Source organism: Apostichopus japonicus, chromosome 9 (genome assembly GCF_037975245.1).
Source record: "Apostichopus japonicus isolate 1M-3 chromosome 9, ASM3797524v1, whole genome shotgun sequence".
Taxonomy (NCBI): Eukaryota; Metazoa; Echinodermata; class Holothuroidea; order Aspidochirotida; family Stichopodidae; genus Apostichopus; species Apostichopus japonicus.
Genome location: NC_092569.1, coordinates 15,511,644 through 15,800,001, shown reverse-complemented (window position 1 = coordinate 15,800,001; position 288,358 = coordinate 15,511,644). Strand labels below are relative to the sequence as shown.

Genomic DNA, 288,358 nt, shown 5'->3' with positions numbered 1-288,358 from the left:
AACTCCCAGTTCCAAGGTGTGACATGGTTGATATTTTTGGACAAGTTGCAAATGGTATAGGGAAATATTTTCAAACTTAACGGTCATGTGATCCGAGGTCACCAAAGGTCAATTAATGTTAAAAAACTAGTATTTTTGGGGCAGAAAATGGGCAAAGAAAAGATGTTTGAATTTGTATAGTTTGATGCTCTAATTTAGGTCTCATCAATCAAAAATGTCAATAAGTTGACCCAAGGTGACCTTTGTATGTTAAGTTATATGAGGTCAAAGTTAATTTTCAGACATTTAGTGTAATAACTCCCATTGCCAAGGTGTTACACAGTTGATTTTTTGAGACAAGTTGCAAATGGTATAGGGAAATATTTTCAAACTTAAGGGTCATGTGATCCGAGGTCACCAAAGGTCAATTAATGATAAAAAACTAGTATTTTTGCGGTAACTTGAGAAGAAATTGTCCGTTAGGGTTGGGAGTTGCTTCGATGTAATCCAATTGTCGACCCGCATCTGGGTGACCCTTGACCTCAATTTGACCTCTGGTGACCTTTTCGGGTTTTGTGGATTTTTACAGTTTCGATGCTATTTTCAGATGTTAAAGGTACCTTCTGATCATAAATGTCAATGGGTTGACCCCCGTGTGACCTTCGTGTGCGAAGTTATATGAGGTCAAAGTTAATTTTCACACATTTAATGCAATAACTCCCAGTTCCAAGTTGTGACAAGGTTCATATTTTTGGAGTAGTTGCAAATGGTATAGGGGAATATTTTCAAACTTAACGGTCATGTGATCCGAGGTCACCAAAGGTCAATTAATGATAAAAAACTAGTATTTTTGCGATAACTTGAGAACAAATTGTCCGTTAGGGTTGGGAGTTGCTTCAATGTAATCCAATTGTCGACCCGCATCTGGATGACCCTTGACCTCAATTTGACCTCTGGTGACCTTTTCGTGTTTTGTGGATTTTTACAGTTTCGATGCTATTTTCAGATGTTAAAGGTACCTTCTGATCATAAATGTTAATGGGTTGACCCCCGTCTGACCTTCGTGTGCGAAGTTATATGAGGTCAAAGTTAATTTTCAGACATTTAGTGTAATAACTCTCAGTGCCGAGGTGTTACACAGTTGATATTTTGAGACAAGTTGCAAATGGTATAGGGGAATATTTTCAAACTTAAGGGTCATGTGATCCGAGGTCACCAAAGGTCAATTAATGATAAAAAAATTAGTATTTTTGCGATAACTTGAGAAGAAATTGTCCGTTAGGGTTGGGAGTTGCTTCAATGTAATCCAATTGTCGACTCGCATCTGGGTGACCCTTGACCTCAATTTGACCTCTGTTGATCTTTTCGTGTTTTGTGGATTTTTACAGTTTCGATGCTATTTTCAGATGTTAAAGGTACCTTCTGATCATAAATATCAATGGGTTGACCCCCATGTGACCTTCGTGTGCGAAGTTATATGAGGTCAAAGTTAATTTTCACACATTTAATGCAATAACTCCCAGTGCCAAGGTGTGACAAGGTTTATTTTTTTGGACAAGTTGCAAATGGTATAGGGGAATATTTTCAAACTTAACGGTCATGTGGTCCAACGTCACCAAAGGTCAGCTAATGTTAAAAAAGTAGTATTTTGGGGGGAGAAAATGGGCAAAGAAAAAATGTTTGAATTTTTACAGTCATGCTCTATTTAGGTCTCACCGATCAAAAATGTCAATTGGTTGACCTTCGGGTGACCTTTGCGTGTGAAGTTATGTATACAAGTTCAAAGTTAATTTTTTTTAATTTAATGCAATTAAATCTCAATGCCAAGGTGTGACATGGTTGATATTTTGGGACAAGTTGTGAACGGGGTGGTGGAACATTTTGAAACTTAAAGGTCATGTCATCTGAGGTCACCAATGTTATCATATCTGTTGACACGCTTGTAGGTCTCTTATATTTCTTACATTTTCGACGCCATATTTAGATCTCAAAAGTGCCTTTTGATCCAAAATCCGATCACATTTTGTGATCACAAAAGTGTTGGCTATAGTGTTGGTTACTCTATGGGAACATGTAGGACCACAATTACTTGGACTATTTGAGCTCAATCTTGCTTGATAATATTATGTGTATTGTCATATACCCCAAGCAAGGAACCACAGTGCCCTTGGGCTCTTGTTTTCCACCTAGCTAGAGAGTTTAGGTCCTGTTCTCCATAGGTAGGATTATAGCCGTCCTGTATGTTTAGGCTCTGGTTCACGCTAATGTGCACGTGTACAAGAAGTTAGATTGTGATTTGGTTTCAGTTTTTTTAGATTTTTAAATCTCAAACATTCAGGAAAATAGTCCTCGCAAAACATGATTCTTGTACAATTGCAAATAAAACACGATTAAGGACGGAAATATTAATGCAAGTAACACTTTTATTCACAAATAGTTACGTTTTAAGCAGTTTTTTTATGTGAAATTAGTGCCGGTCGGAAGCAGTGTTTTTCATCCGGAGTGGTTGGCGGAAATCCTCCGTGCTGGTCGGGCCCGCCCAGTGCCGACCACCGTAGTTATAACGCTGTTCACCGTTACTTTCAGTCTGACAATTTCATCGATTTGAACAGTAAATAAGCTAAGCCCTACTCAGGTTAACATTTAAAAATAAACAAAGATAAATTTGTGTGCACATCACGTTAGGCCTGTGAGTATGAGGTATCCTGCACATATCATGCATATGGCATAACGTTAGGCTAGAACGACGAACGTTCGTTGTTGCTAAGCAGAACTAAAACTGGTAATTTACTTTTCATCAATTTAACTATCTATTCTAAAAATACTAAATAAAGAATAACTTGCAATTAAATCACAATTTAGTAAAGTTATAAGATACACCCACCTTGCGATTGCAGACATTTTCTCGGCTCCAGAATTTCTTACTGCAGTATCAAATATGGCGTCGAAATCATCGAGAGCTAGAGGCCTGGCGCCTGCAGAGTGCGCACGCGCGGCTACGTATATCTGACGTCATTTGTGAATTCTAAATTAGTCAAATGACGAAGACGTTTTAGTACCGGTGCTGGAATATCGCCTTAACCTCATTAAGTTTTTGCTATAAGTAATTATCAATTTCCCCCAAAAATTTGTGGAAATTTTTCTTATGACGTCTTAGAGTTTACACTTAACCGAAAATTGTTATATAGCATATCCATTATTCCTTGGGTTTTTAATTATTGGTGATTTTAGAATTTTTTTTTTAATATTCATCCATATTGTGGCGCGGAAGTTGTTTGTAAGTAAATAACAAAAAACCTTGAAGACCAAAAATAACAAATAAAGCTTTGAAATCAAATTTCGTGATTCCCAATTGACTAATTATGCTTCGTCACTATTTTGGACAATGACTAACTTTCATTGGTCTTTAGCCATTTTAATTAGTCATATGACCGATGAAATTAGTCAAAAATTCTGACTAATGCAAAATTAGTCATTTGACCATTTTGGCATGTGTATATGACTAATTAAAATTTACAGTGTGTGAAGGAAAACAGCAAGAACCATCAGCGATCAATATACTTGACCGTGAACAATAGCGTAAGAAACCTGATATGTCGCACACTATTGTTGGAATATAAATAAGTTTTAAAGTCTACTGAGAAGTGGGGGCGATGAGGTTTCACGTTGAAAGAGATTCAGAATTCATTTTTAATGTGATATTTCCGTGATAATTAAAGATACTTCATGAGCTGATTTATTCTTTATTGCTCTTTAGTTTAATCAGGTTTACAGATCAATGGAAGTGACCATTGATTTGGATTTAAATTAATGATTTTTAATATGAAAACTAGGCTTTTCTAAAGGAAATTATTGCATTATTATAATAAATATTATGATTAAATTAGAATATATTGTGTTTGATTCTATATGTGAAGTAAATCCTGGGCTTTCTATTAACTAGTTTTTAGTTATTACTTTCACATTGTAATTTTATCCAGGGTTGTCTTTGTCTTCAAACACGGTGTGTGGCTCTTCTTGGTATAATTGTTTCGCATATCTTGAAAGAAACATTATTCTGTTAGAAGTTTGTGTTTGCTGGAAACTTATATTCTCTATTAATGGTTCTGGAAAGATATATGGTCGTATTTCTCTTCCATTATATATCCTGTTCTTAGACTGATGCTTTCTCATACATCATACATTCTCTTTCATCGGCTAGTCAGACTCCTTCAATATTTTGTAATTGATACCACCGGTATTCAATTGATACAATGATGCGGTAACTATCTTACACATAACTGTTTCTTTAAAATAACGGGTCCAGATGGGACGAGATTTTTTTGCAATTGTTCAGATCACTGGCTCAATCCCTTTCGAGACGGAACCTTCTTTTCCCTTACAACAATACAACACTTAGTGTACATGGAGCATTTTTGAAGTAAATATTTAACATGAAGATGTGTTGAAACCATGACGTACAATTTTCTAATGAAGTTTATTGTGAACATACTAGTCACTTTAACTTGACCTATCACCCAAGCAAGGCGCAAATATCAATCATGCAACAAACCTGTATTTCCTCTGCGAGTGCCCAGTTTATTCATTGTGTAGTTGCTGCTTTCAGACTCGACTTGAAATTCTGTATACTCAGCATATAAAGCTGATCCACTAAAAGTAGTGATGTCAAATCGAAGCTTGTAGTTTTTCTGGTTCGTCAAGTAATGAAGCTTTTCATTTCCTAGCCATAAGTTCCTGCTGTTACCAAAGCCGTCTTTGTACGCAGCCCGGTTTCGATAAAAACTCGTAGAGCCATCAGAACGACGTTGAAACACCTGGAAGGACATCGGGTAAGAAAAATAAAAGAAAGATAATAAGGGAGTCGTTGAAGTATGCTAACAGACAAACTTAATCTAAGAATACCGCACGACTGATTATAGCCTATATCTATAGAATGATATTTCAGTCTGATAAACTTAAGACATTTCTGAGCGTTGTTTGTTTCTTAGGAGGGGTTCATTTTAAGGGTTGTCACCGTTTTCGTTTACTCATTGATAAGTTCTTTTAATATACTGAATCCATGGTAAGGAATTACAAAAATGCAACCAAACCTGAAACATAAAGTTGTGCTTCTATTACCGTTTACAGTAGACTAGATCATTAAAAAAATCCCAGAAACATACTTGAAACATTTATAGTGATTCAATTAAAACTTACGGTCCATCCCCCGCCGTTTTCCATTTTACAATTTACGTCGAATGGTAAACCAGGCCATCCCGTAGGCATGATTGTATATATGCCACCTTGTCTATGGCCAGCGTCATACACATCCTGGTAGTCTCTATATTGACAATTTTCACCGTCACCTTCATATCCCTCATTACAATAACACTGTCGTACTCCATTCCTGACATCACACACAGCATTAGTATTACAGACGTAGTCTTCACAGATCAGTTGGTTATTGTTACAAGAACAATGTTGTGTGCAGTCATCGTTAACGTATGTTTGCCCACTCTAAAAGTTATTTAATGAAAATATAAAAATGATATTTATTAAACATTGTGGGTGTGTTTTCTCAGACTTTGAGACTTTGTGTTGAAACAAGGTCAGTTAGCTTAGATTCTGTTTCATTTCTATAGTAATGTGATATTGAAATGAAATTCGTTCAGATACTCACTGGTATAATCAAGTTGGCCTCTGCTACAAAACACCCGCATTCACTCGCACTGACACAGTAACTGCCTTGCATTAAGAAACCAGCTGGACAGGTACAGCCCTCACTACCCAAACAGTCACTTTTACAACCAGATTTTCCGTCAGGATCTTCACATGTTGCTTGGCAAGTACATGTTCCGTAGATCATGTTCGTTGGACATGTAGATGGCAATGTAGCTGTCAGTTGGTAATACCAAGAAAATACATCCGATTTTGGCAAAATGATTGAAAACACCTCTGCCATGAAATATGATCGTTCCTCAGTTTTACAGTAAAATATTAAAATAAGAAGGAATTACATTGAAAATGTATGCAAATTGTAGAAAACGACTTAGATGCATATGAATAAAGTTATGGTTGTATTATTATTATTAACGTTTCGTATTTACTTTTTATAAAGTTTTTAACTTACGTGCATTACTTTCGAGTGGTCCAATATGTGTAACCTTATATTGCCCCCATTCATCAGTGATACGAAAACCTTTGTATGTTGTGTAGAAAGAAGCTCCATTAGATAATTCTATGTCCACACGAACTTCGTAGTCTGCTTGGTTCGTCAAATATGATAACTTTTCATTGCCGAGCCAAAACTCAGATGAGAGAAAACCAAATCCATCTTCATACTGTGACCAGCTCCTATTGAAATTCACAGAACCGCTATCGCGGCGTTGTATGACCTATATATAACAGAAGAGAAACAGACTGGGAACACTATCATCAATCAAATACACTCTCTCGGTTGTACTCGAGTGGGAAATGTACAATTTATGTTATCCATTGATGTAACTATAAGGAAAGAACGTCTCCGAAAATAATAGCTATTTCCCAATTTCGACGTTACTGAGTGGGGATGCGACTTCCTGATTACCCCTATATATTTTCAAGTCATTAGACCTACATGCTAACGAAAGGCTTTATCACGTTTAAAATATGACATCAACATTTCCATTTAGACGTACCGTCCAGCCTCCTCCTCCACCGACGTCGTTGTTGCAGTACACCTCAAATGGTTCTTCAAATCCATCTGGCTTGATAATGTATACTCCGCTAGAGTTGGACGTAGAACACTTACTTTGGACGTCTCGGCAGTCCTTTGGATATTCAGAACGTTGATAAAAGAAGTAATGATCCACTGTAATAAAGGGATCAAAACATTAACAAATTATATAATATGCATGATTTGTGTTCAATTTGTAACAAAAACTTGTCGACGTATACAATACTTGGCCGTTAAAGAAAATCCTGCCTGAATTCCTGAATTGACAATTCTCTGAGATTTTAGGAGATAGCTAAGACCGCTGCAGGAAAGATGGAACTTGAAAAGTAATATCAAATTTGGTACATATATCATTTCCTGTGTTAGAACACGTTGCATTCATTTCTCTCCCTCTCTGCCCTTTTCCCTAACCCTTGTTTGCTTTATTTTTATCGGGGTTGGGGTCGATGTTACATACATTATAAAAAACATTTGTCAACAATTTCTTGTCTTTTTTGCAGTATTAAAGGTTGTAAGTTTTGGATTGTTGTAAGTCGTCGAAAGTAACATACTAATTGCTGTCTCACACAGACACGGTCAATGAAACAGAAACAAAAACAGAAAGTTATCTTGGAAATAACAAAAGTCATTTATTTTGGTGAATTACATTTTTTTATATAGATGGAATGAAAAACAAAGCAGTTCAAGGTGAAATATCTTACTTTGAGTGTCCACTGTAGTTGAAGGTAAACTTCTCCGATGAATAATCTATTTATGAGAAGAAGAGTCATCAAAAATATATGTCAATGTGTCATTTTGAAATTGTTTATTTTCCAACATTCTTAATTTGTCTGTACATGATTATTTGATACATGAGATTGAAAAAAAATTAATAGTTCTTTACAAACAGTTACGATAAATAAATTCTTCATTAATGAGACGAAGAGTCATCAAAAATATATGTCAAATAGGTGCTATTTTACAACCTATAATACTGTAAACAAGACAAGAAATTTTTAACAAGTGTTTTATTATATAAATCATATCAACCCCACCCCGGAAGAAAATAATAAAGCAAAAAATAGTTAGGGAATAGGACAAAGAGGGAGAGAAAGGAATGCAACGTATTCTAACAAAGGAAATGACATAGGTACCAACTTTGATGTTAGGTTTTCATGTTACTTTTCAAGTTCCATCTTTCCTGCTGCGATTTTTAGCTATCTCCTAAAATCTCAGAGAATTGTCAATTTCTTTGCAGGATTTTCTTTAACGGTGAAGTATTGTATACGGTGACAAGTTTGTGTTACAAATTGAACACAAATCATGCATATTATATAATTTGTTAATGTTTTGATCTCTTTATTACAGTGGATCATTACTTCTTTTATCAACGTTCTGAATATCCAAAGGACTGCCGAGACGTTCAAAGTCAATGTTCTGCGTCCAGCTCTAACGGAGTATACATTATCAAGCCAGATGGATATGAACAACCATTTGAGGTGTACTGCAACAACAACGTTGGTGGAAAGCTGGACGAAACGTCTAAATGGAAATGTTGATGTCATATTTTAAACGTGATAAGGCCTTTCGTTAGCATGTAGGTACTATGACTTGAAAATGTGCAGGGTAATCAGGAAGTCGCATCCCCACTCAGTAACGTCGAAATTGGGATATAGCTATTATTTTCGGAGACGATCTTTCCTAATAGTGACATAAATGGATACATTCAATTGTACTTTTCCTACTCGAGTACATTCTCGAGAGTGTATTTAATTGGTTATATTATTCGCAATATGTTCCTCTTCTGTTATAGGTCACACAACGCCGCGATAGCGGTGCTGTTAATTTCAATAGGAGTTGGTCACAGTATAAAGATGGATTTGGTTTTCTCTCAACTGAGTTTTGGCTCGACAATGAAAAGTTATCATATTTGACGAACCAAGCAGACTACGAAGTTTGTGTGGATATCGAATTATCAAATGGAGCTTCTTTCTACAAAACATACACAGATTTTCGTATCACTGATGAATGGGGGCAATATAAGGTTACACATATTGGACCACTCGAAAGTAATGCACGTAAGTAAAAAACTAAACGTTAATACTAATACAACATAACTTTATTCATATACATCCAGTCGTTTCTACAATCTCCATATTTGTCAATGTAATTCCTTCTTATTTTACTATATAACTGTTAAATGGAGAAACGATCACATTTCATGGCAGAGGTGTTTCCAATCATTCTTGTCAAAATTGGATGTATTTTCTTGGTCTTACCAACTGACAGCTACATTGTCATCTACATGTCCAACAAACATTATCTACGGAACATGTACTTGCCAAGCAACATGTGAAGATTCCGACGGAAAATCTGGTTGTTAAAGTGACTTTTTGGGTAGTGAGGGATGTACCTGACCTTTTGTACACCGTGTAAGTACATTATTGGTTGACATGGGAATACGACACTGTATGAAATGCACCAATTGCATACGTTAGGTTAACCTGAGATATTGACGATGTTACTAGAAAAAAATATGCTTCAAAGTGCAAATACACTAAATCGAAAAAATAACACATATGCATGTACCTTGCAATATCCGATACTAAGTTACAACCCGAGTTAACCTTACATAACAAAAACAGTAAAACGAATTAAGGGTGTAATTTTTGTTAACTTCTGATGCGAATCGCCGAGAATTATTTTTCTAGTATAGAACCTGTGCAGATACTTTTCAAATTCCAAGAGTATGAAAATATTGTACTTAAGGGTCTAATTGTTTAGTTATAAACTACTTGCTTGATAGTTTAAGGACATAAACTCTATAATTGTGCATTAATCTTCAAAATCATGGGAGAGCGGTATTTGGAACTTCTAAGTACTTTTTAAGACAACGAGAAGGACGAATTTGAACGAGATAAACATCTACATATTATTAGTTTAAACTAACAATAATTTCAAAGTTCTGAATATTGTACAAGTTACTATACGGTATAGACTAAAGTATATTATTGCAAGAGATTTGTAGCCATTGAAGTTTACCCGTGCAAGTATTGCACGGAAGCTAATTGTTAAGTGCAATTTAGCAAGGCAAATATGCATTAGTGTTTATGTTAGCTTTCAAAGATTTACTAATGCTTACTAAGAAAAAAATCAAATAAAACTAATTTGAAAATATATTAGTACATTATTGCATCAAGTTTTGAAAATATCTGTTCTTTCTTCATTAAAATTAAGTAATTTAAATCCGACAATGAACCAAGTCTCGTTAAACGAAGTTAATTGGGCAAACAAGGACAAAGAGGACGAATTTGAATTATAAACTTTATCATAAAGAGGTATTTGTTATATGTAATTTATCACCGTAGATATTTCCGAAGTAAATATGTGAAATTCTATGATAGTGCGCTATGATAGCGAACAACGTTGTTATTTTACAGTTCTGCCTTTAATATTTAAACAACTTTGTTCATATGATTTTAACGCTCAACAATAAGTTAAAAACATATATAACAGGAGAAAAAGACATGGAATGATCAATAATTTCTAATATCTTCTCAATTATACAATAGATCGTTAAAATATTTAACTTTGACTCTTGTTCACGCGTAACGGAAAAGGCGCCACTTGGACATGAAGTGGAGTGAATTTATGTAACAGAAAGCGGACTGCACATATGATTATTATATATTTTTTGCTACGATTAAAGACTTTCAAGCGAAGGTAGAATACTTAATTAATCAAATTTAAAGGGTTTTTTTTCGAGTACGATTAACCTATACTGTAGTTTTGCAATACTTAGCGTACTAATGTAGTCAAATCGATTTTTAAAGAGACAGTTATCCGTATTTAGTTAGGAAATATAGAGACTTGATGATGGTCAATGAGATTTAGTGTAACATCAAAGTTACGTTTCAACATCAAAGTTTCTAAAATAGTTAGGATATAACTGTTCAAATGTCTTAAAATAACTTTCACAAATGTTTATGTTATTCTGAAATTGTTAATGGTTATGTTCTAAGCCATTACGTAAAACATACGATTCTAGTTTTACGCGTTAGTGTTATATTGAACAAATCAGCGACGTGTGGTTAAATAGATATATTTAGGAATACATAAGCGATAACGTGCGATATTTATTGACAATATAAGAGAAAGTTTCTCAAGGCAATGTAAGATTTCAAAATTAACTAAGCAAAAAATAGAATTTGTTATGCAATATTTTCATTATAAGGTGCAGTGCAAATTTTACACCAAAAACGCACCCTTCTGTAGGCTGTAGAAGATAGATTATTATTTTGGAAAGAAGGAATTTATTGAAGAAGAATTGTTACTCGCAAAAATCAAATTACTTTCATATCAGTTGCAATATTCCAACTGCATAAGCTACTAAAAACAAGAATGTTGTACTAGTAATTGTAAAACAGGCTATCAAGTAATAAAACTTTTCTTAAGTTTTGTGGGAATTTATATAACCCAGCAAGCAAGAAAGAAACGTGTAAAACATATTACCCAGGCTTAAATAATAACATCTAACAAACAAGAAAGAAACGTGATTTATAATAATGAAGAACAGAAATTGTAAAAAGTTTAACTCACCGTTCCTTCCGAGGACGTAAAGGCGATGGTTGTTGTGCACAAGAATGCAAATAGTGCTCGAAGAGCCATGGAAAGCTCCATATTTACGAATGTCTTGATATAAAATGAATGACAACTCAAATGAAATGCATCTCCAGAGGTAAGAACTATCCTTGATGTTCCTGAAAACAACGGATAACCTGAAGTGTACTTACACAGTTTTAAAATGACGATGTCTCGCAGCCAGATCGCATTGTTCTTCTTCGGCGTCACACAGTCTTTCAGTTGTAAACAGATAAGGATTCCAAGGCACCCATCCCATATGATAATCTTTAGTCGGTCAAGAAAGACTGATACATGTGACGTCACGTTGCGGAAATACTTACGCATTGCACCAGAATTTGCCATGTACAGTATTTGTAGATGTGTTAATTTAATGTAAGGAAGCGGGTTAAGTATTACAAGATTATTCTCATTTATTTGAATAAGACACTCAACCGTACGACTTTATGTGTCACAAAAATCTGCCCCCACGAAATATGGTGTAGATTTTGTATTCAACGTGATCCTAGAACAGTTGAAAAATTGAAAAATGTAAGGAAACAATAATGATATTACATTTTCGTTAGCCTTCAGTTTCCGCGGTCTATACTACCATAACACACCGTGCTTGTGATGTTAAATATACGGCAAGCACTTGGTATACAGCCTTTGTTAAAGGTATCAAATAATTCGAACATTTCGTGGAAACAACGTCTTCTACTCTCTCCATTTCTTTTCCCTCTCTTATTTAGTATTTGTACTTTTGATACTCACCCACACAAATTCATACAAAAATCAGTGGTTTATCAGAAGCGGGAAAGTGCATTGGAAAGTTTTGAAGTTCTACTACAAAATGTATTGTAGATGATGGAAATAATAAATTCATTTCCCATTTACCAAAGTAAACATGTTTGCTTTGATCTTTACCCATAACGGATGAGAGCCAAGTTTGGTGACCCCCCCCCCCCTCCCAACTAAAATTTAAAATCGATACAGAGGGTAGATCAGGGGTGCAACAACGTATCTTTGGTGGTTTCCATCCCCTGAAGAAATCAGGAGGCCCAACCAACACCTCTCCACTGACAGATAGACTATAACAAAACAAAAAAAGTATTCTTTCAATAATTAATATATATATGCAGTCGAAATCCTTCAACATTTTATTCAAAAGTTGCAAAATATATCACCTTGTTGCATCTGAGCACCCTCCGTTTTTAACAAAATTTTCAAAGGTGATAAATGTCTGCTGAGACCCTTCCCTGGACGACAACATATTTAATCCTCCCACTACAAAAAAAAATATGCTCGCCCCGCTAGGTTACAGCCTACATCGTACCATGAAACTTTAGCTCTCGGATTTTTCGGATAGTGACACCAATTAGTTTTGTCCCTTCACACTGCCAACACTGTCTATCTACCTGTTATGCAAGACATAACCACATCCCAAGCGATGATGATTCTTGATATCTACAAATTATATATATAAAGGCTTACACGGTACACATGATGTATGCTTGTATGTTGCTTTATTTTGTGCAACTGAACCAACCCTGTATTACCCTGTAATGTTTATGCTGGTAGTACATCATCACATCGATATAACAAAAGGGAAAATTCGTAGCTTCGACAACACAAAAGAAAAAGCTTGATTCCAACATCTGCATATGTGCCTTGTTTAATGGTACTTTGGCTTCTTAACAACTTAGCAATGTCGTATCATTGACAAAAGAAGGGATACACTTATAGATACCAACGTATGCATACTTGCATATTTACATTGTAAGATATCTTTACTTAACGGCCTATAAACTAACTATATTTTCCAAAATAAAATTGCATATTTGTAACACATATAAATTTGTCTCTCTTCAATCGTAATTTTCTATTACGTTTATAACCTTGTGCAGATTATTCTTTTGGGGAAGTAAATGATAAGCGGAAAGAATTTCTAGCGTAAGCAAATGAATATTTCCGAACAATAACAGTGGTTATTAAATAGATATTTAAGTCGAGACTCCAAATCTTGATGGCATCTAGATAAACGGGTTGTGTTAAATGTCCGTTATTGAAGCACAACGAGAATGTAATAGTCTATGTAAAAACTATTTTCTTATGACAAACATCTGCGTATATGAAAATTCCCAACAATATAAAAGCTAACAATTCTTTGTGTATACGTTTCATTTCTTGACTTGAATTGGGAGGGGGGGGGGGGGGTGTTTGAAGAAGTCTATGGAAAATTCTTTGATAACTTTACTATTCCATTCGCAAAAGTCTAACTTGCGATCTGTCTACTAGGTAAAATAAGAAAGAACATATCCAGACCTTCCTGATTTATATAATGTAAATCTCGATGTGTCCATTCTGGCCAGGCGATGACGAAAACTCGCCATACACAGTTGTGGGGAACAACTATAGACAAATGTTGTATACAAGCTGTAAATCGGAATACTCATAAAAATATTACCGTTCATTAGCATATTGCTCCAGTCAGAAGCTAATCCAATGTGAACAGAGGTAGATACACCAATCAGTGTTATGGCCTTGCGGAATGGGTAAAATTATCCAATGGGAGTTCTATTTCGGGTCCCCCGCGGGTTTAAGTTAATGGAACTATCATGGTTGTGGTATGCCGACATCTTTAAGGACAGTGTTAAGCCATATTAAATATTCTACCATAACACTGAAGTTCGTTAGCGCCCTTGTTTAACATGAAGTCATATTTGACAGTGACTTCTGTTAATATGAAGTCATATTTTAACACAAAAAAAGTTCAATATAGCAGAACACGAGATCGTGTTTCATCTTCGTTTTTTTTAAAAATTATATACATAGTTTATTTATGGTTTTATTGCATTTTAAGAATCATACAATTTCTATCTTTATGAGGAAGAAATCCTTACTAAAGACAACACAAGCAAAATGGTGCATCATGAAGCTGAGCACTCCACTAGTACAGCGGTGTCGAAAATGGGATTAATATTTCATCTTAGATATTATCAAATGTGAATACAGAAAAAATGTCGACATTCTTGATCGTTTTAGAAACAATCCAGCATGTGATAACTACCGTACGTAACACAGTGCGTTGCTGTTATATTCAAGCTAACGACTGATACTACGTTGTTTTTCCCATATATCTAACTTTGAAGTAGGCAGACTACGTATAAAATCGGTCTGTTTGAATGTTATGGTCGTAATTTTCCGGTACGTTATATATTACTGAGGTATAGTTAAACAACATAATTTTTGACAGTTGAGATAATAAAGTAAGTTGAATATAATGCCATGTCCTTTCATGGGCTTTATGTCATACATGACAATGAATAATAGTTTGCACCGAGTTTGGAATGTTAATTGCATGAGCAAACTGCTTTTTATATTGAAATTCCTCTGAGGTAACTTATACAAAAATGATGTATACCCGTGACATAGTTAACTATACCCATAATTATCAACATACCCTTTAGTCTGTACATCAGTCAACATATATTGAATATCGTCATTGAAAAATGTCATAATTGACGCAAAATGTAGTGTTAACCAGATATGTTTCGCCGCAAAATGTTTTCTTAACTGAACGTGTACTAATTTTGGGCGCAAAACGCATTTAACGAGTTATGTAATAACATGTCGACGCAAAATGTAATAAGAAAATAACGAGAAATGTAACAACGCATCGTGTAATAACCTGTGTCAACCAAGACAAGCTCAATGTGTGCTCAGTATAGTTATTGAATATTGCTGGAATTCACACCGCTACTATCATTCGCAACGAATAGCTATTACCGATGAATAGGTGGAACGCGCTTAATATTATTTTGAATAAAGAATATCATAAAACGAGATGTTATTTTTAAATTGATTTGAAATTTCAGATAAGTATAGACAAATATTTTCTTCTTTGTTTATACCAGCGTAGAAAATATTGCCCATATTTGTACCAATATAATACCAAATATAATGAACATTCGGATATAATCTACTGGCTAACACATCGTCAATTAAAATAAGAGCCGCTATTTGTAATTCCAAACAGGGATGTATGGTTTATTTCTAATGCTGCCGGATTTTCTCAATATTTAAGACAGATGTTCAGTGGGTTCTTGATTCGCTCCCTCGTTATACAATGGGCATTCGAGAAAATATGTTATGATCAAAAATATATATAAAAATTGGGGTGGGGTGGGATGCGTTATGTCTTAATAAGTAACCAATTTTAAACATGTCAATAAAAAAATATTTATGCAAAAAAAAAACAAGCAAATAAATTACCGGGTTCGAAGGATAAACCTTTACAAAATGTGCTACGTAAACAGACTGAACTCCGTTATTTCACTATTTATATCATTAATGTAAACCATTTAAAACTTGAAATTGTTCGAAATTAATCCTCATTAGAAACCGACGTGATAAAAGACAGGCCGTTTCCGTACGATATTTACAAACTATGAGATATGAGGTTAACAGTCTCGATCCCCAAGCTTATCGTAGGATATATTTTCTCAATTGAAATATCATATATAACGTCATTGTATTGTGAGTAAAGTGTACGATGAGGGACTACGCGCGGCTGTACATTTCACATAATATGTAGGCCTAAAACACATTATGATGTTAAAAAAAATACACGATAATATAAATGTTAACTACCCCTTGATATGCTGAAATTAACTTCTTTCAAATTTTAGTAGGACTAAATTCAAACAATACTGAAGCATTTTACTAGCCGTGAGCCTGAAAAATCAAAGGTTCAATGTTGAAATAGTCAATAACATAATCAGAAACGAATTTGTTGTATTTTGAAAAGAGTGGGGTGAACATAGACCCTTTTTCAGTCTCCCTAGTAATCGCAAAGACGACAAAAATGTGACGAATACCAACATTCTCTGCTATTGTTTTCCAGGCGTGCAAACAAGCTAACGTAAGGTTAGTTAACTTAAAATAGGTCCATACTACGTGGATCTCGTACAACAGATATGTATGCCTGGTAAACTGTATTTCGAATGAATTTTGATGTAGAACACACAACAGTACCAATCATGTCAGTGCGGGCATTTTCGCCCTTATTCTGTTGAATGCGTTGTTGAGTAATGTTGCAAATGTTAATATAACACTTTATTTCATTTAGTCATGTATAGAGCGGGTTCTTGGTATATACGAAAAAAAGGTTAAATATATGTGACACGTTAAGGCTACAACTTATGTCAATAGTATAAGGTTTACACGCAAAGCTATGCTTATAACTATGAATTTCGATGTGTATGGTGTGTACGACTAGTGTCTCTGGTTCTCTTATTACAAACTTTTACAATTTAAATTAAAACACTACACACTTTCTTTTTCTTATTATTTTATGTATTGTCATTAATGTAGTGTTAAAGTCTAGTAGTTATTTGCAGTGATGAATGACTCACCAGTAGAGCAATGACTATTCTAATGGTCTTTGCTCCGATTTTTCAAGTTGCCATTCACTTTCAAACAAGAAATTCTTTAGGTAATGTTTCAATGATAAGGTTGGAAGTTTTCTTGGGTTGTTTTCCATATAGTCAATTCAACCACGCCTCGTTTGGTCAGACTTATTTACCTTCTGAATTATTACGAAAAATGTCTTTCATCTCAACGAATTGGACATTGCAGTAATTATAATAATAATAGCGAGATGAAATAATTTCTTCGCTGCCTCCATTGTAGGCACCGTTGAGGTCTTCAGTCGTACAAATGTCTTGTAATTCAATGTTCTTCTACTTAAGAACGCATTATATTAAACTGTAAACTATCATGAAAGGTATAATCATAAAATATGGACGTTTTTCTCTCTTTTAAGGGATTTTCTTCCGTAACATATGTTTATACTTTAACTGAGCATTAAATGCATTTTGTAACTTTCGACCAATATGTTTTTTTGGGCCACCAATGTCATTAGGGGTGGGCAAGACATTTGACTGGAGGGGGAGCTCCCGAAACCCGCCCCGCTGGTTACTGTACTTTAGGGATATAAACACAATAAAACAATTAGAGACACATATATGATCCTGTTCCATTTTGTTAATTCATGTTCATTGCAACTGAAAGCATAATTAGTTTGAGTCGTACAAATGTCTTCTAATTCAATGTTCGTCTTTTTTAGTTAAGAACGCATTATATTTAACTGTAAATTATTATGAAAGGTATAATGATACAATATGGACGTTTTTCTCTCTTTTAAGGGATTTACTTCCGTAAAATATGTTTATACTTTAAAAGTGGCGTCACCAGACTTTTCGTCTGGGACGTGGGCTGACGGAGGGGTGCAAAAAGTTCGAGTGGTTGGGGCAAGTTTCGTACCTTTGAAATTTGACCAATTCCCAAACACTTGAAACTATGGTAACGGTACTGTTATGAATGTTTCTAAACCAAATTAAACAGTTCACTTTCTGAGTTCCATCTGCTAAATTGCTAAAGGTGTGTTCCGACTAAAAATATGACCTTGATAAATTGTAGAGAAAGTCAAGCGCATATACAGGATTTCATCTAAGGGGTTTGGGCGGATTCAGTTTAATGACTTGTCAACGAGAACGTTTTGCGCTGTCTGCGTGGAATCATGGAGCGGAGTCCCTAGAAGCTATACAGTTTGGTGGACTTCAGAGGCTTAGGGGACTTGAAATTTGATACAATCGGCCGATATTTATATCAGTTTAAAGTTTATAGCCTACAGCAAGTTTGTCAGATTTTCTGTAACACAAACCGTCAAATTTAGAGAATTCACCAGCCAAATCGAGTAAATAAAGGCAAACAAACTGAGTAGTTTGAAAACACCAATGCCTATGAAAGAAATTTTTCAGTCATGAATGGGAATGTGGTATTCAAATTTCCACATTTTTGAATCCTCGTGTGAAATCTTTTTACGTTGTTCTCCAATTTATCCCCGCTAATGGTCCCCATTTCTCCTTTTTTCTTAAATTTATGGGGGGGGGGGGATGACTGGCCTTCTGACTACGCGCTTGGACAAAGTCACTATACTCTTAGCTGATAACCCCGTGTGCTCTGTTCTCATACTACAGTACATAGATGCATCGCTCACACTTTGTCTACACAAATCCTATGTGTTTCTATATAATTGGAAGAATATTTGTTTTCAGTAAGATTTGTTATTTGCCAAATCAAATTTAGAAATTGGATAAACTGAAAATTTCATAAATGGTACAGCCTGGGATTTTGACAAATGGGTTTAGTTTTGGGTTTACTTTTCAATTGTGTTGTCTTAAGTTCTAATTTTGTTATGGACTATTTATTTACCAACAGTACAGTTTAAGCTATCTCATTTTCTATGATTTACTATAATGTTGGTTTTAATACATTTGTATATGACGGTCAGTTTCATCGACTTAGGCTCCATCCAGCCACTACAAAACTGTTTCCCATCGCCGTAGTCCATCCTTCTTAATACATTAAATATATGTGTGAGCGTATTCTAACACACGGGCGATGTTGAAATTACGTAATATATCATACTGCGGCGTCCAAATAACAATATCAGATTAACTTCGGGCGGTCGATATAACAAACGATTGTAGCAGGTTATAATCATACACATGATGTAACAAACATGGTTGCAGGTTATCTCGTGGGTAGCGTGTGTGACGGAGGGAGGGGGATGAGGGCCTCGTAGCGATAACAGAAAGCAAAATGATAGGATAATATTTAACATCATACGCAATTGGTGTGAATAAATTTGAAAATATCCGTGAATTACGGATAAACGTCAACCGCGAACTGTTTTAACTGAGCCTTAAGTGAGTTTTGTAACTTTCGACCAATATGGCCACCATTGTCATGGGGGGGGGGGGTGGGGGTAGTGGCAAGATATTTGTCTGGAGGGGGGAGCTCCCGAAACCACCGCTGGTTACTGTACTTTAGGGATTTAAACACAATAAAACAAGTAAAGACACATATATGATCCTGTTCCATTTTGTTAATTTATATTCTTTGCAATTCAGAGCATTATTAGTTTAAAAGATACTTATTGCAAATAAAGGAATTTTCAGCAATGTGTCTGAAGATTAACGAATATTTACTGTTTTTCAATCTTGCACTCCCATTTGACCAAAAACTATCCTCATTCAAGTTTTCTTGAGAGGTTAAAATCCTCGAAGATGATACATAATTTAATATATTTTTTCAGACACTAACAAGGGCTCGTTTCATCCAGTTGATTTGTGTTTGTCATAAAGAAAAATATTTATTCATTTTACTACTCAATTTTCCACAATGGTTTCGAGAGAAATCACATGACAGACTATCCGTCGTGAACTCAAGAGGATGGTCGAATTTTCATTTCAACGAACTGGGGGCTGCAGTTTGAACTATAATAATAATAAGGGTGAGAGGAGATCATTTCTCCGTTGCCTCCATTGTAGACACCATTGAGGTTGTCAATAGTACAAAATCCCGTGCAGCTGCTGCTGTATTGGAAATCAAAACAATAGCTATAACTATAACAAGAGCACCAAGTATTCGAGTGCCACCAGCCGCTTTTGTGCTTCTCTGCGCAGTTGAAGGTATCGCATTCGTCATTGTCTCGTTCATGCGTGCTGAATTGTTTTCCTTTGTTGTTAGAGAGATAATAACCTGTGAAGGAAAACAGCAAGAAACATCAGTGGTTAATACTTGGTCATTAAACAAGTAAAAACGTAAATGTAAGTATACTGTCACATTGCACACTTTTGTTGGGACATAAAATAAGTTTTACAGTATACTTGGAAGGAGGGGGGGGGGGGGTGAGGATTCACATTGAAAGAGATTCGGAATTCATTTTAAATTTGATAATTCCGTGATCATTATAAATACTTCATGAGTTGATTAATTCTTTATTTCTCTTTATTTTAATCAGTTTTTCTTCTCAATGGAGTTGACCATTGATTTTAATTTGAATGGATGATGTTAAATATGGAAACTAACTTGTCTTTAGGAACTTATTGTCTAATGATATTAAATATTATGTTTAAATTAGTAAATATTGTGTTTGATTGTAAATGAGAACTAAATCCTCGGCTTTCCACTAACTAGTTTTTAGTTATTATTTACACATTGTAATTGTATCTATGTCACGGGTTGTCTTTGTCTTCAACCACGGTGTGTGGCTCTTCCTGGTATAATTGTTTCACAGATCTTGTAGGCTAGTATGTGTTTACTGGAAACCTCCATTCTCTGTTAATCGTTCTTTGAAGATATGTGGTCGTATTGCTCTACCATAACATTTCCTGTTCTTAGACTGCTTTCTCATTCAGCATATATTATTTTTCATCGGTTAGTCAGATTAATTCAATATTTTGTAAATGATACCAACGGTATCCAATTGATACGGTGATACGGTAAATATCTAACGCTATACTGTTTCTTTAAAGTAACGGGTCCAGATGGGACTATATTGTTTTCGCAATTGTTCAGCTCACTGGCTCAATTCCCGTTCGGGACAAAACTTTCATTGCTTTCCAATATTACAACAACAAAACCTGGCGAATGTGAGGATGGTTCTTCACATTAATTGCAACAAATTAAGATGGTTCAATATGCGTGGCATTATTAATTCACTTTTTCTGTTTCTATCTGTTTTTGTTCTAATTAAGGCGTTAAGTTTATCATACATACTCAGAAATGGGTTATCGACTTTTAAATTATCTTTTCTATACAACCGTAGAAACGGTGAATTGTGAACGGAGGTGGGGGTGTTACTGTTACACTTAACCCTCTTTGAAAGGGTTTCTGATCCAGTGTACTAAGAGCATATTTTGGAGTTAATAGTTAACATCAAGATGTGTTGAAACAGTGACGAACATTTTCTCATGAAGTTTATTGTTAACACACAAGTAACTTCAACTTGACCTATTATCCATGGCAAGGGGCAAATATCAAACATGCAACAAACCTGTATTTCCACTGCGAGTTCCCAGTTTATTCATTGTGTAGTTGCTGCTTTCAGACTCGACTTGAAACTCTGTATACTCAGCATATATAGCAGCTCCACTAGAAGTAGTGATGTCAAAGCGAAGCTTGTAGTTTCTCTGGTTCGTCAAGTAATGAAGCTTTTCATTTCCTAGCCATAAATTCCTGATGTCACCAAACCCGTCTTTGTACGCATCCCAGTTTTGATCAAAACTCGTAGAGCCATCAGTACGACGTTGAAACACCTGTAAGGATAGCGGGTAAGGATAATGAAGGAATTTAGAAATAAAGTAACGGGGGTCGTTGAAGCATGCTAACAGACACACTCAATTTAAGAATACTTCACGACTATATATCTTTAGAATAATATTTCAGTCTGATAAACTTAAGACAATTCTTAGCGTTGTTTGTTTCTTAGGAGGAGGTTAATTTTAAGGGTTGTCACCATTTTCATTTACTCAAGTATTTTTAACATACTTAATCCATAGTTAGGAATATAAAAGTGCAACCAAACCGAAAACATAAACTCGTACTTCAATTACCGTTTACAATAGACTAATACATACAAACAAATCACAGAAACATACTTGAAACATTCATAGTGTTTCAATGAAGACTTACGGTCCATCCTCCGCCGTTTTCCATTTTACAATTTACCTCGAATGGTAAACCAGGCCACCCAGTAGGCATGATTGTATATACGCCATCTTGCCTATGGTCAGCGTCATAAACATCCTGGCAGTCTCTATAGGACACTGAGGGTGGACAATTTTCACCGTCACCTTCGTATCCCTCATTACAATAACACTGTCTTAGTTCATTCCTGACATCACAAACAGCATTGGTACTACATCTGTAATCTTCACAGATCAATTGATTATTGATACAAGAACACTTTTGTGTGCAGTCATCGTTAACGAATGTTTCTCCATCCTAGAATAAATAGATAAAATATAAATATATAGTATTTATTATACATTTGATTTTTCTTTCTAAGACTATGTGTGATCACAACGTCAATTAGCCTAAGTTTCGTTTCTGTTTCGTTTACATAGTCACGTAATATTGAAATGAGTCATATATATACTCACTGGTATAACCAAGTTGGCCTCTGCCACGAAACACCCGCATTCACTCGCACTGATGCAGTCACTCCCTTGCATTAAGAAACCAGCTGGACAGGTGCAACCCTCAGTACCCAAACAGTCTCTATTACAACCAGATTGTCCGTTGGGATCTTCACATGTTGCTTGGCAAGTACATGTTCCGTAGATCATGTTCGTAGGACATATAGAGGGAAATGTAGCTGTCGGTTGGTAAGATCAAGAAAAGACATCAAATTTTTACAAGAATGTTTGCAAGTACTGTACCTCTGCCATGAAATATGATCGTTTTTAAATTTTACAGTTATATAGTAAAATAAGAAGGAACTACATTGAAAGATTGTAGAAAACGACTTAAATGTATATGTATAAAGAAGGATTGTCTCTGGGACAGGTTATCATTGACCAGTGGTAACATATCGTCTGTAAAGCGCTATATAAAAGTGGAATATTATTATTATTGTTATGGTTGTATTATTATTAACGTTTCGTTTTTACTTTTCATTATTATTGTTTACTTACGTGCATTACTTTCGAGTGCGCCAATATGTGTAACCTTATATTGCCCCCATTCATCAGTGATACGAAAACCTTTGTATGTTGTATAGAAATAAGCTCCATTAGATAATTCTATATCCACACGAAGTTCGTAGTCAGCTTGGTTCGTCAAATGTGATAACTTGTCATTGCCGAGCCAAAACTCAGTTGAGAGGAAACCAAATCCATCTTGATACTGTGACCAACTCCTATTGAAATTAACAGCTCCGCTTTCGCGGCGTTGTATGACCTATAAAAGAAGAGAAACAGATTGAGTACACTATCACCAATTAAAAACACCATCTCAATTGTACTCGAGTAGGAAATGTACAATTTATGTTATCCATTTATATAACTATTAAGAAAGATCGTCTACAAAAATAATATCTATTTCCCAATTTCGACGTTGCTGAGTGAATGATGCGACTTATTTATTACCCCTACACTTTTAAGTCAAAATACCTACATGCTAACGAAAGGTTTTATCACGTTTGAAATATAACTTCAACATTTCCATTTAGACGTACCGTCCAGCCTCCTCCAACAACGTTGTTGTTGCAGTACACCTCAAATGGTTCTTCAAATCCATCTGGCTTGATAATGTATACTCCGCTAGAGTTGTAAGTAGAACATTGACTTTGAACGTCTCGGCAGTCCTTTGGATATTCAGAACGTTGATAAAAGAAGTAATGGGCCACTGTAATAAAGAGATAAAAAACATTAAAAACTTATATAATATGCATGCTCTGTGTTCAATTTGTAACAAAACCTTGTCACCGTATACAATACTTCACCGTTAAAGGAAATCCAGCGAGAAATTGACAATTCTCTGTGATTTTAGGAGATAGCTAAAACCGCAACAGGAAAGATGGAACTTGAAAAGTAACATGAAAACCTAACATCAAAGTTGGTACATATATCATTTCCTGTGTTAGAATACGTTGCATTCCTTTCTCTCCCTCTCTTTCCTATTCCCTAACTCTTTTTTGCTTTATTATATTTTTCGGTGGATGGAGTCAATATTATTTGCAGTATAAAACATTTGTCACAAAATTTCTTGTCTTGTTCATGGTATTAAAGGTTGTAATTTTTGCATTGTTGTAAGTCGTCGAAAGTAACATACTAAATGCTGTCTCACACAGATACGGTCAATGAAACAGAAATAAAAACAGAAAGTTATCTTGGAAATAACAAAAGTCATTTATATTGGTTAATTACATTTTTCATATATAGATGGAATGAAAAACAAAGCAGTTAAGGTGAAATATCTTACTTTGCGTATCCTCTGTAGTTGAAAGTAAACTTCTCCGATGAATACTCTTTAAATGAGAAGAAGAGTCATCAGAAATATATGTCAATATGTGATGTTTATTTATTGTAACTGTTTGTAAAGAACTATTGCCCTTTTTTCAATCTCATTTATCTAATAATCATGTACAGGCAAATTAAGAATGTTGGAAAAAAACGATTTCATAATGATTAATGATCTAAATGGTTGTTCACAAACATTCTTGCCTATGTCAGGATGTTTGATAACTTCATCCATTACAGCGATACAATTATTAAATTTTAATTTTAAAATGTGTACCCAACTTGATGAAATGAGTATAAAAACCATCGGAATTGACTGGAAATATATCCCATATATCATTTTTTGGGGAGGCGGGGGGTGGGTGTGGAGGAAAGTGGAGGTGGTTGTGTGACTAAACATTGGCTAGAATTTAAACTCAATCTATTTGTGTAGTATTCTTGTTTTCTTAATTGCACCAGAAATTGCAAATATATTAGCTATACATTCAAGGAAAACAGATGAAAATAGAATATATTTTTTCGCAAAACTATGTAAGCGATAAAAACTTAATAGAAAATAATTTCGAATTTTACTTTCTTACATTAACGCAAATGTGGGCAAAATATGTTTGTGAACATTAATTTTTATATTAACAGTCATTCCAGCATATAATTAAGATCGAGATTTGTCTGTATTTTGTCTATAGAAGTAGTAACTTCGGTGCATGAAGAAAACATGACAAATAATCTTTAAATGATGAATTTACTACATGGCAATGTGGACAACGTCCCAACATTTATGAACCGGTATATTTTACAATGAAAGTTTTTGTTATCATAATTGTATCGTTTCATTTTGTTTGCATGAAATGAAATAAAGCAATGCTTTTTGTATTGATACATATCCTCAAATTGACATACAAAAGTAAAACCTCTGACACCTTTTACGCAGATATCGTCCCCGGTATAGCGTTGTCAGGGGTGATAAATTAACGACGATTGCAATTAAGAGAGTCATGTTTTTGAAGACTAAAGACGTGACTTGGAGTTAAATGATAATTTGAGCCTATCGTTTATAAAATATTTGTCAGTGTTTTCTAGCGTGGTAAAACATATCAAATACTTCAATGAATAAAGTTTACCACGTGAGTTAATGTGTAAAACAAACACAAAGAACATGCTATGTCTTTGGAAATGGAACTGAGTATATGAAAGAAATTAAGAGTTGTATACACCGTATATTGTACTTATTACTTAAGACTTTTCTTACACAGTGAAAGTACACTATTGGTTGACGTTGAAATACGGAACGGTATGAAATGCACCAATTGCATGCAAATAGGTTTACATGAGATATTGGCCGATGCAAATACAAAAAATTATGCTTTAAATTGCAAATATACCAAGGCGTTAAAAGATAACACATGTGCAAGTACCTGGCAATATCCGATACTAGTTTATCTGTGTTACAACGCGAGTTAACCTTACATTACACGAACAGTAAAACGAATTAAGGATGCAATTGTTGTAAACGTCATAATGCGAAATCGTCGACAACAGTCTTTATAGTATAGTTCCCATGCAGATACTTGTCAAATTACAAGAGTATCAAAATATTGTATTTAAGGGTCTTATTGTCAACTAATTGCTCGATAGTTTAAGGGACATAAACTCTATAATTGTGCATTAATCTTCAAAATCATGGGAGCGCGGTAGTTGGAACTTCTAAGTACTTTTTAAGACAACGAGAAGGACGAATTTGAACGAGATAAACATAGACACAAAGATATTACAGTATTAATTTTAAATAACAATAATTTCAAAGTTCTGACAATTGTACAAGGTAATAAGGTATAGACTAAAGTATATTATTGCAAGAGATTTGAAGCCAGTGAAGCTTACCCGTGCAGTATTGCATGGAACTAATTGCTAACAATTCAGTGAGGCAAAAAATGCATTGGTGTTTATATATTTTTCAAAGATATACCAATGCCTACTAAGAAATATATCAAATAAAACTAATTTGGAATATATTAGTAAATTATAGTAGATAATTTTGAAAACATTTGTTCTTTCTACATTAAACTTAAGTAATCTTAATCCGAAAATAAACTCGGTTTCGTTAAATGACGTTAGTGGACATACAAGGACAAAGAGGACGAATTTGAATTATACAATTTATCATAAAGGGTTATTTGTTATTTCTAAGTTATCACCGTAGTTATTTGCGAAGTAACTATGTGAAAGTCTATGATTGTACAATGGCACACAACGTTATTATTTTACAGTTCCGTCTGTAATATTGAAACAACTTTGTTGATTCTTTGAGTATCATATTAATATATTGACCATAAGTTCTTATTTTTTAACGCTCAACAATAATTAAAAACATATATGACAAAGAGAAAAAAAAATGGAATGATCAAGAATTTTTACCTATCTTCTCAATTATACAATAGATTTTTAAAATATTTAACTTTGACTTTTGTTCATGCGTAACGGCAAAGGCGCCTACTTTGACAAGAAGTGGAGTGATTTTATGTAACAGAAAGCGGACTGCAATTATAATGATTATTATTAATATTATATATTTTTAACTAGAATTAAAAAAATTCAAGCTAAAGGTTTTTTTAATTTTTTAATTCGAGTACGATTAATCTATACTGTAGTTTTTCAATACTTAGCGTACTAATGTAGTCAAATCGATTTGTAAAGAGACAGTTATCCGTATCTAGTTAGGAAATATAGAGACTTGATGATGGTTAATGAGATTTAGTGTAACATCAAAGTTACGTTGTAACATCAAAATTTCTAAAATAGCTAGGATATAACTGTTCAAATGTCTTAAAATAACTTTCACAAATGTTTATGTTATTCTGAAATTGTTAATGGTTATGTTCTAAGCCATTACGTAAAACATACGATTCTAGTTTTAAGCGTTAGTGTTATATTGCACAAATCAGCGACGAGTGTTTAAATAGATACATTTAGGGATACATAAGCGATAACGTGCGATATTATTTGAAAATATGAGAGAACGTTTCTCAAGGCAAAACCTCAAGGTAAAATTTCAAATGTAGCTAAGCCGAAAATATAATTTGTTATGCAATTTTTTTATGATAAGTTGCAGTGCAAATTTTACAACAAAAACACACTTCTGTAGGCTGCTGAAGATAGATTATTATTTTGGAAAGAAGGAATTTATTGAAGAAGAATTGTAACTCGCCAAAAAAATGATATCAGTCGCAATATTCAAACGGCATAAGCTTCTAAAAAAAAAGAATGTTGCATTAAAAATTGTAAAACAGGCTATCAAGTAATAACCTTTTTCTGAATTTTAGTGGGAATTTATATAATCCAGCAAGCAAGAAAGAAACACGTTAAAACATGCTACCCAGGTTTAAATGGTAACATCTAACAAACAAGAAAGAAACGTGATTTATAAGAATGAAGAACAGAAACTGAAAAACGTTTAACTCACCGTTTCTTCCGAGGACGTAAAGGCGATGGTTGTTGTGCACAAGAATGTTAATAGTGCTCGAACAGCCACGGAAAGCTCCATATTTATGAATGTCTTGCTATAATACGAATGACAACTCAAATGAAATGTATCTCCAGAGGTAAGAAATTTCCTCGATGTTCTGAAAACAATGGATGACATGAAGTGTATTTATAAAGTTGTAAAATAATGCTGTCTCGCAGCCAGATCGCATTATACTTATACGTCGTCACACCGTCTTTCAGTTGTAAACAGATAAGGATTCCAAGGCACCCATCCCATATGATGACCTTCAGTCGGTCAAGAAAGACTGCTACATGTTACGTCACGTTGCGGAAATATTTACACATTGTACGAGAATTTGCCATCTACAGTTTTGTAGATGTGTTTATTTAATGCAAGGATGCGGGTTAAGTATAACAAGATTATTCTCATTTGTTTGAATGAAACACTTAACCGTACGACTTTATGCGTCACAAACATCTGCCTCCATGAAATATGTAGATTTTGTATTCAATTTGATCCTAGAACAGTTGAAAAATGTAAGGAAACAATAATGATATTCCATTTTCGTTAGACTTTAGTTTCCGCGGTCAATGCTATCATCATATACAACGTGCTTGTAATGTTAAATAGGGAAGTGCTTTGGTAAGTTTTGAAGTTCTACTACAATATGTATTGTAGATGATGGAAATAATATCATCATTTCCCCATTTACCAAAGTAAACATGTTTGCTAAGATCTTTCCCCATAACGGATGTAAGCCAAATTTGGTGACCCCCCCCCTCCCCAACTAAAATTTGAAATCGATACAGAGGGTAAATCAAGGGTGCAACAACGTACATATTTGGCGGTTTCAATCCCCAGAAGAAATCAGGAAGCCCACCCAACTCCTTTCCACTGACAGACAGACTTTTACAAAAAAATACGAAGTATTCTTTTAATAGTTGATATATATGCAGTCGAAAATCCTTCAACATTTTATTAAAAAGTTGCAAAATATAGCACCATGTTGCATCTTAGCTCCTTCCGTTTTTACTAAAACTCCCAAAGGTGATAAATGTCTGCTTAGACCCTTCTCTGGACGGTAACATATCTTATCCTCCCACTACAAAAAAAATATGCTCGCCCCGCTAGGTTAGAGCCTACATCGTATCATGAAACCTTAGCTCTCGGACTCTTAGGATGGTGATAAAGATTCGTTTGTTCCATCATATCACGAACGCTGGCTATCTGCCTTCCATGCAAGACATTACCTCATCCCACGCGATGATGATTCTTGAACTCTACCAATTATATAAGGGCTTACACGGCATACATGATGTATGCTTGTATGTTGCTAGATTTTGTGCAACTGAACCCAACCCTGTATTACCTTGTACTGTTTATGCTGGTAGTACATCATTCAACAAAAGGGAAAATTCGTAGCTTCGACAACACAAAAGAAAAAGCTTGATTCCAACATCTGCAAACGTGCTTATTTTAATGGTACTTTGGCTACCTAACAACTTAGCAATGTCGTATCATTGACAAAAGAAGTGATAAACTTATAGATACCATGCGTATGCATACTTGCATATTTACATTGTAAGATATCTTTACTTAACGGCCTATAAACTAACTATTTTTTCCAAAATAAAATTGCATATTTGGCACACATATAAATGTGTCTCTCTTCAATCGTGATTTTCTATTACGTTCATAACCTTGTGCAGATTATTTTTTGGGGAAGTTTATGATAAACGGAAAGAATTTCTAGCGTAAACAAATGAACATTTCCGAACAATAACAGTGGTAATTTAACTTAGTAGATATTAATGTCTAGACTCCAAATCTTTACGGTATCTAGATAAACGGGTTGTGTTAAATGAGCGTTATTAAAGCACGACGAGAAAGTAATACTCTATGTAAAAACTGTTTTCTTATGACAAACATCTGCGTATATGAAAATTCCCAACAATATAAAAGCTAACTATTCTTTGTGTACACGTACTATATCTTGAATTGAATTGGGGGGGGGGGGTGAAGAAGTCTAAGGAAAAAGTCTTTGATACATTTTCTATTTCATTCGCAAAAGTGTACCTTGCAATCTGGCTACTAGGTTAAATATGAAAGAACATATGCAGACCTTCCTGATTTATAGAATGTAAATCTCGATCTGTCAAGTCTGGCCAGGCGATGACGAAAACTTGCCCTACACAGTTGTGGGAAATGACTATAGACAGATGTTGTATACACACTGGAAACCGGCTAACCCCTCTATATATTACCGTTCGTTAGCATATTACTCCAGTCAGAAGCAAATTCAAAGTGAACAGAAGTAGGTACATCCATCAGTGTTATGGCCCTGCAAAATGGATAAAATATTACAATGAGATCCAGCTAGCTCTATTTCGGGTCCACCGCGGATTTAATTCAATGGAACAATCATGGTTGTGGTACGCCGACATCCTTAAGGACAGTGTTCAGCCATATTAGATATTCTACCATAATACTGAAGTTCGTTGGCGCCCTCTGTTAATATGAAGTCATAATTGACAATGGCTTCTGTTAATATGAAGTCATATTTTAACACCAAATAAGATCAGCCTGTGTTAACTTCAGTACAATATAGCAGAACACGAGATCGTGTTTCATCTTTGTTTTCTTTCAATTATATACATAGTTTATTTATAGTTTTATTGCATTTTAAGAATCAAACAATTTCTTTCTTTTGGAATGTTAATTGCATGAGCACACTGCTTGTTAATACTGCTATTCCTCTGAGGTAACTTATGCAAGAATGCTGTATACCCGTGACATTATTAACTATACCCATAATTATCAACATACCCTTTAGTCTGTGAATCAGTAAACATATATTGAATATCGTCTTTAAAAAATATAATAATTGACGCAAAATGTAGTGTTAACCAGATATGTTTCGCCGCAAAATGTTTTCATAACTGTACGTGTAGGCCTACTAATTTTTGGAGCAAGACGCATTTAACGAGTTATGTAATACCATTTTGACGCAAAATTCAATAAAAAAATAACACGAAATGTAACAACGCATAATGTAATAACCTGTGTCAAGCAAGACAATCGCAATGTGTGCTCTGTATAGTATTTGAATATTGCTGGAATTTCTTACACTGCTATCTTTCGCAACGGTAGAACGCGCTTAATAGTATTTTGAATGAAGAATATCATAACGATATGTTATTTTTAAATTGATTTTAAATGTCAGATAAGTATAGACAAATACTTCCTTCTATATTAATACCAGCGTTGAAAATATTGACCATATTTGAAGCAATATACTACCAAATATGATGAACGTTCTTTAAACGGATATAATCTAATGGCTAACACATCGTCTAAAAAGAAAAGAGCCGCTACTTGTCATTACAAAACAGGGGTATACGCTATATTTCTAATACTGGCGGATTTTCCCAAACTTTAAGACAGATAATCAGTGAGTTCGTGATTCGTTCCCTTCTTATACAATGAGCATTTGAGATAATATGTTATTATTATTACTATTTTTTTTAGGGGGGGGGGGGGTGAGGAGGCGTTATGTCTTCAATAAGAAGTAACCAATTTTGAACATGTCATTAAATAAAGTTGTGTTTGTGCAAAATATCTAGCAAATAAACTTTGGATAAACCTTAACACAATGTGCTACAATAAACAGACTAAACACTGTTATTTCAATATTCATATCACTAATGTAAACCATGTAAAGATTGAAATTGTTCCGAAATTAGTCCTCATTAGCAACCGACTTGATAAAAGACAGGCCGTTTCCGTACGAATTTTGCAAACTATGAGATACGAGGTTAACCATCTTGATTATTTGCAGCTTATTGTAGGCTATATTCTCTCAATTGAAATCTCATATATTACGTCATTGTTTGTGAGTATAGTGTACGACTAGGAACTACACGCGGATTTACATTTCACATAATATGAAAAACACATTATGATATTTTAAAAAGACACGAGGATTGTATAAATTTTAACTCCCCGGTGATAAACTGGAATAACTTCTTTCGAAGTTAAGAATACCTATATTCAAACAATACTGAGGTATTTTATTAAAAGTTGAGCATGAAAACTCCAACGCTCAATGTTGAAATAATCAATAACATAAGCAGAAACGATTTTGTTGTATTTTGAAAAGGGGTGGGAGAAAACTGCTCCATAGACCCTCTTTCAGTACCTCATTAATTGCAAAGAAGACAAAAAAAAAAAACGTGACGGATACCAACTTTCTCTGCTATTGTTTCCCAGGCGGGCAAACAAGCTTACGTAGGGTCAGTCTAACTTAAAATAGGTCCATACTACGTCGATCTCGTACAACAGACATGTTTACCTGGTAAACTGTATTTCGAATGCATTTTGATATAGAAAACACAAACAGTACCAATCATGTAAGTTCAGGCATTTTCCCCTTAATTATGTTGAAGACGTTGTTGAGTATTGTTTCAAATGTTAACATAACACTTTATTTCAATTAGTCATGTAACGAGCGGTTCTGGGTATGTACGAAAAGAGGGTGAGATATATGTGACACATTTAGAATACAACTTATTGCAATAGTATAAGGTTTACACGCAATGTTATGCTACTAACTATTTATGAATTTCGATGTTTATGGTGTGTACAACTGGTATCTCTGGTTCTCTTGTTATAAACTTTTACAATTTAAATTAAACTCGACACACTTTCTTTGTCTTAATACTATGTTTATTGTAATGTAAGTGTTGTTTAGGTCTCGTAGTAGTTATTTGCACTGATGAATGACTCACCAGTAGAGCAATGAATATTCTGTTGGTCTTTGCTCCGATTTTTCAAGTTGTCATTCACTTTCAAACAGGAAATTCTATAGTGAATGTTTTAATGTTTTCTTAGATTGTTTTCCATAAGGTCAATTCAGCCACGCTCCGTTTGGTCAGACTTATTAAACTTCTGAATTATTACGAAAATGTCTCGCAATGTGCTCAGTTTCACAGTCATCTTGCTCATTAACTCAAGAAGATGTACGAATTTCATCTCAACGAATTGGACGTTGCAGTAGTAATAATAATAATAGCGAGAGGAAATAATTTCTTCATTGCCTCCATTTGAACACAGCGTTGAGGTTTACAGTCGTACAAATGTCTTCCAATTCAATTTTCTTAATTTTTAGTTTTTAACGCATTATTATGAAAGATATAATCATAAATGGACGCTTTTCTCTAGCCTAAGGTATTTACTTCCGTAAAATTTGTTTATTCTTTAGCAGTGGCGTAACCAGACTTTTCCCCTGGGGTGGGGGCTGATGGAAGGGTGAAAAATGTTCGAGTGGTTGGTACAAGTTTCGTACCTTTGCCATTTGACCCATTCCCAAACACTTGAAACCATGGTAACAGTACTGTTATGAATGTTTCTCAACCAAATTAAACAGTTCACTTTTTGAGTTCAATGTGCTAAATTGTTAAAGGGATGGTCCAACTAGAAATATGACCTTGATATATTGTAGAGAAAGTCAAGCGCATATACAGGAGTTCATCTTAGGGGTGGGGCGGATTCAGTTAAATGACTTGTCAACGAGAACGTTTTGCGCTGTCTGAGTGGGATCAAGGGGCGGAGTCCCTGGGAGCTATACAGTTTGGTGGACTTTACAGGCTGAAATTTGTTACAATCGGTCGATATTGATATCAGTTTAAAGGTTATAGCCTACAGCAGGTTTGTCAGATTTTCTGTAACACAAACTGTCAAATTTAGAGAATTCAACAGCCAAATCGAGTAAATAAAGGCAAACAAATTCAGTAGTTCGAAAACACCAATGCCTATGAAAGAAAATTTTAGTATTGGGAATGTGGTATTGAAATTTCCACATTTTTAAAACTTCGTGTGAAATCTCTTTGCGTTGTTCTCCAAATTATCCCCGCTAATGGTCCGCATTTTCTCCTTTTTCCTCTTTTTTTATGGGTGGGGGGGGGGGGGGTTGACTGGCCTTCTGACTACTCGCTTAGATAGAGTCACTATACTCTTAGCTGATAACCCCGTGTGCTATGTTCTCATACAACAGCACATAGATGCATCGCTCACACTTTTTTCTACAAAAGCCTATGTATTTCTTTATAATTGGATAAAAAATCAGTAAAATTTGTTATTTGTCAAATCAAATTTAGAATTTGGATAAACTGAAAAATTCATTAATGGTACAGCCAGGGACTTTGACCAATGAGTTTAGTTTTGGCCTTTCAATTGTTTTGTCTGAAGTTCTAATTTTGTTTATGAATATTTATTTATCAACAGTACAGTTTAAGCTATCTCATTTTCTATGATTTACTATAATGTTGGGTTAAGTACATTTGTATATGACGGTCAGTTTCATTGACTGAGGCTCCATCCAGCCACTGCAAAACTGTTTTCCAGCGCCATAGTCTATGCTCTTTAATACATTAAATATGTATGGGCGTATTCTAACGACTGATCACGGGCGTTGTTGAAATTACGTAATATATCATGCTGCAGCTTCCAAGTAAAAACATCCGATTAACTTCGTACAGTCGGTGTAACTAACGACGGTAGTAAGTTATAAACATACAAATGATATAACAAACATGGTTGCAGGTTATCTCGTCGGGTAGCGTGTGTAAATAATGTAAGAGAATGATGGCCTCGTAGCGATAACAGAAAGCAACATGGTAGGATAATACTTAACCACAGACGCAATTTGCTACTATAAACTTGAGAATTCCCGTCAATTACGGATGAACGTCTACCGCGAACTGGTTTAACTGAGCTTTAAATGCATTTTGTAACTTTCGAACAGTATTTTTGGGGGCAATGATGTCTTTGGAGGGGGGGGGGGCAATTTGACTGGAGGGGGGAGCCCCCAAACCCCGCCCCAGCTGGTTACTGTACTTTAGGGATATAAACACAATGAACCAATTAAAGACACATATATGATCCTGTTCCATTTTGTTTATTCATTTTCATTGCAATTGAGAGCATAATTAGTTTTGATACTTATTGCAAATAAATTGATATTCAACATTGTTTCTGAAGATTAACGAATATTACTGTTTTTCAATCTTTGACCCCCATTTGACCATAAAGTATTCCTTATTAAAGTTTTTTGAGAGGTTAAAATCCTCGAAGATGATACATAATTTCAAATATTTTTTTCAGATACTACCGAGGGCTCGTTTCATCCAGTTGATTTGTGTTTCTCATAAAGAAAGTTATCTATTCATTTTACTACTCATTTTCCACAATGGTTTCGAGAGAAATTACCAGACAGGCTTTCCGTCATGAACTCAAGAGGATGGTCGAATTTTCATTTCAACGAACTGAGGGCTGCAGTAGTAATTATAATAATAATAATAGTAAGAGAAGATCCTTTCTCCGTTGCCTCCGTTGTAGACTCCATTGAGGTTGTGAGGCGTACAAAGTGCCTTGCAGCTGCTGCTGTATTGGAAATAATAGCAATAGCTATAACTGTAACAAGAGCACCAAGTATTCGAGTGCCACCAGCCGCTTTTGTGCTTCTCTGCACAGTTGAAGTTACCACATGCGTCATTGTCTCGGTCATGCGTGCTGAATTGTTTTCCTTTGTTATAAGAGAGATAATAACCTGTGAAGGAAAAGAGCAGGAACAATCAGTGGTTAATATTTGGTCTTTGAACAATAGCGTAAGTATCCTGTTATATTGCACACTTTTGTTGGGACATAAAATAAGTTTTACAGTATACTGGAAAAGGGGAGGGGGTGATGAGGATTCACATTGAAAGAGATTCAGAATTCATATTTAATGGTATAATTCCGTGATCATTATAAATACTTCATATGATGATTTATTCTTTATTGCTCTTTATTTAATCATGTTTACTTCTCAACGGAGTTGACCATTGATTTGAATTTAAATGGATGGTGTTTAATATGAAAACTAGGCTTGTATATAGGAACTTATTGTCTAATGATATTAAATATTATGTTTAAATTAGTAAATATTGTGTTTGATTGTAAATGAGAACTAAATCCTAGGCTTTCCATTGACTAGTTTTTAGCTATTATTTTGTCATTGTAATTGCATCTTTGTCTAGGGTAGTCTTTGTCCTCACGGTGTGGCTCTTCTTGGTATAATTGTTTCACAGATCTTGTAAAAAAAACATTATTCTGTTAGTAGTATGTGTTTACTGGAAACCTTTATTCTCTGTTAATAGTTCTGTGAATATATATGGTCGTATTTCTCTTCCATGACATTTCCTGTTCTTAGACTGGTGCATGCTCATTCAGCATATATTCTCTTTCATCGGCTAGTCGGACTACTTTAATATGTTGTAATGATACCAGTGGTATCCAGCTGATACGATGATACGCTAAATATCTAACACTGTACTGCTCTTTAAAGTAACGGGTCCAGATGGGAAGATACTTTTTTCGCAATTGTTCAGATTACTGGCTCAAATCCCGTTCGGGACAAAACCTTCTTTGCTCTTCCAATATTACAACACCAAAACTGGCGAATGTAAGGATTGTTCTTCACGTCAATTGCAACTAATTAAGATGGTTCAATATGCGTGGTATTATTTATTCATTTTTGTTCTGTTTCTATTTGTTTTCTGTGATAATTAATGCGTGAATTTTATCATACATACTCAGAAATGGATCATCGACTTTTTACTAATCTCGTATATACAACCGTAGAAACAGTGGTGTGACTTGTGAAAGGGGGTGGGGTGTTACACCAAACCCTCTTTGTAAGGGTTTCTGATCCAGTGTACTTAGAGCATATTTTGGAGTTATTATTTAACATCAAGATGTGTTCAAACTGTGACCAACATTTTCTCATAAAGTTTATTGTGAACACTAGTAACTTTAGCTTGACCTATTTTCCAAGGCAAGGCGCAAATATTACACATTCAACAAACCTGTATTTCCACTGTGAATGCCCAGTTTATTTATTGTGTAGTTGCTGCTTTCAGACTCGACTTGAAATTCTGTATACTCAGCATATTTAGCCAATCCACTAGAAGTAGTGATGTCAAAGCGAAGCTTGTAGTTTCTCTGGTTCGTCAAGTAATGAAGCTTTTCATTTCCTAGCCAAAAGTTTCGGCTGTCACCAAACCCGTTTTTGTACGCAGCCCAGTTTTGATCAAAGCTAGGAGAGCCATCGTTGCGACGTTGAAACACCTGTAAGGATAGCGTGTAAGAATAATAAAAGAAAGATAATAATGTCACCATTTTCATTTACTCAAGTATTTTTAATACACTGAATCCATACTAAGGAATATAAAAGTGCAACCAAACCGAAAACATAAACTGGTACTTTCATTACCGTTTGCAATAGACTAATACATATATAAAAAACACAGAAACATACTTGAAACATTCATAGTGTTTCAATGAAGACTTACGGTCCATCCTCCGCCGTTTTCCATTTTACAATGTACGTCGAATGGTATACCAGGCCACCCAGTAGGCATGATTGTATATACGCCATCTTGCCTATGGTCAGCGTCATAAACATCCTGGCAGTCTCTATAGGACACTGAGGGTGGACAGTTTTCACCGTCACCTTCATATCCCTCATCACAATAACACTGTCTTATTTCATTCCTGACATCACAAACAGCATTGGTACTACATCTGTAGTCTTCACAGATCAGTTGATTATTGATACAAGAACACTTCTGTGTGCAGTCATCGTTAACGAATGTTTCTCCATCCTAGAATAAATAGATAAAAATTAATAGTATTTATTACACATTGGATTTTTTTTTCTAAGTTTCTGTGTAATCACAACGTCATTTAGCCTAATTTTCGTTTCTGTTTCGTTTGCATAGTCACGTGATATTGAAATGAATCATATATATACTCACTGGTATAACCAAGTTGGCCTCTGCCACGAAACACCCGCATTCACTCGCACGGATACAGTCGCTCCCTTGCAACAAGAAACCAGCTGGACAGGTGCAACCCTCACTACCCAAACAGTCACTATAACAACCAGATTGTCCGTTGGGATCTTCACATGTTGCTTGACAAGTACATGTTCCGTAGATCATGTTCGTAGGACATATAGAGGGAAATGGACCTGTCAGTTGGTAAGATCAAGAAAAGACATCCAATTTTGACAAGAATGTTTGCAAATACCTCTGCCATGAAAAAATGATCGCTTATAAATATTACCGTTAAATAGTAAAATAAGAAGGAATTACATTTAAAGATCATGCAGATTGTAGAAAACGTATTAGATGTATATGTATACAGAGGGATTGTCTATGGGACATGTTATCATTGATCAGGGGTACATATCGTCTGTAAAGCACTTTGAAACCTATTGCTAGTATAAAGCGCTATATAAAAGTAGAATATTATTATTATTATTACTATTTTTATTATTATCACTATTATTAAAGTTATGGTTGAAACGTTTCGATTTTCCTTTTTACTAAGTTTACTAAGTTTTATACTTACGTGCATTACTTTCGAGTGGTTCAATATGTGTAACCTTATATTGCCCCCGTTCATCAGTGATACGAAAACCTTTGTATGTTGTATAGAAAGAAGCTCCATTAGATAATTCTATGTCCACACGAAGTTCGTAGTCTGCTTGGTTCGTCAAGTATGATAACTTTTCATTACCGAGCCAAAACTCAGTTGAGAGGAAACCAAATCCATCTTGATATTGTGACCAACTCCTATTGAAATTCACAGCTCCACTATCGCGGCGTTGTATGACCTATAACAGAAGAAAAACATTGAGAACACTAGTAGGAAATGGACAATTTATGTTTTCCATTTATATAACTATTAACAGGGGCGTATCCAGGATTTTCCAATAGGGGGGGCGCCAGGCATGAATGATCGCCGTCCTGGGGGATGGGTCTAAGGGGAGGGGTGTACAATTTTTGCTTTCAAAGTAGGGCTGAAATGCAAAATGGTGTCATATGCATGGGCGGCGATCCGTACTTCCGAGTGGGGGGGGGGGGGTATGACCTTGTTGACTATCTAAGCGTAGCGCCACCATGGGTTGGCGCGAAGCGTACAAGAAAATTTTGGGATTAACAAACCCTCTAGATGGCCGGAAACGGCACTTCCCGAGGTTTCCAAGCGGCATATACCCAACTTTAAAATAGGGATGTCATGTCCGAAATATCTCATAATCAGGATCCAAAATCCTTTTTTTTTTTTAAATTTCGGGTGTTATTTTGGGAAAACTGCCCCTGTCAATCTTGTTTCAGGCGCAACGTTAAAATGTTCGAGAGCTCTGTTATATTATTCGATGAAGAAAATGGCCTCATGCAGGCGATATTAGGCCTATACACATGCAATACACAATTACACATAGTTACCGATTGCTAGGGCATCCAGGTGAAACGTGTATTAAGCATTACCCTGGTTACATGAGATTCTCAGCTGTTCGAGGGACCATGTACGTGTGTAGGCCTACTATAGGGCCTATATGAATACTATGAGGGTGCATATATGTACTATATCAATACCGTGGGCGCAATAATACATTTTGTTGTTATAGGGCCAATGAAGCCTACAGTCAACTTTTTTTGCTTTATAAAGACGCTTTATATGAAAAGATCGCACTGCGTTTATGGTAGGCGAGAAATGAAGCTAAAAAAGAGCCGTACATTAACGAAGATGCATAAATGTAGGCATGAAAATATTCTTATCCCTGGCATTTGGTGGGGGGGGGGGGATATGGTGCATTACATCCCCTCCACCCATTTTCATGGGGGGATATATCCCCCCTCCACCCAGGATCGCCGCCCATGGCCATATGTGATCCATTTTTCGACCTTAATAATAAGCAACATTTCCAGTAAATATGGACACAAAATGCACAATTTAGTATGGCTGGCATGTCATTTAGTGATTATAGTGATAATACAAACACAATTACCATCTATGTTTCTAAAACTATTATGCCGCCGAACTTCGCCAGAACCTTTTTTTGGCAAACAAAAAATAAAGCATACGGGAGGGGGGGGGGGGTTGAGCGATCACCGACATCTCACATAAAGGTCGTCATCAATTTTTTTTTTTTTTTTTGCTAAACTTTTTTTTTTTGGGTGACGGCCAATAGGGGGGGGGGCGCGCCTGTTGCGCCCCCCTGGATACGCCCCTGTATTAAGAAAGATCGTCTCCGAAAATGATAGCTATTTCCCAATTTCGACGTTGCTGAGTGGAGGATGCGACTTGTTGATTACCCCTACACATTTCAAGTCATAATACCTACATGCTAACGAAAGGCTTTATCACGTTTAAAACATGACATCAACATTTCCATTTAGACGTACCGTCCAGCCTCCTCCACCAACGTCGTTGTTGCAGAACACCTCAAATGGCTCTTCAAATCCATCTGGCTTGATAATGTATACTCCGCTAGATTTGGACGTAGAACACTGACTTTGAACGTCTCGGCAGTCTTTTGGATATTCAGAACGTTGATAAAAGAAGTAATGTGCCACTGTAATAAAGAGATAAAAACATTAAAAACTTATATAATATACAAGCTTTGTGTTCAATTTGTAACAAAACCTTGTCACCGTATGCAATACTTGACCGTTAAAGAAAATCCTGCAAGAAATTGACAATTCTCTGTGATTTTACGAGATAGCTAAAACCGCAACAGGAAAAATGGAACTTGAAAAGTAACATGGAAACCTAACGTCAAAGTTTGTACATATATCATTTCCTGTGTTAGAATACGTTGCATTTATTCTCTCCCTCCCTGTCCTATTCCCTAACTACTTTTTGCTTTATTATTTTTTTCGGGGCGGGGTGGGGTCAATATTATTTACATTATAAAACATTTGTCACAACATTTCTTGTCTTGTTCACGGTATTACAGTTTGTAATTTTTGCATCGTTTTAAGTCGTCGAAAGTAACATACTAAATGCTGTCTCACACAGATACGGTCAATGAAACAGAAACAAAAATACAAAATTATCTTGGAAATAACAAAACTCATTTATTTCGGTTAATTACATTTCTTTTTTAAATATTTATGGAATGAAAAACAAAGCAGTTAAGGTGAAATATCTTACTTTGAGTGTCATCTGTTGTTAAAGGTACACTTCTCCGGTGAATACTCTATTAATGAGAAGAAGAGTCATCCAAAAATATATGTCAATATGTTCTGTTAATAGATTGTAACTGCTTGTAAAGATTTTTTAAATATCATTTATCAAATAATCATGTACAGGCAATTTAAGAATGTTCAAACTTGGAAAAAGCAATTTCATAATGATTAATAATCTAAACGGTTGTTCACAAACATTCTTGCCTATGTCAGGATGTTTGATATCTTCATCCATAACAGCGATACAATTATTAAATTTTAATTTTGAAATATCTATCCAACTTGATGTAATGAGTAAAAAACAATCAGAATTGACTGGAAATATATCCCATATATCATTTTTTTTTGGGGGGGGGTGGGTGTGGAGGAAAGTGGAGGTGGTTGTTTCACTAACATTGGCTACAGTTGAAGCTCAATCTACTTGTGTATTCTTGTTTTCCTAATTGCACCAGAAATATTTGCAAATATATGAGTTATACATTCAAGGAAAACAGATGAAAATAGAATTTATTTTTCGCAAAACTATGTTAGCGATAAAAACTTAATAGAGATTAAAGAATTTCGAATTTTACTTTCTGACACTAACGAAAATGTGAGCAAAATATGTTTGTGAGCATTAATTTTTATATTCACAGTCATCTCAGCATATAATTAAGATCGATATTTGACTGTATTTTGTCTAGAAGTAGTAACTTCGGTGTATGAAGAAAACATGACAAATAATCTTTAAATGTTGAATTCACTACATAGCAACATGGACAACGTCGCAATATAATTATACCGCTATATTTTACAATGAAAGTTTTTGTTATCAAAATTGTATCGTTTATTTGTTTGCATTTAGTGAAATAAAGTAATGTTTTTGTATTGATAAAGATCCTCAAATTGATATATAAAAAAAAAAAACTTCTTACACTATCAGAGATCGTCAACGGTACTATCGCAGCGTTGTCAGAGGTGATACATTAATGACGATTGCAATTAAGAATAGCCTAATTGTGAAAGAGTTAATGTTTTTGAATACTAACGAAGTGAATATAAGTTAAATGATTACTTGAGCCTATCGCTTATAAGATATTACGAGTGTTTTGTAGCTTGATAAAACATATCAATTATTTCAATAAATGAAGTATACGACGTGCGTTAAGGTGTAAAACAAACACAGCAAACATTTTATGTCTTTTGTAAATGGAATTGAGTATATGACAGAAAATTGTATACACCAAATATTGCATTTATTAAGTAAAACCATTCTTACACAGTGAAAGTACACTACTGGTTGACATTGAAATATGGCACGGTATGAATTGCACCAATTGCATGCGATAGGTTTACATGAGATATTGGCCGATGTAAATGCAATAAAAATGGTTTTAAATTGCAAATATACCAAGGCCTCAAAAAATAACACAAGTGTAAGTACCTGGCTATATCCGATCCTGGTTTGTCTGCGTTATAACGCGAGTTAACCTTACATAACACATACAGTAAAACGAATTAAGGATGCAATTGTTGTAAACGTCATAATGCGAAATCGTCGACAACAATCTTTATAGTATAGCTCCTAAGCAGATACTTTTCAAATTCCAAGAATATCAAAATATTGTACTTAAGGGTCTTATTGTCAAGTTAAAAACTACTTGCTCGATAGTTGAAGGACATAAACTCTATACTTGTGCATTAATCTTCAAAATCATGGGAGGGCGGTAGTTGGAACTTTTAAGTACTTTTTAAGACAACGAGAAGGACGAATATGAACGAGATAAACACAGATACATATTCGATATTATTAGTTTTAACTAACAATAATCTCAAAGTTCTGACAATTGTACAAGTTAATACAGTATAGACTAAAGTATATTATTGCAAGAGATTTGTAGCCATTGAAGTTTACCCGTGCAAGTATTGCATGGAAGCTATTTGCTAAGTTCAATTCAGCGAGGCAAAAAATGCATCGGTGTTCACGTTTGCTTTCAAAGATTTACCAATGCTTACTAAGAAAAAAATCAAATAAAACTCATTTGAAAATATATAATAGTAAATGATTGCAGCCAGTTTTGAAATCATCTGTTCTTTCTTCATTAAAATTAAGTAATCTAAACCCGAAAATAAACTCAGTTTCGTTAAACTACGTTGATGGACAAACAAGGACAAAGAGGACGAATTATAAACATAAAGGGAGGGGTATTTGTTATGTCTAGGTTATCACCATAAATATTTTCGAAGTAACTAAATGAAAGTCAATGTTTGTGAAATAGCAAACAACGTTATTATTTTACAGTTCCGCCTGTAATATTGACACAACTTTGTTGATACTTTGAGTATGATATTAATATATTGACCATAAGTTTCCTATGTTTTTAACGCTCAACAATAATTTAAAAACATATACGACAAAGAGAAAAAAAGAAATGGAAAGATCAAGAAATTTACACATTTTCTAAAATTATACAATAGATTGTTAAAATATTTATCTTTGACTAGTGTTCACGCGTAAAAAGGCGCCATTTGGACAAGAAGTGGAGTGATTTTATGTAACAGAAAGCGGACTGCGATTATTATGATTATTATATATTTTTCGCTACAATTAAAGACTTTTAAGCTTTAAGGTTGAATACTTAATTAATGAAATTTAAAGATTTTACTACTTTGTTATTCAAGTACGATTAACCTATACTGTAGTTTTTCAATACTTAGCGTGCTAATGTAGTGAAATCGATTTGTTTAGAGGCAGTTATCCATATCTAGTTATGAAATATAGAGACTTGATAATGGTTAATGAAATTCAGTTAGATCTACGTTGTAACTTCAAAGTTTCTAAAATAGTTAGGATATAACTGTTCAAATTTCTTAAAATAACTTCACAATTTTTTTTGTTTTACTCTGAAAATATTAATCAAAACCATGGGTGATCGGTTTTTGGAACTCTAAGTAATTTTTAAGACAACGAGAAGGACGAATTTGAACGAGATAAACATAGATACATATTCGATATTATTAGTTTAAACTAACAATAATTTCAATGTTCTGAATATTGTGCAAGTGAATACGGTATAGACTAAAGTATAGTATTGCAAGTGATGTGTAGCCTTTGAAGTTTACTCAAGTAAGTATTCCGTAGGAGCTAACTGTTAAGTTCAGTAAAGCGAAGCAAAAATGCATTGGTGTTTATGTTTCCTTTCAAAGATTTATCAATGCTTACTAAGAAAAAAATCAAATAAAACTCATTTGAAAATATATTAGTTAATGATTGCAGCAAGTTTTGAAAACATCTGTTTTTTCTTCATTAAAATTAAGTAATCTAAACCCGAAAATAAACTCAGTTTTGTTAAATGACGTTGATTGATAAACAAGGACAAAGAGGACGAATTTGAATTATAAACTTTATCATAAAGGGGTATTTGTTATGTCTAAATTATCACTGTAGATATTTCCGAAGTAACTATTTAAAAGTCTATGATTGTGCAATAGCAAACAACGTTATCATCTTAACTATTTTATCATGTATGCAATAGATTTTTAAAAAATATCTAACTTTGACTATTGTTCATGCGTAACGGCAAAGGCGCCTACTTTGACAAGAAGTGGAGTGATTTTATGTAACAGAAAGCGGACGGCAATTATAATGATTATTAATATTATATATTTTTCACTACAATTAAAACAATTCAAGCTAAAGATAGAAACTTACTTATTCTATTTTTTTTATTTTTTATTCGAGTACGATTAACCTATACTGTAGTTTTTCAATACTTAGCGTACTAATGTAGTGAAATCGATTTGTCAAGATGCAGTTATCCGTATCTAGTTAGGAAATATAGAGATTTGATGATGGTTAATGAAATTAAGTGAGGTCTACGTTGTAACATCAAAGTTTCTAAAATAGTTAGGATATAACTGTTCAATTGTCTTAAAATAACTTTCACAAATGTTGATGTTATTCTGAAATTGTTAATGGTTATGTTCTAAACCATTACGTAAAACATACGATTCTAGTTTTAAGCGTTAGTGTTATATTGCACAAATCAGCGACGAGTGGTTAAATAGATAAATTTAGGGATACATAAGCGATAACGTGCGATATTAATTGACAATTTAAGATAACGTTTCTCAAGGCAATGTAAAATTTCAAATGTAACTAAGCAAAAAATAGAATTTGTTATGTAATGTTTTCATCATAAGGTGCAGTGAAAATTTTACACCAAAAACGCACCCTTCTGTAGGCTGTAGAAGATAATTATTTTGGAAAGAAGGAATTTATTGAAGAAGAATTGTTACTCGCAAAATTCAAATTACTTTCATATCAGTTGCAATATTTCAACTGCATAAGCTACTGAAAACAAAAATGTTGTATTAAAAATTGTAAAACAGGTTATCAAGTAATAAAACTTTTCTTAACTTTTGTGGGAAATTATATAATCCAGCAAGCAAGAAAGAAACATGTTAAAACATGTTACCCAGGATTAAATTATAACATCTAACAAGGAACAAAAAAAAACGTAAACGCAACGATTTATAAGAAAGAAGAACATAAACTGAAAAATGTTTAACTCACCGTTTCGTCCGAGGACGTAAAGGCGATGGTTGCTGTGCACAAGAATGCAAATACTGCTCGAACAGCCACGGAAAGCTCCATATTTGTGAATGTCTTGGTATAATATGAAAGACAATTCAAATGAAATGTATCTCCATAGGTAAGAAATATCCTCGATGTTCCTGAAAGCAACGGATGACCTGAAGTGTACTTACAAAGTTGTAAAATGATGATGTTTCTTAGCCAGATCGCATTGTACTTATACGTCGTCACACCGTCTTTCAGTTGTAAACAGATACGGATTCCAAGGCACCCATCCCATATGATGACCTTCAGTCGGTCAATAAGAACTGATACATGTTACGTCACGTTGCGGAACTATTTACGCATTGTACGAGAATTTGCAATCTACAGTTTTGTAGATGTGTTTATTTAATGCAAGGAAGCGGGTTAAGTAAAACAAGATTATTCTCATTTTTTTGAATAAAACACTTAACCGTACGACTTTATGCGTCACAAAAATCTGCCTCCATGAAATATGTAGATTTTGTATTCAATTTGATCCTAGAACAGTTGAAAAATGTAAGGAAACAATAATGATATTACATTTTCGCTAGACTTTAGTTTCCGCGGTCAATACTATCATCATATACAACGTGCTTGTAATGTTAAATAGGGAAGTGCTTTGGGAAGTTTTGAAGTTCTACTACAAAATGTATTGTAGATGATGGAAATAATATCATAATTTCCCCATTTACCAAAGTAAACATGTTTGCTAAGATCTTTCCCCATAACGGATGTAAGCCAAATTTGGTGACCCCCCCCTCCCCAACTAAAATTTGAAATCGATACAGAGGGTAAATCAAGGGTGCAACAACGTACATCTTTGGCGGTTTCAATCCCCAGAAGAAATCAGGAAGCCCACCCAACTCCTTTCCACTGACAGACAGACTTTTACAAAAAAATACGAAGTATTCTTTTAATAGTTGATATATATGCAGTCGAAATCCTTCAACATTTTATTAAAAAGTTGCAAAATATAGCACCATGTTGCATCTAAGCTCCTTCCTTTTTTACTAAAACTCCCAAAAGGTGATAAATGTCTGTTTAGACCCTTCTCTGGACGGTAACATATCTTATCCTCCCACTACAAAAAAAAATATGCTTGCCCCGCTAGGTTAGAGCCTACATCGTATCATGAAACCTTTGTTCTCGGACTCTTAGGATGGTGATAAAGATTCGTTTGTTCCATCATATCACGAACGCTGGCTATCTGCCTGCCATGCAAGACATTACCTCATCCCACGCGATGATGATTCTTGAACTCTACCAAGTATATAAGGGCTTACACGGCATACATGATGTATGCCTGCATGTTTCTAGATTTTGTGCAACTGAACCCAACCCTGTATTACCTTGTACTGTTTATGCTGGTAGTACATCATTTAACAAAAGGGAAAGTTCGTAGCTTCGACAACACAAAGAAAAAGTTACATGCCAACATCTGCATACGTGCCTAGTTTAATGGTACTTTGGCTACCTAACAACTTAGCCAATGTCGTATCATTGACAACAGAAGGGATAAACTTATAGATACCATGTGTATGCATACTTGCATATTTACATTGTAAGATATCTTTACTTAACGGCCTATAAACTAACTATCTTTTCCAAAATAAAATTGCATATTTGGCACACATATAAATGTGTCTCTCTTCAATCGTGATTTTCTATTACGTTTATAACCTTGTGCAGATTATTGTTTGGGGAAGTTTATGATAAACGGAAAGAATTTCTAGCGTAAACAAATGAACATTTCCGAACAATAACAGTGGTAATTTAACTTAGTAGATGTTAATGTCTAGACTCCAAATCTTTATGGTATCTAGATAAACGGGTTGTGTTAAATGTGCGTTATTGAAGCACAACGAGAAAGTAATAGTATATGTAAAAACTGTTTTCTTATGACAAACATCTGCGTATATGAAAATTCCTAACACTATAAAAGCTAACTATTCTCTGTGTACACGTACCATATCTTGAATTGAATTGAATGGGGGGGGGGGGGGAGAGGGTGAAGAAGTCTAAGGAAAAAGTCTTTGATACATTTTCTATGTCATTCGCAAAAGTCTAACTTGCGATCTGGCTACTAGGTTATATAAGAAAGAACATATGCAGACCTTACTGATTTATGGAATGTAAATCCCGATCTGTCAAGTCTGGCCAGGCGTTGACGAAAACTCGCCCTACACAGTTGTGGGAAATTACTATAGACGGATGTTGTTTCCAAGCTGGAAACCGGCATACCCCTAAAACTACTACCGTTCGTTAGCATATTGCTCCAGTCAGGACCCAATAAAGTGAACAGAAGTAGTTACACCCATCAGTGTTATGGCCTTGCGGAATGGGTAAAATATTACAATGGGATTACGCAAGTTCTATTTCGGGTCTACCGCGGGTTTAATTCAATGGAACAATCATGGTTGTGGTATGCCGACATCTTAAGGACAGTGTTAAGCCAAATTTGATATTCTACCATAATACTGAAGTTCGTTTGCGCCTTCTGTTAATATGAAGTCATAATTGACAGTGACTTCTGTTAATATGAAGTCATATTTTAACAACAAAAAAGATCAGTCTGTGTTAACTTTAGTACAATATAGCAGAACACGAAATCGTGTTTCATCTTGGTTTTCTTTAATTTATATACATAGTTTATTTATAGTTTTATTTCATTTTAAGAATCAAACAATTTCTTTCTTTTGGAATGTTAATTGCATGAGCACACTGCTTGATGATACTGCTATTCCTCTGAGGTAACTTATGCAAGAATGCTGTATACCCGCGACATTATTACCTATACCCATAATTATCAACATACCTTTTAGTCTGTGAATCAGTCAACATATATTGAATATCGTCTTTAAAAAATATAATAATTGACGCAAAATGTAGTGTTAACCAGATATGTTTCGCCGCAAAAAAAATTCATAACTGAACGTGTAGGCCTAATAATTTTTTGGCGCAAGACGCATTTTACGAGTTATGTAATACCATTTTGACGCAAACTTCAATACAAAATAACACGAAATGTAACAACGCATTATGTAATAACCTGTGTCAACCAAGGCAATCGCAATGTGTGCTCAGTATAGTATTTGAATATTGCTGGAATTTCTTACACTGCTTCTTTCTTTCGCAACGAATCGTTATTACTGATGAATTGGTGGAACGCGCTTAATATTATTTTGAATGAAGAATATCCTAACGATATGTTATTTTTAAATTGATTTGAAATGTCAGATAAGTATAGACAAATATTCCCTTCTATATTAATACCAGAGTGGAAAATATTGACCATTTTTGAACCAATATAATACCAAATATGATGAACGTTCTTCAAACGGATATAATCTAATGGCTAACACATCGTCTAAAAAGAAAAGAGCCGCTATTTGTCATCACAAAACAGGGATAAACGCTATATTTCTGATACTGACGGATTTTCCTAAACTTTAAGACAGATATTCAGTGAGTTCATGATTCGTTCCCTTCTTATACAATGAGCATTTGAGTTAATATGTTATTATTACATTTTTTTTTGGGGGGGGGGAGGTGAGAAGGTGTTATGTCTTTAATAATAAGTATCCAATTTTGAACATGTCAATAAAATAAAGTTGTGTTTGTGCAAAATATCTAGCAAATAAACTTAGAATAAACCTTAACACAATGTGCTACAATAAACAGACTGAACATTGTCATTTCAATTTTTATATCACTAATGTAAACCATGTAACGATTGAAATTGTTCCGAAATTAGTCCTCATTAGCAACCGACTTGATAAAAGACAGGCCGTTTCCGTACGATTTTTGCAAGCTATGAGATACGAGGTTAACCATCTCGATTATTTGCAGCTTATTGTAGGCTATATTCTCTCAATTGAAATCTCATATATTACGTCATTGTTTGTGAGTATAGTGAACGACTAGTAACTACACGCGGATTTACATTTCACATAATATGAAAAACACATTATGATATTTTAAAAAGACACGGGGATTGTATAAATTTTAACTCCCCTATGATAAACTGGAATAACTTCTTTCGAAGTTAAGAATACCTATATTCAAAGAATACTGAGGCATTTTATTAAAAGTTGAGCATGAAAAATCAAACGCTCAATGTTGAAATAATCAGTAACATAAGCAGAAACGATTTTGTTGTATTTTGAAAAGGGTTGGGAGAAAACTGCTCCATAGACCCTCTTTCAGTACCTCATTAATTGCAAAGAAGTAAAAAAAAAAGAAAACGTGACGGATACCAACTTTCTCTGCTATTGTTTCCCAGGCGGGCAAACAAGCTTATACGTATGGTCAGTCTAACTTAAAATAGGTCCATACTACGTGGATCTCGTACAACAGATATGTATACCCGGTAAACTGTATTTCGAATGCATTTTGATATAGAAAACACAACAGTACCAATCATGTAAGTTCAGGCATTTTCACCTTAATTCTGTTGAAGACGTTGTTGAGTAATGTTTCAAATGTTAACATAACACTTTATTTCAATTAGTCATGTATAGAGCGGGTTCTGGGTATATACGAAAAAAGGGTGAGATATATGTGACACATTTAGACTACACCTTATGTCAATAGTATAAGGTTTACACGCAATGTTATGCTAATAACTATTTATGAATTTCGATGTGTATGGTGTGTACGACTGTTATCTCTGGTTCTCTTTTTATAAACTTTTACAATTTAAATAAAAACTCGACACACTTTTTTTTTCTTAATACTTTGTTTATTGTAATTTTAGTGTTGTTTAGGTCTCGCAGTAGTCATTTGCAGTGATGAATGACTCACCAGTAGAGCAATGAATATTCTGTTGGTCTTTGCTCCGATTTTTAAAGTTGTCATTCACTTTCAAACAAGAAATTCTTTAGTGAATTTTGAATTTTAAGGTATAATGTTTTCTTAGGATGTTCTCCATAAAGACAATTCAACCAGGCTGCGTTTGGTCAGACAAATTTAACTTCTGAATTATTACGAAAAATGTTTCGTAAAATGCTCAGTTTACAGCTATACAGTATGGTGAACTTTGAAGGCTTTAGTATCAGTTGGAAGATTATAGCCTACAGCAGGTTTGCCAGTTTTGTGTAACACATTCTGTCAAATTTAGAGAATTCACCAGCCAAATCAAGAAAATAAAGGCAACAAATACATTTTGCCTTTGGGTAGGTATCCTAAATGTTGGTTATTTGAAGACACGTATGGGAATTTCCATAGTTTGAAACTTTGTGTGAGATCTCTTAACGTTGTTCTCCAAATTCTCCCTGCCTAATGTTCCACCTTTATTCTTTCTTTTCCTTCTTTTTTGATTAATTTTTAGGAGGTGGGCGACTGCCCCTTTTAGCCTCCTGGCTTCGCGTTTGGATAAAGTCACCATACTTTTAGCTGATAACCCCGTGTGCTCTGTTCTCATACTGCAATGCATAAATGTATCGCTCACACTTTTTCTACAAAAGCCTATGTATTTCTTTATAATTGGATGTTTTTTTTTCAGTAAAATTTTGCCTAATCAAATTTAGAAATTGGATAAACTTAAAAATTCATAAATGGTACAGCCTGGGTTTTTGACAAATGGGTTTAGTTTTGGCCTTTCAATTGTTTTGTCTGAAGTTCCAATGTTGTTTTGGACTATTTATTTATCCACAGTACAGTTTAAGCTATCTCATTGTCTATGATTTACTATAATGATGATTTAAATACATTTTTATATGACGGTCAGTTTCATCGACTGAGGCTCCAGCCACTACAAAACTGTTTTCCAGCGCCATGGTCCATGCTCTTTAATACATGAAATCTGTATGAGCGTATTCTAAAGACTCATCAGTCTGAGTTAGTTCACAAGGGCGATGTTGAAATTACGTAATATATCATTCTGCAGCCTCCGAGTAACAATATCAGAATAACTTCGGGCGGTCAATATAACTAACGATGGTAGTAAGTTATAAACATGCACATGGTATAACAAACATGGTTGCATGTTATCTCGTTGGGTAGCGTGTGTCACGAAAGGGATGGGGATGAGGGCCTCGTAGAGATAACAGAAGGCAAAATAATAGGATAATATTTAAAATCAAACGCAATTGGCTTGTATAAATTTGATAATTCCCGTAAATTACGGATGAACGTCAACTGCGAACTGGTTTAACTGAGCCTTAAATGCATTTTGTAACTTTCGATCAATATTTTTTGGCCACCGATGTCTTTGGGGGAGACATTTGACTGGAGGGGGAGCTCCAGAACCCCGCCCCCGCTGGTTACTGTACTTTAGGGATATAAACACAATGAACCAATTAAAGACACATATGATACTGTTCCATTTTGTTTATTCATATTCATTGCAATTGAGAGCTGAATTAGTTTAGATACTTATTGCAAATAAATAAATATTCAACATTGTGTCTGAAGATTAACGAATATTGACTGTTTTTCAATCTTTGACTCACATTTGACCAAAAAGTATTCCTTATTAAAATTTTCTTGAGAGGTTAAAATCTTCGAAGATGAAACATAATTTAATTTTTTTTTTCAGATACTACGAAGGGCTCGTTTCATCCAGTTGATTTGTGTTTCTCATAAAGAAAAATATATATTCATTTTACTACTCATTTTTCCACAATGGTTTCGAGAGAAATCACATGACAGACTATCCGTCATTAACTCAAGAGGATGGTCGAATTTTCATTTCAACGAACTGGGGGCTGCAGAATACACTATAATGATAATAATAATAATTGTAAGAGAAGATCATTTCTCCGTCGCCACCATTGTAGACACCATTGAGGTTGTCACCCGTACAAACTGCCTTGCAGCTACTGCTGTATTGGAAATAATAGCAATAGCTATAACTATAACAAGAGCACCAAGTATTCGAGTGCCACCAGCCGCTTTTGTGCTTCTCTGCGCAGTTGGAGGTATCGCATGCGTCATTGTCTCGGTCATGCGTGCTGAATTGTTTTCCTTTGTTATACGAGAGTTCATGACCTGTGTTGGAAAACAGCAAGAAACATCAGTGGTTAATACTTGATCATTAAACAATAGCGTAAGTATCCTGTCATATTGGACACTTTTGATGGGATATAAAATAAGTTTTACAGTATACTGAGAAGGGGGGGGGGGGTGAGGATTCACTTTGAAAGAGATTCAGAATACATTCATAATGGGATAATTCCGTGATCATTATAAATACTTTATAAGCTGATTTATTCATTATTGCTCTTTATTTTAATCAGGTTTACTTCTCAATGGAGTTGACCATTGATTTGAATTTAAATGGATGATGTTTAATATGAAAACTAGGCTTGTATATAGGAACTAATTGTCTAATGATATTAAATATTATGTTTAAATTAGTAAATATTGTGTTTGATTGTAAATGAGAACTAAATCCTAGGCTTTCCATTGACTAGTTTTTAGCTATTATTTTCTCATTGTAATTGTATCTTTGTCTAGGGTTGTCTCTGTCCTCACGGTGTGTGGCTCTTCTTGGTATAATTGTTTCACAGATCTTGTAAAAAAAAATTATTCTGTTAGTAGTATGTGTTTACTGGAAACCTTTATTCTCTGTTAATAGTTCTATGAATATATATGGTCGTATTTCTCTTCCATGACATTTCCTGTTCTTAGACTGGTGCATGCTCATTCAGCATATATTCTCTTTCATCGGCTAGTCAGACTACTTTAATATGTTGTAATGATACCAGCGGTATCCAGCTGATACGATGATACGGTAAATATCTAACACTGTACTGTTCTTTAAAGTAACGGGTCCAGATGGGACGATACTTTTTTCGCAATTGTTCAGATCACTGGCTCAAATCCCGTTCGGGACAAAACCTTCTTTGCTCTTCCAATATTACAACACCAAAACTGGCGAATGTAAGGATGGTTCATCACGTCAATTGCAACTAATTAAGATGGTTCAATATGCGTGGTATTATTTATTCATTTTTGTTCTGTTTCTATTTGTTTTTTGTTCTAATTAATGCGTGAATTTTATCATACATACCCAGAAATGGATCATCGACTTTTTACTAATCTCGTATATACAACCGTAGACACGGTGGTGTGGCTTGTGAAAGGTGTGGGGTGTTACACCAAACCATCTTTGTAAGGGTTTCTGATCCAGTGTACTTAGAGCATACTTTGGAGTTATCATTTAACATCAAGATGTGTTGAAACCGTGACGAACATTATCTCATGAAGTTTATTGTGAACACACTAGTAACTTTAACTTGACCTATTTTCCAAGATAAGGCGCAAATATCACACATGCAACAAACCTGTATTTCCACTGTGAGTCCCCAGTTTATTCATTCTGTACTTGCTGCTTTCAGACTCGACTTGAAATTCTGTATACTCAGCATATTTAGCCGATCCACTAGAAGTAGTGATGTCAAAACGAAGCTTGTAGTTTCTTTGGTTAGTCAAGTAATGAAGCTTTTCATTTCCTAGCCATAAGTTCCTGCTGTCACCAAACCCGTCTTTGTACGCAGCCCAGTTTTGATCAAAGCTAGAAGATCCATCGTTACGACGTTGAAACACCTGGAAGGTTAGCGGGTAAGAATAATGAAAGAAATAAAATAATGGGAGTCGTTGAAGCATGCTAACATACACAGTTAATTTAAGAATACCTCACAACTATATATCTAGAGAATAATATTTCAGTCTGATAAACTTAAGACATTTCTTAGCGTTGTTTTTTTTTTTCTTAAGAGGAGGTTAATTTTAAGGATTATCACCATTTTCATTTACTCAAGTATATTTAATATACTGAATCAACACTAAGGAATATAAACGTGCAACCAAACCGAAAACATGAACTCGTACTTTCATAACCGTTTACAATAGACTAATACATATATGAAAAACACGGAAACATACTTGAAACATTCATAGAGTTTCAATGAAGACTTACGGTCCATCCTCCGCCGTTTTCCATTTTACAATGTACGTCGAATGGTAAACCAGGCCACCCAGTAGGCATGATTGTATATATGCCTTCTTGCCTTTGTCCAGCGTCATAAACATCCTGACAGTCTGTATACAAGGATTCACAAGTTTCACCGTCACCTTCATATCCCTCATCACAATAACACTGTCGTATTTCATTCCTGACATCACAAACAGCATCGGTACTGCATCTGTAGTCCTCACAGATCAGTCGGTTATTATTACAAGTACACTTTTGTGTGCAGTAATCGTTAACATACGTTTCTCCATTCTAGAATTAAATTGATAAACATATAAACAAATAGTATTTATTATACATTTGATTTTTCTTTCTGATACTCGGTGTGATCACAACGACATTTAGCCTAAGTTTCGTTTCTGTTTCGTTTGCATAGTCACGTGATATTGAAATCAGTCATATATATACTCACTGGTATAACCAAGTTGGCCTCTGCCACAAAACAACCGCATTCACTCGCACTGATGCAGTCACTCCCTTGCATCAAGAAACCAGCTGGACAGGTGCAACCCTCACTACCCAAACAGTCACTGTTACAACCAGATTGTCCTTTGGGATCTTCACATGTTGCTTGGCAAGTACATGTTTCGTAGATCATGTTCGTAGGACATGTAGAGAGCAATGTAGCTGTCAGTTGGTAAGATCAAGAAAATACATGCAATTTTGACAAGAATATTTGCGAATACCTCTGCCATGAAAAACGATCGTTTCTTAATTATACCGTTAAATAGTAAAATAAGAAGGAATAACATTAATTTGAAAGATTATGCAGTTTGTAGAAAACGACTTAGATGTATATGTGTGAAGAGGAATTGTCTATGGAACAGGTTATCATTGATCAGGGGTAACATATCGTCTGTAAACCTTTGAAACCTACTGCTGGTAGAAAGCGCTATATTAAACAAGGAATATCATTATTATAATTATTATTATTATTATTAAAGTTATGGTTGTATTATTATTAACGTTTCGATTTTCCTTTTGTACAAAGTTTTTTACTTACGTGCATTACTTTCGAGTGGTCCAATATGTGTAACCTTATATTGCCCCCATTCATCAGTGATACGAAAACCTTTGTATGTTGTATAAAAAGAGGCTCCATTAGATAATTCTATATCCACACGAAGTTCGTAGTCTGCTTGGTTCGTCAAATATGATAACTTTTCATTGCCGAGCCAAAACTCAGTTGAGAGGAAACCAAATCCATCTTGATACTGTGACCAACTCCTATTGAAATTAACAGCTCCGCTTTCGCGGCGTTGTATGACCTATAACAGAAGAAAAACAGATTGAGTACACTATCACGACTTAAAACACTCTCTCCATTGTACTCGAGTAGGAAATTGGACAATTAGTGTTATCCATTTATGTAAATATTAAGAAAGATCGTCTCCGAAAAGAATATCTGTTTCCCAATTTCGACGTTGCTGAGTGAAGGATGCGACTTATTTATTACCCCTACACATTTTCAAGTCATAATACCTACATGCTAACGAAAGGCTTTATCAAGTTTGAAATATAACTTCAACATTTTTATTTAGACGTACCGTCCAGTCTCCTCCACCAACGTTGTTGTTGCGGTACACCTCAAATGGATCTTCAAATCCATCTGGCTTGATAAGGTATACTCCGCTAGAGTTGGACGTAGCACATTGACTTTGAACGTCTCGGCAGTCCTTTGGATATTCAGAACGTTGATAAAAGAAGTAATGGGCCACTGTAATAAAGAGATAAAATCATTAAAAACTTATATAATATGCATGCTTTGTGTTCAATTTGTAACAAAACCTTGTCATCGTATACATTACTCGACCGTTAAAGAAAATCCTGCAAGAAATCGGCAATTCTCTGTGATTTTAGGAGATAACTTAAACCGCAACAGGAAAGATGGAACTTGAAAAGTAACATGAAAACCTAACATCAAAATTGGTACATATACCATTTCCTGTGTTAGAATACGTTGCATTCCTTCCTCTCCCTCTCTGTCCTATTCCCTAACCCTTTTTTGCTTTATTATATTTTTCGGTGGGTGGGGTCAATATTATTTACATAATAAAACATTTGTCACAAAATTTCTTGTCTTGTTCACGGTATTAGAGGTTGTAATTTTTGCATTGTTATAAGTCATCGAAAGTAACATACTAAATGCTGTCTCACACAGATACGGTCAATATAACAGAAACAGAAACAGAAAGTTATCTTGGAAATAACAAAAGTCATTTATTATCGGTAAGTATTTTTTTATATATGTAGATGGAATGAAAAACAAAGCAGTTAATGTGAAATATCTTACTTTGAGTGTCCTCTGCAGTTGAAGGTAAACTTCTCCGATGAATACTCTTTTAATGAGAAGAAGAGTCATCAAAAATATATGTCAAAATGAGATGTTTATTTATTGTAACTGTTTGTAAAGAACCTTTGGCTTTTTTGCAACCTCATTTATCTTATAATCATGAGCAGGCAAATTAAGAATGTTGGAAAACACAATTTTATAATGATTAATAATCTAAATGATTGCTCACAAACATTCTTGCCTATGTCAGGATGTTTGATAACTTCATCCATTACAGCGATACAATTATTAACTTTTAATTTTGAAATGTGTACCCAACTTGATGAAATGAGTATAAAAACGATCAGAATTGACTGGAAATATATCCCATACACAATTCTTTTTTTTTGGGGGGGGGGGGTGTGGGTGTGGAGGTGAGTGGAGGTGGTTGTGTGACTAAACATTGGCTACAATTTAAACTCAATCTATTTGTGTAGTATTCTTGTTTTCTTAATTGCACCAGAAATATCTGCAAATATATTAGCTATACATTCAAGGAAAACAGATGAAAATAGAATATATTTTTTCGCAAAACTATGTAAGCGATAAAAACTTAATAGAAAATAATTTCGAATTTTACTTTCTTACATTAACGCAAATGTGGGCAAAATATGTTTGTGAACATTAATTTTTATATTAACAGTCATTCCAGCATATAATTAAGATCGAGATTTGTCTGTATTTTGTCTATAGAAGTAGTAACTTCGGTGCATGAAGAAAACATGACAAATAATATTTAAATGATGAATTCACTACATGGCAATGTGGACAACGTCCCAACATTTATGAACCGGTATATTTTACAATGAAAGTTTTTGCTATCATAATTGTATCGTTTCATTTTGTTTGCATGAAATGAAATAAAGCAATGCTTTTTGTATTGATACATATCCTCAAATTGACATACAAAAGTAAAACCTCTGACACCTTTTACGCAGATATCGTCCACGGTATAGCGTTGTCAGGGGTGATAAATTAACGACGATTGCAATTAAGAAAGTCATGTTTTTGAAGACTAAAGACGTGACTTGGAGTTAAATGATAATTTGAGCCTATCGTTTATAAAATATTTGTCAGTGTTTTCTAGCGTGGTAAAACATATCAAATACTTCAATGAATAAAGTTTACCACGTGTGTTAACGTGTAAAACAAACACAAAGAACATGCTATGTCTTTGGAAATGGAACTGAGTATATGAAAGAAAATTAAGAGTTGTATACACCGTATATTGTACTTATTACTTAAGACCTTTCTTACACAGTGAAAGTACACTATTGGTTGACGTTGAAAAACGGAACGGTATGAAATGCACCAATTGCATGCAATAGGTTTACATGAGATATTGGCCGATGCAAATACAAAAAATTATGCTTTAAATTGCAAATATACCAAGGCGTTAAAAAATAACACATGTGCAAGTACCTGGCAATATCCGATACTGGTTTATCTGTGTTACAACGCGAGTTAACCTTACATTAACAGTAAAACGAATTAAGGATGCAATTGTTGTAAACGTCATAATGCGAAATCGTCGACAACAGTCTTTATAGTATAGTTCCCATGCAGATACTTGTCAAATTACAAGAGTATCAAAATATTGTATTTAAGGGTCTTATTGTCAACTAATTGCTCGATAGTTTAAGGGACATAAACTCTATAATTGTGCATTAATCTTCAAAATCATGGTAGCGCGGTAGTTGGAACTTCTAAGTACTTTTTAAGACAACGAGAAGGACGAATTTGAACGAGATAAACATAGACACAAAGATATTACAGTATTAATTTTAAATAACAATAATTTCAAAGTTCTGACAATTGTACAAGGTAATAAGGTATAGACTAAAGTATATTATTGCAAGAGATTTGAAGCCAGTGAAGTTTACCCGTGCAGTCTTGCATGGAACTAATTGCTAACAATTCAGTGAGGCAAAAAATGCATTGGTGTTTATATATTTTTCAAAGATATACCAATGCCTACTAAGAAATATATCAAATAAAACTAATTTGGAATATATTAGTAAATTATAGTAGATAATTTTGAAAACATTTGTTCTTTCTACATTAAACTTAAGTAATCTTAATCCGAAAATAAACTCGGTTTCGTTAAATGACGTTAGTGGACATACAAGGACAAAGAGGACGAATTTGAATTATACAATTTATCATAAAGGGTTATTTGTTATTTCTAAGTTATCACCGTAGTTATTTGCGAAGTAACTATGTGAAAGTCTATGATTGTACAATGGCACACAACGTTATTATTTTACAGTTCCGTCTGTAATATTGAAACAACTTTGTTCATTCTTTGAGTATCATATTAATATATTGACCATAAGTTCTTATTTTTTAACGCTCAACAATAATTAAAAACATATATGACAAAGAGAAAAAAAAAATGGAATGATCAAGAATTTTTACCTATCTTCTCAATTATACAATAGATTTTTAAAATATTTAACTTTGACTTTTGTTCATGTGTGACGGCAAATGCGCCTACTTTGACAAGAAGTGGAGTGATTTTATGTAACAGAAAGCGGACTGCAATTATAATGATTATTATTAATATTATATATTTTTAACTAGAATTAAAAAAGTTCAAGCTAAAGGTTTTTTTAATTTTTTATTCGAGTACGATTAATCTATACTGTAGTTTTTCAATACTTAGCGTACTAATGTAGTCAAATCGATTTGTAAAGAGACAGTTATCCGTATCTAGTTAGGAAATATAGAGACTTGATGATGGTTAATGAGATTTAGTGTAACATCAAAGTTACGTTGTAACATCAAAATTTCTAAAATAGCTAGGATATAACTGTTCAAATGTCTTAAAATAACTTTCACAAATGTTTATGTTATTCTGAAATTGTTAATGGTTATGTTCTAAGCCATTACGTAAAACATACGATTCTAGTTTTAAGCGTTAGTGTTATATTGCACAAATCAGCGACGAGTGTTTAAATAGATACATTTAGGGATACATAAGCGATAACGTGCGATATTCATTGAAAATATGAGAGAACGTTTCTCAAGGCAAAACCTCAAGGTAAAATTTCAAATGTAGCTAAGCCGAAAATATAATTTGTTATGCAATTTTTTTATGATAAGTTGCAGTGCAAATTTTACAACAAAAACACACTTCTGTAGGCTGCTGAAGATAGATTATTATTTTGGAAAGAAGGAATTTTTTGAAGAAGAATTGTAACTCGCCAAAAAAATGATATCAGTCGCAATATTCAAACGGCAGCTTCTAAAAAAAAAGAATGTTGCATTAAAAATTGTAAAACAGGCTATCAAGTAATAAAACTTTTCTGAATTTTAGTGGGAATTTATATAATCCAGCTAGCAAGAAAGAAACACGTTAAAACATGCTACCCAGGTTTAAATGGTAACATCTAACAAACAAGAAAGAAACGTGATTTATAAGAATGAAGAACAGAAACTGAAAAACGTTTAACTCACCGTTTCTTCCGAGGACGTAAAGGCGATGGTTGTTGTGCACAAGAATGTTAATAGTGCTCGAACAGCCACGGAAAGCTCCATATTTATGAATGTCTTGCTATTATACGAATGACAACTCAAATGAAATGTATCTCCAGAGGTAAGAAATATCCTCGACTCTTCTGAAAACAACGGATTACCTGAAGTGTATTTATAGAGTTGTAACATAATGCTGTCTCGCAGCCAGATCGCATTGTACTTATACGTTGTTGGACACCGTCTTTCAGTTGTAAACAGATAAGGATTCCAAGGCACCCATCCCATATGATGACCTTCAGTCGGTCAAGAAGGACTGACACATGTTACGTCACGTTGCGGAAATATTTACACATTGTGCGAGAATTTGGCATCTGCAGTTTTGTAGATGTGTTCATTTAATGTAAGGAAGCGGGTTAAGTATAACAAGATTATTCTCATTTGTTTGAATAAGAAACTTAACCGTACGACTTTATGTGTCACAAAAATCTGCCCCCACGAAATATGGTGTAGATTTTGTATTCAATTTGATCCTAGAACAGTTGAAAAATTGAAAAATGTAAGGAAACAATAATGATATTCCATTTTCTGTAGACTTTAGTTTCTGCGGTCTATACTAACATCATACAACGTGCTCGTAATGGTCAATATACGGTAAGCAATTGGTATACATCCCTCTATATACCCTCTCCATTTCTTTTTCCCCTCTTAGAGTTTGTACTTTTGATAATCACCCACGCAAATTCATACAAAGAACCAGTGGTTTATCAGGAGCGGGGAATTGCATTGGCAAGTTTTGAAGTTCTACTACAGAATGTATCGTAGATGATGGAAATAATATCATCATTTCCCCATTTACCAAAGTAAACATGTTTGCTTAGATCTTTCCCCATAACAGATGTAAGCCAAATTTGGTGACCCCCCCACCTTCCCAACTAAAATTTGAAATCGATATAGAGGGTAGATCAAAGGTGCAACAACGTACATCTTTGGCGGTTTCAATCCCCCGAAGAAATCAGGAAGTATTCTTTTAGTAGTGGATATATATGCAGTCGAAAATCCTTCAACATTTTATTAAAAAGTTGCAAAATATAGCACCTTGTGGCATCTAAGCTCCCTCCGTTTTTACTAAAATTCCCAAAGGTGATAAAGGTCTGCTTAGACCCTTCTCTGGACGACAGCATATCTTATCCTCCCACTTCAAAAAAAAAAAAAAAAACTATGCTTTCGCCGCTGGTTAGAGCCCACATCGTATCCTGATACCTTAGATCTCGGACTTTTCGGATAGTGACAACAATTTGTTTTGTCCCTTCACACCACGAACACTTGCTATCTGCCTGCCATTCAAGACATTACCACATCCCAAGCGATGATGATTCTTAAACTCTACCAATTATATAAAGGATTAGATGACATACATGATGTATGCTTGTATGTTGCTATATTTTGTGCAACTGAACCCAACCCTGTATACCCTGTCATGTTTATGCTGGTAGTACATCATCACATCGATATAACAAAAGGGAAAATTCATAGCTTCGACAACACACAAGCAAAAGCTTGATGCAAACATCTGCATACGTGCCTAGTTTAATGGTACTTTGGCTACTTAACAACTTAGCAATGTCGTATCATTGGGGGATAAACCTATAGATACCAACGTATGCATACTTGCATATTTACATTGTAAGATATCTTTACTTAACGGCCTAGAAACTAACTATATTTTCCAAAATAAAATTACATATTTGGCACACATATAAATTTGTCTCTCTTCAATCGTGATTTTCTATTACGTTTATAACCTTGTGCAGATTATTGTTTTGGGTAAGTTTACGATAAGCGGAAAGAATTTCAAGTGTAAACAAATAAACACTTCCGAACGATAACAGTGGTTAATTAACGTAAGTAGATATTAAAGTCTAGACTCCAAATCTTTATAGTATCTAGATAACAGGTTGTGTTAAATGACCGTTATTGAAGCATAACGAGAATGTTATAGTCTATGTAAATCTCGATCTGTCAAGGCTGGCCCGGCGGCGAATTTTTGTTTTTCCCAAACAGGTTTGCAATTACGGAGTTTTCCGCCAATCAGATTGCTCGTGACGTCAGCATCAATAATAACCATCGCTTCGAAGTTCGAAGACATGCACTGAGTTACACACTGACACTTTATTAAGTCTAGTTACGGGCTTTCCCATCAAACGCCATAACTTTACTTTTAATGCTTGAATCACATGTTGACCTTACTTATGATACATACGCTACATTCTATTGGTTCGTGTTTACGTTATTCAAGATTTGTGAGCCGTTCTACTGCAATCGGAATTCGTTTCGTGGAATGGGTAGGCCTACACTAAAATCAACTTCACGAGTCTTGAATGAATATACGCAAACAGTTTAGTGTACAGTATGATTATTTTTCCGTCACTGCACTGTGTACACAGTTATAATACATATAGGCCACCAGCGCATGTGTGATGTACCCTGTACGAACATTTCACTGTGCGTTGTTTGTTATCGATTAATGCCTTTACAGAAAACTTCGATCAAATGTCTAAACCAATTCCAAACACATCTACAACGAAAAGCTTCTGGTAATTTTGATCAGGCATATCTTCGTTGCAACGAATGGATGCAGACACTTTGGTTACCTGGAGGTGAAGGTTTCTATCGTGATGACGTAATTTTTCCGACCAGTCATGAGCGCCTATTTACACGCAATCGTAAACCAGTTTGGGAAAAAAAAAATCGCGGCCCGGCGATGACGTAAACTCGCCCTACAAAGTTATTATAGAGAAAGAAATTACTATAACTCAATACTGGGCTTTCCATTAACAATAATTGTTATTCTCACATTTGTAATTTTATTTACGTCTCGGGTTGTCTTTGTCTTGAAACACGGTATATGGCTCTTTTTGGTATAATTGGTTTACCATATTTTATAAGACATATTATTCTGCTAGTGGTTTGTGTTCACTGCAATCCCTCAATATTTAATCCTCTTTTTAATGGTTCTATTAAGATATATGGTCGTATTTATCTTCCAAAATATGTCCTGTTCTTAGACTGTTGCTTGCTCATTCAGCACACATTCTGTTTCATCGGTTAGTCAGACTACTTCAAATATTTTGTCAATGATACCAACGGTATCCAACTGAAACGTCTGTTTTAAGTAACGGGTCTACATGGGACAATATTGTTTGCAATTGATTTTTGTCAAGAAATCCTGAGATCACTGGCTCAAATCCCGTTCGAAACAAAACCTTCTTTGTTCTCTCAGGATTATAAAACCAAAACCTGGCGGAAGTAAAAATGTTTCTCCACATCAATTGCAACTAAATTGAGATGGTTGTAAGGGAGAGACAAGTGTAAAAAACATGGTATTTTGTATTACTTAATCACTTGTTCTGTTTCTATCGGTTGTTTGCGTTCTAATTAATGCCCTGAAACTATATAAATACCTCGTCGATACAACCGGAGATGTGTCAAGTGGGAAACGAGGGGGGGGGGGGGGGTTACACCAACCCTTTTTGAAAGGGTTTTGGATCCAGTGTACGTAGTACATATTTTGTAGGTAATATTTAACATCAATATGTGGTGAAACCGTGACGACCATTTTCTCATGAAGTTTATTGTGAACATACATGCTCAAACATCGATCATACAACAAACCTGTAGTTACACTTTGACTGCCCAGTTTATTCATTCTGTAGTTAATTTGGCTTTTCTTCTCCATATCTTATCATAATTCGAACGTTCTGCTATATAATAATATATTCCAAAAAGGTCAGTAGAACACGTATTAATGAAATTCTACCAAAAATATGTCTAACTGAAACTACATATTCTGACAGTCATTGTTGAAATTACATCACGTGTTTCCATGAAAGCCCAACTTTTAAACATTTTAAAATTAATTTTGTTTTGAAATTACTGCAAATTTTCACTGTAGTTAAACGTGTAACAGCTTTCCAGTAATTACTGTGCCAACTGTAACACATGTTACCGTTTTGCGAACACAGCGCAGTAGTTACTGATGCACGGTTGTGGAACATGAACGGTAGTTACTGCACTAGCTATGAGTATCGGTGATTGTTCAACATGGTAGTTCGATTAATTCCATATTCAATCTATTTGTGTTTCTCAAAATAGCTTTCCGAGTTCCGGTGTTTTCAATATGAAATTTTCTCGCCATAAGGACATATATTTTCAAGAGGATGGGCGAATTCTCATCCCAACGGATATTAGGTTACAGTTAACGGGTAAAGGGGGTGGGGGATACGGACCCCTTAAATTAAGTAACATGTGCAAAAGAGCTGCAAGGAGCTATTAAACTGCAGACTGGTGTATTTATTTATGAACTGTTGTAAATAGCACACAATAGCAACTTTAAAAGAACAAAAGAGTAATGTAACAAGAATGTAAGGTGACATCTAGTAAATTTGTCAGGTGGCCATATTCCCTAAGCGCTTGTATCTACACATCCGTCACGAAAATAAGAAGAATTGATATACTGCCAAACGAGGAAACATCAACTCTGCATTTTATAGCATTTACAATTACAGCAAGCTTTAACACATGCGTCATTTTATGGACGTTTAACTTGGCATAAGTAATTACGGTTAAAGTTCTTGATCTTAACATGTCAAGTACATTGTGTCATATATGATAAAAATTCGAAGGAATCACTAACTTAAAGAAGAAACTAAAATGTCATGACTAAAATCAGAAGGAACTTTACTCCCCATCGTGGCCAGTTAGAATGATTTCGGATACCGTACATGTTCATCTTAGTCATATCAAGATACTGTGACTAGCCTTCCATGCGCGGCAATAATATATCTTATTGATTTCTACATGATAATAAGCTACGATTTTATCTTCGTCCCACGCTCCCATGAAACGAGTCTAGCAGTATGAACACTATCTTTTGGGGAAGTGGAACATCCCTAAAACTGGCCACAGGTTTACTACCCATTCCCCCCCCCCCCCCCCAACTTTGTGACAGTTTCCTCCGCCACCCCAATCTATGCCATCCAATCTAAAGATCTCTCATCTAACAGTCAAACGTCTTTATGTAAAAAAAAAAAAATTTTTGCCCCGCTATTACCGGCAAGCCTATTAAACAACACTTAGGTGAAACTAACATTACAAAATGGTCACGTGAAGTACGTAATACTGACAACCCCCTCCAACCGCCCCCCTCCCCCCGCCCGCGATTTGTTTTGTTTTCCCAAACAGGTTTGCAAGTGTGCGTAGTCGTTCATGATTGGTCGGAAAAGTTACGTCATCACCATAGAAACCTTCACTTCGAGGTTCTGCATCCATTTGTTGCAACGAAGATATACCCGTTCAAAATTACCCGTAGCTTTTCGTACATAATATATTTAGATATGTTTGGAATTGGTTTAGACATATTTAGCACACTAGTATTGTATGATCTACTTTGATCGAAGTTTTCTGTGAAGGCATTAATCGATAACATCGCACAGTGAAAGTTTCGTGCGCTGTAGGCCTATATGTATTATAACTCTGTACACAGTGCAGTGACGGAAATATATCATACTATACAATATACTGTTTTGCGTATATTCACTCAAGACTCGTGAACTAGCGTCGTGAAATTGCTTTTAGTGTAGGCCTACACATTCCACGAAACGAATTCTGATTTCAATAGAACGGCTCACGAATCGTGGATAACGTAAACACGAACCAAATAGAATGTAGCGTATGTATCATTAGTGAGGTCAACATGTAATCCAAGCATTCAAAGTAAAGTTAGGGCGTTTGAAGGGAAACCCCTTAACTAGACTCAATCAAGTGTCAGTGTGCAAGGGCGCCGTTTTGTTTTGAAAATTGGTGGGGACGTGACTAACTAAGCGGAGCGCGACCATGGGTTCGCGCGGAGCGTACCAGAAATTTTTTTGACAGATGTAACCCCCCAGATTGCCGGAAATTGCATTTCCCAGACACAATTATGATCAAAAATGGGTCATTCATTTTAATATTTCACGGTTTTAAATGTTTCATGAAAAATAGTAATTAAAAAATACAAGAATAAGAGTTACTGATGATAAATTTATCAAATACAAACATCATAATGAGCCGATATAAAACAAGAAATTAGTCCATCTTCACCTTCCTTCACCGCCCTTTGGGCAGTTGGGCGTGGGGTCCCATTAATATGTGCTGGGAGCTACACGCAAGTTGACGCAACAACAACAACAACATTGGAATACACAAACAAGACTGAACAGGGAGTCCTTCCCTCCTGGTTCGACCGCTGGGTTCTGCATAAGCTCTCAGACAAACAGATAACAACAAATAAACAAAGCAGATGAAATAGAATATTGTGCTGGAGAAAGGCGAACAGGGTCAACTAGAGGTATGATGAGCAGCATCAGTCGTTGGAGTGCAAAATCAGCCAGTGGAAGGGGAGTAAGTGGCAAGTGTGAACTTAGGAAAACCGGTACGAAAGTGAATAAATATCGTGTTTACACGCTACTCTTATCTAAAAGTTTAGAGACCAGGTAGGGGTGGCTATCCTACCATCAGGACTTCCATTTAACGTCCTCGTCTGAGGGACCACGCGGCTACACGCAGCATTTTGGAAACTTTTTTTTCCAATTTTCTTTAACTGTTAATTCCAGCGTTCTCAAACCACCCCTATCCATTTATATAGTCAAACTTTTTGTATTTGAAACGTGCAATAAATGTTTGCTAGCTCATGGACTACATACGGGGAACCCATTCAACCCAAGACTACCAGTAATCGGTAGCGACGTACCTTGTGTGACCTACCTTCCTACTTGAAATATCCGAATACTTTTCTCCGTGCATCTGGTTTATTAGAAATGAATTTCTCCGCGATAATTTGGGAGTTCCATCTTTTGCATTCGCTCATTCATTAGTTTTGTTGCTTATTTTGATAACGCCTAATGGGTACTTGAGATCTTTACGACTAACGCGGTATAGCAGGATATCATGGATAGTCGGACTTCCAAAATTCACTCAAAAGATGGTGGGGACATGGTATACCATGTCCCCACCTCTGAAATTTTTGGTGGGGACGCGTCCCCGTGTCCCTGCGGGAAACGGCGCCCCTGTCAGTGTGTAACTCAGTATATGTCTTCGAACTTCCAAGCGATGGTTATTATTGATGCTGACGTCACGAGCAATCTGATTGGCTGAAAACTCCGTAATTGCAAATCTGTTTGGGAAAAAAAATCGCCCCCGCCCTTCCCATTCCTTGACCTTCAATCAAGTTCGCGCCAGTCATGATCAATGTTAGCATTCATCACATATTGTACATCCGGTAAATTAGACATCGTCAATTCTTTTTTTCAAAGAATGACACTTTATAATGTGTTCAAATGCTGTTTGGATTTTAGTATATAATGTTGAATCTAATTGAAGGCTCAGCAACATCAATTCAAAATAAATAAAGTCCAAGTTTTCAGTTTCCTTCAATGATTTATTGAGAGAAAATATAGAACAACATCAATTCAGTTTTCCTAATCATACACGTATCTATCATGTAAACCTAACACAAATACAAACATGGTAATATTATTATTGAAACATAATTGAAAAAGCATTAAATTAACATATATTGTAATTTATCTGTAAAAGTCAGAGGGCCTGACATTTCAGATCCTAGCAGGATATCAGTTTAGCTGTCTGTCTTTCTGTGTCTCTTAATGAGTTCTTAACAGGATCGACAATAAGGCCCTCTAACGTTTACATATTTTATTAACACAGGCATGTTGCAGTATGAGCAGTTTCCAAACAGTATTTTTTCTTTTTGTAGATTATCTTTTTACCAGATCATGTATAATTACATTTACTGTTGATTTTAACGAATAAAGTTAATTTTGATATGCTGAAGACCGTTAAAAAATGCTGCCGTTTAGTCTAGGTTGCATTATATTATACTATCTTGTTCTGACATATGACCCATTAAACAGATGAAATGCATCAATTAAAGTGACTGTAATTTCTAGTCTAATACACAAGCCATTATAGGTCAGTTCCTCAAAGGCAACACAAAACAAAAATGGGCAAAAACAGAGCACCTTCATAGGCTCAATTGACAAGTTGTTCAACGCGTTTGAAATTGGTCAAGGACAACCGGTATCGAATGTTATCCAAGGATACTAAATTGTTTGAATAAAGTTAATATAAATATCTTTGGTGGGTTATTATAATTAATAAACACGATGGATTAACGTTAACATTTGGGCCTGCACCGATGAGATGGTGTCATCATCAGTTTAGCCTTAAAGGAGCATTCCAGATTTTTAACATATTCTAAACGTGAACGTCTTGAAAACCTCTATATTAATATAAACATTACCTCCATACAATGTTTTCCATTGGATTATGACATATGAAAATTATAATCCTGCCTTTAACGGAGACGTTAACCCATTCACCATATTTAGGCTCATGTGATAGAGATCTTGTAGGGCTGAAAAACCATCTCAAATATCTAGTAAAATATTGCTCCATCTAAAATGTATCGGGTATTTATAACTTATGTCACGGGCTTGCCATTTTGTCAATCTATGATGTGATATATGTCACTATTGCGTGAAACCTTCTTTCTTTTTAATTTCTATTTTCTAGTCATTCCAGACTGTACAAATCCGTGGACAGGATGTCAAAGCTGGGAGGGTAAAATCCACCCTCCCCCGACTCCGGAATGATTTAGACAGGGGCATGAAGCTCTATGGAAAGGCCAAAGGGAGATCCATGATTTTATAGAGGGGATGCATCAGGAGGGTGGTTGGATTCGTTATCCAAGTGAGGGAGTTGGGGGCTCCTCTCTAGACAAATACAAATATATATATCATTTGACTCCAAACGGTGTATTCCAATATGCATATTTAGAGTCAAGCTCTATAACGAGATCTACGTACAAAGTTGTGCCCCTTGTAACATGTGTATGATGTGAAATGAGGGTGCGCACACCTCCCCTTCCCACGATTCAGCAGTGTCCCAAGCCAAGCGAGTAGTTTAATCGTCTTTCCAGGCGGAATTTAAAACTCTCCCGATGGAATGTTTTCCCCTGATTGACGATGGATATTGGGCGATAACCTCCTCCTCTCCCGTCCCCCTATCTCTCTATCGTATGCGACTGGACTACAGACAATTAAAGTTGTAATAACGAACATAAAAACATCAATACTCAAATAATTCCGTTCCTCAGCATTTATCCCAAATCTTGTGAGATTGGGTTTATACATCATCTGTGAAAGTTGTTTTACAAAGCCATAAAAAGGTAACTTGGAACGAAAGACAAAAAACCATCATTTTCCACACTTCTGACATTTTCTTTTAATTTGTATCATTATTAGGTTTGATGCTCATCTCCGTGAACGAGATGTTATTATATTTTCCTCCAGGAAGAGAATTCCAAATGACTTCATCTCGATATTTACCGTTTAGGTTTGAATTATCACAGAATGGTTCAAGGAACCACCATCCACCTTTAAAACTTACACCCGTACACGAGAAATTACAAGCGGAGTTCTCGGGAAAAGTGTGTTTGAAGGTTTGGTTCAAGTGAGCGGACATACCCACCTCCTCTGGATCACTGCTATTCACTGTAATAAAAGAAAAAGGTAGCAAGAAAAGGAATATTTGTTATAGAAGAAATATTAAGTAGTATCTTGACAGCGAAGTTTTCGGAATCTTAACTGACTTGAAATCGTAGTTTGTTATAATTTGTTTATTATGATACGCATGTCAGTTATGATCTGAATTTCGGAAGTTATAGTAAATTTAATTAGAAGTTCAAACAAACTTATTTCAATCCCATGATTACTTTTCATTGAAAAATGAAATGGCTTTATCTGACTGTAACAAAACGTTATGTGATTACAAGACAATAAATTAGAATTAGTATTATTCTTAATTACATTAATTAGTCAATTCATATCAAAAAGTAAGAATGACAATGAATTAGATCTAACATACAAATATTATGTATTAATTGAATAAATGTAGTGTGAATTCGACTCACTTCTCTAAGCTTATTTGAAAAATTAAACAAACAAACGTTGTTGTTTGGGGTGCGAGAAAGGGGGATATATTATCAAATTAAATATATAGCTCTTTTAATCATATATTCATATATACCATGCAGGAATATATATTATCTTTCCACGTTAAAATATATATTATCTTTCACGTTGAATATATATCATCTTTCACGTTGAAAAATATATTATCTTCCACCGAAAAATGTATATATCTTCCACGTAAATAAATATTTATTATCTCCCACAGAAATATAAATATATCGTCCTGGGAAATAAATATTTTTGTATATCCCACGGTAAAATATACATCATTATATAGTTTTTCCCAGAAAAATATATCGCATCTTAAAAGGAAAATTTTTTGTTTTCTGTGCAACAGAACAGAATATAAGTTTCCACGTTAAAATAATATATATATGATCATCATACGTAATAAAAGATATCATAATTCACCATGTGCCTGTATAGACATGTAATCAGGTGGTGGGACAGCCGGGTGGCGCAACTACTATAAAGCGAACGAAGTCCATTAGCAAATAACACTACTTATCCGTAAGTTGAATGGTTGGATATGGCTTGGACTAACACGAGTAGTTTGTATCGTGTTGTCATTACTCATCGATTGTGAGTATCATAATATAAGTTTTTCACCGTGAAAGTTAATGATATATATTTTAAACGTGGAAGATAAGATTTATTTTTACGTGGAAGTTACTATATATTTTACATGGAATATGATATATTTATTACTGCATGCTATATATAATTAAGCTATATATGCGATATATAATGCTATATATAATTAATAAGATATGTAAATATCATAAATGAAGCAGTATATTTACTTCGATACTATATAACCTTTTACTCGCACCATAGTTTTTCCTTTTTTTCTTCTGGCAGTGTGAAAAGTTTCGGTCTTTTCAATGCAAATTTCTGTAACCTACATATCAGTTCTTAATATGCCAAGTAAGTATTACCATAATTTGTACTAATCTCAAAAGGAGACTTTTTTATTACAAAAATAGGATTACTAAAAATAAAACCACATCAGGGTTTTTTTTTCTCGACATTTTCCTTTATTCAATTATCTGCATGAATTCGGTGCGTATAGTACAAAACTAACGCACCCGTCAATCGAAGTAAAAAGTAATGCACACCTGCAGTTCCGTTGTATTTGCCGATGCCAGATAATCGATAGCAATCGCTTTCATTGTTGATGCGGAAGAAGTCGTACTTGGCGTAGTAAGGCTTCCCTTCACTGCTCACCAGATCGATGCGGAGTTGATACTCGCCATGGTTAGTCAAACGGTATAGTTTCTCATTACCCAGCCAGAACTCGTGTTCAAGTTGACCGAATCCGTTTCTATAGTCGGTCCTGCTACGATTGAAATCTACCGATCCATCGACCCTTCGTTGAAACACCTGTTGTTTGAAAGAATGAGTGGCTTTTGGTTTCATCCAAAGTTCGATTAGCACCCATCGAAGAGTCCCAGAAATATCAATACAAGTACAAGTTGTCAATGACCAGTGTACGTCGAGCACATGATTGATTATCGGGCCCCCCTCCCCCCCCCACAAACAAAACCCGCACCAGGGATGGATTGTCGCGTGACATTAGTGAATAATCAACCGTACCACTTTCATACTGTGTGACGGCTCGTAAATTGTAAAGGATCGTGACCATTTTAACATATATATCTATTAAGGAGCCATAAAGAACATTGCATATTTAGATTATATTTCGAATAGTGGAATTGGGTCACGCGTTAAAACAATGTTAAAATGGGTACGGTGCACATATAGCCGTCTAAGTGTTGAGATAGTTTCGTACAGCTATATAGTAACAATGCTCAACCAAATGATTAATTGTTTATCAGGTAATATGTTAACAATTTGTAACAAAATGGCATCTTACCTATAATAAATGATAACGGTGGACGCTAATAAGTGAGATATTCACCGTTTTGTTCCAAAGAGACAAAATGATTATTTATCATATGTCATCATTTCATCAATTTAACAACTTGGAACAAATGATATATTTTTTACCAATTCAACATTTTTCAAAAAGAAAAGTTGAATTACTCTCCGAAAGTCATTATTTACAACATTTGGTTTAAAATGATAATTCGATTACTTATATATTTCTTCAATTTCACATTTCCTAACAAACTTATTAATTATTATATCATCAGAATAATATCATTTCAACATTTTGTTGCAGAATGATAAAGTTTTTATTAAGTAAACCTCGTGAAATTGGAAACATTTTGCGTATCAATTGTAAAGCCCATATCTACCGTGATGTAGCTTATAGACTCCAATAAACGCATTTAATTTATAAGTAGACACGGGCTGGGCTGTTGGCTGGTGAAATTGTACGAAGGAGGGACATGGCTGTACAGTTGTTCCATGCGACCTCCCATGTGCTAGGTCCCAGAAAAAAAATCAAAGTTATCACATGGTGCATTTCTTTTGGCTACCAATGAAGTAGCAAGGTTGTGCAAATAAATAAATTATGAAGGACCTTGACTGAAAGTACCTCGCCCCCCACTCCTCTTCCCCACCATTGCGTACGCCTATAGTAAACAAGTGTAGAAAACAATTACCGTCCAGCCACCACCATCGGACATGTTGCAAAACACATCGAAGCAGTTATTAGACCAACTGGGCAGAATTGAATATACTTTGCTTTCATTGAACCCGGCGTTGTAAGCATCGAGACAATCAGTGTATGTCACCCCGGCTCCTAAAGAACATAGAAATAACAATTAAAACAGAATAAAAGCCAATCGTGTAGGGTTTTCTTTTAGCTAATAAACGACAGAGATCCTTGTGAAGTACAACTCCCTCAAACAGCTTAGAACAATCTTGTTTCGTTTGTCCGGAGATATCCTATTGAGAAAGGAGCTATAGCTTGTAACTTTTTTATTTCACAGTGCCACAAGGAACTGAAAAATGTTCCATTTTTTTTCTCTGTTTGCCATTTTGTTTTATTTGAAAGAAAGTGATGTCATTTTTACGTCATGTTTAGAGCTTCAATATTTTAGATTAAACATTTGCAAAACTCATATCCATTACAGAACACAAACGTTGAAATAGATACAGCAAACCATGAAACTGGAGAATGTCATACTTAGACTTGACCAAGTCTTAAATCTGTAGGTGGGAGGAGACATAAAGTCCGTCTTATCTCCCAAATCTCCCGATACACACAGAGACTACAGTAACTACTGTAAATCTTAAGCTTTGTACCGCAGTATAAACTGGATCGTGCTATAACTCAGTAGCATGTGCTATTAGGATTATAATAGTAAGAACTGAGGATATGTGTAATCCGAACAAATCCAGTTTGATGCATTTATTGGAATTACACATATCCTCAGTTCTTACTATTATCTTAATATCACATGCTACCTATTTATCATATTTATCAGCACGATCTAGCATTTACTGTGGTACAAAACTTTAAGAGTTACAGTTATTACTGTTATCTCTGTGTGAATCGGTTGCCCAAATTGAATAAGATCTTTCGTAGCTATTTGGGGACGTTTCCAGCCGATCCAAACAGAGATAACAGCATCTACTGTAAATCTTCAAGTGTTGTACCACAGTAAATACTGGGATTACAAATATCCTCAGTTCTTACTGTAATCCTAATATGCTACTGATTTCTAGCACGATCCAGTTTTTACTTTGGTACAGAACTTTCAGAATTACAGTAGTAACTCTGTTTTCTGTGTGTACAGGGTGACGTTACTGGTGACAGAGATCATCCCCGTTACAAAGACCAATGATGATGATTGGGTATGAGTCTCCATTTTCACAATAAATATGTACATTAGATGTGTCTGTTTGTGCAAACCATATCATCGTATCGAACGACACCCAACCCCCAAAATGTATTTATGACGTGTTTTACTTCCAATGAATATTTGTGCTATAAGAGGAAAATATCTGTGTCCAAAATGTATCTGTACTTGTATATAACCTCGCCCGATTGTACGGCCACGCTTTGCGTACATGAACTCCTCCCCCTACCTTTCCCTCGTGTAACAGTATCTCTTACCGTCCACCACAAATTACTCAAATCAACAAAAAGTCTTCAACTTTGCAGATTGCATAAAAGACTTGCTATATGATTTGAGTGACTTAAATTTCGCAGTGTAAGAAATATTTATAGGACTAAGACATTGACCACGTACTTTCTCTTCCAGTATCCTAAAAACATGCAGCATTCTACGTAACATCCAAATGATTTACTTACCGTGGTCACGTAGAAAGCGTTGCACTGTTGTCCGATCTGCTGATACCATTGGCTCATCAAAGACGATGAAATCCGTCATATTGCTGAGATCCAAGATTGCTCCTCCTAATTGCATCTTGGTGCAGTGACATAATCCACGTTTGTTAACAATCCATCTGAACTTGATACCATCACAATGGCTCTGCATATAGCAGGTCCTTGCTGGGTGTTGAAAAAGAGTTTACAAAGTTGATGATCAGTGCAGCAAATGTCTGTAATATCTGGCGCAGATATCATGGAGTGCGGGGTTTGGGGAAGGAAATACTTCCAACGATCTCACGATCCAAATATCCAACGATGAACCTAAAATGATACTATATTAGTATGCAGCTATGGCTATATATTGATATACGGAATGATATGTTACAGACCGTCCAGTATAACTAACATCACTTCATCAAGTCAGATTTGTTTAATTATATATAGTGCAAGATGATTTCCTCTTGGTATGGGTAGAAGTGCAAGTATACAATGGATCTAGGCAACTTATATTAAAGAAACGAATATTCCTCAGTGCTAGTTGAAAACCACATCTTAATATACTTTACCTAAACTCGAGATATGGTCGATTTAAGGGGAACCTAGTTTTGACTGGCCAAACCATCGACCCCTCCAGAATGTTGGATCACACGCAGTAATCGGTCTGTGATATCACGGCAAATATACTCCAAAAGCTTGACTTCAGCTATTATAATGGACTTGTTGATTTCTCTATTAAATCCCAGAGTACGAATATTGGTAGTTACGATAGATTATCAGTACGAAATACGAACTCACTACACAAATCTGGTGCAAATGAAATTTCAGTACGAAGTTGGACGGTTAACATAAACATCATGATTTTTCTTTAATATACATCACACAAGTATGCCGCAAGACTTTGGATTTCATTTCTGACTGCCCTTCTGTTTATAGGTAGCCATAAGAATCGGTTAGAAAAATGGCGTCAAGGCAGTCAATGCAAGAATTATATATTAAATATATCTATCTATCTATGTCCCATAGCTTGAAGGCCGTTGGGGCGACATGATGACACGACACAAGCTTTCAACAATTCACGATCGGCAGTTGTTCTTATTCGCTGGTTTAAGCACATCCCGGTTCAGGTTTTTATGTTGTCAATCCAGGTTTTAACCGACCTGTTTCTCCTTCGTACCCCATATGTCCCTCCTTCCAATATAGTGTTTGCCAGACTGTTCTTCTGTCTAATTACATGACCAAACCACTGAAGTTTCCTTCTTTTCACCACTGAAAGGAGGGGTTCCTGTTCCCCGGCCTATAAAACTCTCCATTACTTGCCATACTTGCTTGTTAGTGGTGTGCGAAGTGTGATGGATCTGGAGAAGTCTCCGGATACACTTCATTTCAAAAGCAATATATTAAGTACCCGTTGAATATTAAAACATAATTTGGATATGTAAATCTTGAATATTCCCTCTGGCAGTACGTCTCTGGCAGTTTAAGTATATATCTCAATATGATAGGCATCTGATTATAGTTGGAGTCGACGCGATAATGGGAAAAGGCATGCTTAAGGATAGGTTGTTTGACAAAGGTTGTAAAAGATTGTTCGAATATCAAAATCGATAAAATCTCTACCAATTAGGCTTCAATAAATTCCATACATTGTGTAACAGACAGCATCTCCCCAATGTCCGCCCTCACCCACAAGGAGTGGCACTCGCTTCCAAACAACCTAGTCCCATTCCCGCTCAACTTTAGAATATCTTCTGAACTTACCAACGGCATAGCCAAAGAGTCCAAAAGAAACTATGAGGATGGTTAAAATGTCCAATCTTGCCATTTTGGGGGGTTTTGTAAATCCTAAGCGGAGAGAAGATTATAAATTGTAAGAAAAACTAGTCTGAGTTGTAAAAGACACAAAAAGTGCTGCGTTGCATTGGATGTGTTTAACTCAGTTTTTGCTCTGTATATCATCTTAATATGCGGGCTGGAAACCTAACACTAAATTCAGTCTTTTCAATGAAAGTACAGCCTATATGATGCATCTCGTTAGGTTTACGACATTGGAACATTCTCTAGATTTAAAACGTCCATTTTTTTAATGAAAAATAGAAATTATTGTCGAAACAAAGAAGCTGATTTCGGTTTATCTTTTCATCATAATCTTCACTACCTTGCCCATGTCTGCTTCGGGCTTATGCTATAGGGCAAACGTCTCCCCCCCCCCCCCCAACCATTGGACTTCCAAATATATTATAGATAGCAGATGTATTGGTTTTAATACAACTGCTTTATTTTTAAACAAAGACGAAGTTCATATGGGCCCCCTCATTCGAGAAATCATGGATTTGCAACGTTTATCTTTTATCACGATTATTACGAATAACAATTTTTTAAATCACTTAGTTTATCTTCCTTGTCTTTCTCAAAAATATTCATTGTGACATGACATATTTTGTAGACAAAATAAGTTATTTAATCTGTAGAGATGATGTAAATTTAACTATTGTTTATTGATTTTTTATTTATTGCAATCTAAGTAATGAAAACACTACTTTACTATAAATATATTGTGTAGTAAAAAAAAATGTGTAGTCAAAATATATTGACTTTATATTTAATTGCAATTTCAGTTATGAAAACAATACCTTACTATAGAAACTGCATGACATGCCTAAAATTAATATGAGATAATGGTCAAATAAAACATTTTTTTATTTAACATTTATTTATATATAGCTAAATTACCATTTGTACGTACATCCTCAGAATTGGAATATGTAATAAACATGTAAACATGTTCTTTATTTTTATTTTTTGAATATTACGAAGAAGAAAAGAAAAGCGTTAAAATCTTTACTAACCTTAACCATCCGAACAAGATCAAATTGAATACTTCCTCTTCTGCCGATCCTTACTTCTTCCGAGAGAAATGAAAATATGTATGGCTTGATTTTACAATCACCGAACCATCTCCGATTGCAATATACTATATATTTTTTGTATGATGTCGTTATATTTCAAGCAAGCGATATTGTTCGATTCGAAAAGGTGGCTTTTTTTTCAATAGGTTTGCTAAAACGCAGTTATTAAACAACTAGAGATTGATGAAGGTTGTCGACTTCATAGCCGCTCAAAGCCCAATGAGAATACGTTTAAATAAAAAGGTTAAATATTAATCATAGATGTTTTGTATTGACTATGTACATATAAGGAAGCCATAGTCTTGAGATTTTCTAATCTGTTTGGATTTTTTTTTCTTCTTGGTCTCATTTGATAATGAAGTCATCGTGTTATGTTTGGTAGGCTGTAGTGTATGGAACGCGAAAAGGACCACAACATATGATGATGTTAATGATGATCTAATTTTATACGATCATGTACTGAAAACTTATGATCATGTACTAAAAATACACGATCATGTACTAAAATTTATGATCATGTACCAAACATATACGATCATGTACTAAAAGTATACGATCATGTACTAAAAGTATACGATCATGTACTACAATCGTACGATGTACATCAAAACAAATACGATCATGTACTAATAAAGTGATGTTCAAAAAAAGTGGCGTCTGCATACGCGTATGTATATTCATATGTGGCGTCTGCATACGCGTATGAATATTCAGTATAAACTCATTAAGAACCACTAGGGGCGGGGCTTCGATATCAACTTTGATATTCCTAGGGGTACGGTACTTTGTAATCAACGGGTACCGGTAGCATACTATATTATTAATTTGAAGTGTGTGATATTCACTGAGGATTGGCTGTAATAATACTTAATAGCTATGTGTATGAATATTTAGCAGACCGCGAAAATTGTTTTGGCATTTGAACGTACGTACGTTTGGAAGGTATACAGTATACTACATTTGTGTACGAATGTACACTAAGTAACAAATAGTATTAAAGGCGTCGATTCTCGAGATTTTCCAATACTAGGATACTATACCAATGACGTAAACTAAGCTTACTGTAAAGTTTCAACTCAAACTATTCCCGAAAAGTGCAAAAATATGACATTTTCTGGTTTTCGTATTTTGAAACTTTGACTTCGATAGACTCCTCCCAATCAAGGAACCTTGTGAATATGTATAACGGAAAAGGTACTTTGAATAGCAAGGTAAACAGTAAACAAAAATCAGCTGAGGAGATACGTATTGCGCGAAGGGACAGTTACGGCATATCTAATTGCATACGATGCCCTAAAAACCCAAGAAAATTCGTCGCTCCGTGAAAATAAAACCTGCTTTGTAGCAAGGATACATAAGAGAGAAAGTCATTGAATCAGCAAGAACTCGATCGGTACGTAACATTCTCTAGAACGATATTGTATCACTCTACTCGGTGTTACATAGGCTAGTTACTGTAGTACAATCAGACCTATTAGTGTGTGACTTACACTGGTTAGGCCTGAATAACGTTATGTACACGCTGTGAATTGTGCACTAAAAGCAATGTAGCTATGATGAGTGTAGCGCAATGGAGGCCGTTAGTTTCCGGATCCGTTAGTTTCCTCCCATGAAAAACGTTAGCTTCCTCCTCTAACAACATGGGAGAAAATAACGTTTTTCAGGAGAGCAAAGTAACGTTTCCCATAAGGGAATGCAATAAGGCATACTGGCTAGGCCATGTGGAGATTTAGGAAGTGCTTTGTAGCAAGTGCTTTGCAAAACTGTAGTAATTGCAATTGATGATTTAGGCGATTTTTATGATTATGTGTGAGTGTAGTAAGTAACCTTTTTTTTAAGTTTCATTCAACAAGCATATTAGTTTCCTAACCTGAATGCCATACTTTACTACCTTGATGTTGGGGAGGAAAGTAACGTTTTTAGGAGAGGAAACTAACATTTTCAGGGGAGGAACTAACAGGTCGGGAAACTGAAACCTAGGGCAACATGCAATGTCTGCTGTTCTATAAATGTTATAGTAAAGTGTACAACCATTCCATGAAAGTGATATATAGCATGTAGTCATATGTCACCAGTAAATGAGAGCAATAAATTTTAGCAGCTGATCCAAAGACACGTTTATAATTTGTAACCTTTTGCGACCTTCTTAGCAACCATCTGGTGAGGAAACACCATGGTGGGCTGGCAAAAGTAGAGGACGGAGAGGTTAGCTCAGGTAACACCAGACAAAGGGACAACCCGGCTAACAGCAGCTGCAGCTAGGAGGCAGGTAGAAGAACACCAACAGGAGCGAATGGGAAATATAAGGGTACGTTTCAATATGCATAATTGTGGGATTTGGTGCAAAGTAACAGCTGGTAATTCTTTAAACATTAAACTCAGTGTACAGGACATATCCAGGATTTTCTAACCCGGGGGGCGCGAATGACTATCTAAGCGGAGCGCCACCATCGGTTGGCGCGCAGCGTACAAGAAAATTTCTGGTTTTGACACCCCCCAGATCACCGGAAATGGCACATATCGGGCTTGAAAATGACCAACTAGATGTTCACTTTTGCCTGAGTAAACCAAGTATTTTCCCAATATTATTTATCCATCCATAACCTTCTTGAAGATTTTCACCAGTCACACATCATGTTCGACCTCATCACATCTCCTGTGGATCATTGCTTTTGTAGGTGATTCTACATCGCGGCCCACAATACCCGTCAGCCCTACTTTTCAAGGTTTTAAGCCCATTAATCGTTCAGAATTTGAAAATTCACACTTCTTGTGAAATAAATTCACTTCAAAACATACCAATGTTGCACAAAATTTCATCTATGGACAGCCAATACAGAAAAACCTCCTTCAACCCCTACAGACCGGTCAAAATTGCACGAGAAGAGGGAAGAATGTGTTAGGAATGTTGGTCAGGGAAATTTCGAAAAATTAGACACAGTTATTTTTTTGGTGCATGGGCACATATCAGTCTTGGATAATGGTGTGGACGCGTGTCTGTTCTCTGATATTATCTAAGCGGAGCGCGACCATGGGTTCGCGCGTAGCGTACAAGAAAATTTTGGCAAATATACCTCCCAGATCACCGGAAATAACACTTCTCAGACCCAATGATGCTCCCAAACCTCCTTAAGTTTTTAAATCTCATGGCTTAGAAATTTAGTTTGGGGAAATACTGGCCATCTGCAGAAAAAATCAGGGGACAAATAATCCAAGTATACTTTTGTATACGATGGGTCTGGTTTCGTAACTCATCGGGAAGCGATTAGAGGGGTGGGCGTACGGTTGTGGGGCGCGTGTTTTCATGCAGGTGGGAACAATCTCAAGAAGTGATGTGTGCGTCTGCCCCGCCCACCCCCCCCCCCCCCCCGTCGGCAATGATACACCTTTGGATCCGCTACATGATATTCATAATTCTCAAATCGCATGCGAAATTTTTATTTTTAGATTCATCGTATGAGTTACGGTTCTAGGGGTAAGGTAACGATTAGCATTCAGTTCGCGTTGTACAACATTTTATCTCTGCATGACAGTGTTGCATCGAAGGACATAAATTATGTCTAGTGCGCAGTTTGCATATAGATCCTGGGCTCATACCAAAATGCGTCATGTTTCCCGACGACTCGGTCGAGTTCAAGACCAGCCACAGTTGCTTTCATAGCACACTTTTATAAGTTCTCTTCTGTTCCCTCCTTTTTCTTTCTTATTTTTCTTTTCCCTTCCTTCCATCCTCTTCTTCCCCCTCTTTTTTCCCCTCTTTTTCCCTTCTTCTTCTCTTTTTTTTCTCTCCATTTTTTTCTTAGTCGGGGGGCGCGCGCCCCCAACGCCCCCCCCCCGGATACGCGCCTGGTGTAATAACAGAATGGCCTGCTCAATTATAGAATACTAGCAAGATAAGTATTCAACATTGTGATACTGAAAATAGTTATTTTACAGTGACATCAATTATCAAAGGGTTATATTTGCTAATCCTTTTTGGAAGCAAAACACAGTTTGTCTGAAAGCAAGTTTTGAAAAACAGAGCACTTCGTAGTACTTGGTGTAGTTTTCAAACAATATATTTTAAGTCTATCTTCTTATATCACATGTATATTAAACACCAAAAGCGACACAATCAATCAGTGCTGTCTATCATCAAAAGCAATGATATTGTAACTTAAACAAAATAAATGATACTCTTTTTTCTTCACTTTTCTTCTTAGGCAATGGTTGGTAATGTAGATGTTCAACAGCCTCGACAACTGGTAATGCAACTGCTTGAAACCCATCCGGCACTCTTTTTTGATATATGTACACACAACATCTCAAGAAGTACAAGTTGCTTGAATTCAAACTTGGTATATGTAATCTTTATTGTTCCTAATTGATCCTTATTGTTTTTCATCGAGTTCAAAGGTCATTTGAGGTCAACATTTGAAATCTGTGTAAAAACAGTATCTCAAAAAGTGTTAGTTGGTTGGACATCCAACTTGCTATGTAGATAGCACTTGGTAAGTAGATGAACCCTATTGTTTTTCATGGAGGTAAAAGGTCATTTTAGGTCAACAAATGTTCAGCTCTTGAAACCTTATAAACAATATCAAGAAGTGAAAGTTGGTTGAACTTCAAACTTGCTATATAGGTGGCCCTTGGTGAGTAGGTAATTACATTTTGTTAATCATGAAGGTCATTTTGAGGACAATAGTTTATATCCCAAGAAGTGAAAGTTGGTTTCATGGCAAATGTTGATAACACTCGGTGGGTAGATAATCCCATTGTTATGCTTACGACCATTAGTGCTAATGCCATATCTCAAGAAGAGAAGTTGGTTTACTGTTACATTTTAATAAGTAGCCCTTAGAGAGTATTTGATTGCTATTGTTTTCCATAGGTCAAAGTTATCTTGGGTCAAAGATAGCCTGTATTTCCTTGACTTTATCATTCACTGGTAATTCAGTTCTGTATTTCTTGATCAGTTGTATTCCTTGCCAAATATAGACTTGTTTCCACCATGATCTAAGATAAGTAAGATTTTAGACATGTTATTAGTATTACATTTTCTTTTTGTGAAAGACGTAATCATGGTTTTCTCTATTTGTCTGTGTTCTTTGACTTAACGGTTCAGAGCTTTGAATAAACACACAGTTTCTTTCACTGCTGTTCTTACTTCAATCTGCAAAATCTTCCAATTTAATGTGCTAATTTATTCTGAAACATGGACATTAATAAGCTTCAATACACATAACAAGTTCAATTAACTGCTCCTTTTTTATTGATGAATGTGCTTAGATTAAGTCTGCTGATCTTTACAACAACAAAAATTTAAAACAAGGAATAGTTCTTCGAGTCCAAATCTGATTCCAAACTAGTACATGCATTATGTTTTATATCAATTGGCATGACTGATGACTTTGAGAAAAGAAGCCCCCCCCCCACCCCTACTTCTTTTTAAATTACTGCAAAGTTGTAGGAGACATGCAGGTTTCAATCACTCCAATCTACCCCCCCCCCCCCCACCCCCAAATAATGTTACTTGCTGAAGCGAGGAAGATTTATAGATTTGACTTATTACAAAGTAGAACTAGGCCCCATCCTGCTCTGATGGCTTGCAACAAGCTGTGCAACATTTCCATTCCCCCCCCCCCCCACCAAAGAAAAAAATGATATCACTTGCTGATGCAAGGAAGACTAATAGATTAGACTCATTACAAAGTAGAGCTTGGTCCCATCCTGCTCTGATGACTTGCAAGATGCTATAAAAGAAACTGATGGAGGTTGGCTCGGGCGAATTGTACCAGAGATGTGCCTTGGGTCATCCTCGGCAAGAACAACACCTCCTAGTTCAGAATTGACATCATCAAGCCTCCGTCTAAATATGTCCATCAGTTGCGGAATGTGCTTGTTACTATTCTTTTCCATAACAGGAACACAGGTCCATCTGCCTGCAGACTTTGAGAATTTCTTGTAAACCTGAAAATAGAATCACAAAAGTAAACTATCAGGGAGGAAAGTAATGTTTCTCAGGGGAGAAATTCAAGCAAGAAGACATTTGGCTAGGCTACGTAGAAAGAGTTAGGTACTGAAGTAACTGTAATTTTAGATTAAGGAGAGAAAATAACGATTTCAATGAAAGAAACACTTTTCAAGGGAGGCAAATTGGCTAGGCTGTATGGGAAGAGATATTTGTAGTAAAGGTAGAAAGGAAAAGAAATTCCTACAGTTATTGCACTTAGGACCTAGGCCTAGGCCTACTAAATTTATTCTTTCCACATAGCCTAGCCAATATGCTTTCATCAACTTCGTCCCTGGCAAAATGATAATTTCCTCCCTATGATCTAGGAGGTAAGAAACGTTTTTAGGGGAGGAAACTAACGTTATTTAGGGCAGGAAACTAACGGGAACCGCCTGAACATAGGCCTCACGATTTAGGCTACAGCATACGAAATCACTGCCATCATTCATAGCCCATGCCTTGTAAAGTCTAGTGTAAAGTATCTATGCGTGAACGTTAGTTAGCACTGTATCAAGAACATAGACTTGTTGCAATTTGATAAGACTATGACTGTGAAGAAATAGTAAGAAAAGTAAGAGCGTTTAGCCTTCCTGGCCTTGGTAGTGCGAGTAAATAGTAGGCTAAGTACCCTATACTAGTACTACAGACTTAGTATAGGCCCTACTACTGGCCTAGGCTAAACTAGACACTGTAGTAATAATAGTGGAGGCAGAGGTTCGTTCTCAGTTTCTCTCATCGATAATGAGAAGTAACGTTAAATCATGTAAACAAAAAATGTAACGTTTTTTTGTAGCATCTTGGGAATCCATTTCTTATAGCTAGTAGTAGCGGTCACACTAATTAGCGTCAACTCACGACAACTCACGACAACTCAAGACAACTCAAGACAACAGGTTTAAAATAACATCAAATACAATTGATGTTATCAGAGTATATCTGGAAACACGTTTAAAAGTGACTGGAACCAGCGTGCATACAGATCTTTCACGGGAAAAAATGTTTTTGTCGTAAAAATCGCCAACTTTTTCGTAACGTTGAATTGGACGACGTGATGCTATTGCGCTTGCGCAATGCCATCGGACCGAACCATTATAATATGGGTGGGTTTGTGCTAGGTTTGTAAAGTACCTTGTGTACAGTGTCGGTAAGGTGGGTTGTCGTAGAAATAAAGCACCAAAGTATGGTGAATGAACTCCAAATCAAATTATTTAATGTTTTAAAATAATGAATACTTCTTATTATTTTTCCATTTTAATTTACATATGTTATTATTAATTTTACAGAGTCTTGCTTACTATCATTTTGCCCGGTTTTATTATTCTCTCCGTCAAATCATTGAATGTTTTTAAAATAATGAATACTACTTATTGTTTTTCCATTGTAATTTACATATGTTATTATTAACTTTACAGAGTCTTGCTTACTATCATTTTCGCCTTTTGCCAAGTTACCAGTGTGTGGGCACCATTCTCAATTGAAAAATTACACTTACCTGTAGTGTAATGGTTCGGTCCAATGTCATTGCGCAAGCGCAATGGCATCTTGTCGTCCAATTCAACGTTAGAAAAAAGTTGGCGATTTTTACGACAAAAACATTTTTTCCCGTGAAAGATCTGTATGCACGCTGGTTCCAGTCACTTTTAAACGTGTTTCCAGATATACTCTGATAACATCAATTGTATTTGATGGTATTTGATGGTATTTTAAACCTGTTGTCTTGAGTTGTCTTGAGTTGTCGTGAGTTGTCGTGAGTTGACGCTAATTAGTGTGACCCGTATATTGTTTTATTTTAAAAATCCCGCGTAGGCTAAGTAAGGCAGGCCTATACACATACTTAAGCTAGGCTATCCTTAACATTACATGTATTATTATTTCAACGAAAGTATATGACTACGTACGTTGCGACTAACCTTCGTACCAGGAGCAAAATAATAGCGACCCCGTGTATTCATCCAATATAAGCACCGCCCCATATATGAATATTCATACGCGTATTCAAACGACAAAAATGGATATTCATACGCCACTTTTATGTAACTTCCGCTTTTTCATCATCATCACAAGTTTTCAGTACATGCTCGTATATGTTTTGATGTACATCTTACGTTTTCAGTACATGATCGTATATGTTTTGATGTACATCTTAGTTTTTTAGTACATCATCGTATATGTTTTGATGTACATCTTAGTTTTTTAGTACATCATCGTATATGTTTAGTACATGATCGTAAGTTTTTAGTACATGAACGTATAAAATTAGATCATCATAAACATCATCATATGTTGTAGTCCTTTTCGCGTTCCATAGTAGTGTAGCAAATACATGAAAGTATAAATCGAAGCATCCATTAATATAAACATATTTTTTTAGTATGTTAGAAGCCGGTTACGTGCTAAAGGATATTACACGTACATTCGCAGTATAAAGTATATGCTGTATATAATGGCGGATGCAATATTGTAAAATGTGTGTGGAGGTGGGGAGGACTACGGTGTGGTCCTGAAATTGTTTATGGTGACTCTCATGTAGGTGGGTGTGCATGGAGGGGACGGGGGGGGGGGAGATGAGGTCACCTCCGTCAGAAAATATGGTTTTCAGTTTTCCACCTTGAAAATATCAAGAAAGAAAATCAAAAAGGGTAAAAGGTTTCTGATTTTAGTGACACTACGGTTAAGACATCACAGAATTACAAATGCAGGTCCCAAAATGACTCTAAATAAAATAATAGGGAAGACACATTATTGAATGAATAATTTATGTTTTAAATATGGTTTCGATTGATTTTAAGTATAGCAATGAATAAGTTTGGCTGTTTTGGGATGTTTTTCTGAGTGATACTTATTAATAGGTTTGTGTTTAAATGACACTTCTATTAATTACTCTTTCGTTTTTGGTTTGGAGTTATCCATTTATTCTGTTTAAGAGTATCAAAAGCGTGAAATAACAACAGAAAAAAGAAGGCGGCTTGGATAAAGTGTTCTCGATTTTAATTAATTATATTACAAACAATTTGAAGCAAAAATGTAGGCCATGGACACAGAAACAGTTAAAACAGACATTATTATCTGATAAATTATGAGAAAAATTTATAGGAATAAATATTGCACTTCATAATTATTCAAAGTATTCAACTTTTATTCTCGAAATGTCCAATTCATTGTGATATCTATCATTGAGTATGGTAACGGGAAAACATCTTGAGATGAAATAAGATCTTTAGTTGCAATACTTTCATTTAATATCAGTGGTTGCTAAAAGAGACATTTGCGTTGGTCCCGAATTTTGGCATGCAGAAAGTTGCTGACAACTTGAAGAAAAAAATATCTTACTGTTGAGTCTGGTAATTGAAATCATCGCCTGACATTGGGAAGTGTAAACTTTAAGAATTACATTTTTCACTGAGCGACAAATGCCATGAAGGTGGCAGTGACATTGAGTCTGTTAATGGATTGTCTAGCATGCTTAGGGTCAGTACGGAAGACTATTAAATGTACACTGTAACACCGAACTTGAATTAACTAGAAAAGTTATAGTTCTGTTTAAATAAAATATAGTCAGGATGGTTACTTATTCTAGTAGATACATTGAGCAAAAGTTATTAAACGTTTTCATAAGGATATATGTATATATATATATATATATATATATATATATGTGTGTGTGTGTGTATATATATATGTGTGTGTGTGTGTATATATATATATATATATATACATATATATATATATATATATATATATATATCTGTGGACCAGATTTTTAAAGCAAAAAAATCTCTCTTAAGTTTCACTAAGGCTCATTCAGAATATATATCGACGTAGACTGAAAAAAATATCATGACCTCCCAACACAAAGTATATCTCGCTAAAAGAAATACGACAAATATAATTTATAAACTTATAAAACAGTTTACAGGTATATAGGTCTATGTTTCTTTCTTTTTTTTCATTTGTTAAAGTAATTATCGTCGTCTGTTCTTGACAAGAAAGAAAGTATCAGTCTGACCCACAAAACTACGAATACCAAAAACCGATTAGACATTATTTTTAAAATTCCATGCTAGTATTACAGCGATGAAGAGACAAATGGATAAATGGTAACAGCATGACGAAGAGGGGAGGAACAGAAAGAACCTATAACACAGCAGTACTATGATATCGCCGTGGAGTTAGACAATACAGAAAACACAGTATTATACATGATTACTAAATACTAAGTCAGTCAAGAAAAAGAGCACACATGAAGTTTAATCCATCACACTGTACGCCAGATAACCTTATATTCTATACATGTTCTTCTAAACAGCCACGTGACTCTTCTTAACTAATAGGAATCCTCAATGCAATGCAAGCTAAAAATTAACTAATTTTGGTTAACGATATTTGACAAGTAGCACTTCCTTTTAAGAAAAGACTACTTCTGTTTCTTCCTTCTTTTTTTTTCTTCCTTTTACGTAATATGCAGTCTCTTTCTCCATCTCCCTGCCTACTTCCATGTGTGGAAGCTTACACATTACAAATTAATTAATTTAGAAATTAATTAATTTTGGTAACGATATTTGACAAGTAGTATACCCTTTTTTAAGAAGAGACTACTTATGTTTTTTTCCTTTCTTTTACTTATAATGTTCTCTCTCTGTCTCCATCTCTCTGTACACTTCCATGTGTTTTTTCGTTTAAACAATACAAAATATGAAAACCAAAAGTTATTGCTAATATTGCTGACAAAACCAATATATCAATGCACTTCTTTACGTTAAATGATTTCTTGGAAATCAATAATAAATCATAAGAACACAATAAACGTCAGCATGACACTGCCTCAATTGAGTCTATAATAACAAACATGTGTAAACGTTAAAAAGGGCTTCGTTAATATTGCACCCTGGAAAGACATTAATAATCCTATTTTAAGCATGTGATCATATATCTCAGTAACTTCATCGATAAAACATGCTCAAAGTACCTTTTATGTTTACTTTTTATTTTATTTGTGTTTGCCATTTTGTGATAAATGAGACTTCCCATAAAGCGACAACAAATTGCTCTGTTGAGCTTTTACAGAACGTAAATCAGTGTTTTGATTCACTTGTCAGATTTTGAATTTTTCGAAGATGCCCAGTGTGGGTATCGTCATAGCCCATTGAACAGTAGACAAATGTGTATCCGAAAAGATGGTTTTTATGATTAATATAACATTTTTAATTTTTTTTTTTATAATTTTGTAACAATACTTTTACAGACGAAATAAAAATACACACTTTTATGGAATATGTTAACAGATGTAACACGAATCAAAGCCAAGAGTATTTTCTTTTTCAATTTTGTGGGACTATATTACACATTTTGACTCAGACCATATCAATATATTTAATGTTAATATACGGTTGTTGAGATAAAAAAAAAAAACTTATTCTACAGGATAAATGAAGTAAATGAGAACAAAATAAAACTATTTCAGTTTGTCGTTTATTAAACAAAAGTGAGAAGGAAACTCCAACTTTAGGACATAGTGTCAATATCAGCCTTAGCGCCCCCTCTCCCCCCCCCCCAACACACACACCCTTCCTCTCCTTACCCAAGACCCCATAACTCTTTACACCTAAACTGAGAGCATGTGCACTTGGCGGGTGTAATATTTGATGAAGAGCTTGTCCTTAACAATTCAGGAGCATGGCGGAATTTATTTTTAACCAGAAAAATGGTAAGGGGTGGGGGGGGGGGGGGGGTTGTGTGTGTGAGAAGAATGTAGAATGACAATTCCAGGAATGTTGTTGGGATAACAAAGTGTTCCGTTCCATTGATCTCTTCAATAAACAAAACATATAGTTAGCTATGTTATCAACTCTCATTGATACGCTGATAGATGTCAAAGGTCATGTGACAATAATTAGCATCCCAGCAGTAGGGAAACACGGGAGGGGGGGGGGGGTGCGGACCAGTTCCATATCAATCAATGGAGGTATTATTCGTCCAATTACGTCATAAAATGACGAGGAAAAAGAATATGAAAGCTAAGAATTCAAATTCAATTAAAGGTTTATTTTCGAATTACTTAATAATCTCACCGACGACACAGCCTCATCTTCCTTATCATCCACGAGAGCTTTGAAATACACTTTTATCCACTCGATTTCAGTGATAATAATTATTCATTTGACGTAATGAATATTCATGACGATATTTCTTTGAACAGTTTTCGGCCGTCAGAATAATGGTACAGAAATACTCGATGAATGAAAGTAAAAAAAAAAAAAGTTTCATATGTCTAAAAATGGAATCAAATTAAAAAATAAATAAATAGTCGTCCATATAACAAACCAAAATAAAAACTAAAACCGCTTAAAGTTTCTTCGTTGATGAAAATAGATCTACAGAAGCTGAAATTCAGCAAACAACTGCGTGATTATATTTGCATAATCTTATTCTCTGCATGCAAATGATCTAAGTCAGTTTGCTGTCTAAATCAGCAAACCAGGCATATTTAGCAGAATATTGAGACAGGATGTAGTAGCAGGGTGAAAGTCGGCAAGCGAGAGATCTACACGTGCCCATGGAATAAAGAAACCTCCACCCCCCCCCCTCAAAGATCTCCCCCTCTCCACAGTAATACAAAACAACTAAAACACACTGCTACCAACAATCTACATACTTTCATGAGCTGTATACAAATGTTTTATTTGTATTGAATTTTTTTGGAGGGGGGAGGGGAATTTTCTAAATTATTTATGTTGTCTTAACTTTAAGACAATGTTTGCTATTTATATGCATAGGATCCCTTGACACATACATATTCAAAGTAAATGATATAAAATAAAGAATACTGTGGAATTCTTCTTTTTACGTAAACCAAATTACTTTGTCATATAACAAACGTTGATGTTTAAGATAGTCTTTTGCAACGAGATGTATTTCAGAAGCTGAGCACAGAACACGTACTGCGGTAGTTTCGTCTTCTTGCACAAAAACAAAGAAAAGGGAAAGTGTTTCCTTCAGCTACCTTTGAAATTAAATAAAGAAGGAATTCTCTGAAATAAACATCACAAGTGAAAAACTCTGCTAAAGCTTTGAAGTGACCAAACTGTTAAGTTCAACGATTACTCTTGCTTTATTATTCGCATAGAAGATTCTGTATTCGTCTACTATACAGGCGTTGTTATGTCGACGTGAGGTCGTTTGTTTCATCAGCTCCGGCCTCGTTCATCAACAGAGGGTATCGTTTGTCAAGACGAATGTATTCAATTTTCTTCACCCAGTTTTAGGGTAGGTTTTTTATTACTAGTCGAATATATCGTCCACTCGCAGGATATTTGACATTCTGTCGAGTACTTTTTACCCGTCGAATTATAATCGACAGTTCTGGTTAGTTATTGATCAAAATATAATTCAAAGACTTCCTCCAACTTGAAAGACGGTTGCCGTAGAAAGAGAGATAATAGTGTCAAAAGGATTAAAAAAATGAAATCGAATAAATGGAAGCCCAACCAGAAGAATGTCAGTGTTAACGTTCACTATTAGAGAACCGATTTGGATTCCTCATCTGCAAATGTCGTTAAACCAATAGAAACTTCGTGCATTCCATTCGCCGGTTCCAGCCCTGCGATTTCACCTGCCTCGAATGCGGGATTTGTATGGTCGTTTTCACTTCGCTCTAAGTTGTAGGACGACTCTTCAGCCCGCCTCCAACTGGTGATATGAACAAAATATATATGATATGATGTTATAATATATAAATATAATATATATATATATATGTGTGTTTATAAATATTCATAAACACACACATATATATATATATATATATATATATATATAAATAGATATATATATATTTATATTTATAAATATATATATGTATATATATATATATATATGTGTGTGTGTGTATATATATATATATATATGTATATATATATATATATATATATATATATGTATATCTATATATATATATATCATTCTTTATGACCTATATCATTCTTTAAAATCATATCAATAAAAAATTAAAGAGGTGATGCTTCAGATGAATTAAATAAAAACCATTTTTTAAATTTTACCAGAATGAAACTAAAATAAATTATGGTATATTTATGCATAAGATGTATGATGTCTTCTTTCCCTTTCTTTTATTTATGTATGTATGTATGTATGTCTTATTATCTCCCGTAGGACCTCTCGCGAGGTCGACCAGGGTATAAACTCCTTTTTGATTTGATTTTGTTAAATACAGAAGTTGGGCCAATGCCAACAATCATTGTTCTGTGACAACCGTGTTTCTATGCCGTAATCATTTTTGTCCTTGTGTGTTTGTTAAGTGTAGTGTGATAAATGCAGTGTTGTAAAGGGGACTTTTTAATAAATAATTTATTTGTTAATATTTGTATTATACCAACCCAAGCCATACTCACCGCAAAACGACCGAGGCCAACAAAAGGAATACAACGACGATAGCTGCAATACAGACGACTGCTATAGCGATCCATAAGCCAGCTGTATAGAAAGAAGAACGGCTTGTAGACTGTAATCACTGTTTAGCATAATATAAACAAAATGTATATATTAAGCAAATTGCTACTAGACTTTACGTAATCGTTATTTCTGGCACGAAGCTAGGCTGCGCCACGGTGAGTAGGTGTCACACTAACCCTGCATTTTATTAAAACTGCCAAACTATGTTTACGCTTCCCATTATGTAAGATCAACGATGGTACATGAATTGTGTTGATGGTATTGTCAGTGCAAACTTGTACCAAGACATAAAATCTCTTTGCTATAGGCATTATAATGATGCGTATCCTACACAGTATGTATATATATATATATATATATATATATATATATATATATATATATATATATATATATATCAGACTGTATAGCTTGTCGAACGGTGACATATAATTAAGATTTGTTCACCGCACTTATAGGATAGAAAATATTGTGCCTCTACTTAAACTATATGAGCATACACACATAAAATGACGTAGCGGCGTTCCCAACAGCTTAATAAACTTCTTTTTTTTCTCAACAATGGTGCACTACACCTTACAAACAAATTATTTTATATAACAAATTATTTCGACGTTTGCAAGTATCAATGTTTTTAAATACCGCCACCAAATTTAAGAAACTTTGGGAATACCAGTATGTCGCCCCTATATCTCAGCATGCGCTTGCTGAGAAGGATTAATGCCATGCTTTTCTCGAGGTTTCAGACCTTTTAATTTTCTCGTGCATTACGGTAGAGTTCAAATCTAAATAACTAACTGCATTTGTAGTGATACAAAGTCCTCTAAAGATTGTAGTCATTGAAGGACGACATGTTATTAAGGAAAAATATTATTTTTATGTTTTTACATCAAATGAATTTTGAAGTTTTGATTGATAGATTTATTCATTACCGTCGCCATCTCTTATGGGGCGATTTTTTACTCTGACTGGAGTGTCATCATCTTTTGGTTCTGATGGTTCCCTATTTGTAGGCACGGACGATGAAGAGCCTAAAGAATGGCAGGAGAAGAAGAAGAAGGGAGAACAACAACAACGAGATGTCACACGGTGGTTGTGAGCATGCGCAGTACAGGTTAAGCCGTTAAATGCAGAAGTGTTATTCAATGTGTTTCTTCCATTGTAATATTATAAGATTAAGCAGCTTCTTTCTTTTTTTTTTGCATTTTAGCGGTACTTTGCAAAAGTGTGATCTAATTTTTTTTTAAAGAAAAGAAAAAGAGTGAATAATAATTTTCAGGTAGATCTCCCAGCACCACCCAGCGCTAAACCATGTTTTCAACTGGTTGTGTTAGTGTCAAAAATTCAACAGAAATCTATGAAATAGTGACTTCTTATGGCCCTACTAAGATCAGTTTATGCATGATGATGGAGTTTGTTGTCGGCTGGGGGTGAGGATCTTCTTAAAAATTTCTAAAGATGTTTGCTCCACCCCACCCCCCCATCCCGATCCCGTGCCTCTCCCCTCACCTAGTAGTAAAATCCAAACTATACCACTGTTCATTCCTAACAAACTAAACAAAAGAAAAAAAAATGATCTCTTACGCCATAGTTAATACGTCGACTATAAATATGGTCACACGTATCTTTTGAACTTTGGAATCTTAACTCAAAGATATTATCTTCAATTCTAATGATTTAAGCGAGAGTGGGAAAACAATTTAATTCAGTCCACCACAAAAACTTGTAAATGTTACAATTAAATAAAGATTTACATAGGGTGCGAGTCTGTGTTTAATAAATTTTGGTCAGTTTGAATAATAGCCTGATGTACATGTATGTAAGGTATAAGTCCAACTTTAAAGATTACCGAGAACACCCACCGTGCGACTTTAGAAGAATGCGACAGAACAGAATGAGGAGAAGTTCCCTGAGAATGGGAAGTATATATGAAGGGAAGAATTAGCTATAATAAACTATGCTTTATTTTATCAACAACAACAACAGTAAATGAGAGGGAAATAATCCCAGAGTCGCGAAAACAGCAGGTGGCGAGCAAATGGAAAAGGGAAGACTGCAGTCAGCTATAGGAGGAATGTGTGAAGTTAGGATTGAATGCACATACAAGATAAAAAGAAAGTCTACACTGGCTGGGACATATCTTTCACAAAGTTTTAGGATCAGAGTTTCTAGAATGCACAGGCGCCAAATGTATATATATATATATATATATATATATATATATATATATATCAGTATGATATGAGTGAAGGCGGAAGAAAAAGATGAAAGGAAATCAACTTCTTTGTGTAGTTATATACGAGTTTCGAACTATGCGCATTTCTAATCTCCTCCAGTTTTGCCACTCTAAAATATATAATGACTTAATGAAACAAATTATTATTCTTTGATAATAACAATTATTGTACAAATCATTCAAAATAGGAAATCAAAGAGAAGGAAAAGGACAACAGTCAACAGTTGACTTTTCGTTTAAGTTAAAACTTTACCTCTATATTTCGGGGTAACCGTGGTATTTTCTGACGTAACGAAATCATCTATTTCCGTTACTAATTCGGTCACTATCTCTGTGTAAAATACATCCGTACTCGATTCATAGTCTAAACAAAGAAAAAAAGACAGAAAATAATTGGTCATTATATACGTTCATTGTAACACTAGGCGTATGATAGTAAATAGCCAATGTGGGAATGCGATCCGGGATAAAAGTCACATGTTCCACATCCAACTCCTGTCTCCATCACTGTTTATATTTATATATATATATATATATATATATATATATATATATATATATATATATATTATACTATATTATATGTATATATATATAGTAATATATAATATATATATATATATATATAATATAGATATTATATATATATATACATATATATATATATATATATATATATATATATATACATATATATACATATATATCCATCTGTTCTTTTCCCAACCGTCCTCCATCTTAGCACTGTTTCCGCACCCTTCCCAGCGTAACGTATAGGCCGTGCGACGCACCAATACAGAATACACATAGGCTACTGCTTAGCAAAGGCCTATACGGCCAGAGGCCACATGAAAGAACACGTTCATTCCGGAAGAACCAATAATACTAAACAATATCAAAGCGACTGTACATTTACAATGTAATGTTGTAAATTGTATTCAAGTTTATGTATGTATGTTAAAGTTTTTATCAATCTTCCACAAATGTGTATTTTATCATTTGTCAACAGTTTTTTTCCACTTCACTTTGTCCTTTTTTAATATTATATTGGAATTATATTTTGATATTTGCTCCTGCTCCCCCTCCCTATATATTCGTTACTATACTGCATGTTGTATATAACACATATTCATTCCGCTATCGACAGGGTGTGTCCATTCGTTTTTATCCGACATACCACAGCCTTTCTGTAAATTAATAAGAATGATCATATTTTATATCGATTATTAATACCAAACAAATTTTCTATTATGTGAAATTTACATCTTGGTCACCAGTTATTGAGCCGTGTGATCTAATTGTTATTATTCACACCTTTTATCGTGAATTGGCGCGGCATGGTGTTACATCTCAAACGCACGTACATTTGTAAATACCGGTAATAATTATTAATAGTGAGTTGCGTTGTAATATATATATACTAAAGAGAGAGAGAATCAGGGGGCAAAAAACGTGCAGTCACTGCAAAGGCTACGTATTGTGACATATCATACCAAAAAGCCTAGCAGTACTCTAACATGATATGATAATAAAAGTGGAATCGGCTTGTTATATCAATTTCAAGAATCAAATAAAGAACATATCAGGTTTGTTTAGGACCGTGAAAGACACTAGAAATCCTGTCAAGATGTTAACAATTACAAGACGAATGACAGATGCTACTCTAAAGTTTCTATATAATATAATAGAAGTAGGAGACTTTATTTTACAACAAAAAGAGAAACAAGATAGACTGACATTTTTATTCTCGTTTCACTTTTAGTTGGTACTCGTTAGTAATCGATGTAAAATAATTCAAGTGGATGAGAGAGGGGTGGCAGGAGAACGGGTGGAGTGTTATGCACGGGCGTGGGCTTAAATTACAATATAACAATCACTATTACTAATTGGAATTATAGATGCAATATGAACGGGTGGGTTGTTATGCACGGGCGTGGGCTTGAATTACAATATTACAACCAGTATTACTAATTGGAACTATACATGCAATATAATAGGAACACAATAGCAATGTCAAATTGGAAATATTCATATACATAATTACAAAAAAATACTAACATTAACCCCACTCGTCCCATTCTAGCCCACTCGTCCCACACACCGCCACATCTCCACACCAGCCCTATAGTATACATTGTTGTCCTGTATATAGGCTATTGTGAATGGTACCCAATATAGACAGGTTAATGATGCTGTAACTTGAGCAATAGAGCTAACACTGTGGCGTACAGTAGTGACGTATCTCTTCATAACGGGTAACCGAGCAGAGAGATCCATATATCTACTATGTGGTTGCAATCATTTTCGCGGCTCAACAACAGCGATTACAGGCCAACTATACTGCGTCAAAGTACAGAAGCATCTGTGTTCCAAAATTCAACCGCATGGAACGCCGTTTCATGTATATGCCTTCTTTTACACCGTGTTTGAAGTGGGAACAACTTCAGCTAGAAGCTAGAAGAAATATGATTGTTTTTCAACCCAGGCCTTAAATTTCCTTTTACGTTCGAATGTGCATGGTATCATCGATTTTTTTTTCCAACTTGACCACACATAGCATACTTTTATTGAAGATTCCACACTTGTGTTCGTGTTTTAACATATTTACAAGAGCGCGATTTAAGTGAGGGTGGTACGTTTATCCCCCCCCCCCCCTTCCCTCTCCCAAACTTGTTCAACCTCTAATCGATAATTCAAAAGTAGTTAACATCATTTAGCGCTGAGATCAATTTATAGATCAAATTTAATGTCCAGATATGCCTCAGGGCGCGCCCTTTGAACCCCATACCCACCCCCCCCCAAAAAAAACACATTTTTGTCAGATTCAATGGCCCAATTGTCAAACGCCATCCCTTCTATATAAATTCCCGGATCAACCCTATAAATACGTACTTGTACTCGATCTATACTGAATTTGAACTCGTTCTCGGGGGTACTTGGAAACTATCATATTGCACGCACTGTTGAGTACAAAGACTATGAACTGATATATAGTTGCTTTACAGTCCTGCATTCAAAGTAAGTTAATTGTAAATGTTCTCGTGATGATACTGTTGTTTTAAATCTGACATGTAAAATTAAGCTCATTATTTATATTGCATATGTTAAGGTAAAAGTTGCCCTTACAAAAAATATTATTATTATCATTATTATTTTGTTTAAAGTATTTTCATTATTATTATTATTATATTTTTTTCCTTCGTTTATTCATCGTTTATCAACAATGCGATCAGAAATTGGCTTTAGATTTGTAACATAACTTCTTCATTTTTTTTAAAGTATATATATTACATGGAACACCACTTTTCGAGTACATGTGCAAATATATCAAAGCAAAATACTAGGGTAAAGGAAACGGAAACGATATGGCTTAATTGAATAAATCAGGACATAAGGAAAAGACGTGCCATAACTCCACAAAAGTAACTTTATTATTATTATTATTATTATTATTATTATTATTATTATTATTATTATTATTATTATTATTATTATTATTATTATTATTATTATTATTATTATTATTATTATTATTATTATTATTATTATTTTTATTATTATTATTATTATTATTATTATTATTATTATTATTATTATTACTATTATTATTATTATTATTATTATTATTATTATTATTATTATTATGATTTTTTTTCTCCATTTATTCAGCATATTTTATATTTTTAATATAGCATATACACATTGTTATAAATTATAATCATCTTTTACGATTCTTGCATAGAACATGTTTAAATGAAATTTCAAAAACGGAACAACTCTGGGCATTCAGAAAATGCCTGTTGTAATTGAATATAACTTACTTTATCTTTCTTACACTTACTTGATTTTGAATGGATATAACGTTCAACATCAATTGCAAACTTAAATTTATAGAAAAAATCGCAAATATTTGGTAAGTTCTTATTTCGCTTACAATCATAGATATAATACTTCATGTGTATTATAAGAAAAATATATGGGTGACTATATCCATTTCCGTACCCGAAAAAAATATTTTGTTTTGAAAAGAAGAATTGTTGCTTTAAAAACCGATTCTCTACGTCTAATATGAAAGATCCAGTAAAATTACAGGCCCAAAATAGATGTTCGATATTCTCAGTTTCTCTGTTACAGAAGGAACAGACCTCTGTATCATTTATACCCATCAACGCTAAAAGTTTATTTGTTGCAATAATACGGTGTAAAAATTTAAACTGAAAGTATTGGAGCTTTGCATCTAATACAGTGTAGTATGGAATCTTAAAAAACCTGTCCCAGTCTTTTTTGGTCAGATCATTAAAGGAGCAACTCCATTTCTCTCTTGCAGTCGGAACTTTTGATAATCGATGTAAATACATTTTATAGATATGCTGAGAGATAGAGCTAGCCCGAATGGCATTAAAATACATGATAGTATTGTTGTTCATAACATCAGTACTATGGCAACCTGACCTTTTCCACCACTGGGGAATTGCACTTATTAAACCCCAATACAAAGTAAAAGGTATATCAGCATTAAAAACCTGTTTGAACCTTACAAAAGTTAGCGGCTTATTATGCTCATCAAACAGGTCACTAACATAAATAACATTTCTATCCATTAAAATGTGATTCATAACAATTTTGTTGTCGATACGAATATGAGAATTGTTCCAAATGACTTGGTTACCGAAATTTTCTGTTGGAGTAGAGAATGAAATATCACACCACGCATAGACTATTTGACGAATGAAAGAATTTCTTATACTATTCACATCATTCTTAGCACAGTTACAATGAAAAATAAACTGTTTCCCAAACGGCTTCAAATAGATATCAAAAAACATTTTCCAAGTACCGTTTATGGCATTTGTATATCGCCTAATCCAGGTACACTTTAAACTGTTTATAAAACTGATGATGTGTGTAACTTTTAATCCTCCGTTGCCAATAGTATTAATCATGACCAGCCTCTTTACTTTATCTTTAAATTATTATGATTATTATTATTATTATTATTATTATTATTATTATTATTATTATTATTATTATTATTATTATTATTATTATATTATTATTATTATTATTATTATTATTATTATTATTATTATTATTATTATTATTATTATTATTATTATTATTATTATTATTATTATTATTATTATTATTATTATTATTATTATTATTATTATTATTATTATTATTATTATTATTATTATTATTATTATTATTATTATTATTATTATTATTATTATTATTATTATGGTTATTATAATTATTATTATCATCATCATCATCATCAATATTATTATTGTTATTACTTTTATTATTAACTTCTATTTTTGCCCAAATTGTATTGACGGTGATGGACAAGAAAACCAGTTACCAATTCCGCGCTCTCACAGTATCAGTGTGACTTTGAACCCATCTACACAATTGAACAATATACTAAAGCATGTATGAGCTTCGAGCAACGCAATAAAGCAGATACTTAATAATAATAATAATAATAAAATGATATATGAAACCACGTAGTGTATTACACAAGAAGGAAGAGAGTTCACACTTCTTCGTTGAATTGGTATATTTTCATTTTCATGTATAATTTTTTTCTTCTTCTTTCTTGTTTTTTAATAAAACGTTCAACGACAATTTGATTCAAGGTAAGTTCACTCGCAACAAACACTCTGATTATGGCTCTGAAAGAAACGACTTGCGGCTTTTGTTTACATAATAACCAAAGAGAAAGGAAATGAAGCTGCCCTAAGTGAAATTTGATGGCCGACTAGTTTTGGGGATGATTTCAATTTTCAATGACATTGCAGGTTTTGTGGGGGTTTATCAAATATTGAATCGGAGATGACCTTATTCGCAAATTCCAGTTATGAGGAATTGAAATAAATGCATTACATTTTTTTTTTGCAGTCAAATAACATCTATGTGATACTGTAAACAAAAATCTGGGTACGTGTGGTCCAGAGTTTTTGTGCCATTTTGCGCAGCGAATTTTAATATTATTGCATTGCAGTAAACATTAAGTTATTGATACTATACGAATGTTGTGTCTGTTTTATTATTATCTTTCTATTATAATCACTATTATAATGTCTGTCCTAACTACATCATTCAAGTTGGGCTTTGCACCAGACTAGATTTCTACAAACCTGAATTGCCAAAATGTTGCGCGTGCCCTCGTATCATTTCTAGCATTACAATAAACACCAAAAATAGCCTAGTGTCATTAAAGTAAATGCTTGTATTAAGTGTGTTTTTGTTATTTTCATCATGTTGCTATGCTATTTGTAGCTGGTTGCACAATTTTGAACCAGACGGAATCCATCTTAGTGTACCCATGGAAGTGAAACAAAGGAGCTGGTGTTGGAATTATATGTCTATTAATTTGAATCATTACACATCTCTTAAAAATATCGGAATTTTATTTTTATTATGAAGATTTCAGAGTTGTAGGGGGGGGGGGGGCAAATCTTTAATTTCCCTTAGACTGAATTGTTAACCTTTGGCCTTAACCTTTATTGAAGGACGTAAAGAGAATCAAGGATTTTGTATAGGAGGGTTGCTGCTCTGACGTCATTGCAGCTGACACCAAGTTAAGCGAGGTGTTGGGGGCGGGGGGGGGGGCTGGGGTTGCCTCATCAAGAAATAAATACATATACATTTAGGTGTTAACGATAAATTAGGTCTATAAGTATCTCTCAAGGCAAGATTGTGGAAATAAATTATAGTAAATTCAAAATTCCCTCAGCAAATTTAAGTAGGGACATGACTCTTTATTAGCCCGAGGCAAATCAATATTTTATAAAGTAAAGGGTATTGCCATGTGGTCATTGAATCCAATTTCCTGTCATAGCATATCACATCATATCATCATATTATATATCATATCATATCATGTCATATCACACCATGATCCAATATAAAAAGCAACCTATTTTAGTTGCTGAATTTATGTCCATACCTAATACGTTTTTGTGTTGGTTCATAGGTATGAATGTAACACCATGTCAATTCTTGTAGAAGGTATCACTTAAGAAGAGAATAAACATTTCACATTGTTTGTTTTTCTTACTTTCGGATTCTTTAGATAAATATTAAGTCACATATATACGTTTAGAGCATAATGTACTGTAGTCCAACTGTCATGTAGGCAGTATATGATTATAGTAAATTACACCGTTTAGGAATATTTTTTCTTCTACTAGATGTATGTTTTCACAAGAAACATATTATTTAAGCACTACCCTTGCCAATAATTCCATTTCATGAGGTTGGAGTAATCAATCCTTATTTATGATGCAACATATATCAATACTATACTCTCCTTTGTATAACGCTTATCCCCACACATTATATGAAATAAGGTCAATTACCCTCTAACCATGTCTATTGTGGTCTTTTACAAGAACCGTACCCCTCCCCCTACACCTCCCCACTCCCCACCCCCTCCCTCCCTCCGAAATAAAAGGGAATTCAACCAGACCAAATGCCGAATCGAAACGTTCCCTATTAGAGTTTCCATGGTACTATTTTTGTAATGTTAATATCAATCCATTTATTAATTTAATTAGAATAGACAATAGATAGAAACTATATAAACATCAGTTGCAGTTAACGTTTTTCTTATTTACTTATTTTCCCCCTCATTTAACCTAAACTCATTTGATTAATTAGTTTGTAGAGAGAGAGATTGATTCACTATGTAAATAAATATAGTTTATATACCAGCTCTTTCCAAATATAAACCTTGCATGGGGATTATCTAATTTGTGTAGAGTTCGGTATACTTACGTACGTATAGCCAACTGTGTTAGTTTGTGTACGATTCGATACTGGAGTGGACTCGCAATGAAGCTGTACATTAATTAAACCCGTACAAAATCATATCTGGTAGACTGTTAAGTACAATGAAAGAGTACTCGACAGTATAAAAACTAACAAAATATACAATAGTCCGTTACCAATGTTACCAGACTGCATTGAATACTTTAGTAACAGATATAAATAGAAGGTTAAAGTTTGGTTTTCACACACAGTATGAAAATATGAAATTTGAGTAACACGTTGATGTATTCACAATAACAACTTGCGCAATGTTTTTTTCCTTCCTACAACACTGTGTAGAATTATTGTATCCAAACAAATGGAAGTAACCTATTGCCCCCGAAACAAATTAAATGCAGACAATTTTGACAAATGTTGGCAATTACATTATGCACTGTTAAACTGTCTGCATTTTACTTGGTTTATGGGAAACATGCTCCAATATTTTTGATGGAAACATAGGGTACCTAGTTTTGGGCAACATATTTGTCCAGCCGTTTTAGAGTGTATGTTATGCATCTCTGTATTGTTATATATTTTTTTCCTTTTAGAAATGTTGGCATTTAGAATTGATAATACTCCTGGAATCCTCCTTGAATGTTAAAGTGATAAATGTGGTCAGATTGAAATGATTTTATGAATATGTTATTAAATTCAGTTTATAAAGTGACTATAGTCAATATTCGTTTATTAATTTTTTAAGTATCTAACAGGAGATAATTTCATATAATTAACATATCTGAGAGACCGAAAGTAATTGTTGGAATGGATTCTTATAAACTCTACATATTGACGTGTCCTTCAATTCCGGTTGATTTCTTCCTATGTTTCCGAGGAAAGTGAATTTTCCTCTGCCTCTTGAAATGTGAAATAAGTATTGCATATCTTCACCATTTTGCCGGCTTGTACAGCTTGATTACGTGACGTTAAACATAAAGTGACGTTCCTTAATCCATGAAATATGGATGTATAACTCTAGTTTTGACATCATTAAAATTATAATGAATATTTTAATAAATATTTATAAAATCGATTTAAATAAATATGTCATCGTTTACATAAATACTTTAAGGGGCCATGGTACGTTAAAATGATAAACAGTTTAACATATAATAATTGTACCCTTGTTGATCTCATTGTCGATATTAGTAAGATCGTTACACATAATTCCCCACATATAGTCCCACATAAGCTGTTAAATATAGTTGAAACTAATTATTGCATAGGACAAGTAATAGCAAGTAATAGACAAACAAATTATCTTTCGCTTACATTAACGGTTCTATATCCTGTATACACACGCCGTCATCTAAATAGAACGAATTGATGGCCCATGGTGTTACGTTTTAGTAACTGCATTTGGCGACGCGCTTCCCTCCGTGAAACAGAATTATCATACCAATGAAGCTTGGCCTCGTTTCGTTCATTTTTTTTTCTCTCTCCACACATAATTTCATTTCATTCCATTTATTAGTTTTATCACAACCAAATAACGTTACATATAACTATTCGGGGAACCATATAATACGAATCATCATTTTTTTGTTTTTCTTCCACTGGATTGCTAGGCTGAGATTGTCCTTCAGTTTTCGCATCGATGATGCATGAAAATGTCACAGATTTGAAGAGAGTAGAATTCTCAAGGTCTCAATGTGCTTAGATGAATAATAACTGTACTTAAAACGCATCTATAGATACAAGGTGGAGGACGAGTTTAACCAGAATGAATATAGCAATTCTCGAAATTTATCTACAAATGTTAAAAGTTTAAATGTTTCCAAAAAATATTGTACAAGAAGGATTCGAATATCACTGTAATTTAAAGTTTACCAGTACCCGACCCCCCCCCCCTTACCCCAACCCCCAAATAAAACTTGCTAAAATGCTCGAAACGTTTTCAAAAAGATATTGCTTGGAGATTCTGACTATCCACATGCTGCACATGCGTAGAAGAGCTTTTAATACTCTAACAACTCCCATGCTTAGATGTCTTCCATGTCTAAGAGAGTACACATTTGCATTCAATTATTTGCTAACGTTTGACCATAAGTGACCAGAATTTTGACCCTCTAGCATATTTGCGGTCAATGCTGATGACCTTTAAAGATACATCTTTCGTTGGACTTGTAATTTGGTTTCATTAGATATAAAAGAAAACTATAAAAATACAACAAGAGTAGACCCCCCTCAATCCTACTTAGAATGTATGTGGTTAGAATCACGTGACCGCTCCTGACAATATAGAGTTTTAGGAAGTTTAAAACTAAATTGTCGTGATGACGTCACTCATACTGCTATCGCCAATACAAAACCTTCATCTACAAGTACCACCAAATCAGCCAGATGAAAATGAAGCTTTTCATCTATAGATGCAGAAAATTGCCAGCATATTCATTCAGATATCAACTTCATCCATCGGAATATTTATTTATAAACCGAATCCTCTTCCCAGTGCAAATCGCTCTATTAAATATTGATATATTACCATCTCAGTTAATAAAAAATGGATAAAATGTAGTCACTTTCGTTGAGTTCAAGGCCTATACATGTACCTTTCAGACTTCAATAATATATCGAGCGTATTTGAGCAAACCTTTCTGCAATATTTTCGTTTCAAATGTATTAGAAAGGCATTTGATATTCACTATGGCAGTATCACCCCGAGTTCCTTACTGTTGTAAACACACTACGCTGCAGACGAGGTGTCCATTAGTGACGTCATAAGCGACATGTCATGAGCGACGTGATCTCGCAGAATAAACAACAATCACATCCATTTGGAGAATCTAATTGCGTTGACAAACAATGAACTAAACAGAACATGGGAGGTAATATATTGTTAATAGTTGAATTGCGTTAAATTTCAACCAAGATTATAAGCCATGTAACTGTAGGAAAACTCTTCCTGATATGCGGACACCCTAACCATTAGACTATGTAAGTTGATTGTATGTCCAGAGGTTCGAAACCAGTAAGGAAGGTCGTAATTCCACTGTAAGCGTTTGTCACCTGTATTTGAACAATACTAGTTCTGTTTTGTCGACTTATTTGCCTTACTCTAGAGATATAACATAATGCCAACAAACTCGAAATCATGAATATATAATTGAAATTGCATGGAGTTGGAAAATCCAGAGTAGTGAAAAATGCTCTAGTCTATATATATTTATATATATATATATATATATATATATATATATATATATATATAAAAATGTATATTTATATATCTACATCTATATATATATATATATATATATATATATATTTATATGGATGGACGGACGGACGGATGGACGGATTGATATATTAACAGTTTTCAAATAATCAATATTTTGATTACTCTTTGCTTGATTTTACCGAGATCATTTTCATGTAGTCTAACTACGAACGAGAATTAATTAGTCATATTTCTTTATATATGACGGTTGCGATAGAGCTATTCTTGGATACATTCATTCCATCCTGCGGTGATAGTAATAATCCGAGAGGACGTTACCATGGTAACATTATAATGTCAACAATAAATGGCTAATAACGTTTTTTTTTTTTTCATTTCATTTCGAATTGATTGTAACGTTTCAGGCTTCGTTGTAAGCTTTTAAGTGACATATTCATATTCTGTAAACTATGTAATCTGCATTATAATAACAATATTCTAGTTACTTAACATTACACGCATAATACAATATGATTAAGCGTTGCTTCCCTTTTGGGTTATTCATTTTCCTATTTAATGCACGGATTGAGAAAATCGGATGCATGAGTTCAAAAAGAAAATGTCAAAGGTGAACGATCTCGGTCAATTACGTCTTTAAATATTGAATGTCGTCACTACATAGTTACGTTTATTCATATTTTTCGTTATGCTCGTCACCTTGATTCAAGTTTATACAGCATTATGCTTGTCCATGTTTATTGCATATGAGTGATCTAGACATTAAGCACTTTTGAACTTGATATGTGCCAACAAAATAACTACTTCCCAGACTATAAACAGTTTCAACTTGCAGAGAAGTCAAACTAGTGTCTCCTTCCTTACACACATATACACAGTTACACACCCATCATTACGAAACAAAAAAACGCTAAAGTATGTCTTAAAAGTGTAAATTTATGATAATTATTACTTTAAAACAATGTTTCAGTTCGTGTCGTCAAAAAGAGGTCATTGTAAATTTGATATGCGAATGGATGCTTAAACATTTTCACCCTCAAAAAAATACTAATTTTAGCGAGTGAATATAGTTTTATAAGTTATAACCACAATATAAACTGTAACACTGCGTTGATCCTCAAGTCAAACAAACATCATATTAATAAACTCACACTAAGAGAGCCCCCCCTTCCTTCTATCTTTTTCTACAACCTCCTCCCCAATGCCCCCCCCCCCCACCCCACCCCACCTTCTCCAAACCCGCCCTCGTCTTACAATCAGCGATAAAAATTTAAAAAATTGAGTAGTATGAATATCACATTGGTTTATAACTCCCATCCTTTACACCTTTCACGTGTGACGTCATGATGAGTCGAACGCCATTGTTTCCAGTTCAGTGTACGCCCATCGTACTGGTTGTATACTGTAGATCAGCTATTGGTAGAATTATACAATATGTGATGTATTTATGTATTTTAGATCCTCTTGCAAGCAGGAAGTCGCGAAGAAGCCTCATTGGCTTATCAAAGCCGCAAGCTGACCGAAGTCAGCCTCTTACATTCATGTTTTAACGTCCATGATTATAATTGTCAATTGTCAACAACTCTGTAACTGGACGACATACATTAATCTTGGAGTGACTTGAACCGGGGACCTTATGATTGGAAGGCACCGGCGTTAACCACTGAGCTAACACTCCAAATGATGAAAACAACAACCAGAGGACAAAGGGGTTAGATGGTGTACATCTAATTTGAGACTTGGCTGAACAATGTTTCGAATTAAGTAGTTTCATAAGAAGTGATAACAGATCCTCTGTCCAAACACGATTTATAGGCATTTTGCTTTAGTTTCTTAACTGTCTCTGAATGTTGTGATATTTTATATAAAAAAAAAGTAGGACGAGGCAGTTTATAACTAGAAACTGAAAGGCAAAATAAGCAAATTTAATTGAACCCGATTAACGTATTGCTTCAGTGGATATTAATTACATTTGAGTATAAAACTGAGTCATATTGAACGATGTAGGTCGGTATACGAGTTATGGGGATGTATACTGATCACTGATTTGTAGCTCTCCTCAATATAGTCTTATTTCAGGGTAAAATGCTTGGTAGGCTATAGATGTAGGATATAGAATGTTGCTTGTGTGTTATAATTTTGCTTGTGTGAGAATCGTTATCGCATTACTGCGGGGTTAGTAAGAGGAATTTTAAATTAATATATGGATTATGCGAATCGTTTCCGAAGAGTAAAACTACATGTTGATACTTAAACAGGAAATTGTTCAATTTCGTTAAGTTGCGGCATTTTGGTTATATGTTAAGTAGGTGAGGGTTTCAAGGCAGAACATTTTTTTTTTAAATCTTCATAACAGTTCTGTCAGAAAAAGTGATATGTAACATATTCGAACATAACTTCATAGATTTTAAGCTTCTCGGAGTAGGTATGTTACTCGTGCGACTTGTTTTTGCCTTAAAACGCTCACTTACTGGTAAAATGTAAAACACTACTATTTGATTTGATTGATAAAAGTTGTAATTTATAGTCGAAGGGCATTAATTATACATAGTCATTTAGACTGAAGTTTTATTTCTAACAGATCAGTAATGAATTTGAAACTTCTTGCAACCGTTTATACTTTAGTGTGTTTTGTTGTTTTATATGGGGTTTTTTTCGTGATTTTTTATTATTATTGTTATTTACTATTTTTTTTAACATTTCACACATTAGTGATCACATTAGAAGCCTGTCAAAGGACAGTCGTCATTTAAGGGACCCGGGAAGTTATAGAAGTCGCCTGGAAATTCGAAGGCGACTTCTATTACTTCCCCGAAAAATATGGGATATATAAATTGTGTGAAGCGAGGACTAGTGACGTATGATACAAATTATCATACAACCCTTTTGAAACCATCATTTGTCCCGTAGGTATGTAGCATAAAAGGTTCAGTCTCTGTTTATTGATTTCTCTGACGTCATAATTAATTTACACCTCTATATTATTTACGCGATTGACAAAATGGAACACTTACATGGGATCACGTGAAAGAACGTTTGTATCAAATTTCCATTCTGATTCGTAAGAAACGTGATCAGGTATATGAATCATTTCAATAAACTTCGATTAATCGTTCATGCCAATGATTAGATAAACATGTTATCAAGTTTAACTGGAAAAATTTCTAATTTACTTAAATCAATGTTTGTAACCATCACAAGAAACGTTAATGACGTCAAAATAAGTAACAAGTAGATTATTCAATATACTATGAAAATGTCAATAATGCCATTAATACGACAAAAAGACCTCATTGATCATATTTTATATCATATTAAAGTAAACGAATAATCAAAAGGACGTAAATAAAATTTATGCCCAAAATGTTTTTTTAGCAATCCCCCCTCCTCTCAAAAAGACATTAAAAAGTAAGAGAAAGAACTCTTCAAAAGTATATTACCGAAATTTTAAACTCAAATTATTTCGACATTTTCAAACCTAAAATACAATAATGTATAATGGTGTAGTTTATGATACGTTTTGTTGTTGTCACAACGAGCTTGCAACTCATTACCACGTTGAAAGGTACGGATAATTCTTGTGTTTCATTTTCCGGCTCAACTTGACGGTGCTGCCTAATTTGGATATGCCTGGCAACTTAGTTTACTTAGTATATATATATATATATATATATATATATATATATATATATATATATATATATATATATATATATATATATATATATATATATATATATATACAGATATAGATATATATATATATACAGATATATATATATATATATATATATAAATATATATATATATATATACACACACACACATATATATATATATATATATATATATACATTTACGTATACATATACATATACATATATATATATATATATATATAGATATAGATATATAACGGTAACTATATGTTATATAGTTGGATCATGCAACGTACGTATCAGGTCTAAGTTAAATAATAACTTACCTGTACTGTTTTCTAATCCATAACAATTTTCGATCCAGCATCCAAAATATATCACAGAGACACAGACATATACTAACGCGTGCCAAATCTCCATCTTCCAACGTATTATAATATAGGCCTGCCTACCACTGGCGACTCAAGTACGCCTTTTAAACCAAACATGTACTGTAACAGCCTTGAACAAATAAGGGAAACCGCCTCTTCCACTCTATTTCTCTCTGCAGGAGTTGAATTCGCGTTCTTCTTTTATGAATCTTTCTTTGGTTGAGTAATTATAAATTTGCTGACTTGACGCTCATAAGAGAAAGCTTATTCATAACAGATATGTCCGTTGAGAATAATGCACAGTGTCGTGGATTTAAACGCAGCCGACATTTCACTATAGTACTACTGCACAGTGTGATCCGCTTGTCAGATAACAAAATTGAAAACTGTTAAGCGTGTGTACTTTCTACCGATATAGTGACAGTGTGTCAGTCTTTTCCGTACATGTTCTATGTATGTAAAACAGAGTTTTGTGTGTGTGTGTGTTTTTTGTTTGTTTTTTTATAAAGTTACTTTTGACACTTTTGCGTAGCCTATCAAAGCAGATGTTAGGGATAGGTCGTTATGTAGACAATGGTGACATATTGGTCGATTGCGTTATAATCTATATTTATTATGTTTTTGCTTCAACAATAGCAAGGTCACTGGACTTAGGTGAACAAATGATTCTTTTTTGATAGAAGGTTGTGTAAATGTTTTATTCCTTAAATTAATTAAAATAACAGCGTGTGAATGTTATTTATGGATCAAATTTATGAGAAGGTTAATAGGTATCGGTCATATTGTAAACTGATGTTGACTGGTGTAATGCAACATTCAAGGTTTAACGTAGTCCAATAAGTCAGCGCCCCGCGCGAGGTGCATTATGGGGTGTAGAGTAAAGGGAAATCTCAAGATAGGAATAAAAGTGCTCTTTTTTTGGCTTTGAGGTTTGTTTGTTATTTGAATAAAAAGTTGAGCTAATTAAGGCATTGATTATGTGCACATGCTCTGTATTGTAAGTCTTCTGTTACAATTACGATTGTACTTTTTGTAGCTGTGCAAAATGATAATAGATGAACAATGGGAACAATGGAAATAAGGGGAACGATGAGAACAAAGGGCAATAGTGAGAAACAAAGGGAAAAAAAGTGGGCCTCCTTTGAAAGCAAAGGAAACATAAAGGAAAATAAAAGGGTAAGACTGGGAATCAAGGCAAACAGATGATAAGAAAAACAAACAATAGGCTTCTTCCGTTGATAAAATCCTAGCCCTCTGAGAAGGCTTTTAAAATGTGAAATATAATTATTATTACTCGGAGTATGTCTTCTTTGTATTGTTATTGGCTTTCAACATATCATTCGTTGACGAAGGGCTTAAGAAAATTGTCATCCAGACTACAGAAAAACACTTATTTACGCAAAACACATTTGCGTCCGTTGTAAATTATTTGTTTGGACAGCGCGAAGAAACTGAATCGATCATAGGTGACAGAATGGGGCGTCCCCCCTCCCGCCTCCCCTACCCTATCCAGAAATGCATCAAGTCCACATTGTCCTAGATGTTTCGCAGTACGTGCAAGTGAGTCTACAGTATGTAAACAGTGAATACGAAAGATGTTACACAATACGAAATCAGATCCTGCATTAAGTCTTAATTTAATGGTATCATAAATTTGTATTTTATGGCTTATGATCAATGAATTTGTATTTACTAGGCCTGTATATGATATTTATCTCAAATATTATGTTAATTAATGTAGCCTTTAACTAATAGATAACTAGTTTATTCAGATAATGTCATGAATTTTACATATGATACCAGCGATCAACGTGACTTCTACGTTAATCACCACGTGGTTAACTTCTTCATATTCTAGGCACCTGGAAAAACGCACCAGGCATAACCAGGGTGGCCGAAAATGGCGTGCTTCCTCTACGTATGGTTCTGATAGATAATTTGTTCAGTGAAACGGTATTGAATTTTGAATGCACACGGAACTAAGTTTAATTGTTTTCACTCGCCTATTTTCCATCGGCCAATTGTTATTATTTGTATTACACTTTCATTATAACTTATGCACCTTCGACGGTTGATTAATTTGTTCTGAGGTCTAAAGCAGTGTTATATTTGTCTGTCTTGTGTATTATGTTGTTTATTTTGGTTTAGTTTTATTTATTTATTTATTTATTTATTTGCATTTGCATTAAGTTAAAAATTTAGCATGGTTGTGACGGTAACACAGGGGCCGACAAGGGACCAGAGCTCTAGTGTGGAAACCCTAAAAAATAGAGGAATATCATATTATTAATCTTAACTTATACCTTGTTTTATGGCGAATTGTAGGCAGTGAGCTTATTCATTGATTATATGACATACACATGTTCAACGATTTAACTCGTCTTAAGGATGCAAAAAAAAAACTTTACTTCTGTAGTTGGGTTCTCAAAAGTATTAAAGAACCTAAATTTCTAATATGCCTGGAGTATTGCTTTATGGCGACAAACACCTTACGTTAGCTATTAAGACCAAGACGGGGAAGCTTGGCCAACTGGTGTGCGCGTGTGGGGGGGGGGGGGCATGGGGGATATATTCCTACCCTATGTAAGTAATCGCATTATTGCAGGCAGCCTAGGCTTAACAAAGGTCTTGGCAGATGTGGTCACGACAGCTTTACTTCATCAAATGAGAGAGTTATAAACTGTATAGAATATTTAGCGACCCGTAAAGTTTCCATCTAATCTGACTTTTCTTAAAACAAAATCCTTTGAAATATACTTCCTTGATACCATGCTCAGAAGTTAAAATAATAACACACACTCCTTTTGAGAACTGAAAAGTATCGTGGTGTTATGGTGCCATGTAGATGTCGAATGAATTGATAGATTCCTTCTGAAATACATGATCATGTCATCTGTCGACAGATCAATTATTTCACGGTGCAGTACGTCAAAGGTTTCTCACCACCACTGTACTAATCTTTAGTCAATTTTCTTATGGATCAGACGGCGTCAAATGCACTCATACTTCATTTCAACTTCAGCCTTTAAGAAGTAACTAGCTTTGACGATGTTGAGCATGTTTGGACAGCATCTTGGAGGTTTAACCTCTCTGTTTTTTATCATTTCTATTTCAAGCAGTGTCTCTTCGCAAGGAGGGGTAAGTGTTTTCTTTTTCTCTTGCTTCTCAGTTCAATCGATACTTTTAAAAAAAGTTAAAGCTACTTTGTATATGTACATATATTCTTTATACTTCGTAAGAAGAACAGCTGGAAAGTTTTTATGTTCATTATTGATATATAGCGAGGTTCAAGTCCATTCGCTTTAATAGATTAACAAGATGTAACCTCTTTGCAATGGAAGCTCGTAGATCAATCTCTAGATAGATAACAACATTTATCCTGATTAATTAACTTTAAAACAAATGTTTTAAATATTGTCAATTACAAGTTTCTTTGTAACTCTCTCGTAGTTTTAGTGTAAAATACAATTTATTCATATGTCAATTTCAATTTTCTTAGTCAATCTTTGTACAATCAAACTGATTAAACCGAATCTTAAAATCAAGTACATTTGAAATATAAAACCATAATTTTGAAAAGAAGAAAAAAGGAATACATTTTGTTTAAATTTGTATATAAACATATTTTACTGTAAAATATTCATTCAAAGAGGTAAACAGGTCACACTTATTTGCCGAGCTAAAGTATAAGTCAGATGAAAATTGAAATTTAATCTACCGCAATTATCACTTCTACTTCGATTCGCAATTATATATTACATAACTTTAATCAAACCATTAGACGACTCAACCATTAGACGACTTCAAGTTCGTTAATTAAACTATACATTTTAAACACTTCTTTAAAACGAGGGTAATGGTTAGATCTTCACTGTAAACTAAATGTAACGATGTAATTGTAAAAACATCCATCACCTCCACTAAAACAATGTTATTTGACTATTTTCATTATGTTGATAGGGTCAGTATATAGATCATTTATTGAAAATAAAAACATGATAGCGAAACTCGTCTTAAAATATCGATAATATATTCTAATTTAATCCATATCTCTCATGCAGTATTAAAAAGACAAAATTGATTTAGTTGGTGTGCAAAATGGGATATCCAAACCCTTTCGTTTAGTCATGAACCAATTTGAAATTACTCTTCAATATTTCAACTGATAGTCAACGTTCAGATTTATTTTTAAGGCAGTAAACACCGAGTTCCAATAATGGAAGATATACCTTGTTTGAAATGACAAGGTATATGATAAAGACTTATCGTAATAACATTTTTACCAGGAATATATTTCATTCTCTCCCTCCGACAAAATTTCTAGTAGTTTACATTTACTTAGATTTGCTGCATTCACATTATCAGTGTAATAGGATATCGTAATGCCCTCAAAAGAGTTGAACTACTTTAAGATATTCCTCCAATTTCCTTTATCATGAAATCTAACACAAAGTGCGTTAAGTTACCATCTATGACAATGTTCTTATGTTTTAGTCTTTAAACGCAAACAAAAATGTATCCGTTTAACGAAAAATATTTTAAGAATTTATTTTAAGATTGATCACAGTAGAACGCTTTCTTCTTCTTTCAACAAATGAAAAAAAGCGATGAGACTTATTTATTTTTTATTTATGTTTTATTTATTCCAGTTGATCTATTTCTCTTATGAAATATTAAGTACAAAATTTAATTAGTTGGTCTATAAATGGGATACCCAAGGCCACTCGTTTACTCATTAACCATATTTTGAAATTACTCTTCAATACTTCAATTGATAGTCAATCATGGAAAATAAAGCTTGTTGTTTTGAGATTACGAGGTAAATCGTAAAGACGTATCGTAATAACATTTTTACAAGGAATATCTTATCCTTGGTAATTTACATTTATTTAGAACGCTGCTTTTGCATTCTCAGTGTATAGGATATCTTAAGGTTCAAAACCGTTAAGAGCATAAGTTGAACAATTTTAAGATATTCCACCAATTTCCATTATCATGAATTCATAAACAAAGTCTTAGTGTAGCCATCTACGATAATCTTCTATGTTTCAGTCTTTAACCGCAAACGAAATTGTTAGTTTCCATTCCGTTCAACTGAAAATATTATTTGAAGATTAGTGAAAATATTACTGAAAATATTATTTGAAGATTAGTAGTTAATTTGTCCAAACCTCACTGCTATTACTCAAATTAAATTAATCTTAATCATGATCAGACATTTACTTCTTCGTACATCATATGAAGAAACCGATGAAACTTATTAATCATTTTGGTTACATCATCAATTTTTCAAAGCCCGAGAGATAATTTTGATAGTAAATGCATTTGAAATCAAATTTGAAAATTCAAAACTCATCAACAGCATTTTTCTGTTACTTTTGTGTTACTTTTAAATTGAAATTGTGTAAGAGCAAAAAAAAGTTTTTTCAGCCAACGTATAAAGGCAGCTGTATGTTTCCTATCTCCTTCAAAGACCCAAAATAACCATTAATATATTTATTAATTATTTTTCCAAACAACACAAGGCTAACAGCAGCATAGCTGTAACTGATTTTTGAAAGCAGATAACATTAAATTTTACACTAACTTTAAATTTTCAGAATAAAGTGTAAAGACAAATAAGCAAAGTATAGTTATAATGCCTATAATATTAACAAAATGGTACAGTTTTGACATAAAACATAAACATCTATTTTTCGCATTTGTTCATTGGTTGTTGAATTCTGAACGTTTAGTTTTTAATATACATTATTAATAATTTCTTTAATACGATATAACACAAATGTCCCTATTCCTATTTCTTTTACATTTATTCCAAGCTTTAAACTACTATACAAATTTCAATTCTTTTACCGTTATCGTACTGTTTAAATTCATCAAATGTGGCACAAACAACAATTATATGCCACATTTCGGCTGACGGTATAGGAAAAGTAACCACAGCTTGACAAATATTTATTAACTAGTCATACTAAATTTAAATTCATAAATTGTGACGGTTACGTTTGTTCCACGATAAATCTAACGGTGATTCCAAATCGTTTGAGTTTCACCGCATATAATTTCTACTGTTTGGAAGACTACGAAGGTTAGAAATGACTTTTGTAAGAATACTTGATTTCTTATATTTCTTTATGATCAAATAATCATAGGTAATTTATTAACTCCTATAGACTGCTGTAATTCACACAAGTAACGGTAAGCAAAGAATCATTGACATTAGCGAATAATTTAAAAACCTAAAGTTTACTTGTTAACAGCATAACAAGTTTATGCTAAATTTCATTGAACGTTAACGTAAATTAAATATTGTAAGATCATTCTAAATATTGTCGATATGCTTGAGCATTTGTTGAAATATGATATCATTAATATTTATTGAAGGAAACCGTTTGGTTTAACAGAAAGTCGGTTTTTTTACTTATTGGCGGAGATGAAAGTAAAAAATTTACATATACGTTTTATATTGACTTGATGATTTCAAAGATGTTACAACAAGAGATTACAATTAACTGCTGTTTAAAAAGTGAATGATTTATAATAATACAATTTGAAAAGCCTCATAACACTTTAAGATCGCGCCGTTCAACTTGTCCGGACATTTTATGTTTATAGTAAACTGTCTAAGATGAGGACAGTTTGATGTTACAGGTATACTACTTCACTTCAAGCTATGAATAACAATCATAATTGATTTTTTTTTTTTTAAGAATCAGAACTGTTGAAAGTTTCAAAATATTTCGTGATCATTTCACTCCTTCCCGTTCTGAAATAAGAAGGAAACAAATTCTTTGTTTTAAAAGCAAACGCTGCTCTGTTTATATTACACTAATTTGATATATATATTAATTTTCTAGTTTACCGTATCGGTGTCATGTGGGAGTTTTTATTACTCAAATTAAAAACAAAAACAGTTTATTATTTTAGGGAAAAGGAGTGGAACCGGCCAAATTTAGTTAAAAGAATAGTCTACACGAAGCCGAGCTTAACCTAATCAGCTACACATTAGGCTGAACATAAGCCTGTAAAGCCGTTATTTTAAGTACAGACTATATAATTACCATGCGTTATTATCGTTATTGTTTGTAGTATTATTGGTTTCAATAAACAATTAAAACAAGAGGGTTGTGTTTTATATTTCAGCCTCACCTTCAAAGTAACGCTCGTGATGAAAGTTCAGGTAAGTTTTCTGTTAATTTATATGAAAGCGGCTTTTGAGCTGATATTGTTAAACATTGTCGATTGTGCTCCATCTTTAAAATCAATAACAATATAGTTTATTATCTTGACAAGTCAAAATTATTACCATTCATTATGTATAAAATTACTCAAGAATTTAAGGAATTCTAACTGTGACAACTACCATTATTGATTTATCTGGACGTCGAAATCGTATGTCATTTAATACTCTTTAAAATTTTTTTTTTTTTTTTTGGTAAAAATTGAGGCGGTTGATGTAGCATCGATTTTTTTCCCATTCTTTTCTCGATTCGTGTCGGTAATACATTTGAGCTTTTTTTTCTTCACCCCATTGTGACAACTTTTATACTTGGCAGTGATTTAACACAATGGACCTTTTGTTTGGAAGAAATATGTAACATCATCGAAAAACCAACACAAGTTAAAAGGCAAAATATACAGGCGCTAATGAAAAATACTTACAAACGAGAATGCTAATTTTAACAATATTTACATCCAATTCGTATGTTAGGAAATGCGATGATGGCAACGTGTTTATCAATTTGGAATTGTTAAACTTTATGTTTTGATTTATAATATCTGATATGTATAGGTTCTCACGCACTGTGAGATATACAATACTTTGTTGAAAAAAAGGTTGTGCAAACAAAGCAATTGCTTACGTTTATCTTGAACATTTTATACGGAGTTTGTTAACTAGTCGGTGAAAAGTTTGATATGTTCATATAATTATTCTGATTAGTAACAATGTCTACTTTCAGGGTCATCTTTCTTCTTCTATCAACGTGCTGAGTATCCACGAGACTGCCTTGAAGTACTAAACCAATGTTCATCTTCTAGTATCGATGGCGTTTACGTCATCAAACCAGACGGTTATATTGAACCTTTCGAAGTATATTGTAACAACAGTCTCGGTGATGGTGGATGGACGGTACGTAGGTTTACAAACATTGTCTTTGCCATGTTACAGTACCTTTTTATATCCCAAATGATCATTGGTTGTTTAGTGGGTTTATAGCAGCAGTGGAATATTGTAACACTTTTTTAGTTGGTCAATGAAGAAATAAGCTAATTTTACTATTATATCAACAGGTCATACAGCGAAGGCACGACGCATCAATCAACTTTAATCGTTCGTGGGAAGAATATGAAAATGGGTTTGGTTTTCTCTCTCAAGAGTTTTGGCTCGGCAATGAGAAGATATCGTACATCACCAACCAGAAAAAATATCAACTTCGTATGGACTTGACTACAGAGTCCGGTTTGTCATTCTTCGTGACGTATGAAACCTTTCGAATCAGTGACCGCTTCAGTCATTACAAATTAATCAGTACTGGAGAGTATACCGGAGAAGCAGGTAGGTAGTAAACTATGCCTTCGTGCTACATTATTGAATTTCCGACGCGTTACCTTACAGTGGAGTTAGTGGAATGTGACTTCATTCTCTACCTAAGTTTGTTAGTCGTTTCAAGGAGTAATTTCCGGCGACCAGGTTTTACCTGAGCAACCATCGTGTGCCATTTAAAGAAGACTGCGACACGACTTTCGGGGACGGATAGGCTTGTTGTATTCTTTATTTTTTACACTTCTTTTCTATCTTTTGAAACATTGAATTTACATATGTAAAGACAATTAAGGAACTATGAAGTTGAAGTAACCAAGTAGAAACAGCTTTAGATTTTTCATTAGCAAGAATTTCGTAAGTAACACTATACAAGTCTTGGTGATAGGGCGGCTGGACTTGAAATTTTTAAATCGTTAACCAATGAGCTAATACTCCGCAACTTTTTTTGGTATTCCTCTTCTAGATACATACTTTCAGTGGTGTCCTACCAACAAGATTTTCAACGATTGTAAATGTGAAGGTTCTTGTGCTGACCCTAGCTGCACAGAATCATGCAGTGATACACCCACATGCGTTTGTCCCGATGGGTTCTTGATGGACGACGATGATGAATGTATACCTAGATATAACTGTAGCTGTTATATACAGGAAGCAGATGGTGGTCAAGGGATGGTCCTTGCGGTAAGAGTCGCTTTTTAGCATTAGTTGTTCAGGGGGTGGTCTCACTATTCTGTGTGAGACAGATACTTTTCATCAGAACATTTTCTTTTCTGATTTTGAACGGCGACATGGCGACTGGGTTCACTGTATGTAGCTTTTTGACTTTTAACTCTCGAACTTTAGAAACGCGAGCGATTACTCGTTTCGAATAACACTGCATGCAAATATCAAATGTCATAATAACATATAATATCTTCATACCAAGTTCATTAACGGTCGTTTCTTTCGTCACAGGAAGGTGAAGTATACGTGAACCCATCTTGTACTAAGCGATGTTCTTGCAACAGCGGTCTGCTAAGCTGTGACGATGCATATCGGTGCAGTCCCAATGGTAACTGTGAAGAACGAGAAGGCATATTACAGTGTTACTGTAACACAGGGTACACGGGCGATGGAGTCGAGTGTACTCAATCCACTTCCGTCGACTGTGGTAGATTGAGAGGAGCAACATCGGATAGTATCCAAAATATACAACCAGCTGGGTGGACAGAAGTGCCATTTGAGGTCGTGTGCGATGACACAGATGGAGGTGGTTGGTTGGTATGTATCTTTTTTATTTTCATATTCAAAGATTGACAAAAGAAAAACCTGTTTTGTCACTAATGACATTATTATTATTATGTTTTGTTATTAATTACTATTAGGTTTATTTTGTTACTTTAAACTATATATAAAAGTCATCATAAACAAATATGCCAATTTGAAACAGTTTACAGATTGGTTGATGGAAAACTGTATGACAAGAAAACATATGTCTACAGTGTGTTTATTTTTGCTGGTGAACGTTGGTCTAAGTGTTCTTGAAATAGAAGTATTATCCAAGATGAGACCCCTTTTCAGATCCATGGGTTATTAGTAACAATGAGGACAAGAAAATGATGTAAACTGAACGAGGGTATCACAACGTGGACAAATACAAGCATCCTGAACTGTAGTCTAATTCGTTGATTACTGAGTCTCCTTTCCTTTTTGTATTCCTATAATTACAGGTTTTCCAGCGACGTGTTGACAGTAGTTTGAGTTTTTTCAGAGTTTGGGATGAATACAGAGAGGGTTTCGGAACTGTCGACGGCAATTTCTGGCTTGGCAACGATAAACTTGCAGCATTGACGAGCCAAGGCGAATATGAGCTCAGGATTGAACTCGAATCAAAATCTGGGCAACATTATTATGCTAAGTATAGCTCCTTCAGCGTGGGCGATGTGGATACTAATTTCAGACTCAGTGTCAGTGGTTACGATTCTTCAAGTACAGTAGGTGAGTGATTCTTCTACTTCTCCTGTTTCCCAAACCAGATCCTAAAACATGTTACATTTGTCTACTTAAAGCCGGTCTGATAACAATTTACGACATAACAAACAATCCGCCAAAAGGAAGTTATGGTTAAGTGTGGAACACTATCCTGTACAATTCTAATTATTGTTTACTGTGCGAACAAGCCCAATAGAGAGCGTTGGACATGTCACTTGGTTTGAGTGGCAGACCACAACATTACCTCAAAATATTCCCATGGATGATATATGCATTCTGTACCACCAGATACAATCTTTTCAAAATTGTTGTCGACGAGGGCATATTTTACTTTCTGATCTTTGCAGCAAAGGGTACTTGTTAAATAACAAATGACCCTTTTTAGTGATAAATACTTGACAAGGGGTGATTTTCATAATCGAAATAGTTCTTTATGAAATGTAACACGTTCAAGCTTTCTGAGAAAGATGAACCCAGTAAGTTTTGTTTTCCAATACACCAATAAACATGAAGAGATACGACCCTCGGAGCCTGTTTGTCATCGTAGGTGTGTCGGTCGCAACAACCTACAATCCACTACTAGACTGCATTGTATTCGTGATAAATCATAGAATATCTCTCTTGCTTCAAAATCAATATTATATGTCATTTTTAATCAGGTGGAATTGCTTGGTACTGAGAAGTAAATATGGCATAACAATGTTTTCTCTAAGTTGTAGAGACATTCATTATTATGTTCAACTCCACATGCGAGATTATCTATAATTGCTTTACGAATACTGTGATAAATAATATAATACTACTGACAAATAGAAGGTCATATAACTTCAAATATTACAGGGTAAATCCCAGACTATGAACAGAGGCAACAAAGTAATGTCTGCCTCATACACATCGTATATAAGCGACTAAACTGTAGACATGGGTTATATGGATAGAAAGGGGTCGTGAGAGGTTATCAGTTTATGATAAAAGTCGCATTAACATTGCTGATAACGAAATTGAGCTTTAGAAGACAAAATAAAACAGGAAATGAAACATAATTACACTTTTTATGGTTGCCAAATTCTACCGGATTCGTAGGGTTTTTACTTCAATGGAGCAAAGATCATCAATATCGAAGAATACACAACTAAACTACATAATTACAGAATTCCTTTTAGTACCTTGCAGTATTGTCGCTATAATTTTAGCAAAATATTATAAGGTTTTCTTTGCCAAAAGCTTGGTAAAAAGTAAAACGTTGACGGAACGGTAAAGAATAATCTAAGTTAAAGTATGGTAGCGTAAAGGGTAGGTTTATGTCCATATCGAAGATAGGGTTTATGTGTATAAACGCACTGGGGACTTTTTAATGCAACTTTCCTCCTATTCAAAATGATAGAATGTAAATTAAACAAGAAATACACACAAATCGCTGACATTTAATAGACAACAATTTATTTTCTACCATCGTGTGATGGTAAGTATGATTAATTTATTAAAATGTATATAAGAGACTTAGTATATCATAATGATATCATGTGGTTTCACGGCTAGCCCGATCCACTCATCAAGTTTTTTTCAAAAGGCAGTCAACGACGTACACTTAAGTTAAGTAAGTAATCTCAACTATCGTTTTCTTCCTTCCCTAGGATACGATGCAATGAACTATCACAACGGTCGTGAGTTCACTACACGTGACCGTGACAACGATGCTCATAGTAGTTACAACTGTGCGAACTATGGAACTAGTTATCAGAGCGCATGGTGGTTCGGTAATTGTGAATATTGTAATCTCAACGCGCCATACAGCGGCGTCACTTATACTATCGAGTGGTATAGTTTCCCTGGCGGTATTTACAACATTCAGTCCACATAAATGAAAATAAGGCCTCGCTCCTGATGTTGTTAAGATAACGAAGCATAAGGTTTCGCATAGCTATTTCACGTTACTGAGAAACAGTTTCAATAAGATGTAACATATAAATGAAGTTATTTACGATACCAGCAACTCACACATCAGTAACAATGGTAGGTTTTGTTTCTTGTCTCATCATAATGTGAGACCAAATGAAATCGCTGTGCACTGTGTACCTTTCATTAACTGCGAAAGCTTAATACAGGTCCAATAGTAATAATAATAAATAATACTTATAGTAATAACACATGTTTGGCAAAGCCGTACCCGTGTCTGACATTGTTAGTATTTGTCGAATATAAAAAGAACCTTAAGTGTTAAACATTGATATGTATTATATGAATAAATGTGACAATATAATGATTTGAAACACATACACTGTTGTATCTTATTTTGTTTACGACGCTTGATACGTCTACCGGCTGAAGTATAACGTCCAGATTGCTTCAAAACAACATAACGTCACAAAGATGTAAATCTGAATTCATCACTCTTTTAGTTTAGTTAATTTTAAACATGAAATTCTTGCAAAGATTATGTTTAAAAAAAAACCTTTCTAAGCACTTGACTACTTTGAATTTCATTTCCTTTTATCTCTGAATAACAGACATGCAGTTAGAACTGAAACTAACTTTATATTTTACCTGCCCATTGCAGAAGGTTTGTTTGGCATGAGATTAGCAATTTGCTAACAGTTTGGTTTTTCTCTCGAACATTGACTTGCAATTTGCTTTTGAATACAATACTTATAGTTTCAAATGCTTCCATCACGGTTTTCAGTTATATAATGGCTTTCTAAGTTTTACGTATTTTAACTTCCCTATTTTCTTGGCACCTGAACAAAGTACTTGTATCTGAAACAAACAAAAAACAGAGGAAACAAAAAATGATGATTTATGTATGCTTGTGTCACGTATCGTGCTCAGTGTGCTTGTAATTCATAAACAGACCATTGAATTATAATTGTAAATCATAATATTAAAGGTTTTGCACAACTTCAGTATCATGTTATTTTACGTAACAGAAAACGAAACTGAAATGGGAATTATATAAAAACAAATCAAATGAGTACCATGATATTATCTTTCTTAATAGAACGGGATTCGAACCAGTGACCTTAGGATTACAAACTCTGACCTCTTCCAACTAAACCATTTAACCCGTAATTAGTGGTGATACCTATATAACCATTCTTGTACGAGCAAGGATAGCAAAAGCGCAATTTAGAGACTAAACTGGAATGCATACCATGTAATTAGGGATTGTATATTAATTATTTGCTCACTCCAAATTATTCAGAACAATACATTAAACCAAACTACTGACTTCGTCTCGCCCCCTTTTTATTAAACAAAGTCTTACAATCAAGAAACATATCAAACTAGTTATCAATTCTTAGAATTTAATTCATACATGAACTAAATAGTAAGGGTCCAGATAGCTGATAGAAAGTTTCCTTGATCTTGTTCTTTTGCGTAATACGTGTTGTGCTGAACAGCGCCCTCTATTCATTACACATCGTTAAGTTCTTCAGTGTCCATAACTTTATCACAAAACTGATTTGCAAGCGCTCTTCACTGTCGAACCTAATGGACTCATTACGTCACGTTTGTGATCATACGTGTATGAGATGATGTCGGCTGTATTGTGTTTGAACATTTGATCTTGTTTAACCGTTTATGACTATTTAGGGAAAAGGTACAAATGTAACATGTTTATGTAGATTCTATGATGTCGGGGGGAAGGTTAGCAGTGTTTCTACAATTTGGCATTCACAATCAACAAGGTAGTCTGGAGCTCTCGGCCATTTATCGAGTTCTTCATTTTCCTTAAGTACATCATGAAAATGAGAATATGTTCTTCTTTATCTGATATTTCCCCGGGTCCCTTATTAAGCCAGGCCCTGGACTATAGAAACCCTCACCGTACACCTTTGTCGCCTATTAAATGATCCTGGTATAAATACACGCTATTGTATGAGGATTCGCATTCAAGGACCCTATACTCTCACACCCTCATTCATAAAGTCCATAAAGTTTGCCTCTACCTACTCAGTCGGGGACATTTGACATCCCCACCCCCCCCCCCATTTACACACACACGCATAAACATACCAAACAGGAAACTGCAATCAATTTAATATTTGCAGCAAATAAACGAACAATTGATGGCCTCAGTCTCTTTGCGCCTTATTAGTAACATCACAATTATACGGTATTGGAACAGGGAGCTGCCATATGATTGATAAAGCTACACAAATGGTGTCACCTGACATTTAATGTTGTGAACACAGTAAAGGAAATGTTTGCAATCTTAGAGAATCACTGTCTTGATTAATAACTAAACAGAATGTCGTTTGTTGCCAAGTTTTATGACGTTTTATGTTAATCATGTAGGTATGTACAATAAGCATTTCCTAACGATGGAGGGGGAAATGTGCAGTTAACATTGGAATCTTTCAAATACTGCCCACAAACTCAGAGGCAAAGCTCCCTTTCCCTACCCCAACCCCATCTACGCAACCCAACCCAACACTTTCTGCACACCAAATCATACCCATATCCGTCAAGCTGGTTAGCCACATCAGAATACTTCGTCGATTGCCTTTTAATCTAGTTAATATGTGTAGCTTCAACAAAAGCAAGGTCTCAAGACTGGTTTGAACAAAGACATTGTTATAGAACGTGTGTGAATGTTATTTATGGATAAAAATTAAGGATAGGCTGGTTGGTTTATGTCAGTTAGGAAACTGATTTTGACGTGTTATGTGGGTCATTAAGTCAGTGTCCGTGCGGGTACATTAAGTGGTGTCAAAAGAAGTCACAGTAAATGAAATTCTCAAAGATTGAAAAAATGTTTTTTTTTCTGTTGTTCTGGGATTTGCTTGTTATTTGACTAAAGGTTGCGCTAAGGTAATGATTATATCCACATGTTCTGTATTGTGAATTATCTGTGACAATTACAATTGCAATTTATGTAGCTGTAAAGATGAATAGTAACCGATCAATCATGGGAAACAATGCAAAATACGGAAAATAGTGAGAAACGAAGGGAAGTAAGTGGGCCAGCTTTGAAAGCAAGGGAAACAAGGGAGAAAAGGGCAACACAGAGGAATCAAAAGAAAACGAATGATAACATAGGCAAATAAGAAAAAAAATCCAGTCCTCTGACAAAGCTGAATCGATCATAGAATTGGGGGTATCTCCTTCTCCTTCGCCTCCCGTAACAACGCTATTATCTGGAGACGGGGTAAACCTATGATTTTGCTCCACCAGTACCTGCTGAGTGGATGTATCAACAAAACAAGAGCACAGACGGTGCTAATCTCATACGCATCAACTCCTCGGTCAAACAAATAAATATGAAATATGTATAAAATATAAAAAAATATATAAATATGAATAAATATGAATATGTACTTTATTTGTTATCGGGGAAATATGAACTATGTCTTACATCCCTTCTAGCTCCATCAAAGGAGTCAAGAATAAATGGTAAAAACTACTACATGATGAGTAAATCTTAACGGTGACTCGTGTGAAATGTAATACATAATTTCTCCATTTAATACAGAATATGTCCTTTCGGAGAAGTAAACCATGCAGCTGCAATTAAGCAGGTTTTTCCGAAGTAAAGTGTACAGTCTTTTCAAATTGACATCAATTTTTGGATTTCTCATCATCGTCGTACTGGTCACGGATCATTAAGACTTTGTGAACTTGTCAAATTCCTTTCAAGATAAAGTTCAATATATTCCAGTTAACCTATTTTTCTGGTAAACTATACAATATCATTTTATCCAATAAATATCCTTCAAGTACTAATTAATAGTACACACAGATTGGTACAGATCATTGAAGACCCGAATAACATAAAGAAACAAACGAAAATAATCTTTTTTTAGAGAGTAGTGATCATTTGTATGGAAAAAATGACATGAACAAATGATATGAACAAACAATTGGGATAGAGACTCGACTTACTGCAAGTAACTACTTCCTGATATGCAGAATATATCTATTGACTTGCATTTAACATCCGGCCAAGCAATATGTATTTGTATTTTAGATCCTCTTGCAATTAGGAACTCGCGAAGAAGCCTCATTGGCTTATCAAAGCCGCAAGCTGACCGAAGTCAGTCTCTTACATTCATATTTAAATTCCATGATTATGAATTGTCATGTGTCAACAACTCTGTAACTGGACGACATACATTAATCTTGGAGTGACTCGAACCGGGGACCTTATGATTGGAAGGCACCGGCGTTAACCACTGAGCTAACACTCCACAATTTGAACCAGACTATTTGAACCAGCCTGTAGCCGTAGGAATGATAATAGCTTGTATTACAACCGTTTGAAGGTTTCTATGAGCATCCATAGGTTCGGAAGAAATGCATCAAGTCAAACAGTGTTCTAGATGTTACACAGTACGTGCATATGAGTTTACTGTATGGAAACAGTGAATACGAAAGATGTTATACAATACGAAAATCAGATCCTACATTAGGTCTTAACTTAATGGTATCATACATGTGTATTTAATGGCCTGTATAGGGTTTTCATCTCAGATATTATGTTAATAAATGTAGCCTTTAACTGATATATAACTTGCATATTCAGGTAATTTCATACTCTTTATATATGACACTAGCGATCGACGTGACTTTTACGTTAATTGCCACGTGTTTAACTTCCTCGTATTCTTGGCACCTTGACAACCGCACCAGGCATAACCAGGGTGGCAAAAAATGGCGTCCTTCCTCTACATATGGTTCTGTTGGATGATTTGTTCAGTGAAACGGTAATGAATTTCGAATGCACAAGGAATTGAGTTACTATTTGTATTACACTTTCATTATATCTTATGCACCGACGGTTAATTAATATTTCTAAGGTCTAAAGCAGTGTTATATTTGTCTGTGGTTTTTTTTTAAATTTTTTTTCTTGGGGGGGTGACGGGGGGCGGGGGATAAATTGCTACCCTATGTGATCACATAATTGCAGGTAGCATATGCCTTAACAAAGGTTTGGCAGATGTTGTTACGACAGCTTGACTTCATCAAAAGAGTGTCTTATAAATTTTCCATCTAGTTTCTTAAAACAAAAACCTTTTAAATATTTTTACCTTTTCTTTAGACTTGGTAAACTAAAGCAGTTAGGTTAATTGTTTATAAAACTGTCCCGGATGTATCGGAAAACGTAGTTTAAAGTCAATGATACCATGCTCAGAATTTAAAATAATAACACGCACTCCTTTTAAGGCATAAAACGTATCGTGGTGTTATAGTGCCATGTAGATGTCGAATGACTTCATAGCTTCCTTCTGAAATACATGTACATAACAGCTGTCGACAGAACTGTTTTTTTTTCAAAGGTTTCTCGGCACCACTGTACTAACCTTTGGTCAGTTCTCGTATGGCTCAGATGGCGTCAAATGCTCTCAGACTGCATTTCAACTCCAGCCTTCAAGAAGTAACTAGCTTTGACAATGATGAACATGTTTGGACAACTTCGTGCAGGTTTAACCTCCCTGTTTTTAATAATTTATATTTCCAGCTGTGTCTCTTCGCAAGGAGGGGTAAGTGAAAATTTATTTTCTTCTTCTTATCTTCTATAGGTTCAATCGATATTTATATCAACTTACATCGTAAAACGTCCCGTATCTATAATTTGTATGTGCATTTATATGCTTCATACTTTGTCACAAGTACATTTGCGAAATATTTATGTTCATCATTGATTCCAATCCACTCGCTTTTATAGATTAACAAGATGTAACCTATTTACAATTTAAGCTCGTAGATCAATCTCTAGATAGATCAAAAATCATTTTAATTTATTAAATTTGAAAAAAAAGTTTAAAAATATATCGTCAATTACAAGTTTCTTTGTCACCCTCAGGTAGCTTTCATCAGTTCCATAAAGTTCGCAATTTAATTTTACTTTATTAATGGTGAAAACAATGATTACAAATTAATTTCCTCTTGTGAATTTCAAATTTCTTTGTCGTTCACTGTACAATGAAGTTGATTGGAACGACACTAAAAAGACAAGTACGTTGAATGAGATCCATTGAAGAGAAGAACATAATTGCCAAAAGACGAAAAACAGAGAAGAAGTGTAACTTTGTATAAATTTATGTCAAAACATATTTTACTGCAAAACGTTCAAAAAAGGTGAAAGGGTCTCACTTATTTGCCAAGCTGATGTATACGTCTGGTGAAAACTGAAGTTTAAACTACTCAAAAAACTAGTTTGTAATTGCCTCATGTGACACTTGAAGACAAAGCTAACAGAAGTGTTGTTATTTTTGTTTTAGTTTTTTCTTGTCCCAGTACCATAATACCTTACTGAAAAGAGTCAACTACAAGACCTTTTTGTAACATATATACATTGTTTAAATCCTTGTTAGTAGAAATCACCGATTAAACAGCTGTCATGCTCTCTGCCAGTTCTTTGTTTAAAAGTATATGTAAAATATATTTTGTTAGTTCAGTTTATGAAGAATAAACCGGATTGCGAAATTCGTCTTAAAATAACGCCAATGTATTTCAGTTAATCTATTGCTCTCTTACAATATTAAATACAAACTTGATTTACTTGGTCTATAAAATGAGATATCCAGAGCCACTCGTTTACTAATGAACAATACATTTTCAATATTTCAACTGATTGTCTACGTTAAGTTTTTGTTTAAAACAGTAAATACCGAGTTCCAATTTGTTGCTTTGAAATTACAAGGTATATGGTAAAGACTTAATGGTAAAGTCGTAATAAAATTTTACTAGGAATATGTTTTTTCCTCTCCCTCCGTCAAATTTTCTAGTAGTTTACATATTTAGACTCGCTGTTTAACATTATCAATGTATAGGATATCGTAGGGTTTTAAACCGTTAAAAGAAATACGTTAAACCACTTAAAGATATTCCTCCAATTTCCATGTTTTCATGCAATCTTATTCAAAATGCTTAAATAGCCTTCTTTAACAATTTTGTGGTATTTAAATGCCCCCAAAAATGTAAGTTTCCAAACCATTATCGAATCTAGTTTAAGCAATTATTCGAAGATTGGTAGTAAATTTGCCCAAACCTCGCTGGTATTACTCAAATTAAATTACTCTTGATCAAGGAGACACTTTCTTTTTTACCAAATAAAGAAATCGATGAGATTTATTAATCATCTAAATAAAATCCTCAATGTTTCAATGTTTTCGATATAATTTTGATAGAAAATGCATTTGAAATTAAATTCGTAAATTATAAATCATCAACTGTATTTGAATCTCACTATTTTAAATACAGATACAGATTTAAAGAAAACGTGATACAGCTTCTCCATACACGTAAAAATAGTACTAGAACTCTAAAATCATTATATATGTATAGCACATTTAGTCGTTAAATTTTACAATTACTTTAAATTATCAGAATAAAGTGTAAAGACAAATAAGCAAAGTATCGTAATCATGCCTATAATATTTACAAAATGGTACAGTTTTGATCAAACATATTCGCAGTTGTTCAGTGGGTGTTGAATTTCTGCTTTTCTACTTTTCAACTTTGGTTTTTAGTATTCATTATTAATACCTTCTTTAATATGAAAAAAAATATATCTCTATTCCTATTTCTTTTACAATTATTCTAACCTTAAAACTACTACACAAATTCAATTCCTTACTGTTATCGTACTGTTTTGGTTTTTATTTGAATTCACGAAATGTAGCACAAACAGCAATTTTATGTCACATTTCTGCTAACGGTATAGGAAAAGTAACCGCAGCTTGACAAATAGATATTAACAAGTAACCTAAATTTGAATTCATGAATTGTGACGGTTACGTTTGTTCCACGATAAATTTAACGGTGATTCCAAATCGTTTGAGTTTCACTGCATATTTTTTTCTACGGTTTGGTAGACTACGAAGGTTAGAAATGACTTTTGTAAGAATACTTGATTTCTTATATTTCTTTATAATCATATAATTATAGGTTATTCAATAACTCCTATAGACTGCTGTAATTCACATAGTAAGTAACAGTAAGCAAAGAATCATTGAGTAAAAACCTAAAATATACTTATTAACAGCATAGCAAGTTTATGCTAAATTTCATTGAACGTTAACGTAAATGAAATATTGTCTGATCATTCTAAATATTGTCGATATGCTTGAGCATATGATGAAGTATGAAATCATTAATATTTATTGAAGGAAGCCATTTGAGTTTAACGGAAAGTCAGTGTTATTAATTATTGACGGAGATGAAAGTAATAAATTTACATACACTTTTATATTAACTTTATGATTTCATCAATTGAAAGATGTTACAACAAAGATTACAATAAATTGTTCTTTAAAATATGAAATTCCAGTCTGTGATGAAATGTTCAATTCATACATAGGTTTTAGATTTACAATAATACAATTTGAAAAGCCAAAGAACACTTAAGATCGCGCCGTTCAACTTGTCTGGACAATTTATGTTTATAGTAAACTGTCTAAGATGAGGACAGTTTGATGTTACAGGTATACTACTTCACTTCAAGTTATGAATAACAATCATAATTTTTTTTTTTTTTTAAATCAGAACTGTTGACAGTTTCAAAATTTCTCGTGATCATTCCACTCCTTCCCGTTCTGAAATAAGAAGGAAACAAATTCTTTGTTTTAAAAGCAAACGCTGCTCTGTTTATATTACACTAATTTGATATATATATTAATTTTCTAGTTTACCGTATCAGTGTCATGTTGGAGTTTTATTACTCAAATTAAAAACAAAAACAGCTTATTATTTTAGGGCAAAGGAGTGGAACCGGCCAAATTTAGTTAAAAGAATAGTCTACACGAAGCCGAGCTGAACCTAATCAGCTACAAATTAGGCTGAACATAAGCCTGTAAAGCCATTATTTTAAGTACAGACTATATAATTACCATGCGTTATTATCGTTATTGTTTGTAGTATCATTGGTTTCAATAAACAATAAAAACAAGAGGGTTGTGTTTTTATATTTCAGCCTCACCTTCAAAGTGACGTTCGTGATGGAAGTTCCGGTAAGTTTTCTGATATTTTATATGAAAGCCGCTTTTGAGCTGATATTGTGAAACAAAGTCGATTGTGCTCCATCTTTAATATCGTTAACAATATAGTTTATTATCTTGACTAGTCAATATTATTACCATTCATTATGTATATAATAACTCGAGCATTTTAGGAATTTCTTTTTGGTATTCTATCTGTGACAATTACAAGTATATGATTTATCTGGACGTCGAAATCGTATGTCATTTAATACTCGTTAAAATATTTTATTTGTATACAAATATAGGCTGGTGATATTGCAACGATTTTTCCTACTCTTTTCTCGATTCAAGTCGGTTGTACTATAGAGAATTTTTCGTCACTACATAGTGACAACTTTTATACTTGGCAATGTTTTTACACAATAAACCTTTTGTTTGGAAGAAAGAATCATAGAATAATCAAAACAAGTTAGACGACAAAATATACAGGCGCTTATGAAAAATACTTACAGACGAGAAAGAAAATTATTAAAATATTTACATCCAATTCGTATATCACAGTTGATGTTGGAAATGCGATGAGGGCAACGTGTTAATAAATTTCAATTGTTAACCTTTATGTTTTGATTGATATTATCTGATATATAGGTTCTCACGCACTGTGAGATATGCAATACTTTGTAAGCAGAAAAGTTGTGCGAATAAAGCAATTGCTTACGTTTATCTTGTACATTTTATACGGAGTGTCTCAACTCGTTGGGGAAATTTGATATGTTAATATGATTATTCTGATTTAGTAACAATGTCTCCTTTCAGCGTCATCTTTCTTCTTCTATCAACGTGCTGAGTATCCAAGAGACTGCCTTGAAGTGCTAAGCCAATGTTCATCTTCTAGTGTCGATGGTGTTTACGTCATCAAACCAGACGGTTATATTGAACCTTTCGAAGTATATTGTAACAACAGTCTCGGTGATGGTGGATGGACGGTACGTAGGTTTACAAACAGTGTCTTTGCCATGTAACCATACCTTTTCATATCCAAAAGATATATGGTTGTTTTGTGGTAATATAAGCAGCAGTGGAATATTGTAACACTTGTTTAGTTTATCACTGAAGAAATAAGCTAATGATTTTACTATTATATCAACAGGTCATACAGCGAAGGCACGACGCATCAATCAACTTTAATCGTTCGTGGGAAGAATATGAAAATGGGTTTGGTTTTCTCTCTCAAGAGTTTTGGCTCGGCAATGAGAAGATATCGTACATCACCAACCAGAAGAAATATCAACTTCGTATGGACCTGACTACAGCGTCCGGTTTGTCATTCTTCGTGACATATGAAACTTTTCGAATCAGTGACCGCTTCAGTCATTACAAATTAATCAGTACTGGAGAGTATACCGGAGAAGCAGGTAGGGTAGTAAACTATGCCTTTGTGTTACATTATTGAATTTCTGACGCGTTACCTTACAGTGGAGTTAGTGGAATGTGACTTCATTCTCTACCTAAGTTTCTTAGTCGTTTCAAGGAGTAATTTCCGGCGATCAGGTTTTACCTGAGCAACAATCGTGTGCCATTTAAAGAAGACTGCGACACGACTTTCGGGGACGGATAGGCTTGTTGTATTCTTTATTTTTTACACTTCTTTTCTTTCTTTTGAAACATTGAATTTACATATGTAAAGACAATTAAGGAACTATGAAGTTGAAATAACCAAGTAGAAACAGCTTTAGATTTTTCATTAGCAAGAATTTCGTAAGTAACACCATACAAGTCTTGGTGATAGGGCGGCTGGACTTTTTTTGAAAATTTTTATTGAAATTTTTAAACGTTAATCAATGAGCTAATACTCCTCACCTTTTTTTGGTATTCCTCTTCTAGATGCATACTTCCAGTGGTGTCCTACCAACAAGATTTTCAACGATTGTAAATGCGAAGGTTCATGTGCTGACCCTAGCTGCACAGTATCATGCAGTGATACACCCACATGCATTTGTCCCGATGGGTTCTTGATGGACGGCAATAAATGTATATCTAGAGAGGACTGTAGCTGTTATATACAGGAAGCAGATGGTGGTCAAGGGATAGTCCTTGCGGTAAGAGTCGCTTTTTAGCATTAGTTATCCAGGAGGTGTTCTCACTAGTCTGTGTGAGACAGATACTTTTCATCATGACATTTTCTTTTCTGATTTTGAATGGCGATATGGCGACTTGGGTACGATTAACACTGCATGACGACGTCGATGGTCGTTAGGGTATAATTCTCCATTCGGATGAATTTATGTGTCTTTTGTTCATGACGCGCAAAGCTAAAAATGATCTGTGATTACGCAACTTTAATCGTTCAAACAATTACAATTAAACTTATTTAGACCCTAATCCAAAAAATTACTAAGTAATATATTTGATTTTAGTAGTAACTTTACGTTAACATCAAACATATAGTTAGGCGGATAGAAACGATTATCAATGACCGTTTTACCCATCTACATAAAGAAAGAGCCTACCACAATGTCATAATCACACATTTTCATATCAAGTTCTATAACGGTTTCTTTCGTCACAGGAAGGTGATGAATACGTGAACCCTTCTTGTACTAAGCGATGTTCTTGCAACAGTGATCTGCTAAGCTGTGATGACACATACCAGTGCAGTCCCAATGGTAACTGTGAGGAACGACAAGGCTTATTACAGTGTTACTGTAATGCAGGATACACTGGGGACGGGGTCCAATGTGATCGGGCCACTGCATCAGACTGCCAAGCATTTATTGGAGAGAGCTCTAACAGTATTCAACTTATACAACCAGCTGGGTGGACAGACGAACCATTTCAAGTCACGTGTGACGTCATAGATGGAGGTGGTTGGTTGGTATGTATCTTTAGTTTTCATATTCAAAGATTAACCAAACTGAGTAACTGATCTTTTCTTGTCACTGATGACATTATTATTTTTTTTTGTTAAGTAATATCAGTATTTTTATCTTACTTTTAACTTTCAAAGATAAAATACATCTTAAAAACTAAACTTACTTGAAACAGTTTACAAATTGTTTGATGATAATGAGTTAGACATGAGAACATTCGTCTTAAATATTATTATTTCTGCTTGCGAACGATAGTCTGAGTGTTCATAAAGTAGAAATATTATCTAAGATGAGACTCTTTTCTCAGATCGGTGGGTTATTGGTACCAATGCTGACAAGAAAAATCTGTAAACTGAATAAGCTTTTTGAGGGTCGCAAAAAGTGGAAAAATACAATCTTGTAATGTCGCTTAATTCGTTGATTAATAGGTCTTCTTTCTTGTTTATATTCCTATAATTACAGGTTTTCCAGCGACGTGTTGACAGTAGTTTGAGTTTTTACAGATACTGGAATGAATACAGAGAGGGTTTCGGATCTGTAGACGGCAACTTCTGGCTTGGCAATGATAAACTTGCAGCATTGACGAGCCAAGGCGAATATGAGCTGAGGATTGAATTCGATTCCAAATCTGGGCAACATTACTATGCTAAGTATAGCTCCTTCAGCGTGGGCGATGTGGATACAAATTTCAGACTCAGTGTCAGTGGTTACGATTCTTCAAGTACAGTAGGTGAGTGATTCTTCTACTTCTGTTTACAAAACAGATACTTAAATTATTATATGTGTCTACTTGAAGCTGATCTGATATGAATTTACGACATAACAAACAATCCGCTAAACGGAAGTTATGGTTAGGTGCGGAACACTATCCTGTACAATTATAATTATTGTTACAATTATTCTAACTATTGTGCGAAAAAGCCAACAGTGGCTTCTTTGCTTTGATTGTCATGTGTTGGGGGGGGGGGGGGGGAGGGATTGTTGTACATGTGACTTGGTTTGAGTGGCAGACCACAACATTACCTCAAAATATTCCCACAAAATGTATCCCCTGTGCGTTTTGTCCCACCAAATTCAATATTTTCAAAATTGTTGTCGACAAAGGTATATTGTAATTACAATATCCTATCTTTTGCAGCACTTGTCAAATGGGCACTTGTCAAATACTACACGGAAAAGTTATAATAAAACAGACGCGACAAGGGCTAAATTTTGTCATCAAAATATGCTGTAGTATGTTTTGAAATGTGACACTTGCGAGCTGTTTGAGGAAAATAAGGGGCACGCTGAATCCAACAAATTTTGTTTTCCTATACACCTCGGAAAACATCTAAACAAAACTCATGACAGATTCGATCTCGGAAGCTGTTTATCAGCGTATGTGTATCGACCGATACAGCCTGTGATCCACCACTAGAGTGCAATGTATTCGTGATAATCCACAGAACTACTTTCTAACTTCAAAAACGATATTATAGGTCATTCCTAATCACGTAATATTCCGTTTAAGACTTATGGGAAGTAAAAATTGATTGAAGGTAAGCATGTATATTTAACATCTTAAAATAATATTTCCAAGTCCACATGCGAGATACCAAAAAAATTCTTTATGAATACAGTGGTAAATAATATAAAACATAATGTGGAATAGACGGAGGTATAACTATAACATCAGAATATAAACAGAAGCAACAAAGTATTATGTATAAGCGACCATTTTCCTATACTTTAATCGTTGTGATGGATGCAGGGACCTTCAGAGGTTAATATGATAAAAGTCCCATTCATAGTTTAGATCATAAAGTTTAGGTTAGAGGATCTAATCAAATAAACCCGGAAAAGAATCATAATATACAATTTTTTTAGTTGCCTTAATTATAGTTGATTGATTAATGAAAATCAAAATTGTAGACTTCACACAACTAATTTACAAGTAACAAAATTCCTTATCGTATCTTTCACGACTTTCGGTATAGATACAGCAAAATACGAAATCTTGTCATATGAATCTATGTAAGAGTAGGTTAGCGTAGTTAGAAGGGTTACGTCTATAGGGTAGGTAGGGTTGTATGTGTATAAACGCACTGGAGACATTCAAATGCTACTTTCCACCTAGTCTCAATGAGAATATGTTAATGAAATAAAAAATGGAAATAAAGCGCTGTAAACCAATAGACAACAATTTACTTTTAACCAACGTGTGATGATAAGTATAATTAATATTTTATGAAAATGTTTATTATAACCGAATGATAACATTTGGTTTGATGGCTAGTCTGAACCACTCATAAATATTGTTCAAAGGGCAGTTAACAATGTACCTATCAGGACCTTTTCCTTGCTTCCGCAGGATACGATGCAATGAACTATCACAACGGACTTCAGTTCTCTACACGTGACCGTGACAACGATGCTTAAAGTGAGAACTGGGCAAGCCATGTCAATACTCAGAGCGCATGGTGGTTCGGTAGTTCCTATCACTCTGATCTCAACGCGCCATACAGTGGCGTCGCCTATACCATTTACTGGTATAACTTCCCTGGCGGTCTTTACAACATACAGTCCACAGAAATGAAAATTCGGCCTCGCTCCTGATTTTGTTAAGATATCGAAGAATACGGACTCGCATAGCTATTTAACGCTACAGAGAAACGGTTTCAAAAAGTTGTATTATGTTTATGAGGCAACTTACGATACCAGTAAATCACCCATCAGCAACAATGTTAGGTTTTGTTTCTTGTCTCATCATAAATTGAGACCAAACGAACGTCGTTGTGCACTTTGTACCTATGATTTACTGGGAAAGCTTCATACAGGTCCATAGTAATAATAACACATGTTTGTCATCACCGAGTGTCATAACTTAAGTGTTAATCATTTATATGTATTATACGAATAAATGTGACAGTACTAAGATAATATACTTACTGTGTTGTATCTTATTTTGTTAACGATGTTTGATACGTATACCGGCTGAAGTAAGACGTACACAATGCTTCAAATCAATGTAAGGTCACAAGGTCACATAAATGCAAATATGAAGTTCATCACGCTTTTAGTATAGTAAATTTTAAAGTTCTAAACTTAAAATACAAAAAACCCTTTCTGAGAACTTAACTAGGTTTGAGTGTGATTTCTTTTTATCTCTGAATAACAAACATGCACTTAGTATTGAAAATAACTTTAAATATTTCTTTATTTGATTGTCTTCCCAATTATTTTTTTTTTATGTTTTTATTTACTTCCCAATCATCTTGACATCTGAACAAGGTACGTCTCTGAAATATGAAAACCAGGGTAAACGCAAATGGAGATGTTTTTTATTTGTATGTTTGTGTCAAGTATCTTGCTCAATGTGGGAATATTAACAAATTTAAAATTAGCACATATTATCTTTTTTATAGAACCGGGTTCGAGCCAATGACCCGAGGATTGTAAACCCTGACCTCTTCTAACTAAACTATTGATCCCGTAATTGGTGACGATAACTATATAACCATTCTTGTATAATCACTGATATAGAAAGCCCAAGTTAGAGACCACACTAGGTTTTATTTTTTGTAATTAGGAATTACACATGAATTCTTTGCTCATTCCAAATTGTTGAAAACATATATATTTTATCAGACAACTAGCTTCGGCTATTACAACCTTCTTCTTTTTTTTAAATCGAAACAATCAAATCAAATATGATGTTATATTACCTATCAATTCTTAGAATGTAATTCATACACTCACTAAATATGATATGAAGTATCATCTTGTCATTAATCTTGAATTTTTGGGCACTCAATATGTAGTAATGTTGCATTAAAAGACCCGTCTTTTATGGGTGTGGGATACATAAGGGTCATGTGCGAAACCACCCTCATTGGTGTTTGGATGTGTTGGAATGTAAAATGGTGCCGTATTTTGCAACTTTTGAAACAATGTTGAACAAGTGTCAACACTTTTTAGGTTGTAGCATACATAGGCTTACATATTACATATTTATGCACTGTACAATATTCTGTCTTTCTGTTTTTAGTCACGTTTGTGATCATATGTGTATGAGATGATGTCTGCCGTATTGTGTTTGAACATTTGATCTGTGACAGTGAACCGTATCAGACTATTTAGGGAAAAGGTACGAACATAACAACATGTTTATGTAGATGGGAGGAATGTTAGCAGTGTGTTTCTACATTTTGGCAACCACAATCAACAAGGTAGTATGGAGCTCTCGAACCATTATCGAAGTCGCCCACCAACAGATCCCGGTACTAATCTACGCTGTTGTATGAGGGTTCGCATTCAAGGACCCATTCACACACCACTCATTTATCAAATCCTAGGTGGAGGCGCTTTCTTTATTGCTAAATAAGCAGAAGGTCTTTTGCAGCCAAGTTTTATGACGTTTACATTTAGTCGTATCAGGATTAATGTGCAATAAAATTTCCTTACATTGAAGGAAAAATCTATGCCAGAAATCCGTGCCAGAAAAACATGAAAGGTTTAATATAGTACTACTGTACAGTTAACATCAGCAATCTTTCAAATTAGACCCACAAACAAAGCCAAAGTTTGAAGAAATATGTAAATCAAGCTTAAATTATCCTTGCTCCTACCCCAACCCCTTGACCGCAACCCAACCCTTTCTGCACACCAAACCATTCCCATATTCCACTAGCTGGTTAAACACATCTGGACAATTTGGATAATGAAGGAGTATATTTCGTTGACTGAATTTTCATCTAGTAAGTTTTTAACTTCAACAATAGCAAGGTCATTTGTCTAGTTGAACAGTTGATACTTTCTTACAGAAGGTGTAGAAATATTTTATTATTAAATGACAATTTGTAAATGTTATTTATTTAGGGAAGCTAGTAGGCCAACTTTGAAAACAAGGGGAACAAAAACAAATTAGTGGAATAAAGGGAAACAAGGAGAAATCAATAGTAAACAAATGTTAACAAAAGCAAACAATAAGTTTCGTTCGTTGACAAAACCTCAGGCACATGCCAAAGCTTTTAAAGTATAAAATATAGTTATTATGATTTTTTGAAGTATGACTCTTTATTTTAATTTTCAATAAATTAAGTGTTGGCGAAGAGCTTGACAGAATTGTCCTCCAAAACTAAACTTAGTACTTACCTATGCAACCCCCTATTTCCATTTCTTTAGAGATTACTTTGCTAGGAAAGCTCACGCGCACTGAGCTAAATCGATCATAGGCGACAGACCAACGCCTTACCAACGCTTAAATCTAGAGTCTGGGAAAACTTATGATTTTGCTCCATCAGTAACTGCTGAGTGAATGTATCAACAAAACAAGGCACCGGCGGTGCTTATCTTATATGTATCAGCTTTTCAGTCAAATAAATAAATATGAAACATAAATGAGCCTTTCTTTACAAGGGCATCACTGATTTACACTGCGAACATCGTCCACTGCCTGGCCGGTATGCAATGTACAGATAAATATACATGTTTAGTCATCGGGGAAATTTGAATTATCGATTAACAATCTCTTACTTCCCTTCTAGCTCCATCGAGTACTTCAAGAATAAATAGTAAACACTACTACACCATGGGAATATCTTATCGGTGACTCTTTAGAAATGTAAAATATAATTTCTCCATTTAAACGCAAGCTGTCCTATTTAGCAAGTTTTGTGTCAAAATAACTAACTGTTTCCTAAAATAAAGTGTACAGTCTATTCAGCTGGACATAATTTATGGAATTTCTCATCATCGTCGTACTGGTCACGGATCATTAAGACTTTGTAAACTTGCCAAATTCCTTTTCAAGATAAGTTTCAATATATTCCAGCTAACCTATTTTTCTGGTGAACTATACAATATCAATTTATCCATTAAATACCCTTTAAATTAATAAATTAATAGTACATAAAGAGTGATACAGATCATTGAAGCCCCGAATAACATAAATAAACATAACGAAATAATCTCTACTAGAGATTTGTGATCTGCATGGAAAAAATGACATGAACAAATGTATGAACAAACAATAAGGGTTGGAGACTCGACTTACTGCAAGTAACTTATTCCTGATATGCAGAATATATCGATGTGGATTAAACAATCCGGCAAAACAATATTTATTTGTATATTAGATCCTCCTGCAAGCAGGAACTCGCGAAGAAGCCTCATTGGCTTATCAAATCCGCAAGCTGACCGAAGTCAGTCTCTTACATTCATATTTAACGTCCGTGATTATGAATTGTCAATTGTCAACAACTCTGTAACTGGACAACATACATTAATCTTGGAGTGACTCGAACCGGGGGCCTTATGATTGGAAGGCACCGGCGTTAACCACTGAGCTAACACTCCACAATTTGAACCAGGCTATTTGAACCAGACTGTAGCCGTGGGAATGATAAATAGTTTGTTTTTTTTTACAACCGTTTGAAGGTGTCTATGAGCATCCATAGATTAGGAAGAACTGCATTAAGTCCACAGTTTCCTAGATGTCACACAGTACTTGCACGTGAGTTTACAGTATGCATGGAAACAGTGAGTACGAAAGATGTTATACAATACGAAAAATCAGATCCTACATTAGGTTTTAATTTTATGTTATCATAAAACTGTATTTTATGGCTTATGATCAACAAATGTGTAATTACTAGGCCTGTATAGGGTATTCATCTCAGATATTATGTTAATAAATGTCGCCTTAACTGATATATAACTTGTATATTCAGGTAATTTCATAACTGTTATAATTGACACTAGCGATTTACGTGAATTCTACGTTAATCGCCACGTGATTAACTTCCTCATATTCTTGGCACCTGGTAAAACGCACCAGGCATAACCAGGGTGGCCGAAAATGGCGTCCTTCCTCTACGTATGGTTCTGTTAGATAATTTGTTAAATGAAACGGTATTGAATTTCAAATGCACAAGGAATTCAGTTTAACTTTTGTCTAGCTTTTTTTCCATCGGCCATTTATTACTATTTGTATTACAATTTCATTATTTCTCATGCACCTTCGACGGTTGATTATTTTGTTCTGAGGTCTAAAACAGTGTTATATTTGTCTGTGCAGTGTTGTATGTTGTTTATTTAGTTTTGCATTAAGTTAAAACATTAGCATGGTTGTGACGGTAACACAGGGGCCGACAAGGGAGCAGAGCTCTAGTGTGGAAACCCTAAAAGATAGAGTTATATCATATCATTGATCTTACCTTATACCTTGTCTTTCAGCGGTTTTGGCAGTGATCCTATTCATGGATTATATCACATACACGTGGTTAACGATTTAATTCCTCTCTAGGATCAAAATATTACACTTAAGTTTACTATATATTTGTAGTTGATATTTTACTTTCTTAATTGAGGGTCGGATTTTCTGGTTCTTAGAAATATTAAAGAATGTGGAACTGTTACTTAATTTTCTAATAAATCTGAAGTTTTGTTTTCTGGCGACAATTAAGACATGACATGTCCCCCCCAATATTTTAGGTGGGGGGGATATAGTATCTAATATCCCCCCAATATTTGGTGGCATAGTTTTTTTTTAGCATATTTTGTATGATATCTCTAGTAATTTCAAAGTAGAAAATGCTTAGATGCAACTTACAAGGCCTGGGAAGTGCCATTTCCAGCCATCTGGGAGGCATTTTCGGCCAAAATTTTCTTTTGCGCTTCGCGCCAACTTATGGTGGCGCTACGCCTAGATAGTTTGCCTACAAGCTTTGCCTCTCCATTGGCAAATCCCTCGCAGAGGCGCCTGTCTAACCGTGTCACAATTTGTTACTATATATGACCAAAAGTAGTTTTTACTTTTTTCGAAATGAATAGCTAGACGGACCCCCCAATATTTTAGGTGGGGGTATACGGTAGTATCTAATAGTAACTAATATCCCCCCAATATTTGGTGGCATAATTTTTGTGTGTGGCTATAAATAGAAAATAACACATGCTGCATGAGGTAAATGACAGATCCACATCGATATGGGTTCACTGATTTCCATTTGGCCTGTTTCCTACAAGATTTCTAACCGCAGGCGCGTAGCCAAGGGGGGGTGGAGGGTAGACACCGCCCCCCTCGAGCATATTTTTTTGGTATTTTTTTTATGATATCTAAGTTTTATAGTAGCCGTTATAAGAGGTTTTAATATTTGTACACCAATAAATTAACTGTGTCTGAATTTTCGAAAATTCCTTGACCAACATTCTTCATCATACTTCCCTCTACTTGTGCAATTTTGACCGGTCTGTTAGGGGTTGAAGGGGGTTTTTCTATATTGGTTATCCATAGATGAAATTTTGTGCAACATTATGGATATGTTTTGAAGTGAATTTATTATTCAAATTCTGAACAAATAATGGGCTTAAAACCATGAAAAGTGGGGCTGACGGGTATTGTGGGGCGTTATGTAGAATTACCTACAAAATCAATGATCCACAGGAGATGCGATGAGGTCGAACATGATGTGTGACTTGTGACAATCTTGAAAAAGGTTATGAATGGAAAAAAAAACTATTGGGAAAAACTTGGTTCTCAGGCAAAAGTGTACATCTGGTTGGTCATTTTCAAGCCCAAGAAGTGCCATTTCCGGTGATCTGGGGGGCTATCAAAACCAGAAATTTTCTTGTACGCTGCGCGCCAACCAATGGTGGCGCTCCGCTTTGATAGTAATTCGCCTGCACCCAAGCAATATCCCCCCCCCCAATATTTGAAACAAATCGCCGCCCCTGTATGTGGTTACGTCAGCTTGACTGCTTCAAATGAGAGAGTTACAAACTGTACGGAATATTTTGTGACCCGTACTACATTTTCCATCTAATCTATCTTGTCTTAAAAAGAAACCTAGAAAAATTGTCCCCTTTTTTCTGTTTCCGTTTTGATTTGATACACTACAGCAGTTGGGTAAATTTATATAACGCTGTGCCGGATGTATCGTAAAACATAGTTTAAAGTCAATTATAGCATGGCTAAAAAGTATCTTGGTGCTATGGTGCCATGTGAATGTGGAATGACTTCATAGCTTGCTACTGAAATACATGATCACATTAACTGTCGACCGATCAATTATTTCACGGTACAGGACATCAAAGACTTCTCACAACCACTGTACTAACCTTTAGTCAATTCTGGTATGGATCAGACGGTGTCAAATGCTCTCAGACTGCATTTCAACTTGAGCCTTTAAGAAGTAACTAGCTTTGACAATGCTGAACAAGTTTGGACAACATCTTGGAGGTTTAACCTCTCTGTTTTTTATCATTTCTATTCCAAGCAGTGTCTCTGTGTGTCTTTAACCTACTTTGTATATGTTCCAGTCCGTCCGCTTTTAAAGATTAACATTATGTAACTTCTTCGCAATGAAGGCTCGTAGATCAATCTCTAGATAGATAACCAAATTTATCCCGATTTATTAACTTTAAAACAATTGTTTAACATATTGTAAATTACAAGTTTCTTTGTCAGTCTCTCTTAGTTTTAGTGTAAAACCAAACATATATTCATATAGTAAATTACGAGTTTCTTTGTCAGTCTCTCTTAGTTTTAGTGTAAAATCAAACATATATGCATATAGTGAATTTCAAGTTTCTTTGTCAATCTTTGTACAATAAACCTGATTGGAACGAATCTAAATATCAAGTACATTTGAATAAAAGAAAACATAATTATGAAAAGAAGAAAAAAGGAATATATTTTGTTAAACTTGTGTATAAACATATTTTACTGTAAATATTTAAAAGATGTTAACGAGTCACACTTATTTGCTGAGCTGATGTATAAGTCTGATGAAAACTGAAATTGAATCTACCGCAATAATCACTTCTACTTTGATTCGCAATTATATATTACATAACTTTAATCAAACCTTTAGTGATCAGCACACGATAATTAGTAGACCACTCAAACTAGTTCGTAAGACAAAGCTTACAGAAGTGTAGTTGTTTTGTTTGTTTTTTCTTGTCCCAGTACCACCATATACCTAACTGAAAAACGTCAACTTCAAGACCTGTTTTTAACATATATACATTGTTTATATCCTTGTACATAGAAACCACCGGTTAACAAGCTTTCATGCTCCCTTCAAGTTCGTTAATTAAACTATACATTTTAAACACTTCTTTAAAACGACGGCAATGGTTAGCTATTCACTGTAAACTAAATGTAACGATGTAATTGTAAAAACATCCATCACCTCCACTAAAATAATGTTATTTTATATTTCTTATGTTGATAGGGTCAGTATATAGATCATTTATGGAAAATAAAAACATGAAAGCGAAACTCGTCTTAAAATAAAGATAATGTATTCTAATTTAATCCATATCTCTCATGCAGTATTAAAGACAAACTTGATTTAGTTGGTTTGCACAATGGGATATCCAAACCCTTTCGTTTACTCATGAACCAATTTGAAATTACTCTTCAATATTTCAACTGAGAGTCAAAATTCAGATTTATTTTTAAGGCAGTAAATACCGAGTTCCAAATATGGAAGATATACTGTGTTTGTAATTACAAGGTATATGATAAAGACTTATCGTTATTACATTGTTACTAGGAATATATCTCATTCTCTCCCTCCGACAAAATTTCTAGTAGTTTACATTTACTTAGATTTGCTGCATTCACATTATCAGTGTATAGGATATCGTAATGCCCTCAAAAGAGTTGAACCTGTTTAAGATATTCCTCCAATTTCTTTTATCATAAAATCTAACACAAAGTACGTTAAGTAACCATCTATGACAAAGTTTTTATGTTTTAGTCTTTAAACGCAAACGAAAATGTAACCGTTTAACGAAAAATATTTTAAGACATTATTTTAAGATTGATCACAATGGAACGCTTTCTTCTTCTTTCAACAAATGAAGAAACCGATGAGACTTATTTAATAATTTTGTTGTTTTTAATTTATTCCAGTTGATCTATTTCTCTTATGAAATATAAAGTACAAAATTGAATTAGTTGTTCCATAAAATGGGATACCCAAAGCCACTCGTTTACTCATTAACCATATTTTGAAATTACTCTTCAATATTTCAACTGATAGTCAATCATGTAAAATAAACTTTGTTGCTTGAGATAACGAGGTAAATCCTAGAGACTATCGTAATAACATTTTTACTAGGAATATCTTATCCTTGGTAATTTACATTTATTCAGAGTGCTGCTTTTACAGTCTCAGTGTATATGATATCGTAAGGTTCAAAACCAAGAGCATAAGTTGAACGACTTCAAGATATTCCACCAATTTCCATTTTCATGAATTCATAAACAAAGTCTTAATGTAGCCATCGAAGATAATCTTCTATGTTGCAGTCTTTAACCGCAAACTAAATTGTAAGATTCCAATCCGTCAACTGAAAATATTATTTGAAGATTAGTGAAGATATTACTGAAAATATCATTTGAAGATTAGTACTTAATTTGTCCAAACCTCGCTGCTATTACTCAAATTAAATTAATCTTAATCATGATCAGACATTTACTTCTTCGTATATCAAATTAAGAAACTTATGAGACTTAATAATCATTTTGGTAACAACATCAATTGTTCAATGCCCGAGAGATAATTTTGATCGTAAATGCATTTGAAATCAAATTTGTAAATTCAAAACTAATCAACTGCATTTTTCTGTTACTATTGGAAATACATTTTTTTTAGAACAATTCAACGTTTAGTTGGCTATTTGGATTTAAGACTTGTCGAAAAATGCTGTTTCAGCCAACGTATAAGGCAGCGGTCTGTTTCTTAACTTCTTCAGAAAATGTTCAAAATAACCATTCATATTTTTATTAAATCTTTTTCCTAACAACACAAGGCTAACAGCTGCATAGCTGTAACTGATTTTCGAAAACAGATAACTAATTGGTTTTATTGCTACTCCATAGACGTATACACCTTATAAGAACTTTAAAACCATTATATGTGTATGGAAAAATTAATCATTATATTTTACAATGACTTTAAATTTACAGGATAAAATGTAAAGACAAATATGCAAAGTACCGTTTTTATCCCTATACTATTAACAAGATGATACAGTTTTGATAACATATAAGCATTTTTTACGCATTTGTTCAGTGGGTGTTGAATTCTGAACGAATCTTTTTAATATTCATCATTAATAACTTCCTTTGGATAAAAAAAAAACAAATGTCCCAACTACTCTACAAATTCGGTTCCTTTCCGTTATCATACTGTTTTAATTTTTATTAAAAATCATCAAATGTAGCACAAACAACAAATATATGTCACATTTCGGCTAAGTCATACTAAATTTGAATTTATAAATTGTGACGGTTACGTTTGTTCTACGAAAAATATAACGGTGATTTCAAATTGTTTCAGTTTCACCGAATATTATTTCTACAGTTTGGAAGACTAAGAGGGTTAGAAATGACTTTTGTAAGAATACTTGATTTCTTATATTTCTTTATGATAAAATAATCATAGGTAACACAATAACTCCTATAGACTGCTGTAATTCGCATAGTAAGTAACAGTAAGCAAAGAATTATTGACAGTAGCGAATAATTTAAAAAACCTAAAGTTTACTTGTTAACAGCATAGCAAGTTTATGCTAAATTTTATTGAACGTTAACGTAAATGAAATATTGTCGGATCATTCTAAGTATTGTAGATATGCTTGAGCATTTGTTGAAGTATGAAATCAAATGTCATTTATATTTATTGAAGGAAGCCGTTTGGTTTAACAGAGATTCAGTTTTATTAATAATTGGCGGAGATGACAGTAACAAATTTACATAAACGTTTTATATTGACTTGATGATTTCATAGATTGAAAGATGTTACAACAAGAGATTACAATAAACTGCTCTTAAAAGAGTGAATGAACTAGATTTACAATAATACAATTTTAGAAGCGTCATAACACTTTAAGATCGCGCCGTTCAACTTGTCTGGACAATTTATGTTTACAGTAAACTGTTTAAGATGAGGACAGTTTGATGTTACAGGTATACTACTTCCCTTCAAGTTATGAATAACAATCATAATTGATTTTTTTTTAAGAATCAGAACTGTTGACAGTTTCAAAATTTCTCGTGATCATTCCACTCCTTCCCCTTCTGAAATAAGGAGGAAACAAATTCTTTGTTTTAAAACAAATGCTGCTCTGTTTATATCACACTAATTTGACATATTAATTTTCAAGTTTACCGTATCGGTGTCATGTGGGAGTTTTTATTACTCAAATTAAAGACAAAAACAACTTATTATTTTAAGGAAAAGGAGTGGAACCGGCCAAATTTAGTTAAAAGAATAGTCTACACGAAGCCAAGCTTAACCTAATCAGCTACACATTAGGCTGAACATAAGCCTGTAAAGCCGTTATTTTAAGTACAGACTATATAATTACCATGCGTTATTATCGTTATTGTTTGTAGTATCATTGGTTTCAATAAACAATAAAAACAAGAGGGTTGTGTTTTATATTTCAGCCTCACCTTCAAAGTGACGCTCGTGATGAAAGTTCAGGTAAGTTTTCTGTTAATTTATATGAAAGCGGCTTTTGAGCTGATATTGTTAAACATTGTCGATTGTGCTCCATCTTTAAAATCAATAACGACATAGTTTATTATCTTGACAAGTCAAAATTATCACCATTCATTATGTATAAAATTACTCAAGAATTTTAGGAATTCTAACTGTGAAAACTACCATTATTGATTTATCTGGACGTCGAAATCTTATGTCATTTAATACTCTTTAAAAGTTTTTTTTTTTTTGGGGGGGGGGAATTGAGGCGGTTGATGTAGCATCGATTTTTTCCCCATGCTTTTCTCGATTCGTGTCGGTAATACATTTGAGCTTTTTTTTTCGTCACCCCATAGTGACAAGTTTTATACTTGGCAGTGATTTAACACAATGGACCTTTTGTTTGGAAGAAATATGTAACATCATCGAAAAACCAACACAAGTTAAAAAGCAAAATATACAGCGCTAATGAAATATACTTACAAACGAGAAAGCTAATTTTAAAAATATTTACATCCAATTCGTATGTTAGGAAATGCGATGATGGCAACGTGTTTATCAAATTTGAATTTCTAACCTTTATGTTTTGATTTATATTATCTGATATTTATTGGTTCTCAGGCACTGTGAAATATTCAATATTTGTAAAGCAGAAAAATTGTGCAAACAAAGCACTAGCTTACCTTCTTCTTGCACATTTTATGTGATGTCTGTTAACTAGTCGGTGAAAAGTTTGATATGTTCATATCATTATTCTGATTTAGTGTCTCCTTTCAGCGTCATCTTTCTTCTTCTATCAACGTGCTGAGTATCCAAGAGACTGCCTTGAAGTACTAAGCCAATGTTCATCTTCTAGTGTCGATGGAGTTTACGTCATCAAACCAGACGGTTATATTGAACCTTTCGAAGTATATTGTAACAACAGTCTCGGTGATGGTGGATGGACGGTACGTAGGTTTACAAACATTGTCTTTGCCATGTTACAATACCTTTTCATATCCCAATGATCAAAGGTTGTTTAGTGGGTTTATAGCAGCAGTGGAATATTGTAACACTTTTTTAGTTGATCCCTGAATAAATAAGCTAATTTTACTATGATATCAACAGGTCATACAGCGAAGGCACGACGCATCAATCAACTTTAATCGTTCGTGGGAAGAATATGAAAATGGGTTTGGTTTTCTCTCTCAAGAGTTTTGGCTCGGCAATGAGAAGATATCGTACATCACCAACCAGAAAAAAGTATCAACTTCGTATGGACCTGACTACAGCGTCCGGCTTGTCATTCTTCGTGACGTATGAAACCTTTCGAATCAGTGACCGCTTCAGTCATTACAAATTAATCAGTACTGGAGAGTATACCGGAGAAGCAGGTAGGTAGTAAACTATGCCTTCGTGTTACATTATTGAATTTCTGACGCGTTACCTGACAGTGGTGTTAGTGGAATGTGACTTCATTCTATACCGAAGTATGTTTGTCGTTTCAATGAGTAAGTTCCGGCGACTAGGTTTTTCCTGAGATACCATCATGTGCCATTTAAAGAAGACACGACTTTCGGGGAGGAATGAGCTTGTTTATTCTTTGTTGTTTTTACACTTCTTTTCGTTCTTTTGAAACATTGAAGTTACAAATGTCAAGACAATTAAGGAACTATGAAGTTGAAATAACCAAGTAGAAACAGCTTTAGATTTTTCATTAGCAAGAATTTCGTAAGTAACACTATACAAGGGCGGCTGGAATTGAAATTTTTAAATCGTTAACCAATGAGCTAATACTCCACAACTTTTCTTGGTATTCCTCTTCCAGATACATACTTTCAGTGGTGTCCTACCAGCAAGACTTTCAACGATTGTAAATGTGAAGGTTCATGTGCTGACCCTAGCTGCACAGTATCATGCAGTGATACACCCACATGCGTTTGTCCCGATGGGTTCTTGATGGACGGCAATAAATGTATATCTAGAGATGACTGTGGCTGTTATATACAGGAAGCAGATGGTGGTCAAGGGATGGTCCTTGCGGTAAGAGTCGCTTTTTAGCATTAGTTTTTCAGGAGGTGGTCTCACTATTCTGTGTGAGACAGATAAATTCATCAGTACCTTTTCTTTTCTGATTTTGAACAGCGACATGGCGAATGGGTTCAACGATTCACTGTATGTAGCTTTTTGACTTTTAACTCTCGAACTTTAGAACGCGAGCGATTACTCGTTTCGATTAGCACTGCATGCAGATATCAAATGTCCTAATCACATATAATATCTTAATACCAAGTTCATTAACGGTCGTTTCTTTCGTCACAGGAAGATGATGTATACGTGAACCCTTCTTGTACTAAGCGATGTTCTTGCAACATCGGTCTGCTAAGCTGTGACGATACATACCAGTGCAGTCCCGATGGTAACTGTGAGGAACGACAAGGCATATTACAGTGTTACTGTAACACAGGGTACACGGGCGATGGAGTCCAGTGTACTCAATCCACTTCCGTCGACTGTGGTAGATTTAGAGGAGCAACATCGGATAGTATCCAAAATATACAACCAGCTGGGTGGACAAAGGTGCCATTTGAGGTCGTGTGCGATGACACAGATGGAGGTGGTTGGTTGGTATGTATCTTTTTTATTTTCAAATTCAAAGATTGACAAAAGAAAAAACCGTTTTGTCACTAATGACATTATTTTTTGTTGTTAATTACTATTAGGTTAATTTGTTACTTTTAACTTTATATAAAAGACATCTTAAATAAATTTGCCAATTTGAAACAGTTTACAGATTGGTTGATTGAAAACTGTATGACAAGAAAACATCTGTCTAAAGTGTTTTTATTTTTGCACGCGAACGTTCATCTTAGTGTATTTAAAATAAAATTATTGTTATCTAACATGAGACTCTTTTTTCAGATCCATGGGTTATTAGTAACAATGAATACAAGAAAAAGAAATAAACTGAACGAGGGTATCAAAACGTGGACAGATACAAGCATCTTGAAATGTAGTTTAAGTCATTGATTACTGAGTCCTTTCTTGTTTGTACTCATATAATTACAGGTTTTCCATCGACGTGTTGACAGTAGCTTGAGTTTTTACAGAGTTTGGAGCGAGTACAGAGAGGGTTTCGGAACTGTCGACGGCAATTTCTGGCTTGGCAACGATAAACTTGCAGCATTGACGAGCCAAGGCGAATATGAGCTGAGGATTGAACTTGAATCGAAATCTGGGCAACATTACTATGCTAAGTGCGTGGGTGATGTGGATACTAATTTCAGACTCAGTGTCAGTGGTTACGATTCTTCTAGTACAGTAGGTGAGTGAATCTTCTACTCCTACTGTTTCCCAACCAGATCCTAAGACATGTTATATGTGTCTACTTGAAGCCGGTCTGATATCAATTTACGACATAACAAACAATCCATCAATAGGAAGTTATGGTTAAGTGTGGAACACTATCCTGTACAATTCTAATTATTGTTACCTGTGCGAACAAGCCCAGTGGAAAGGGTTGAACATGTCACTTGGTTTGAGTGGCAGACCTTAACATTACCTCAAAATATTCCCATAACAAAATGGATCATCTGTACATTCTGTACCACCAAATCTAATATTTGTATCATCGTTGTCGACAAGGGTACAATTTACTTACAATTTCTTTACTTACAATCTTTACAGCAAAGGCCAAAGTAACAAAAAGGACATAGAGTTAGTAACACATACGTGACAATGGGTGATTCGGATCATCAAATAGTTCTTTATGAAAACTAACACGTTCGAAATTTCTGAGAAAACAATGAATCTGGTAAATGTTGTTTCTTAATACACCTCGAAAGTCGTCTCGGATATATCTATGAAGGGATACTATTCTCGGAGCCTGTTTGTCATCGTATATGTCGGTCCACTACTAGAGTTCATTGTATTCGTGATAAACCATAGAATTTCTTTCTAGCTTCAAAATTAATATCAAGTGTCTTCTTAATAATGTGATATTGCGTTAATGACTTTTGTGAAATAAATATGACATAAGAATGTTTTCTCTAAGTTTTAGAGACATTAATTAATTCGTTCTAGTCCACATGCGAGATGAACTATAATTGCTCTACGAATACAGTGATAAATAATATGGTAACTACTGAGAAGTAGAAGGTCATATACTTCAAATATTACAGGGTTACCCCCAGAATATGAACAGAGGCAACAAAGCAATGCCTGCCTCATACACATCGTATATAAACGACTAAACTGTAGACATGGGTTATATGGATAAAAGGGGTCGTGAGAGATTATTAGTTTATGATAAAAATCGCATTCATCATGCGTATACACGAAATTTAGTTTTAGAAGACAAAATAAAACAGGAAATGAAAGATAACTAAATGTTTTTCTGGTGGCATAATTCTACCGGTTTCGTAGGGTTTTTATTTCAATGGAGCAAAGAACATCAATATCGAAGAATACACAACTAATTTACAAAATACAGAGTTCCTTTTAGTACCTTACATTATTGTCGCTTTAATTTTAGCAACATATCGTAAGGTTTTCTTAGCCAAAAGCTTGGTAAAAAGTTTGCAAAACTGTTGCTGTTTGTAAACAAAATGTTGATAGAACGGAAAAGAATAATCAAGGTTAAAGTATGGTAGCTTAGAGGATAGGTTTACTTTCATATGGTAGGTAGGGTTTATTTGCAAAAAAAAAACTGGGGACATTTAAATGGTAGTACTTTCCTCCTATTCCCAATGAGAGAATATAAATAAAATAAGAAATACAAAAAATATCACTGACATTTAATAGACAACAATTTATTTTATACCATCGAGTGATGATAAGTATAATCTATATATGAAAATGTCTATTAGAGACTTCATATATCCTAATGATAACACATGGTTTCACGGCTAGTCCGATCCACTCATCATACTTTTTGCAAAAGGCTGTCAACAACATACAGTTCTAAGTAAGTAATCAGTTATCTCAACTATCTTTCTCTTCCTTCCCTAGGATACGATGCAATGAATAATCACAACGGTCGTGAGTTCACTACACGTGACCGTGACAACGATGCTTATGGTTACAACTGTGCAAGCTATGGAACTAGTTATCAGAGCGCATGGTGGTTCAATCATTGCTATCATTGTGATCTCAACGCGCCATACAGCGGTGTCAGTTATACCATTTATTGGTATAATTTCCCCTGCAGTAATTACAACATTCAGTCAACAGAAATGAAAATACGGCCTCGCTCCTGATGTTGTTAAGATAACGAAGCATACGGACTCGCATAGCTATTTCACGCTACTAAGAAACGGTCTCACTAAGTTGTAACATATTAATGAGGCAACTTACGATACCACTAACTCACACATCAGCAACAATGCTAGGTTTCGTTGCTTGTCTCAAGATTATTTGTGACCAAATGAAAATGGTTGTGCACTGTGTACCTATCATTGACTGGGAAAGCTTCATTGAGGTCCATAGTAATATTAATATATAATACTTATAGTAATAACACATGTTTGGCATAGACGTACCCATGTCTGGCATTGGTAATATTTGCCGAATATAAAAATGACCTTAATGGTTAAATATTGATATGTTTTATATGAATAAATGTGACAATATAATGATTTGAAACACTTACTCTGTTGTATCTTATTTTGTGTACGACGTTTGATACGTGTACCGGCAGAAGAATAAAGTTCAGATTTCTTAAAATCAACTTAACGTCACAAAGATGTAAATCTGAAGTTCATCACTCTTTTAGTTTAGTTAATTTTAAAAATAAGTTCTTGAAAAGTAAAGTTTTAAGATTATGTTTCAAAAAAATCTTTCTTAGCACAGGACTAGTTTGAATTAGCATGAGATAAGCAATTTGCTAACAGTTTGCTTTTCTCTCGAACCTTGACTTGCAATTTGCTTTTGAATACAATACTTATAGTTTCAAATGCTTCCATCACGGTTTTCAGTTATATAATGGCTTTCTACGTTTTACGTATTTTTACTTCCCTATTTTCTTGGCACCTGAACAAAGTACTTGTATCTGAAACAAACAAAAGACAGTGGAAACGAAAATGATGATTTATGTATGCTTGTGTCACGTATCATGCTCAGCGTGTTTGTAATGAATAAACAGACCATCGAATTATAATTGTAAATCACTATATTAAGGTTTTGCACAACTTCAGTATCATATTATTTTACGTAACAGAAAACGAAAGCGAAATGGGAATTATAAAAAAAAAATCAAATGAGTACCTTGATATTATCTTTCTTAATAGAACGGGATTAAAACCAGTGACCTTAGGATTACAAACCCTGAAGTCTTCCAACTAAACCATTTAACCCGTAATTAGTGGTGATACCTATATAACCATTCTTGTACGAGCAAGGATAGCAAAAGCGCAATTTAGAGACTAAACTGGAATGCATACCATGTAATTAGGGATTGTATATTAATTATTTGCTCACTCCAAATTATTCAGAACAATACATTAAACCAAACTACTGACTTCGTCTCGCCCCCTTTTTATTAAACAAAGTCTAACAATCAAGAAACATATCAAACTAGTTATCAATTCTTAGAATTTAATTCATACATGAACTAAATAGTAAGGGTTCAGATAGCTGATAGAAAGTTTCCTTGATCTTGTTCTTTTGCGTAATACGTGTTGTGCTGAACAGCGCCCTCTATTCATTACACATCGTTAAGTTCTTCCGTGTCCATAACTTTATCACAAAACTGATTTGCAAGCGCTCTTCACTGTCGAACCTAGTGGACTCATTACGTCACGTTTGTGATCATACGTGTATTAGATGATGTCAGCCGTATTGTGTTTGAACATTTGATCTTGTTTAACCGTTTATGACTATTTAAGGAAAAGGTACAAATGTAACATGTTTATGTAGATTCTATGATGTCGGGGGGAAGGTTAGCAGTGTTTCTACAATTTGGCATTCACAATCAACAAGGTAGTCTGGAGCTCTCGGCCATTTATCGAGTTCTTCATTTTCCTTAAGTACATCATGAAAATGAGAATATGTTCTTCTTTATCTGATATTTCCCGGGTCCCTTATTTAAGCCAGGCCCTGGACTATAGAAACCCTCATCGTACACCTTTGTCGCCCATTAAATGATCCTGGTATCAATACACGCTATTATATGAGGATTCGCATTCAAGGACCCTATACTCTCACACCCTCATTCATAAAGTCCATAAAGTTTGGTGCCTCTACCTACTCAGTCGGGGACATTTGACATCCCCACTCCCCCCCCCCCATTTACACACACACGCATAAACATACCAAACAAGAAACTGCAATCAATTTAATATTTACAGCAAATAAACGAACAATTGATGGTCTCAGTCTCTTTGCGCCTTATTAGTAACATCACAATTATACGGTATTGGAACAGGAAGCTGTCATATGATTGATAGAGCTACACAAATGGTGTCACCTGACATTTAATGTTGAATTGCCAAGTTTTATGACGTTTCATGGTAATCATGTAGGTATGTACAATAAGCATTTCCTAACGATGGAGGGGGAAATGTGCAGTTAACATTGGAATCTTTCAAATACTGCCCACAAACTCAGCAAAAGTTTGAAAGAAATATTTTAAAGAAGTTTGGTAAATTCTCAGAGGCAAAGCTCTCTTTCCCTACCCCAACCCCATCTACGCAACCCAACCCAACCCTTTTTGCACACCAAATCATACCCATAACCGTCAAGCTGGTTAACCACATCAGAATACTTCGTCGATTGCTTTTTAATCTAGTTATGTGTAGCTTCAACAAAAGCAAGGTCTCAAGACTGGGTTGAACAAAGATATTGTTATAGAACGTGTGTGAATGTTATTTATGGATAAAAATTAAGGATAGGCTGGTTGGTTTATGTGCGTTAAGAAACTGATTTGACGTGTTATGTGGGTCATTAAGTCAGTGTCCGTGCGGGTACATTAAGTGGTGTCAAAAGAAGTCACAGTAAATGAAATTCTCAAAGATTGAAAAAAAATGTTTTTTTTTGTTTTTTCCTTTGTTCTGGGATTTGCTTGTTATTTGACTAAAGGTTGCGCTAAGGTAATGATTATATCCACATGTTCTGTATTGTGAATTATCTGTGACAATTACAATTGTAATTTATGTAGCTGTAAAGATGAATAGTAACCAATCAATCATGGGAAACAATGCAAAAGAAGGAAAATAGTGAGAAACGAAGGGAAGTAAGTGGGCCAGCTTTGAAAGCAAGGGAAACAAAGGGGAAAAGGGCAACAAAGAGGAATCAAAAGAAAACGAATGATAACAAAGGCAAATAAGAAAAAAATCCAGTCCTCTGACAAAGCTGAATCGATCATAGAATTGGGGGTATCTCCTTTACCTTCGCCTCCCCTAACAACGCTATTATCTGGAGACGGGGTAAACCTATGATTTCGCTCAACCAGTACCTGCTGAGTGGATGTATCAACAAAACAAGAGCACAGACGATGCTAATCTCATACGCATCAACTCCTCGGTCAAGCAAATAAATATGAAACAGAAATGAGCGTTTCTTTATAAGGGCATCACATTTTACACTGGAAACATCGTCCACTGCCTGGCCGGTATGCAATGTACAGATAAAGATACCTGCCTGGCCTTTATGCAGTGTACACATGAATGTACTTTATTTGTTATCGGGGAAATATGAACTATCTTTTACATCCCTTCTAGCTCCATCAAAGGAGTCAAGAATAAATGGTAAAAACTACTACATGATGAGTAAATCTTAACGGTGACTCGTGTGAAATGTAGCACATAATTTCTCCATTTAAAACAGAATATGTCCTTTCGGAGAAGTAAACCATGCAGCTGCAATTTAGCAGGTTTTTTTGAAAGTAAAGTGTACAGTCTTTTCAAATTGACATCAATTTTTGAATTTCTCATCATCGTCGTACTGGTCACGGATCATTAAGATTTTGGGAACTTGCCGTATTCCTTTCAAGATAAATTTCAATATATTCCAGTTAACCTATTTTTTCTGGTAAACTATACAATATCAATTTATCCAGTAAATATCCTTCAAGTACTAATTAATAGTACATACAGATTGGTACAGATCATTGAAGACCCGAATAACATAAAGAAACATAACGAAAGTAATCTTTTTTTAGAGAGTAGTGATCAGCTGTATGGAAAAATGACATGAACAAATGATATGAACAAACAATTAGGATAGAGACTCGACTTACTGCAAGTAACTAATTCCTGATATGCAGAATATATATATAGACTTGCATTTAACATCCGGCCAAGCAATATGTATTTGTATTTTAGATCCTCCTGCAATTTCGGAACTCGCGAAGAAGCCTCATTGGCTTATCAAAGCCGCAAGCTGACCGAAGTCAGTGTCTTACATTCATATTTAAAGTCCATGATTATGAATTGTCATGTGTCAACAACTATGTAACTGGACGACATACATTAATCTTGTAGTGACTCGAACCGGGGACCATATGATTGGAAGGCACCGGCGTTAACCACTGAGTTAACACTCCACAATTTGAACCAGACTATTTGAACCAGACTGTAGCCGTAGGAATGATAATAGCTTGCATAACAACCGTCTGAAGGTTTTTATGAGCATCCATAGGTTTGGAAGAAATGCATCAAGTGCACAGTGTTCTAGATGTTACACAGTACGTGCAAGTGAGTCTACAGTATGGAAACAGTGAATACGAAAGATGTTATACAATACGAAAATCAGATCCTACATTAGGTCTTAACTTAATGGTATCATTAATGTGTATTTAATGGCCTGTTTAGGGTTTTCATCTCAGATATTATGTTAACAAATGTAGCCTTTAACTGATATATAACTTGCATATTCAGGTAATTTCATACTCTTTATATATGACACTAGCGATCGACGTGACTTTTACGTTAATTGCCACGTGTTTAACTTCCTCGTATTCTTGGCACCTTGAAAAACTTACCAGGCATAACCAGGGTGGCCAAAAATGGCGTCCTTCCTCTACATATGGTTCTGTTGGATGATTTGTTCAGTGAAACGGTAATGAATTTCGAATGCACAAGGAATTGAGTTACTATTTGTATTACACTTTCATTATATCTTATGCACCGACGGTTAATTAATTTGTTCTAAGGTCTAAAGCAGTGTTATATTTGTCTGTGGTGTTTTTAAACTTTTTTTCTTGGGGGGGGTGACGGGGGGCGGGGGATAAATTGCTACCCTATGTGATCACATAATTGCAGGTAGCATATGCCTTAACAAAGGTATGGCAGATGTTGTTACGACAGCTTGACTTCATCAAATGAGTGTCTTATAAATTTTCCATCTAGTTTCTTAAATCAAAAACCTTTAAATATTTTTACTTTTTCTTTAGACTTGGTAGACTAAAGCAGTTAGGTTAATTGTTTATAACACTGTCCCGGATGTATCGGAAAACGTAGTTTAAAGTCAATGATACCATGCTCAGAATTTAAAATAATAACACGCACTCCTTTTAAGGCATAAAACGTGTCGTGGTGTTATAGTGCCATGTAGATGTCGAATGACTTCATAGCTTCCTCCTGAAATACATGTACATAACAGCTGTCGACAGAACTGTTTTTTTTTTCAAAGGTTTCTCGGCACCACTGTACTAACCTTTGGTCAGTTCTCGTATGGCTCAGATGGCGTCAAATGCTCTCAGACTGCATTTCAACTCCAGCCTTCAAGAAGTAACTAGCTTTGACAATGATGAACATGTTTGGACAACTTCGTGCAGGTTTAACCTCTCTGTTTTTAATAATTTATATTTCCAGCTGTGTCTCTTTGCAAGGAGGGGTAAGTGAAAATGTATTTTCTTCTTCTTATCTTCTATAGGTTCAATCGATATTTATATCAACTTACATCGTGAAACGTCCCGTACCTATAATTTGTATGTGCATTTATATGCTTCATACTTCGTCACAAGTACATTTGCGAAATATTTATGTTCATTATTGATTCCAATCCACTCGCTTTTATAGATTACCAAGATGTAACCTATTTACAATTGAAGCTCGTAGATCAATCTCTAGATAGATCAAAAATCATTATAATTTATTAAATTTGAAAACAAGTTTAAAAATATATCGTCAATTACAAGTTTCTTTGTCACTCTCAGGTAGCTTTCATCATTTCCATAAAGTTCGCAATTTAATTGTACTTTATTAATGGTGAAAACAATGATTACAAACTAATTTCCTATTGTGAATTTCAGATTTCTTTGTCTTTCATTGTACAATGAAACTGATTGGAACGACACTAAAAAGACAAGTACGTTGAAGAGGAGAACATAATTGCCAAAAGACGAAAAAAGAGAAGAAGTGTAACTTTGTTTACATTTATATCAAAACATATTTTACTTCAAAACGTTCAAAAAAGGTAAACGGGTCTCACTTATTTGCCAAGCTGATGTATACGTCTGGTGAAAACTGAAATTTAATCTACCGCAAATAATTACTTCTACTCGGATTTTCTTCTTTAATCTTTAATCAAACCTTTAGTAGTCAACGCACGATAATTAATAGACCATTCAAAAAACTAGTTTGTAATTGCCTTATGTGACACTTGAAGACAAAGCTAACAGAAGTGCTGTTATTTTTGTTTTAGTTTTTTCTTGTCCCAGTACCATCATACCTTACTGAAAAGAGTCAACTACAAGACATGTTTGTAACATATATACATTGTTGCAATCCTTGTAAATAGAAATCACAGTCAATGATACCATGCTCAGAATTTAAAATAATAACACGCACTCCTTTTAAGGCATAAAACGTGTCGTGGTGTTATAGTGCCATGTAGATGTCGAATGACTTCATAGCTTCCTCCTGAAATACATGTACATAACAGCTGTCGACAGAACTGTTTTTTTTTTCAAAGGTTTCTCGGCACCACTGTACTAACCTTTGGTCAGTTCTCGTATGGCTCAGATGGCGTCAAATGCTCTCAGACTGCATTTCAACTCCAGCCTTCAAGAAGTAACTAGCTTTGACAATGATGAACATGTTTGGACAACTTCGTGCAGGTTTAACCTCTCTGTTTTTAATAATTTATATTTCCAGCTGTGTCTCTTTGCAAGGAGGGGTAAGTGAAAATGTATTTTCTTCTTCTTATCTTCTATAGGTTCAATCGATATTTATATCAACTTACATCGTGAAACGTCCCGTACCTATAATTTGTATGTGCATTTATATGCTTCATACTTCGTCACAAGTACATTTGCGAAATATTTATGTTCATTATTGATTCCAATCCACTCGCTTTTATAGATTACCAAGATGTAACCTATTTACAATTGAAGCTCGTAGATCAATCTCTAGATAGATCAAAAATCATTATAATTTATTAAATTTGAAAACAAGTTTAAAAATATATCGTCAATTACAAGTTTCTTTGTCACTCTCAGGTAGCTTTCATCATTTCCATAAAGTTCGCAATTTAATTGTACTTTATTAATGGTGAAAACAATGATTACAAACTAATTTCCTATTGTGAATTTCAGATTTCTTTGTCTTTCATTGTACAATGAAACTGATTGGAACGACACTAAAAAGACAAGTACGTTGAAGAGGAGAACATAATTGCCAAAAGACGAAAAAAGAGAAGAAGTGTAACTTTGTTTACATTTATATCAAAACATATTTTACTTCAAAACGTTCAAAAAAGGTAAACGGGTCTCACTTATTTGCCAAGCTGATGTATACGTCTGGTGAAAACTGAAATTTAATCTACCGCAAATAATTACTTCTACTCGGATTTTCTTCTTTAATCTTTAATCAAACCTTTAGTAGTCAACGCACGATAATTAATAGACCATTCAAAAAACTAGTTTGTAATTGCCTTATGTGACACTTGAAGACAAAGCTAACAGAAGTTTTTTTTTTTTTTTTGTTCTAGTTTTTCTTGTCCCAGTACCATCATACCTTACTGAAAAGAATCAACTACAAGACCTGTTTGTAACATAATATGTTATATAATATTTTATATTATATACATTGTTGAAATCCTTGTAAATAGAAATCACCGATTAAACAGCTTTCATGCTCTCTGCCAGTTCTTTGATTAAAAGTATATGTAAAATATATTTTGTAAGTTCAGTTTATGGAGAATGTAACCAGATTACGAAATTCGTCTTAAAATAACGCCAATGTACTTCAGTTGATCCATTTCTCTCTTGCAAAATTACATACAAATTTGATTTACTTGGTCTTAGAATGAGATATACAGAGCCACTCGTTTACTAATGTACAATACATCTTTAATATTTCAACTGATTGTCAATGTGAAGTTTATGTTTATAACAGTAAATACCGAGTTCCAATTTGTTGCTTTGAAATTACAAGGTATATGGTAAAGACATGTCGTTATAAAATTTTACTAGGAATATGTTTTTTCCTCTCCCTCCGTCAAATTTTCTAGTAGTTTACATATTTAGACTCGCTGTTTAACATTATCAATGTATAGGATATCGTAGGGTTTTAAAACGTTAAAAGAAATACGTTAAACCACTTAAAGATATTCCTCCAATTTCCATGTTATCATGCAATCTTATTCAAAATGCTTAAATAGCCTTCTTTAACAATTTTGTGGTATTTAAATGCCCCAAAATGTGTAAGTTTCCAAACCATTATCGAGTCTAGTTTAAGCAATTATTCGAAGATTGGTTGTAAATTTGTCCAAACCTCGCTGGTATTACTCAAATTAAATTACTCTTGATCACAAGTAGACACTTTCTTTTTTACCAAATAAAGATATCGATGAGATTTATTAATCATCTAAATAAAATCCTCAATGTTTCAATGTTTTCGATATAATTTTGATAGTAAATGCATTTGAAATTAAATTCGTAAATTATAAATCATCAACTGCATTTGAATCTCACTATTTTAAATAAAATTTCTTACAGATACAGATTTAAAAAAAAACGTGATACAGCTTCTCCATACACGTAAAAATAGTGTTAGAACTTTAAAATCATCATATATGTATAGCACATTTAGTCGTTTAATTTTACAATTACTTTAATTATCAGAATAAAGTGTAAAGACAAATAAGCAAAGTATCGTAATCATGCCTATAATATTTACAAAATGGTACAGTTTTGATCAAACATATTCGCAATTGTTCAGTGGGTGTTGAATTTCTGCTTTTCTACTTTTCAACTTTGGTTTTTAGTATTCATTATTAATACCTTCTTTAATATGAAAAAAAAATATCTCTATTCCTATTTCTTTTACAATTATTCTAACCTTAAAACTACTACAGAAATTCAATTCCTTACTGTTATCGTACTGTTTTGGTTTTTATTTGAATTCACGAAATGTAGCACAAACAGCAATTTTATGTCACATTTCTGCTAACGGTATAGGAAAAGTAACCGCAGCTTCACAAATAGATATTAACAAGTAACCTAAATTTGAATTCATGAATTGTGACGGTTACGTTTGTTCCACGATAAATTTAACGGTGATTCCAAATCGTTTGAGTTTCACTGCATATTTTTTCTACGGTTTGGTAGACTACGAAGGTTAGAAATGACTTTTCTAAGAATACTTGATTTCTTATATTTCTTTATGATCATATAATTATAGGTTATTCAATAACTCCTATAGACTGCTGTAATTCACATAGTAAGTAACAGTAAGCAAAGAATCATTGAGTAAAAACCTAAACTATACTTATTAACAGCATAGCAAGTTTATGCTAAATTTTATTGAACGTTAACGTAAATGAAATATTGTCTGATCATTCTAAATATTGTCGATACGCTTGAGCATATGTTGAAATATAAAATCATTAATATTTATTGAAGGAAGCCATTTGAGTTTAACGGAAAGTCAGTGTTATTAATTATTGGCGGAGATGAAAGTAATAAATTTACATACACTTTTATATTAACTTTATGATTTCATCAATTGAAAGATGTTACAACAAGAGATTACAATAAATTGTTCTTTAAAATATGAAATTCCAGTCTGTGATGAAATGTTCAATTCAAACATAGGTTTTAGATTTACAATAATACAATTTGAAAAGCCAAAGAACACTTAAGATCGCGCCGTTCAACTTGTCTGGACAATTTATGTTTATAGTAAACTGTCTAAGATGAGGACAGTTTGATGTTACAGGTATACTACTTCCCTTCAAGTTATGAATAACAATCATAATAGATTTTTTTTTTTTTAAATCAGAACTGTTGACAGTTTCAAAATTTCTCGTGATCATTCCACTCCTTCCCGTTCTGAAATAAGAAGGAAACAAATTCTTTGTTTTAAAAGCAAATGCTGCTCTGTTTATATTACACTAATTTGATATATATATTAATTTTCTAGTTTACCGTATCGGTGTCATGTTGGAGTTTTATTACTCAAATTAAAAACAAAAACAGCTTATTATTTTAGGGCAAAGGAGTGGAACCGGCCAAATTTAGTTAAAAGAATAGTCTACACGAAGCCGAGCTGAACCTAATCAGCTACAAATTAGGCTGAACATAAGCCTGTAAAGCCATTATTTTAAGTACAGACTATATCATTACCATGCGTTATTATCGTTATTGTTTGTAGTATCATTGGTTTCAATAAACAATAAAAACAAGAAGGTTGTGTTTTTATATTTCAGCCTCACCTTCAAAGTGACGTTCGTGATGGAAGTTCCGGTAAGTTTTCTGATATTTTATATGAAAGCCGCTTTTGAGCTGATATTGTGAAACAAAGTCGATTGTGCTCCATCTTTAATATCGTTAACAATATAGTTTATTATCTTGACTAGTCAATATTATTACCATTCATTATGTATATAATAACTCGAGCATTTTAGGAATTTCTTTTTGGTATTCTATCTGTGACAATTACAAGTATATGATTTATCTGGACGTCGAAATCGTATGTCATTTAATACTCGTTAAAATATTTTATTTGTATAAAAATATAGGCTGGTGATATTGCAACGATTTTTCCTACTCTTTTCTCGATTCAAGTCGGTTGTACTATAGAGAATTTTTCGTCACTACATAGTGACAACTTTTATACTTGGCAATGTTTTTACACAATAAACCTTTTGTTTGGAAGAAAGGATCATAGAATAATCAAAACAAGTTAGACGACAAAATATACAGGCGCTTATGAAAAATACTTACAGACGAGAAAGAAAATTATTAAAATATTTACATCCAATTCGTATATCACAGTTGATGTTGGAAATGCGATGAGGGCAACGTGTTAATAAATTTCAATTGTTAACCTTTATGTTTTGATTGATATTATCTGATATATAGGTTCTCACGCACTGTGAGATATGCAATACTTTGTAAGCAGAAAAGTTGTGCGAATAAAGCAATTGCTTACGTTTATCTTGTACATTTTATACGGAGTGTCTCAACTAGTTGGGGAAATTTGATATGTTAATATGATTATTCTGATTTAGTAACAATGTCTCCTTTCAGCGTCATCTTTCTTCTTCTATCAACGTGCTGAGTATCCAAGAGACTGCCTTGAAGTGCTAAGCCAATGTTCATCTTCTAGTGTCGATGGTGTTTACGTCATCAAACCAGACGGTTATATTGAACCTTTCGAAGTATATTGTAACAACAGTCTCGGTGATGGTGGATGGACGGTACGTAGGTTTACAAACAGTGTCTTTGCCATGTAACCATACCTTTTCATATCCAAAAGATATATGGTTGTTTTGTGGTAATATAAGCAGCAGTGGAATATTGTAACACTTGTTTAGTTTATCACTGAAGAAATAAGCTAATGATTTTACTATTATATCAACAGGTCATACAGCGAAGGCACGACGCATCAATCAACTTTAATCGTTCGTGGGAAGAATATGAAAATGGGTTTGGTTTTCTCTCTCAAGAGTTTTGGCTCGGCAATGAGAAGATATCGTACATCACCAACCAGAAGAAATATCAACTTCGTATGGACCTGACTACAGCGTCCGGTTTGTCATTCTTCGTGACATATGAAACTTTTCGAATCAGTGACCGCTTCAGTCATTACAAATTAATCAGTACTGGAGAGTATACCGGAGAAGCAGGTAGGGTAGTAAACTATGCCTTTGTGTTACATTATTGAATTTCTGACGCGTTACCTTACAGTGGAGTTAGTGGAATGTGACTTCATTCTCTACCTAAGTTTCTTAGTCGTTTCAAGGAGTAATTTCCGGCGATCAGGTTTTACCTGAGCAACAATCGTGTGCCATTTAAAGAAGACTGCGACACGACTTTCGGGGACGGATAGGCTTGTTGCATTCTTTATTTTTTACACTTCTTTTCTTTCTTTTGAAACATTGAATTTACATATGTAAAGACAATTAAGGAACTATGAAGTTGAAATAACCAAGTAGAAACAGCTTTAGATTTTTCATTAGCAAGAATTTCGTAAGTAACACCATACAAGTCTTGGTGATAGGGCGGCTGGACTTTTTTTGAAAATTTTTATTGAAATTTTTAAACGTTAATCAATGAGCTAATACTCCTCACCTTTTTTTGGTATTCCTCTTCTAGATGCATACTTCCAGTGGTGTCCTACCAACAAGATTTTCAACGATTGTAAATGCGAAGGTTCATGTGCTGACCCTAGCTGCACAGTATCATGCAGTGATACACCCACATGCATTTGTCCCGATGGGTTCTTGATGGACGGCAATAAATGTATATCTAGAGAGGACTGTAGCTGTTATATACAGGAAGCAGATGGTGGTCAAGGGATAGTCCTTGCGGTAAGAGTCGCTTTTTAGCATTAGTTATCCAGGAGGTGTTCTCACTATTCTGTGTGAGACAGATACTTTTCATCATGACATTTTCTTTTCTGATTTTGAATGGCGATATGGCGACTTGGGTACGATTAACACTGCATGACGACGTCGATGGTCGTTAGGGTATAATTCTCCATTCGGATGAATTTATGTGTCTTTTGTTCATGACGCGCAAAGCTAAAAATGATCTGTGATTACGCAACTTTAATCGTTCAAACAATTACAATTAAACTTATTTAGACCCTAATCCAAAAAATTACTAAGTAATATATTTGATTTTAGTAGTAACTTTACGTTAACATCAAACATATAGTTAGGCGGATAGAAACGATTATCAATGACCGTTTTACCCATCTACATAAAGAAAGAGCCTACCACAATGTCATAATCACACATTTTCATATCAAGTTCTATAACGGTTTCTTTCGTCACAGGAAGGTGATGAATACGTGAACCCTTCTTGTACTAAGCGATGTTCTTGCAACAGTGATCTGCTAAGCTGTGATGACACATACCAGTGCAGTCCCAATGGTAACTGTGAGGAACGACAAGGCTTATTACAGTGTTACTGTAATGCAGGATACACTGGAGACGGGGTCCAATGTGATCGGGCCACTGCATCAGACTGCCAAGCATTTATTGGAGAGAGCTCTAACAGTATTCAACTTATACAACCAGCTGGGTGGACAGACGAACCATTTCAAGTCACGTGTGACGTCATAGATGGAGGTGGTTGGTTGGTATGTATCTTTAGTTTTCATATTCAAAGATTAACCAAACTGAGTAACTGATCTTTTCTTGTCACTGATGACATTATTATTTTTTTTTGTTAAGTAATATCAGTATTTTTATCTTACTTTTAACTTTCAAAGATAAAATACATCTTAAAAACTAAACTTACTTGAAACAGTTTACAAATTGTTTGATGATAATGAGTTAGACATGAGAACATTCGTCTTAAATATTATTATTTCTGCTTGCGAACGATAGTCTGAGTGTTCATAAAGTAGAAATATTATCTAAGATGAGACTCTTTTCTCAGATCGGTGGGTTATTGGTACCAATGCTGACAAGAAAAATCTGTAAACTGAATAAGCTTTTTGAGGGTCGCAAAAAGTGGAAAAATACAAACATCTTGTAATGTCGCTTAATTCGTTGATTAATAGGTCTTCTTTCTTGTTTATATTCCTATAATTACAGGTTTTCCAGCGACGTGTTGACAGTAGTTTGAGTTTTTACAGATACTGGAATGAATACAGAGAGGGTTTCGGATCTGTAGACGGCAACTTCTGGCTTGGCAATGATAAACTTGCAGCATTGACGAGCCAAGGCGAATATGAGCTGAGGATTGAATTCGATTCCAAATCTGGGCAACATTACTATGCTAAGTATAGCTCCTTCAGCGTGGGCGATGTGGATACAAATTTCAGACTCAGTGTCAGTGGTTACGATTCTTCAAGTACAGTAGGTGAGTGATTCTTCTACTTCTGTTTACAAAACAGATACTTAAATTATTATATGTGTCTACTTGAAGCTGATCTGATATGAATTTACGACATAACAAACAATCCGCTAAACGGAAGTTATGGTTAGGTGCGGAAAACTATCCTGTACAATTGTAATTATTGTTACAATTATTCTAACTATTGTGCGAAAAAGCCAACAGTGGCTTCTTTGCTTTGATTGTCATGTGTTGGGGGGGGGGGGGGGATTGTTGTACATGTGACTTGGTTTGAGTGGCAGACCACAACATTACCTCAAAATATTCCCACAAAATGTATCCCCTGTGCGTTTTGTCCCACCAAATTCAATATTTTCAAAATTGTTGTCGACAAAGGTATATTGTAATTACAATATCCTATCTTTTGCAGCACTTGTCAAATGGGCACTTGTCAAATACTACACGGAAAAGTTATAATAAAACAGACGCGACAAGGGCTAAATTTTGTCATCAAAATATGCTGTAGTATGTTTTGAAATGTGACACTTGCGAGCTGTTTGAGGAAAATAAGGGGAACGCTGAATCCAACAAATTTTGTTTTCCTATACACCTCGGAAAACATCTAAACAAAACTCATGACAGATTCGATCTCGGAAGCTGTTTATCAGCGTATGTGTATCGACCGATACAGCCTGTGATGCACCACTAGAGTGCAATGTATTCGTGATAATCCACAGAACTACTTTCTAACTTCAAAAACGATATTATAGGTCATTCCTAATCACGTAATATTCCGTTTAAGACTTATGGGAAGTAAAAATTGATTGTAGGTAAGCATGTATATTTAACATCTTAAAATAATATTTCCAAGTCCACATGCGAGATACCAAAAAAATTCTTTATGAATACAGTGGTAAATAATATAAAACATAATGTGGAATAGACGGAGGTATAACTATAACATCAGAATATAAACAGAAGCAACAAAGTATTATGTATAAGCGACCATTTTCCTATACTTTAATCGTTGTGATGGATGCAGGGACCTTCAGAGGTTAATATGATAAAAGTCCCATTCATAGTTTAGATCATAAAGTTTAGGTTAGAGGATCTAATCAAATAAAACCGGAAAAGAATCATAATATACAATTTTTTTAGTTGCCTTAATTATAGTTGATTGATTAATGAAAATCAAAATTGTAGACTTCACACAACTAATTTACAAGTAACAAAATTCCTTATCGTATCTTTCACGACTTTCGGTATAGATACAGCAAAATACGAAATCTTGTCATATGAATCTATGTAAGAGTAGGTTAGCGTAGTTAGAAGGGTTACGTCTATAGGGTAGGTAGGGTTGTATGTGTATAAACGCACTGGAGACATTCAAATGCTACTTTCCACCTAGTCTCAATGAGAATATGTTAATGAAATAAAAAATGGAAATAAAGCGCTGTAAACCAATAGACAACAATTTACTTTTAACCAACGTGTGATGATAAGTATAATTAATATTTTATGAAAATGTTTATTATAACCGAATGATAACATTTGGTTTGATGGCTAGTCTGAACCACTCATAAATATTGTTCAAAGGGCAGTTAACAATGTACCTATCAGGACCTTTTCCTTGCTTCCGCAGGATACGATGCAATGAACTATCACAACGGACTTCAGTTCTCTACACGTGACCGTGACAACGATGCTTAAAGTGAGAACTGGGCAAGCCATGTCAATACTCAGAGCGCATGGTGGTTCGGTAGTTCCTATCACTCTGATCTCAACGCGCCATACAGTGGCGTCGCCTATACCATTTACTGGTATAACTTCCCTGGCGGTCTTTACAACATACAGTCCACAGAAATGAAAATTCGGCCTCGCTCCTGATTTTGTTAAGATATCGAAGAATACGGACTCGCATAGCTATTTAACGCTACAGAGAAACGGTTTCAAAAAGTTGTATTATGTTTATGAGGCAACTTACGATACCAGTAAATCACCCATCAGCAACAATGTTAGGTTTTGTTTCTTGTCTCATCATAAATTGAGACCAAACGAATGTCGTTGTGCACTTTGTACCTATGATTTACTGGGAAAGCTTCATACAGGTCCATAGTAATAATAACACATGTTTGTCATCACCGAGTGTCATAACTTAAGTGTTAATCATTTATATGTATTATACGAATAAATGTGACAGTACTAAGATAATATACTTACTGTGTTGTATCTTATTTTGTTAACGATGTTTGATATGTATACCGGCTGAAGTAAGACGTACACAATGCTTCAAATCAATGTAAGGTCACAAGGTCACATAAATGCAAATATGAAGTTCATCACGCTTTTAGTATAGTAAATTTTAAAACATTCCTGCAAACTTCTTGCAAAAGTTCAAAACTCAAAGTTCTAAACTTAAAATACAAAAAACCCTTTCTGAGAACTTAACTAGGTTTGAGTGTGATTTCTTTTTATCTCTGAATAACAAACATGCACTTAGTATTGAAAATAACTTTAAATATTTCTTTATTTGATTGTCTTCCCAATTATTTTTTTTTATGTTTTTATTTACTTCCCAATCATCTTGACATCTGAACAAGGTACGTCTCTGAAATATGAAAACCAGGGTAAACGCAAATGGAGATGTTTTTTATTTGTATGTTTGTGTCAAGTATCTTGCTCAATGTGGGAATATTAACAAATTTAAATTTAGCACATATTATCTTTTTTATAGAACCGGGTTCGAGCCAATGACCCGAGGATTGTAAACCCTGACCTCTTCTAACTAAACTATTGATCCCGTAATTGGTGACGATAACTATATAACCATTCTTGTATAATCACTGATATAGAAAGCCCAAGTTAGAGACCACACTAGATTTTATCTTTTGTAATTAGGAATTACACATGAATTCTTTGCTCATTCCAAATTGTTCAAAACATATATATTTTATCAGACAACTAGCTTCGGCTATTGCAACCTTCTTCTTTTTTTTAAATCGAAACAATCAAATCAAATATGATATTATATTACCTATCAATTCTTAGAATGTAATTCATACACTCACTAAATATGATATGAAGTATCATCTTGTCATTAATCTTGAATTTTTGGGCACTCAATATGTAGTAATGTTGCATTAAAAGACCCGTCTTTTATGGGTGTGGGATACATAAGGGTCATGTGCGAAACCACCCTCATTGGTGTTTGGATGTGTTGGAATGTAAAATGGTGCCGTATTTTGCAACTTTTGAAACAATGTTGAACAAGTGTCAACACTTTTTAGGTTGTAGCATACATAGGCTTACATATTACATATTTATGCACTGTACAATATTCTGTCTTTCTGTTTTTAGTCACGTTTGTGATCATATGTGTATGAGATGATGTCTGCCGTATTGTGTTTGAACATTTGATCTGTGACAGTGAACCGTATCAGACTATTTAGGGAAAAGGTACGAACATAACAACATGTTTATGTAGATGGGAGGAATGTTAGCAGTGTGTTTCTACATTTTGGCAACCACAATCAACAAGGTAGTATGGAGCTCTCGAACCATTATCGAAGTCGCCCACCAACAGATCCCGGTACTAATCTACGCTGTTGTATGAGGGTTCGCATTCAAGGACCCATTCACACACCACTCATTTATCAAATCCTAGGTGGAGGCGCTTTCTTTATTGCTAAATAAGCAGAAGGTCTTTTGCAGCCAAGTTTTATGACGTTTACATTTAGTCGTATCAGGATTAATGTGCAATAAAATTTCCTTACATTGAAGGAAAAATCTATGCCAGAAATCCGTGCCAGAAAAACATGAAAGGTTTAATATAGTACTACTGTACAGTTAACATCAGCAATCTTTCAAATTAGACCCACAAACAAAGCCAAAGTTTGAAGAAATATGTAAATCAAGCTTAAATTATCCTTGCTCCTACCCCAACCCCTTGACCGCAACCCAACCCTTTCTGCACACCAAACCATTCCCATATTCCACTAGCTGGTTAAACACATCTGGACAATTTGGATAATGAAGGAGTATATTTCGTTGACTGAATTTTCATCTAGTAAGTTTTTAACTTCAACAATAGCAAGGTCATTTGTCTAGTTGAACAGTTGATACTTTCTTACAGAAGGTGTAGAAATATTTTATTATTAAATGACAATTTGTAAATGTTATTTATTTAGGGAAGCTAGTAGGCCAACTTTGAAAACAAGGGGAACAAAAACAAATTAGTGGAATAAAGGGAAACAAGGAGAAATCAATAGTAAACAAATGTTAACAAAAGCAAACAATAAGTTTCGTTCGTTGACAAAACCTCAGGCACATGCCAAAGCTTTTAAAGTATAAAATATAGTTATTATGATTTTTTGAAGTATGACTCTTTATTTTAATTTTCAATAAATTAAGTGTTGGCGAAGAGCTTGACAGAATTGTCCTCCAAAACTAAACTTAGCACTTACCTATGCAACCCCCTATTTCCATTTCTTTAGAGATTACTTTGCTAGGAAAGCTCACGCGCACTGAGCTAAATCGATCATAGGCGACAGACCAACGCCTTACCAACGCTTAAATCTAGAGTCTGGGAAAACTTATGATTTTGCTCCATCAGTAACTGCTGAGTGAATGTATCAACAAAACAAGGCACCGGCGGTGCTTATCTTATATGTATCAGCTTTTCAGTCAAATAAATAAATATGAAACATAAATGAGCCTTTCTTTACAAGGGCATCACTGATTTACACTGCGAACATCGTCCACTGCCTGGCCGGTATGCAATGTACAGATAAATATACATGTTTAGTCATCGGGGAAATTTGAATTATCGATTAACAATCTCTTACTTCCCTTCTAGCTCCATCGAGTACTTCAAGAATAAATAGTAAACACTACTACACCATGGGAATATCTTATCGGTGACTCTTTAGAAATGTAAAATATAATTTCTCCATTTAAACGCAAGCTGTCCTATTTAGCAAGTTTTGTGTCAAAATAACACCTGTTTCCTAAAATAAAGTGTACAGTCTATTCAGCTGGACATAATTTATGGAATTTCTCATCATCGTCGTACTGGTCACGGATCATTAAGACTTTGTAAACTTGCCAAATTCCTTTTCAAGATAAGTTTCAATATATTCCAGCTAACCTATTTTTCTGGTGAACTATACAATATCAATTTATCCATTAAATACCCTTTAAATTAATAAATTAATAGTACATAAAGAGTGATACAGATCATTGAAGCCCCGAATAACATAAATAAACATAAAGAAATAATCTCTACTAGAGATTTGTGATCTGTATGGAAAAAATGACATGAACAAATGTATGAACAAACAATAAGGGTTGGAGACTCGACTTACTGCAAGTAACTTATTCCTGATATGCAGAATATATCGATGTGGATTAAACAATCCGGCAAAACAATATTTATTTGTATATTAGATCCTCCTGCAAGCAGGAACTCGCGAAGAAGCCTCATTGGCTTATCAAATCCGCAAGCTGACCGAAGTCAGTCTCTTACATTCATATTTAACGTCCGTGATTATGAATTGTCAATTGTCAACAACTCTGTAACTGGACAACATACATTAATCTTGGAGTGACTCGAACCGGGGGCCTTATGATTGGAAGGCACCGGCGTTAACCACTGAGCTAACACTCCACAATTTGAACCAGGCTATTTGAACCAGACTGTAGCCGTGGGAATGATAAATAGTTTTTTTTTTTTACAACCGTTTGAAGGTGTCTATGAGCATCCATAGATTAAGAAGAACTGCATCAAGTCCAGAGTGTCCTAGATGTCACACAGTACGTGCACGTGAGTTTACAGTGTGCATGGAAACAGTGAATACGAAAGATGTTATACAATATGAAAATCAGATCCTACATTAGGTTTTAATTTAATGTTATCGTAAAACTGTATTTTATGGCTTATGATCAACAAATGTGTAATTACTAGGCCTGTATAGGGTATTCATATCAGATATTATGTTAATAAATGTAGCCTTAACTGAAATATAACTTGTATATTCAGGTAATTTCATAACTGTTATATATGACACTAGCGATTGACGTGACTTCTACGTTAATCTCCACGTGGTTAACTTCCTCATATTCTTGGCACCCGGAAAAACTTACCAGGCATAACCAGGGTGGCCGAAAATGGCGTCCTTCCTCTACATATGGTTATGTTGGATAATTTGTTCAGTGAAACGGTATTGAATTTCAAATGCACAAGGAATTAAGGCTAAGTTTTGTCTAGCCTATTTCCATCGGCTATTTATTACTATTTGTATTACACTTTCATTATTTCTAATGCACCTTCGACGGTTGATTAATTTGTTCTGAGGTCTAAAGCAGTGCTTGTCTGTGCTGTGTTGTATGTTGTTGATTTATTTTGCATTAAGTTAAAAACTTAAGATGGTTGTGACAGGAACACAGGGGCCGACAGGGGAGCAGAGCTCTAGTGTGAAAACCCTAAAAGATAGAGTTATATCATATTATTGATATTACCTTATACCTTGTCTTTCAGCGTATTTGGCAGTGAACCTATTCATTGATTATATCACATACACGTGGTTAACGATTTAACTCCTCTCTAGGATCAAAATATATCCCTTAAAGTGGCCATGACACGAAAATTTCAAAGTCCTATATTTTTGGGATCCATCAAAGAATGTTCTCTAAAACATGTATCAACCAATCTGCCAGTTTAAAACTTGATTTTTCAAGTCGAAAATTGAGAATGAATTTACCCTTTTCGGCGTTTGAAACTTTGTTTACTCGAAAATTTTCCGATTCGCATGACGTCATGTGACGTCACGTTTTGAACACATATTTGTTGTCGCTGCTACGGTACCATTCACGTACACAGTAGACAAGTACACATACCACTAGTAGTTACTAAACAAAACACCGATCACAAGTGCGATATCAAATCAAAATTTCCTGTGAAATGGCGGATCCAGAGCCAAATGCGGCAACCGAAGTTCAAAGTGATTATGGTTCTTCACTAGGCAGTGAAATTGGGCTATAATTAGAGTGCCCTTTCTCATATTCGAAGCAGAGAGTGAAGGCGATGATCATTCCAATATTGAACCGAACGCTGAGGGTGGAGCGGAGGTGTTAGAACCGTATCAGTTCGAGCCTGTTAAACGAGCCGAAATTGAAGCTCCACAACATATCGAAGAAGAAATCCGTTCGAAACCATTGCAAGGAACATACAACGTGGTAAGAATTTATTAACGAAGCATTTAAAAACAAAATCCAGTCCATTTTGTGCATGTGTTGTTGGAATTCGCGGAACACCCTAAACCGTATTGTGCGTTGTGTTACGGTAACTTACAACCCATATGTAGAGTGTGTAGTACTAGTAGGGTTGGTTGCATACTGAAAGTTTGGCTCGGGGATGTAAGTTGCATTATGCAGCCATGCTAGGTAGGCATATGTGTTATTTCATACTCATTATTACTTGGCTAGTACTTTGGCCTGGAGTTTTGCAAATCAATTTTCTGAAACAAAAGAATGTTTCATGATACATGGAAGGTGTAAAATCACAACAAATGTAACCATAACTGTACATTGTGTGCCTGCTTGTTATTGTGGACATCATGGCCAACATTAATACATTTTGAACTTTCATAAATTTTTTTCCCAGGCAGTACAGATACATAGCCTACGGTCAACAGGTTCAATGATACTTGGGGTTCCTAGCAAGACACGTCAGGGTTGTGCTACCATCATGTGCAGTCCAAAGGATCAGAAGTGATTTTCCAGCCAATGGTCATTACACTGGATTCAAGTTGCCAGGAGAAAACTCATTGTATAGGAAGCCTTTCTAAACTACGATTGTGTTGGATTATCAATCCGTCAGGGTTCCCTCAGTGTTGATATATTGAAATTCAAGACTTTTAATTCAGGATGAAAAGGTTATTTTCCAGACCCAACATCAACAATAAAAGAAAAGGCATGTTTTGAAGCATTTGGACACAAGTATTGGCGTGACCGTGATGTCATATAAAATGTGCATAAGGGAACGGGCATTGACCTTTTTAGGGGCATTTACCTCGTTTGATTCGTACCTTTAATCTGGAAGCCAAAATATCCATATCACCAATGATATTTGACAGAAAAGTCATAATAAAGACCAATGGAGTCAGCAGAACTCTTGAATGTTTAGACTGTTTCTTCAGCAGCAGTTGGTTTGTTTTGTAGTCTTTCTTCAAAAACTCAGCAGTACACCCTGTTAATGGTCTTCGATTGTTTTAATGCGTGTGATGCTGTGTTTCACATTGCCCATCAGTGTTGTACGTGTCGTCGTGCGTGGGTAACATTTTTGCATGTGAGTTGCGTCGTGCAGTGTTTCTTGGTTTAAATAACCCTGTATTGTATTTGCTTCTGGATTATTCTAATTAATTTGTCACAACAACGATTGATAGCGATGGACATGCAACTGCTTTGTAGGCTTAAAGCAAAAAATTCATGTAAGTTGTTTTCTTTTAACCTCCTTTGATGTCACAAATTACATTAGTGTAATTTAAGAATGATAATGTTTATGGAAAGTACAGTTTTACTTTTATGTCATATAATACAATGATTGTTGTTAATGTTAGTTCAGATTGTCCAGAATGACTGTCTAGAACTGATATTGAATAAATTTTGTTCAATGATTTAACACTTGAACTATGTTGTGTGAATTTTTGGCTCTGTGACTTTAAAATAAATCGCTTTGAGATTTAATTAAACAACCTTTGGAATAAAATCTTTTTACCTACCTATTTTGACCCATCCCCATTACCCCCACTCCCTCCACAACATAATAAATGGTTTTCCTGGAATAGGAATAAGAAATTATTGCCATAATTAACTGATCCAGCATATTCCAGAAATAAATTGGGGCACTGAGATTTGTTCACAAGAAGATGTAACCCATCGCTTCTGAAGTTAACCTCATAGCTTATTAGTATACAATAGAGCAATGAAGGGGGTGTTAATTTAGATGATACAGTAAAATCTCTTCGTCTATTGCGACTTCAGTGTAGTAACGCTAATACTATAGTACTACTAGTGCTCGGCGCGCTACCTCCTAAGGATCGCCACTTGCCCCATTGGAGGTTTTCTGTTCCCCGATCTGGTCTTCAGAGTAGTTTTTTGTGGATTACTTGACAGAAGAATGACTTTTTTATGTCGAACCGTTAAAGTCCATTTGTTTTATTTCATAACAAAAAGGAGGGATCGTAGTATGCTTCCGTGAAGTGTTCGCTTCATTCGGAGCTGCATACTGGCTAGGTCCAGTGAAATCGGCGCTGGTGTTGTGCACTAACTTGGTCATAATCGCCGTGTTTTTTTTCGTCCTTCAGCCATGGATGAAGGCTAATTGCATGGGTAATGATATTTATGCAGCCCCAACAACACAACGGACCGGCATTTCTCTCGGATAGTTTACAACAGTTGTAAAACAAACTTGAAATTTCTAACGATATAGCATAATACAGTGGTTGTTCTCTCAGTGTAAATGTGCGTGTACTGTATATGGAACGGTATGATCGTCGCGCATCCGATACATGCCTGAGCTTTGCACGTGTGTTCCTAACATGACGTCATCATTGTCTTGTTGTGAAATCGCATTCTCAGATATCTATTTTCGGATGCGAATATTAAAACGTTAATTACTAATTAGTCCTTGAGGTTTTCAAGGTGTTGAGGATAGTTTTGAACATAGATTTTCTCATGGATTCAGAGGAAGTTACTCTCGATGAGTTGGATTTTTCGTGTCATGGCCTCTTTAAGTTTACTTTATATTTGTAGTTTAACTTTCTTAATCGAGAGTCGGAGATTTCCTGGATCTCAAAAATATGAATGCATGTGGAACTGTTACCTAATTTTCTAATAAATCTGAAGTATTGTTTTGTGGCGACAATTAAGACCAAACGGGGAAGCTGGACTGACTGGTGTGCGTGTGTCCGGCTCGGGGGGATTGCTGAACTTTGTGATCACACAATTGCAGATCGCTTAGGCCCCTTGTTAGTACGTTAACTTAACCTAATTCCCGGCAGATGTGGTTACGACAGCTTGACTGCTTCAAATGAGAGAGTTATAAACAGTACGGAATATTTAGTGACCAGCAAACTTTCCATCCAATCTATCTTGTCTTTAAAAGAAAACTTGAAATATTTTCCCCTTTTTCTGTTTCCTTTTTGACTTGATAGACCACAGCAGTAAATTTAGTATAACACTGTGACGGATGTATCGTAAAACGTAGTGTCAAGTCAACGACAGCATGCTCAGAAGTTAAAATAATGACACACTCCTTTTAAGGACTAAAAAGTAACGTGGTGCTATGGTGTCATGTGGATGTGAAATAAATTAATAGCTCTCTTCTGAAAAACATGATCATATCATCTGTCGACTGATCAATTATTTCACGGTACCGTACGTCAAAGGTTTCTATACACCACTGTACTAACCTTTAGTCAATTCTCGTATGGATCAGACGGCGTCAACTGCTCTAAGACTTCATTTCAACTTCAGCCTTTAAGAAGTAACTAGCTTTGACAATGTTGAACATATTTGGACAACATCTTGGAGGTTTAACCTCTCTGCTTTTTATCATTTCTATTTCAAGCAGTGTTTCTTCGCAAGGAGGGGTAAGTGTTTTCTTTTTCTCTTGCTTCTAAGTTCAATCGATACTTTAAAAAAATTTAAACTTGAACCTACTTTGTATATGTACATATATTCTTTATACTTCACTACAAGAGCAGCTGGAAAATTGTTATGTTTATCATTGATACATAGTGATATTCGCGTTTATAGATGAACAAAACGTAAACTCTTTGCAATGGTCGCTCGTAGATCAATCTCTAGATAGATAACAAAATTCATCCCGATTTATTAACTTTCAAACAAATGTTAAAATATATTTTCAATTAAAAGTGTCTTTGTCCCTCTCGTAGTTTTAGTGTAAAATAAAATATATTCATAAGTGAGTTTCAAGTTTTTTTCTCAATCTTTATACAATCAAACTTTTTCGAACGAATCTAAAAGTCAAGTACATTTGAAAAATATGATCATAATTATGAAAAGAAAAAAAAAGGAATATATGTTGTTTAAATTTGTATATAAACATATTTTATTGTAACATATTTAAAAGAGGTAAACGGGTCTCACTTATTTGCAGAGCTGATGTTTAAGTCTGATGAAAACTGAAATTTAATCTACGGCAATAATCACTTCTACTTCGATTCGCAATTATATATTACATAACTTTAATCAAAACCTATAGTCAGCACACGATAATTAGTCAAAGACTCAAACTATTTCGTAGGTGCCTTATGTGACCCGTGAAGACAAAGCTTACAGAAGTGTTGTTGTTTTTTATTGTTTTGTTTTTTTCTTGTCCCAATACCATCATACCTAACTGAAAAACGTCAACTTCAAGACCTGTTTGTAACATATATATATTGTTTATATCTTTGTACATAAAAACACTTGTACATAGAAACCTTCAATTAAACGATGCATTTTTAAACACTTCTTTAAAGCGAGGGTGATGGTTAGCCATTGACTGTAAACTAAATGTAACGATGGAATTGTAAAAACATCCATAACATCAACTAAAACAATGTTATTTGACTTTTTTATTATGTTGATATGGTCTGTATATAGATCATTTATGGAAAATAAAAACATGATAGCGAAACTCGTCTTAAAATAACGATAATGTATTCTAACTTAATCCATATCTCTCATGCTAAATTAAAGACAAACTTGATTTAGTTGGTTTGCACAATGGGATATCCAAACCCTTTCGTTTACTCATGAACCAATTTGAAATTACTCTTCAATATTTCAACTGAGAGTCAAAATTCAGATTTATTTTTAAGGCAGTAAATACTGAGTTCCAAATATGGAAGATATACTGTGTTTGTAATTACAAGGTATATGATAAAGACTTATCGTTATTACATTGTTACTAGGAATATATCTCATTCTCTCCCTCCGACAAAATTTCTAGTAATTTACATTTACTTAGATTTGCTGCATTCACATTATCAGTGTATAGGATATCGTAATGCCCTCAAAAGAGTTGAACCTGTTTAAGATATTCCTCCAATTTCCTTTATCATAAAATCTAACACAAAGTACGTTAAGTAACCATCTATGACAAAGTTCTTATGTTTTAGTCTTTAAACGCAAACGAAAATGTAACCGTTTAACGAAAAATATTTTAAGAAATTATTTTAAGATTGATCACAGTAGAACGATTTCTTCTTGTTTCAACAAATGAAGAAACCGATGAGACTTATTTAATAATTTTGTTGTTTTTAATTTATTCCAGTTGATCTATTTCGAAATATTAAGTACAAAATTGAATTAGTTGGTCTATTAAATGGGATACCCAAAGCCACTCGTTTACTCATTAACCATATTTTGAAACTACTCTTCAATATTTCAACTGATAGTCAATCATGGAAAATAAACTTTGTTGTTTTGAGATTACGAGGTAAATCGTAAAGACGTATCGTAATAAAATTTCTACTAGGAATATCTTATCCTTGGTAATTTACATTTATTTAGAGTGCTGCTTTTGCATTCTCAGTGCATAGGATATCGTAAGGTCCAAAATCGTTAAGAGCATAAGTTGAACGACTTCAAGATATTCCACCAATTTCCATTATTATGAGTTCATAAAAAAAGTCATAACATAGCCATCTACGATGCTCTTCTTATGTTTTAGTCTTTAACCGTAAACGATATTGTAAGTTTCCAAACCATTTAACTGAAAATATTATTTGAAGATTAGTAGTTAATTTGTCCAAACCTCGCTGTTATTAATCAAATTAAATTAATCTTGATCATGATTAGACACTTAGTTTTTCGTAAATCAAATGAAGAAACCGATGAGACTAATTAATAATTTTGGTAACATCATCAATTTTTCAAAGCCCGAGAGATAAGTTTGATAGTAAATGCATTTGAAATCACATTTGTAAATTCAAATTCCATAAACAGCATTTCTCTGTTACTATTGGAAATACAATTTTGTAAGAACAATTCAACGTTTAGTTGGCTGATTTGGATTTATGACTTGTCGAAAAATGCTGTTTCAACCAACGTATAAGGCAGCGGTCTGTTTCCTATCTCCTTCGGAAAAGGCCCAAAATAACCATTCATATTTTTATTAAATCTTTTTCATAACAACGCAAGGCTCACAGCAGCATAGCTGTAACTGATTTTCGAAAAGAGATAACAAAATTTGTATACAGCTTCTCCATAGACGTATACACCGTATAAGAACTTTAAAACCATTATGTGTATAGAACATTTAATCATTAAGTTTTACAATGACTTTAAATTTACAGAATAAAATGTAAAGACAAATAAGCAAAGTATCGTTATAATCCCTATACTATTAACAAAATGATACAGTTTTGATAAAGTATAAGCATTTTTTCGCATTTGTGCAGTGGGTGTTGAATTCTGAACGTAACTTTTTAATATTCATCATTAATAACTTCCTTAATATGAAAAAAATGTCCCTTTTCCTATTTTTTAACAATTATTCCAAGCTTTCAACTACTCTACAAATTCAATTCCTTACCGTTATCATACTGTTTTAATTTTCATTTAAAATCATCAAATGTAGCACAAACAACAATTATATGTCACATTTCGGCTAACGGTATAGGAAAAATAACAACAGCTTGACAAACAGATATTAACAAGTCATACTGAATTTGAATCATAAATTGTGACGGTTACGTTTGTTCCACGCTAAACCTAACGGTAATTCCAAATGTTTGAGTTTCACCGCATATTATTTCTACTGTTTGGAAGACTACGAAGGTTAGAAATGACTTCTGTAAGAATACTTGATTTCTTATAATTCTTAATGATAACATAATTGCAGGTAATTCAATAACTCCTATAGACTGCTGTAATTCACACAGTAAGTAACAGTTAACAAAGAATCATTGACGTTAGCGAATAATTTAAAAACGTAAAGTTTATTTGTTAAAAGCATAACAAGTTCATGCTAAATTTCATTGAACGTTAACGTAAATAAAATATTGTCAGATCATTCTAAATATTGTCGATATGCTTGAGAATTTGTTGAAGTATGAAATCAAATGTAATTAATATTTATTGAAGGAAGCCGTTTGGTTTAACGGAAAATCAGTTTTATTAATTATTGGCGGAGATGAAAGTAACTAATTTACATACACATTTATATTGACTTGATGATTTCATCAATTGAAAGGTGTTGCAACAAGAGATTATAATAAATTGTTGTATGTGAAGGTCCAGTCTGTGATGAAATGTTCAATTCATACATAAGTATTAGATTTACAATATTAAAATTTGAAAAGCCTAAGAGAACTTTGGTTCAACTTGTCTGTACAGTTAATGTTTATAGTTAACTGTCTAAGATAAAGACAGTTTGACGTTACCGGTATACTACTTCACTTCAAGTTATGAATAACAATCATCATTGATTTTTTTTTTATGAATCAGAACTGTTGACAGTTTCAGATTTACTCGTGATCATTCCACTCCTTCCCGTTCTGAAATAAGGAGAAAACAAATTCTTTGTTTTAAAAACAAATGCTGCTTTGTTTATATCACACTAATTTGATATATTAATTTTTTAGTTTTCCGTATCGGGTTATGTGAGAATTTTTATTACTCAAATGAAAGAAGTAAATTTTATTATTTCAAGGAGGAAGAGAGGAAACCACCAAAGTTTAGTTGAAAGTATAAACAACACGAAGCCTCACGAAACCTCAACCAAACAACCCAAAACTTAGGCTGAACATAAACCTGTAACGCCATTATTTTTAATACAGACTATATAATTACCAAGGGTTTGGTCATTAGTGTATGTTTTATAATGGTTTCGTTAAACAATTAAAACAAGATATTTGTGTTTTATGTTTTAGCCTCACCTTCAAAGTGACGTTCGTGATGAAAGTTCCGGTAAGTTTTCTGATATTTTATATAAAAGCGGCTTTTGAGCTGATATTGTTAAACATTGTCGATTGTGCTCCATCTTTATTATCAGTAACAAAATAGTTTATTATCTTGACTAGTCAACATTATTAACATCCATTATGTATATGGTTACTCGAGCTTTCTATGAATTTCTATTTGGTCTTCTAACTGGGCAACTACCAGTTTATGATTTATCTGGACGTCGAAATCTAATGTCATTTAATACTCGTTGAAATAATCTTTATTTGTGTAAAAATATAGGCCGGTGATATTGCGACGATTTGTTCCCACTCTTTTCTCGATTCGTGTCGGTTTTACTTTTGAGATTTGTTCGTCACTACATAGTAACAACTTTTTTACACAATAAACCTTTTGTTTGGAAGAAATATGTAACATCATAGAATAACCAAAACAACTTAGATGGCAGAACATACAGGCGCTACAAACGAGAAAGCAAATTTTCAAAATATGTACATCCAGTTCGTATGTCAGAGTTGATATAGGAAATGCATGATGGCAACGTGTTAATAAATTTTGAATTGTTAACCTTTATGTCTTGATTTATAATATCTGATATGTATAGGTTCTCACGCACTTTCAGATATGCGATACTTTGTAAAACAGAAAAGTTGTGCAAACAAAGCAATTACTTACGTTCATCTTGCACATTTTATACGGAGTTTGGTAACTAGTCGGTAAAAAGTTTGATATATTCATATGATTTTTCTGATTTATTAACAATGTCTACTTTCAGCGTCATCTTTCTTCTTCTATCAACGTGCTGAGTATCCAAGAGACTGCCTTGAAGTACTAAACCAATGTTCATCTTCTAGTATCGATGGTGTTTACGTCATCAAACCAGACGGCTATATTGAACCTTTCGAAGTATATTGTAACAACAGTCTCGGTGATGGTGGATGGACGGTACGTAGGTTTACAAACAGTGTCTTTGCCATGTTACAAAACTATTTCATGTCCAAATGATAATTGGTTGTCTTGTGGTTTTATAGCAGCAGTGGAAAATGATAACACTTTGTTAATTAATCACTGAAGAAATAAGCTTATGATTTTCATATTATTTCAACAGGTCATACAGCGGAGGCACGACGCATCAATCAACTTTAATCGTTCGTGGGAAGAATATGAGAATGGGTTTGGTTTTCTCTCTCAAGAGTTTTGGCTCGGCAATGAGAAGATATCGTACATCACCAACCAGAAGAAATATCAACTTCGTATGGACCTGACTACAGAGTCCGGTTTGTCATTCTTCGTGACGTATGAAACCTTTCGAATCAGTGACCGCTTCAGTCATTACAAGTTGATCAGTACTGGACGATATACCGGAGAAGCAGGTAGGTAGTAAACTATGCCTGCATGCTACATTGTTGAATTTCTGACGCGTTACCTGACAGTGCTGTTAGTGAATGTTAGTTCATTCTATACCCAAGTTTGTTTATAGTTTCAAGGAGTAATTTCCGGCGATCAGGTTTAACCTGAGCGACCATCATGTGCCATTTACCGAAGACTACGACACGACTTTCGGGGAGGGATAAGCTTGTCGTACTTCTTGTTGTTTTTACACTTCTTTTCTTTCTTTTGAAACATTGAATTTACATATGTAAAGACAATTAAGGCACAATGAAGTTGAAATAACCAAGTAGAAACAGCTTTAGATTTTTCATTAGCAAGAATTTCGTAGGTAACACTATACAAGTCTTGGTGATAAGGCGGCTGGACTTGAAATTTTTAAATCGTTAACCAATGAGCTAATACTCCACAACTTTTTTTGGTATTCCTCTTCTAGATACATACTTTCAGTGGTGTCCTACCAACAAGATTTTCAACGATTGTAAATGTGAAGGTTCTTGTGCTGACCCTAGCTGCACAGAATCATGCAGTGATACACCCACATGCGTTTGTCCCGATGGGTTCTTGATGGACGACGATGATGAATGTATACCTAGATATAACTGTAGCTGTTATATACAGGAAGCAGATGGTGGTCAAGGGATGGTCCTTGCGGTAAGAGTCGCTTCTTAGCATTAGTTGTTCAGGAGGTGGTCTCACTATTCTGTGTGAGACAGATAAATTCATCATGACCTTTTCTTTTCTGATTTTGAACGGCGACATGGCGACTGGGTTCAACGATTCACTGTATGTAGCTTTTTGAGTTTTAACTCTCGAACTTTAGAAACGCGAGCGATTACTCGTTTCGATTAACACTGCATGCAGATATCAAATGTCATAATCACATATAATATCTTAATACCAAGTTCTTTAACGGTCGTTTCTTTCGTCACAGGAAGGTGATGTATACGTGAACCCTTCTTGTACTAAGCGATGTTCTTGCAACAGCGGTCTGCTAAGCTGTGACGATACATACCAGTGCAGTCCTAATGGTAACTGTGAGGAACGACAAGGCATATTACAGTGCTACTGTAACACAGGGTACACGGGCGATGGAGTCGAGTGTACTCAATCCACTTCCGTCGACTGTGGTAGATTCAGAGGAGCAACATCGGATAGTATCCAAAATATACAACCAGCTGGGTGGACAAAAGTGCCATTCGAGGTCGTGTGCGATGACTCAGATGGAGGTGGTTGGTTGGTATGTATCTTTATTAATTTCATATTCAAAGATTGACAAAAGAAAAACCTGTTTTGTCACTAATGACATTATTATTATGATTGTTTTTTTGTTATTAATCATAGTTACGTTTATTTTGTTACTATAAACTTTTAACTATATATAAAATACATCTTAAACAAGTATGCCAATTTGAAACAGTTTACAGATTGGTTGATGGAAATCTGTATGACAAGAAAAAATCTGTCTACAGTATGTTTATTTTTGCTGCTGAACATTGGTCTAAGTGTTCTTAAAATAGAAGTATTATCCAAGATGAGACTCCTTTTTCAGATCCATGGGTTGTTAGTGACAATGAGGACAAGAAAATTATGTAAACTGAACGAGGATATCACAACGTGGACAAATACAAGCATCCTGAAATGTAGTCTAATTCGTTGATTACTGAGTCTCCTTTCTTGTTTATATACCTATATTTACAGGTTTTCCAGCGACGTGTTGACAGTAGTTTGAGTTTTTTTAGAGTTTGGGATGAATACAGAGAGGGTTTCGGACTTGTCGACGGCAATTTCTGGCTTGGCAACGATAAACTTGCAGCATTGACGAGCCAAGGCGAATATGAGCTAAGGATTGAACTCGAATCAAAATCTGGGCAACATTACTATGCTAAGTATAGCTCCTTCAGCGTGGGCGATGTGGATACTAATTTCAGACTCAGTGTTAGTGGTTACGATTCTTCAAGTACAGTAGGTGAGTGATTCTTCTACTTCCAAACCAGATCCTAAGACACGCAATATGTGTCTACTTGAAGCCGGTCTGATGACAATTTACGACATAAAAAACAGTCCGCCAAAAGGAAGTTATGGTTACATGTGGAACAATATCCTATACAATTGTAATTATTGTTAACTGTGCGAACAAGCCCAATAGAGAGCGTTGGACATGTCACTTGGTTTGAGTGTCAGACCACCACATTACCTCAAAATATTCCCATGGATGATATATGCATTCTGTACCACCAGATACAATCTTTTCAAAATTGTTGTCGACAAAGGCATATTTTACTTTCTGATCTTTGCAGCAAATGGTACTTGTTAAATAACAAAAGGACCCTTTTTACTCACAGTTACTTGACAAGGGGTGATTTTTATAATCGAAATAGTTCTTTATGAAATGTAACACGTCCAAGCTTTCTGAGAGAGATAAACCCAGTAAGGTGTATTTTCCAATACATCAATACACATGAAGAGATACGACTCTCGGAGCCTTTTTGTAATCGTAGGTGTGTTGGTCGCAACAACCTACAATTCACTACTAGACTGCATTGTATTCGTGATAAATCATATAATTTCTATCTTGCTTCAAAATCAATATTATATCTCATTTTTAATCAGGTGGTATTGCGTGGTACTGAGAAGTAAATATGGCATAATAATGTTTTCTCTAAGTTGTAGAGACATTCATTATTATGTTCAACTCCACATGCAAGATTATCAATAATTGTTTTGCGAATACAGAGATAAATATTTATGATAACTACTGACAAATTGAAGGTCATATAACTTCAAATATTACAGGGTAAATCCCCAGACTATGAACAGAGGCAACAAAGCAATGTCTGCCTCATATACAACGTATACAAGCGACTACACTTTAGACATGGGTTTATGGATGGAAGGGGTCGTGAGAGGTTACTAGTTTATGATAAAAGTCGCATTAACATTGCTGATAACGAAATTGAGTTTTAGAATACAAAATAAAACAGGAAATGCAACATAATTACACTTTTAATGGTTGTCAAATTCTACCGGCTTCGTAGGGTTTTTACTTCAATGGAGCAAAGAACATCAATATCGAAGAATACACAACTAATTTACAAATTACAGAATTCCTGTTTGTACCTTATAGTATTGTCGCTATACTTTTAGCAACATATCATAAGGTTTTCTTCGCCAAAAGCTTGGTAAAAAGTAAAATGTTGATAGAACGGGAAAGAATAATCTAGGTTTAAGTACGGTAGCGTAAAGGGAAGGTTTACGTCCATAGGGTAGGTAGGGTTAATGTAAATAAACGCGCTGGGGACTTTTAAGTGCTACTTCCTCCTATTCCCAATGAGAGAATGTAATCAAACAAGAAATACACAGAAATTGCTGAAATTTAAAAGACAACAATTTATTTTCTACCATCGTGTGATGATAAGTATTATCTATATATGAAAATGTATATTAGAGACTTAATATATCATAATGATAACACGTGGTTTCACGGCTAGTCCGATCCACTCTTCAATATTTTGGCAAAGGCAGTGAACAACGCACAGTTCTAAGTAAGTAATCTCAACTATCTTTCTCTTCCTTCCCTAGGATACGATGCAATGAACTATCACAACAATCGTGAATTCACTACACGTGACCGTGACAACGATGCTTATGGTAGTTACAACTGTGCGAATTATGGAACTAATTATCGGAGCGCATGGTGGTACGGTTATTGTGAATATAGTGATCTCAACGCGCCATACAGCGGTGTCAGTGATACCATCGAATGGTATAATTTCCCTGGCGGTAATTACAACATTCAGTCCACAGAAATGAAAATACGGCCTCGCTCCTGATGTTGTTAAGATAACGAAGCAAAGGGACTCGCAAAGCTATTTCACGCTACTGAGAAACGGTCTCATTAAGTTGTAACATATTAATGAGGCAACTTACGATACCAGTAACTCGCACATCAGCAACATTGTTAGGTTTTGTTGCTTGTCTCAAGATAATTTGATACCAAATGAAAATGGTTTGTACCTATCATTTACTGGGAAAGCTTTCATTGAGGTCCATTGTAATATTTATATATAATACTATAGTAATAGCACATGTTTGGCATAGCCTACCGGTTTCTGGCATTGTAAGTATTTGCCGAGTATAGAAAAGTACCTTAAGTGTTAAACATTGATATGTACTATATGAATAAATGTGACAATATAATGATTTGAAACACTTACTCTGTTGTATCTTATTTTTTTAAGACGTTTGATAAGTATAGTGGCTGAAGTATATCGTCCAGATTGCTTCAAAACAACGTAAGGTCACAAAGATGTAAATCTGAAGTTCATCACTCTTTTAGTTTAATTAATTTTCTAACATGAAATTCTTGCAAAGTAAAGTTTCAAGATTTTGTTTAAAAAAAAAAAACATTTCTTAGCACTTGACTAGTTTGAATTTCATTTCCTTTTATCTCTGAATAACAGACATGCAGTTAGGATTGAAACTAACTTCATATTTTACCTGCCCAGTACACAAGGTTTGTTTGCATGAGATAAGCAATTTGCCAACAGTTTTGTTTTTCTCTCGAATCTCGACTTACATTTTGCATTTAAATACATAACGTATAGTTTCAAATGCTTCAATGCACGGCTTTCACTTATATAATGGCTTTCTAGGTTTTGACGTATTTAACTTCCCTATTTTCTTGGCATCTGAACAAGGTACGTAACTGAATCAAACAAAAAACAGGGGAAACGAAAATGATGATTTGTGTTTGTGTTTGTGTCACGTATCTTGCTCGACGTGCTTGTACTTTATAAACAGACCATTGAATTTGAATGGTAAATCACTACATTGAAAGGTTTGCAAAAATTCAAAATTATATAATTTTAAGTAAAACAAAAGTAAACTGAAATGGGAATTATAAACAAATTTGAAATGAACACAAATTATCTTTCTTATCATAACGGGAGTCGAACCAGTGACCTTAGGATTACAAACCCTTCCAACTAAACTATTTATCTCGTCATTAGTTTACGATACCTATATAACCATTTTTGTCTAAGGGGGAGGGGGGGGGATAGAGAAGTAAGTTAGAGGCCACCCTGGATTGCATACCGCGCAAGGGCGGCGGAAGCACTTTTAATCTGGGGGGGGGGCACCGACGTCGAAGGGCACTTTGCAGAAATTCGATTGGACTGATGCAACCTGATATTTAGTACCCTTTATAACTCTTATTGTATTATCTTATTTGCGTATACACATAACTCCATCAACGCCCCCCCCCCAAGTGGCGGAGCTAGGGGTATTGGTCAGGGGGGCGAGAATGGTCTGTAGGGGATCTTTCGACACTATCTGAGCGGAGCGCCACCACAGGTTGGCACGGAGCGTACATGGTTTTTGAGTAAAGATACTCCCTAGATCGCCGGAAATGACCCTTTCCGGGCCTTGCTAATTTGCAGATGAACGAAGAATAAATAGATGTCATCGTTTTTTGTCAGAAAATTACACCAACAAAATGTGACAAATGTCAATAGGTATTTGAGAGCGCAATAAAAAAGTCAATAATCGCGAATAAGTAAAAAGTGGTAAAAAGCTGAAAAGGGCGCCAACAGTCCATTTGAGTCCGTCGAGGGGGTTGGGCATCCGCCCCTCTGACTGTATGGACGCTCCGCCACTGCCCCCCCCCCACCACCTCAAGGAAAAAAGGCATACTAGCACTGCAATATCCAATGTGCAAATTTAGAAACAAGGAACAAGTTTTCTTTCGAGACAAAATGAGGTGAAATCATTATAAAGTCGAAGTCCCTGCACACGCGATCGAAACATGCATGAAAGCAAATGAAGTATTTTAAAATGCGAAAGGATGGGGTAGGTTATGGGATATTAAAACTATACTCATTATTCATAGTAGGCAATATATGGCTTCTACTTATTACAAAGTCACAATGTAATATAGTAATTCCTTTTTGGAAATGTATTAGAATTTTTTTGACAAATTGAATATGCATAATGGCACTCACCAGAATGTTAGAAGCCTTGTGGTAGTAAACATTTGAGTTTGACCGACAGAAATTCATTAATACTTCTAAATTAGGACTAGATCTCTTACTGAAATATCGCTGACCTAATAAGGTGATCAAGAGTACAATTTTTTATGTAGAAAAAGGGCACATATTTAACCTGAGGAAAAGTGGGGGGAACGTACCCCTGTGCCCCCCCCCCCCGGTTCCGCCGCCCTTGATACCGCGTAATATAAGGATTACACATGAATTATTTGCTAATTCCAAATTATTCAAAACATAAAATATTAAATCAGACAACTGGCTTCGGCTAGTAGTAGTACATCCATCTTCTTTTTTAACAAATTCGAACAATCAAGAAACATATTAAACTAGTTATCAGTTTTTAGGATGTAATTCATACATGAACTGAATGTAAGGGTTCAGATAGCTGATATAAAGCTTCCTTGATCTTGTTGTTGATCTTGACTTTTGGGCACGGAGTATGTGCATAGGCGTAGGAGGCTGGGGGTGCATCGCCCCCCCCCCCCATTTCAAATATTTTGTGAAAATTCGGGCAATACGCTGAGAATTTTTCAGGCACCTACTGAAAGAATAATAAATTGCAATGCGTTTATCAATGGTTAAACTTATATTATTATGATCATTATTATTGTAACGAATTCCCCCAATAATTACACGGCAAATGATTTTCTTAGGGTTAGGGTTAGGGTTAGGGTTAGGGTTAGGGTTAGGGTTAGGGTTAGGGTGGAATTTTTCAGATTTTACAATTTGGCAATCCAGATCATGAAGGTAGTCCCTTATCAGTCTTCAATTTCCTTCAATACATCATAAAAATGAGTTTTTCTTTATTTATCTGATATTTCCTTTTCCCTTACTGACGACAGGCCCAGGCAGACGATAAAAACCCTCCAGCACCTTGTCGTCGCATAGCAACCGATATACCCATGCTATTGTATGAGGGTTCGTACCCGATGACCCCACTGTCACACCCTTCATTATAAAGTCCATAAAGGTCGGTTCTTCTACCTAACTCAGTCTTTAAAAATCATGTGCATGTCACAGCACTTGATGTTATTATTATTGATGTTATTACAGAAAACAAACAGCAGAGTACAATTGATGGTTTCTCTTTGTGCCTTTATTTGTAACCTTACAATTACACCTCATTGAACCAGGGAGCTGCCATCACATTGTACCTATGACAACATTGTCAAAGTACACACAAAAAAAGTGTCACCTGACATTTAAAGCTTCAAAAACAGAGTAAAAGTAAATGTCTTCAATCTTAGAGAATCACTTTCTCGATTACTAATTGAAAAGGTCGTTTGCAACCGAATTTTATGACGGTGACATTTTAGTCGTATAAGTATTTCATGTGCAATAGCATTTCATTATAATGAAGAGCCAAAATCTGCATACCAGAAATACATGAAAGGTTTGCTAATGTACCGTTGTACAGCTAACATCATCAATCTTTCAAAAACTGCCCTCAAATTCAGCCAAATTTACAGAAATCTAAAAGAAACTTTTGGTAAATTCTACAATGCAAAGCTCCCTTGCCCCAACATTAACTCCTTCAAGGAACCCATTTCCCATCTCCCTCTCCCCCTCCCCACCCCGCCCAAACCATTTCTACACGCCAAACCTGTCATACTCAACGAGCTGGTGAACCATATCTGAACAATTTTGCTAATAAGGGCAGAATATTTTCTTCTATGGAAATTTTACCTAAATCACACTTTGAATACAATTTTATTTTACTGTATTGGACTTACATAATATTGTGCTGGTTGTAATGGTTTCCAACAAACGTGTCAATACAGCTAAAGATATTTGTAACTCTTCAAAAGACTATTTTCTACTCAGAAATCACAACTGAAAGCATTTGTTGCAATTAAAACAAAAACTAAAAAAAACACAAAGATGAACATGAAGATGTTTGGAAGGGATGAAATGTCTATTGACATTTTATTTGAAGAAACATGATTGCATTTCAATCCTAACATTACAATTACAAATGATGTTATGATCAGGCAATGGAAGCTTCTAAAAAGTTTGGCAGGGCCTTCACTAGTAGCTTCTTTTTCGTTGGTTACCTAATCGTTTCACATTTCTAGCAATGTTATTTCATGTGAGGTATCCAATGAGTTTTTCCTTGTATTCTCCAAGTGGTTTTGTTATTATTATTATATGTATGTTTATGTATGTATATGTATGGTATATGTATGTATGTATTTGTATGTATATCTATGTATATGGATGGTATACGTATGTATATGTGTGTGTTTGTAAGTGTATGTGTATGTCACTACAACTTGGTCATTTTGCTAAATTCAAAGGATTCAGTTGGATGATGAAGCAATAACATGCAGTGCATCCCTTGTAAGAGAAGCGGGAGAGGAAAAACAGAATTCTTCAGCAGGTCAGCAAAAACTTCTCCCTGCCATCCCTTCTGCCCCCCCCCCCACTTGCCTCTGCCTCCCACCTCCTCCTACTATTCAAACTTTCCAATGTCTTTGCATGTAAAGATGTTTAGTTTCAATCAGACAAATAAGACTTGACACAGGAACATTCAAAATGTTAAATGGCAACTTTCTGATATCAGTTGAATAAAGTAGTTTACTGTATTTTGGCATGACAAATAACCTTAGATTTTATAAACTGCTAACACATCATTAGAACAACTGTTCAGTTTAACTGAATTGCTGTTCAGAGATACCAACTTGAATTTTCTTCATTGGTAGTCCAGTTTGTGGCACAAACCACAACTATCAATAATTGGTACAGCGATCACTTTAAGCCCGAGTTCAATGCTATCGGTTTCATGAAGTAAACTAATTAAACACAAATTTACTCACATGTATCAGAGAGGAAAACTTGGCATCCCTAGTAATTATCCCAGTCTTCCTTTTTTTTTCCTCCTGTATGTTGGGGAATCTGTGCCGTTCCGTTCTAAGAACAGACTTAATTCTCAGAGTTGTTCAATAGGTATGCAAAAACTGTATATTCAATGTGTGACAATGACAATAACTGTTAAATGAATCCATCATATCTATTACATCGGCATATTGTCTTAAATTGTTTACAGATATTTTACTTGACGGTTAACAGACCAGTTTGTGGTAAAACTGACCCAATCTTTAAATTTCCACGCTTCTTTGCTACTGATACTACAGAATCGAGGAATGCTGTGCCGTTGCTCAAGAAATCCAAACCCCGACGCTGGTGAAATTGAAGTATTTTTGTTAAATACCAAACTTCTTTCCACTTTTCAGTGAATGTAGACGCTGTAGAGTGGAAACATGCAATATATTTGCAATGACAGGAGTCTTTGTAGACAGAAATCAAACGTTCTTTTCTTCAGTCTGTGTCTTATCCTTTGTCCACACATCGACAAATTACGTTGGATGGCTATGTCCTCATAAGAGGGAAAATGGTGAACGCTCGGAAGACAGAAAAATGATACCTAGCCCTCCGTGGACTTGAAGTGGTCGTCATCTATGGTGGAGTAAATGTGTCCTTCGTTGGAAAGAAATTCAACGGCAGCTCTGCGAGAAAATACACACAAGCAGGGACAGAAATTACAGGAATGAAACGTGATCGAAAAAACATTGCAGCATATTATTGACATCCCACTTCATCAGAATGAATGGCTCTGATAGCAGGGACACATAGCAGGAATAATAAAGTGCTGGCATTTTGCAGAGATGTTTTGAGGTTCTCATATTGTTGCATTTATCACAAAGTATTGTAAATACTAACATTCACTTGGCAATGGCTGCTCTATGAACACGTACGTTCGCGTAGTAATTAAATCGCACATTTTTCAGATAACGGATGAAGTTTTCGCCGACTGGTACCCGGAAAAATATTAATGGAGGGATAGAGAGCAGGAAACAATTTAAGGGTTTGTATTGTTTGCAGAGAAGATCTGAAGTTCTCACACAGTTGCAATTAATCACAGACTACTAAAAATACTGACATTCTATTGGCTAAACAACATTTCCATAATTTCATCTTTTTTTTTTCTTTTTCAAATTCATCCTTTTTGGAGTCTCATCCTGGTAAATTAACAGTTGAGTCGATGCCGAGTAGAAACATGTGCGAGGTCTAAAGAAAAATTGTTGCAGAAGGGGGAAGGGTAACAATTGGAGAATGGCTCACTCACTTGATATGATCCATGGAAACTCTCTTAGACGTTAACGCTGCCTTCAACTGGTTCAAGCTGATGCCTTGTTCGTCAGGACAGCCGACAATCAACTGGTGAACCTGTAAAGTATACGGAACGTAGCCTTGTCTAACATTTGAAGTAAGGATGCCTTTTGTCAAAATTTGAATAGTATTCTAGAAGAGCCTAAAAGCAGCTGACAAAAAGTTGCTCCATTTACCGTGTCTAAATGATACCCCCTGGGTGGGGGGGAGACTGACCCCCAGATAACTCTGTGTTAGTTTTACTGGCTCAAAGCTGGTGTTCTAGTCCCCAAACCTACACATCTCTCCTTTATTGTACACATTGGTCATTCTTGGTTATTTTGGTACATTTAGTTGTACTTCCAAATTTGCTGCTTGGGACACCCAAACTGTAAAAGGCTGCTTGTCAAAGGGACATCCCGAGAAATCACTTAAACAATTTCCCTGAACGATATCACTATTGCATCACTACGTATAAAAGAAGTTAATGACTACAGTGTATATGAATAAAAAAAATATATAAAAAACAGAATTTGGGGCAAAACACTTGACAGTAATAATGGAGTGTTTGTCACAACTTACGTCTCTCTGGACTGTGTTCAGGCCGTGGTTGGGTATGTTATTGTAATCGCCTCCCTGTGTTCCCTGCATCTTATTAGGAGTCTGCATGGACATACCACTAGCAGCAGGGGTACCAGGCATGCCCGTCTATTGAAATGAGAATACAAATAAGATATTTCAGCTTACTTCAATCTACTTTCATCTTCGAGATCAAGTGAAAATAACTTAAATCATTATTCAATGGTATTCGTAGCATTTAGATATTCCTATTATTGGTGGGCTTTATTAGACCCTTACGGAAAATATCTTGAGAAGAACAATGTTCAATGATGTAAATTTTCCAACTTTTATTCCAACATTTGAATAGATAAGCTAGTTATGTATGTCACTATGGAATCAATGGTGTCAATGAGGTTGAGAAAATCATAGAAAAGGATGCAAAAACTGCTTCCATTTTGCTGAGCTGAGTCCATTTTGGCTTCCCTCACTTGACAAAAAGAGATATTTTTACTTTAATACTCAGCAAGGTATCTGTGGTTGGGATAAATCACAGCATCACTTAAACTAATTTTACGCGTAGAATACTTCAAAAAGTGACTTCTTCAGACTATCTTCTTGATCCCAACTTGGTTGTGGTTCTGCTCACTTATAGATAATCCCCAACATTCCAAAACATGTGATCAGCACACTCCTACGCCGACACACGCTTGAGTCTCTCCCAACTTAAAAGCAACGACCTCTTTCTTTACCTGTTGTTTCTTCTTGGTCAGGTACATGTGTGCGTGGATGACTTCCAACATGTGTACTGTGATCTCGTTCAGGTCGGTCAGAGGTGCTATTTTGAAAGGTGAGACGGTCGTCTTCCCACCGAACGCCCGGACACTGCCTATGACCTTGACGTAGGTTCCGTGGTGATGTACTTCCGGCTGCTGCTCGGGTGCGCTGTTCTCCTATCGCCGTGGAAACACAACATAAGAAGCAACGTGAAAGCAAACATCATTCTTTTCTAATGATGTCTGGTTGGGGATGGAAAAAAAGCATTACTCCAATATATTATCAAGTTTTGTAGGTGGCATAAATTGGGCTTCACAAACCTTGCGAGTATGAAGAAAACCTTGTTGAGTCGGGTCGTGTTCAGTTAGGGGGAGTGGGTGGGGGGGGGTTGTGTGGGTAGCTTAAATGCACAGGAAAACTGAGACAGGATATACTTCAATAACAAACAGGGCACTTCATGAAAGCAAACAATAAATTCATTGATCTAACAAAATATAGTTATTCTGCTTTTAAACTGTTCAATAGTCATTTCAGATAACGTAAGAGAAAAAAACAATGAAAAAAATTCTGAAAATTTTCGGTTTCGTTTTTCAAGGGTGTATGCATGATTTTAAAATAGGAATCCAGGTAACGATATGTTTTGGATTGAACTGATTTCGTCGTAGTCACTCGATAATCTTCATCTGGTGAGAATTTTGGATTGACTAAGTTTTAAGCAATTGTTATGCCTTCTTGATTGGTTACAGTCTGTATAAGTTGACTGGGTTTGAGATTTAAATGTAGACAATTACATTCACGAAAGCTAATAGATATACTATTGTGACATATTCCTTTGCCCTTTGCTGCTATGAACCCACAACAAAAGGAGAAATAACTAAATGACAGTGTCATTGTGAATGTCCTATGAAAAGTGGGGGGGGGGAGATTTAGAAGAACTTAACTCCTTTTGTTTCACATAATGTTGAAACAGTCGATAACAGCAAAAGTGTATTAATTGTTTCAAAATGTCACAAATGGAACACAAGAATTTCACAAACACATGAAACCAAACCTGGCATTTGGGGCGGGGGGGGGGGGCATTCAGGGTATAATTTAGTGTTCAAGTTTTGTGAAGCTGTGTTGAAGGCTCTGGTCTTTTTCTCATAAAATGTTATAATTCCTTTGTACATTAAAAGTGCTAAACCTCTTTCTACTTGTAAAGCAATATGCCACTTTTGCAAAGAATTTCTGTAATGTGATACCAGACAGTTATTCCCCCACCCCACCCCCGATTCCCCCATCCCCGAATGGTATACATACATGTTTCGGGAATTGGTTTACCACTCATTTTCCTCATATACATAAGCAATTATCACACTAATACCATTCTCAAATTGGGTCATGCCTTCAAACAGGCGGTGTGTGGCTACCTACTGGACAATCCAGGCCCAGACTCTTTTGACCATTCCCATGGAAAGTCACACAAAAATTGGTCCAATTTTGACCGTTTCGATGGTGATGGGACAATGGATATGTTAACTTAAAAGGGAAGTGATTGCGTTTACAAAAATGTGTGACGGGGTTACAACTCACATCGCTATCGATCCACTGTCTTATTTCCATGGTCGGGCCGGACATGTCGTCCAGTTCGTAACGTATATGCGTGGCTTGCATATCCATATTCAAGATGACCCCCACGATGGAGACCTTTGACAACAAACAAAACAAAATGACTGGTTGTACGGTAATGTCAGTTCACTTAATAAATTAGTTAAAGACATGTCAGCAGATTCTAAGAGTTGAGGAAGTCTTTTTTGAATATGGGTTTCCTTTTTTTTAATTAAATAATTGATCCTTGATAGCTTCCAGGCCTTAGACTACCAAGCCTTCAGGCTTCTCTTTTAATGAGTATCTAATGAGAATTGAGAATAATGTGGCAGGCGTGTAATTTTTCGCGTCCACTTCCCCATACCAGGACTGCGTGTAATACAACCCCCCCTGACAGCGTACTCCGGTATTTTAATAAACTGTCGGTGATGAACGCACGTAACAAGTTCAACGTTGTGATAACCCTAAATTGTCCTTCCTAAGACGGTTAAAAGAATGCAACCAAACACAATTTGGCAGTTTGTAACTCCAAACTACCAAATCCGATTACAGGGGTTCCTCTCAATACCACCACATTTCATGAGTCCCTGATGATTAGTGGCTTCTGATCCATGAATGTAATGACTGTGCAGACGGACATACCACCAGCTGCCCTAACCATCAATGAGCAATTGTCAATGTCAACACTTATTCGATTTTACCAGCCAAATCCTGACAAACCAGTGACGGTGCTCAATGGTCAGCCCATGAGCTGAACCCGTTCTGTGAAAGTTTCCGTTCCGGGCTGCGAAACCTGGACTCTAACCTCACTGATGGTATGAATGCAAGAACTTGAGGTCTTAATACTAGAGCACCCTAAATGCCTACCCTCCACACTGCCCCATTGCAAAACACACAAAAACACTGCCAAACATTTCTCTTTTGGCCTCACAGAGATTACCCCTTGATAACCTTTCAAATTAAAGCAAAATACATCAATTTATGACACAACATAACCTGAAGCACATCCACCACGGTTCACAAAACCTTTCGGAAGGTGTAACTTCTTTCAAAATGACAAACCTGATGAAGGTCGACTTCCCCGCATCTGAAACCATCATCGATCGCTTTAGACGTCAGGATCTGTGCAATGGTACACGGAATCAGGTTCTGGGCTCGCTTCCCCTGTGGATTGAAGAAGGCTAAGAGTTCACATAATTTGTCTTGTGGATATGAGTTAGGGTGTCTGGACTATAGGACACAGTTTATGGTTTACACAAGGATTTCGTAACTTAGTTAAGTATTGACAGTTAACGGCCCCTCATTAATTCGGATGATTTCTAGCACCTCCTCGACTACCAAGTTGCTCACAGATTTTGTCTGTAACTGTCACGACCATACAAGTATGCCAAAAAACGGCCACTAACACATTTTAAGTGTTTGACCTCCATCCAAAATTGGCACGTCTAAAGTTGAAGGTTTATAACATTCTTAAATATAAAAGCAAGGCTTTCCAACATAACTTTGACAATGTTTAACCCCAGGCCATTGGTAACGTATGACACTCACTCGAGTGTGCACAATTTTAAAAGCCGGTCCCAGGGAACTACAGTGTGCCAAATCTACCTTCCCCTGAGGGACTTCCCACAGGATGCAAACCACACACCAGCCCCTGCATGTTTTATTTTACAATTTAGTTTGCAGATCTACTTTTCTACACCTCAATGAGGGAGTGGCAATTTAGATAAAGTGCATCTCCCAATCGCACTCAAAAGTCCAACGAATATCGTCTTGCAATGATACCCACAGGAATTCATTATTCTGCAATTAGGGATTAAGGGATTTAGATGCAGGGATTGAAATGACAACTGCATTTAGGGATTTAGATGATCACTTCATTTAGGGATTTAGATGAAAGGATTTGGATGATCACTGCATTTAGGGATTAAGATGCAAGGATTTAGATGATCACTGCATTTAGGGATTTAGATGCAGGGATTTAGATCATGATCACGCAATAGTTTAACATGACCAAGTAAAGCTACCTTCAAAAGTTGCTTCAATACAACAAATCTTAAAGGAAGGATCACTCTATACCTTAACTGCCAACCTTCATTTGCCACATCAGTGTAAAGGTCAAACCTTAGCACACAAGTAGGCATGGCCTATAGATGTAACCCTTCTCAGTGTTAAAGAAGTATTTCAATACTCTGTTTTAATTTGTGAGTGGGGTAAGGAGATGACAGTCCAGTAGTCCATGGCCAGTTAGGGAGGCCCATTGAATTACAGAGTGTGTTACATTATAATGTATTCTCAATTTGCATAGTATATACATGTATACTTAAAGGGGACAAAATAAAGTCATCAAGAAGAAAAGATCTACCCTGTCTAGCCTAATCAAACAACACAACAAAAGTGCAACAAATACATATTATTAAGCATGTACTTTTGCATACATATATATACAGTATCTTCTGAAACCTTACCCTTGCCTATATGAAATAATAGTATATTCTCATTTTACATAATATTTATGTACTTTTACATGTATATTCTGACACCTTACCCTTGACTGTACGGGATAATTATACTGTAAAGTATATTCTCAGTTTACATAATATATTGTACTTTTACATAAAAATATCTTCTGACACCTTACCCTTGGCTGTACAGGATAACTAATAACTAATATTTAGTATATTCTAATTTTACATAATATTACTGTACTTCTTAAAACAAATACATTCAGACTCCTTACCCTTGACTGTGTTGGTGTAGGAGAGCCAAATCCACCAGGTGAAGTCACATAACCTCCCCCTTGCTGGTTGCCACCATCTCCATCAAACCCTGTAAAGAAGTAACAATAGTTTTTAAATTATGAAAATCATATGATAGACACATAGTTCTGTTTTAAATTTCTCTACGTCATTCAGTATATATGTTACAATTGGTATTTTGGTTGGATGGAAGCCTGTTTTGGGGGGTTGTTGGTATCAACATGAAACTCACCTGATCCTTCCATTCCCCACAGAATCACCCCGGACACCCCCCCTCACCACCCCAACCCCTTCCCCTCAAAAGTTTCTATTACCCGGCCAGGTTGTACAAACAATATTCAAACATCAATGTAAATATATGATTCACCTTGTTTCAGTGCACCAGTTTCAGATTTTGCATGTGAGATTTTGAAATCCCCTGGGCTGTGTTTGACGTTGGACCTAGGTGTACATTAAATTGTGGGGGTCTCATGGTATTGTACAGTGAAGCTTGGCATGTAGGCACTATTCAAGTCAAAGCACCAAGTCCAGCTCAGACATAGCCTCCTATCCTAACATAAGGCTACACAGGACTGCAGGTACATGTTAATTAATTTAAATGTAGTGGTAATACATACAGACATTGGTATGCCAAAGTTTGCAATTTGTCTTGCCTTAAAAAAAATAAGAAAATTAAAGGCCACTATTCAAAAATTTGCCTGCTTTTTCATTTGACCATCACACCAACCAACGACTAACTATATTCTTAAAGGTCATACATTTTGATGTGCCTTTAGGCTTAGGCTAAAGTGACTATTTTGTTTGTCCAGGGATATGATATTTTTCCTCCACCCAGCACACTCCCTTAACCCCCCCCCCCTCCCACCAAGAGAATGACATCAAGGATTATGCCAACACTATACATTTAAAGGGGTTTGCCTGATGGCCGTGTGTTTCTAAGATCTTGGTCAAATGCCAAATCAGAAAACAAATCATTCACAAAGTATATGTAAACAAATTTGGAAGAAATGTTCTAAAAATCTAATTATTAGTTCACTTATTACAATGACATGGTTTTCAGGTTAATTAGAGGTATTGATATTAGTCAAAGATCTTGTTTTCTGTATCTACCAGTCATGAGTATATTACTTCACAGTTCTAGTCGTAAACAATTCTGCTTAGGTTCAAGCCAAGTCTATGAGTATGAACGGGAGACCAAACAAACAAGTAAATTTACTTTATTCACAGACTTATTTTAAACAATATTACAGGGATAATTTTTAAGATCCAGGATTTGATACTAGAACTGTACATGCAACATAAGAACTGTCCCTGGGAAATTTATAGTCATCTTGTTAGGGATTTGTTGGCTAAAGATACGCCTAACTTAATAGTAAGACCTATGCCTACACGATGCCTAGTCTAGGCCAAGGCTACTCTAACTGCCAGTCGTGGCAGTACTACTAGTAGTACGAGTACTAGTACTAGTAGTAGCATAGTAGTAGCACTAGCAGTACTAGCTATAGCAACACTAAGTGAGCTAAGTATTGCATCATGTATGGTTTTACGTTGTTCTTCTTGGCGATTAGATTACATATGGAAAGAAAACTGTCATAAGAAAAGACTATGTATATATATATATCGCAGAATGCACCGAACATTTGTAACGTTAGGCTTATGTGTTGCAATTAGGACCTTGGCCTATCACGCAAGGCCTAGCCCATCCTGCCACTGTTTCGTGAAAACGGAACATTGCACAAATTTGTGCCATGTTATTAAACAAATTAACATCTCAAAAACGATGACATTACCGCCTTGATTTCCCCACATGGTGAATTGATCCTTAAGCCAACTTGCTCACAACGTAACACCACACAGCAACGCGTTGTTACTGAGGCCAGGTTACTCGATCCGTAGCATGCACCGTTGTGGCTGATCTGAATTAATTTTACGGCAGCCTAAATTAGCTAGGTCTGGATTAGCCTTACGTTAGGCTACGCCAAGGTAGGTATAACTAGTACTAAGTGAGCTTATTTGCAAACAGTCTCAGACTTTCTGCCTGTGAGTCTGACAAGCAGATATCTGAATGTTGTGAATTTCGTTTTGTACTCCAAGTAAAAGAAAAACTTAACACTGAGATCATTAAACCAGGTTTGAATTTGAGGTGGCGACTGTCGTTAAATTTTGTGCAAGAGAGACGTAGTGTGGACAGTTTCAAAATTTTCCTTGCATACTTCAAAATGAATCTTGCTTAACTAAATCGCAAGTGTTCTAACTTGATGGATAGCTAGAGGCCTCGCCCCTTTTTATGGTTATCCACTAGCGTATAAGTGAGCGTCATTGCAAGACCTGAAGCTTTGTAATATTGAAATCTATGGGGCGTGTTTATTAGCACGGAGTACTTGCTAGTTAACAGTGAGATTTTTCCCGCGCAAGTAATTGCGCGAAAAGAGGACTCACATAACAACTACAGGTTCTTCTGTCGCTGCTCCAAGTATGCCAAGAGAAAAATTGGCAAATATAGTAATTCCGTGAAGAGAAATGCAACTTAATGATGCTGAAAATAATATTTGATCTTACTCAGAGGCTCTATAAGGTGCTGCAAAACGAAGCATCTATTGGGGGTACAACAATGCTTTGCCAGTAATGTTTCTACTGGAATTGAGAATAGTTTCACATGGTCTAATATTGGTAATTTAGTTATAGCTTGAAAATATGGAAAGGACGACCACTTTCTTGCCTTCTATGCCACTACATGATATCACATACTGACAAATAGTGTGTCATGCAACCAAGCATTATTTTTTTCTGTATTGTGGGAGAGCATAATCACAAGCATCGGATAACGACTGATTTTTCATTACGTTTTTAGGTGCCGTTATTATAATAAGCCACTTTGTCAGCCCAGGTCTGGACCACCTAGATACTTTCGCCACCCACTGATTTACTTTAAGTATCAGACATTTTCAAATCAACTTAAAATCACATCGTTGAAGCTATATATATATATACCCCTTACCCACTTCCCGCCACTGGCTACATCTCTTGCCAGTGGCGGAGCTAGGGGTATTGGTCAGGAGGGGCGAGAAAGGTCTGTAGGGGCGCTTCCGACACTATCTAAGGGGAGCGCCACCATTGGTTGGCGCGTAGAATACATAATTTTTTTGAGTAAAGATACTCCCTAGATCGCCGGAAATGACCCTTTCCGGGACTGGCTAATTTGCAGATAAACGAAGAATAAATTTGTGTCATCGCCAAATTACACCAACTTAATGTGACAAATGCCAATAAGTAGATGAGAGCGCAATAAAAAAGTTAATAACCGCGAATAAGTAAAAAGTAGTAAAGAGCTGAAAAGGGCGCCATCAGTCCATTTGAGTCCGTCAGGGGGGAACCCCCCCCTACTGTATGGACGCTCCGCCACTGTCTCTTGCTTCAAAAACAAATTTGAGGACTCGAGAACTCGCACCCCCTTGGCGCCTATCGACGGCCTCTACATGCCTATATAGTGAGAATTAAAGGGCCGTCATCAAAATCATCACATTCTACAGTTTTTCAGGGTATTTTTCTCCAAATTTTTTCTATATAAAATGTGGGAACAGGTCTGAATTTCGTCATAATTTCCTGTTTCTGAAAGGACTGCAGACTATTAGACTAAAAGCATTTCACCATATTTTCAAAATTATTATGATATGTGTAATGTGTTTGTGTTCCACTTTCATTCCAAGGAATCGGAGGAGCGGGCCACACATTGTTAACATTTGACAACCTAGTTTGAAATGGGTTTGGGTGGTGTCTGTTTGTGGTTTGGAGTTGGCTTTTTGGGGCTGGTTTAATTGTTGAGTTTTTTTGTTATTGTTCTGTTGGCCTTTGGGTCCGTGTCCTTTTCACGCCACGTTAAACGCTACATTATATACGTGGGTTAGTGAGAGATTTCTGTTTGTGGGTTTCAGTCGTTTCAGTTGGGTTTTTGGTGGTTGTTATTCCGACTGGGATTGTTTTTGGTTTTTTTACCTTTGGTCCGTGTCCGTTTGCTTTGCACGCCGTAAAAAGCACACACACCTAGTTTGAATAACATTATTCTTTTCACGTCGGTAAAGGTCACTTTCTTCTTCACATCACCTCCCCACTTCTTGAAATCTTTACTATATGCTCTATGCGTTCCATGCGTGATAATAAAATTCCACTACATGACTACAACGTTGGGCTGTTTTGACTTTCGATGTGTCCTTCTTGCACAGCTGCAGGTACGTTGGGTTTGGTGGCAATTGGTCTCTGCAGTATAGAATACACCTACGTATTACCATCCAGGTCTTTGTCAATTCCGAGAGCTTACTCTAGTGCCCTGGTTAATGTATCTAAAGATTGTCTTTGATGTAACAGACTTGCGTGCGAACTGTTGAGGTGAAACCTGAAGTCGACCTTCACCCAAGAAACATATACTGTAGTTTCCGATCCATTCATTGGGTTAATCATCAGGCTATTGTGTTAAATGACCTTTGTTGACCACCGACTTCCAGGAATTGCTTGTCAACAGCAAGCGCTTAGCGGTGTCACAGTGTTAGGTAGCTGTATCATTTTTTCAACAATCTGTGTCTGATGCAACCGCAGATAAGCCTAAGTATAAGCCTATGTGAGTATTGCTTGGCATATAAATCAGCCTTGGTTAACTTTGATATCATAATGTCTACCAGTGCAGTTAGGCTAAAGACAAAAGCTAGTTTTGTAATATAGGCTACGTTCGTACTATTATTCCAAGCCTCCGTACTATAACTTACTAGTATAACGTTGTTTAGGCCTATTCCTAGGGCCTAACGTTAGTTCTAAATCTGAATGGGTTAAGTCGGCAAAAAATCCTACTAGCCTAGAGCCTAGTAGTAGTAGAGGACATAAACGCCAACCGAGCGCTACAAAGTATGTGTAAGAGTATAAGTTATTTAGATAACCAAACAAGAGTTGGTCAGCTTGTCTTTGAAACAGTCTAGACAAGGTGCATGAAAGGACAGTTAAATACCTGAACTTCAAGGTTCTATAGCCTAGGTCGTCAGTTTTATTAGTTTTCTAGGCTTTTTTGAAAAGTTTATGACTTTACGGTAGTTGGGGTGAGAGCTGAAGCGTTGTTAGTGAAAACAAGATCAAGGATATTATTGTCTCTGGTGGGTGACTAGTTGTACGATTTGTGTGAGGTTGAATGAGTCGGCTACTTCAAGAAGGATTTTTGCTGCTTCGGAGAAAACATGTGTGCCTGAAATAATGTTTTGGCTCCAGTCAATGTTGGGTTGGTTGAAATCACCAGCAAGTACAACTTTGTTTTTGTCCCAATCTTTGCCCATGTTTTGGAGGGATTTTTCAACTCTTGAAGGCTAGAAAGATCATTTTGTCTGGGACTGTAAAAGGTTCCTATATACATGTATGCTCTTTGTCTTTGGGAATTGTAATTTGGTCCAGATTTATCTCACAGTTAAAATCAAATTTTGTGAGCTCAGTGAAATCAGGTCTCTTTTTATTCCCTGTACATAACACACCCCCCTAACCATTTGGACTTCTATATTTTAGTTGGCCTAAGCAGAAGGCTACTCTATGAAGGTACTACCAGTGTACTAATAATGACCAAGGTGCTATCAGAACCAAACTAGTTGGGACATGGCTTAAAAACTAATAGTCTAAGTTTGTTATTGATGAGAGGAATAGGACTTATGAAGAATTAACACATAGCCTAGAAGTAAATGTGGTTGGTCTCGGTTATATGTGCCAAATTGTATAAAGGGAGAAGTTTCAAAAACGCCACAACTGTAAACTTTGGGCTAGGGACTTACAAATTCAAAGTTAAGTATAATAAAAAAAAATTCACAGTTTGATAATATTAACAGTTGAGCCTAACTCAGTCTGTCACCAGTGTAAGGCTTAATCTAACTGATTTCAAATTGAAGTAGGCCTAAACTCATATCAATATGTTGCCAAGCCTTGGGAGCAATTAAAGAACCCCACGGGGTGCAAAATCACTCCCACTCAATGCAATGACTATGCAAGTTTTCCCCAGGAGTGCCTACACTGGCTTCAATGGATACTTCGTCAAATACACTTGTTTATCTACAAACCTAGTGAAGGTTACAGTGTATGGGTGCAACCACAGTGCACTACTGTTTGTACTGTAGCTTACGTAGATCTAGTTATAATTACGGTGCATGGTAACCTTGTCTTTGGGAAGTTACAAGTCTGTAGCAGGCCATGGTGCAACATGCTCCAGGTGGAAATGATGAGTGCAAACTGACCATTCTCAAGCGTTGAAAAACATACTAAATGATATTTTTTCACACAGTAGATCTATGCTTGACATACTGTAGGTCATTTTGTTTGGCCTACAGTAACAGACGAAAGTAGGCATCAATATGATACAAAGGATTAAAGTGTTGGTCTTTTGATATATGATTCTTCGTCTGTGGTATATATTGTATGGATTATGGATATTATAAATGTGTTATTCATGTTTTATGTGTATTTTCAGTATTAATCTCAGGATGCTGCAAGCTATATCAAGAAGGGCCGTCCTTCCAGCCAGACTTGGCTTGAAGGCGATGTCCTCCCGAGCTGACAACAATGAGTACTTCTACCAGACGGACTTCTCGCACGCCAGCGTGGTGCTCGGAGAGACCACGGCCAGCATGGCAGTCGACCAGAAACACCAGTCTATGAATGCCAATTATGCACCGCACAATTACGTCAACAATCGAATGGAGAGGACGAGCTTGAAAGATGCCTCTGGGGGGAAAGTAGAACTTCACAGGAACTTTGAGACGGGCGTAGCTGAAATCACGCTGAGTAATCCAGAGAAAGCCAACGCTTTATCAGGTAACTTGTCGGATCGGACAATTAAATACAAATAGCTCCAAGACTACACAAGCATATATCTTTGTATGTATACTCAGTTCTTTAGGCCAATGTTAAAGACAACAAGAACACAGCTGCATGTACTGTATTTTAATGGTGTCTAAGGTGTACTGCTTAAATTATAAAATCAGGCATTTGACACAGTTTCAAGGAACACCTTCTATGAAGTGTGTCTAATAATGACAGCTGGATTAAGAACATCTCCAAATGACGAAACATTTTGCAAAACATGGAAACATACTCTGTACCATTGTCAAATTTCTTTTTGAAATTTCGGGACCATCAAAATATCAAAAAGGTTTTTTTTTTTCCCCCATTTATCTTTTACTGGGTCAAAGCTAAAACCTCCGTTTCTGGGAGGGACAGAATTTTGAAACACATTTTCAATTGTGTTTGAGTAAATGTTGCCTTAATTTGTTGATTCTATAAAATGTTGCATGTACAACAAAACGATAGCATCCAAACATAGTCAAGATGTAGCGTGATGCTAGTACCTCTACCATATTTGCGAAAGTTAAGTCACAGCTTGATGAAAGTTATCTGAGCCAGCAATGAGATTGGCTACCCTAAAAGGCTGTTCGGATATTGATTATTATATTGTACAGTACTTTGAGAAAGAGGAAAATCATGTTGACAAACAAGAAGGGTACAGTATTATAATATGTTGCATTTCAGTCTTTTAACAGAGCTACAGAACAGCTATAACATGAAATTCAATATCCTCAAAATTTTGCGAAAAAAAAATGTTAATGTAAAAAAGTTGATATTTGGTGACAGAGTACAATATCACACATGTTTTAACTTGAAAAGAACTGCATGGCCTCATATATACCCATTGTTGGGAGAAATGTGACATTCATGAACCAAATTTTGGTGCCTAACATTCCTCTGCAAAAATTCTTCCTTAGCAATAGAAATACGTCCATACATTAATTCATGTGATGTGGAATCGATGTGACCCTCATGGTACCTGGTACATACAATATTAACCTCAACATTTTCCAAAACACTAGGCTGAAAATGTCATAAAGTAATACATCTTAATAATAATGCACGTACAGAACAGTATAAACTGTACGGCTTAAGGCAACTTGGGTCAGTGGTTTTACAAATGTAAGGTGTAACAGTAAAGAGTACCTATCCGAGCTACCAAAGATCTCCATATTATAAAGTGAGATAGACAATTTAGTAATTTGGTATATATATCTCTGATCACCGCTTCTTGTAACAGCGTGCATCTCTCCTACAATATCTTGCAGTTGATGCCCTTATATTTGTCTCAGGTTGGTTATTGTATTTGATAGGATAGCATAGATTCAGAACTATCATTCCAACCTTGATTCACTTTTGTCTCGCAGGTAGTATGATGGTGGAGCTATCTGATGTCGTCCAGGACTTAGAGTGCTGGGAGGAGGGTAAAGCAGTCATCCTGTTCGGCGACCCGGAGGGGTCCAACTTCTGCGCCGGAGCAGACTTGCACACCATCAGGCAACTCGGGACAAAGCAAGGCGGAATGATGTGTCTGTTCATGCAAAACGTGTTGTCACGGTTACAAAGGTTACCGTTGATCAGCGTTGCGGCGGTGAGCGGCCGGGCCACGGGAGGAGGGGCAGAACTCACCACAGCATGCGACTTTCGAGTCATGTCTCCGGACGCCAGCATCCAGTTTGTACAAGCTAAGATGGGCATGAGCCCAGGTTTTGGCGGTGGCAGCAGACTGGTCCGCATAGTCGGCCCACGTACCGCCTTGAAGTTGCTCACGAGTACACAGATGATTTCGTCAGAGGAGGCGCTCAATTTTGGGCTCTCGGATTCGACTGTTTCGGAAACCAAAGATATATGTCAGGCAGCCTCAGATTGGCTCGGTCAGTACACAGCGGCTCCGGTCGACGTAGTCCGTGCAATGAAAACTGTGGTTAAGCACGCCACCGAGCTGACGCTCGACCAAGCTCTACTGAGAGAAAAGCACGTCTTCACAAGTCTTTGGGGTGGTCCAGAACAGAGAAAGGCCTTTGCCAAGGTTTCACAGAAATGATCTGTGTATTAGGTCTTCATGATGTCAAAGATGAGCTCCCTTGGATGATTTATCTCAATAATTTCTTGAAGTGATATGAAAAGAGACATGAAGTTTTTATGCTCACTAATAAATGTGATATCTTTATTTTTTTTTTTTTTCACTCAACGCTCTTCGTGGCAGAAAATATCTTTGAACAGTTTTTATGAAAAGTGCTGCTAATGGAATTGCGTGAGTGTGTGTGTGTGTGTGTTTGTAGCAAAACATTTCATTTCAACAGATTTAGAACATGTTAATGTGGTTTAAAACATCCCAAAATTCATCATGCAAATTAACAAGTTGTTTATGTTTCTTGTGGCCCAGTTCTTAGCCTCACTAAGAAAGGATCGAAGCCTCCGTGCTATCCTGTTGATGACTCACACATACTTAGCTGCCAATATCTGAAATATTGAAGAGCATTGCATACAGTGATAATATATATTCTATGCTTACCAACTATAATATTTCAATTTCTGTAACCATATATCATATTATTTAAAGCAAGCTTTGTACCATAAGAGGTGCCTTTAAATCTTCTCCCAAATGGAGGTAACGAACTCAGGAAGGCGGAAGCCTCATTTCCATAACACGTGGTGTACACCCGTATCTCTCAAGTTACGTAGAATTTCCATTAATCACACGAAAATGGGCCAAAAACATAGACGTTCGAATAAGTACAAATATTTCAGAGATCTCTCTTAATCTACGGAAATTTTACGCAAACCGTGAAATTTGGTACAGTAGAGATCGGAAAAGCTGATTTTTTTTCCAAAATTCTGATATTTCTTTGGGTACGACCCTTTTGTGCTTCATAGTCGTAAACCAAGCCAGTCACGTTGGTATAATTTCTGAACCAGCTGACGCAGGTTGGATCATGCGATTTCGTGCTCCACGTTTGGGCATGACATGGTACAGGTGGAATTGAACCGAGTACAGTTCTCCTATTTGGGAGCTCTTTGTGTACACTATATATAAACAGTAATTATTAAAAGTAACAGTAATTATTATTAAGGTGGACTTTCAACTTGTGGGGTGCCTTTCCTATAATAGCAATAATTAAATTCAATTTAATTTATTGCATTTTTTTTTTAATGTAATATTTTTCTCTGAATAGCCTTGGAAGATTTTCATCTACTTTACTTGAAAACCGAAGCAAAATATGAAATGATATTGATAGAATGACATAAGCTAAAGAGGATGTGACGTAAACAGTGGCTTTTAGAACAAAGACGTTTGGATGTTGCTCACAGGACTTGATCAAACTTACGTATCTGTAATAATTTTATGATTGTACCGTAGATTGTATCAATTTACTGCACTTGATATTTTAACCCTTTTTTCTTTTTTTGGCAAACCGATATGTAGTTTTCTTAAGACTCTGTGGTAACAGATCACGTTGAATGCAGCTGGTGTTGTGATTGACTGCTGTATTTTTGGTACAGGGCAAATATTTAACGGTCGTACGAGACAAACAAATTTCTCAGAGAACGATCAAAATCATTTCTAGAGGTTGGATGTTGGATGGTTAATTCTTTACGTCAACTTAAGGTCCTGTGCTCCGGTTCGTTCCTGGTATCGAGACACCAAAGGCGCCAACAGGTAGCAAAAGATGCTATGTCAGTCAGTGGGACCAAATTCATCGTCGCTTGTTCCAATGTCCCAGAGAGCAGGTAGCAATTCATGGCCCACTCTGCCCCCTCTATAAATCTTAGTTGAACTGAAAGAGTATTCAGGTACTTGTGAAAATAACATGGCTATATCGTATTGATGCAAACTTTAAACCAAACTCAAAGATCAGCTATGAATGGTGGGCTGATTGGGGTTCCTTGGTATCTTTATATTTATGAAGGGTTCATCATAGATCTGCAGTAATCACCACCATGGTCTATCCTGTTGTTGGTAGTGTATGAATTGAGTAGTGTATGGATACCGTAATTGTGTCTGAACCTGATGAATGTGTTGCTGGTAAAGAGGTGTTATCATGTAACTTGTCACTGTGAAAGTTACCACTAGTCTGGATCAAAATACTTTATACAGTTTGTTAAGTTCATATGTGAAAGATTATTAGTGGGAGTGGATGCCCTAGGTCTCTCAAATATATGTCAGATGCTTTCCCCCCCCCCCCACCCCAAAAATATTGTGAGAAATATGTTTTCTTATAATTTGGGTAATGCCTGCCTGCCCCTCTCATCCCCCCCCCCTCCATCAATAAAAACAGAAATCTAACTATCCCCTGAAGCCCTCATTATGTTCTTTGATGTTGAAATGTTTTAAGCTCATGCACAGCTAGGTTGTATGATATGTTTAAGTTAAGCTTGATTGATAACTTTTTCATTATATGTTAATTTTAAGATTGTTAAAAATAGTTGATTTTTCCATGAACTGCTGCAATCGTTTTAAAGAATCTCTCTCGTATTCTCATTATATCATCTCCTTTTGAGCTGGGGATGTTATTATTTTAGTCATCGTCACTTACAAAGAGAAGTATTATGACAAATACAAACAAACAGTTGTATGTTTTCACTCTATTTGAATGCTGCACGATAAAACCAAATACAGATTTTATTTACAAACGAACGATTCTTTGAAACATTGTATTCTGTACTTCGCTTGACTTTTCTGGTTTCAGTTCTGCAAGACCTATAGGCCCATATATAGTTTAGAGTCGAACTCAATTAGCAAGTATCAGGCACGTAGCCAAGGGGGGGGGGTGGCAAAGGGGGCACCGCCCCAACCCCAACCCCCCCTTGAGCATATTTGTTTTGTACGTTTTTATGATATCGCTAGTAATTTCAACATAGCAAATGCAACTTGCAAGGCCTGGGAAGTGCCATTTCTAGCAGTCTGGGAGGCATTTTGGCCTAAGTTCTTGTACACTTCGCGGCAACCCATGGAGGGTGCTACGCTTAGATAGTTTCCAATGCCGAATCTATAGCTCTGATCATTTGACCACAGGTTCGCTCCTCCCTTGGAGAAATTCCTCACTTGGCGCCTGGCAAGTATACATGTCGTCACCCTATGATGAAGGTAGAAGACCTAGACCCCCAATTGACAGCGAAAGACTTGCACCTTTCAACCCCGATCATGGAAGACCGACTTCGGTTTGCCATATTTCTTTGGTTGCAAAATGGGGACACAGTGACTGTCCCGCCCCTTTTGAGAAAAGTTTGGATTATTAAAAGATGTCTACATAGCTTTTTCCACCAAGGTTATTAACCTTGCAGCCATCAATCATACTTGTGTGTTGAAAATGTTGATATCAATGTTTCCCAACGGTTCACCTAGAATGATACATGCAATGCGTACACTTTTCAGTTTGCGTATCATAAAACCAGTGATACTTTTAAACATCACAGACCTTTTCAAACTACTGAGAGTGTTCTTTGCAGGAGGGACGATATATCTTGGTTGCAAAAACGGGAGGTATGGTACCCCCTAGACCTGCTTCACTGGACGGTGACCACCAACATGAAACATTTTCTGTGTGCACCATCACTCCCTCTGCCTATGTAGTCATACAAGCAAGTGGACACCATGCAATGATCATTATAATGTTGCATTTGATCAGGTAGGATACCTACATATTAAGAACTAGCGACAACTTAACTTGAAAGGAACATTCTTTCTGGTAACAATGTGACAATGATTACATAGAGAAATCCATATTGCTAGCTGAAAACCTCTTCATATCTTGTGTCTGATTTTAGGAAATTGATTACGGTGCATTGTCTGTGATTTCATTATGGTGCATGTTCTTCAAACATGTTACTTTCCCACAAAGTTTGTTATTGTCCTTGGAATTGTGTTGAAATTGGAACATTAGCTGAAAGTTGTCAAAGTACACTGAATTCAAGGGCTTCATCAAATATGAAAATTATGTTCCAGAGTGTAGGTTTCTGTGGAAACTCACTCTACTATTTGCCAGATACAAAATTTCATCAAATGTAAATTAAATAAAATGTATATAAAATATCAAATTTTTTTTTTTTTTTTTTTTTTTTACCGTCAACGTTGATAATCGGAGGTTTCTCCTAAAATTACCAAATATTCTTACAAAATAAAAAGAATGACAACAGGATGTTTTATCAGCTTACAGGGCGATATTTTATTATCCTCTCTTTAATATCAAAATAATCTAGAGTAGTATTAAGCACAGCAATATATAACACTACATACAATGGACCATCTCTGCTTGAAAAAGAGGACTTCATTCAAGTGCTTATAATAAGGCATCAACGATTCAGCTTATCTGAAATGAATTTAGATCACTTTCATCGACATGATTTTGACATGTGTCTTGGACAGCTGTAGGGGCAGGAGGTTTTAAACTGTAGGTGCACAAAACATGGAAGTACTGTGGAAGAATTTATGCTGATCTAAAGGTGGCAAATCACCAAGGGGCACGTATTAATTTTGACTTTTTTTTAAGAGCAAGGCCCATTCTTTTAAAGTTTTAATTTACAATTTTCTTTGTTTCATGTTTCAACAAAGAAACACTTTTAAAATAACCAAAGGGTACAGTTTACTCACAAAAATGAAAAATCAGTACTTTTTTTTACCCAAAAGTGGCATTTGGTAGATTTTTTTCTTTTATGTAAACTGGGAGGGATTGTGCCCAATGGCTCTGTGGGCCCTTATGTCGAACAATTTTTCATGCTTTTATATCCGTTGGAGGCCAACACTTAAATAACCAGCAAAATGAATTTTGTAGTGTGGATTTAAAATTGCACAATGATAATGATATCACAGCTGTGAACAATGCATTGATTTGGAAAATTGGAAATATAATATAGAGCTTTTGAAAATATGCACAATACTACAATTTAATCTATCTTCATAGCTAATTGCTCTGTTGCTGAGATGGCAAATATTGAAACTTATTTGTTTTATAGTGCAATAAACAATTATAACCTATTGTCGTGTAATTGTTTTCCCTCTATGACGTGTATAAGTTTCCGTACTTTAACTTTCATATTTTATTATTAACATGCGTTGTAGTTACTTGTATAGCTCGCCTTTCAGCAAGACATACCACCGCGCTGCGGTGCAACCTTGCAGTTCATTTCATATATTCAAACATAACGTTCAGTGGAGATGTTAAGAAACCCTACACAGTTGTTGAATCTAGTTTAATAAAGAAAGACAACATATTGCAGCAACGTGTCAAAGACATCCTTTCTGAATTCAATTATTTACATCCATTTCACAACATCTTCAACAACTCGTGTGCAGCAGACTGTGGAAGTTCGATGAAACCATGGCTGACGTCAACAAGTTGAAGTTATCAAGACGGAACAGCAAGGGTCAGTTGACCAGGACACTAGCAACAATCGACAACCTCGTAAAAGATGATGCTAGTGATTTAGGAATACTACAGAAGTACATCACCAAAGCAGAACAGCAATTTCTGAATATTGAAGTGAAACACTCCGAGTTAATGGATGTCGTCGAAGACCAGACGGAGTTTGAAACTGAGGAAAAATGGATGGCAGAGTGTGAAAAAGAATTTGTCCAGGGAATTTTATGTGCCAGACGAGTCGTCGACCGCCAGTCACCAACCCCCTTGGCCAACCAGCCGAGTCTCACCTCTTCGCCTACAACTTCTCAGCGAGACCCAACATCGACAGTTCCTTCGCAGCCTGTGAGCACAGGGACACCACAGACGATGCCTATCTCTACCCCACAAACGCCACCTCTTGCATCTCGCCCTTCAACCTCATCTGCCCCAAGGATGGAGAGGATGAAATTTCCGAAGTTCAGCGGGGACATCAGAGACTACAAGCGGTTTAAGGAACTGTTTAACCATTGTGCTGTTGATTTGACAGAGATTGAATGTTTCTTCCAACTGACTGAGTCTATGACCAACCCCAAAGAATATAACAAGATAAAAGGGTGCATCAATGTAGAAAGAGCCTGGCAGGTACTAGATGAGTGCTACGGTGATGAAGATAAAGTGGTAGACAGGTTATTAAAGGACCTTGAAAACCTGAAGCCATATGAGAACAAGGGAAACATCAACCTCCCTGCCATGAGTCGCTTCGTCCAGACTCTTCAGATATTTGAGACTCAAGCAGAAACCGTGGGTCTATCTGGAGAACTTAATAGCAAGATCATGTTGAGCCAAATCAAGCAGAAACTACCAGAGGATCATCGTATTGCCTATTACAAGAGCGTGAGAGACGACCATACTGATGATTCACTCACAGGTCTTGTCAAGTGGTTATATAGCCAACTATTATTATTGGAGAAGGCAAAGCCTATCAGTGTCGATAACGCATCGTATGTTCCGACAACACAGCGTCGAATGTCCAGGTCCTCGAATGCTGCTACAGTGAATGCTGGTGAATGGAGCCAACGGAGCAAGATTAATAAATTTGGTGTGCCTAAATGTGCGTTGCACATCAATGCAAACACACACTTCCTAAAGACTTGTAACAAGTTCAGGGACCTACCCATGAAAGAGAAGTACGAAATTATGAGAAAGAACAACATCTGCTACCGTTGTGGACATAATAACTGCATAGCTGGCAAATCCCCGTTTGATCTGAACTCGTGTCAGTTTGTGGCCCCATGCCGAATCGCAGCGTGTGGCAGTGATTCTCACTTTGGAGCTATTTGCCCTGTTGCTTATGGAAAGAAGGATAGTGGTTATTCGAGTCAGTTAAGCAGCAATGCTGAACCCTTTAGACCAATCAGTAGTTCTGCGAATGCGTCTACCATCACCAAAGAAAAGAGAGTTAAACTGCAAGGAACCCTACCTACTGTGATGGGGTATCTTCGATGTGGCAACATACGTCGTCTGGTGCGCATCTTGTTGGACGGTGGTAGTCAAACGACACTCCTAAGAAAAGGGATTTTCCCGAGAGCAGACCAAGACGTGTACCAAGATCATGAATTGAGTGTTGTAGGCGGCGGAAAATTTACGAGGAAGCTGAGACTGTTAGACTGCCTCATCGCAGACGTTGGAGGAAATTGGTCACATCCGTTGTCTGTCACTGAAATAGACAAGCCTTGCGCTGACACCCCAATCGTTCTGCAAGAACAGCTTCAACAACATGATCACTTGAGAAATGTTGACATCCATGCAGCCCCTTCAGAAACCATTGATGTTCTTCTGGGCATTGATAATACACATTTGATGATCTGGCAAGACTACATCTACAGTGGGAAATCAGATGAACCCATCGCTGTTAGATGCCCATTTGGTTGGTTCATTCAAGGAGGTCGTTCTGCTGGTTCAGCTACACTATCGAACTATGTCAATGTATCGGCTATCGGGCCAATAGAGGAATTCATCGGCCTAGAAACTGTAGGCTTAGAGCCCAAAAAGTGCAAATGTTCTTCCGATCTCTTGAATAAGGATGCAACTGAGGCCATGCAGCAAAGTGTGTCCCAACTCTCTGACGGGTCCTACGAAATTCAACTGCCATGGAAGAAATCACCTGATGACCTGCCTGACAACTACGATTATGCTGTCAAAAGGTTAAGGAGTCTAGAGAATCAGTTCAAGAACAGGCAAGTGGAATGGGAGACATACTGCAAGCAGATGAGAGACCAGTTGAACAGAGGCGTTTCTCGCTATGTTACTGAGAGAGAACTTCAAAATGACAGAGACAGTGGAAAGAGAATGTGGTTCCTGCCTCATTTTGCAGTAAAGAAAGACTCAAAGACCACCCCCGTCAGAGTTGTGTACGACGCAAAGGCTAGGTACCAGGGTTGTTCACTGAATGATTACCTCTTGAAGGGTGAAAATATCAACTCAGATCTGTTTGATGTTGCGTTGCGATTCCGAGAAAACGAGGTAGGAATCATCGCAGACATTAGCAAGATGTTCCAAGCAATCAAACTAAAGGTGGACGATGCACGTTTTCATAGGTTTGTGTTTCGTGAGCACCCAAGTCACCCTATACAAGTGTATGAGTTAACAACTGTCACCTTTGGGGACAAACCGTCTCCAACTGCCGCCATTGTGACCATGAGACATGTAGTGGCCGAGCATGCTCCAGAGGATGAGCGAATGATGAGAGTTGTCACTGATCAGTTTTATATGGACGACTTGAACGAGTCCGTCGGTGACACAAAAGAAGCCCTAGAACTTAAGTCCAAACTCATTGAGACGCTTAAAGAGGGCAACTTTGCCATAAGGAAATGGCAATCTAATGTACAAGAAGTATGTGACAAAACGGAGGATCTCAGAATTGCCACCGCGTTAGGGACCAAGTGGGATCTGACAAAGGACACCTTGAAGGTCAAAGAAGTGAAACTTCATCCAAACATCGTTCCCACCAAACGTAGTGTGCTAGCACAGACTGCATCATATTACGATGTTTTCGGCATGTTGTCTGGGCTTCTCGTTCGACCCAAAATTCTGCTACAGAAATTATGGCAGCTCAACATCGATTGGGATACCCCTCTAAACCAAAAGGGGGAACTCTGTGCCATGCTGAATGAGATCAATAAAGACCTTGAGGAGGTGGACACCATCGAAATTCGAAGGTGTATGATACCGGAGGCATATATTGGAGTGAGACCATTGCCCGAAGTGTCTCTACACGGTGCGAGTGACGCGTCCGAGGATGCTATGGGTATCGGCATTTGGTTGAGATGGTCGCGCCCTGAGGATTCGGAGGCTCATCTGTCATTTGTTTGTGCACGAGCCAGACTGACACCGTTGAAGCAGACGAGTATACCTCGCAAGGAGCTTCAGGCAATCCTGCTGTTATCGAGGCTGATGCTCACTGTAAAGAACGCCTTGCGGTACAACATAGCCTATTGGAAGATCTGGACTGATAGCATGACTGCCATTAGTTGGTTAAGAGGGCAATCCAAAGCCTTCCGGTCTTATGTTGCATACCGTGTGGGGGAGATAACTACAGAGTTTGACCCCATCAAAGATATTAGACATGTGTCATCAGACCAGAACGTCATTGATCTGGTCTCAAGAGGAGGAAAGGCTATTGAAATGAAGAAAGTAATTGAAGGGCCTGAGTATCTGAGACTGCCACCGGCATCATGGCCACAAACACCAACGAATGTACCGGTAGACCCAGCAGATGAAGAGCAGAAGAGATTTCATGTCCGGAATGCAAAAGTACTGTCACTCAGAGTCACTGCTGCATCCAAGCCTTCGCCCATTGTCAACCCAACCAATTTTTCCAGCTGGCCTAGGCTTAAGATGGTCACAGCTAGAGTATTCTCTGTCAGAGAACTGCCCAAGAAACAATGGATGAAGCAACTCACCAGGCAAATTTCAAAGTGGCCTTCGTCAAAGCTTATCAAAGAAGCGGAGTTGTATTGGATACGACAGGCACAAAGAGAGATTGATTTCCAGGATTCCAATGTCATGAAGTTAGACCCATTTTTTGACGAAGATGACCAAGTTTTTCGAGTTGGTGGACGGATTGACAGGGCACCACTGTCCTATGATGTTCGACATCCGTACCTTCTACCTAGAAAAGGCCACATCAGCTTGTTGATCGTGCGTGACAGACATGCGCATGCTCTTCATGGAGGACACTTGGGAACTGCCGCAGAGGTTAGGAAGAGGTACTGGATTGTCGGGGATGTGAACCTCTCAAGGCGTATAGTACACGAGTGCGTTACATGTAAGAAGGTCAGAGGCAAACCACTTCAACAAAAGATGGCTGACTTGCCAGAGTTTAGAGTCAGGCCTTGCTCGCCCCCGTTCCAGACTACGCTCGTTGACTATCTGGGACCGGTCAATGTGAAGCTGAGCCGAAACACCACAACAAAGGGCTATTGTGCTGTGTTTACATGTACAGTAACCAGAGCTGTGCACCTAACTTGCGTTCAAGATTTGTCAACGCAAGCGTTTCTCCAGGCTCTTGAACGATTTATTAGCATCAGAGGGTCACCCTCGTTGTTGATTAGTGATAATGCTACCTGCTTCAGGGGGGCTGACAACACCATAAATGAGTTAAATTTGAAGTTGGAACAGACTCAGGTGAGGGAATATTGTCAACGCTACAATACTCAGTGGAAGTTCGGTCCACCAGGAGGGCCACATCACCAGGGAGCTGTCGAAAGAATGGTTCAGGAGGTCAAGAAGGGAATGAGGCATCTCGTGAAGGCAGATCGTCTGACATTCGTCGAGTGGGAGACCGTCTTCTGCCAGATATCTGGTCTCATCAATAGTCGACCTTTGACGGCCAAATCGTCATCTCCATTGGACCATCCACCTTTGACTCCGAATCACTTCTTGATTGGAAGAGGTGACTTGCCTTGTCCTGAGGTACCCTGTGAGGAATATAAGACGAATCCACGGAAACGCAGAGAGATTTGTATTGCTATGGTAGATGCGTTTTGGCGAAGATGGATGGAGTGCACCCACAAGCTTTCACCGCGCCAGAAGTGGCAAAAGTCGGGCGAAAACCTTGAAGAGAAAGACATTGTGCTCGTTATTGGTGAGGACAAGAGGCGTGGTACCTGGAAAATGTCGGAAGTCGTAAAGCTCTACCCAGGGAAAGACGACCTCGTGAGAGTAGTTGACGTAAGATTTGCTGACGGCAAAATCGCTAAAAGACCAGTGACAAAGCTTATTCTCTTATTGAAAAACTCTGAGCGATCTGAGATGCAGTAAAATGTGTAGTGTATAGTTGCTACTTTTTTTTCTATATTGTTTAGTATTCATAACCTGCTTACTCTTTAATTTTGTTTTTACTAGTGACATTCCGTCACTTTTGGGGGGATGGGATGTCGTGTAATTGTTTTCCCTCTATGACGTGTATAAGTTTCCGTACTTTAACTTTCATATTTTATTATTAACATGCGTTGTAGTTACTTGTATAGCTCGCCTTTCAGCAAGACATACCACCGCGCTGCGGTGCAACCTTGCAGTTCATTTCATATATTCAAACATAACGTTCAGTGGAGATGTTAAGAAACCCTACACAGTTGTTGAATCTAGTTTAATAAAGAAAGACAACATATTGCAGCAACGTGTCAAAGACATCCTTTCTGAATTCAATTATTTACATCCATTTCACAACACCTATAATATCATACAGGGGGCCACATCAACAACAACAATTCCTACATCAGTGACTTCCACAAAGTTAAACTGATGTCAATTGTAAATGGAGAGGGGAAGGGGGGGGGGTTCACTTATGCATTGTTCATGCCTAATATCACAGCATATTGTTCAATCTAAATGATCCAAACCCTAAACATGACTCAACTTCTGTTTCATTTTATTTTTGTCTCAGTAACTGGACAAGGCTTGCATGCAGGCTAACATCGTCTTAGTTCTTTGTTCCACAAATTCCTATGTAATATATTAAATGCATGCTATTAATGTTTCCAATATATAGAACCCATGCAATTTATAAACTGGTCAGGAGAGAACACTGACTAATAATAATAATAATAATAAACTACTTAATAAAGAAACTACTTTAAATAATTACTAAAATACGTACTACTACATCTAGACCTACACCTACTTCACTATATATCACTTTTAATTAGCTCCCCAAGAAAAATTACACATAGAGATTGAGGTACAGCTGCAACATATCACCAGCTGCCTTTAATTAGAATTAACATCAAGAATAAGAACCTTTTCTACATTTCTTTCGACTCTCAACCCAGACATTTTCCCACGCTCCACCCAGACCTAATGCAGCTGGATGTGTTTCAATAATGGAAGAAAGTATTATTAAAAACAGACTGGATTTGCGATCGCCAACCGAGTCAACCAATCACTTTATCAGTAAGGATGATACAGTTGCTATCAATAAAAAGACTCTCTTCTTGCTCTCAAATGGTCAAAAACTTATAATTTTTTTTTTTTTTTTAAATGCTGGTTATTTTGCTTTACCAGACAAATAATAGATTTTTTCAAATTGTTTAATGTCAATATACTGTAAAGGTCTATACAGACCAGCTTAATTAGGTTAATTAAAAATGAATATGACATATGTTATAGAATCAATTAAAATTGCCAGAGACTTTTTAAAACCTCCATTTTGCATTGATATTTGATAGTCATATGCAGGTACCACATATATATATATGACAAAGATTCAGTTGTTCACTTCATGCTGCAAGAGTGTGCAATACATAGAAATAGCAAGTACATAATACAGTTTACGTACATGGTAACTTACAGCATTTGTTTCTCGAGTTTCACGCCTGTGCGCATTGGTAGCAGACCACCCAGCTGTGCTAGGAATTAGAATGAATGTCACAAGATCGTTTGCATCCAGTTGTCTGATGATCGCCACACAGGCGTGAAACTGGAGTAACAACATGCTGTAAGTTACCATATACTGTACATATTTACTATATACTGTATGTACTATGTATGTATATATATATATATATATATATATATGAAAATCGTAGTGAGTTGGAAAATCAAGAACAGTGAAAAAACTTTCAGCCTCCACCGGGATTCGAACCACGGGCCTCCCGCTCTGTACGCGGACACCCTAACCACTAGGCTATGGACGCTGATTGTATGTCCAGAGGTTCGAAACCGGTAAGGAAGATCGTAATTCCACTGTAGGCGTTTGTCACCTGTATCGAACAATACTAGTTCTGTTTTTGGTGACATATTTTGCCTTACTCTAGAGATCAAACATGATGCTAACCAACTGGAAAATCATTTGTGATTCCTAAAGCCGGATCTCGAAAGAGATACTTTGAACAGACTTTATGTTAATGCAATGGAGGTAAACGACAAAGGCAAATGAATATATATAAATGAAAATCGTAATGAGTTGGAAAATCAAGAACAGTGAAAAAACTTTCAGCCTCCACCGGGATTCGAACCACGGGCCTCCCGCTCTGTACGCGGACACCCTAACCACTAGGCTATGGATATATATATGGATATATGGATATATATATATATATATATATATATATATATATATATATATATATATATATATATATATATGAGCATTCAAAAGAAGACCACCATCTAACTGGAAATAGTAGTCTCTGATTAATTTTCGGCGGCCAAAAATACAATAAGGAATAACAAGATTAGGCATACAGTTTGAAAAGTAAAATTTGGGGGATAAAAAAACTTCCCATATTGGATATTGGTTAATTATCCTTTACTCTGCAACAATGCAAGTGATTGTAATCATATATAGACTTCTTAATTAGATCGCAGGCACCCCCAAACGATGAGGTAGGTTCTTCGTATAATAAATACAAATTGACAGCATCGGTGGCAGTGTCTGAGATTGGATTGAGAGGTCATGTCCCCATGCCCTTTGGTGGTCAATTCACACTCCCAACTAAAAGTACAGCTGTGAATGCTGGCAGACATTAGCAAGTTCCAATGCATACATGTATAAAGCAATGTCTGGAGGCATTAAAGGTATTGAAGACTTGCCCCAAACCGTGTGCTGCATTCTGAAAAATTGAATTGATTTAGACAGGAACCTAAAGACCTCAAACCACACAATGGTACAGTCCACATCACCACTGTTATTATTAGAATTATTAGCAAGAGTATGGTTAATTTATGGACGATTCTGGTGAGCAAATAAATGAAAATCAGTGACACCTAAAACTAATCTTCTTTTTTCTTGTTTTTTGTCTATAATGAAAGTTAAATGATTTGCACAATGATTCGGATAATAGGAACGATCTCATTCCCTTCGCCTGAGAAGTTACCATTTTTAACACCCCATCGATGGATGGTTGAAACCCTGTATTTTCCGGTGGAATGACTCCTAAGGTGTACTACTACTAACCAAGAAAGAAGACGAGGCAAAATAAATACGGTGAGATCGAAACGATGGATATGAAAGACCGGACCATGTAAGATGAAACTGATGTGTCTCTGATGAGTCTCTTATAGATCAACCCAGGAGCAGTTCTGCAAACGTTTGAGTTACCTGCTTTCTGCTTGCGTGCCTTAACAGAAACACTACATGTGAGGAAAGATACCAAAAGTCTGTAGAACACTGACAATGGAAGCTAAGCTCAAAATATTTAATTTGAATATTGTCTTGGACACTTCGTATAAAAGTATTCCAATTCCAAAGGATGTTTAAGCACAACTCCCCCATGAGCTCACATATCGACAGTATTAATATTCTACAGATTGTGGCCGAAAATAGAAAATCGGCAGGCATATTCTGAAGGATGTTAAAGTACAGAAAATCAGCAGGCATATTCTTTGCTGCAGGTTGATGACAAGTATAGGTTCTATAACAATTAAGCTGCGCCGATACAAGATATTACAACCAATATATGCACAGAAACCAGTCAGCAGGTAACATAGGAAAAATAAAAACCATAAGCATAAAACCCCCCATTTTGAATTGGACTTTAGGCACATGTTGCTACATATACTTTCATAAGACTCGTATAAAAATCCTCTACTCAGGACAAAAAAAATGTAAAAGAAGAATTGAGCTTAATGGTTCAACCAATGTCTTCATAACTTAGATCCTATAATGTTTTCTGTCTTTTTTCATATTTTGAACTAGATCCTTAAGTTAATATTCAAATATCGAACCGAAAACCCTGTGATAGTAACAAACATAACATTCATAGATATAAAGGAACTAAATTATCCAGTAATGTAATCAGACCTCTGACTGGATATGAAAGATAAATTGCATTTCAGATGTGCATTAAAGTTACAAGTTGGTTATATTACATTAAAACTGTTTTTCTACAATTCTAACCATCAGTTGTACCAATCCAAAAATTTAGCTGCGATGAAACCCAATCTGGCCCTTTCCGAAAAAAAATGGGACATGAAATCTGCAAGGACCAGCCAACCCTTCAAAGTTGTAAACCTGGAGATTATCCAAAGAAAAAGCTGGAAATCTTACAACAAGTTCTACAGTCAGATAAAAACTTATCGTTTGAAGAGCCCGAAAAGTGATTTTTTTTCAGTACTGTTTACCTTGGTGGCTTTGTTTTGACTTTTTATACCAAAAGAAAAAATATCCACAACTCCATACTAAAATGCTCTACTTTGTTCTTAACAGTGATGTATAAAACAACGACTCTCACAATAAAACCTGCAGCTCCAGTTGATGAATATTGAACGATTTATACTATCGTGCATTGCAACTATGACTAAGTTTCCGAAAAGCGATCTACCCGAAGGTTTATTACCAAACTCCAATATAAAAGTGTTCTAAGAGCAAAATGCATTATCACTGTTAAGACAACAAAACCACTTCCCTTTGTGCTTTCTTTTCTAATATTTCTGCTTCTGTATATATATATGAAGAAAAAATTTCCCGAAAAAAAAAATTTTACATCGCAATTTCATAGTTTTGAGAAGTAATACATACTTTTTTTTCTGTTTTTAGTCCTTTTTAATTTATTTATTTTTTGTTTGTTCATATTTTCATTTTTTAACAGGAAGGAATAGTTAAGAGGGCGATTAAATATTAAGTTATAGAGCAAATTCCAACAGAAAGACTGTACACACACACAAATTTTTCGTAAGCTTGTGAACAATATGACATCTCAAGATATTACGTTTAAATACAATGATTTTCTTTCTTCTTTTGTTTTTACATCTTCCTCCATAAATATAGGTCTCTGTTTGTTTAAACCTACACCATCACTTAATTATATCATTTGTAACAGTACAGTATTGATAAGCTTATATCAAGAGACAAAATCAATTCAGCAATTACTACTGATTAATTATTACTCACATCTATCGACACCATGTTGGAATTCTATTAAAATGAGTAACTTCTGCTCACATTCTGGCTTAAACTCTGATCGCACCATCTTGGAATTCTATTCACATCATGCGTGACCATTATTTACATTTTGTGACTTTTTGTGCCTATTTGTGACTAGTGTGTACTTTGTTCATTTGATGGGTTCCTCTCAGAAACTCATTGGACCTCTGTCCTTGAAACAATTACACACTCTCATATCTACCCTACCCTACCCTACTCTACCCTGCCCCTCTCATATCTACCACCTATTTTGTGTCTACCGACATCACAAATACGGACGTAACTGCAAAACCTTCCGGTTTTATCGACTTTAAGGCTGTCCGAGCACAAACGACTACAACAATTTTAAATTACACACAAACAAATAACAAAAATTCAACTGAAGTCCATGACTTAGAAAGCCACCAGTTTCTTCCGACTTTTGAAGACATATCCTTCTTTTTCGGCGGATGTTGCATACGAAACCACCAATGCCAAGAATTTGTTTGTTCAACACAGAGATAATCAAACGCCACTAAATAAGTTTTAAAATATCCTCGATTTAGAGCACAAGCTCGATTTTGAGCACACCAAAGCCGCATTAGGCATAACTCGATTTGGTAAAGTCACTCATATTCTGGACAGATGGACACCCTCAAACCCTTAACAAAATCTTAAATCTCAGTTTGATTTAAAGAGAAGGGGCTAGCTGGACAAACAGATTGGTGGATCATTTCGTTAGCTAGAAAAAAGTACACTTTGTGGCCTTTCAGGACTTCATTCACATATTCGAGCCCATTAATATCCCCCAAATTCTCCCTTAGATAATCTTAGCATCGGCAGAGAAAAGTTACAAAGAAAATCAACATTTTATGTGTTTCACATCATAAAATACAGAAAATGACCAGTAGAATTTACGATTTAGTCCAACCTCTCCCATCTAGTTTGCATATTTCAATTTGTAGAAAACAGGAAAGTTTATACCTTTAATAACAAATTTGTGTCGCGTTTTTTACAGTCTCTAAAAGCATGCTCTTCGGGAGCATGGAACACTCGGTGTCAGAACTTTAGCGGGATTAAAATATGACAAAGAGAAGATTTGGAAAGAAATACCATGAATCCATATTGTTTCATAACGGACGAATAAAATAAGAATAAGATTCAATGTTATCGCCGCGCACTTCTGAGGAGTGCTTAAAGTCAAAGGCACGACTTGTTGCCATGGAAACAGTCTGGATGGAAGAACTATGTCAAAGGTAGGTCGCCTACAAAGATCAATACACACCTTCTGCACATTAAACGGCAACCTCCTAATCGAGAGTGACGTAATTAGTCAAACAATAAATAACTGGGTGGAATGAAAATATATGCCTCCATAAGAGAACGGACTATCCCCTTGAAGGTTAACTCCTCTCGCCGTCACGACTGCAGCATCAAGAAGAGAGATGATTCTCTCTCATCGATGCCACAACAGCCAGCCTTATCGTCATTCTTTTCTTTAACTTAACCATACTTTGTAGTCGCACCGACCGCCGCAGTCACCCCTGCGGCAATCATGTTTTCAAAGATAAATCTGTTTAAAAGAGGTGGCATGCAAAATAAAGAGTTTACTGCAATCCTACTGTTGACTCGCCATTTGTTCTGGTGGCTAACCCCAACCTCTTACTGACCACCTCGATCATGGTGCGAACCAGTTCCTCCATGTCGTAATGATGGTCCCACTTCCAGTCCCGACGGGCGTTCGAGTCGTCCAGAGAGGCGGGCCAGGAATCCGCTGTGTTGGAAGCAAAAGGATAACATTTGTGCCGTGAGCAGAACGTGTATGGAAAGTGTCACACTCGCCAGGCTTTAATAGCAAAACCATGATCCTTGGGTACAATCAGTGATCAAAGCAATTTTACAGATTACTTTGAGATAGCATAATTTAAGAAACTACAGTTTAGGTTGACTACTTAACACCATATTTTTTGCGAAACAAGAAGAAATTTCTTGGCACAGAAAATTGACAAATCATCGCATAATATTTTTTGCTCAATGTGGTCAAAGGAACTGAATAACAATTTTGTACATATGGTTTAGAGGTGAATTAAAAAAATCTAAAAAAATGCTTTTATTATAATTAAATAACTGTATTTATCCTGATCACTAAGTACAAATACTACTAGCTAATGCTTTGATCAATGCTGCTTATATGCAAGTAGGACTTGGCTGAGTTTGAGCCAGTTGACAATTTATTCTACTTTGAAACAATGTATTTAACTGACTAATTGTGCAATGTTCTGTACTGAAGCAGCGAGTTATTACTTCTTCCACACAGACGGATGCTGGTTTTAACCATCCCCCGAATAAGTGGTAATAGTGACTTGATCCCTATAAACACAAAAGCAGATCTGGTCTCAAATTATGTTTCAAAAGGCTTTCCCAAAATTTTGTCGATTGTTCTGGAAAGTAACAAATTTTCAAATGTCTGCTATGAGATATGAGGTAAAGTAAAAGTAACGATAGAAAATGTTTTGGAGAATTTAATTAGGCCAATGAACTCCACAGAAAAAGTAATTCCCAATCAAATTGAGACGCAAATAATTGATGGATTTACTTAAGATGAATATGACTGAATTGTTTCTATATCTCACCACAGCATTCTATGCTATAGTTGAGCTAGGCCTAACAGTATTACCAAAGAATACAGGTACCACCTGCAAATATCTCAACTGAACTGTTATTCTTCAGAATAAATAACCATATATGATAAAACTCCGTAAGTGATAAAACGACCTCCACATCTCTACCCACCAACACCTATGAACAAAGGTACGATAAAAAGACTGATGTTTTGTGACCTTACCAATCTCTTGCCTGGAGTCGGGCTTATAGACCATGTCTAGCCTTGGAACGTATTTCCTCAGTTCCTCTGCTAGTTCTTCTGGACTGAACGCTATGGCATTAATGTTGTATGTCCTCTGTGTGAGAATACCCTCGGGGGCTTCCAGCATCTCGGCGATTCCTCGTAAGCAATCGTCGACATAGATCATGGGGAGCGTGGCGTCTGGCTTCAGATAGCAGGTGTACTGGCCACTCTGAAGGGCGCGGTCAAAGATTTCTACCGCATAATCTGATGAGAGGGTTGAAACACAAAATAACACTCTCGTAGCATACCGAGAGATATTGGGAAGGGGGTGCTGGGCTCTGATTCCACGCATTGCTCGATCTCTAGAGACAGATGTAAATTGTACAAATGTCATCGTTTGGAATTCACTCATGCCTATACTATCCAAACAGAGACAAATTTGTGGTTTTCTTCTAGGATTTATACCCATTCTTATTTAGATAAACAAATTAAATAAATAAATAAATTAAAAAAAAAACAGCTCTAGATAGAAAGCAAAGTGTGAAGCCAACCCATCCCCCACCCCCCGTAAGTTTTGCAATTTTTTGGGGGAGTAGGCTGAAATTTCAAGCATCTGGCTACTTCTGCAAGTGCAACATACAGTAAACTTTTGCATCTCAATAAATCAATCAATCACTTCCATATCATTCAATGTGGGGTCCTTCCTCATCTTCATAAAGATTGACAAGAATAGATCACCAACAAAGCAACAAATTCTAGACACAAGAAGCATGTTAAAGGGAATGTCAGAGGTTCCTATCAAATCAAGTATCACCATGGTTACAAACTAACCGGTTGTGCCCCCGCCTGGGGCTGCATCGCCGGATATCACGCCGGGCAGTCGCAAACATCTGAAGTCGACACCAAACTTATTGTTGTAATACTGTAGAAAAAGAGAAGACAAAGAACAATATCAATAGAGGAATCACCTACATAACAAGACACTTGCAATTCACTGTAAACTAACAAGACTATATATGTTTACGCAACTAACAAAACTACAGACGTTTATGCAACTGACGACACTATGGACGTTTATGGAAAGTAACGAAACTATGGACGTGTCTGCAATTAACAGAACTACGGACGATTTAAATGCAACTAACAAAACTACATGACGTCTATGCAACGAACAAACCTACGGACGTTTATAAAAGCTACACCTGATACTATATTTTAATCCTTTATTTTTGTTTATAACTGCCATTATAGTTCCTTCTTTTTCCAATCTTTTTGCCGACTATTATTCAGATAGGATTGGTTTTGGACTTTCAGATGGAGGCTTTCACTGCCATACACATAGTATTTCTAAATTTCTTTGATACAATTTAGTATCTGGCAATAAATGGCATTCAAACCTTTGTTATGCCAACATGGATATCCAACCTTGGATTATTTCTCTTAAATAGCTGAATGTGAAATCAAACAGATATGAAAACAAAATTGTACACAATGCTCAAAACCTCACAATTATAACAAGAAAAACCACTGATCTATTTAGCACTTATTTCCATCCATATCATCAAATACAAAATATTAGAAATGATTTGGGAGAAAGTTTGCTATTTGTCTCTTGGAAAACCTGGACTTTTCATTTGTGAATGTCTAAAACATAGTACGTACCATGTTGGTCGTCCAACAACTTCTATGATTATAATGTAATTTCAGGCTATGACTGATCCCTTTTACAAGAAATCTGTTTGCCATCTTCGAAAGGCTTCAGTAATTTCCACTGTTCCTTCACACTTTCACTGATCATAGCATAAATATCTAGAAAAACCAGCTAGCCAACGACCAGTTAACATAACAATTATAGTCAGAGCCAAAGCCTTAAATTTAATTTGTGAGATTTCTTTATAAAACACTACCAGTATCCCCACAACCACACAAACCTCTTCGCACATGCGACAATGAGCGAAAAACAAGGGTATCGCACAATTTGACATTGCCACGCCAACTATTTCTGACGTAACCAATTTACTTTGCTTGGATCTTATCAAAGAATTTTCCACATTACATATATCCCTTGCTCTCTGTTCTGACCCTCACATATCTCCTGAATGAAGGGTAACCATTGGTAGAGGAGCGATTACGGGTTCCTAATGTACTGCCCTCTAAACACTTTACACCAAACAGTAGTCAGTGTGGTGATGGTTTCAGGGTGAAATGATGTAATTTCTCACCTCTCCAAGCAGCTCCGTGTGGACTTTAGAAACACCGTAGATTGTCTTGGGTTTCATCACAGTCTCGTCGGGGGTGTTGTACTTGGGAGATTCGGGGCCGAACGCTCCAATTGTGCTGGGGCAGAATAACCTAAGGTTGTACATCTTTGCAAGTTCCATCATGTTATGAAGACCCTGTATATTGACTTTAATTGCCAGTGGCACATCCTGTCAAAATTGCAAACACAAGGCGTAATAAAGTAGTTAGCACTTATTCCACGTTTAATAAGCAGCGATGAAAGCATCAGATTTTAAGTATTTGTAACGAAAGTAAGACAACAGAAAATCAATCATGTTGATACTGGAAGGAAATTTCTACGCTCAGCCCGTTAAAAATTAAGACATTAATAAAACATTTACCAAAATGTTAGTTGTTCATATAAAAACAATATGGAAACTAAATTGACTCCTATTGTTGTAAGATGAAACCTGAGCTAGGGCAATTTATTTTAAGGTTGTACGGTCGACCAAATTTCTGTTCAGACGATCAAGAGCATACTTTGAGAAACTGTTTAAATCAAGTTCAGACTGCAATGTAACTAAATAACCTCCAATAGGTAAAACGAATAAATTTGATATCACCCTCCATCACTTTGTAGTTACTTCAATAGAACAGATATAGTTATATGATCCACCCAAATGGGAGTTATACTGGCCCAATTAACCATGTGTGCTATATTTGGATAAAAATCATCGAAAAAACCTGCACAATTATTATTCAAAATTGTGCACACTACATTTCCAGCTCAACAATACCATATCTAAACATTAAACTTACAACTAAGAATGTTATTTCATAACCTTACTGTACAAGGAAAATTTTCGAGGCAGATTCTTGTTGACATTTTCACAAGGTAAAGGGATCTTCTGTTGTCTGAAGTTGATGGCTTTACAAAAATTGTTGGAAATTTCTCAATCTGTACGTCACAACCCAATCCTCAAAGCTGTTTATTTTCATGAATACATAAATTGTTCGAAAATTTGGTGATATTTTGTGAATGCATCATTTGGCAACGTTCAGCAGATTGAATAATGTCATCATTGCAACTGAGCTGCAAATGTCTTCTTCTTTTTTTAATAATAATGAAAATTAATATAATGAAATATGCCCAATACATAACAGGAATCTGAAATAAAAACTTTATAACAAAACTTATTTTACAAAACCATTGTCTTAAGTAGTAAGATGTCATGCAAGTAAGCTGAATTGACCCAAGTTAGGTTTTAAATCTTTTAATTACCTTTTCTCCTACAGCGCTAAGCAGGGCACTAAAGTGAACCACCCAGTCAATATTCTGATTGACGATGACCTCTTGGATGTTGCGGAAATCCAGGACATCCACAAAGAAGTAGGGACCTGGGAAAGACCGAATCAATAGAGGATGAATAAAGGACAATAAAATACTCAGGTATATTATGGTTTACTTTCACACGTATCGACCAATCCTTCAACCACAGCTACAGGTGCTGTATCAATTTTTCGATACATTGCAAGCATTTGAAGATATACATATCTATATTATTCAAAGCCAATTTATACGCTTTAACACACCAGTAGAATCACTGTGGTCGAGTGGTACGGACTTCGGTTTGTGACACAAAGATCCAGGGTTTAATTCCTACCTTCGCCTGATGAGTCCCAAAAAGGACAAAACCGGTCCTGAAGTGGATTTTGTCTGGTGTGTTATTCTATATTGATTTACTATATATCTGTCATACCACTTGCTACACATTCAATTATTATTTACGGCTCGACTTGCGTATAAAGAGTGATTATTCTGTGTAGAATTGTCAGATTCAAACAGGGGTGCACTCTGTACAATCGTAACACTAAGGGAATACCCCCTTAATGACAGTTATTCAAAGCCAATTTATACGTTTAACACACCAGTAGAATCACTGTGGTCGAGTGGTACGGACTTCGGTTTGTGACACAAAGATATCTTTATCTATATATCTTTATCTATATCTATATCTATATAGCTATATATAAAAGCACCTGATTGACATTGTACCACATGTATGATACGCTTAAAACAAAACCAACGTAAAAGAATTAGCGGTCATTAAGTCCTGATAAACACTGCTTATCTAGTGCAAAAAGGACTGTTTAAAGGATCAATTTAGAGAGCCTAATGTACTAATATATATGTCGGTGTCATACTGTACTATCTATACACATAATCACTGCAACACACAATACAGTACTGTAGGTTACATGTATATATTTACTGTACATGCATCACACATACTGTACATGATTGACAATTTAACTTTTTATTATTAAATTATATTTATGTAGTGCACTTATTCTAAAAGTAAGCTCTAATTGCTTTACAGATATTTACAAGAAAAAACTTCACAAATTAATCAAAGATAATAACAATGAAAAATAAATAGATAAGATGATAAAAACTATATTTAAACGTACACTATAAACAACTCAAAATCTGAGCAAACTACGGATACTGTAAAGTAGCAAGGGCAAGGTAAAAGCAAACAGAGAAACACAACAAAGGGGGTGGAACAAAGTCAGCAGAGATCATTAGAACATTGCCTGATAAGATAAGTCTAAGATAAGTCAATATATTATTATTATTATTATTATTATAATTATTGATGAACATTATACGTTATCAGTGTGGGCCATATATACACAGTTTGGTCAACAACAATACTAAGTATTGTCATGTATTGCATACGTTGGACATTGTATGGATATATATATATATATATATATATATATATATATATGCAGTATGGGTCATTCCATATCAAATCACCAAATTGTATGGATATATATTGCATCTCAGTACATGATACTGAAGGTTGATTTTTCATATTACAGTTCATTTTGGTGAATTGGTTACTTATTAATCTATATATTGTCAGATATAGCATTATATAAAATCACTTCAAAATGAAATTTGTTGCAATTATAGTAGCAGCATATAAATTATGTGTCCAGATGGCAACAGAGAAAGGGAGGGGGGGGTGGAAACCAGCTGTACCATGTGCGACAGAGATCGGGTCAAAATTAGTATTGTTTTAGCCGGGAAAAAATTTAATCAGCTGCATACATTATAAAAGGGTACATAATGTAATGGTCATACTTTCAGCAAACGCACATGTACTGTACTTTGGACAATTTTTTAGGGATGACTGATTTGGTAGTCCGTATCTAACTTATGAATAATTGTTCTGAATGTCCCTGTTATATACTCGATATGTACGTGAAACAGCAAAACATTGTTTGTTTTTACGCTCTGTTATTTGATTTGTACTTTGGTTTTTAAAGAACTACAAACTAGTTACTGTATGATGGTGTACTAATATTGAGAGACGATTTTAGAAGATGACCTACCAGTATATATTATGTTCAACATGTAATCAAACGAAGGAAACATGGCTAGATTTCCAAAAGATAAACCTGTACATATTTTCCCAAACTCACCGGTCTCTGTCACATCTCTGGACGCCCGTACGATATCTGACATGACCACATTATCGTTGCCATATTTCTTCTTCAGTAACTTGCTCAAACCTTGACCAAGCTGCCCAAGAGCTCCTACAAATTAAACAATAAGATAATTATAAGACAATGACATCAAATGGGCATGGAAGCAACTTAATGTACGGTAATAGCAAAGACGATACACAAAATGGAGCGTTAGTTCCACCGATGGAGAAAGGTGCATGGTTTTTGGGGAGAGGGGGGGGGGTTGAAACTTTTAATTCAGTGCCATGCTGTGGACCTACTGTATGATCCATGGTAAGTACACTACCTTCTCACCGAAGCTTGGACGACCTTTAATACAGTGAGGTGGTAGTGTTGAAAATGAGTCCTGACATCTCAATCAAAGTGCCTACTGTGCAACTCTGTAATTTGTGGTAAACATGTACATGTATATTAGATGAACATGTTGCGCATGCATAACAAGTGACATGTGTATTCATCAAGCTGACGACATTTACGAACACCTGCCTCACGAAAAGGCATTTACAGTACCATAATTCACAAATTATGAACAGCTTTAATGTTAATGACAAAGCTGGACCCCTGCGTGTTCATGTACAATAACCCTACAGTAGAACCCTAACCCTAAGAACTTCACCAAATTTTGCATTAGTGGCCACATCCTGTGCACACACGTCCTGATAATCGAACCGGTCCTCTATAGTACTGCACAGTCTGCCTCAAATACTGTGACCTACTGTACTCTAACCTTGTATTACTGTATAACCATGCAGAGCTCTACATAAGCTAGCACTGAACTAGAACCCTAGTTTTACATTATACCTGTATGTACATTGTATGTATACAATGATTTATAATGTGTACATTTAAACTGCAGTAAGCCTATACATAGTCTTTATGCCTACAGTATAACTCTTTTAAAACTTCACATGATCAGAGACAATTCTAGACTACTGTAGTTGAACTTTACTTCATCCTTAGAAGATACTGTAGATGAATAGTGTAACTGCATGCTAGCTGTCGGCTGGAAATGTACAGTACTGTGAATATGTCATGTGAAAGTTCTACACATGTATATTACTCAACCTGCCATTGTCTACCTTTAACATATAAAATATACAGCACATGAAAGACCAACATGATTTCAAAATGTTTAAAGAAAAAAGAAAACATACTTCAAATTCCTACTGTACTAAATAAGGTTAACATTGCTGGTTGGTTTCCAATGTTCAGAATTGATGAGACTGCAGGGGTTCGACTAGTTTTCCAGACATTGAAATAGTTGTTGATGTGTAGATAAGCAATTAAACAAGTTAAGGGCAACATGTAAACATGCATGACAAAGTTTGATCATACCTGACCGTTATTTGGCTCCCTAGCATATTTTTGTGGCATATATGCACTGACTGACTTTTAATGAAGCCAACCCATCAGTTTTCTCATCACAGCAAAGACCAAAATGAACGGTCTCAAAATTTAAGCATGCTTTAAGAAATTGCTTTTGTGTGCAATAGTACAGTACAGTATGTTCTAGGCTTTTTAAAGGACATTACAGGTGAAGTTGTATTTTCTTTCCTATTTTTCCGGCTGATGAAGGAAAGAGGAACATAATCTGAGCATTCCAGTAAAACTTGCTTTCAATTCCATAGTTTGGTTAAATTAAGTTATAAACAACATTGGAAGAAGTACGTGGCCTTACCAAATGTGAACTTGAAGCAAACAGGTGTGATGTCATACAGACGATGCACACTGACATACAGTATTGTTGGTTGAAAGTTTCTTTATCTAAGCAGCATTTTGCGTTTGGTCGCCGTTTTCTACTTTCTTGACATGTCCATCCAGTTTTGTACATATCAATCACAAAACAGCAAACTAAGATATTACATAGCCAAGTTTTTCCCTGCCAACAACGTTAATTGGCGAGTAATTTAGGATATTAGCAAATAACGAGAAGAGTGTCCACGACAAATTCCACATTTAAAACTAAACGCATGTACAGTTCCCCCAAACCCACTAGTTTGAATTCAACCAATCAGAGATGCAGCTTTAGTATGAGCAGTTGCTAAAAATAAATTCAAGACTTTGTGTTGGTACAACCAGGGAGTTGTTATGGAACTCCCTTGTACAACTGCCATATAGACTGTACACAAATAAGGCATGGTATTGTATTACGTATTGGTCAATGACGTTCATAGTGTTTAAATATTCATATTATGGGCGAGGTTTAATGGGATCCCAACGGAAAATATCTTGGAGAAAAACAAAGTTGAAAGTTGCAAATTTTACGACTTTTATGCCACCATTTGAAACTGTAAGATCTAAATAGATTTATGCTAGTTATGTATGTTGTTATGGCATAGCAGTGTATAAATTTAAGAAATTTGAAGTGGTTGTCCCCAGGACAACCAGCTCACCAATTTTTGGTTGTCCTGCTGAAATTTTGGTCGTCCTGTAAAGCTATAGTAATTTATCTTCAGAAAAAAAACTTGTTTGGGACTCCGAAGAAAACCATGAATGTTGAGCGATTTCATGGATTCTAGATCAATTTCTGTGTATATTTTCTAATAATGCTGAATGTAGCAAAGATTGTGAACATTAGTTAGGTACATGTTGTTTTGCTGTAGGGCGTAACGATACAATAACCACGTGGTAAGCTGTAGGTGCGTCATAGTACTGGTCTAGTGTTTCAGTTTCAGTAATGTTATTAGCGAAAAAAAGTTTGCGTCCCAGGGACGCAAGCCCTCGAAAAAGTTTGCGTCCTGTAAAAGAAAGCTTGCGTCCCGATCGAGCACCAATTACGTTTATTGTATGACCTACTGTACTAATACTAGTGTAGTATCACTGCCTATACTTTGTGAATTATACACAATATTATAGGGCAGATGGTTCAGTGTCTTAGCTTCGGTGTTTGACAGGGGCGGCCCGGCCGACTCCTTCCGCCCACCCTGCCGTTTAAAAAAAAATACCCCCAGCCCCCTCCTTCATCCGCCCTTGTACTTCCTACTCGCCAACTCTGTAGTAGCTCAATGCTTTGACCTTGCAGCGCTTCCAACAGCCAAACTCTTCAAAATCGCTGTACCTACAGTGTGCATATCTCTCGCTAAATTCCACACTGTACTACTGCATTTACATAGGCCTGTTCGAACTTCATTTTCAACTACAGTTGCGCAAATCTTTAAAATCTGATCCAACATTTATCCTGGGTTCTTTGCAAACAATCATCTGTGTGAAAATTACAGTAGGCCTATGTGAATAGATTTTTACGCAATGTCGATAAAAACATCAAACTTCAATGTTCTAAAATACAGAAGTAAGTTTACACACGAATGTTGCTCCAAAATAAACTTTACTGAAGCACGTGGTCAATTGAGCCGCGAAAAAGTTTGCAACAGAAACTACTGTGGTGTAAATGCACATTTCACACTAGCAACTCTTATTGCAGAGAAAAGACATTCTGTGAGATAAAATATCCTTTCCGGATCAGATATGTAAGCTTCCCACAAAAGTCATAACATTTTCTGATCAAAACAATGATTAAAATATTAGTGATAGTCTCAGAAACAATTCAAGTGCATCTTCGTACCAGCAGTGATTGTTGTCAAAATGTACGTTACAAATATGAGACAAGGCCTAACGTTATGATATTTGAGTGCACATATATTATAGCCTTTACTACAAACTTTGTTATCTCTACACAAGGGAAAGTTAACGTTGCAAGTAATTGTTGTTAAACAACTTACTTCTTGTTCATTGAGCACTGAAAATGCAAGAATGTTTGCAAACAATCGGTAGGGACTATTAGCCAATCAATCACGGGAATCTTTGTAAAGCGTCATTGTCTATTTTTAGCATGAAAATATCTGTAATGAAGTTTTGGTAACCCTGTACCTTGCAGTTGATTGCTATGATATATTTATTTTCAAACAAATTTAATGATCTGTAGGAGTAGGAGAACATTTGGTTCTTGTCAGAAGAAGTTGTGGTTTTTTGAAAAGAAATAATGAAAGATGTTCGTTCAAAAATGTGTTTTGTTATGTTTTCCGTTGACCTTGTTGTGAGTGTGTACTTGGTGTTCGTTTCTCAACAACAAAAAAAAAAAATGGTGGATGGGCGGGGTCTTTGTCCGTGGGGGTAAACCTGAACTCTGATTGGCCTTTGTTGACAAACGGACGGAACAGAAAATACCATAAATGATAAAGCTTGGTTTGAGTGGTCCATGTCAATGTGAGGGCTTGGCCTTCCTACGTATATTATTTATTAAATGAAGGCGGAGTTTGGAATGAGTTTCTTCCTATTTGAAATGTCATTTTAAGTTTTTGGTTTCACGCTTGTTTCCGTGTCTTTTTCCGTTTGTTTCACGGAACATTAACCAGCCTTTTTGAAAGTTTTTGGTTGTCCGCCGGGCAACCAGTACTTCACGATTTGACAAGTTTTGGTTGTCCGGCAGGTAATTTGGTCGTCTCGGACGACCGGACGACCGCTAAATTTACACACTGCATAGTGGAGTCAGTGAGGTTGAGAAAAATCATAGAAAAGGACGCAAAATGCTGCTTTAATATCTTTCTCCGAAAACTTGGGATGCATTGACAATGAGAATAAACTACAGTCATTAGTTTACTGATAACATCACATTCACTAAAAGCAAAGTTGGAACCCGATCCAATCCAAGTTCAAAACAATGAAGAGCAAAAAAAAAAATTATATTTTGCTAATGATCAGAATGTAACACAGGTGACATCACACGTGTTTGTCTCAAGTTCATAGTGTAAACTGTGACAATTTCAACTGCTAGTCTCTCAAAAATGCAGGCAAATTCCACAGCACCATGTGCTACACTAGTATACTAAACTATCCTTTTAAAAGCATTGCCGCCGTCTGAAAAAGTTAACTTTCCGTTGCTTGAAAAGTAAAGTTTTCTTCTTGTCCTACAAAATGCAGACAGTAATGAAACGTGATACCTTGTTATCTTTCATCTACAGTAGACCTGACATGTCCATGCTGCTATGAACACTGTGCTGTGGGTATTGACCGTAGCTGTATGTATTGACTGTTCACTAGTGTCTAATTACCGTAGCAAGCTGTGTGTGTATTTTCTGGGATCGATGGTGGTGTCTAACGCTTCTGTTACACCTCATTCAAAACTAGGTCAGATTACCAGCATAAGACGTTTCATTGTTCGCGAGTCTTCACACCCTTTAAGCAGCTCCAGGAGCTCCAAATAATTTAAAGACACCGAAAAGTATTCATGAATACAGTAAGTGTCAAAATAGACAACCAAGCATCTCCTTGAGGAATGACATACAGTACAGTGCTAGTTCACATCATAAACATTAAGCCTCAAATGTTTTCTTGTCCATGACACACAGATAATTCAAGGCCAAACAATAATGGCCAGTTGGGTAATGATATTGATTGACATTACATAGACAAAGGATATCTCACTGAATCTTTGTTTAACTGGTCCATCAAGGGTTCAGAATAAAGGCCATTATAAAAGAATTGAGTACATATGTAGAGAGGTTAAAGCAAGGTTACAATTCACAAGAGTTAGTAGCATCTCAAGTAATGATGCAGATGATATACAGTATGTGGAACATGCATCAATATCTTTACTTTACAATACCTTCTTTGTGTAGTCTGCAAGATATTATATCTGCTCACCAACACTAGGTCTACGAAAGTCTTCTTTCTGGCTGACCCAAGGTTCAGATCATGATACTGGCCAGCCTTTCTATTTCAGATGTATACACTACAGTATGTACATATATATGCGATGAATGTTTTCTTCTAGGCTGTGGTCCTGTGCATGCTTGCACTCATATTAGAACCAGGACACACACAAAATAGAAATGCTCACACCATTTATTAATTTAGCCTGACACTGCCAAACTATTTTTTTTTTTTCCCTCTGAGCTACCGTGCAAATGTAAATTTGCCTGTGCAGTTATTTTTTTCACAGTGAATATTATTGATGCGAAGACAGTCAGAGCTTAGAGCAGGGGTTCCCTAACTGGGGTGCATGAACCCCCAGGGGGTGCGAGAGTCCATCCCAGGGAGTTTGTGAGACGTTTCTGAAAGTCAAAACTAGAGTACTTTTTGTTGAACTAAAATCTGATATATCATTTAATTTAGTAATGTACAAAAGTGGTACCTATCGACAAACTCTTTTCGCGTTCCATACGCATGTGTTGCCATAGTAGGACCGTACTGTGCAGATGTGATAAATAACTGAATTATAAAACATACAGAGGCCGCATGACTTTGGTGAAGTTGGTGTACGCATGACAGTACGTCGTAAAGATAAAGAGCTGATCTGATCTTATATTAAATATTTGTTCATCGCTTGTTTTTTGTTCATTACAATATAACACTATGAACTTGATCTATTACGAAGCACTGTTATGCGTATTATACTATAATGACTCAGATCGTGTCTCGAAAAAGTTGGGGGCTCGTGGACAACTCTGACATCCACAGGGGGTTCGTGTGGATATTAAGTTAGGGAAACCCTGGTTTAGAGGGATCATTGACCGAGACCCATTCTACACTGTATCCAGTACCAGGCTACATTAACCTACAGTGTTGTTCTCCATGGCCATGTATACACATATTAAGCTGAGTTGCCGCAGATCAAAATCTACATCACCCGGAGTCAAATTTTTACCCTCCTCTTTCTGCGGTATACTTAGATTTCATTTTCCCTTTACATTAAATATATAAAATTTATATAAATCGTTCCTGTGAACAGGAACTTTCAACCAAGTTCAAACCTGTGATAAGGACCCTCGGATGGTCAACATCTGACTGATAATTCTGAAGGTTTCTGCTACTGCTGGAGAGAGAACAGGCACAACCACGTATTGCTAAAGATGGGGCAATCAATGTCCTTGTAACCAGCTGACGGAAAACTCGGTTCATTTTCTAACGACTGTCTGTAAAAGAGAGACAGAGAAATGGTATGTACTGTACAAGTTTCATTTTGGATTGGATTTTTTTTTTTTGGGGGGGGGGCATATTGGTCTTATACTGTACATATATTAAAGTGCATGGTTCCATTTGTTTCAAAAAAGAAATACACAAAACTGTTCATTTTCAAAAATTGGAACTTTGTTTAAGCTGCATATCTGACGAACCATGAAAAAATGAGAGGGTTTCACCGAGCTAATTTTGCCAAGAAAAGTTTCATTAATTAAGAAATTAATGATCGAATGTATGAAAACCTGTATCCGCTGAAGACAGATTTCATTCATATATTCTGTTCTGCCTCTTGCTTGAAACAATGAGAAAAGGCATCGTAATGCATATTCAGTACCAAAGAAGCTCTCATTGCTCAAAGAACAGCTGCGATTGGCCGACCAGTGACAACAGTAATAAGTGTGCAAAACCTAGACAATGGTCACATGTGCACTGGGTATCACAGACCTTTGATCCTGTTCACAATGTCCCTCTGACTAGGACAGCCTAATAGTGTAACTTTATCAGAGCTAATCCAGGAATTCTCCCATTCTTTTACTTCTTTCTACGTTTGGAATAACGTCCTTGTTACAAAAGTGCAAACAGTACAACGTTTTTTGTTCCTGTATTAACTTGGCATACCCAACTCTCCACACTGCCCTCTACATACGGTTTAGTATGATACTGTACCATCTGTACTGTATCTCTACATATAGTTTTAACTCGAATAACAGAATTAGCATATAATAATCATAATAATAACAATAATATTACTCAATTTTTCTTTGGCGCCAAACAAACTATGATATAATTCTCATGGCGCATATAACCCATAGGGCTGCAAAACCTCAAGATGCAGGTAGTTTTGTGTGTACTGACATGTGTGCAAGCTTTTCTAAAAATAAATAGAAACAAACTTTCGCTGGCATTTTGTAATTTGAAGAATCTTACTTGCGTCAAAGTCTGAATCAAATTTCCAACCTGTGTACAGTACGTCATATAAGTGCAGCTAATCTGAGCTATTTGATCAAATTGCAATTGTGAACAGTATACTTACCAGTACAAAAAATTTATGTACACAAGTTGTTTATAAAATTTGTTCTGACAAATTTAAACCAAACCTACTACATTTTATAACTAAAGCAATTAGATTCAAAAATTTCATTCAATAAAATTTTACTCAGCCTGTACCCTGCAAAAGTTGGTACAGTATCTGAAAACACTTAGCCGAAACTGGTGATATTTGTGAATAGCATTAATCACACAGTACAAGCATTAATGTAGGCCTACAGTACACTGCCAATTTCCCAAATGAGTGGTTGTCAAAGGCTGAATTTTTAGTGGAAGTTTTAAAAAAACTTTCCTTTGCTCAGTTGTAGAACTCTTTGGAACGAACTCCCATTTCACGTTTGTGACTCCCCCTCTCTTTGTATTTTCAAGAGACAACTTAGTTTCTTTTTCCTTGGTTTCCTTTGTCTCTTTCCTACTTTGTAAAGTGCTTTGAAACGCTGTATTAAGCGCTTTGTAAATGTAAATGTAATTTACTATTATTATTATTATTATTGTACTGTAGTAAAAGGGGTCAAAACTTGGGTAAAGAAGGTACCTAGTTAATGATATGTACAACAGTAAGCTATAGTTCTGGTTAAAACCACAAAATCTCCTTTGTGTTGAACATCGGTAATCTCTGTGAGAAGCGCCCAACTTCACAGTACAGTAGCTACCAAGGAATAATTTTAATAGTATGCAAATTTTTTGAAGCCGTTTTGAAGGTTTTGATCTTTCTCTCTCATAAATTATACTTCTGTACATGATTACAATCCTGTATGTATGGCAACAGGTCGATTTTGCAAGGCAGTTTGCAATGCGACATTTTGTACATGCATGTATACATACAATGCGATGTGTGCACATACAATGCGATGTGTGCACATATAATGCGATATGTGTATTTACAATGCGATGCCGGATAAATAACAGTATTCCCTGTGTATTCGTACGTGTATACAATGCGATGTGTGCACATACAATGCGATATGTGCATGTACAATACGACACTGGATAAATTACTGTACTGTATTCCCTGCGTATTTGTACGTGTATACAATGCGATGTGTGCACATACAATGCGATATGTGCACACACAATACGACACTGGATAAATTACTGTATTCCCTGCGTATTTGTACGTGTATACAATGCGATGTGTGCACATTGTAATGCAATATGTGCACACATAATACGACTTTGGATAAATTACTGTATTCCCTGCGTATTTGTACGTGTATACAATGCAATGTGTGCACATACAATGCAATATGTGCACACACAATACGACACTGGATAAATTACAGTTTCCGTGCCTATAGTGTGTACATACAATACTGGTAGTGCATACAAGATTACAGTTCCACGACAGGACACATACAGTATGTGAAAAAAGATTACTGCAAACTTTTTGCTTCCATTTACAAGATTTCATGATTTTGATAAGTATCCGATAATTAATACTTACTACTATACACCGTGCAGTTAATATTTGTCACCTGACTAGAGAAGGTACTGTACACAATGTCTGATCCGTATGTGATTACCTCATGTACAGTTAATATGTAGCTAGACTTAGACTAATACCAAACAGTACACAAGTAGCAACAAAATTTGTTTTTGCCTTATATTGTATCAAAATTGAACCAAAACTCAAAAACTGGTTTGAATAGAGAAACAGGAATTGTTACCAAAGAAAACCTACAGTACTATAAGTATATATGCTACAATATATACCAGGCACTGTACAGTTATATTGATTAGAGGCTATCTCTATTAAAACACCTTCTCACAAAAGTATGCTGCATTCAATGCTGTTTGTGATGCTGCATGCTTGACCACCCACCCGAAATGAGATTAATATGATATATATATAGCAGACAGAAATCTAATGGTTTATAAATACACACTGTACTGTAGGCCTGCACCTTTAGTATCGTTAGTTATTATATTTGGTGACTTCTGTCATACTGTATGAATATGCATAACCTCAACTAATCTGTTAAGTGTACTGTACTTGGTCGTCAACAACCATATATGTGACTATAAAGTCTGAACATCATAATAGTCAGCCATTTATGGTTTAATTCAATTTATACAGACATTTTTACAACCCACAGATTCAATAGTGAAATGTTTACTTAATAATTTCATGGACAAGTACAGCAGTGTAAATTAAAGTGTCCCATGTAAAGTTGTTCTCATTTACAGTAACCAGTCTGTAAGGTTTTACCATATTGAGGCCAAGTCAATGCAAAAATGCATACTGTACATGTATAGAAGATAATACAACATGTAAATACAGTACCATTCCACATGCTTATTTAGCCTCATTCTGTAATTTCAATACAAGCTAGGGGATAAAAGTTAGCAAGGTGTATTGACAGAGGGTTTCTGGCAGATGTGATATATTTAGACCTGCAGAAGGCATTTGACACAGTAGGTCTGCTAACAAAAATCAGGACACGTTGGAATAGATGGTCTCATACTGTATATATATTGAACTGGACCGAGGAATGGCTATGAAACCGGAAGCAGCGAGTAGTTTTGCATCCAAACGGATGGAGGTAAACAGCTGCGTGGTAGTGTACAAGCGTTGGTAATTAGAGCCTAGACTGTACTTGTTTCACAATGCACATGAGGGACTTAGAGATATAGGCGTGCAGGCGGAATTAAGTAGGTTCGCAGATGACAGAACTTTAGGTTATCTGTCCAATAGGAGATGAGAGAGAGAGAGACAACCAACAGGCAACAGCTGCAGAAACAATCGATTTTGATCGCAATGTCGTACTGAACCTGTTTAAGTCTCTCGTAAGGGCCAACACATCAGGTCTGGATTATCACACGCAAGTTTGGAAGTTCAAAGTCACCATTGAAGAAGGATATTAACTTATTGGAAGGGCACAACGTTCAATACCAGGAATGGAAAGCTAATTCTACGAAGAAAGAGTCCAACAGTGCCCTACATGGCTGCCCACCCACTCAGCTCCTTTACCTACCCCGCCCGGCTGCCCCAGTATGTCCCTTTTGTTATGTAAACCAAGTAGTGATAACACAAACCCTAACAATTAATTTACACCTTACTTCTCCATATGGCTTCCCCTCAACATATATAGGCTACGGCTACCATTAGAATGCCCTAGCGTGCTTTTATATCTCTGTTTATTAAAAACAATGAAAAAGAACAGCTTATAATAGTAACGTAAAGTCCTATCTTCCCCTACAAAGTGATTATACCGAATAAACTTTTGTAATTTACCTTCTTCTTTTGTTTTTTTGAAGTGTAAATTTCTAAAACAGGAGATCTCAAAATAATGAATGTTTTGATGCAACTTACAAGGCTTGGGAAGTGCTGTTTCCAGCAATGTGGGAGGCATTTTTGGTAAACATTTTTTTACTATGCTACATGCCAACTGATGGTTGCACTCCTCTTACAGTAAACATTGTCATGATGGTCCCACTTGGGAAATGACTCCCTCCCCACCCCCCCCCCCCAAACACACTAACAATTACTTAAAAAGTCCTGGTTAATACCGTGCATACTTCACAGCACCACTGTGTGTAACGTTTGGACGCTGCATAATGTTTCTTGATGTTCCTCAACTGTACCCCTATTGCACCCCAAGGGGTTCTACCCAGGCTAAGGCCCTGAATTGGAATCACAAAGCTTTGTGTGCAGTATGTTATGCTTCACCATCCAAAACAAACAACACTAAGTATTTGTTAGTCTGTGCATTACTGAGATATATTCTAGCATCTGGCAGACAAAGAAACAGTCGCTGCAAGGGGAAAAGAAGACCATTCCAGTTCCACACCGTAAAGTTGAAAACTCAATCTCAGCATCTTGTACCTAATTAATTCAAGGTACACATGGTACTACTGTATGTTTGACTGAATCATGGTTATCTATTTTGGCTCCAGGGCTAAACCCTTCTGTCATAACAGCAAATATTATTTTATTTTATTTATTTATTTTTTTTTACTTTTCCATTATAAATGTTCTTGTTGATTTCTCCTTGAAACTTGATACTGTACATCTGGAATGCAATACATAGCTGTCTAGTTTTCCTGTTTTAAGAAATTAATAAAACAAAAATGTGACAGTTTTGCTGAATTATTATTTTCCTCTGTGAATGTAAGTGTGTTCAATATTATATCAAGAAAAACAATTTGCACAGCAGGTCTGAATCGCTACGGTGACACTAATCATTCTGCTGTTGCCAGATCTACGCAATCCACAGACCACCACCAACTTTGAAAAATTCATCAAATCACCCCATAAAGTAATATGCTATGAGGAAGTGGTTTGATCTAAAGATGAACAAAGATTTCCAGCATTTTATACTGGGCAAAATCTTCAGCCAGCAGAATATTGTACTGTATGTATAGTTCCATGTCAACCACCCTGTATTGTATAAAGTTCAATGACAACTGCCCTGCAGTATAAAGTTCAATGACAACCACCATGTATATAAGTCATTATTTGATACTGGTTTACTAAAGTGTGACATGCATGTTCAAAAATGAATTACACAAAGGTATCTATTTGAGTGCTGATTCTGGTTCTCCGGTGAATGTCGAACACAATTAGTAATGTTAAAAGATAATACAGTATTAAGAAAGGTGGATTTGAGGCAAATAAAAAGGACAAGTGATGATGTTAACGTATGTTACTCGGTGTCCTACAGTTGTCTATAAACATAGCCCCTTCTCCATTAAAGTGAAGGGGAATATATATGAGCAATGTCAAATGATATCTTATGACACAAAAAAAAAAATTGAAGTTCTTATCACATTCCTTGTAAGTTAATGAGGCTGATCATTTAGGACACCATAACATACGTTAACAACACAACAGGAATTCGGAGTTATAGAACTTAGCCACTGGCTCAATGACAAATTTCATCAACTAGTTAGATAGAGTACCTTAGAACTACATGGAATGAAGTGTTTCCTAGCATGAAAGTTCTCAGTCTTCTCAATAATTTACATTCAAAGTGCATATTGTTAACGTATGTGATGAAGACACCAAAAAATGAGACACCATCACATACGTTAACATATGTTCTCAAACCATGTTTTAGACTCATTGGATGATGGAAATAGTTTAATTCTATTTCAAACATGGTGAAATATTAAGTGAGTTGAATATTCTGTGAGAATTCCTGACATGGGCCTAAAATAGATTTTCACAGTTAACGTATGTTATGCAGGCTAGAAATGAGGACACCACACACAAATTGTGACTGATACAGAGGAATTGAACTGCTAGCAGTGAAAGAATTGTTTACTATCAGTGTATGTGGGGTGTTGATCAGTTACAAATGTTTTGATATTCAAAACTATCAGTTGATAGTGAAATTATGCCCATTTAACGTACGTTATGTTGAGGACACCGAACAATTTGTACAGTTTAACAACCAATAACAAGTTTTTTTCACATGTATTTTTGAATGAATTTGTCCTCTGAGATGCCATTAGACCTATTCTCAGCATGAGTAGTGAGTTTCTGGGACTTGCAATCCCTAGTACACTACTGTGCAGTGTGTGATTAGGTTATAATCATGAAAAGTTGCCACCAGTTAACGTATGTGATGCAGGAGGACACCAAAAATATGTACGTTAACAAAGATCAAGATCTTTATTTTTCAGCAGTTGATGAGCATGGGTGACTGAAATTTGCAAGTGTAATTGAAGCTCTGCTTTCACTTGAATAGAAAATGCAAAGTCAAGGCATAATAACATGGGAAAAACTAAGAAAAGCGCATCTCAATTACAGCCATTTTCATAATGTCACATTTTGGTGTTCAAAATTAGGCCAATTTTTGCAGTAAACCCTCATAATTTCGCATCCACCCAATGTATGGTTGAATAACTATCAATGATATCTGATGGTATATTGACACAACCATTGAAAAGGGAGATACAAGCAAAAGGGTATGATGAATGGACATTTCAGCAAAATGAAAAAAGGGACATAAAATCTCTCCAGTATCAAATATATATTTATATAGTTCAATGACAACCACCATGTACTTTAACTTTCAATGACAACCACCATGTAATTTATATAGTTCAATGACAACCACCATGTACTATATATAGTTCAATGACAACCACCATGTACTATAACTTTCAATGACAACCACCATGTACTATATATAGTTCAATGACAACCACCATGTACTATATATAGTTCAATGACAACCACCATGTACTATAACTTTCAATGACAACCACCATGTACTATATATACAGTAGTTCAATGACAACCACCATGTACTATATGAAAACCACCCTGTACTGTATATAGTTCAATGACAACCACCATGTACTATATATATCTAGTACAATGACAACCACCATGTACTATATATAGTTCAAAGACAACCACCATGTACTATATATAGTTCAAAGACAACCACCATGTACTATATCTAGTACAATGACAACCACCATGTACTATATCTAGTACAATGAAAACCACCCTGTACTGTATTTAGTTCATGGTTGCAACTCATTGCACCTTGAAAACAGTCTCTTTGATTACACCGCAAGCCTCCTTAATTAAATATTGATAACTTCAACGTTTTGATAACTGCGCAATAAAATTCAGTCATATATAGTTCACTGGCATGCTGTTCCGACTGCCCTTATGAACTTAGGATATCCAATGTAGCTATTGTACAGTACTACGGTATACATTACTGTAGGCCTACAAACTGACTTCTTTCTGTTTCTTAAGACAGTAAAACAGCAGACCACAAGCCAGACAAGACCAAAGAAATCTATTCACATTATTTGTGAGTCCAAGTAATTTGATTATCTTTCTCAAACATTCCATTCTATTTTATTGTACCTGAATGTCATCCAGCAGGAAATATGACAGGTGTAGGTTAGTGAGATACTGTGCATACTGAGAAATCATTTGCCAAATCTCCAAATGTCCCTATAGACAGAGTGTTTTCTCATCAGTTGAGAAATTCCAGGTAACTTAATAATAAACTTGGTACACGTACAGTAACCTAACAACTAGCAAACCAGCAAAGGTGATCGACCAGCAGAGTCTGGTGGTGTACAGGAAGTTTTCCCTTCGTGTCTGAAAGGAAATCAGTCGCTGGGCACCTGCAGCATTGTAGCAGACATTTAGCACATTGGCTGGAAGGGATGACTACAGTGCAAAAAACCAAACAAAAAACATTCCTGGTTGAAAAAAAATAACCTACTCTTCAAGTTTCACAGACCTGATCTGCGATCTAAAGCAGTTCATTGTTCCAGCCAGAGATACTGTTCCTTACTTGAGGCTAACCCTTGGTAAGGAATAATCTTATCTTGTAAACATTCTGTGTGCAAATATTATTCTAGGAAACCACAAAACTTTACATACATAATGCAAAGAAGCACACTGTGCAATATTATTATGCAATGTAATAGACCATTGCATGTATGCAGGGTAACTATAGTCTACCTGCAATACACATTTGCATCATATTTATGGTAAAAAGAGGTAACTTTATATGCAGAGTTAGAATGCAAAATTGCATCAAAGTAGCACACCTATACTGTACACGCACAAACTCATCGCACAAAACTTACAGTCTGCTATATCGCACTACGGTATGTACGGTATTGTACTCTTACTTTCTTGTTTAAAATAAAGTACTTGAGGACATCCATATATAGGAAGACTGACTGAGATATGATTTAACAAAATTATATACTTAAAGTCTACTATTCAGTATTCATATCACCTCTTGTCTTTCCACAAGTCATCCATTGAATTATAAATAAGGTTGTATTATCTGTACTTAAAATGAATTTTACGGTAGTTCCACCCGGAGTGACATTCATTTAAAATAGGTACAGCCCTGTACTGTACAGTCAATCATGTCATGATTAATTAATATATATTTATCTATATTCTAATTATATGCGAAATGAAAAGGAGGAGACCTTACGCCATTCAATTAAAACCAATACGCTATTATAACATAGTGCATCTGTACACGTTTTGACTGTTTAGATGGTATGCAAGGACACAAATTCATTCCTCTCAGATAGCTTGATGAGTCTCTCAGTTCAAGTATTGTGATCGGGTGAATAAGAACATGCGCCGTACTTGTTCGTCCGACAATCGGGTAAATAGCCACAACCAAGTTTTAATAAGTTAGGCCTAGGGTATGGTTCATATCCTAGCACAGTAGGCTAAATCACCAATAAATAACAACTTCCTCTTGTTAGATGTACACTAATTTCAGTCTATAGTGTAGCCTAGCCTACCTTACGAATTTAACTAAACATTGTTATCCCTACAGTACACAACTGAATAGAAGACCTAGCACAATTTATTTTAACTTTGATTCTTGATTCTTGACGGGCTCCAAGAAAGGAAAGTTCTTTTTAAACCCTCCCAACTTCAGCACAAAACAGATAGAAAAGTTCACAGACAACAGAAATAAACTAACAGCACTGCACACTAATGATACACTGTACAACTCCAAATGCCTAAGAACTATACAGCTCCTCGTCATGTAGGTTCCAGTGGTTGACCAATTTTGCCTTGAAATCATTCGAAGAAGTTGCAGAGACCACAACCTCAGGGCGAGAGTATTAACAACTCGGTAAGAAAAAAATAGTTGAGACGTGTATTTGATTTGCAATGCTCTTTGGCAATCTTGATGCTATGCCCACGGTTGTGTCAGACTGATCCAAGGTAAACAATTTGCTACACTTAATATCCTCCAAACCATTAACAATCTCATAAGTTTGAATAAGATCATCTATCTGTGGCATGCAAATGCAGGCACAAGACGTATAGCTCTGCGTTGAACACTCTCAAAACCGTTTATGTCCTTTCTTAGATGTGGGAACGGAATAACATTACAATATTCCAGATGTGGCCTCACAAGTGCTTTGGATAAGGTAATAACTAAAGCATCTAAAGCTTGAAAAGGACCTCTTAATCAAACCCAGCATGCTGTTTGCTTTGTTCACCTTGATAGAAATGTACTTGTACTTGTATGGAATCCTGGAATAACACCCCCAGGTCATTCTATTCACTTGGGCTATGCAAAGATGGTATTTAGTGTCATTATCACCATGGAAGAAATAATGATGTTTAGGATTGTTCCTTCCAAAAGGCATAACATTAAATTTAAATTTAAAGGAAAGTTGCCACACTTGAGACCACTGTTGCAAGTTGTAAACATCATGTTGCAGGACTGCTCTATCATTGTCTAGGCTGACTGTAGAATAAATTTTTGTATCATCAGCAAACATTCTTACGATATTCTTCACAATTTCTGGTAGGTCATTGATATAGATCAATCTCACCAGACCCAAAACACTCCCTTGTGGAACTCCACTAACAACTTCACACCATTCCAAAAACTTGTTATTAATCTGTTCCCTATATTAGTTTGGCATAACACTTGTGAACACTTAGGGCTAGGCCTACATTATGCAAGCCCCAGCCTAAGCTAGTACTGGAGTAGGAACTTGTTTTCAGGCCTATGGTTGGGCTACACTAAGTTAGAGACTAAAGCCTGACTAAAGTTTAACACTGACTGACTGGGGTAAGCGGTACGTACGGCTAGGCTATGTTTGCCAATCTAGAGTTAAGATAAAGGTAGCCTATGAAGATTGAAATGGAACCACGACCTAATCATAAGAATAACACCGTATGAATAGTCCAAAACTAGATCAGGACTGGTTATTGTATTTGTACATGAAGGAAGTAACGATTGTTACAGCCGAAGGCCTAACATTAGGATCTCGGTCGTGCCTTAATTTAAATGCTTAATCAAAATTATCGGTAGGATGGGCCTAACTTTCTTTTCTCCGCATTCCATGATCAAACAATTACATACCTAAGTTAGGTACTCTTTCATGAAAATGCTTTGGATCACAAAATTCTACGATGAATCATGAGCTGGTCGTCGAAGTTGAAAGTATCGTCGTACGACAACGTGGAGTTATTGTTTTGTCAATGTTAAGTATACTATTCCTCGTGTAATTCTGTTAAGTGTTAGGAAGAGGATGTGTTAAAGCTCAGTTTGTTTTTAACTATACGGTTAATATGTACATACATGTACAGTACAGTTATAACGGCCATGTGTATTCTATTCACAGATATGCTACGTTTGCAAACACAACCACACACAAGTCCTGCCCCCAAACCACAACCAATCAGATCACAGAACTTATAACCACATTTCCACGGAAGCGTATAACGTACATTATGTTGACGAATTTCGCAAATTGCAAAACAGAAAATTACCGTTACATTTTAGTATATTTCGTCAAAATGTCATGAATCTAACAGTGATAGCAATTTCATTATTTCTAACCATCTAGAAAAGGTGTAAAAAAACTAAGAAAAAACATTTGGACAATAATAATAATGATGATACTACTACCACTACTACTACTACTACTACTACTACTACTACTACTACTACTACTACTACTACTACTACTACTACTACTACTACTAATACTACTACTACTACTACTAATACTACTAATACTACTAATACTACTACACTAATAATAATAATAATATTAATAATAATAATATAATAACAATAATATAATATTAATATTAACAATATAATAAAAATAACAATAACAATAATATTATAACGATAATAATAACAATAATAATAGTAAGAATAATAACAATAATACTTATAACAATAATTATAATAGCTGCAACAAGAATAATACAGTTGTTATGTAGCACATAAATTTTAAAAACATTTAAATGCTCTTAACAAGTAAGAGAAAAAGAGAAAAGTAATAACAGTTGATAAAGCAATTTTAAACAGGTAACATTTAAGTTTGGTTTGAAAGAAGAACTGGTGTGATGCATGCTCTTGTTTTCGTGAGAGGGAGATAAGACTAGCTGCAGAGGTTTGCATTCGCTGAAAGTTTTCAGATGTCTTCAGATGAGTGGTAAACCGATTCGGAGATTTTATCTCCTTTTTTTTCTCAGAGCACAGGATACTCCACGACATACGTTATTTATATGGGATGTAATGTTTAAATTGTTGTCAAATTTAGCACCGGGATTGCGAGCAGATTTTGGTGATTGTAATTCGAAACACCCGCAATTAGAGGAGTAATCTGGGAGACATTCAATTTTGTCATGACATACCAAAATTACCATTTTTGAAAGTTATAATACCATCTTGAAAATACTGCATTACTTGAAAAAGACCGCGCCTCCACATAATTTTGTGTACGGGTTAACACCGTTTTGTACTGATTTATTATAATTGATTTTTCAAGTTCTGTCAGGATGTTTGGAAGTGTGTCAATAGTTATTTTCAGATTTTTGATTTCTTGTTAAAATGGTACGATCTACGAAGTGTGCCAAACGATAGTTTTCAGAGCTTCGCCATCGTTTTCCCGTGTACAGAAGTCGTAAGTGTAGTGTTGTTCTTTCTAGGCTTCCGTATATTTCTTTCTGAATGGTAATGAATGAATCTATAGTAATCGTTGCCGTTATTTACATATAACAGAAAACTATTTATAGACTCACGACGAACAAATGTAAAATTACGGCAGCTTATAAGAGCCATGAAGACAAAATGAAGAAATGAAGATCTCTACACTTATAGGTTGACAATTTTCAGGAAAATGTTCAGATAAATGGATAATATTTTGTAAAAGTTGTAATAAAGAGGTATTCCCTAGCCGCGAAATACACACCACCAGGTCCGACAAGATGAAGCGATATCTTGGTAGGTGCAACCCTGGGTGACCTTCGGTCAGTTAGGCGGCACGGGGAAATATGGGATGAAATATTAATTTTTATTGGTTTTTCATTCACATAACATAGACGGAAGAAAATGAAGACATAATTTTCCTGGTTCTCGTCGGCCCTGATGATATCGGCAGCGGATAACTGTCCACCGAGATGCCATTGGTGGCAGTAACAGTAATAGCGCAATGGCAATACAGACCTTTGTGGTGTCTCTTGAACTATATTACTGAATAGCATGGCAATTGCAAGAGTGTACAGACTACTTGTTATTATAGTGAGACGAATTTTGGGGATATTACTGATGACCTTTCATTTGGCTTGAGTTAGTTTCGATCTCATGATTGTGATCGAGCAACATAGGTTCATTGTGATGACGTCTCAGCAGAAACGTTGCAATATCGGTACAGCGCCATCACAGCACGGATAAATGGGTTAAGACTAAGACTGTTACTGAATTCAGTCACCAAGAAGCACCGCTAATTAGCTTGTTATCAAGAGATGGGACAAAAATGACAGTTCGTGTTAATCATAAAATCTTAATCATAAAATCTTAATCATAACATCAAAAATCACAAAATCTTAAAATTAAAAATCATAAAATTTAACCCATAAAATCATAAAATCTGAATCATAAAATCATGAATCTTAAGTTGAAAAAAATCACATAAACTGAATATTTTAATATAATAACGATGTAAACACAAACGCGCATAATATTTTATGGTAGACTTCAGACTTATACTTCAGGAGACACCAAAAGACCCTTAGAAGATCTCCGAAGAACTTAAGAACAAACCAGAACAGAGTCCAGAGTCCAGCATACACTAGAAGACGTAAGTTGACCTTACAAGACCTATGAAGAAGACAGTGGAAGACCTCATAGACATCAGAAAACATGAGAAGGCCCTAGAAGACATTAGAGGACTCTTAAAGGTCTTCAAAAGACATTCGAAGACAGTTAACACCACTGACAAGACACTATAATACCTCACAAGACCCAAGAAGACCCTATAACAGCCACAGGAGACCGCAGTGGACATGATAAGACTGAAGTAGACACCGGAAGCTGCTGAGAGGATCTCAGAAGACATCAGGAGACACAAATAAACTAAAGAAAACACCATCAGAGATACACGAATACACTAGAAGACCAGACGACTTCTGAAGACACCAGGGGCGGATGCAGGATTTTTGACAGGGGGGGTCTGACTGGTCCAGCTGCGCTTGATCGAAAGACTATAAGCGGAGCGCCACCATCGGTTGGCGCGGAGCGTACCAGAAAATTTTTGGCTTTACAAACCCCCCCCCCCCCCAGATGGCCGGAAACGGCACTTCCCGAGTATTCTAAGCTGCATGTACCTAGCCTGAAAATATGGATCTCATGTTTGCAATTTCTCAATTGATGGGAAAAAACTATCTATGAAATATGGTAATACATATCAGATGAGTTGAGATGATACAAAAATCATAATGCCTTTAGCCACCAATCCCCCTCCCGTTCCGTCACCACTGTTTGATGCAGGGCCGGATCCAGGATTCTGGAAGGGTGAGGGGTTTGGCCTCCAGTGATCCTAGGGTCTAAGGGGAGTGGGTTTCCTTCTATCCATTGTGAAATTCTTGGATATTTAAGTACAACAGGGAACCCCCTTCAATTTAGCCATTCAAAGCACCTACAAAAACTCACTCGAAATGTATCTGCATCAGTACGAGTTAGCTAGTTTTATTGATGATCTATTCATGGAAGATTGGAGAGAACAAACGCCGTGGATGTTTCTCAATGAACTTTCGGACCACTTCGTCAGTGTCGATAGGAGTGTTATAATACGTGTTCATGAGAACAAGAGCTGTGAGACGTTCCTTGCCCATTGTTGATCGGAGAACAGTTTATGCCTTCTCACCGCAGAAAACGATCTCTCATGAAGAATTCGTCGGCGCATCCTATGCAGCCTACCGCTCTGCCACCTCACCGCCCAAAACATTGGAACACCACCTCAATTTTGAAACTTTTCGGTCTGAAAATTGAGATTTTTAGGCATTTTTTGCACGTGTAGCACGCGTGCACACTATAGTTCATTTGACGGAAAAGACACACCTGGCTGACTTGTGAGGATAACCGCCCTTCTGACGTCCTACATGTTTAAAATTGTCGTTTAATTTAATTATTTTTTCTCTCTCTCTTGTTTTCTCTCTCTTTTTTTTTTCTCTCTTTTTTTCTTTTTTTTTTGGCCAAGAGCAGGGGGGTCCGGACCCCCTGGACCCCCCTGGATCCGCGCCTGGACACTACAAGACATCAGCAAGCAGAAGAAGCTCTTTGCGTCCTTTTCTATGATTTTCTCAACCTCAATGACCCCATGATGCCATAACGACATACGTAACTAGCTTATCTATTCAAATCTAACTTCAATTGGTGGCATAAAAGTAAAAAAAATACAACTTTGAACGTTGTTTTCTCGAAGATATTTTCCGTTAGGGTCGCAGTAAACCCTGCCCATAATATGAATATTTAAGTTCTATGAACGTCTTTGAATAGTGAGATAAATAATTTTCATTTTGCCTGCGTCGGAAGCAACCCAGTACACCAATATGTACTACAGGTAGCATACGCCCATTAAAGGCCCCATTGACTTACACACTAAATCACAAAAGTGATGTGGTCTCTAAATCTAGATAGAAGTTCTCACTAGCTGGATAGCTGACAAGTTGGCCTTTCATGGCAACATCAATTTTCCGTATCATGACCAAGCAGGGTTTTTTTGCTATCCGAGCCTGAAGTTTTCGTCACTTGTAACAAACTTCTTCACTCAGTAGTAAACAATACTCATACGCTGCTCCTGCATGGGAGGCCAAAACGGGCCTAAAGTTGCCTCATTTGACCCAATTTTTGCACCACATGTGTTTACATTCATGCTCTATTGCTCATCAACATGCAAGCCACAAGAAACTAGATCCTGATTTATAACGTATCAGAAAAAGATGTTTTCCTACTACATTTTGGCACTTTTTCCTGAGATAGGAGAACATCCGGGCGGATTGATATAGACTCTAATAGGAGTATGTCACCTTGATAACGACCCAAATTTCTCGGATTGCTGTACATGAATCTACTTTAAGCAACGGCTCATAAATAAACATATTAGCTATTGACTGATTGGTTGAATTCAAACTAGTGTAGAGGGGAGACTGTATGCGATTAATTTTAAATGAGGAATTTGTCGGTAGACACTTTTCTCATTTAAAATTAATCGCATACATCTGCAAAAGTCCTTGATTACTCGCCAATTAATGCTATTAGCAGGAACAAACTTGGCTAATGGCTTAATAAACTGTTTTATGATGAATATGCCTACATGTAAAAGACTCGATTAACATGTCAAAAGGGTGGGAAAACGGCGACAAAACGAAACAAAGCTGCTACAAGTACCTTTTGACACATTGTGGTGTCTCCTTGGTGTCATCTGATGTCATCGTAACACCTTTAAGTGTCTTCGTGTGTTTTCCATTCTCTTCTGTCTTCGTCGGTTCCCCGTCGGTTTTATTTAATGTCTGCCAATGTCCCCTAACGTATTCCAGTGTATTTCAATGTTTTCGGTGTCTTCTAGTGTCGTTCTAACGTCATCTTGTCTTTCAATGTCTTCAAATTTCTGGTAATGTCTTCTCGTGTCTTCTCGTGTCGTTTATGTCTTCTTATGTCCCTCTCGGTGCATTCAGTGTCCTATAAACACGTCTTCTAGTATCTTGTAATGTCTTTCTGTGGCTTCAAAAGCCTTTTAGTAAATTGAAGTAAATTGTTACAAGAGCTATTGAGCCAAACTTGTGGATGGCGCTACGCGCGTTTTAATAGGAAGTATGCATGAAGAAATATGGATTCAGTTTTCGTGGCACGGTATATAAATATATATATATATATATATATATATATATATATATATATATATATATATATATATATATATAATATATATATATATATATATATATATATAGTATATTCAATCCAAACACCGGTTTCAGTTTTCGCTTCGAACAGTTGAAACGAATTAATGTTTCCACGGTGTGAACCGTCAGAGATGTTACCAAGCCACAATCTGGCGAATGTATGTATATATATGAGAATGAAATCATCCGACTGATCCTTATTATTCAACAACAACTATCCAAGAACATAACATAATCTCAGCTTGTATGTGATTTGCTCTGACTTCATTGAACTCAACACCACTATAGTGCACCGACCATGCATGCCTTAATCCTGTCTGATATTTGAATGAAACATATATTTTGCATATAGACTTGTTACGAGTAATAAATTTTTATAAAGAAGACCAGATTTTCTTTTTCTTAACAAATTTCACGCAAACTTCACGTGACACATCTGCAGTGTATACACAGTCTAATTGGTGCTATCCATACTTCAAACCTTCGTACACGTTATCAATTCAAAAAATGGATACCAAAAGCCTGGATTTTTGTTTCCTACTGAATATTCAATGAAACTGTGTATACGTATATGTTGACACCTTTTGCAGCAGGAATGCTCACTGTAAGGTCGACAATGCGCATGATCGGTAAACCGTAATTGTTTTAAAACTGATTATGACTAGCGATTGGTGGATACTTGAATTGCAGCCGATGTAGGCCTATCTTGCATTTTGTGCTCCATGGTTAGACAGATTCATTGGCTTGGAATCCTGAAAGGGCTTTGGCGTACTTACAATCTTATCTCCGCTAGGCTTATTGCTTCTATGACAAATTGAGTTTTTGGTTTTAGCGTTTTTCTCAAATCAAAGGAGAAATGGAACTGTGCACCTCCATGAACGTCAAATATTTGTTATTTATTCTCATTGGATTCAGTTGCTACAGAGGTAAGCGTATAACATTTTACTTTACTTAATTATACTAATAGTTATTATTATATCGGCCTACTATATATATCGTTCATAGATTGTTCGTGGTACACTGGAGCATGAAAAATAAACATATTCAGCTACACTTTAGAGCAGGGTTGTCCAACGTTTTGCAGAGGAGGGCCACATGGAATGATTATGATGAAGGAGGGGCCGCATGAACCCTACGCTCGATTTTTCGATGTTTTTGCCCGAAGCCCAAGGCAACAAAATGTGAGCACTGCGCGCGGAGCGCACTGATTTATTTCCTTCCTGATAAAACAGATGAATAAAATTCAGCCCCCCCCCCTCCTCCTCCGCAGAGAGAGTGTCACACAAACTGACCTGTATGCAGTTTTTTTGGACCCACAAGGTTCGAATGATTGATTATATAGCTTCAAATTGTTATCAATAAATCTGCTCACTAAATTTCGCACCGTAGAGCATCTCTGAAGTGCCGGACGCAACCCTGCGGCGGGCCGGACTGTGGCCCGCGGGCCGTAGGTTGGACAACCCTGCTTTAGAGCAAGTGTAGCTGTATTTGTACTTTAACGTTTCCCTGCACAGTATATAATACATGGGCTTAAACGTATAATGTTCATTAACGGTAACATGTCTACCACACGAATTGTGTCGTTTCTCGATAAATTATTTTACTTTTAAATGTACAAATTTAATTACGCAGGTCGGAGGGGAGGGGGGGGGGGGGGGCTAGGGTTCAGTTAGTACCGGCTAAGTGGCACATTTCGCGCAGGCTCGGATCTTAGATTAATGATGGACTAGACGCTGATGGAAAGGTTTTGTTGCATGAAGCCAAAATAAAGGTGCAAAACAGCTTAACAGCTTGTTTATATTTGTTTGTATGCTTGTACACATATCTTGTTGTTAACGAACATTCCGTCAATGTAGTAATTAATTACCTTTACCTCGGACGAAACAACCACCTTTCGAAATCAACGGGAAAATTTGCGCGTCCGACCGCAGCGGCGCATCGGTTCCTAGCCGGTATGCCAATCCGTTCCTGACGCATGCAATAAGTATGTGCAAGGGCGGCGGAAGCACTTTTAATCTGGGGGGGGGGGGCACCGACGTCGAAGGGCACTTTGCAGAAATTCGATTGGGCTGATGCAGCCTGATATTTATTACCCTTTGTAACTCTTATTGTATTATCTTATTTGCGTTTACAAATCACTCCATCAACGTCCCCCCCCCCCTTCAAGGAAAAAAATGCATACTACAGCACTGCATTATCCAATGTGCAAATTGGGATACAAGGAACAAGTTTTCTTTCGAGACAAAATGAGGTGAAATCATTATAAAGTCCCTGCACGCGCGATCGATACATGCATGAAAGCAAATGAAATATGTCAAAATACGAAAGGATGGGGTAGGTTATGGGATATTAAAACTATACTCATTATTCATAGTAGGCTGTAAATGGCTTCTGCTTATTAAAAAGTCACAATGTAATATAGAAATGCATTTTATGAAATGCATTAGAATTTTTTTTGAAATTGAATATGCATAATGTCACTCACCAGAGTGTTAGAAGCAGTTGCGGAGCTAGGGGTATTGGTCAGGGGGCGAGAATGGTCTGTAGGGGATCTTTCGACACTATCTAAGCGGAGCGCCACCACAGGTTGGCGCGCAGCGTACAGACATTTTTTGAGTAAAGATGCTCCCTAGATCGCAGGAAATAACCCTTTCCGGGCCTTGCTAATTTGCAGATAAACGAAGAATAAATAGGTGTCATCGCCATTTTGTCAGAAAATTACACCAACAGAACGTGACAAATGTCAATAGGTAGATGAGAGCGCAATAAAAAAGTCAATAATCGCGAATAAGTAAATAGTGGTATAAAGCTGAAAAGGGCACAAGCAGTCTATTTGAGTCCGTCAGGGGGGCATCCGCATCCCTGACTGTATACGCTCCGCCACTGGTTAGAAGCTAAAAAAGGTAAAAAACATTTAAAACTTCCCGAAATATTTCATTCGACGTGGGTTTCGCTTTGTAAACTCTTTAGCGATGTCCCGTATAACTAATCCGTCCGTTCTTGCTTTATGGACATCAAGCATTAGCATATTATAATTATACCGTTTTTCACCATTTGTGCTACGCAAGTATGTCTTTATCCGGCGTTGTACGGAGAAGGATCTCTCTCCGGAGGCTGCGCTCATTGGTGCCAGTAGGTATATGTGAATTAGACAGAGAACATTCGGAAATGCCAGGCGAATGTCATTGTGGTCAGACAGGAGAGATACAATTTTTTTTTCATTCGAAATAGCTTTGAGTTTGATCCACAGAAATTCATTAATAGTTCTAAATTAGGATTAGATCTCTTACTGAAATATCGCTGACCTAATAAGGTAATAAAGAGTACAGCTTTTATGTAGAAAAAGGGCAGATTTTGTTAACCTGAGGAAAAGTGGGGGGCACGTGTCCCTGTGCCCCCCCCCCCCGGTTCCGCCGCCCTTGAGCACTGCAATATCCAATGTGCAAATTGGGAAACAAGGAACAAGTTTTTTTTTAGACAAAATGAGGTGAAATCATGCTAGTTGCTAATGTAGGAATCTTCCGAATTAGAGTTTATTTCTTGTTAATATCTTAACAAATATTTTTTTCATTCGAAATAGCTTTTGAGTTTGATCCACAGAAATTCATTAAAAGTCAGGGGCGTAGCCAGGATTTGCAAAGTTGTATGCACGACAATGCTGAGTGGAGCGCCACCATCAGTTGGCGCGGAGCGTACAAGAAAATTTTTGGTTTTACAAACCCCTCAGATGGCCGGAAACGGCCCTTCCCGAGTGTTCATTCTGGTTCCCTGGCCTCTTGCTAACTTGAGACACCTCAATTTTTATGTAGATAAAGGGCACATTTTTAACCTGAGGAAAGTGGGGGGGGGGGGCACGTGCCCCCTGTGCCTCCCGGTTCCGCCGCCCTTGAGTATGTGGAATCCTTTACTATTCTTACCTTGTCGGATCAAGGCAAAGGCCTCACATGAACTGGCTAATTCTCTAAACCTGATGTGTGTCCTGTTGTGAGCAAAAGTCAATAAAATTGTTATCAACAAGTTTCCTGTTGGAGCAAACTTAAGAAAATAAGTGCCTTCAATATTTGAAAAAAAAATCAAACACTGTCTCTCGGAGTCTGTCCCCCTCTCCCCTACCCCACCCTCCCCCCCTGCGCTCCCAAATGGAACCCTCGATCGTCGCCCCCGACATTTTTCTGATTTGAACGTACCATATACATATTTCTTGCTGCTTTAGATTTCTATTTAAATATAACCTTTCAAACTATTGGCAATAATAGTTTCCATTCTTCTTATTTATCCAGCAAGAGTTGTAGATGGTCAAGTTAAGGGGTACTTTAAATGCACACCTAAAAACCCGTCGATTCCTCCTGCAGGTAAGGCAAAGGAACGATTTGAAATAGACTACTTTTATGTTCAAATAGAAATGAATGACAATCGTGTTCAAGTAATGTAATACATGATGTACGCTCTGTGTATAGGGTATATACTTTAAGCAGACGTTCATCATATAAAACACATAGGTCAGTACACAACTCTATATAGAGAAATCATAAATAATAAATAATAATCAAAGGTTTCTATCTTAGACCAAGATTTTAAGGAGAAAATTAGAGATGACATGTGACTTCTCAAACAAAACAGAAGGAAAAAAGAAAACGAAATAATAAGTGCAGCTAAATAATTTCTTATTTCTGTTTCGATTGTGTTCTGCTTTAAAAGTTAAGACATGTCTGTAATACGCCTTCAAAAATACACACATCATGATACCGTATATACTTCTCCTCAATGCAGAGTGTGAATTTGACGAATTTTGTTTTAATTAGACTTCCAAACAGCCGCTCTTTTCAACAATTATATCAACATCGTACATATGGGAGTTATATCAAATACGCTACTTATTTATCCATGAAACAGTGTAAAAATCCACGCAAAGCGTATAGGTTTCAAGAAAAGTATTTCCCATTGTTTTTTTTTTTTTTTTTTTTTGTATTGTCTTTTCTTTATATTGTTGTCTTGGTATTGCTACCACGCAGGCACTTGACCAAATATATGTTACTGTTAGTTTGGACAAAAAAAAAGCATATAGAGATCCCAAAGCATTTTTCTGTATGCTACCTCACATTAAATTTCTGCTTCCTGTAAGATATGTCTTTTTTTATTGCATCACAATTAACATCACAATTCAACAAAATGGACAAACACCATTTAGTGTACTGGTAATGAAGCGTATAAAGCTCCCATACAGAAGGCGGGTACTGTAGCCAAAGAAAACTTACAACTAATATTATATCTCATCTAATGTTCCATTAAGATATGTCTACTCTGAAATATTTTACATGATGATTCGGCCCCAACCCACGACCCCCACCGACCCCCCCCCTACCCCAAATGCTTTGGCCAATAAAACAAAACTATGTAAACTATTCCTCTAGAAAAAAAAAGCAAATAGCTTTTAATTTGCAAAATGTCCCTATAACACATTGCCCCAGTCCAGACCACCCAAAATAGGGTTGTCATCATGGGCAAGATAACTAAACAACACTTTCCTAGAAATCTCGTATAAATGCCTGGATTATGATAAGCCGACTTGATATTAAAATATACTACCTAACCTATGTCGTTCAGCCTCTTCGATTAACGAGTGTCCGTTGTTTTGTTTTCTTTTTCAAAAGGATATTTGTTTTAAAAAAAAACATATTGATGTGCCTTTGATTGTTAAATCTTGTGTTAAACGATCTTATAATATACAAAGCATTGTACTGTTAGTCATGAAGTAACCAAATGCGAACAGGGACATATAGCTATACAGCAGAATTGGCTTGAACTTTCAATAATAATATAGACTATTTCTAATATATCTAATGAGAGGCTTACATTATTACAATTTGAAGAAATTCGAACTTATACAAATAACCGAAATCTTGTTTTGTTTCTAACTCCTTGTACAAACTATAAATAAATTTGAAAAATACTACAAACTAACGTTACAATTGTCGGGATACGGCCAATTGGAGTTCGATTTAGCACCTTAGCATATTACTAAGTACCCGGTATAGCATATTTAAGGTATAAAGAATTGATAACCCATTCCGTATTAAGCTGCTGAAAATTTCCATAGCAACGTCCCTGAATGAAAAGTATGGTATATCATAAATCCTTACAAATATAATGATGGTCTCAAGCAGTACATTGTGCGTTAAACTTTCTAGTTAATCAACCATGGAGGGTATTTATAATTTATTACCAAGATCCATTCGTAAGACTTAGATTAAACTGATGGGTTTTTGTTCTTTACTTCATGTAAGGGGGTGTGCAATATTTTTCCGTGTAGAGTGAGAAAACGTTAAATAATGAGCAAATATTGCATGGACTCGGGTGTAGTTCTATCATGTTTCATGGATATTGTTTTAATAATCGTATAGTTCTTGGTATGTTAAAGATGACACGGAACATTGTTTCATTGGTGCTTCAAACTACTAATAGTTTTCATGTGAGTGATCTAACCATAAACGTGTTACATTTAAACCTGACATTCACATGGCAAAGATACTTATCATCTCACGTTAGGCTTATGGATCACGTGATCATTTTTCCTTAGTGTAACTGTAAAACCAACCAGGTGGTTGCTATGGAAAGGCCTATACTAATACCATTGTTTAAAAGAAGAAGAAAAAGTTAAAGAAAAACTTGGCATTATCCACGATTATAAAGGGTTTGCAGTAACAATATCACTTTTGTTTTTCATCCACTCAATAATCATACAGACAGGCATGACACCGACTCCTCACCAAGCGACACCATCTCCACTTCAACTGACACCCCCTTCACTTCAACTGACACCACATCCTCTCTAATCGAGACCACCTCCACTTCAGGTGCCATCATACCCACATCAACTGACATCTCTTCTGCAGATGACATCGACTCCTCCCCAGTCGACACCATCTCCACCTCAACTGACACCATATCCACTTCAACTGACACCACATCCTCCCTAATCGAGACCACGTCCACTTCAGGTGCCATCATACCCGCTTCAACTGACATATCTTCTTCAGATGACAACGACTCCTCCCCGATCAACACCAGTTATAGTCTTCCAAGTGACACCAATTCGTCTAACTATGACGAGTTTCAAAATACCACTATTCCCGTCTGCGATGACGGGATGGTGAAATGTTACAATGGAAGTCGACTTGGCTGTGCGATGCTTGGGAAATGTGTATGTAATCTTACAACTGCAGACACTATGATTTCGGTGAGTTTTAAGTAATTAATTTATGAATGACATCGTGTTGATCTTCATTGAGGTTCAAAAACAAAACAAATGAATGAATAGGAAAGATGACTTTAAAAAAGAATAATCCCGAGGCAAAATGTATTTTAGACTAATTCAAGAAAAGAACATATTTTAAACATCTTGATGAAATTTGCATTAAATTCCTTTATTTATCGTTTTCGAAACCCAATTTGAAGTTGAGGTGTTTTTTTTTACCAAAAGTGATCATGAATGCAAACAGGTATGGTGCCATAGATTCACACACAGACCAATTTCTTCAAACTATGGGTTGATTTAAGAACACATGACTTATATACAGCCATTTAAGATTATTGATAACATCAGATTCTATATACAGAAAAGTTTGAACTCCAACCCAAGCTCAAGATGATAAATTAAAAAAAAAAATGAAAGGAAAAAAACATCAGCAAGGGCGTAGGAACCGGGGGGCTGCGGGGGCGCCAGCCCCCTCAGTGAAAAATATGGTTGGGCGGAAGTATCATTCCGCCCCCGCCCCCGCTTCGCAAGTCAGAAAACCCCTTTTTCATTTCCAAATGAGAAAAAAATCTCATTTGGAGCACCAAATTGCATCAAAATTATTTACAAAATGGAGTTGGTGTTGAAGTGTGCTATATTGCACCAAATTGCATCTGGGCCACCTGGAAATGCAAAACAAAAATCCAAAGGGGACACCCCCTCCCCTTAGACCCCTCCCCCAGGCCGGCCATCAGTCTTCAGCCCCCCCCCCACTCAAAAGTACCTTCCTACGCCACTAAACATCAGGATAATGCCTCCCATTCTGTTTTCATTTGTTTTCATTAGCTTAAAAAAAGAAATTGTGCTCTACTAACCTCTATAAAAAAAAAAACGGAAAACGAGTCGTCTAAAAAACATTGGGTACTATATATGCTGAAATATCTACAGTATAAATTACGCTATGGTTTACTGGCGCATGTTTGATTCGAAAATAACTAACTGTTGACCATATAGTTGAACGTTAATCTATAATTAGTTCATTTGCGGTCTTGCTATACTAACGAAATTCTCAAAATTCTAGGCCTGATTTTAAAATGTTATCGATACCGTTATGAATTGAGAGAGGTGACATTTACTTTTTATCGAACAAAAGATAGCAAAAAGCATTATCAAGTTTTGATACTTCCATTATTATTTCTACTCACGAATTTTAATTAATTATTAATAATTTAAATATATTATATGACACTAGTATAATATAGAGACTGTTATGAACCAAAAGTGACTGGCATGCATAGGCGAAGGAGACGGGGGGGGAGGGTGGGAGGGGGCTGGGAAGGGGAGGCAGTCACCCAAACCAAATATTTTTGTCAAAATTCGGGCAATATGATGAGAATTTTTCGGGCACCTACTGAAAGAAAAACAAATTGTGATGTGTTTTTCAATGGTTAAACTAATATTATTATTATCATGATTATTGTAACGACTTCCCCAAAAATTATATCCAATTTGGAAGGGTAATAACACGGCAAATGATTTGTATGCAATTGGCATGCGATGTAATAACCGATGCATGCCTAAATGATATGCACATAAACATGTTGCGCGAAAAATGTTGGTTATATTTTTCGGGCAAGCCGTTACAGCACCCTCCCACACCCCCCCCCCCCAATCAAATTGGGCTCCTACACCTATGTTGGCATGTGATGGAGGCAGGGACGCGACCAACATTTTTGTTATAGGGGGGGGGGGGTGAGTTAGTTGTTATGTCGTCCTAGGAAGGAGTCGGGGCTGGGGTGATTTGACAAAAGTGAGGGCGCTTTAATGCAAAATGATGTTACTGTGTAAACGTGGTTCTGTCCTATGTAAGGGAGTTGTTGATTTCGAATAGTTGACATGTCCGTTGCGTGGTTAACCAACCATAAATACAGATCAAATTTAATCAACGTAGAGAGGGACGTAAAATTTGTTGCAGCAAGAGTAGGCTCATATGAAATTACCTTTACATGACCCATTAATCAAGAATACCTTTACTCAAATTGCGCTAATTATTTTAAAACAAGAAAAAAGTTGACATGAGAATAGTGGCAATTATGTACCAGGGGTAACCACGTGTACTTTTGGGGGAGGGTATTAAGGAGCTCAGCTGCCCCACCCCCTCCTACCCGTTCCCCCTACGGACAAAATATTAAAAACGAACCGTGATCAGTACATTCCCCCTCCTCCCCCACCCCCGTGTGCAATCTAAACAGTTGAAAATTATTTTCCCCCAGTTAGAAAATGGTGACTGATATCTGCGTCGACTGTCTGGAAAATCACCATATGCCTCCATAGTTATAAGTCGACGGATATATTTTATTATGCCCCCCTCCCATCCCTCCCCTCACCCTTCCTCACCTTCCCCCAACATCCCTACACCCCCCTCCCCTTCCCAGAAATGATAGATACTTAAAGACCACTATACGTGCGTGTGATAATTTAGAGTTAATAATTGAACTGTGCCGTTTTCGCCTCCTTCCTTTCTCAGTCGGGTGGGTTCTATGTCAACGATAACTGTACGAGAAGGGCTCACTGTATCCATGGCAACGTCACTTGGGATGACGAATACTTTTGTAGCTCTAATGCAACGTGTGAGGAAAGAGACAATGTTCGCCGATGTTACTGCGTGGGTGGTTACCATGGTGATGGAAAGACATGTACACGGCACACCAATTGTCAAGATGCATATAATGCTGGCAAAAGAGACGGTGGTACCTACATTATTAAACCAACTAACTGGTCTGGATCACCATTTCCAGTTTATTGTAACATGACTGACGGAGGAGGATGGACGGTAATCCATAACTGACCCTATTTTACAGGTTTATTTCTATCACATTATGTATAGTACGGGGAATGGCCATTAATGAATTTAAAACAAAATGATTGGCTTTATATATATGTACATATATATATATATATATATATATATATATATATATATATATATATATATATATATATATATATATATATGTATATATATATATATATATATGTATATATATGTACATATATATATATACATATTTATATATATATACATATATATATATATATCTATCTATATATATATATATATATATATATGTATATATATATATATATGTATATATATACATATATATATATATCCACATGAAAAAATGGAAAAAATGATACTTTCATTTCCAACTTTATTACTTAGAACGTTAAATCGGTTACAAAATATTTCGAGCGTTAACACGGCTCTTCTTCAGTTGCAGTAATGAATTGGAAGAAACTAGACCTTATAGGTATTTAGCTTAGCATGTATACTCATAAAAGAGAGATCTCTGTTGAGCCCATTGTTGTGTGTGTTGAGGCGAAAGATGGTTTTCAGTTCCCGGTTGCTTCTTTCATGAGCGGTTTTGAAGAAGCCGTAGAGAATGACAAATTTGAGGACAGATAAGTTGTGATTGGGGAGATTAAAGTGTTCAGCAACAGGGAAACCTGGGTTATTTTTGCGGATACTTAGTTTGTGATTATTGAAGCGAAGCCTGAACTTAGTGGTGGTTTCGCCAATATAGGTGACCTGGGGGCACTTGCAACAAAACAGGAGGTAGATGACATTGGCTGAGTCGCAACCAAGTCTACCAGGTCTCAGAGTAGTGCCTGAGGCCCGGTGGAGGAAAGCGGGGGAGGGGTCAAGGTATGTGCACACCAAGCATCTAGGTTTGTTACAGGGGATGTTACCACTGTCACTGTTACTGGGTGGGACGAGATTAGTGCGAACCAGCACTGATCGGATGTTACGTGGTTGTCTATAGGCTATGACAGGGGGGGGGGGGGCTTTGAAAAGTTCAGCTATTGTGGGGTCGGAACCTAGAGTGCCCCAAGCTTGTTTTATTTCATTAAAAGGGGGCGAAGGGAGGGGTGGAAGGTGACAACGAGGGGTAGTCTATCAGAATCAGATTTGTTACGATAGGTTAGGAGACTAGATCGTTGTAGAGACAGAACCCGTTTGAGGTGGTAGTTCAGTAGTCGGTACGGGTATCCCCTTTTGAGGAAGAAATCAAGCAGTTCAATGGCCTTATTAAGAAAAGTTTGGTCACGTGAGCAGATATCGCCGGTATCTGAGTAACTGGCTGTAGACAATGGAATTTTTGGTGTGGCGGGGATGAAAACTATTAAAGTGGAGATAAGAGTGCCCTTATCAGTTGAGATACAATATTTAAATTATATATGTATATATATATATATACACTCAGACACTGATACACTCAAAGACTTGAATTGGTGGCGTAGAATATACAGAGAGTGCATTTTTTTCGGGACGTTATGAGGTGATTTTGTAGTTTCCTTGCTCAAGACAAAGTCACATGCCACATTCTCATTCCATGAAACCCTCTTCCGTCGCCTATGCATTTTTGTATCATTTTGGGTTATGTTACCAAAGTATGTTGAAACGCGAGGTCGTGTATTTCTTACAGAAAGATTCCCAACATTGTGACTCCTCTGAAGTTTTAGGAGAATTGTTATACTCCGATATGAAAGTCTCTCTGTTTGTTGTAGGTGTTCCAACGTCGTGTGAATGGTTCCGTTGATTTTTATCGTAACTGGACCAGCTATAAAGTAGGCTTTGGTAAGCCGGATCATGAGTTCTGGTTGGGTAATGACAAGCTGTATTACCTCACCAGTCAAGGTAACTACACACTCAGGATTGATCTGGTGGACAGGGAAGGAACTCAATACTACGCTAAGTATGCCCTGTTCCGCATAAACGATGAAAATGACAAGTACCGACTGTCTGAGCTGGGAGCTTTCAGCGGGACAGCAAGAAACAGTAGCAATGGTGAGCTATATATGTGCTTGTAACTATATGGATACATTGATGGATGGGAGGGTGAGGGGGGGGGGGTGGATGGATGGATGGATGGATAGATGGATTGATGGATGAATGGATGGATGGATGGATGGATAGATGGATGGATGGATGGATGGATGGATGGATGGATGGATGGATGGATGGATGGATGGATGGATGGATGGATGGATGGATGGATGGATGGATGGATGGATGGATGGATGGATGGATGGATGGATGGATGAATGGATGGATGGATGGATGGATGGGGTTGGGTGGGTGGGTGGGTGGGTGGGTGGGTGGATGGATGGATGGATGGATGGATACTGCAACATTAAACTTTCAATGTTGGTTTATATCATACACTTTGCAATCTTTAGCCATATGAAGCATATGAAGTATATTGTTTGACAAATATTACCATGTCTTACGACAGATAGCATATTAATTACGAACCAAGCTGTTCAATTGTAACCATTGAAAATGTATTCTCTTTCATATTTACTTTCAATGGTTCCTCTATAAAAACGTACAATAACTTTCTCTTCATTAATCTTCTATGTTTGGTGTTCACATCGGCGCCTTCTTTGTTCTGATAAAGGCGTACTCACTTTTGTGTTTTTTCTTAATATTCATTCCAACTTTATCATCTTCAACTTGATTGATTTTATTTCATATCCTGTATGACTGAATCAAATGCAAACAATGATTTTCCACGGAGAATCTCAAAGTAATAACTGTCTCTGCAAAAGCAACGGCAGAGCCGACGTTATTAAAACAATAGATATATGAACACAACTATATCATAAGATATAAAATTGTACATGACCTCTGTACTGATAAAATTAGAACCTTCTGTTTAGAAGCGTTATTTCTACCGTAATGTATGTAATGTATGTTAGCAATTATTACACATGTAGTTAAAGTGTCATCATAAATAGATGGATGGATGGATAGATGGAGGGAGGGAGGGAGGGAGGGAGGGAGGGAGGGAGGGAGGGAGGGAGGGAGGGAGGGAGGGAGGGAGGGAGGGAGGGAGGGAGGGAGGGAGGGAGGGAGGGAGGGAGGGAGGGAGGGAGGGAGGGAGGGAGGGAGGGAGGGAGGGAGGGAGGGAGGGAGGGAGGGAGGGAGGGAGGGAGGGAGGGAGGGAGGGAGGGAGGGAGGGAGGGAGGGAGGGAGGGAGGGAGGGAGGGAGGGAGGGAGGGAGGGAGGGAGGGAGGGAGGGAGGGAGGGAGGGAGGGAGGGAGGGAGGGAGGGAGGGAGGGAGGGAGGGAGGGAGGGAGGGAGGGAGGGAGGGAGGGAGGGAGGGAGGGAGGGAGGGAGGGAGGGAGGGAGGGAGGGAGGGAGGGAGGGAGGGAGGGAGGGAGGGAGGGAGGGAGGGAGGGAGGGAGGGAGGGAGGGAGGGAGGGAGGGAGGGAGGGAGGGAGGGAGGGAGGGAGGGAGGGAGGGAGGGAGGGAGGGATGGATGGATGGATGGATGGATGGATGGATGGATGGGTGGGTGGGTGGGTGGATGGGTGGACCTTGAATTTCAGAGGTGGAATATTTGCATCCTTGACACTGAAACCAATGACATAAGTTCTGCTAAAATCTTCAATAGTGTAGATTTCAACATTTGTTAAGTTCCTTCTCCATTACAAAAAATTAACATTGTATAAATAAAGAAAAACATTGAAGCAGGTGTGGCTGGATGACGTCATAGTTAGACATGATCCAGTCTCCAGCCTTGTGTCCTTTATCTTTACAATCATTCCATAGCAGTTTTGTGATTTTCACCATTTTGCCACGGTTTGGTTAATAGTTTCCTTACTGTGGTCTAGGTTTCTCCCACACCCCCAACCCTCTCTCTCAATCTTTCTCATTTCTTTCTTCAACTCATTTAATATTTCTTCTTCTTTTGTGCGTGTTAACAGGGGATGATGCTCTTCACCATCACATGAACCAAGCATTTAGTACTCACGACCGAGATAATGATGTCAGCGGGAAGACAGACTGTGCAAATAAAAGACGTGGTGGCTGGTGGTACGGCCGTTGTTGTTCGGCCAATCTCAACAGTGATTATAACGTTGAACTCATTACACCCCCCTCTAAGGAATGTTGCGGTAGCATAACCTCTGTCTGTTGGAACGACCTATCTGGCCCCGACCATAATCTCAAATACACTGAGATGAAGATTCGACCAGTGTAATATATAACATTCGTACCAATACCGTTATGTATCATTCTATGAAGAAAAGAAGGACGGATGATCAAAATGATTTTGTTTCCTTAATACGATTCAACTTAATCACAGTATAGCTAACATTTCACGGCTATAATCGACGGTCGTTGGGCAAATCTTCTTGTTTGTATAAAAAAAAAAATTACTAACCTTTTGACGTATTTTCTCATCTGAAAAAAAATGTTGACAGATTGCTGACGTTTTATTTCCAAAATTCTACGCTTTTTACGGCTATATTTAGTGACGTTTTGTCAATCTTGAGATATCTTATCAAAAGTGTTCGATATTTCATCGCAAACTTTTGACGTTTCATACCAACATCGTGACGGTTTGATGTGAAAATTTTGGACCTTTTAGCCAGGGCGTCAATCCCAGTTGAAAAGAGTGGGAGGGGGGGGGGGGCGGCATAAATGACTGAACAAGGATCAATTTGAATGAGTGTGCGCGTGGCTCAGCGCCTTAGTGCAAGGCCTTTATCGGGACACTGAATGTGGTCCTAGGGCGAAGCCCGGCGGGGGGTCCAGAGGCGGACACACATCCAGAATCTTGTTATATACAGATGTCTACAAGATGCATACATATGGTATCATAAGTCAATTTAAAAAGCACTATTGGGTATCTGGGTATTGCTAACCAAACTGAACGCACAATATTATCGACATGCAGTGTTGTATTGCTTGTACGTGATAATACAACATACCATAAAATATGAAAATATTATACTGGAAAGAAAATTAGCGAATGCTGCAGGCTTCCATTATCTGCTGACTTAGCATATAGCCTAAGCGGCTTATGGGCGCGGCTCCTCAATTTAAATTACGCTATCATTAAAATCATTTATTCTTATTTCAACCAAGTTGAAAATTTCTATATCTCATACGTGGGTAGAGGAGGGGGGTTGAGCAGATGAGATTAAAACATTATCAGCTACTTATCTCATAGCACAATGTTTGAGTTCCTGTTATGCGATACACGAGTCATTATGAGCCTGATAGGCCTAGCACCTACACAAGTCAGTCACTAAACCTTGGGTTACATTGATATTCTGCCCCCCACCCATCACCATTCTGAAAGTGGGGACATGCTCCCTGTCCCCCTCCCAATGATTGACGCCCCTGCTTTTAGCTCCAAATGTTCCTCCTTTTCTCTCTCTTTCAATTTTGACTTGTTTCTTCGAAATTTTAACGTTTATCACAAGTTTCCCTATACGTGTTGTTTAAACATTTGGACAAATTATCTCGACATTTACATGTTTTAACTATAAAATTTCAACATTTTAATCTGGATATTTGATATTGTATAATAAATTTGCGACGGTTTACAAAAAAAAAAAAAAAAAAAAAAAAAAATTGGCGTTCTAGATCGAAATTAGTTTTTCTTTTATCTCAAAATTCCGATATGTGAACCCCAAATTTCAACGTTTATTCATAAAATCTCAATATTTTATGCCTTTATTAGATGTTTTATAACAAGAAAAAGAATAATAATCACACAAAAAATTGTTATGTTTTACTTTAACATCACGGCTCGGGAATACCAAAATGACATATAACGGAAACCAGATGGGTTATCCTACAACATTATAGAACATCAACGCCAAAGGTCACGTGATCAGATGAGGTCGCTGGACAAACTTGTCTGAAATTGTGCGAACTCCTCCCAAAACGTAAGGCTCATTAAGGTACCCCCCCCTCCCCTGTCTTCATCACCGCAGTGCAAGTATTGCGCATGAAGACGTTTCGCAACTAGTTGAATGGGTAGAACCAAACTGCAGTTCCCACCCCTGTAGGCAGAGATATCAAATCCACGAATGACTTCACTAAAGCAGTTATTTTGAATGGGTCAATAGCAATAAACATTTTTCCTAGCCGTATGAGCGTCATTTTATTAAAGTACTTAAATTGCTGCGCGTGGTCACTTTGGCATAGGCCTATACTTCATTTTGTAAGAATAACCAGAGTTTATGGAAGCAATTCCGCCTTTTTTCAATATTTTTACTTATTTGTTTAGCCTACGCCGTAGCATGGTTCACTCGTCGCCTGCACCTTTAAAAATGCCTCCTTTCTGAGTATATATGAACACAAAAAAAAAAAAAAAAATTTGGTAACTGATAATATCTGCTACGAAAGCACATACTGAAGAAAATAAGACATCAGTTATAATATATCGTTATAATATAATCGTTATAATATATCATTGTAAGATTTACCATTGTGACCCATAGCTTATAATTATATAGTTTATGAATTTGTTTGACGGTGAGCGTCGTTTTATGAAATAAAAGTCAAAAGTTAATCAAACTGAGAATATTAGTTTCTATGGTTACTAGTTTATTTCAGTATGCTATGACGACGAAACAACAATACCCTTCTTTAAGTATTGGCTAATTAACACACTATAATACTGATTGACTTCTTCTCATTATTATTTTTCGCTCCTGTACAGTTCATGCTATTATCATAATAAAATCGTAAACAACGTGGAAAATATAATTATTATATATATATATATATATATATATATATATCTATATATATATAACTATATATATATAACTATATATATATATATATATATATATATATATATATATATATATATATATATATATATATATATATAACTATATATATTTGCCGGCTACGCTTTCTCCCTTTTTATCTTAATTTTGGGATTTGGTTGAACTTAGAAATTTTTCAAGCAAACTGTTCATTTGCTGTATGTAGATATAGAATAAATGGATTTATGTATCCTGTTTTTGTGTTTCTTTTTGTGTTTTTGTGTTTTTGGTTGTTTCTTTTTGTTGAAGACTATCAAGTTGGGAACTCTTTTTACAAAAATTATGATCCCTAGAGAAAGGCATTACGTTTTCACTTAATGTAATTAAATAGTTGAAATTATTGTCATAAGCATTTCATGCTAGTAAATTTGTTGTAGTGATACTTTGGGCTGAGCCGTATACAGTTAAAGCAACACTTTAGGTTGTTTGTGCTACAATCTGCCCATCGTTGTACCATATATGAACGAATTGGAAAAATATTATTTTTTCTTCATTAACATTTGTACAACCGCTATCCAAAACGCCTCTCTTGAATTTTCAAGGTATTGGTAGGCCTATAGTTAAAACATTTCTCAGTTTGTACCTTGAGCAGAGAGTCCTGACAACTCCTAGACATGAGTAGACTTGAAGCAAACAGGTGTGACGTCATAGTTGCAAACCGTGACAGCAAAACGTTTATAATTTTCACTTTTGTTGTTTTGATCTTGCCATGGGTTGGACAGGGTTCCACCTTTTGCTTCATAGTGGATGGAAAGCTACCATTACTGCCCAATTAAATGTAGCGATATTATTCGAAATTACATCATTATTAAAGGAAAACATAAACCATTCAAATGTTTGCATCATGTTCACATTTATTATATGCAAACCATGTTAACTACATTATGTTGTTATCCCGAAAATGAAACATAGGAGTCCAATATAAAATTCACCAGAATACTTCCACAAAAAAAATATTTTTATATATATATATATATATATATATATATATATATATATATATATATATATATATATATATATGTATATATATATATATATATATATATATATATATATATATATATATATATATAAAAATTTTCCATCACAAACATAATTTTTTTAATTCCGCGTGGACTAAACTTTATAGAAGCACGGTCGGACCACGGCAACACAGGCCTAGCGCTATCAGTCTACATACCATCAGTTTCTACAATAACACTCATCTGTCATCCCCCCCCCCCACCCCTCCATCTAGAAAATGTATAATAATCACAATCATAAATGAATAAAACAAGTAAATAAAAACCCGCTGGTTGTTCCAGGTAGAATTTTATTCCTAGGTTGGGAACCTCTGCTCTAGGAAGACGAAAATCGCATCATCAGTGACGAAAATTAGGTAAAAGTCATTGCAAATCAAACAGAATAATACATAAGAAAAAAAAATGTAAGATATTATGACGAAACAGCAACGATGTTTCTAGTGTTAGATCATATGAACAACACAGGACATATTGTGTTGCCATTGAGGGGAAGCGGGGGGGGGGGGGAGGGGGTTGTACAAAAATTGAAATTTGATGATGTAGACCTATAAAAGTCACTGCTACGGCAGTCCAGGTTGTACGTCTATGTATTTCTAAATTTGTAGGATGACATATTTTGTCGAATTAATTAAAGCGGCTGACCTATATAGTCTAACGCCGATACTATTAGGTCATACCCTAAGATGCCACAAAAGACTCAATTTATGGACAACGAGAGACATTTTAAAGGTCTACGGGCACCTATGAACAACATTGTCCTAAGCACTCTAATAGGCATTAAAAATCATGAAAATAGCTGCAACTCCCATCAAAAATGGACAATTTTAGACAGTCTTTTCTCAAGTCTAGTTTTATTTATGAATACACGTTAGTTAATTATGCATATTGCTGAATGTTAAGGGAGTGACTGCCTAATTGTCTGTTATGTTATCCCTTTTCCATTCACAACCTTACTTTCAAGGACACTGAACACTGGTTTGTGGGCCTAAGGAGATGTGTTGTCGTCTTTGAAAAGGAACTTCACATTATTCAAGTGATTGTAATTAGGACTTAACTTATTAATTGCTAAAATAAGAAATTTTGATGAGTGCAACACTCCACGTCATAGTTTTGCACTAATTTAATGGGTTTCCAAGATTTATGAAAACTTCAAATGTGTATATCTTGGAAACGAAAAGAGCTTTTCGAAAAAAATATAAAGAGATTTGGAATGAAATTATCACACACAACACATATACTGAATATGGGGCAAATTGGCTATATAGGTGTACGTAGTACTGGAAGGGGGCAAGTACCTGGGTTGTTCTTCACAAATATCTACTTCATATAAGGCAAAGATGAAGTTTGGCTGTACATTTTAGTATATTTCGTCAAAATGTCATGAATCTGACAGTGATAGCATTTTCATTATATCTAACCATCTTGAAAAAGTGTCAAAAATCTAAGAAAAGACATTTGGACAAAAATAATGATGATAATACTACTACTTCTACTACTACTAATAATAATAATAATAATAAGTATAATAATAATAAAAATATAATAACCATAATATAATATTAATATTAACAATATAATAAAAAATAACAATAACAATAATATTATAACGATAATAATAACAAGAATAATAGTAAGAATAATAACAATAATACTTATAACAATAACAATAACAGCTGCAACAATAATAATACAGTTGTTATGTAGCACATACAGTTTAAAAACATTTAAATGCTCTTAACAAGTAAGAGAAAAAGAGAAGAGTAATAACAGTTGAAAAAGCAATTTTAAACAGGTAACATTTAAGTTTGGTTTGAAAGAAGAACTGGTGTGATGCATGCTCTTGTTTCCGTGAGAGGGAGATAAGACTAGCTGCAGAGGTTTGCACTCGCTGAAAGTTTTCAGATGTCTTCAGATGAGTGGTAAACCGATTCGGAGATTTTACCGTTTTTTTTTTCTCAAAGCACAGGACACTCCACGGAATAAGTTATTTATATGGGATGTAATGTTTAAGTTGTTGTCAAAGATAGCACCGAGATTTGCGAGCAGATTTTGTTGATTGTGATTCGAAACACCCGCACTAGTTAGATGAGTAATATGGGAGACGTTCAATTTTGATATGACATACAAAAATTACCATTTTTGAAAGTTATAATACCATCTTGAAAATACTGCATTACTTGAAAAAGACCACGCCTCCACATAATTTTGTGTACGGGTTAACACCGTTTTGTACTGATTTATTATAATTGATTTTTGAAGTTCTGTCAGGATGGTTGGAAGTGTGTCAATAGTTATTTTCAGATTTTTGTGTTTCATGTCAAAATGGTACGATCTACGAAGTGTGCCAAACGATAGTTTTCAGAGCTTTACCGTCGTTTTCCCGTGTACATATGTCGTAAGCTTGGTTTGGTTTTTCTAGGCTTCTGTATATTTCCTTTCTGAATGGTAATGAATGAATCTATAGTACTCGTCGCCGTTATTTACATATAACAGAAAACTATTTAGACTCACGACGAGCACACATAAAATTACGGCAGCTAATAAGAGCCATGAAGATAAAATGAAGAAATGAAGATCTCTACACTTATAGGTTGATAATTTTCAGGAAAATGTTCAGATAAATGGATAATATTTTATAAAAGCTGCAATAAAGAGGTATTACCTAGCCGCGAAATATACACCACCAGGTCCGACAAGATGAAGCGATATCTTGGCTTTTCGAGAAGATTAGGGGTCAGGTAGATGCAACCCTTGGTGATCTGCGGTCAGTTAGGCGGCACGGGGAAATATGGGATGAAATATTAATTTTTATTAATTTTTCATTCACATAACATAGACGGAAGAAAATGAAGACACAATTTTCCTGGCTCTCGTCGGCTCTGATGATATCGGCAGCGGATAACTGTCCACCGAGATGCCATTGGTGGCAGTAACAGTAATACCTCATGGCAATACAGACCTCTGTGGTGTCTCTTGAACTATATTACTGAATAGTATGGCAATTGCAAGAGTGTACAGACTACTTAGTTATTAAAGTGAGACGAATTTTTGGGGATATTACTGATGACCTTTCATTTGGCTTGAGTTAGTTTCGATCTCGTGATTGTGTAATCGAGCAACATAGGTTCATTATGATGACGTCTCAGCAGAAACGTTGCAATACCGGTACAGTGCCATCACAGCACGGATAAATGGGTTAATTTAAGACTGTTACTGAATTCAGTCACCAAGAAGCACAATAAGCTATAGTTGTCAAGAGATGGGACAACAATGACAGTTCGTTTGCATCATGAAATCTTAAAATCTAATTCATAAAATGCTTATCATAAAATCTAAATCTTAAAATCAAAACTCCAAAAATCTTAATCTTAAAAATCATAAAATGTAATCATAAAATCATAACATCATAAAATCTTAATCATAAAATCACGAATCTGAAGTTGAAAAATATCACAAAAACTGAATATTTTAATAAAATAACGATGTACACACAAACGCGCATAATAAATTATGGTAGACTTCAGACTTATACTTCAGAAGACACCAGAAGACCCTCAGAAGGTCTCCGAAGAACCTTAGAACAAACCAGAACAAAACAAGAGAAGACACCAGCAGAACCGAGAAACCTTTAAAGAGGTCAGAAGAGTCCAGCACACACTAGAAGACGTTAGTTGACCTTACAAGACCTATGAAGAAGACAATGGAAGACCTCATAGACATCAGAAAACATGAGAAGGCTCTAGAAGACATTAGAGGACTCTTAGAGGTCTTCAACAGATATTCGAAGACAGTTAACACCACTGACAAGACGATATAATACCTTACAAGACCCAAGAAGACCCTATAACAGCCACAGGAGACCGCAGTGGACATGATAAGACTGAAGTAGACACCGGAAGCTGCTGAGAGGATCTCAGAAGACGTCAGGAGACACAAATAAACTAAAGAAAACACCAGTACACACGAATACACTAGAAGACCAGACGACTTCTGAAGACACTACAAGACATCAGAAAACAAAAGAAGCTCTTTGCGTCCTTTTCTATGATTTTCTCAACCTCAATGACCCCATGATGCCATAACGACATAACTAGCTTATCTATTCAAATCTAACTTCAATTGGTGGAATAAAAGTAAAAAACTTTGAACGTTGATTTCTCGAAGATATTTTCCGTTAGGGTCGCAGTAAACCCCGCCCATAATATGAATATTTAAGTTCTATAAACGTCTTTGAATAGTGAGATAAAAATTTTTCATTTTGCCTGCGTCGGAAGCAACCCAGTACACCAATATGAACTACAGGTAGCATACGCCCATTAAAGGCCCCATTGACTTACACACTAAATCACAAAAGTAATGTGGTCTCTAAGTTTAGATAGAAGTTCTCACTAGCTGGATAGCTGACAAGTTGGCCTTTCATGGCACCATCAATTTTCCGTATCATGACCAAGCAGTTTTTTTGCTATCCGTGCCTGAAGTTTTCGTCACTAGTCTTGTAACAAACCTCTTCACTCAGTAGTAAACAATACCAGGGACGTCGCCAGAGGGGGGGTGTGGGGGGGTGTCTCACCCCCCCCAATCTTGGTAAAAATTACGATAGTTGGAAAATTTGATTGCGACAGTCGGAATTTCCGACTGTCGGAATTTCCGACTGTCGCCAGCTTCAATTCGGAATTTCCGACTGTCGCACTCTAATTTTTCTGACTGTCGCACTTTTATTTTGATATGTTCTTGTAATTTGTGAGTGATATAAAATTTTCGATCAAAATTGACCTTTAATCAGTCATATTTACCACGTTTTCCTCGTCACATTGAGAAATTGTATCTCGCGATCCTTATACTCTACCATACAAAACTTCGTATGATTTTGAATACTCTAAAAAAAAATACAACGTTCGCCAGCTTCAATTCGGATAATTTATGTATTAATTTTGCTATTGGGTGGGTCGACCCTGTTCGCTTGCTTCAAGTAAGTTCAGGATATACAGGGACGTAGCCAGGGGGAGCAGGGGAGCGACTGCTCCCCCCTTTCAGTGTCGAAAAATATGTTTAAAAACTGTTGTTATTATACTGCTAATACACGGCGATAACGATATTTGTTTTTAGGCCACTGCACATCTGGCTGTCTTACAAAATATGAAAGTTTATATTGTCCATCAGTTAAGTTCGTCAAACGTATTTCTGATATATTATGTAATAGAACATGTAAAAGAATTCAAACAGGAAAACAAAATCTGCTGATAATATGATATCATATGATAATGATGAAACTGGCAACAAATTGCACCAGATCGCATCTAAGGACCTTCAATTGTTCAAAAATATCTCAAAGGGGAGGGGGACACCCCCTCCCCTTAGACCCCTCCCCCATAACAATCGCAAAATGTGTTCCCTCTTTCAAACTCCTGGCTACGTCGTTGGGATATACATTGTCTCTATAGTATACAATTAAAACGCCAATGCTAATCTATGGAAGCTTAAAAGTGCCATTAACATAAGCAAAAACTTTGCCCCATAAGGTACAAATGTATCGAAAAAAATCGGAACATAAGTGCAGTCGCGAAAGATGGGGTGTCTGACTGACACTGACCGTATCGTTGACGATTAGTGCGGTGGTGGGGGGGGGGGGGGTACAAGGCAGCAGTCGGAATTTTCTGGCTCCAAAACCCATCCAGTTGGAATTTCAGCCACTACACCCCCCCCCAATCATCAGGCCTTAGCTACGTCCCTGAACAATACTCATACGCTGCTCCTGTATGGGAGGCCTAAACGGGTATAAAGTTGCCTCAATTGACCCATTTTTTGCACCACATGTGTTTACATTCATGCTCTATTGCTCTTCAACATGCAAGCCACATGAAACTAGATCCTGATTTATAACGTATCAGAAAAAGATGTTTTCCTACTACATTTTGGTACTTTTTCCTGAGATAGGAGAACATCCGGGCGGATTGATATAGACTCTAATAGGAGTATGTCACCTTGATAACGACCCAAATTTTTCGGATTGCTGTACATGAATCTACTTTAAGCAACGGCTCATAAATAAACATATTAGCTATTGACTGATTGGTTGAATTCAAACTAGTGTAGAGGGGAGACTGTATGCGATTAATTTTAATAGAGGAATGAGTGCCTTCTAAACACGTCTTTTCGTGTCTTCTAATGTCTTTTAGTGTCTTCGAGTGTTTTCTAATGTCTTTCTGTGTCTTCAAAAGCCAATTTAGTAAATTGAGGTAAATTGTTACAAGAGCTATATAAATATCTCACACTTTACGGTCTCTTTAAAGTAACGGGCCCTGATGGGACGAGATAGTTGCAATTGATTTTTAAAGAAATCTCGAGATCACTGACTTTAATCACGTTGGAAACAAAACCTTATTTGTTCTTTCAAGATTATAAAACCAGAACTGGCGAAATTAAAAAGGTTTCTACATATCTAATTGCAACTAATTAGTATGATTTAAGAGAGGGACAAATAAACAGCACATGGTATTTCAATCCAAATTTACATTTATTTCTTATATTTTTGTACAAGATTAATACAAAAATTATTATATAGAGCATAGTTGCGAAATGAGGGGAAGGGGGGGTGCTACACCGAACCTTCTTTGTCTGGGTTTCTGATCCAGTCTATAGGTAATATTTTACATCAAGGTGTGAAGAAACCGTGACGACCATTTTTTCAAGAAGTTTATTGTGAGCAAACTAGTAACTTTAATTGTAACTATTATCGATGGCAAGCCGCAAATATCGAAAATGCAACAAACCTGTATTCCCACTGAGACTGCCAAGTTGATTCATTTTGTAGTTGTTGCTTTCAGATTCTATTCGAAACTGGATATTTAGCATATTCAGCCGATCTATAAGAAGTATTGATGTCAAAGCGAAGCTTGTAGTTTCTCTGGTTCGTCAAGTAATGAAGCTTTTCATTCCTAACCATAAGTTCTCGCTGGCACCAAACGCTTCTTTGTACGCAGTCCAGTTTTGATAAAAACTAATAGAGTTATCGGTACGACGTTGAAACACCTGAAAAGATAGGGGATACAAAATAATGAAAGAAAGATAAATATGGGAGTATAGTTGAAACATGCTAACAGACGTGGAGATAAGAGCAGTTTAGCATTGAAATATCATGATGTTTTTTTTTCTTTTTTTGATATTTTTATGTAGCAACGTCCGTCTTCGGAATGCGGTATGCTAAGTGCGACGTCAAAGAAAGGGTGTAATTTGAATCAAAGTGCACATTAAGCATAATTAAAGTGATTTCTTCTATGATCACATGATATACGTACTGCGTGTGTTATGCTACGGGACATACATAGAATCGTGCCTGTTGGTTCAGTAGTGACTGCAGTGGCTGGTTGCTTTGATTCTTGCATTGTCTTAACTATAGTAAACAGTATAGAAAGGATGTTTATGGACAATTTTGCATAATTTTAAATGCTGTAAAGTGCGTTAAATTAAATGGAAATAGAATTGTGTTGAATTAAGCCCTCTTTCTGGTTATTTTGCACTACAGTTTGGACTATAGACATATTGTTTCGCAAGAAAGTGAATATCATAAACAACACAAATAAATTAACAACTTAATTTTTAACGTTTACCCCTCTAACCAGATTATAATATGTCCGTGTATCATAATTTACAAATCGAGTGGTCTTCGTCATGATGTTATCTTAACAGACCACACTGTAGATAAGCGCATGTTTAAAAAGGCTGTCCTTATAGAAATAATGTTGCTAATAATGCGAAAATTGTAACCAATAACAAATTAAACAACATAGACGAAACGAAACAAAACGTCAAAACATAACTTTAGTCATAGGTATTAGTTCTCGTACTGGAAACCCGAGTCAATATATGCTCTACATGTTACAATATCAGGAACGTCGTCTCGGTATGATGGCCAGTTTTGTGGTATAACTTTAGATAACTAATCCATTTGTCAGTTTTGTGACGTTGTTTTCCTGGTAAAAATATCTAGAACTAGACTACAGCTCTGACAAGAACTGTAACGTAATCAGTCAGTCAATTAATAATGTGCTGTGTAACGACTGCGCAAATTAAACCAAGATATGGGTATGGCGTTAGGGAATATTTGAAGTCTTTACAAAATTTGAATAAAAAGCAAACGGTTGTGTTTTCAACGACATTGGATGATATTATATTTGGATGACTGGTGTATACATTCTCCCGTACATTGCGACACCCCCATTTGATCGCTAACAGCAGATGAATCGATTTGTTGGATAGTCTGCCTAACTTATTACGCGATAACAGTTAGCCTAACCTTAGACTTAGCCCTGAGTCTGCACTAACGTTTCGGATCAGTCTACGATTAAAAGAGGTCAACTTTACACTTTAACAAACCCAAATATCGTACGCAAACTACAGTATACTCTGTATTATATATCTTATAGATCAAAGGGTGATGAAACACTCAAACCCGGCCATTAAGTAACATAGGATTGTCATTAATCAATACCCTTAGGAAATGTAAACACAGCATATATCTATATACCACTCGGTGACTATAATATCACAACAACTCCAAATAGATATACATATGTTAGTAAAAAATATAGATAGGCCCATTGATAGTTTATATTTTCCAATCAACTAACTGTTATTTAGACCGCGACATAATGTAGGGATGGGAAATTATTTAATTATTCAATCAGCTCAAAGCACCATAAAAGTGAATTAATCTCGAAGAATCCTTGCTCGAAATTTGCAAGATTTGGTGAAAGCTGCCTTTCTCACGCTGCTCTGGTTTCACAAGGTTGACAATATAAGCCATTAGCAAAATTTCAAGACTGCTGCCATTTGTCTAAGAATGATGTGATATGGAAAAGTGGAATTCTACATAGTTAACCGAGCAGAAACAAACTTAGAACAGAACAGAATGTACTCTACGTATGCCCAAACCCATCGACCAATACAGCTTGACAACTCCACGGGAGACTTAAAAAGTCTAAACACATTGTTATTTTGTTAAAGATAAAATAGAAAGAAAATGGCATACGTAATTCTTATTATCCTGACAAAGATACTTCCGGCTTCCGTCGTATCGATGATGATAAGTGCCAGATTAAAAATAAATGAAACAATTTATTTCTCTTCATTGTGTTCTAAGTTGACCGTTCTACTTTGTCATTGATGTTCTCCGTTAGGCTTTGATTGACCGGGTTAAATGCTGTGATGTCTTTAATATAGACTACGTACCTTTTTCTCAACAAATATATATGTATTTAATTTAAAGCTGCTTAGACGAATCGAATAAGTATCAACATCAGAGCACGAATTGTACAACGATCTTGTGATTACGTCATCGACGGTATTAATATCAGTGACGGAAGATCAGCTTTAGTCAATTAGGTTTACATTTAGTTATCTTCATTAGAATTAGACAATAAATCAATCTTCCAGCAATATGTAACGTATACTTATACAGGAGATAAAACTTGGCGTATAGCGTCTCCCTTTCTATTCAGTAATACATTTTCAATGCAGTTTATTTGCTTTAGTTGATAACATTTTATTTATTCCCAGGTAAAGCAAACGCGCTATTGTTATACTAGAAAGACTCTTTATGAATTCGAAGAGTAATATAAAAGGATATTGAATGTTCACAAAATATCACTGAAACGCAGATTCTCGTTATTTGGAGCAATGAATGGAGTTGAAGTGTAAGCATTGTTATGACTCTGAAGAGAGAGACTGGTTAATTACCTACCTTACTGTAGATACATTATTGTTAAAATTGATTGAAGCAAATCATTTTAAAAAAATATGACTGGGAAGTTTAATGACACTTATTCAACGAGCACCATTTTTTTCTTTGCACTTTCAAGTTCATTCTTATTAAACAAATATCAGTATACCAATATAATGTAGATAAAAAATTGGTTCAAAATGTTGGTTATAAGCCTTGGAAATCAAGATTTATCAATTTCAATTCAATGTTTGAATATGCCAATATGTCAAATGACATGTATTAATGAAGTAGTGCAATGGGTATTTTACCTAACACAGTAACTGTGGATATATCTCTACCTTTAGTTTTCTCTATAGTTTCAGTCTTCATAAATGTCATTTAATTATGCTGACGTTTGTGCTATTTGCATAAATTATGCCTTATTTTTTGACGGCGGGGTATATTGTGGGGCAGGTTGCTATAAGTAACTTCACAGTTAATTGGTTAAAATAATCACTGCATTAAGTTAGTAATATTTGTAGACCTCTATGAAGATACAACGAGAAAAATAAACTAAATTTGATACTTTTTCACTAACACAACAATGTAGTATTTTTTGTCATAATCAATAACCTACTGTCGCGAACGAGTGCTGTACCTAGTAACTAGTCTCATTTAGCATATAAGGTACATATTTCGACTGAATAACAGAACCTTTCGCCTTACAAGACACGTTGCGAGTTCTGATGGTAACACTGTCGATTATCAATATAATTTATGTATGGAAAGAATAACATTGAAAGGTTCAACAAAAAATATGATGTTGTGAAAGTTACGTCATTCTATGTTCAACAAAAAACCAATGGAAGTAAGAACCAGTAAAGCTTCAGATGTCGGTACTCCCTGTGGTTATCTTGGTAGTCCCCATAACTACAGTTTGGTAACAGCCGTGCTCCCCCCCCCCCACCCCCCGTGCCTCCTGTCGTGTGCTTTCATTACCTTTGTCTGAAATACTCTGGTCTTCAGTCTGTTTAGCAACAACAACAACAAGTCACCAAGCGGATTTGTACTATACATTTAAAGTACAGAATTAAATATATGCTAGTTATATTGCTATTGTTCTGTCACAGTACTACAAATACTATATGTATTATTTTTAATTCACGTATCACCTCTGTAAATTGAGTAGCATACCTATAAGGTATGATGGGTCGATAATCGTGTGACACCAGTCATGGTTACATTTCCCAGAAACGACAATCGAACCCAGGAGGTTCAATACTTTATCCACTGCCCGAACCGCTATAACACGGTTAATGCACAAATACTCATACTAACACCATGTCTCCTTAGTCTCTTTTCTAGGTCTTCTGGGTTTTTTTTTCGCATTGACCTTGACCAGTGGAGAACGAGAAACGTGCACACCGCCGTGTTGAATGCGATAGACGTAAACAAATCACCAGTCGTCCCACCATCTCTATAGTTACCTTACCAATGGTCATTTGCAGCTTATACGCTAAATACTGGAGAGATAGCAGCTTCCTACATCATGTCTAACGCAATATCTCAGTTTAATTGAGCCTAACGCATTCGTCATTATACAATTGCCGAAAACAATTCAGACTGAGCTGTTACACTGATTTGATATTTACTGTGATAGCTATGTCTATAAATTGCTCTTTGTCTGTCCAAGGGAAAGAACTTCATATATTCATCATTGAAGAACTTTATGACACGATAAATCTGACAACGATATGTTTACTTTATCTCAATTGTGTACAATAGACTTTACCGGTGAAGCGTCTGTTTTACATTTTTTTTTTTACAGTATTCTTTGAAAAATATTATGAGCTTACATTATGGAAAAAAGGAACAATTCTAAAGTTGATATAATGGTGCTTCGTTCAGAGCAAGCACGGGTTTGTTTTTCACTTCCAATAAACGCCGTTCGATTAATCAAAACGGAGTAGTAAATTTGATATACATCTCATAGCCAATGTATGGACAATTTTTCTTTTATTAAAGGGAATATAGAAAACTTACCACTCCTACACGTACATATATTTTTAACTAAATGTTGGAAAGGAAATGTTGCGTTGATTGGCTTCTCTTCATTATTGGAAGACAGTGAACATACTAACGCCTAGATGGAGAGATGGATGGATGGATGGATGGATGGATGGATGGATGGATGGATGGATGGATGGATGGATGGATGGATGGATGGATGGATGGATGGATGGATGGATGGATGGATGGATGGATGGATGGATGGATGGATGGATGGATGGATGGATGGATGGATGGATGGATGGATGGATGGATGGATGGATGGATGGATGGATGGATGGATGGATGGATGGATGGATGGATGGATGGATGGATGGATGGATGGATGGATGGATGGATGGATGGATGGATGGATGGATGGATGGATGGATGGATGGATGGATGGATGGATGGATGGATGGATGGATGGATGGATGGATGGATGGATGGATGGATGGATGGATGGATGGATGGATGGATGGATGGATGGATGGATGGATGGATGGATGGATGGATGGATGGATGGATGGATGGATGGATGGATGGATGGATGGATGGATGGATGGATGGATAGATAGATAGATATTAATGTTTAGAATGGAACGTCATACTATTTTAGACAATGTAGATTTAAACTACTCACTTAGTACACTCAAACCATATGTAGCTTATAGTATATCAACTGAAATATGCATCAGTCTGTTGAATATTAATTAATATTATGAACAGGTTTCTTTTATGTCATTTCTCCTTTATTCACAGTGTTGATAAATCCTGGTTTCTCATGGCAACCTACGATTTATATTATTTTCATTAATCTTCTATTTTGCTTTTCATAATGTCGTCTTGTTTGAACTTTTCTATGAACTGTCGATGTTGTGTTCGTTTGTAATATTCATTCCAGTTTTTATCATATCCTCATTTTCATGGATTTATTTTTTATGCATTATGTACGGCTCATTTGCAAAAAAATGCATTAACAATGAGGGAATCAACTGTTAGTTTCAATTAATACGAAACATAGATTTGTTGGCCATCAGGTTATTTAAATATGTACGAAAATACGACTGTACACAATCCGGATGAATAGTATCCATCTCCAACTTTCAATGAATAAAGCAGCGCTGTATTAAAAAAATGATTGTGATCATATCAAGTTTAATTTATAATTTGTTCATATCAAAGTAACATAGGAAGGAACAAAGATTAAAGAAATAGATTGTCAGATTGGAGAAAAGTCCATGTCTGCTCTTCTGATGTCTAATAGTTTGCAACACATGTCTTGATAAAATTTGTTGTCCCCGACTGCGTTCCCTTTCGGTCACCCCTTTCCCTCTCCCCCTCTCCCCACGGAAAGGACTGTTACCTGACTGCATAGGCGGTTGCTCGATCACTTTGGTATATCATGAACAACGGTTTCAAATTCCCTATTAGTGACATTCTTGTCAGGATAAGGTAATGATCTACAGCCAAATATGTATTTATTCAAATCAGGTAAATTCAATTATACAATATATTGACCATTCTTGGACTTGTGTTTTTCTCGAATGGTGAATGTACGATTCCGAGACCTTCACAACCTCGCGCAAGTCAGTGAATAATGAACTCGCGATTAAAATTGACATTTAGTAATATGAATAACTAAATAAGAAAAATATCCTATAACCGACGAGAATACGGATAGATTAAACCTGGAAACAACTCTGAGGTAGCATGCTCCATACAAATACACTAGTTGACTTACTGTACATACTAAATCGCCTATAACTTTCTAGGTCTCTAAGTCCTGTGATATGTCGTTTCACATGTGACGTATCATCATTCTTTAAGACACTTAGGTCACTAATTTTCCGTTTGTTGCCACTTTAGTAAATGTAAGACAGAATTAAATATTAATTCTTCCAAGTCAGAGCTTTGAAAGGTAATTCAACGTTTTTGTATTTAACCACCTGATACACACAGAGGATAGAGTTACTATTGTAAATCCAGTTCGATGCATTTGTTGGGATTACAGATATCCTTAGTTCTTACTGTAAACCTAATATCACATCATACCGATTGAACATATTTATAGACACGATCCAGCTTTAACTGTGGCACAAAACTTTAATATGGATAATAGTTACTGTAATCCCTGTGTGAATCAGTTGTTTTAACTTGAATTAAGTTCATAAACGTACGTGCTCAAAGAATACGTCTATACCATCAGAAGTGTTACAGAAATTTGACGTATAAGCCTAGCAGATTTCTTACTGTTAATATGTTTCGTTCTGTATTGAGCTCGGGCTGTTTACTATTCTTATTTTGATTTCCCCGTCTCGGGCCCCAGAACTTTAACCCTTTTCTCTTTAAATCTAAGGAAGCTCACCGTGTTTTCCCAGTAGTGTAGACAGTTTTCCAAAACAAAAAGGAAGCCGCTTCATGCGTGCACGCGCTTCGGCATACATTTAGATGTTTCTATGGAGAAACTGATCTAAAGTATAAAAAGATCGACATACCTTTAAATACTATGTCCTTTCACCGTTCAGATCCTGGATTGTTGCTAACGCCGGAATCCTCAGGCTAAGTCAGCTGGTGTTGAAGTTACCAGACTCTGTATAAGATCGAAGGCTAGATGCTAAATGATGGCGCTATGACGCTAAATAATATACGGTTCCCGCGATCCAGTGGCTTCCAGTAAATAAATGGTGTATGCTGGCTGTATCGCATAAACGCTTTCGCGATCGAATAGCTTCCAAGTACTAAAATGGTATATGGAATAACGCGTAAACACTCTACGAATCGGTGACGAATATTTTCGCCAGCCCCTTTTAGAAGTGTTGATGCTCACGCTACATCTAGGTTATAATAAAATATAAGTCCTCGCTCGGCGCGATGGCTATAGATAAGTAAAAGTAGGTAAGGCGGACCTACGTATAAGTGCTATAGGTAGAATCAAAAGTAGGCTATATATAATTAGTAACGCTAAAATGTTCCTCGAAGTTAAGTTGAATTTAAGGTTGGATAAAGTGTCCTCGGGTAAAATCCACAGATAAAAATAAACGTTCTGTGAAAAGATCCTTAAATATACTAAGATCCGAGAATCATTCGCTGTAGCCTGGTCGTTCGCTACAATATATATACGGGTGGCCAAGTCAATCGCTCGCGTCGCTCGTCGGTTGTGCCCACGCTTCCTAAAAACTTTCCAACCCCTGAAAATCAGGGACTTCCGGAAACCCGTCACGGAATGTTCAATTCTAAAGGAGGGTGGACGAGACTAAATCACTACATACATCAAAAACATAAAAGGGGGTCACCGAGTTCAGCTATTCAAGCTACTTGGTATAAAAAGGATTGGTTTATTGTTCGTAAGAGGCAGACGCCCAAAAGTTGTGAAAGTAGTCAGTTAGCGCTACGTTGCAATCGTTTACTGCAATATTACTCATGTGTACTCTCTACACGGATCTCTACTGTGATACTTGTGTATCAAGGAACCGTTATTGTGTTTCCTGGCTCTACAAAAGTTGTGAAA

At 35.7% G+C, this 288,358-nt stretch overlaps 14 protein-coding genes and 5 long non-coding RNA genes across 29 annotated transcripts in view; 9 read left to right on the top strand and 10 right to left on the bottom strand.

Moving 5' to 3' along the window:
- Positions 1-3,198, bottom strand: part of LOC139973554 (uncharacterized) — a 9,217-nt gene extending 6,019 nt beyond the window's left edge. The window contains exon 1 of one of the 2 annotated variants that reach the window (XR_011795243.1): positions 2,864-3,198. This is a non-coding gene — a long non-coding RNA (uncharacterized lncRNA). The remainder of the gene's footprint in view (positions 1-2,863) is intronic. The other variant, XR_011795242.1, reaches the window with a different exon arrangement.
- Positions 1-11,354, bottom strand: part of LOC139972926 (uncharacterized) — an 18,588-nt gene extending 7,234 nt beyond the window's left edge. The window contains exons 1-7 of one of the 2 annotated variants that reach the window (XM_071979238.1): positions 11,252-11,354; positions 7,375-7,420; positions 6,636-6,808; positions 6,089-6,353; positions 5,639-5,853; positions 5,176-5,475; positions 4,532-4,793 (exon numbers count right to left, since the gene is read on the bottom strand). In XM_071979238.1, coding sequence (XP_071835339.1) covers positions 4,532-4,793; positions 5,176-5,475; positions 5,639-5,853; positions 6,089-6,353; positions 6,636-6,808; positions 7,375-7,420; positions 11,252-11,332 — 1,342 coding nt within the window. In that variant the 5' untranslated portion in view covers positions 11,333-11,354. The remainder of the gene's footprint in view (positions 1-4,531; positions 4,794-5,175; positions 5,476-5,638; positions 5,854-6,088; positions 6,354-6,635; positions 6,809-7,374; positions 7,421-11,251) is intronic. The other variant, XM_071979239.1, reaches the window with a different exon arrangement.
- Positions 11,355-19,273: 7,919 nt separating this feature from the next.
- On the bottom strand, positions 19,274-27,734 carry LOC139972916 (uncharacterized). The gene is made up of 8 exons (XM_071979226.1): positions 27,608-27,734; positions 24,110-24,155; positions 23,364-23,533; positions 22,822-23,086; positions 22,288-22,502; positions 21,818-22,129; positions 21,180-21,441; positions 19,274-19,882 (listed from the first exon to the last, which is right to left on the bottom strand). Exons 1-8 carry the CDS (start codon positions 27,686-27,688, stop codon positions 19,566-19,568), a joined length of 1,668 nt encoding a protein of 555 aa, XP_071835327.1. The 5' UTR covers positions 27,689-27,734; the 3' UTR covers positions 19,274-19,565.
- A 6,836-nt stretch (positions 27,735-34,570) lies between these two features.
- LOC139972917 (uncharacterized) lies at positions 34,571-45,358 on the bottom strand. Its single transcript, XM_071979227.1, has 8 exons — positions 45,263-45,358; positions 40,673-40,718; positions 39,922-40,091; positions 38,084-38,348; positions 37,486-37,700; positions 37,021-37,332; positions 36,535-36,796; positions 34,571-35,237 (listed from the first exon to the last, which is right to left on the bottom strand). Exons 1-8 carry the CDS (start codon positions 45,341-45,343, stop codon positions 34,921-34,923), a joined length of 1,668 nt encoding a protein of 555 aa, XP_071835328.1. The 5' UTR covers positions 45,344-45,358; the 3' UTR covers positions 34,571-34,920.
- A 6,264-nt stretch (positions 45,359-51,622) lies between these two features.
- On the bottom strand, positions 51,623-60,234 carry LOC139972915 (uncharacterized). The gene is made up of 8 exons (XM_071979225.1): positions 60,076-60,234; positions 56,578-56,623; positions 55,832-56,001; positions 55,288-55,552; positions 54,697-54,911; positions 54,231-54,536; positions 53,596-53,857; positions 51,623-52,297 (listed from the first exon to the last, which is right to left on the bottom strand). Exons 1-8 carry the CDS (start codon positions 60,154-60,156, stop codon positions 51,975-51,977), a joined length of 1,668 nt encoding a protein of 555 aa, XP_071835326.1. The 5' UTR covers positions 60,157-60,234; the 3' UTR covers positions 51,623-51,974.
- Positions 60,235-72,721: 12,487 nt separating this feature from the next.
- On the bottom strand, positions 72,722-77,579 carry LOC139973897 (fibrinogen-like protein 1). The gene is made up of 4 exons (XM_071980783.1): positions 77,277-77,579; positions 76,189-76,272; positions 74,410-74,610; positions 72,722-72,891 (listed from the first exon to the last, which is right to left on the bottom strand). The coding sequence occupies exons 2-4, from the start codon at positions 76,250-76,252 to the stop codon at positions 72,722-72,724; spliced, it is 435 nt and encodes a 144-aa protein (XP_071836884.1). The 5' UTR covers positions 76,253-76,272; positions 77,277-77,579.
- A 764-nt stretch (positions 77,580-78,343) lies between these two features.
- LOC139974091 (uncharacterized) lies at positions 78,344-82,573 on the top strand. Of its 2 annotated transcripts, XR_011795391.1 has the most exons (3): positions 78,365-78,729; positions 79,487-79,644; positions 81,539-82,573. It is a non-coding gene; the product is annotated as an uncharacterized lncRNA (long non-coding RNA). The 2 variants fall into 2 exon arrangements; XR_011795390.1 differs by having other exon boundaries at positions 78,344-79,644.
- Positions 82,574-88,308: 5,735 nt separating this feature from the next.
- Positions 88,309-109,522, bottom strand: LOC139973961 (uncharacterized). 2 transcript variants are annotated; one of them, XM_071980853.1, is made up of 5 exons: positions 109,015-109,522; positions 94,287-94,397; positions 92,730-92,828; positions 91,737-91,818; positions 88,309-91,014 (listed from the first exon to the last, which is right to left on the bottom strand). In XM_071980853.1, the coding sequence occupies exons 1-5, from the start codon at positions 109,106-109,108 to the stop codon at positions 90,843-90,845; spliced, it is 558 nt and encodes a 185-aa protein (XP_071836954.1). In that variant the 5' UTR covers positions 109,109-109,522; the 3' UTR covers positions 88,309-90,842. The 2 variants fall into 2 exon arrangements, with proteins under 2 accessions (XP_071836954.1, XP_071836955.1); XM_071980854.1 differs by lacking the exon at positions 92,730-92,828.
- Positions 109,523-112,063: 2,541 nt separating this feature from the next.
- LOC139972919 (techylectin-5B-like) lies at positions 112,064-152,472 on the top strand. 4 transcript variants are annotated; one of them, XM_071979230.1, is made up of 8 exons: positions 112,064-112,197; positions 130,491-130,527; positions 131,314-131,483; positions 131,648-131,912; positions 132,382-132,596; positions 133,067-133,372; positions 133,830-134,097; positions 151,838-152,472. In XM_071979230.1, exons 1-8 carry the CDS (start codon positions 112,108-112,110, stop codon positions 152,083-152,085), a joined length of 1,599 nt encoding a protein of 532 aa, XP_071835331.1. In that variant the 5' UTR covers positions 112,064-112,107; the 3' UTR covers positions 152,086-152,472. The 4 variants fall into 4 exon arrangements, with proteins under 4 accessions (XP_071835331.1, XP_071835332.1, XP_071835333.1 ...); XM_071979231.1 differs by lacking the exons at positions 130,491-130,527; positions 131,314-131,483; positions 131,648-131,912; ... (2 more) ...; positions 133,830-134,097; positions 151,838-152,472 and adding exons at positions 116,203-116,239; positions 117,021-117,190; positions 117,352-117,616; ... (2 more) ...; positions 119,314-119,581; positions 121,210-121,451 and having other exon boundaries at positions 112,076-112,197; XM_071979232.1 differs by lacking the exons at positions 112,064-112,197; positions 151,838-152,472 and adding exons at positions 126,898-127,056; positions 135,718-136,220.
- A 207-nt stretch (positions 152,473-152,679) lies between these two features.
- On the top strand, positions 152,680-190,349 carry LOC139972923 (uncharacterized). Its single transcript, XR_011795098.1, has 2 exons — positions 152,680-152,717; positions 186,974-190,349. It is a non-coding gene; the product is annotated as an uncharacterized lncRNA (long non-coding RNA).
- On the top strand, positions 158,787-168,191 carry LOC139972921 (uncharacterized). Its single transcript, XM_071979234.1, has 8 exons — positions 158,787-158,944; positions 162,479-162,515; positions 163,302-163,471; positions 163,636-163,900; positions 164,370-164,584; positions 165,055-165,360; positions 165,821-166,088; positions 167,704-168,191. Exons 1-8 carry the CDS (start codon positions 158,855-158,857, stop codon positions 167,769-167,771), a joined length of 1,419 nt encoding a protein of 472 aa, XP_071835335.1. The 5' UTR covers positions 158,787-158,854; the 3' UTR covers positions 167,772-168,191.
- LOC139974050 (uncharacterized) lies at positions 172,684-174,738 on the top strand. Its single transcript, XR_011795374.1, has 2 exons — positions 172,684-173,294; positions 173,722-174,738. It is a non-coding gene; the product is annotated as an uncharacterized lncRNA (long non-coding RNA).
- LOC139972918 (uncharacterized) lies at positions 176,606-186,635 on the top strand. Its single transcript, XM_071979228.1, has 8 exons — positions 176,606-176,710; positions 181,004-181,040; positions 181,810-181,979; positions 182,143-182,407; positions 182,860-183,077; positions 183,358-183,663; positions 184,125-184,392; positions 186,006-186,635. The coding sequence occupies exons 1-8, from the start codon at positions 176,621-176,623 to the stop codon at positions 186,254-186,256; spliced, it is 1,605 nt and encodes a 534-aa protein (XP_071835329.1). The 5' UTR covers positions 176,606-176,620; the 3' UTR covers positions 186,257-186,635.
- A 374-nt stretch (positions 190,350-190,723) lies between the features above and the next one.
- On the bottom strand, positions 190,724-200,527 carry LOC139972922 (replication protein A 32 kDa subunit-B-like). Its single transcript, XM_071979235.1, has 8 exons — positions 200,088-200,527; positions 198,279-198,367; positions 196,604-196,705; positions 195,527-195,640; positions 193,930-194,130; positions 193,202-193,327; positions 192,597-192,697; positions 190,724-191,976 (listed from the first exon to the last, which is right to left on the bottom strand). Exons 1-8 carry the CDS (start codon positions 200,104-200,106, stop codon positions 191,895-191,897), a joined length of 834 nt encoding a protein of 277 aa, XP_071835336.1. The 5' UTR covers positions 200,107-200,527; the 3' UTR covers positions 190,724-191,894.
- A 1,871-nt stretch (positions 200,528-202,398) lies between these two features.
- On the top strand, positions 202,399-209,807 carry LOC139973974 (ethylmalonyl-CoA decarboxylase-like). Of its 3 annotated transcripts, none has more exons than XM_071980884.1 (3): positions 202,399-202,523; positions 204,782-205,125; positions 206,523-209,807. In XM_071980884.1, exons 2-3 carry the CDS (start codon positions 204,795-204,797, stop codon positions 207,197-207,199), a joined length of 1,008 nt encoding a protein of 335 aa, XP_071836985.1. In that variant the 5' UTR covers positions 202,399-202,523; positions 204,782-204,794; the 3' UTR covers positions 207,200-209,807. The 3 variants fall into 3 exon arrangements, with proteins under 3 accessions (XP_071836985.1, XP_071836983.1, XP_071836984.1); XM_071980882.1 differs by lacking the exon at positions 202,399-202,523 and adding an exon at positions 202,530-202,909; XM_071980883.1 differs by lacking the exon at positions 202,399-202,523 and adding an exon at positions 202,983-203,190.
- A 1,488-nt stretch (positions 209,808-211,295) lies between these two features.
- On the bottom strand, positions 211,296-249,585 carry LOC139973973 (L-threonine 3-dehydrogenase, mitochondrial-like). The gene is made up of 9 exons (XM_071980881.1): positions 249,358-249,585; positions 238,258-238,419; positions 231,464-231,577; positions 229,251-229,366; positions 227,971-228,177; positions 226,580-226,670; positions 225,746-226,012; positions 218,229-224,674; positions 211,296-212,128 (listed from the first exon to the last, which is right to left on the bottom strand). The coding sequence occupies exons 2-8, from the start codon at positions 238,403-238,405 to the stop codon at positions 224,508-224,510; spliced, it is 1,110 nt and encodes a 369-aa protein (XP_071836982.1). The 5' UTR covers positions 238,406-238,419; positions 249,358-249,585; the 3' UTR covers positions 211,296-212,128; positions 218,229-224,507.
- On the top strand, positions 212,475-217,817 carry LOC139973896 (uncharacterized). Its single transcript, XM_071980782.1, has one exon. The coding sequence runs from the start codon at positions 212,475-212,477 to the stop codon at positions 217,815-217,817; it is 5,343 nt and encodes a 1,780-aa protein (XP_071836883.1).
- A 6,322-nt stretch (positions 249,586-255,907) lies between the features above and the next one.
- Positions 255,908-272,003, top strand: LOC139973969 (uncharacterized). Its single transcript, XM_071980871.1, has 6 exons — positions 255,908-256,120; positions 259,475-259,546; positions 261,938-262,431; positions 264,956-265,261; positions 267,001-267,280; positions 269,206-272,003. The coding sequence occupies exons 1-6, from the start codon at positions 256,051-256,053 to the stop codon at positions 269,478-269,480; spliced, it is 1,497 nt and encodes a 498-aa protein (XP_071836972.1). The 5' UTR covers positions 255,908-256,050; the 3' UTR covers positions 269,481-272,003.
- Positions 272,004-279,699: 7,696 nt separating this feature from the next.
- LOC139973979 (uncharacterized) lies at positions 279,700-287,373 on the bottom strand. Of its 2 annotated transcripts, none has more exons than XR_011795359.1 (3): positions 287,346-287,373; positions 280,394-280,488; positions 279,700-280,127 (listed from the first exon to the last, which is right to left on the bottom strand). It is a non-coding gene; the product is annotated as an uncharacterized lncRNA (long non-coding RNA). The 2 variants fall into 2 exon arrangements; XR_011795358.1 differs by lacking the exon at positions 287,346-287,373 and adding an exon at positions 287,216-287,299.
- Positions 287,374-288,358: the final 985 nt, after the last annotated feature.

Excerpts from the sequence above, each read along its gene's own strand:
- LOC139972918 (XM_071979228.1), top strand. The coding sequence starts at position 176,621 with ATGTTGAACATATTTGGACAACATCTTGGAGGTTTAACCTCTCTGCTT. Across the intron at positions 181,980-182,142 it reads TCGGTGATGGTGGATGGACG|GTCATACAGCGGAGGCACGA; the intron begins GTACGTAGGTTT and ends TTATTTCAACAG. Across the intron at positions 183,664-184,124 it reads CAGATGGAGGTGGTTGGTTG|GTTTTCCAGCGACGTGTTGA; the intron begins GTATGTATCTTT and ends CTATATTTACAG.
- LOC139973973 (XM_071980881.1), bottom strand. The coding sequence starts at position 238,405 with ATGAACCGAGTTTTCCGTCAGCTGGTTACAAGGACATTGATTGCCCCA. Across the intron at positions 226,671-227,970 it reads ACACGGAGCTGCTTGGAGAG|TATTACAACAATAAGTTTGG; the intron begins GTGAGAAATTAC and ends CTTTTTCTACAG. Across the intron at positions 224,675-225,745 it reads CGACTCCAGGCAAGAGATTG|CGGATTCCTGGCCCGCCTCT; the intron begins GTAAGGTCACAA and ends CTTCCAACACAG.
- LOC139973897 (XM_071980783.1), bottom strand. The coding sequence starts at position 76,252 with ATGGCAAGATTGGACATTTTAACCATCCTCATAGTTTCTTTTGGACTC. Across the intron at positions 74,611-76,188 it reads ACTCTTTGGCTATGCCGTTG|CAAGGACCTGCTATATGCAG; the intron begins GTAAGTTCAGAA and ends TTCAACACCCAG. Across the intron at positions 72,892-74,409 it reads ACGCTTTCTACGTGACCACG|GAGCCGGGGTGACATACACT; the intron begins GTAAGTAAATCA and ends TATGTTCTTTAG.
- LOC139973969 (XM_071980871.1), top strand. The coding sequence starts at position 256,051 with ATGGAACTGTGCACCTCCATGAACGTCAAATATTTGTTATTTATTCTC. Across the intron at positions 259,547-261,937 it reads CCCGTCGATTCCTCCTGCAG|ACAGGCATGACACCGACTCC; the intron begins GTAAGGCAAAGG and ends ATAATCATACAG. Across the intron at positions 265,262-267,000 it reads CTGACGGAGGAGGATGGACG|GTGTTCCAACGTCGTGTGAA; the intron begins GTAATCCATAAC and ends TGTTTGTTGTAG.
- LOC139973896 (XM_071980782.1), top strand. The coding sequence starts at position 212,475 with ATGGCTGACGTCAACAAGTTGAAGTTATCAAGACGGAACAGCAAGGGT.
- LOC139972915 (XM_071979225.1), bottom strand. The coding sequence starts at position 60,156 with ATGGAGCTTTCCGTGGCTGTTCGAGCACTATTAACATTCTTGTGCACA. Across the intron at positions 56,624-60,075 it reads TTACGTCCTCGGAAGAAACG|AGTATTCATCGGAGAAGTTT; the intron begins GTGAGTTAAACG and ends TCTCATTAAAAG. Across the intron at positions 52,298-53,595 it reads GACTCACAGTGGAAATACAG|GTCATGAACTCTCGTATAAC; the intron begins GTTTGTTGCATG and ends TTTCCAACACAG.
- LOC139973974 (XM_071980884.1), top strand. The coding sequence starts at position 204,795 with ATGCTGCAAGCTATATCAAGAAGGGCCGTCCTTCCAGCCAGACTTGGC. Across the intron at positions 205,126-206,522 it reads GAAAGCCAACGCTTTATCAG|GTAGTATGATGGTGGAGCTA; the intron begins GTAACTTGTCGG and ends TTTGTCTCGCAG.
- LOC139972916 (XM_071979226.1), bottom strand. The coding sequence starts at position 27,688 with ATGGAGCTTTCCGTGGCTGTTCGAGCACTATTAACATTCTTGTGCACA. Across the intron at positions 22,130-22,287 it reads AGGCCAACTTGGTTATACCA|GATGGAGAAACATTCGTTAA; the intron begins GTGAGTATATAT and ends TATTTATTCTAG. Across the intron at positions 21,442-21,817 it reads AAAACGGCGGAGGATGGACC|GTGTTTCAACGTCGTACTGA; the intron begins GTAAGTCTTCAT and ends CTATCCTTACAG.
- LOC139973961 (XM_071980853.1), bottom strand. The coding sequence starts at position 109,108 with ATGGAGATTTGGCACGCGTTAGTATATGTCTGTGTCTCTGTGATATAT. Across the intron at positions 92,829-94,286 it reads GGTTACCCCGAAATATAGAG|GCTCTTCATCGTCCGTGCCT; the intron begins GTAAAGTTTTAA and ends GCCATTCTTTAG. Across the intron at positions 91,015-91,736 it reads TTGGCCTCGGTCGTTTTGCG|TTGGAGGCGGGCTGAAGAGT; the intron begins GTGAGTATGGCT and ends TCATATCACCAG.
- LOC139972919 (XM_071979230.1), top strand. The coding sequence starts at position 112,108 with ATGTTGAGCATGTTTGGACAGCATCTTGGAGGTTTAACCTCTCTGTTT. Across the intron at positions 131,484-131,647 it reads TCGGTGATGGTGGATGGACG|GTCATACAGCGAAGGCACGA; the intron begins GTACGTAGGTTT and ends TTATATCAACAG. Across the intron at positions 134,098-151,837 it reads CGATTCTTCAAGTACAGTAG|GATACGATGCAATGAATAAT; the intron begins GTGAGTGATTCT and ends TTCCTTCCCTAG.
- LOC139972922 (XM_071979235.1), bottom strand. Across the intron at positions 192,698-193,201 it reads TGAACACAGTCCAGAGAGAC|GTTCACCAGTTGATTGTCGG; the intron begins GTAAGTTGTGAC and ends TATACTTTACAG. Across the intron at positions 191,977-192,596 it reads GTTTCCATGGATCATATCAA|AGCTGCCGTTGAATTTCTTT; the intron begins GTGAGTGAGCCA and ends ATTTTCTCGCAG.
- LOC139972917 (XM_071979227.1), bottom strand. The coding sequence starts at position 45,343 with ATGGAGCTTTCCGTGGCTGTTCGAGCAGTATTTGCATTCTTGTGCACA. Across the intron at positions 40,719-45,262 it reads TTACGTCCTCGGACGAAACG|AGTATTCACCGGAGAAGTGT; the intron begins GTGAGTTAAACA and ends TCTCATTAATAG. Across the intron at positions 40,092-40,672 it reads AACAACAGATGACACTCAAA|TGGCACATTACTTCTTTTAT; the intron begins GTAAGATATTTC and ends TCTTTATTACAG.
- LOC139972921 (XM_071979234.1), top strand. The coding sequence starts at position 158,855 with ATGATGAACATGTTTGGACAACTTCGTGCAGGTTTAACCTCTCTGTTT. Across the intron at positions 165,361-165,820 it reads TAGATGGAGGTGGTTGGTTG|GTTTTCCAGCGACGTGTTGA; the intron begins GTATGTATCTTT and ends CTATAATTACAG. Across the intron at positions 166,089-167,703 it reads CGATTCTTCAAGTACAGTAG|GATACGATGCAATGAACTAT; the intron begins GTGAGTGATTCT and ends TTGCTTCCGCAG.